At 43.7% G+C, this 288358-nt stretch overlaps 6 protein-coding genes and 1 pseudogene across 6 annotated transcripts; 5 read left to right on the top strand and 2 right to left on the bottom strand.

Annotated features, from left to right (window-relative positions):
* Positions 1-2352: 2352 nt before the first annotated feature.
* rnf182 (ring finger protein 182) lies at positions 2353-3228 on the bottom strand. Its single transcript, XM_069685545.1, has one exon. It carries the CDS (start codon positions 3226-3228, stop codon positions 2353-2355), a length of 876 nt encoding a protein of 291 aa, XP_069541646.1.
* A 3995-nt stretch (positions 3229-7223) lies between these two features.
* retreg1 (reticulophagy regulator 1) lies at positions 7224-40169 on the top strand. Its single transcript, XM_069685579.1, has 9 exons — positions 7224-7420; positions 9805-9911; positions 11769-11799; positions 31509-31626; positions 32006-32090; positions 32912-33034; positions 33391-33461; positions 34667-34790; positions 35674-40169. Exons 1-9 carry the CDS (start codon positions 7224-7226, stop codon positions 36180-36182), a joined length of 1365 nt encoding a protein of 454 aa, XP_069541680.1. The 3' UTR covers positions 36183-40169.
* Positions 40170-42122: 1953 nt separating this feature from the next.
* On the top strand, positions 42123-51841 carry LOC138611611 (GTPase IMAP family member 7-like; annotated as a pseudogene).
* Positions 51842-53209: 1368 nt separating this feature from the next.
* On the top strand, positions 53210-64001 carry znf622 (zinc finger protein 622). The gene is made up of 7 exons (XM_069684597.1): positions 53210-53293; positions 54171-54753; positions 58960-59256; positions 60672-60834; positions 60969-61084; positions 61325-61468; positions 63362-64001. The coding sequence occupies exons 2-7, from the start codon at positions 54177-54179 to the stop codon at positions 63493-63495; spliced, it is 1431 nt and encodes a 476-aa protein (XP_069540698.1). The 5' UTR covers positions 53210-53293; positions 54171-54176; the 3' UTR covers positions 63496-64001.
* Positions 64002-73508: 9507 nt separating this feature from the next.
* On the top strand, positions 73509-83176 carry marchf11 (membrane-associated ring finger (C3HC4) 11). Its single transcript, XM_069685493.1, has 4 exons — positions 73509-73868; positions 79153-79308; positions 80710-80902; positions 82854-83176. The coding sequence occupies exons 1-4, from the start codon at positions 73509-73511 to the stop codon at positions 83174-83176; spliced, it is 1032 nt and encodes a 343-aa protein (XP_069541594.1).
* Positions 83177-87897: 4721 nt separating this feature from the next.
* Positions 87898-210000, bottom strand: myo10 (myosin X). Its single transcript, XM_069684645.1, has 41 exons — positions 209576-210000; positions 173047-173145; positions 159410-159568; positions 139491-139678; positions 124201-124335; positions 123992-124116; positions 123315-123328; positions 122227-122311; positions 122003-122106; positions 121675-121804; positions 120997-121115; positions 120589-120735; positions 120168-120268; positions 119885-119951; positions 119493-119585; positions 118757-118825; positions 118538-118620; positions 118222-118330; positions 117263-117343; positions 105585-105709; positions 105225-105339; positions 100236-100342; positions 99918-100145; positions 98896-98935; positions 97519-98484; positions 97276-97396; positions 96886-97129; positions 96662-96757; positions 96438-96531; positions 95497-95552; positions 94755-94897; positions 94069-94260; positions 93715-93872; positions 92636-92759; positions 92093-92390; positions 91777-91984; positions 91467-91603; positions 91265-91385; positions 90654-91130; positions 90272-90463; positions 87898-89721 (listed from the first exon to the last, which is right to left on the bottom strand). Exons 1-41 carry the CDS (start codon positions 209594-209596, stop codon positions 89611-89613), a joined length of 6282 nt encoding a protein of 2093 aa, XP_069540746.1. The 5' UTR covers positions 209597-210000; the 3' UTR covers positions 87898-89610.
* A 10585-nt stretch (positions 210001-220585) lies between these two features.
* Positions 220586-278378, top strand: basp1 (brain abundant, membrane attached signal protein 1). The gene is made up of 2 exons (XM_069684655.1): positions 220586-220711; positions 274843-278378. Exon 2 carries the CDS (start codon positions 274859-274861, stop codon positions 275489-275491), a length of 633 nt encoding a protein of 210 aa, XP_069540756.1. The 5' UTR covers positions 220586-220711; positions 274843-274858; the 3' UTR covers positions 275492-278378.
* The last annotated feature ends 9980 nt before the right edge of the window (positions 278379-288358 follow it).

Below are 288358 nucleotides of genomic sequence, written 5' to 3' on the forward strand. Positions count from 1 at the left end.
ACTCTATATACTGTGTCTTTCATTAGTATCAGAGGCCCAGCTTTAAGCTATATCATAGTCAGAGTCAGTGTAATCTTATATTATATAATCATACCATACTCTGTTATCAGAGAACATCTCCTGATGTCTTTGTATTTATTTAGCTGAACTCACTGGTAATCGTGTTGTGTATTTTTAAACTTATGCTCCTAAATAAAAAAGTATGATTCATATAGAAAATATAAACGCGTCCTTGTAGAGAGAACTGACATCGTTACATTTTATTTGGACTTTAACTGTAAACTCACCAAAACAAAACAAATTGAATAACCTGGAAAATCTGAACCTGACTGATTGTCATGCAAATGTGTGTTATTTTCTATGACAGCACTTCTGGCTGCAAAGAGGTTGAAAGTGAAATTACCTGCATGACCTAAATGTCCACACACCTAAAGCAACAAACGTTAAGGAGGAGCTCTGCAGTTCAAAGAAGCACTTTAAACAGGCTTTAACTGGTGACCATTTTATATCAGGACCAAACTACTTTATATCCTATTTATATTCGTGGCTCCTCCCTGTGATGAGACAACTGACCTTCCTTTTTTAAGCATAGAAAGTCCAAAGTTGACCCCCTGCGATGTTCATGTTGACTTCAAGGACTCTGAAGACTTTGTGATATTTAAAGGGGAATTCTGGTATTTTAAAGCTAGGCTCTGTTTTTACGTATTTTAGATTCTAAATAACTGTTATGAGCAAAATTTTAAGAATTGCTCCTGCAGACTGTTTTCAACCGGCAGCGGTGACACAGGCTGTAATCCTTTGGGGCAAATGCACACAATCAAGTAAATCTTTTAAAAGTGCTTTAAAAGACAACATTACGGAAAGATCTCTACTAAGATGTTTTTGTTACAAAACAATGTTTTGTTAAAGCGCTAATCTCAAAGATCTCAGTTTCGTTCTCTTTGGCGGCACCTGTGGCGATAAACGGTAACTGCGGGAGCACACTTCCCAGATATCCGGACAGTGCTGCATGTGTGACGTCCACGGTTGGCTCCGGTTGTAACTCCTGATTTTCCTGGCTGACGGTCGCTTTCCTTTTCAGACTGTTTGCTTCATCTGAGCGTTGAGTTTGTTTCTTTTTCTTTGGATTTTCACTTCTTGTTGAAGTTGTATCTGTAGTCATCCATCTTTTCTTTGTTTGTACAGCCACAGTAGATTACTGTTTACTCGCAACACTTGCAGAGAGCGGAAAAGCAGCCGCTTAGCTCCGCCTACCCTCTCTGGCAGACCAACCACTGCTGGCTGATGGGAAACGCGTCACTAACTGGGCGCCGTTTTGGATTTATTCCACAAATGTCGCATCAGACACCCAGTCTGTAATAATATACTGCAAATGCAAAGGCTTCCTTCAGTGGGCCATCGGCTCAATCACCATTGTGTTACCTCATTCGGCGATACATAGAGACTTAACAGACATTTATTTACATGAAAATCTTTGAGATTATCACTTTAAACCCAGAAACAGCTGTTAGATTGCTCTCTTCAGATCCACCATAAAAACGTCATTTTAATCTCACCCCACCACTGCTTTGATTCTTTTTGTTTGTTCGTTTGTGTTATTGTTTGAATCTGGTGGTTAAAAGTTTTTGTCGAATACACAATAACACACACAATACAACTGATACGCAGTAAGTAGACAAGCAACTCATCCATTTGCAAGGCAAAATTACTGCTTTTGTCAATGGACTCTGGTGAGAGATGTAACAGCTGTCTCCCTCTTTAACAGAAAGGTCTTTGTAGGGATCCTTTCTGTAATGTTGTCAGACTCTTAGAATAACAGTCTGAGTCTGTTTGTGGCAAATACAAGAACTTTTAGTGGACGAGCTTTGATCAGGTGCATTTGCCCCCAAATGATTGATCCCAATAAAATAAAATAGGGCTCAGGTTTTAAATACAGAAATGCCCCTTAAAGTGAAGCATTTATGGCGGTGTTACAATCTGAACACATCAGATCATCAGGTTTCAGAGACTGTTATTATTTAATACCTTCAGGATTCTCACTAAAACAGTAACGTACTATTCATTATATTTTAGCAGATTCCATCAGAATTTGGATTTAAGTTTCAGCTAGGGTTTATTAGTTGACTACGAAGCTAAACAAAGCACAAAATGAACATGTATAATAAAGAAAAGCTCCAAACTGTGAGCTCCATTTGTTATGTACATTATGTTCTTTTCTTTGATAAAGAAAGGGAACATTTCTGTCTCCTGTTGAAGTGTTTACACGGTCAGTTACACAGTAACATCCCCATTAGTGAACTTGGAAGATCCATTGTCAGGCATGTTCAAAGCAAACCCATTCATCTGGTCCCATTACGGCGGCATGCAGTCCCACAACTCATGGCAGATACACTGGCAGAACCCGTAGACCATGATCATGACCAGGCTGGCAGGAACCAGGCTCACCAGCAGCACCCCGAGCGTCGTCCTCTGCATGATGAGCAGGTAGACCCCCATAGGCAGCGAGCTGAAGTACAGCAGCCCCAGCACCCACACCAGAGCCCGGGCTGAGGTCTGGCACAGGAGGGCCGCACAGTTCCACACCGTCCACCTCTGCGTGATGGACGCCATGGAGTCCAGACTGGATGAGCGGAAGCCCCGGTTTGATGTGTGCAATCCACGTGGCTGGCGGTGGAGGTGGAGCTCTTGGCTGGCTGCAGGCACCGGCGGAGGCTCCATGATGGTAATGACCACAAAGTTAGGGGAGCCCCGGATGGATGAGTAGGTGGTGGAGGTGGAAGCAGAGGAGGAGGAAGAGGAGGAGGAAGGGGATGTCACAGGTGTGTTGCTACCCATCAGCGAGCTCAGGCGCCTGGGGCTGAGGAGCAGCTCTGTCGTGTCCTGGTTGAACTGGATGTTCCTCTGGTTCCTGCTATGAAGGGTCAGCGCTGCCACCAGGTTGCAATCGTCTGGCAGGCTGCTCACCGCCTCACCTGGGAGTCGGGTGACATAGCGGCAGAACGGGCACACCACGGCGTTGGGAGGCGACTCACCCAGATCCAGGATCTTAGCGAGGCATTTAGCGCACAGACGGTGGCAACACTCGAGCACCTTTGGCCTGCGACCCCCCAGGTTGTAGGCACAGTAGCAGATCTTACACTCCAGCTCCTCAGTGCACAGTACCTCCACGTGGCCACCACCTCGTCCAACTCCACCGCTGCCATCTTCAGTGCTCTGCAGCTCGATCATCATCCTGCCCTGATTCCCTACCCTTCCTCACGATCAACAGAGAAATCCAACCACAAGCTCAGGTCCGGACGCAGCACCGAGGGACATGGCGAGTTTCCCATAGATAGAGGTGGTGACAACAGTCCACTCCAATGAAGGTCTGGGGTTCATTGTGGCCGTCCAACAGGCTCCTGCAATTTGTGTGTGAGTGTGTGTGTGTCAAAGAGAGAGAGAGATTTGGGAGTTGATGTGGGAAGTCCCTCGTGAGTTCTGGCCTCTGAGCAGTTGGGGTAACGGTGCTTCGTTTGGGGCAAAAAAAGCCTTTCATGGGCCGCATGAAAAAAGAGAGAGAAAGTGAGAGAGACTGAAAGAGAGAGGGAGAAAGAGAGGGAGAGGGAGAGAGGGAGAGAGAGAGGGAGAGATAACTGTTAACACAGCATTAGAAGAGAACAAACAAGAGGCGAAGGGACAACAAAGCAAAGCCTGTACAAACCCGAGCTGGAATTTTCGAGCCTGATCTTTTGTTGCTCAGTGAAATTCAGTCCAATTAGCGGCTTACACACACACACACACACACACACACACACACACACACACACATCGGCCATACACACACATAAACACACACACACACACACACATCGGCCATACACACACATAAACACACACATACATTTCTAACATCTTTAGTTCTCTGTTAATGATGTGTGGGTGTGCATGCACAACAAAACATGAATGAGTGTGTGTCTGCATGATCATGTTTGCAAACGTGTGTGTGCACGTCATTGCAATAAATTAGCGTGTAACTGTGTGTGTGTGTATGAGCTTGATTGTGTGTGAATGCATGCTTTTAAACATATGAATGGATTGTGAGACACTGTATGTGTGTGTGTGTGTGTGTGTGTGTGTGTGTTCTCTGTACAGTGTTTCATCTCTCTCATGAGGTTGAATATGGCACATCCTGTACAATTCATGTTTTCTTTAAAGCACAAACAAAAAATAACCGACAGATTTACACATAAATAAAAGTCTTTATTTATGCCTGTTAATAATATAATAAATTATCAATATTTAATTTAAAAAGAACAAGTACCTGGCCTGAACAATATATATATTAAACCTTTTGAAAACTCATATACCATGATATCCTCAGTCTTTTTTAGGAGCGCCCTCTTGTGGCCAATTGTATACAAACCAAACTGTACTCCCATGTCTGTCTCCCATGAATAGTGGGACCATATATTTTATTTTAAATGTATGATGTGAGCTGCACGATGGTGCAGTGGTTAGCGCTGTCCCCTCTCAGCTAGGAGGTTCCGGGTTTGATTCTTGGTTTGGACGTAGTGGGTCTTTCTGTGTGGAGTTTGCATGTTCTCCCCGTGCATGTGTGGGTTCCCTCCGGGTACCACAGTCCAAAGGCATGCTCGTGAGGTTCATTGATGACTCTATAAATGAGAGCCTGAAATGTTGTCTGTCCTGCAGGATGGGGCGGCACGGTGGTACAGTGGTTAGCACTGTTGCCTCACTATAAGGTTCCTGGATCGAATCTTCTGTCTGGTGAAGGTCTTTCTAGGTGGTGTTTGCGTGTTTCCTCGTGCATGTGTGGGATCTCTTCGGATTCTCCAAAGACATGCTCGTTAGGTTCACAGGTGTTAATGTGAGCTTTAAAGGTTGTCTGTCTCTGTGTGTCAGCCCTGGGTTAGTATGACAGCTGGGATAGGCTCCAGCGTTTTAAAGAAGTTACATCTTTCTTTCACTTGCTTCTAAAACAAATGAACACACATAAGCCAGAACAAGATCTTTGCAGCAAGAGGCGTATTGCTTTTGTCCACAGGGGCTGCAAGACCCAAAACCCAAAAACCCAAAAATGGTTCTTTTGTTTATCTCTTAAAGTTACATATCTGGGCTGTAGTGCACCGGAAAAAGGAGGTTGTACCTTTGAAAATAAAAGTTCATTCTTGGCCTTAGAAATAGAATAGTCTTATGACAATAAAATTCCAATGCAACCCCTTTTTACTCGTAGATTATAACCATACTACACTGTATTCAACAGGGGATGGATTTGTCATGGAGTTGGTAAGTTGGCCTTGAGTGGATCCGTCAAACCACAGGCTCCGATCAGGCTCCATATGTGTGGGGAAGCCCTCTGACGGGAGGAGCCGCGTGGACCTGTGTGCAGTGAAGGAGCGGCCCCGGCAGTGAAAGTGGAGCAGGTCACCGGTGGAGATCACGGCTCAGCTCTGAGCTCTGATCTTGATTCAGGTCCAGAGCAGGCAGCAGTGTAAAATGGGTCATTACCTCTTTGTTGTCCTTAGTTTGCCCTGTTACTCCCCAAGACAGGTTCACTCTGACTCTGTCATGTGTAGCAAGAAGCCCAGTGGTCTGTCTGTCTGTCATACAGTATCCTAGTTTACTGTTTTCATTTCCTGTTTTATTTTGTCATCACCCTTCCCTCTCCTCTACTTCCTGCCTTTGTCTGTGTGATTGTGTGCCCCGCCCTTATTGTTTCCACCTGTTCCTTGATTGCCTGACCTGTGCCTGATTACCTTCCCTCTGTATTTTGTCTTCCCTTGTTTCTGTGCCAGTTTGTTTTCATCAAACCCGCACACAGTTTCCAGTTTGGACTTCTTTCTCATTTTATTCCCAGTGTTCTTCAGAGTGTTTTTTTGTCTGTTTTGGACCTTGTCATGTTTCTTTGGATTTTTAATCGTGCCTTTCTCCCGTGGACTATTACCGTAAGCCTTCTTACTTCACATAAATACACACACACAAACACACAAACCTGACGTCAATGACCTAAACCACAACAACACAAGCAGCAGCTGAAGTCTCGAGCTGCTTCAAGTCAGAAAAAATGGGACAGGAGACCGGAAGTTTGACGATTTTCAGAATAAAATAGATCAAATAATTAAAAAAATGTCAGTTGTCACAAGTCAGCTGGACATTTTGTGGATTTGATTTAATTAAGTAAAACAAATACTTTACATATGCAGTATTAAAGTCACATTTAATGTCTTCAAATGTATATTATTTTTAGTTACTGAAAATAGGTATCAAATCAATAAGTATTTAAAAAGAAAATGTGATTATTGAAGAGAAATTTTGTGATGGCAAAATGTTTTCTTATTCTCTACCAACTCTGTACCCCACTTATTTAACTTGTGACCCCTTTCAGGAGTCCCTAGCTGTGTCCCAATCCAGGGGCTGCAGCCTTGGAAGGCCGTATTCAAAGGCCGATTGCGTCAAAGAAGCACATTAAAGGCTGTTCCAATTCGAAGGCTCCTTCAGATGCGGCTGACAAATGCATCCTCCATTTCCCGGGCCTTGAAGGATCCATCGGGTGCATCCTTTACGGCCCAACGTATCCCAAGATGCATTATGCACCAATTCAAACGGAATGGCGGACTGTTACTCGGCCGAGGAATACACTAAAATATAAACATTTTTGGTTTCAACTCAATAGAATAGCTGGAGATACAAATGTTTAAGAAAACGAAAGGGCCCTTGAGACAAATTATTTTTATAATTATAGGTTAACTTACTCGACATTAGTTATGCTAGCTAGTTAGCCTGCTAGCTACCTCTTGCTAGGTGACAAGAGCGGCATTTTGTGACGCAAGGGTAGACCAGACCGTCTCATTTCAGTTCGGTCTACGCAGGCTATGAATGGAGCATCCTCCATGGACCGCCTCCTTCGAAGGCTGCAGCCCCTGGATTGGAACACAGCTCCTACCACCAGATTGGGCACCACTGCTAAAGTGCTGTAGTCTACTGGCGTTTATTGTCACTTATATTTAGAGCTTAAACTCAAATAATGTTGACATTCTTATGAAGTTCCATTAGTTATATGTATGTGAACAAATAACAGTCGCTTATACTGGCAAAGAAAAATGCGGTGACTTTTATTTTGAAAAGCCAAACACCGGAAAAAGAATCGTAATCAGTCCCGTAAACTTGATGCGGATCTCTGCTGGAGGAGCGGAGCGGCAGAGTGCAGGGGCCCCAGTCGTTGTCCAATGCTGGGGAGCCGGGAAACAGAAACTGCGGGTGGCGGGGAGGAGGCTGCCGGGCCCCCGGGGCCTCTGAGCCGGGCCCACCAAGGGGAGGAGACGCCACCCGGCCGCGCAGGGTGTCGTCTCACCGGCCTGGTCAACTGGAGGCAGAGACCGTGCAGGACTTCAGCGCTGTTTGCTGCAGCCAACTCGGTGTTCTGGTAGGCACCATGACGCAGGGATATCTCACACTCCCATCATAATAACACTGAGCTCCTCTTTATTACAGGAAATTATTAGAACTTTAGATCGACCTTGAGCTTCAGTTAAACATCATAACGATTAAGTTTACTATTCTATGATCTTTGCAAATCTCTGATGATTTTTAAGGCCAAACAATCACTTTTTCTTTACAGTTACAAACATTTTGTATTAATATGTATATTCTATATTTATATTTTATATATTTCTTTGTATTATTCGTCAAATCAGAGGTTTGGAAGGAGTTTATCCTGTTAGTTTGAAATTATTCTCATTTGTTAAATAAGATATAAATTCATGATAATATCCAGATGTAGACTCAGACCACTCGCCAAGATTTCATCTGAACAAAGTCCCTTCAATGAACAAGAAAACACAAGGAAGGAGATTTTATTTGATGTTTGCTGGTCTAAAGGTATTCAAATAAAAAAATGTCCACTGTCTGTTGTGTTTTAAAACATAAAGTACTATAACTTTCCTTCAAGCCAGGTTGAAAAGGAGGATTTTTAAATAGTACAGAAGAGATGTTCTCAGTGGCGTCTGTGATGGTATATAATTACAATATTAGTTTCAGGGGCTACGTTATGCCTATTTATCCTTCACTAAACCAACTCGAGAACTGAATATCGGCAAAATACTAGTGTAATTAAAAAATAATGTTTATTTTCTGTGGTCTACTTGGTTATGGCCCTGGATCAGTGCATGTTGGGTAGTATCTTATGCTGTAACTGATAACAGAACAACTCTTGTTCCCACAGTATGCTACATGTCATGACACAATTTTAATTCTTAGTGATAAATGAATCCGTCTCTGATGTCTGTATAGGCTTCACTGTGTTTGTGTTGTTGGAGCCCTTTGACGATTTTTCATGCAAAAATCAGACAAATGATCTGTCTCTCTGTGCGCTTTATGAAACCATCTGTAGGTCAAAGACGTCTGTGCTCCGGCTTTTTCAGTGAGTTAAATTCTAGTATTGTTTTACTGATATATTTTTAGCAGTAAGTAGAAGGTATACTGTGCTGGCCATACCTGGCTTGTTAGCCTGTTCAGTGTTTATCATACATTTATTTATTCATGGGCTGGGTCATGGGAGTCAGCATTGTTGTTGTCTTTTACCCGGAGTAGACCGTAGTGATGAGAAGTTATTAGTACTTATAATAGATTAGATAAATAAACACTTGCAGTCAGTCACCACCACAAACAGAATCTCCTCTGTGGGAAACACGAAGTTAAACTTGCTCATTCAGCAGCTAACGGATCAGCCACAGTCTCTTTAGCTTTGATATCTTGCCGTTTACCAACCCCTCGCTCCTCTCCAGCGCCACCCTCTCATCCAAATACGGTCACTTCTGGCTCCAGAAAACCAAGATGGCGGCAGCCAGATCCCGAGCTTGAGGCTTCATTTACGCATACGTTTTCTTTGATATTTGTGTGTAAAGTGGAGTATATTAAAGGATCTTTTAGATAGCATTTGCACTCTCAGATGCCATTGGAACTATTTGTATTGTAAAACTGATCAACCTAAATACTTCAGACCTGTTTCATAGAGATAAACAGAAAGACATTTCAGTTTGAATCATGTTAATACCACTTATATACCTAAAAAACAGAGGGTCATTTTATTCAAACTGCTTGTGGACTCAACGTGACAGCATTTATACTTTTCAGCTAACTGATCTTAAAAGCTTTCAGAAAAGGAACAGCAGTAAGACAGCAGCAGGAACGGTTCGTTGTGACCTGAGTGAGCTGAGTGATTCATGACAGATTGACGTCATGTGTCACGATCATATCAGTTTCTATTGGTCCAAAGCTAACGTGGGTGGGAGTAATCGACACAATATGGTCTTTCATTGGCGCAAATGGTCCTCATGTGCAGACATGCAGTTTTTAATGATGCAACACAATTTTATAATTTATTATAATTATTTCGCGGACCACCAGGCTTTGGTTCGTAGACCCCCAGTGAGAAGCACTGTTTTATAGCACAAGCAAGGCCTCTGTTATCCTTCACCATTTCGATGCAGACAGTTAAGAAGACTAAATCATAATATAAGATATAGTAGAAATCATATTAAAGTGTACATTATATGGGTAGTAATATTTAAGTGTCTGTTAGTACAGCAGAGTTTAGCTCCTACTTTGCTACAAGCATCAAACTGCAACGATGTAAAGAACAAAAAATTAAACCTTTATATGTTAATAAAAAACAGAAAAGTAAATACTTAGTTCTTAAAGTCTGAGCATTTACAAAATAATTTACTAAATATTTTCTTCCCTCACCGGCTGGACTACGAACATGTTAGCAGTAGCCTTCTCAAAAGTAAATGTTTTGTTTCTCTTCAGGTTCGTGGCCTTCAGCCCTTTACGAACATACAGCCTCACGGCCGTCCTGCTGGCTCTGCTGGTCGTCACGGTGACCGCCAAAGACATCGCTCAGTCCAGATCCACAGGTAACATCTTGTATACCTTTTTAAAAAAGAGAAAATGCTAAATTTATTTCCACGTGTTAGGGCTCATTCCTGCAGGACTCTAAACTGAATTGCATAAGCGTAGGATTTAGACAATTTGTTGGACAAAACAAGCGTTTTTATGATGTGTTTTTTTTTTTGATTTTCTGGTGTTCCAAGAAACTGGTGGTCCAAAAGATGAATCATTCAATTGAGAAAGTATTTGTCAGATTAAAAGTTTATGAAATCACAAACTTAATGAATTGGCAGCAGTTTACCGAGCCGTCAGATGTGAGTCCATCACAGACTTTCAGATGATTTCAGCCTGATGGCGCCTCGTTAGCCTGATGAGTAAGGACGAGTCTGACATGAGGAAGAGTCACAGATGGTCCCTCGTCAGCCTGACCTCAGTTTACTCCTCCTGTTTACACACATGAGGAATACATTATGTCAGATGTTTTCACTGTAGTTTCCTATTATCCAGAGGAATGATAAAGGACTTCTATTTCCATGTCTTAGGGCCCGATCAGACAGAGCGCGTTTCGCAGGCACCGCAATGCCTTTTTTGTTGTTGCTAAAACGCATTCTGTCTGATCGGGCCCTGAGTCAGCACTTATCTTTAGAGAGTGACCATTCGCTTCTCAAGTTTCTAGTCGGACTGTAAACAATGCAGCGCACAGAAAAAGAAGCCGGAAGTGTTTTATCGCTAACCGTTCCAAACCGGTCCAAAGTTACCTGACCAGGCTATATTGTCGTTAGATGAAAGTTTATCTTTATTTACAGATTCTACATAAAAATGTAGAATCATTAGGCAGCCAGATTTTAGTACAAGAGGTGTTCTGGTTTCTGTTTGTAGTACAACTGTAGTCCGAGAAGCATCGACTAATCACGTATCAGCAGGCTTTGGTGATGTCCTGACTCCCATCTGCATCATCTGACAACAATTTAGCTTCTTATTAATCTCTATGAACAGACCTCTGCAGCAAGTTCAGCTAACAATCTGTTGTAGATCAAACATTCAATTTGAGACAAATTCCCCTGACGCTGTATCGCCAAGGCTGTTCAGCGTTTAGATCTCCCGACTTCCTTGAATGCATCATAAATGATGGCTCCGCCCTCCATTCAACAAACTTGTCATGCTAAAGTAGTTTTCTTCTCCTCTTGAGGACAGACCACTTTGGTCTGAACGCACGGTCGCTTCTCGAGCTGCTAACTGGACTGTAAACAATGAAGCGCACCGAGATGAAGTCCGGGCTGGAAGACGTTTATCACTAAACACTGGCTACACCGGAATGCCTGAAATGTTCGACGTTGCTTCCAGAGGATATATCGTGATGATGATGGTTTCTGAGATTGTTGTGTTAAAGCTACAGAGCGTGGTCGTATTCCACTTACAAACATATTCAGGAATGAAGGACAGTCTGTGATAGAAGAGGCACAGAGAGCAACACCGCTGCCACAGATTATATCTAAAGCATCTAAAGATGAGCAGCTTTTCTCTGCTGCGTTTCGTCCTTCAGGCGATTAAAATATTCCTGCACAACATATACTAAGTGTACTGTGAAAAACACAATGTCCTCCTGTCCACATACTTCTTGTGTGGGGCTGTTTTGAAATGATTTGGGCCTTTTGGTTCTGGTGAAGGGACATCTTCATGCTGCATCATACATGTATAAACAAGATTTATCAGTCAGCAGTTTGTGTTTGTCCCTTTCCCGTGAGCAGATATGAAGACATTTATGAATGTGTGGTTATTCATTATCTCTTTGCAGAGCAGCTGTATTTTAAAAGCTATTTCACTGTCATTATTATTGGACCTACTCGATGATGATAAATAATACATTTTTTTCTTTTCCGCAGGAGCTCATTTATGGCGCAGCATGACTGCAAGGTAGGAAACTGAAGTGCATTTAAAGTGCGTGTTTGTGTGTGTTTTTGTGTTTTAACTCTTGAAACATTTCTGAAAAGGCAGATCTACTCTGACGGCAGCAGTCATCTTATTGGTTGAGTTAAAAGGTTAGCTTACCAGCTAACCTAAATGGCACAGAAGCACCTTATATATAAGGGAAGGTAAAAGACCTCAAAAAGATGAATAAAAGAAGATTGCAGTTGCATTTTTTTAAAATTTGAAATCCTTTAATGTGAACATGCTAACTAACTAGCTTAGCTTCGTGCTGCAGGATGGTGTGGGAAATCTGAACTCTGTACCTGTAGTTTGACTGACTAGCTATATGGCTAAAGTGCTAATCTTGAAGATTTCAGTTTTGTACTCTTTGGCGGCACCTATGGTGATAAACAGTAATTGCGGGAGCACACTTCCCAGATATCCAGACAGTGTTGCATGTGTGACGTCCACGGTTGGCTCCGGTTCTAACTCACTTTTCAGACTGTTTGCTTCATCTGAGCGTCGAGTTTGTTTCTTCTTCTTTGGATTTTCACTTCTTGTTGAAGTTGTATCTGTAGTCATCCATCTTTTCTTTGTTTGTTCAGCCATAGTAGATTACTGTTTACTCGCAACACTTGCGGAGAGCGGAAAAGCAGCCGCTTAGCTCCGCCTACCCTCTCTGGCAGACCAACCACTGCTGGCTGATGGAAAACGCGTCACTAACTGGGCGCCGCTTGTGATTTTTTTCCATCAACAGTGGGCCATCGGCTCAATCACCATTGTGTTACCTCATTAGGTGATAGATAGTGACTTAACAGACATATGTTTACATGGAAATCTTTGAGATTGTTAGATTATATTGCTCTCTTCAGATCCACCAGAAAAACCGTCATCTTAATCTCACTCTGCCTTCCTGTCTGTCGCTCGACCTCAGCTGCTCTCTCTCTCTCTTTTGTTCGCAGCAGCTTTGTGTTGAAAATCTGACTGTAGATCTGTTGTTTCTAAAGCTTTGCTACCTTTCGGTGCTATCGAATGTAAAAATAACAGATCATATCATTTTAAAACACGTGGTGTCAAAGTATGGAAGTACTGAAAACTTTGACAACCCTATTTTACAGTTTTCTTGCATGGACTGGATGGATGCACAGGTTTGTCGTAAACCCAGAACAACATCCTTTCAGAGAGCACAGTCATCCTGAATGTTCACTGGACTGTTGAGTCGGCGCAGAGCTGATTGGTCACACATGACTGTCTAATCTGATCCTCCCTGAGACTGAACCATGTGACCGTCTCAGGACACAAATCACACAGTCACCTTGTGATAAACAAGTGTTTACATGAAGGATTAGTCGATTCACTACCGAGGAGTATTCGGGACACTGCGTGGGAAAATATTTCTTTCGATTTCAAGAATAAAGTTGTGATAGTTAATCTCTGAGGAAACAGGTGGAGCAGTCTGTCAGTGTGTGTGAGTGTGACGACCTGGAGTTGATTTTACCCACAAGCACCTTTACTCGGGTAAAAACTTGGACTGAGACAAGAGCACTGCACCGCAGGTTAACTTGGTTTGTTTCAAATACTTTTATAAAGTTGAATTGTTGCATAAAGAGAACAGCACAGATATATTTCTGTATAATGCCTCAAAAATATTATAAAATCTGATTTTTGAAAGCATTAACTTGGAAGCAAAATTTGCCTCCTTTCAGAGCTGATTTCTTGGTTTGTGGAATTAACATATAAGCTATGCTTAAATGCTCTCACTAAAAAATCTGTCATACATATTTTTGTCCATAATCTACTGGGCATCTGCAAACTAAATGATCGTAGATTTACACGCCATGAAAATGTCTCCTCCTGGATGTAAGAGATGAGTTTGTCATGCTTTAAAATCCTTACTTCTAAACTTTCACCACTTGGTGGAGCCTGAGCACACACAGTTTTTACAGGTGACATTATGAAAGTGTTTATATCTCCCACAGCACCTTTCTTCCAGGACAGAGAAAGTGCTGAAAATGACTAATACAATAAGAAAACGAGTCACATATTTTGGGTAAGGTTTCATTGCAGTCGTGCAAAACTTAATTTGGACCTTTACGTTTCTTCTCGACCTTTTTGAAGCCGCATCTTTCCGGAGCTTTAGACGATATCTTCAACAGGTTGTGTGGGAACCTGAATGCAGCACGCTGAAAGCAGGGACCATTGGTAGACTTTATTTTCAGCTTTGACAGGTAAAGGAGCAAACAGGCAAGAAATAGCACTTCAGGCTAGAGCTGTTAAAGTCCTTGGGTTGAGGGCTGGGGCTGGGTGAGCCGAACCGGGAGACAGGTCAGTGCAATAAGGTGATGGCACTCACTCAACAGTTTATAGGAGGGTAAAGGTACCGTGAAGAAGCAGGGAGGAGACGTTGTCCAGGATGCAGTAGGTCCAAGACCAGGCAGGCACCCAGTAGAAGCTAACAAGCAAGTAGGGAGCAGGAAGAAGGTAAGTCGAGGCCAGGCAGAGATTCAAGGGGCCAACAGGTAAGTGTTGCACACAGTGAGTGTGGCGACAAGGTGAGAGTCTCTGAGCCACAGGAAACCACAGGGAAGTGAAACGCCAGTAGAACAGCCGAGGGGAGAGGCAGACAGAAACCAGGAACGCTGAGGCAGAACTCGTGGTCGGGGACAGAAGGCTGCGTTGGTTCCTGGGAGGCAGGCAAGGTCGCCAATGGGAATCACTCCGAAGAAGAGTGCTGGAGAGTCTTGCATGAGAAGGCGAAAAACAATCTGGAGCGAGAGGGCAGGAGAAGCTTACGTACTGCTTTGACTGGAGATGGACAGGTGAACAGGGTTAGCTCATGAGGTGGGAGTGAGTTTGTGAGAGAGAGAGTTTTTCCCTCTGTTTCCAAAAACCATCCACACAAGCACGGTTAAAAAAAATCCCCATCAAAATGAAAACGCAAAAACACAACAGAAACGCTGTCATGAGAAGGCCACACCAGCACCGGTGATATAACCAGTCATGCAAAGAAGAAAAAGAAAATCGTGGCCAATCAAAAGTCTGAAAATATCTTTCCCCCTTCCTCGATGTCTGTGTGGACTGATAGCCAAGCGGAGTTATTCCTCTATATATGTGTAAACATCTAAAAAGTCCTGTTAGCGAGGTTAGCAGCATCACTGTTTTAGTCATTACCGTCATTTTGAAAAGAATGTAGCCTCCTTTGTGAGGCGCACAGCCTGACGTCACGAGCCAAAAACGCCATTTACCCTATCTACACGTCTCCGCGGAAACAGAGTTTTACAAAAGATCCGTTTTCATTTACCTAAAACGGCGTTTGTGTGGACTCAGTAATGATCCGATTAGAATTTGGTAATTAAAGGTCAAAGGTCAAGCTCACTGTGCACTGCCATAGCTCAAGAATGAATCCGCCAGACATGGAAGATTTTGAATGTGAGCGTGAAAGGTTGTCTGTCTCTATGTGTCAGCCCTGTGATTGACTGGCGACCAGTCCAGGGTGTACCCCGCCCTTCGCCCAATGGCAGCTGGGATAGGCTCCAGCCCTCCGCGACCCTGAACAGGATAAGGGTCAAAGTTTAAAGGTCAACTTCACTATGACATTATAGTTTCCTGGCACTTTGCTGGCCGTTACTCCCGTCCTGTTCATGTGAATATGATTTCTCAGCAACACCTGGAGACAAGGTCTTCACAAAAGCCGGCTCAGTCTTAAAAGCAGACACATGCAGTCCTGGCTGCTGACCCATTTAGTCGTCTGATTTGTGACCGAGTGGTGGACGTGGTGGGTCACCTGGTTACACTCCTGCCCTCATTTTGAAAGTGATTGTGCTTGTGTGTGTGTGTGTGTGTGTGTGTGTGTGTGTGTGTGTGTGTGTGTGTGTGTGTGTGTGTGTGTGTGTGTGTGTGTGTGTGGATTACTTGATGCAGCTGCCAGCCCTGGAGGCTCGGTGGGATTCAGCGGAAGGTGTCAGGGATTTGTGGGCGCCAGGCTGGATGCAACACATCTGAGTTATGTAACCGGTAGACTGATAGTCCAGGTCAGGGGCGACTCACAGGGTATAAAGACACAAAGCCTTGCACCTGGGTTTCCATCTCAGGAAAAATAAATAACCAGAGTTCCAAAGACTGAACGGATGGTGGGAAATTGAATGTCTTTGTTTGAGAAGACTTTATCAATACTGGCCACATTTTTAGTCCAAACACAGATGGGTCTTTCCTCCAGGTTTCATTCCGTTGGGTTTTAAGGGAAATATAATGAAGACAAAAAATCTAATTCAAGGCGCATTTATAAAACTTTCTTCCACGGTTTCCAACCAAGAGGCCAGAGATAAACGTGCTTTTAATTATGCGTTCGCATGTGCATGATGGCTCCTACGCGTTCCCTGCGTCTGGTTGGAGCGTCGGCTGTGCACGACCTCAAAAGAGATGCAGTCTGCACATGAACAGTAGGGGCAGTGTAGAGGCAGAGGGGACGTGACAGGGTCCACACAGCAGCAGGGACAACAATGGGTGTGTTCTGTCCACCGGTCATCAGTCGCCTGAGCTGGCTACGGACTTTTGTTAGTAACTTGGCCTCTGAGAATTTAGAATTAATAATATAAGCTGTATCCCAGTCCAGGGTCTGCAGCCTTCAAAGGCTGTATTTGAAGACCAGAAGCCCATCGAAGGCTGTCCCAGTTTGAAGGCTCCTTCAGATGTGGCCAACAAATGCATCCTTTGCAGCCCAACGTATCCCCAGATGCATTGTGCGGCAATTCAAACGAAACAGCGGACTTTTGAGCGGCTGAGGAATTAACAACTTTAAATGTTAACGTTTTTGGTTTCAGCTCAATCGAATAGCTGGCCTTACACAAGGGCCTTGAAACAATTTATCTTTAATAATAGGTTAACTTACTCGACGTTAGTTATGCTAACTAGTTAGCCCGCTAGCTACCTGTTGCTAGGCAAAAGGAGCGGCATTTGGTGACGCAAGGGTAAGGGCGGGAACAGCTGGTGACACAAACAGGAAATCCTCCGTAGACCGTCTCAGTTCAGTTCGGCCTTAACACCTACGCAGGCTATGAATGGAGCATGCTCCGTGGACCGCCTCCTTCGAAGGCTGCAGCCCCTGAATTGGCACACAACTTGAGTAACCTCCTCGAGTGATGCCATGTCTGTTGTTGACACCCCACACATACAGTAGTTGCATGCAGCCTGAGCTCTCTGGTGTGCCCTCTAGAGGTATTTTCGGGTCAACCTTTGTGCATCGATAAGTATGTGAAAAATTAAATTCATGAGGCAGCCGGTTGTGTACGCGCACGTAAGGTTAAAAAGCAAGTGTATCTCCGGCTGTAGTCTCTTTCTTCATTCATGGATGGATTTTTTTCAGCTGTCATGAAGATGGATCTGTTGAGTGAAGCTCTGTTTGTAGGCATTTTCTAGAAATGGGCAGATGATACCGAAGCTCTGAAGCTGGTTTCACTTGCATGAAGCACACCGTTACAATACAAGGTGTCGGAGCTTGTTCTGAAGGTAGATTGTCACGTGACTGATGGCGCCCCAAGCTTCAAACGTCACCGGTGCATCAGAAAGAACTTAATTCAGCTCCACAGTTTAGAAAGTTTTGCAACTAAACTGTGTGATTTGTGAGATAAGGAGAGAGCAGAATAACTAAGAAATACAACAATGTATGTTAGAAATAAAAATGATATCATCTCCACCCTATAATAAGAAATAACGTATTAAAGACGAATATATATAAAATAGCTTATTACTTTTATACCACCTCATTTAACATGACTTCAGTCATACACATCTACCTGAATGTAAGCTTTTCAGGCGATGCAGCTTTGATAGAAACAGTCCTAATCTGCATATCTACCTCAAAACATCTCTCCTTCCTCTCCCTCTGAGTCTCTGTGACATTTGGCCAGAAGGGTGGGACAGTGTCGTTGTCACCTGCTGTTGTCTGTCAGTGGTGTCTTGTGGGTAATTTGTACATCAAGGCTCAGAGCGAGTCTCGGGCAAAGGCTTGTGGGAGATTAGCTGCTGACCCACAATGCGAACTGACAGCTGGGTTATTTGAGCCAACAGAGGCTCTCCCTATTGTGTGTGTGTATGAGCGGTGGATGAAGCATTCAAAATATAAATATATGTCTGTGTACTGCCAGTTAAACATATACAGCAATCAAAGAGGAAAAAAAGGTTGCCGCATTATTGAGTAACTGTTCCCAGTAAAAAGCAGCAGGTCTTCTTTCAGACCGAAAAAACAGTGAGACAGATTCTTTTGTTTTCAAATAAAATGCTTACAAAATATTAGAACTGTCCCTCAAAAGTCAAAGATAAAAAAAAACCTCTGACTCTGTTTTTTAGCTGCGTCATTGTCTAAAGAGCAACAGCATGGCAGGCTGTACTTTACAAACTGGTTCCCATGATGACCCTTCAATGTTTGATAAAAACCTGTGAAACCCTGAACAGAGCAGTTTGAAAATGTTGTCCATCTGACGCTCTTTGACAGGGTTTCAGGTGCTGTTAGTGGAGCTGCTGCTAACTTTCTCTCTCTTGCTAATCTCTGTTTACTGATTCTACATGAAAATGTAAATCTGTAGGCGTTAGTTCAGCTAACAATCTGTTGTAGATCAAAAATTCAATTTGAGACAAATTCCCCTGACACTGTATCGCCAAGGCTGTTCAGCGTTTAGATCTCCCAACTTCCTTGAATGCATCATACGAGAGGCGTACGTTCTGTCTGATCGGGCTCTGAGTCAGCACTTATCTTTAAAGAGTGACCATTCGCTTCTCAAGTTTCTAGTCGGACTGTAAACAATGCAGCGCACAGAAAAAGAAGCCGGAAGTGTTTTATCGCTAACCATTCCAAACCGGTCCAAAGTTACCTGACCAGGCTATATCGTCGTTAGATGAAAGTTTATCTTTATTTACAGATTCTACATAAAAATGTAGAATCATAAGGCAGCCAGATTTTAGTACGAGAGGTGTTCTGGTTTCTGTTTGTAGTACAACTTTAGTCCGAGAAGCATCGACTAATCACGTATCAGCAGGCTTTGGTGATGTCCTGACTCCCATCAGCATCATCTGACAACAATTTAGCTTCTTATTAATCTCTATGAACAGACCTCTGCAGCAAGTTCAGCTAACAATCTGTTGTAGATCAAACATTCAATGTGAGACAAATTCCCCTGACGCTGTATCGCCAAGGCTGTTCAGCGTTTAGATCTCCCGACTTCCTTGAATGCATCATAAATGATGGCTCCGCCCTCCATTCAACAAACTTGTCAAGTTAAAGTAGTTTTCTTCTCCTCTTGAGGACAGACCACTTTGATCTGAACACACGGTCGCTTCTCGAGCTGCTAACTGGACTGTAAACAATGCAGCGCACCGAGAAGGAAGTGTTAGCTAGAAGACGTTTATCGCAAAATGCTGGCTACACCGGAATGCCTGAAATATTCGCCGTCGCTCCCAGAGGATGGATTATTGTCAGACTATAACTATACCATTAACTAACTACATTATTAACCACATTCATTTTTCATCTTTTCCATGTAGTTTTGGTTTAGTCCATAAATCTTCAGCCAGCTATTCTTTACTTTTCTTTAAGCTATCGATTAATTTGCATCTCTCGACGGAGAGCCCTTCATCTGTTTATCAGCTGCTCTTCCATATCAAGTGACCGCTCAGCTATATATAGTATGTATACAGTGTATGTATACTGACTGAAACTATTATAGATCAGCCAATGTAACCGTTCTGTTTTATATAGGTCAGCAAAGGGTCTGACTTTGACACAGAACCACACTGCTCTGTTCACTTCCTGTTTCCTGCAGACAGTCATTAATGAGTTCATGTCCAAACCTGGAGGTGGCTGAGTTTTCTTTCTTTGTGTCATAACACGACAAAGTCAACACGAACCACAGTTACAATAATGTATACATGATGTAAAGAGAGAAAAAAATTAAACAATTGAATAAATTAAAGGAAGGAAGGCAAAAGTATTTGATTATGTCAGTGACTGCATATAAAGAAGGATGACGGGTCTGCATCTACTCTCACTGTACTTCTTTGAAGTCATAATTCCCCCCGAGGCGGGCGCTGCCATCTTGCACTAGTGACATCATTTGGAGCCAGCATCAGCGCAGTTGTAACGATGTCCCGTCCCTTCCGCCAACCAAAACACAAATATAACTTACCGACAAACGGCAAAGATCCGGCACGTCGGCGTGTTTACCAGCAGAACAGCTTCTTGTGTCGGTCTGAAGCAGATATTCACGCTGATGGAAAGTTCAATGACTGTAGTGTTAGTGTTAGTTACGTCTCCTCTCACCGTTCCTCCTCTACTCTGCTACTCGGGAACAGAACGCTGCAGGAGCCCGATATGTCAACAGATCTGTCAATCATGAGGCCACACCCCCTTTTTTAGCATCAAATAACTAATTAAAAGTAAACTTGTCAGAAAAATGAACACTTGGATATAAATCATCATCATAAGAACTAACTATAATGACAGAAACCATGTTTGAGAAAAATGTATTTGACGTGTATTTTGATTTTATAGTTTGACTCATGTCCCATCTGTTAACATGGAGGAGGCGGGCTTTATGAGCTATACTGCAGCCAGTCAGCAGGGGGCGACAGAGAGGCTTCACTCTTGGGGAGCTGTCATGTCCTCCATCTTGTTTTTACAGTCTGTGGTTTATGTGTGTGCGCACATGTTTGGATGCTTGTGATCTGGACAGGTTTTTGTGAGGAGTAAAAATATCTAATGTGCGGAGGAGACTCGGGAGAGAGAAGGAAGAAAAAAGAAAAAGCAGAATAATAAAAACGTATAGTAGATACTGTTTATAGTTAAGCAATAAAATACACACAAACACATTCATACATGTACACAAACATTTTTTAAGGATGTGTTTTAGGAGGCACTGACAAACATCCTGCCAGTCACATCAGAAAATGCTCTTCTGTTTTGGATTTCTTCTTGTAAATAAATGAATTACCTGCTTCATTAATAACAAACATTGAGCAGCATGATCACCTGAATGTGAATATAAAAACAAACACCATTCTCACATGTGACGTGACATGGATTTTGTTTTTGTTGCTTTAAAGAGCGACTCGCTGTGCTGCTGTTTGTTCCCACAACAAACACAAAGTGTCTTAAGAGTTGTGAAACCTGAGCGCAGAGTGTGTGTGTGTGTGTGTGTGCGCGTGACTCAGCTGTTTCTCCTCTGACGGCACTGATTCAGAGGTGTGACATGAAGTAGTGCAGCCAATCAGATCACTTGACACAGAGGGGGTGTGCTTCGGAGCGAGCTCTCTGATTGGACGTTGGCAGAATGTTGGAAAACAAACCAGCCACGAGTGTTTGAGTGTTTCGTCACAGTCAAATTATTTGATCACGTCAAATAAAAATAAGAGAGTTGAAGTCTTTGAGTATTTAAATGTCTCTTTTTCATCTTAACCCTTTCAGCTCTGAAACACAAATGGTCCACCAGTGCCTACGCTGGTGTATCTGCTTGTTGTGTTGTCATGTCTTTGAGTATTTTAAAATGCCCCACACCCCTACAATCTGTAAACTCAACGATTATGTCACTCAATAATCCACTTTAAGTCAGGAAAGTGTTTAAATTGTGTCTTTAATATAAAAAACAAAAACACTTTTACGTCAGATCTTAAATAAACACACAAAACACAATGATCCAAAACATTTGTGAAGGTAGAAGGTAGTGGCTTTTATAGTTACTTCTGCAATAGCCATACAGGGACTACATCAGGATTTCTGCTAATAGTGCTGAATCGTTAAATGCGTCATATCCCTAAGTCATGTTCAAGCGACCAAGCTTTCATTTTGGAACAATGTAAAAACAGGATGATTTAAACGTCTCGTGGTCGCCCACTGGAGGTCCGTTTTTAAAGGTTCAGTCGTCTACAGACACAAGTGGCATGTTTTTGTGTTCGCCTGCGATGATTTTAGTCGATATGTTGATGAAGTGATTCAGAAAATAATTGTTTCAAAATCTACAAGCAATAGTACAACGTGTGATTATATGGTTTATCACATTACTGATACCGTTAAATCTACTTCACAAGTTTCAACAAAATGCATGAAAACATCTGATTTCTTCAATGTAGTTTTAATGTATGACCATTTTAAAGTTTAATGGTGAAAGTTTCAGTGGAGAGACTCCAATGAGTTTGGATTCTGATCAGTTTTAATAAATCAATAAATGCTGCCTTTTTCATTTGCCTCTAACGGCGTGATAAAGTGTTCCTCTGTCTGCATCTGAAACACTGCCGTGTCACACTTGATCTCTGCTGTCGTGTGTCTGTAACTTGATAACAACATTGAATATAAACATTCTGAAATATCTGCCAACTCTGAAACCCTTCTTTAATGTCCTGTGTACTGAACATTTTGTTTACCACACAACACACCGTGGACCATCTGTGCAGGACCTGAGAATTAGAATTTGCGTAACTTCCAAGAAGATAATGTGTAGTAACCACCACATGTCTTCTCCATGACGCAATCATGTGAAGATAGAAACGTGTTTTATTTATTATCTATTTTTAGATATTTTCTGAACTGTCTTTAGTATTTCAGGAAAACTTTAGAAGACGAATCAAAATGTTCCAAATACTGAAAAAACCTACCTACCAACTCAATGTATAATGGCAAGTTGTAGTGGTCTTTAGAGGGGCTGATGGGTGGATGTTGTTCTCTTTGGACAGAGCTGGGCTGGCTGTTTTCCCAAAGTCTCCAGTCTGAATGCTGAAAGTTAGTCAGCTGCTGGTAGTCCGTAGCCTCTTTTTTAGCACACAAATATGAGCTGTTCTTTTTAACCTGGTGCACAAATCTCATTTTCTGCTGTTTATAAACTGCCCTTGTTCCCCTCAAGTGCAGTTGGTGGCAGTAATGCACCTCCATGCGTCAATTATAACTAGCACAAGAAGAAGAAACCGTTAACGTCTATAGCATAGACAATGGGTGTGTCCGAAACCGAGTACTATCATAATAATCATACACACCGGGACGTAGAATTGAGTATGTCATGCGTTCCCATCTCATAGTATGCAATTTTGTGTATGCGAGAAATGCCCGGATGTATACTAGATCGGCCCGGATGTTTGAGTATGAGACGGGAGCTCACTGGTTGTACTCAACCGCCCCGCTCTGAGTATGATGCGAACGGCATACTAATAGTCAGGTTAGCAGGCAGTATGCAGTACATACTGTTTGAGTATGTAGTAGGCAGTACGTTAGTATGCGGTTTCGGCCTGTATAAAAAGATGGACGACATGACAGCTCCCTAAAAGTGAAGCCAAACCCTCTCTAGCGCCCCCTGCTGACTCGCTGCAGTATAGCTCATAAAGCCCGCCTCCTCCATGTTAACAGATGGGACATGAGTCAAACTATAAAATCAAAATACACGTCATTATAGTTAGTTCTTATCATGCTGATTTATGTCCAAGTGTTCATTTTTCTAACAGGTTTACTTTTAATTAGTCATTTGATGCTATAAAAAGGGGGTGTGGCCTCATGATTGACAGCTCTGTTGACAAATGGGGTTCTGTTCCCAAGTAGCAGAGTAGAGGAGGGACGGCGAGAGGAGACGTAACTAACACTACAGTCATTGAACTTTCCATAAATGTGAATATCTGCTTCAGACCGACACAAGAAGGCTTAGACGGGATCTTTACCGTGTTTTCAGTAAGTATGTATGTTTGTTTAGTGGAAGGGGCGGGACATTTTTACTGCCTCTCCACACACCGATCTCTATTCCACAGTCAGCGCCCGCCTCGGAGGTATTTTGGCTTCAATTAAGTACAAGTGAGAGTAGATGGAGACACGTCATCCATCTTTTTTACAGTCACTGGTCTGTAGTAAGAACCAGGTATTCACAGGATGGAGACGTGTTGGGGAAAAAAATAAAGCCAAACATGGGGTCACATTTTGTAATTTAGCTTGTAGGCTACACAATGTGACCTCCCTTAGCCCAATGTTGACCTCCGGCTTGAAAATGAAAGGGATCAGAGCCATTAAATTGACTCACTTATGAACTCCCATCAATAGACCTTTAAATAGACCAAACGCTGTCATCAACAAATAAACAACATTGTCTCGGTCACACATGTCCCCTCTCATCTGGCTGTCCATGTCACTGACACACGAGGAGGTGTGTAAGGGAGGTGGATGTGTTGGCGGGGTTGGTGGTGGTGGAGGGTGTTGCTGTTTAAGCCCCCCACCCACGACCCCATCCCTCTGTCCTCCTGATGGCTGCCAGTTGGAATGTAGTGTGACCGGGTTATTTTTAGACGAGGCTGCTTGAAATACTCCAACCGCGGCTTCATTGACGATAAACACAAGCTGCTCTCGCGCCGTGTGGCACGTAACACCTGAGTTGGGCTCAAACCTGAGTTTCTGCTGATTTTGTTTTTACTACAAAGACAAGTTCTAGCTGCCTCTTGTTTCCTTCTTTGCTAAAATATCATCTCAACTACCTGTGTGTGGCAACCTTTCCTCCTGACGTAAAACCCAAAGATCTGGAGATGTCTCCTGAAGATCGTGGGGCAGGACTGAGGTATGACTGGACGTGTGGGTGCATTGTGGTCTGTTTGATAATTTAAAGGGTTTGTTCAACTTAATCACAAAAAGAATCAATACATATTTCCTCACTTGCCTCGCCCCTCGTCATGCAGATTTGGTTTTATTTGTCTTGGTTTGGAGATAAATGCCTCAGAGATTTGTCTCTTCTATGGACATTTCGGGGCTTTAAGAATTGTGAAAAACCCGGCAGCAGCACATCTTTTCAGGAACAATTTTACTCTTACCCCAGGTTGCTTTTCAATGAAGATGCGAAAATGGAAAATGGAGCTGATGTTGCAACATTTTTGGGCACTGATGCTGATTTTAGAGTGGAACAGTTTGCAGGTACCGATACGGCGTCGAATGAAAACACTGCATGGTGCACCAATTTTGCACCGGTATGACAAATGTACTTAAGGGGTGCTTTCTTATCTTTAACATTATCATACCTTGTTAACCACCTGCTCTGTGATGCTCTGCTACATGTGCTACAGACAATGCTTAAAGTATTGTAAACTATGGAGTTAAAGCGCTACAATGGACAAACAATGTCATTAGCACCTTTCTAAATCGTCCCCACGCATTGTTCTGTTGGTTTTATGCTCCGATAGATGTTTTACAATTATTTTTACAAACATGTTTACCTGTCGTGTAACAGTGCAAAATGAGGTTTTTTTTGGAAGGGCGATTTGGTTGAATTGAACTTTACTAGAGGGATGAAAAGATGAATGGATGGACTTTTTTGATCCCAGACTGGGATATAAGTAAAATCATGTTGGGGACTGTTTTTGTCTGTGTCTGGATTATGCAATAAGTATTTGACGTAGCTTTAGCTCAACGCAGGCTCCTCATCTCATTTATTGGCACATTTAAATCTTGGTTACAGTCTAAAAAGATCAAAACAAACAACATGACATAGATCTACTTGGAAAGCTGTACACATCATTGCGTCATCGCTCCCCATCCGTCCATAACACCGGCGTCTTATGTTACTTCTGGCGTTTGGCTCAGTGTCTCAGGCAGACTCATGCAGTCGGGCTTCTTGCAAAGGCATTAACTTTCCCACTCCATTGATGTCAACTTACAGTATCTATGGGTCTGTTTGCAGAACATAATCAGCTATTAGTTGCATCGGAGTCAGAGTTTGTGTGGTGTATGCACACACAGACAGATGGGTAAACATATTTACAACCTCTTTCCCAATCACAAGTGAAGAGCTGGGATGTTTTTGCCACCATTCCTCGCATTGTTTGTCTGGCTCTATTTTTAAAGCATCATCACCGGGCTTGTTAGGGGCTCAGACATGCCGCTCCCTGTGTTGTTTCAGAGATTATTGGTTGGGTAAAGGGAAATCTGCCCGACAGCTGCTCATGTGGTGCCTCAGCCCTCCTCCCCTGCCTGCAGGCCTCTGACGCGGTTGTTGTCAGTTTCTCAGTTGAAAGTTAGACATTTTCCTTTTGGAGTGACGACTGTGGTGAAACTTTAAGACTGACTGATTGGCCCACCAGTGGAGGGTGGTGGTCTGTAAAGATCTGAAGAGATGAAAAATGATATATCAGCTTCTAAGTATCCTTAAGGTTCAGTGAGCTCAGACAGCATGTGACTGCCTAGAGGGCTGATTTGCAACCCACATCTATTACGATGACAGTTATTTTTGGCAAGATGTGCAAATGATTCTGGATTTAACTTGAAACCAAAATCTACCGAGTTGCGATTTACTTAAAAATCTCAGGCAGTCAGAGACGCAAATGCCAATTAAAATCCAGAGTGTGAAGTTCAGTCGTCTGCTACAGCACTGGTACTCGCCTCAGAGTTTGCCTTCAGGGCCTCCTGCTGTTGTTCCCGTCCAGGGTTAAAGTTGACTTATTGTTTTCTCTAAAACCATGATCATTATCTGAACTTAACAAAGTCGTGTTGATGCCTTAAACTGAACCAAACTGCAACCATTTTACAGCACTAACCATGCACTTTGATAGATTTAATTACCTTAGAGCTCCTGTGAGGAACATTCAGTGTTGTTTTTGGCGCCCCCTGTGGGCAAAGCCGTACCTCTTATCTCTTTGCTGATTTTGTCCTGTACATGCTTCAGTGGTGTTTTTAAGCAAAAAATCTCATCCTGCTTTCTTTAACAGTCACATGCATCACTCACTTTAAATGTTTGCCCTGGAAAATGTAAACAAAGGCAGCGTGCAGTTCATCACTTCGCCTGACACCTACCCCCCCGCCAGCAGTTTCAGGCATTAAAAAAAACTATATAGTAATAATCAGTCTTGTCGCTGATGGCCTGGTTTGCTTTTGTAGGTCATATAGAGTCAACAGAATGAATTTCAGCCTGTTTCATAACCATCAGAAAACTCTTCACAGGGGCTTTAAGTACTTGGTTGAGTTTAGAAATCCCTCCTGGTGAAAGTTCTTGTTGCTGACTCGTTGGGTTTCTGAGCCAATCATAGCATAGCAGATTGGGACAAGGCGGTACTTTATTGGGCAAAAAAACACAGACTCCAAACTACAACCCACTTTAGCATTCCCTCTAAATTCTCTGACTAATCTAACCAAAAAACACAACCAATCTGACTCCATAGCTTTGTGAACGAGCCGCCAAACGCACGTTCAGCAAGGGAAAGTGCACTGCAAATGAGTTAGCTAGTTAGCTTGTTTGCTGCTCAGCTTCAGACTTTAAAATTCCAATCAACAACTACCTTCATGTCATGAAAAGAAGAACCTTTTATTTAGAACCAGAGCTCAACTGAACTTATCTTATATGTTTTCCAATATGTGCTGAAATGAAAAGACATCAAGAAAGTATGCTTCTGAGTATCACGGTGCACGATCAATATAGAAAAGATCAAATTTTTCCCAGGGCAAATGCATTCCTATACCAGCCAAATAACCCGTTCTTATCAGCACAAGATCAAGCCAGTCAGCTGTTAAAACATTTAAAACTAGTCAGAAAATATTTAGCTTTGGATATCATACAGATTTGACACAAATCTTCAACACCTACACCAACCAGAAATTGTTTGCAGCTGCAAGTTTTTTTACATTGTCTCTACATCCGTTCATCCATACTGATTGCCCAAGGGTCTCTAGAGGATTTGAAACCAAATGGAAAATTTGACTGCCAAAAAAAAAGGTGGATGTCACTTTAAATCTTTTTTTTTCACAGCTGAACATGGCCTACTTAAACCCAATGAACCCTGGCACCTCCAAGATAAAGGGTTCATTTCCAAGTTGGCAGGAAAACAAACTGTAACAAACTTCCCTTTCCACACTCCAGGTGATCTGTGATGAGGTGAAACTCGACATCCACAAACACTGACATGTCTGTCCAGGAAAACGTCCCTCTTTCTTGGAACAGAGAAATGCTTATCTGTGCGTCCCTTACTGCTTTTATCGCTTCACAGTATCCCTGTCACATGTTCCGCCCATCATGTTTCCCTGGAAATCACCCTCCTAGTGGGGGCATGTGCCTGGAAGTCGAGAGGGGAGCAGTGGGTTGACCTTTCGTCATGAGGGTTATGTGAGACAAGGCTGGGTGTTTGGGTAAGGTGGGAGTATATGGAATACTTCTCGTGAACACTTGTGCTTGTTCCTTGTAGCCAAGCAGATACTTGAGAGAGGTCAACAGTATTATTCTGATATTTGTGGATATTTGTGGATTGACTCTGGAAGGCAGCATTTTGAGTCTAAGGCTGTGTCCAACCTTAGGTTTCTGATAACTTCTGCTGCGCTTACACCTAGCTTCCACACTTTTCTGCTGATGTAGAGCTCCTATAAAAGGAGACATGCTGCTGTCCCCATATTAGAAAACTCTGGGGTTGTCTTTCAGTGTGTTGAGGAACAAAACCGAGGCTCTGAAAATGCCACATTCTCTTCCTGTCCTATCAGCCCCCTCTCCTTCCCTGAATCTTTCACCTCCTATAACTCAACATAATGTGTTCATATTGCTGGTGCCCCTCTCTGAATTATTTTTTTCTCTATGTTTCTTAAAATACCTGTTCTTATAGACATTTTTAGATCGATGCCATCTCATTTGATTATTTGCATCTTCAACAGGCTAGAACCGTTAAAAAGGCCATCATTACACGATTTGCCAAAGAGCACAGGAACCTCACAGCTATGCCAACTGCCTAGTTGTTTTACTTCCCAAAACTCCATTGACACTGATTTGACACCGTTAGTTTCCAAAACAGCTGCCTTCACAGGACAAGAAGTTTCCATCCACTGTTCGATTTAGCACATTGTCATGTAATCTGATCAAGGCTGTGAAAAGCACATACAAACCCCCGAGTTAATCGCCATTTTGATTTATTTAGTATAAACCAAAGAAGAAATTTGATTTAGTCTGGTGTTTTTTGTTTTTATCAGCCATTGAAATGCTTTAAAAACACAAACTGATTTGATGTTATTAATTGTTAAAAAGTAACAGTATTTGTTTAATTTGTGTTATTGTCAAGATACATTTATCATGTATTATATGCAACATGGTTTGAGTTAGAAAAAAGACCTGGAGTTACAGGTAGATAAGCCATTGGAACAGCAGCTAGCTAATAGAGCAAGCAAGAGTTTTCCAAACACACATGACCTACAGATGTAGTTGTTTTTCATTGATCATTTTGTCTCCTCATCTGGCATGCGGTGTACCCCAGGGCTCTAAACTTGGTCCTTTTCGCTTCTCTGTATACATCTTCACCCATGCTTCCTTAATCAGTCAATTTAAGGTAATTTCTTATCACTGTTGTGTAGTTACAGGGCTTCACTTTGCTGAAACCTGAAGTCAAATCTGTTCTATCCTTCAACGTTTTAAAACCTGTCTTGATTATTTGTCACCGTTTAACTGTTTTTCAGTTCTCTTCAGTTTCTCAGACTTTTGACTAATGCACCATGTAACCTTATGTTAAAGAGGCATCGACCAATCTACTCTGGTTACCTATTGAATGCATTTGTCCTGTGTAGTTTATGGAAATGTTGTTTCTATATTGTCATTTCCTGTTTTCAACTGTATTTACTGTAAAGGGGCAGCTGTGGCCTAATGGTAGAGTCGGTCGTCTCTCAGTCTGGAGGTTGGGGGTTCTGTCTCTGACTGCCACAGTCACATGTCGAAGTGTTCTTCGATAAGACACTGAACCCCAAATTGCTGCCAAAGGCAAAACCTTCTGTGTATGAATGTCCATAGAATCTGATAGGAGATTGGCATTTACCTTTGCCATCAGTGTGTGAATGACTGTGTGAATGGGTGAATGTGACATGTAGTGTAAAAAGCACTTTGGAAGACTAGAAAAGCGCTATCTAAGTCCATTTACCACTTACTATTTAAAGCACCTTTTAACCTGTGTTTCGAAAGGCGCTTAATGAATAAAATGTTTACTTACTCAGATAGGTACATGAGCCACAAGTGTACCTTTTTTATAACCGTTTTTCTGTGAAGTGATCACAGTGGAAGAGTAGAGTGAAACACAATATAATTTATGGGAACCTACAAAGTGGAGGGGAAGTTTCGGATCTCACCAGGTGGCCCAGAATTCCCGGCAGTACTACAACATGGAAAGCTCTTTCACGCTCTATTCCCATCAGCCATCTGTCTGATTCGTCATCTTGCCAATTTTATGGTAGGCTTCTTATTTTAGACGATGACTCTTACATTGGATTCTTGGACTAAATTTCATCAGTGACCATCAACCAATATAATTCATTGCCTGAAAAGTAAACATCTCTAGTCAAGTCAAATGGTGATACTATTTTTAATACAAAGTCACTGCATATTGTGTCAGTAGTGACCATTTTTACATACCAGCAGGTCATGTCACAATATTTCAACAACACAAGTTGAAAAAAGCTCTTCCCTTGAAAATCTTTTTAAAAGGTGACAGAAACTCAGTATTTAAAGAACCATTGCTAGACATATGTGGTGTTTAAATGTCTACATAGACATTATAAATTAAATGCTGTAGCAGTGAGTAAAGGCACACTTACTCATCACCTATACTGGTGGCCTCTTCTGAAACTTAAGAGCTGTTTGGTGCTAGCTTAGCTTAGCAAGGTTTGATCAGATGGAGCAAAGGTGTCATGTCTTGTGTAGTTAAGTTCTCGTCAGTATCAGTTTTTGTGTTTCCTGTTTTATTTTGAAAGTCCCTTGTCCGTTCTGTTATGTCCTGTCAAGTTCCCTCTTCTGATTTCCTGCCCCTGCCTTTATGTGTTTCACCTGCGTCTTGTTAGCGTCTGTGTCCCTCCCTATTTAAACCCCTCGCGTCTGTTCCCCTGTGCCAGATTGTCGAGCTTTCTGGTGAGATTGTCCAGCAATCCTTCCTCGTGTTTCCAGTGTTTTGTGTATGACCTATTTTGCCTCTTTGACCAGCCTTTTGCCTGCCATTTTTGATCCAGTTGCCTGTTACTATTTTTGATTACCTGTGTTTTTGACCTCGGACTGAGTGCACCAGTTGCCTAAGCCTGACAAAAGGTGTAGATTGACAGAGTAGAGGATGTAACTGATGGATAGGGCAAAGCAGAGAACGTGGCGCGACAACTGATTATTATCTTTACTATTTAATTCATTCTTTGGCTGATGTAATGTCTTAAAGTGCTTTATTTGCCAGGCCAACAGTCAAAATTAAAAGAGAACTTATAACAATGATATGAAGCAGAGAAAAACAGCACATTTGACGAGCTAGATCCGGCAAATATTTGATAGTCCACCTACATGGTCATCCAGATTGCAGTTCATTGGGTAACCAATTGATTGACAATTGCTCGCTCACATGATACGTGGTTCCATATCTGCTGGATACATTAAAAGCATTTGTTCTACCTTATCAACTTACAATTTGTGTTGTGAGTACAGTTTGTTTCTGCTGCCTCGGGATGGCCCTAAAATCTGTTAAAGCAGGTATGAATGATGAGTCGATTTCCATGAGTGGTCTGGTTCCCTCAGCAGCAGAACATTCCAGTTTCATGTTTAGGTAACTAGAAGTTCTTGATAAGGGTTAAGAAAGACATTTATTTATCATTTAAAAAATATCCCTCTTGTATTTGACATCATGAATGCCTACTCCCAACTTGACCATCTCCCTGGGACTTTTAGTGGCATCATACATTGTAACTCCTTTTAAAGATGACTAACACGGCCTCTGTCTGTCTTTTCCTGCAGCTGGGAGATCATTGACTCAGGCCAGGATGGACGGTCTGGGACTGGACCTCAGCTCAGCGACTCCCTTAAACTTTTCCTCCAGGAAACATCGGCTTTCAAACAGCAGAACCCAGGCAAGGTGAGAAGGGACGAAAACTACCCAAGACTCATCTCAACTGCCCTCTTATTTACTGCAATTAATCCTATAGGCATGTGGTTGTTAGGCTCTTGCATACTGTAACTGTACATGGTAAAACAGGCACAAGACATTTTATATAAAATAAGTCCTTGTTTTCAAACTGGAAAAATGCTCTTACTGAATCTTGATTTAATTTAAAATTACAAGTTCAAAGGTTTACTCAGAACTTGAGCTCTTACTTAATTGTCTGTATTGTAAAACTGTTGTAAAAGTACATTTTTTGGCTCTCAGACAATCTGGTAATGGATTAGCTGTAGAGTAGAGTAACGGTAGATTTGTCTGCATCATTCTCTTTGTGTTTGCTTTCTGTCTCTTCCAGTTCTGTCTGCTGGTTTGCAGTTTGTGCACCTTCTTTGCCGTCTTAGGACGCTACATTCCAGGGATTGTTATCTCATATATTCTAGGTGAGTAAACTAAGGTTTTGCACATAAAGAGACAATGTCTGTCATGCTTAAGAGACTTGCAAATCACCTGGAGGGAAGCTGCAGGTTGATATTCCTGGTTCTCCTCTCTTGGATGCTAAGATATTCCTTTACTATCACTGATATTCAGACCATTTCTGTTCAGTAAACATCAGTGACCTTCGTAAGCGAGACACCACCAGTAAAGACCTATTTCCACTTTTACTTCCACAGACTGTATAAAAAGATGGCCGACATGACAGCTCCCTAAAAGTGAAGCCAAACCCTCTCTTTCGCCCCCTGCTGACTGCCTGCAGTATATGTCATAAGGCCCGCCTCCTCCATGTTAACAGATGGGACATGAGTCAAACTATAAAATCAAAATACACTTCAAATACATTTTTCTCAAACATGGTTTCTGTCATTATAGTTAGTTCTTATCGTGCTGATTTATGTCCAAGTGTTTATTTTACTGACAAGTTTGCTTTTAATTAGTTATTTGATGCTGTAAAAAGGGGGCGTGGCCTCATGATTGACAGCTCTGTTGACAAATGGGGCTCCTGCAGCGTTCTGTTCCCGAGTAGCAGAGTAGAGGAGGAACAGCGAGAGGAGACGTAACTAAAACAATCAGTAAGATACTGTGATCAATAGTGTCAAATATTGAACCCAATGGGGTGAGGGAACCGGTTTCTGCAAATGAAATAAAAAGACTCTTTAGTGAGTGTTTATGGCTGGCAGGTTAAATCCCTTTGTGGAAACAGATTATTTAACTTGTTTATAATTTCTTTAGCTTTATTTGTGTCTCTCCCGGCGTCTCTCTGCAGTGCTGGGTGTGTTCCTGTGGCCTCTGATTTCATCTCATGAGGTTGGTTTGTGGCTGGAGCCAGTTCTGCAGAAGCTGGACTTTGGCATCGGGGAGTTTCTTCAGAAAATTAAAGAGAATCATGGTAAATACGAAACACAGCAGCGTGTCATATGTTTTCATTTTGTCTGCGTTATAAGGGCTTGACTTTGTAGAGAGAGAGAATAAAAGCAACTGTGAGTAGCTTTTTTTTTGTGTGTGGATTTTAGCGCCCCCTGTGGACAAAGTATGTATGTGTATTTAGTCCCATTTAATATCTAGCTTTGGTAATCCTTAAAAGTCAGTATCTGGATGCGGTTGATCGTATCCAGTTTTCCTTTAAAAACTGAGATAAAAGTAAGCTGGAGTACCTTATCCTGGATAGGAAAAAAGTGGATTCTTCTTTTCCTGATTAAACCTTTTGAACAACCGGGCCCTGCATTTACATTTTCCTCCTTTCAGAGAGGAGAATCCTGCAGGCTCAGACTGACAAAGAGGGCATCGAGTCGGACCTCTCCTCCATGTTTCCCAAGGTTTGATGATCATCTCCTCATTTCAATCTAATTTTGCCCCTGCTGACTGAAGGAATTCAGGTGAAGCTAATTGACAATACAGTACACACATCCACATCAGAATCGAGACCTGTGCTGAAGTGGATTCTCCTGAAGCCGAACACTTGATTACAGATAACATTCACTGAGTGTGTTTTGTGAATTACCTGGATGTTATGGGGTGAGTTATTAGAACTGCAGGACTGTAGATTCAAACTGCAGATAAAAGTCACAAAAGTAGGGAATCAGTTGGGAGTTTTTAGCCACGTGTTACAGTCCTTATCATCTGATCGAGTCTGATCACACCTGAGAAAAGTTCTGCAAAGTTTCCAGTAAGCAGACCTTGTTCTATGAGCTCATTTATGTGTCAAACTTATATATGTAAGCTCAATAATTAACCTTCTTTGACACATTTTAAGTATTGATCAGAGAGGTTTGGTATGAAGCCAGATAGGTTGGTTAGCGAGGAATGTTGAGCCTAAAGCCAGAGGTTTCAGTGTCTGTTTTAACCTGGCTACATCACATAATAAGAGGTTATGTTCAGAGTTTCAGGCATCATTTCTTCTCCTTCTCCTGCCCTCCTGGAGTCTGTGAGCGATGTACATTCTCAGAAGGGGGATTATGTGAAACTGTAAGGCTACGTTAGCAATGCCACCAGACAAATCAGCAGCAGCTACTGACCGCTTTGGATTTAGATTTTATGCCTGGCTCCAAGTTAATTTTACACAGCTTCAGCAGGCTTTGGGAGCAGCTCAAACTGGTTGTGTCTGAGAGGACCATTATCAATTATAAAGCGGATAAAATTAGGTCTTTGAGGAGCGCTGGTTTAGCTCAGTTGGGAGAGCAGGTGCCTCATGTATAGAGCCAAAGTTCTCGTTGCATCTGCAGTGGGTTTGTCTCGACTCGCAGCCCTTAGGTGCACGTCCGCCCCACTCTCTCCTCCGCATATCTCCTGTCACTCTTCACTGTCCTATCTAATAAAGGCAAAAGGACAAAAACAACCTTCACTGAGAAGAAAATCAGGGCTTAAAAGAAGCAGCATGAACTCACCATTACTTGCACACCAGAAATGTATTTTTAATTTATCCCTCCATTCAATCAGGTAAACCAGTAACAAGTTAGATTATTTCTGTCTGGCTCCGTCTGCGCTCTGAAACCTGACGTCTCCTCATGTTTCTCCCCTGCAGCTGGACTCCACAGTGTGTAAGGAGATGTCTGTATCAGACACAGAGGTGTCTGATGTGACGTGGACAGACAACGGGACCTTCAACCTGTCAGAAGGACACACACCACAGACTGAGAACTCAGAGGGTACGTTCACCAGCTCCGCAACATCCTACAGATGGAGACAGAAGTGGTTACTCCTCTTACTGGTGGTCTGGGTTGCTTTTGTAGATGATACAGCGGCATCAGTTTAAAATTGAGCAAAAATAAACTGTATTGGTCAGAATATAAGACCGAATTTTCTCCTCGTCATACATCTGATAAAGTGGGATTGTCTTATATTCGGGGTGTTGACTTGTAAAGGCCAATATACGTTCACAACAGTAGATGAAGCAGCGAGTGAACCCCTCATGACTGAGGCCAGCAGTCACTCACAACTGCAGAGCCAGGAGGATGAGAGATGGGGAGGCACGGTGATCGTCCGGAACAGACAGCTCAAAAGTCGGTCAAGTTAACCAACAACTGAGGCGGAGTTATGATGCAGATTTTAGGATAAATGTTATCAGTGAAGCAGAGTCATTAACAACTGTCAAGAACCAAGAAATACAGTGTCACAGAGGGTAATGTCCGAAGACGGAGAACCCAAAAAGACAGTCTTAGCTAACTGATGCTAACAGAGAAAATTGTACCGTGGACCAAGCGGACTCTTCCAAGTGTGTGTGTTACTGAACAACAGAGCGAAGGTCTGCCCGTTACCAGAGCTGTCATCTAGCTGTTTCAGGACTGCTCTATAAATAGACCTCACTTAGAGGGTTAATGATTTATTGACATATTGAAAGGCATTTTAAAAAGGGGGGGGTCCTATCATCAGGGTCGTCTTATAATCGGACTAATACGGTACTTCATATCTTCTACGGGGACATTTTGTGTTTACTTCCTGTTAATGTCTTTGCCACTGCTCATTGAATACGTTGATGTTTACAGAACTAAAAGAGTTTATAGTGAATATATTTCTACCTCAAACTCACAGATCTCGACAGAGAAGAGGCTTTCACTGGTGGCCTTCCAGAATTCCCCTCACTTGACAACGGCGCAACGACCAATGGCGATGATGACGATGACCTCAGCCTCGGCCTTCCCTCGCCTCCACCTCCAATCAAATCCACACACACATCCCGTCCTCACAAAGACCAACCCGCCAACAAAGCCCTCGAGTTAGTCAACCAGATGGCAGGCGACGTCATCGCCGCTGCCGTCACAGCCGCCATCCAGGAGAGAATAGAAGCGGCGGTGGGCTTTACAGCGCTGAGCGACGCAGAGCGGTCAGGACTCCCAGAAACCACCAGGCTGCTGGAGCTGGCCGAGGAGTCGGACAGCGAGGTGGAGGACTTTGAGCTGCTTGACCAGTCGGAGCTGGAGCAACTGGAGGGGGAGCTAGGGCTGGGAGAGGAGAAGGCCCGGGCCAAAGAGGAGGCTCAGGACAAGAGCGACAAGCCGACATCTTCTGGATTCTTCTCCAAACTCCTGAGACGTCACTGATGAATCACACGTATGGTCAGCAGGGGAGGAGGACGGGTTACAGAGGACATGTGGAGGGGATATGGGGGAGTTCTGGTCACAGAGGACTGGCAGGGGTTGTGAGAAAACAATATTTCCATGGTTTTTTTTTTTCCTGTAGAGCTAACACCGACACTTCAAACTGATCAGATTGACTGACTTTAACCAGGATCACCATATCCGAATGCCGAGATCAGAACACACGATATCTGCCAGATAATAGCCTGACCCGACAGACGTGGGAAGAAACATGAGAATTTAGTGCCACTGACTGCTTGTTTTATCCTGTGTAGTGAGTTATAGTGAAAGCTGACTGATGTAGCTTCATGACATCCAGACTTAAAGATGACTCCATTATTCCTTCCAGTTTGGCAATACTGTGCCCTCATAAATGCCCCTGTCGTGAATAAAAGAGTCACAGAAAACATGGAGGCTATCTTTTCAAGAACGATAGGTAAGCTGACTGGTCAGGTGCAGAGTCTTAAGCCATTTTCACACATGCACTCCTGACAATTTCCAGAACATGTTAAGACAGTCTGCCCCTGGATTTTTCTAGAGTTGCCCTTTCACACATGTCCCTCACAGCAGGAGATTTTTAATTCAGACATCTTTGCTGTTGTCGTCTTTAAATGATCCTTCTTCATCAACCTCGGATGTTTTTAATCATCCTATTATGTGTCACTCTTCTGGTTTCGCAGTGGTCGTATGATATACACATCATCATCACCGCCCACTCGCTCACGGTGAATGCTCTTGACTGTTACCTGCTGTGTTCACACATCGGCTCACCCCGACTTCTTGCGGACATTTTATTCCAGTACACTAAAAGTTCTTGTTTTTCCACTGATCCGAGCAAACCCTTTAAAACAACAAAGTCACGCAATAAAATAAAAAACATCAGCATGTTCTGTGAGGAAGAATGATGTTCTAGTCAATGGAGTCTGGTGGCTTAAAAGAGAGATGTAACAGCTGCTACATGTTGAAATAAAGGATCTTACCCAAACATAAAGATCTACATCTGAAGGGATCATTTAAGTAATGTTTACAGACTCTTTTATTATTTACAACATGAGCTGGTCAGTGACAAAAATAAGAACTTTAGGAAAGATAATGTTGCAGCCATTACAGTCTCTCTCATGGCCGAGTAAAACACCGGAGCTTTTTGAAAACCTTTTAGTCATTTAGACCCCCTAAAATTATAAAAATTGGGCCCAGGTTTAAGATACCAGAATTCCCCTTTTAAAAACACTAAAGGGGAAGAATAATACATGTCTGTCATGGAGGTTGAGGAAGGCGGCAGGCTGTGATTGGTCAGAGTTTCAGCATTTAGTCTGAAACGTCGATTAAAGGTGTTGACGGTTTGGGGATTAAAGTCCTGCTATAGGTTCATCAATCGCTGTGGTTACGTTTATCTTTTCAGAGCAACTTTTATCAATACATTTCTCCTGAACCTCAAACTGGACCGGAAGCAAAGTAATCCAAACTATCTTCACATAAACTTCTGACTAAGACAAAAAGTGACTTAAAAGAAAAATTAAAGTCATAAAGTTTTTAAAAACATGTCTGAAAAAGATTTAAACATTAACAGCTTTTATTAGGTAGAGACAGTGCGTTGCTTTGTAAAGACAAGTGTAACTGCAGCGACTTAACATTGATGTGATTGATGTGACAAGTGAAAACACTTCCTGTCCTATATTATTTATTTAATGATACATTGTAGCCATAATGCTACAATGTAGACAGCTGCCAACACACCTCATACTAACATTGATTTTCGACGCTGCAACTACATAACCCAGAATCCCACAGACTTTAGACTGAATGGCAATCACAAGGCAATCATCTATACCACTGCTTGGATAGTTCACTATTTATCACTTTTTTATTTTTTAATTATGCCCTTTTTTAATTTTATATGTATTTTTTTTATGTTTTGACAACATGCCACAGGTCTCAAAATACTATGCATGGAAATCTCATTTTGAGACATTAAACTTTTAATCATTGAAACATTTTACTTTCATCACGTTCAGCTCATGGAGTGTAGAAGGGCAAGGAATAAGTGAGCCATCAGTCTGCTTTGGGAAAACTTCAGGCTTTGGAGCAATGACTGTATGTAAAGGTGGACGATGCGTCCATCGCTACTGGTGGGTGATGGTAATGGTGTCCCGCCTCTTTCGTTAACCAAAACACAAATTTAACTTACCAGGAAAAATGTCAAAGCTCCCGCGTATTGGCGTATTTAACAGCAGAACAGCTTCTTGTGTCGGTCTGAAGCAGATATTCCCGCTTCAAGTTCAATGACTGTAGTGTTAGTGTTAGTTACGTCTCCTCTCGCCGTTCCTCCTCTACTCTGCTACTCGGGAACAGAACTCTGCAGGAGTCGGATATGTCAACAGAGCTGTCAATCATGAGGCCACGCCCCCTTTTTATAGCATCAAATAACTAAATAAAACAAAACGTGTCAGAAAAATGAACACGTGGACATAAATCAGCATGATAAGAACTAACTATAACGACAGAAACCATGTTTGAGAAAAATGTATTTGACGTGTATTTTGATTTTACAGTTTGACTCATGTCCCATCTGTTAACATGGAGGAGGCGGGCTTTATGAGCTATACTGCAGCCAGTCAGCAGGGGGCGACAGAGAGGGTTTGGCTTCACTTTTAGGGAGCTGTCATGTCGGACATCTTTTTATATTTCAAATATTTTTTATTGAATTTTCACATATATAGAAATACAAAATACAAAACACATTAATAGTTGTAATAAAACATAGAAAATACCAGGGTTGGGCAGTAATATTCCTCATTGCCACAGATAATATAGTAATGTGTATAGTGAGTAAGACAAACAAGTCTCTGGTCTCCGCACCACACAGAGTCAGATTCTACTTTTTATGTCAAGGGCCAGATCAAAGCTCATCTCATGATTTAGTTACCAAAGTAGTTTAAAATAGGTTCCCTTGTCTCAAAAAATTTCCTCTTCGAGCTACTGATAGAGAAACGTAGCATCTTGAGTTTGAGACAGGACATTACATCCTGACGCCACTGGCCAAGCGTGGGCAGGGCAGCACCCTTCCATTTCAGCAGGATTGCACGTCTGGCCAAGAGCAAGGCGAAAGCAACCATGCGGTGTTCTGTAGAAGTCAGGTGGGGGTTATCTCCACCAGCAACACCAAACAGGGTGGGGCTAAGGCTTGACATCTTTTTATACAGTCTACGCCACATACCAATACGTACATACACCATGCCAGTATAAACATCTAGTAAATCTGGAGGAACTGGATTGACCTTAATCTTCTGAAAATATAACCAGTCAGTTTAGACTTGATAATGTAATGTAATAATTAAAGTCCCTAATCTGGTCTCGGCTGCTAGAATCAAGTGAACGCACTACAACCATTCGTCCTCTCATCGTGGGATGATCATAATTTGACCTAAAATAAATTTTGGTTTTAGTGCACTTAAAGTAAAATGTTATTGTTGGCATATGTCCATTTGCACCTTAAATATTATTTAACAATGCACCAGTGTAGGGCAGACTGCTGTGACAAGAAGAATAAGGAATAACTGGACGGGTTCTTCAACATGCCTTGTACACTTATAATCCTTTTTTATAATGAAGACACTGCAATGTAAAGTGTATCCTCTTGAATTAATCATGTAATGCCTTGTGTTAGCTTAACGCTTAAGATGATAATAGTAACATTTGTTCATCAGTGCCTCAGAGGACTTTGTAGTGACTGCAGTTCATTTCTAGCTCACCTGTTATATGTATATATATATACATATAACAGGTTCTGTCTTCACTGAATAAACATTTTTAAATATTTAATAAATTGTTTAAATTAATTCTTTTCATTGACCTTGTGGCTGTATCCACGACGTTGCCTACAAGTGAAAACCAAAATGCATAAACAAAATGTACTTTTATGTAATTAAACAAATGTCAATAAAATGTTGTAACACAGCTTGTAGCTTTGTTTATTTGAGCTTAGTGTTGTTTGTGAACGCAGCTTTTATGAACTTGCTCGCGTTGTGGGGACACAGTGATGTTGTTGGGACACAGTGACTTTGTGGGGACACAGTGATGTTGGGACACAGTGATGTTGTTGGGACACAGTGATGTTTTTGGGACACAGTGACGTTGTGGGACACAGTGACGTTGTGGGACACAGTGACGTTGTTGGGACACAGTGACGTTGTGGGACACAGTGACGTTGTTGGGACACAGTGACGTTGTGGGGACTTTTCTACATTTGGTTCTCACAGAATAAATAATAAAATTTTTCTTTTCTATTTTCTTGATTTGAGGCCAGGATTAAGGTAAAGCAGAGATAGAAATTAATTTGTTGGGAATAGATTTAATGCCCTTTTTATGATAGCAACATGTTTTTGGGTGTTTTATCTCTAACATGAACTCAATTTCACACTAAGAACTGGTTCAAAAATAACCCAACATGCCTGGGTCACTAATGAACAGAACACGCTGGGTTATGTTTTGTAACCCAGAATTCTGAGTTGTTCATATGACCCAACCAAGGGGTCTATGCTGGGTTGAATATAACCCATGTGCTGGGTTATTTTCCGTCTCATTGCCTAGTTCCTTTTATATTAATAATCATATACATGTATTATTACATGTCCTTCCCTCCTTGAAAATGGATCCCCTTTTTCCACTGTTAAAGGTTTTTTTCTGGAAGTTTTTGCTACTCTGAACTGAGAGATGCCTTTGTATGCTGTAAGTCCCTTCAGGCAAGTAAAGGGAACACTCAAAGTCATGGTGTCTTTAAGGATATGATAGGATATTAGACAAAAACTTCAGCTCATCTTGTTGTGTTTACTAAACTAAAATTCAATCAGTGCATACATTTTGCAGTGGCGGCCCTGAAACAGTGACAGGAGTCACGGCAACCAAATAAACAACAGCGGGACCAGTTTACTCCTCACAGTGTTCTAACGGTAAAAGAGGGTCCGACATCGGACGCTCTCTGTCCGCACACAGTCATATGCAGTTCTGTTACGCAATCTAATCTACACAATCATATTGTGTATCTCCGTACGTCCCTACTGCAATTGCATTGATTGTCGCTGTTTATAAAGCTTATAAAAAGGTGCAGATGTCATTTGGTAACAATCAATCGATCGTTTTGATCGCAACGCCTTAATAACGTCCCTCGTGCTCAAGTGCTATTTTGAATTGCGAGAGAAAATATTTAACTTTTGTAACTTAATAAAAAAGACTGCTGATGAATGTGAATGAATGGGCTTTTATTTTATAAGTGAGAAATGCTCTAAATACTTACAGTGGGCTGGAAACAAATTGCATGATTAAAATGTGCTTTCATGTAATTAACTCAATAATGTCAATAAAATGTTGGAATGCAGTTTTAGTTTTGTTTATTTAAGAACAAAGGGAGACGTGACTGGGGTCTATTTGATCAACGGATCTGAAAAAACATTTTCAAAGCAGCTGTATGGCCTCTCTGTACACTCCAAAAAATTAATCATGGGATATATTTATTATTAAGTGTTTGTATCTATCTGATTTTATTTAAATCATCATATTTTCAAATTGTATTTATACAAATTCGTTACAATCAGCGTAAATCTGTTAATTGTGAAAACAATTAAATGTAATCAGTTAAAACGTATGAACATGATTTAAATATATTTAGCTGTGAAACAAGCAAGATTCAATTAGTTAAAATGTATGAGAATGGTTTACATAATAATAATGACGCAGGAGTTCTCTCCACAATGAGTTACTACACCAGTGGGGGCAGCAACGCACCCAACTGTGCCTACTCTGCCGGAAAGCAGCAGAAGAAGAGTTCTCTTCGCCAGCGTTTGCATTTATTTGTGTGCGTCTGACTCACTGCTGGAAGGAGCAGGTGTGCTGCGGGCGGAGTAGACAGACGTGCACTCTGGCAGCGATAGGGACGTCATCATTTCCCATCATGCCCGCCGCCTAGTGCTGACAGAGTAGTATGTTGGGGAGGTGTGTTGGGGGAGTGAAGGAAAGCAAAGTGATCAGATTAAAGTAGATTGTGAATTCAAACTTAATACAGTGAAGAAAAGAGTACAATTAGAGTGTGGAAGTCTACATGTGATGTGCTTCTCACAGAAATCTTTGACATATGCGAGGGCAACGCGTTTGTGTACTCAGAGCTCAATGACACAAACTGCTCCCATAAAACAGCCTTCGAACTAAACACATAAACACACCTAGTCTTTGTCGTGTTTTGTGGGTGTGGTTTGTTGAAACGTTAATATAAAAGCGATGTTGCACACAGACTTTACTTTCGGTTTTAACTTCTCAGTTGCAGCTGATCTGATATCTACGCACTCTATCTACACAACATGGAAGGCCTGTCTGCTAAACCTGGTGAGTCAGTTTCTTATTGTATTTATGATAATCATCATCTATTGGTGACACAGGGTGGGGTTTTCATCAACGGTACTCATTACTGCTGTGATATGTAAAACAAGGCCTCGTATATAAACTTTTATGAAACTTCTTTACAACTGTGCTCAGGTTCACTTCCTTATTTTTAGTCTGTTTTCAGTGTTTTGCAATCGTCATCAATTTATTTCCCTGTAATTATATTCCTTCATTTTTATTGTGTGTGTGTTTCCATGAGTCCTTCATAAAAGATCTAAATAAACAGATACTCAATAAAGACTGCAGACAGTGATAAGAATAAGAGAGTAGTGGAGCATAAAAGAAACAAACATATATTTTAAACACAAAGTTTTACACCACACCTGTGTGGGAATGATGTCTCTCAGTTATGAATCAAGATAATCTTTAAAACATTTCTGTAAAACCAGTTTAACCAGTTTCAAAGTAGTTTGCATGCATGCTGTGCCAAAACTGAATTTGTTCCTCAGAAAATGTTTCTTATATCTCAGAATAATATTGTAACTGCAAATCTGCAAAATGATTTCCAAAGCGTGCCAACAAAGTTAAGTTCCTTTAAGAAAAAAGGTTTTGGACTTAACTGTTAAAAATTCTCTTTTGTCATCACTGATTGTGTCATTTTCATTATATTTGATTGACAACTAAATCAATGCATAAATAATAATATTCTTGCTATAAACCGAATGCATCCTCTTGAATCGCAATCAACCATACTCACTTGGAGGCCTAGCTGTTGGTAGCTAATGAGTTAGCAAATACTGTTTGTTGTCTCACCATCAAATATTTCCTGATTTTTAATATCCAATCAAGACGATGAGAAATAAACACAATTTGTCAAATTAACTTTGTTCACATCCTGAGCTTAGTGTCAATGGAAAATGGCCGCCGTGTAAAGAATATTTTTGAGGGTAGAACAAAAGACGCTGTATCATTTCTAGAATATTATTCATGGGTGTGCCATATTTCCTACGATTACAGGGCGGTGTGTGTGCTCATGAGTCTTCAGGAATTAATTGAGCCAGAAGCTTAAAACATGGGCTGCTTCCCAAGTCTCTTAAATTGCATCCATGTTCCCTTCACTTGCGTCGTTCACTTGCGTCTTAGTCCCTCCCACCAGAGATGCATGGAGAGACGCGAGGAAACCAAGAGAGGAGAGAGGAAACGAGGGAATGTTTTTTAAGAGACATGAGACGTCCTTTCCGATGAAGCGTCACGTGCTGCGACGTCCGTTTGTGATGATCGCTTCATCTGATCACCGATGGATCAGCTGTCAGTCTGCTTTAACAGCTGTTTGTGTCTGCACACATGTGCTCTGTATTCATTCTAATAAAACACACAGTAACAGTGTTTCCTCTCTGTAACCTGTTACGTGTGTAACAAACACCTGCACATGAAGAACAGGCTGCAGTCTGTGTTCCTGCTGCAGAGCCATACGGACATTTCTTACCAGCACTATGTCTTTATATTATTCATCCATTATTTACATTTTGGATCACTGATCATCTGATCTGAATTAATTATTTAATAAGCCCAAATACTGTCTGTTCATGAACTATGAACATTATTTATTAGGCTCAAAGTTTCAGGATAAATAGAAATCAGTTCATGCTGATCAAACCGACCTGATGATCACTCTCACACGTAGTGTTACCTGCTGACAGAGAGACTCTCCTGCTCCCTCTGAATTCATTCATTCATCCATAATAAAAGTTATCAGGGGAATAACTGATCATGACGAGAGGTTTTTTTTAAATTAAATTTAATAGAAATGAATCTATTTTTGCTGCTTTTGATTTTTAGATGATTTTTACTCAGATGTTGACTCAGAAAACAAATCAAATCTGCAGTTAGTCACTGCATTTTATATATTTTACGACAAGTTATGATCAATATTTCGTTCTAAACGATCTCAGCTTGTCAGATACCAACTCATTATACCGACGTTGTTTATAGTCGGTTTCAAGGCGCCCTGTAAAGTCTGTTTTAAGGTCCGCTTCTTCCTCTCTGCGATATGAAACTCCGGTGATGTTGTGATGTTTCACATAAGTCCGATCTGCTGCTGCGTCCAATCACTGACTGATCTGTAATAAGGGGGCGTGTCGGCCAGTAAAAGACTTCCGTGGAGGCTGCTCTCGTGTATCCTCGCTTATCGCTCCTAGGAACTCCCTCCTCTCTCCTCGCTCCTTGCTCCTCGGAGCAGCGATAAGAGCTTTGAGACGGTCCTCAATATGGCGGCTCCGGAACTACTTCCGGTTCGGGCGAGGAGCGAGGAGCGAGGAGCTATCAAATAAGAGACTTGGGAAGCAGCCATAGTTTCAGACTTCAGACAGTCCTGGTTGTACTTTAAGTGTGATGTAGGCATTTTATATTGAATTTGTAACCTGTAGCGCATATATTATTAAAAAGGTTTTATTCTTTCATTATTTTCTTGAAATGCATTGAAACATCATTTAGTAACATTTTAGGACCTTTAAACTTTTTTCGGCCACTATAGTGACCGAAGTTTTTGCTTAAAGTAAAGGGAACACTCGAAGTCATGGTGACTTTAAGGTTTCAGACTTCAGACAGTCCTGGTTGTACTTTAAGTGTGACGTGGGCATTTTATATTGAATTTGTAACCTGACAGGGATTTTATCCAAAGCTTACTGAGGCCCCAACCCATTTTTACAGTTTACATTTTATTGAGTTCATAGAGCTTGACTTGTTCAATCTTATCTTTCAGCCCTGCAGTTTGAAACTCCAACAATCTACCACAACAATGAGGAGATGAGGATTGTGTTGGTGGGGAAGACTGGAGCTGGGAAGAGCGCCACAGGGAACACCATTCTGGGAAAAGAACAATTCAAATCAAAGTTCTCCCCTAAATCTGTGACTGAGTGCTGCGCCAAGGCTGATGGTGAGTGGGATGGACAGAAGGTTTCTGTCATTGACACACCGGGTCTGTTTGACACCAAGATTGACGAAGGAAAAACCTTTGAAAGTATTGTCCAGTGCATTTCTTATGCTTCTCCTGGATGTCTTCCTGGTCATTGTCAAACTGGACAGATACACAGAGGAAGAAAAGCAGACGGTGCAGAAGATTCAGAAAATCTTTGGAGAGCAAGCAGACAAATACAGCATGGTTCTCTTCACCCATGGTGACCTGCTCAAAGGACAACCTATTGAGGAGTTCTTGAGGGACAGCGAGGAACTGCAGCAGCTTGTGGCCAAATGTAACGGCCAGTACCACGTCTTCAATAATGAGCTGAAAGATGAGCTGAGGGATCAGGTGAGAGAGCTGCTCGACAAGATCAGAAATATAACAGAGAAGAACGGTGGAAGCCATTACACCGCTGAAATGTTCCAGAAGGCAGAGAGGGCGATCGAAGAGGAGAAACAGCGAATCCTGAAAGAGAAAGAAGAGGAAATGCGGAAAGAGCAGGAGGAACTGAGGATAAAAATACAGAGAAAATATGAGAAACTAATAAAAGAAGCAAAGCAGAATATGAAGAGGGAGCAACTGCTAAGAGTAGAACTTGAAAAAGAAAAAGAGAGGGCGGTAAAAGCACTGATATTACTGCAGGGAGAGAGGGCAAGAGAGGAAGCAGAGAAGAGCTCTTCATTGCTCACAATTTTAATGACAGCCCTTGGGGGACTGGGGTTGGCTGCTGCTGCTGTCATAAAACTTTTAAGATAAGACAAAAATATGCCTCACTGTGACTGACCTGATTCTTCATGTTCATCATAACCGCAGTGTTTAAAACTAATCGGCTGTTCCCAAAATGACTCTTGCCTTGAGACACACTTTGCTGTCAGCACAACTTCATTGAAAAAATCATTGACGTCCTGTGATTGTTTCACATTAAGTCTTGAACTGACGCACAAGTTCCTAATGGATAAATAGATTTATTTGAATTGAATTTGAAGAGTCCCTCAGTGTTCCACCTGTTTGTTTCTGTTAATATGAAAGAGCAGCAGTAAAAAAAAACGTTCAGTTATACATGCTGCATCTTTTTAAATAAAAATAAATAAAGTGTGTGTGTGTGTGTGTGTGTGTGTGTGTGTGTGTGTGTGTGAAGATCTTTGTATAGAAAGTTGAATTAAGAGAGTGTTTATGATTTTAAAACAGGCTTTAATTCTATCATAATCATAAGTGTTATGGCTTTAAAGTCATTAAATATGTTAATAAAATCAAATGTACTTTTATGTAATCAAGAATGATAATGACATACTAACACAGCTTTGATTTTTGTTTTATAAGTGAGAAATCCTTTAAATACTTATAGTGGGCTGGAAACAAACTGCATGATTAAAATGTGCTTTCATGTAATTAACTCAATAATGTCAATAAAATGTTGGAACGCAGATTGTAGTTTTGTTTATTTAAGAACAAAGGGAGACGTGACTGGGGTCTATTTGATCAACAGATCTGAAAAAACATTTTCAAAGCAGCTGTATGGCCTCTCTGTATAAACTCCAAATGTAGCTTCCTTTGTGTCATTGAATATTTTATTCCCTTCATCCAAATCCTATAGTTTAGTGTACAAAAGTGTAAAGTGTGTGTAGCATATATGATGGAAAAAATGAAAAATGCTAAATATTCTAACTGTATAATTGGACTAGTTATCAGAAAATGTAAATTAACCTACAGCCACTCCGTTCCGACCGTGGCTCAGCAGCAGTGAGCCATTTCCTGCTTCCCCCCCATATATCGCATTGATTGGCGGCAAGCGATCACATGACGTGACGTAACGCGAGGTAAACATTAAGGCAACAGGCTGCATTTTGCATCTGGGTTACATGTGACACTATCTTCCTTCCTCATCTCGGTCACAACAATGCCCCCTCACACCTTATTTGTTTGACAACAAGTAAGAAGATTACATGCAGTGCCACAACTTTTTATGCTTACACTTCTGAAGGTTTGGCTACAGTGATACAATTTCATTGCAGACGCTTTTGTCCAAAGTGTACATCTGAGAGTTAATACAACAAAGCAACGATCAAAAAAAGGGGGAACAAAGTCAGTAAGTGCCAGAGATATGGATTTGGGACTTGATGACTTGGAGTCGAGTCGACTCGAGTCATTGTTTTGATGACTTGCAACTTCACTTGACAAAAAATAAATGGCTTGAGACTCGACTTGGACTTGCAAGTTAATGACTTGAGGCATGATGACTTGGATGGCTTGAGTGTGTTCATAAGTTTGAATGTAAGCTGTTAAATATAAAATGATAAAGTTCAGTGTTGTCCAGTTTCTGTCTAACTATCAAGTCTGTACGCAGCGCAAACTGGGAATCATGATTGGACGACTCAAAAAGCTTCCCGGTATGTGATCGTCATGATTGCATGAATGGCTGTCTGTCAAACTCCTCGCTATGGCAACACGCAACATCAAAGCCTCCGAAGAGAAGCCTCATCAGTCGTACTCGTTACTACTCAACACGCTCTCAGAGCAGACCGTCATCATGGCTGCGTCTGTGCCAAGATAACACAGATACAATTCACTGTCATACTTTTTGAACACATTATATAAATTGGCCAATAATATCATTATTAGACGGGTTGCTAACACCTTGTCTTTTCTCTTTATAAAGACCGGATACTACAGGAAAGAGTGCTGGATCTTGGGTGGAAAAAAGTGACTTGACTCTGGACTTGACTTGCCTTAACTAAGGACTCGACTTGACTTGACTTGACAACATGCAGTGCACAGATCATCCTCGCCATCAACATCATCAGTAGCATCATTATCATTAAGTGCAGAGGTGTTCATAAAGAGCTGGGTCTTCAGCTTCTTCTTAAAGGTGAAAGGGGCTCTGCAGACTGAACAGAGTTTGGTAACTCGTTCCACCACCGTTGGACCACAAAGGAGAAGAGTCTAGTTAGCGACTTAGGGCCCTGTTGTTATGGAGTACCAGGCGCCTTTTATTAGCAGAGCGTAATGGGTGGGAGGGAGTGTAGACCTGGATGAGGCAGTCAGGTAGGCAGGAGCCATTTGTGTTGCTGTTTTGTAAGCAAGCAACAGGGTTTTGAATTTGATGCGAGCAGCAGCTGGGAGCCAGTGGAGGGATATGAACAGCTGAGTGAATGTCGTGTGCTGTTTTGGGTTGATTGAAGACTAGTCGCGCTGCTGCGTTCTGGATCATCTGCAGAGGTTTGAATGTGCATGCAGGGCAGCCTGCCAGTGAATTGCAGTGGTTAGAGTTACTATACTAAGATGTCGGTAAAAGACTCCCTCCAGTGGAAATTAATGTGAAAACAAATTTTCATATCCGTTCATCTTTGTAGAGACTTTTTCCTGTCAACTCCAGAGTATGAAGTCTGTGTGAAGTCGGCGTCGCCTCAGTTACCTGTCTTATGTTTTTATTGTGTTCAGTGTTGTGACAGCCAGCCGACACTGTGTGGGATGTGTGTGAAAGGCAATTCTGGAAAACTTCAGGGCCTGGATGTCCCAAAATTGTTTAGAAAATTTCAGGAGTTCATGTGTTACAGTGGCTATGAGATCTTATATCATATATCAAATGAACCAGTCCCATTAACTTCCAGGACAGTGCTACAGCAAAATGAGGGGTGTGATAGATGAAGCCAGGTAAAGCTGTTTATTTCCAAGTTTAGTTTCACTTTCACTTCCACCATTTCCTGGAAATCTCAACATTTCTTGTTAATGCAGATGGGATGGGCGAACAGGGTTTGCTGCTGCATTCATCCTCTGCGAGGAGGGAGGTGTGGCTGCAGACAGACGTTACTTCTTCAGCTCAGCACAAGACCAGCTCTTCTCTCCATAACCTAAGGATGGCCAGCAAAAATGGTGGGTCAATAAATCTTATTTATGTGTGTTTGCAGCTTATATCTTGTATCTACGTATACATTTATAGAGGGACAACAGAGCATTATTCAAAGTAATGCCCCAATCTTAACAGTTCGAAAGGTTAAAGTGCTTAAATAGATAATAGTATATAATAATAATAGTAATGATAGTATTTCTCAAATCCCCAGCATTTCCAGGAGCTTTGGAGATCAAACTCACTCCGTCTGCATCTTTTGAGAGCTTAGCCTTGTTAATATCGTATCTTATTGTATTGTATTGTATCGTATTGTATCTTATTGTATTGTATTGTATCGTATTGTATCTTATTGTATTGTATTGTATCGTATTGTATCTTACTGTATTGCATTGTATAGCATCATATCGTATCGTATTGTTTGTCTCGAATAGCATCGTTTCGTACCATATTGTGTTGTATTGTATCTTATGTTATTGTTATGTATTGTATCGTATTGTATGGTATTGTATTGTATCTTATTGGATCATATCGTATAGCATCGTATTGTACCATATTGTATCGCTTGTCTCGTATAGCATCGTATCGTATAGCATCTTATCGTACCATACTGTATTGTACCATATTGTATTGTATTGTATCGTATCACATTGTATCGTATCTTATTGTTTTGTATCTTATCATATCGTATCATATTGTATTTTATCTTATTGTGTTGTATCGTATCGTATTGTATCGTATCATATCGCATCGTATAGTATCTTATCGCACCATATTGTATTGTATTGTATGATATCGTATCTTACTGAATCGTATAACAGCGTATTGTATCGTATCTTATTGTTTTGCATCGTATCGTATCTTATTGTATTGTATCGTATCTAATCGCGTTGTATTGTATCGCATCGTATCCTATAGCATCATATCCTATAGCATCGTATCGTACCATATTGTTTTGTATCTTATTGTATTGTATCATATAGTATCGTATCGTATTTTATACTACTATCTAATGTATTGTATCATACCACATCATATCATACTGTATCATATAAAAATCATTAAGACAGTTTTACATTTTGAAGATTGAACAAGGCATTAATCTATATTTAGGTCACTTTCATGAGGCTTTTTGTTCTTCATTTATTCAGTAAGAATGGTAAATGGTAAATGGACTGTACTTAAATAGCGCTTTTCTAGTCTTTGCGACCACTTAAAGCTGCTTTTACACCACATGTCACATTCACCCATTCCGGCCACATTCATACACTGACGACAGAGGCTGCTACCTAAAGTGCCCAACTGTCAATCAGTTATCACATTCATACCTGCTAGCTGTGCCACCGGGAGCAATATGGGGTTCAGTGTCTTGCCCAAGGACACTGCGACATGTAGACTGAGGGAGCTGGGGATCTAACCTCTGACCTTCCGATTGAAAGATGTATGATTTTATGAATTCCTAGAGTGCTAAACATTTGTTTTTTTTCTGCCATCTCATCAGAACCGGTCAGATACAACAATGAGGAGATCAGGATTGTGTTGGTGGGGAAGACCGGAGCTGGGAAGAGCGCCACAGCAAACACCATTCTGGGAAAAGAAGAATTTAAATCAAAGTTCTCCCCTAAATCTGTGACTGAGTGCTGCGCCAAGGCTGATGGTGAGGTGGATGGACAGAAGGTTTCTGTCATCGACACACCGGGTCTGTTTGACACCAAGATTGACGAAGAGAAAAACTTTGAAAATATTGTCAAGTGCATTTATTATGCTTCTCCTGGACCTCATGTCTTCCTGGTCATTGTCAAACTGGACAGATACACAGAGGAAGAAAAGCAGACGGTGCAGAAGATTCAGAAAATCTTTGGAGAGCAAGCAGACAAATACAGCATGGTTCTCTTCACCCATGGTGACCTGCTCAAAGGAGAACCTATGGAGGAGTTCTTGAGGGACAGCGAGGAACTGCAGCAGCTTGTGGCCAAATGTAACGGCCAGTACCACGTCTTCAATAATGAGCTGAAAGATGAGCTGAGGGATCAGGTGAGAGAGCTGCTCGACAAGATCAGAAATATAACAGAGAAGAACGGTGGAAGCCATTACACCGCTGAAATGTTCCAGAAGGCAGAGAGGGCGATCGAAGAGGAGAAACAGCGAATCCTGAAAGAAAGAGACGAGGAAACCCTCAAAGAGAAGGAGAAAATGAGGAAGGAGGAAGAGGAAAAGTTTAAGCAACAAATTAGGGACGTGAAGGCTGATGTGGAGAGGGAGCAACAGCTCAGGGAAACTCATGAAAGAATATTGGAAGAGAAAATGAAAGAAATTCAGGAAATGAAGGAAAATCAGGCTAGACAGGAAGCTGAGAACAGTAAGTCAGGATTCAGAAAGTTTTGGGAGTCGCTTGAGACCCTGGAATGTTTCAGTGAATCTTGGGGGTTTTATCCTTTGTTTGATTGAGACTAACATCTCTACAATATAATATAGATGATATAAAAAATCTTCTACCAACCACCATCCAACTGTTCACCCTGATCTACAATAAATTATGTGAATGGCTTCCTGGATCCTGCGCTTACTTGTGCACCACATCAGATGTTCTATAAACTATTTTGTATAGGACTGCACTTTATTCTTTTCGTTGTCTGCTAATATGCTGATTGTTTTCTCCTTTGATTTAGCTTTTGGTTTGTAAAAAATCTGAAAATCATTAGAAGTGGTGTCATAATTTACCAGATAGCATATAAGTAAAAATATGGCAACTACAACAGATGGCTGATCTTATAAATAACTAGAACGCTAAATATTTGTAACTTTTTTCCCTACCATCCCATTAGAGCTGATCTAAAACTGTACTGATGAGCTAAAGATTATGGCTTTAGGCAAGACCAGAAACATATTACTCAGTGTATCATGGCATCCAGCAGAATCTCTGAGTTGAGGTTTGAGGTCATTTATCAACTGTAAGTAACACAGGGTTGCGTCGTGGGTCCCTTTTATTTTTCCTTTTATATGACTTTGACTAGCTTGTTTTGAATTTTTTTTTTTTACATATAATTATGAATTTACCATTGTGGCTTTGTATGTGGAGTGTTGGTTTTGTTGTGTATGTTGCCAGTAAGTCACTTGGGCACCACCTGTCTTTACATCCAGCATCACCATTGATTTGTTTTGATTTTGTGGACATTTTTTGGGGGGGGTTTGTTTTGTTTTTTTACATTTAAAGCATGTTCATTAATATTAAAAAATATATTTTTTTTAGCATTGTTCCATAGATGCTATGAAGCTGTAAAGGCTTGTATGGGCACAGACATTATACAACAGCCCTCTCTGCTGGCCAGTATGAAACAACTGAAGAGAAATATATATATATATATACATATATATATATAAACATTTAATAAAGCCTGGAGACATTTCATATAACACAACTGTTTTTTCGTTAAAATATTTGTTTTTAATCTAAAGTTTATATTTGATTTTACCAAAGTGGGTTGGGTTGGGTAATATAATAATTCCCAGAGAATTGCATCTTGAATGTAAAGAATAGGTTTTACATTTTTCAAGTTTACCTAGTAACAGTCTCCAATGCCCATTTATAGCATTAACATTTTAAGTGTTATTGTTTGTTGTAATGCTGTAATGATGCCATCTTGACTTAACAGGTAGGTGACAAAATAAAAAGAAAGAAAACCTGTCCTTTACATAAGAAAGTGTACATTTTCTGGTAAACATACTCCAAAGCAGAAGGTGGCGACACTGCGGTTAAACGCTGGTTGCCTACCGCCAAAAGTCAACACGAAGAAGAAACCAGGAAGTTAACCTCGTGTGGTCAGGTGGTTTCTCACAGCACTATACCTCAAATAAGAGATCGCAAAAACACATTCTTGGAGAAGACAGCTCACTGAATAAGTAAGTAAACTGTAGTTAATAAATTGGATTTGTGTCGTCTGTTATTATCTCTGTCTGACTACTATAAGTGTCAGCTATGTTTAGATGTTTATGCCGAAATGTGTGTTATTTTGATAGCTGGTTGTTAGCATAGTTTGTCTCGGACTGGCGCAGCGCCACAGTTTAGGAGCTCAGTGTTAACTCAATTGTACTTTTATTATATCACTGTCTGTAACGTTAACCTTCTTCATTTGTATCACTTAATTTATAATCCCCACAGCTAAGTTATGTAATGTGTGGCTGTTTAGGCGAGGCTCACAAACTAACCAGACTGGGTCTTACACAAGTTAAATGTTAACTTCCATTAAATGAATGTTACGTAACTCACAATGAGTTAATTTAGAACCTATTCTGCCTCTTATAAATCAGTCAAATATAGCAATATTTTGACATTTAACACATTTAATATGATAATTATCATCCTTTTTATTCCCAGAATGCAATAGTTTCATATAAGGATTTGTATAAATAAAACTTAAAAGTATCAGATACTATTATATATGTATTGATGAATGCTTTCTTATTTGGTGCAAGAAATGAGAGTGCAAAAATCTTCATCTGTAATATATTTAAATATCAGGTCATGTTGAAAATTATCAAGTGGAATATGTATACTGCATTGAGACCTTGCTAGATCGCATATAACAAATACTGTAACCCTTTTATTATTCTTTCTTTTAAGAATGGCATATATTTTTTGGGTGAGATCCGAATGGGTTCCTTTTCTGAATTAAGCATCTTATTAGAGTTGGTGTCGATGTCAGATTGGCCTGTGACACAAATCTCTGATCCTGAGCTGTATAATAATGTTAATATGACTTTCTCCTCTTCTCTTCAGGGTGCAATGGCCTCTTACACCTGCATTAGCTGCCGAGTGGCTTTTGCAGATGGCGACGTGCAGCGAGCTCACTACAAAACTGACTGGCATCGCTACAACCTGAAGCGTAAAGTCGCTGACATGCCGCCAGTCACTGCTGAAAACTTTCAGGAGCGTGTCTTGGCACAGAGGACGGCCGCAGACCAGCAGCTGAGCGACGCTGCCGCCACTGAGGGCTGCGCCGTCTGCAACAAGAAGTTTTCCAGCACCAACGCTTACCAGAACCACCTGCAGTCCCACAAACACCAGCAGGCCGAGAAGCAGGCCCTGCTCGCCGCCCAGAGGAAAGTGGAGAAGTTGAACGAGAAGAACCTGGAGAAAGGACTCGGCGACGACAAGGTGGACCATGATGCCAGGAACGAGGCCCTGCAGCAGGCCCTGAAAGAGCAACAGAGGGCGAGTCCGGCCAAGCAAGGGAAGGTGCAAATATCACAAGGAGTGACGAGGCCGAGGACGGAGATGCAGGAGAAACCTCCAAGATTGATGTGGCTGGAGGAGCAAGCGAAGAGGAGAGAGAAAGAGGAGGGAGCCACAGCTGGGGAAGGTAAGGAGGACAAACAAAACAATCATCGACATCACTGAATACACTTTTTGTTATAGTGACCTTTTTATATTTACAAATGTCCCAAATCTACGCCATTAACACAATACATACTCGTAGACACCATCTGGTATATTTCTCTTACAATTAAAACACAGTCTGCCTGTTTCTTTTAACACTATTTTACTTACAGTTTCTCTCATTATTTAGAGATTTCTTGACATGTAAGAGATCTCAATGTCTCCGCTCATCTCTCAGCACTTAAACTCAAGCCCATTTGTTCCGATGGAAGTCTTAAATCTATGATGTAAGAATATTTTCAACTAGGGCTCCGTGAGTTCTTGAAACAGCGGCTCACTGTGGCTTTTATGAAACATCCTTCAAACAGGTAGAAAAAGTGCATTTGTTTGTGACTATTTTTAGAAGCGGATTTATCTGCGTCAGGTGCTCCAGTGAGCGTGTGTGTGTGTGTGTGTGTGTGTGTGTGTGTGTGTGTGTGTGTGTGTGTGTGTGTGTGTGTGTGTGTGTGTGTGTGTGTGTGTGTGTGTGTGTGTGTGTGTGTGAGAAAATAAACCACACCCAGTGCAACAGTGCCTAATTTGTGTGTTTTGGATCATTTTTGGACCATTTTTGGACAACAGTGGAGATTTATGGCTCAGAGGAAGAACATCTGTGATGTCAGATTTTCAGTCCAACAAAATTTTACGGTTCAGTTTAAAGGTTCAACTAGTCGGTATTGAGTAACGGTACTTAATTGGTACAAATTCCTGATTGGTTAGTACAAAATTATTGAAAACAGCTGTACAGGTACAGGGCACCTCACCCTGGCTCTGCCTTCCCCGTCTTCTTTCTAACACACCTTTACAAACTCTTCTCTCCATCCTTCTCTCTATATTTTTCTCTTTTGTGTTTAATTCAAAAACATTATTGTGGTATCGGCTTTGTCAGTACCTGGAGCTCGCTGGATAGAGCCTGGGTTCGTTGAAGTTGGCAATGCTGCTTGGGTTGAGGTGACCCCCTACCACGTGACTAAGGGTCATTAATAAGTATTGAGATGAGGGCACAAGGGGAGGGGTTTCTTCACTGAGGGCTTATCCTTATCATAGGGGAACAAGTATCTTGTGTTTACTTCAAAATTAAGATTCTGGAAACACTGTTGTTGGTGTTTTTGTTACATGAACTATTTAAAAACAACCAAATGAAGCATGAAGGTATATTCCTGTCTGTCCCCAAATGAGAGTTAAGCTGCCAGCATAGGGAGGTTTGCAGTTGTGTAAGTGCATGTTTAAACTCTGTACGTTTTTATAGGTGAACGGGCAAAACATAATAAATGTGGGCATGTGACAGCGCTGTCAGTAAAAAGAGTCAATCACAGCGGAGAGCAGTAGAGGAGGTTTTACCACTTTATGGGTAAAAAGTGGTTTAATTGATTGATTGATTGATTCTTTAATGACCACACAGCCAGGCTGGTGGAATTTGTTTCCAGTACAGCTTGGTACAGGTTCCAACATTAAACATATAACATAGATATACATACACATTTCATGCATAAGGGCCATGCTTTATCCTCAGCGTTCAGAGTTTAGAATGTTTATTGCAATGGGAATTAAACTGTTTTTGAAGCGGGTTGTTTTGGAGGCAATTGTCCTGTAGCGCCTCCCAGAGGGCAGTAACTGGAAGACATAGTGTGCAGGGTGAGTGGGCTCAGAGATGATTTTGCGGCCTCTGCGCAGTGTCCGTTTGCGGTGGAGTGTTTCAAGGGATGGTAGGGGTGAGCCAGTAATTTTGGATGCTCTGTTAATAAGCCAAATTAACCCAATTAATTAACCCAATTCACTGACAGTCGTCACCCGTCACACACAAGAGTCCAGCTGCTCTCCATGTCTGTCTGCTTCCATGATCCATCTCAGTTAATTTTGTGGTTTGTGGTCGTTTTGGGACACAGTTTGTGAAGTTTATAACCGGACAACCTGCACACAGAGCAGTGCAGGGACCACAGTGACACAGCTAATCATCAACTCAAATCATCAACTTTTAGGGCAGTGGTTCTCATTAGTGCTGTCAAAATTGGCCAAAAATGACGTTCGATTATTCCTTCAAAAAAAACCCCACAAATGTTCGAACTATTCGAATATCTATTTTTGCACAATATGTCCACAAGAGGACATACCAACACAACGGGAGACAAACTTACTTGCAAAGATATATTGATTTAAACAGACACGTGCCTTTTTAAAAGATCCTACTCCTTATAAACAGATTAAGTAATTAGGTTACGGTAAAACGGACATTCAGCGTTCCACGCGAGCTGTGCTGTGACAGGTATATTTATTCAAACATAGCTTTTAAAAAAAAAATCAACATAATTACACCTGTCTGTTATGCTGGGGGTGAGAATCTCTCTGTCTGGCCGGGCCGGGATTTAAATTCTACAACATCATTACCGCACGCCGCACGGTTGTTGTTTTAGCTCGTTTCAGCGAGACTAAAGTTAATTATTAATGTATCATAGTGACGTTGTGATGCATTCAAGGATGCTCCGTAACCAAGAGTGCGCGTGAGGACTTGCGAGGTGGCAAACAGCCGCGGTAGTGCAGATTTTTTTGTCACAACGAATATTAATTTTAATATCCGAATATCCGTTTTTTATTACAATTCGATTATTTATTCGAATTTAGAATATTCGTGGACAGCCCTAGTTCTCAAGTGGTCCAACCCCAAGGACCCACCACCACCTCCTTAATGACTACTGACCCAAATTTCTTAAATGAAAAATGGTGCAGTTAAATACAGTAGTGTAAACAGTCAAGCCAAATGACCAGCAGTGCAGAAGAGGAAAATATTGTCTCTACAAATCATTGAATTAGCAGAATTAACAACAGAATAAACTCAGAGTGCAACATAAATGCAACTACTGCAGACCTCATCATGTTTCAAGAATGTAACTGTAGCTGTGATTACCCAATCAGTGGTGGATCAGTGTGAATAACTACACTACCACTGCACGCATGTCAAAGGAAACCCACGTCCTTCAAAATAAAATACTTTTTGCCACAGCCGCGACCCACTGAAAAGAATCTCTGCGACCCACTATTGGGTCCCAACCCACCAGTTGAGAACCACATTTCTATTTGATATACACACACAATATTTGTTTTTAGGATGAATTCATGGTCTGTTTTGGTCTTTTTATGGGATTTGTTGCAAAGAAAATTAACTCTCATTTAAAGATTCAAACTTCAGAAAGTTATATTTTTCTTTTTAAAATGACGGTTTGGAATCATTAATTTCTATAACTTTCTCATTTTCTAGCAGCCCTATTTGACATCCAAACGACACTTGATCGTGGAATAAATTCGTGGTCGGTTTTGGTCTTTTTATAGAATTTGTTGTCCAGAGAAATCCTATAAAATATATGAAAAAGATTCATCTGACAAAACTGTTCACGTTTATACAATCTCAAACCTTTTCATTTAAATAAATGTCTATTAAGTCACCATCTATCACTCACACGTTTTCCATCAGCCAGCAGTGCAAAGAGAGGGTAGGCGGAGCTAAGCGGCTGCTTTTCCGCTCTCTGCAAGTGTTGCGAGTAAACAGTAATCTACTATGGCTGAACAAACAAAGAACAGATGGATGACTACAGATACAACTTCAACAAGAAGTGAAAATCCAAAGAAGAAGAAACAAACTCGACGCTCAGATGAAGCAAACAGTCTGAAAAGGAAAGCGACCGTCAGCCAGGAAAATCAAGAGTTACAACCGGAGCCAACCGTGGACGTTTGGTTAAATTGGGAAGTGCGCTCCTGTAATTCTGGTTATCGCCAGTGAGTGGCGCTCAAGAGCACACAAACATCAAACAACAGCATATGAAATATTTGAGACTGCAACTTTAAAGACACAAACTTCAAAAAGGCTAATTTTGTTTCTTTTTAAAATCATTACTTTTTATAACTTCATAATTTTGTGACTCAGGGCAGATACCAGCGAAAGACGATATCTGACAGCATGAAATGAATCTGAATTCTGTAAGTCTTGTTCTGTAGCGTGTAACATATCGTTTTGCAGAGTGAAACCAGCTTGTCTTTTCTCTGTCCTGAGCTTTGCCTCTTTAAAAGCTCCCATTGTCCTTAAGATAAAAACACAAGACTGGAGGAAGTTTAATATGAGTTTAAGACGTGACACCATGTTTTTATAAAAATCTTCCAGAGGGTTGGGAGGACGTTGACGAGGAGGAGGAGGAGGAGGAGGATGTTGATGATGACGACATGGAGGAGGATGACGAAGAAGAGGAGACGATGGACCAAGAGGAGGGAGACTCTGCGGCTTCTTCTGACCTCCACCCCGCTGCTCTGCCGGGCTCCATCCCCGTCACCGACTGCCTGTTCTGCTCCCATCACTCCAAGTCTCTCATGAAGAATGTCGCACACATGACCAAAGCCCACGGCTTCTTCATCCCCGATGTGGAGTTCCTCGTCGACCTCAAGGGCCTCATCCGCTACCTCGGTGAGTTGACGGTGTTGATGTGAGGAAAGCTGAAGGGTCATGACTTTAATCTGTTGTTGCTCAATCCTTTGAATTGTCACATATGTGGACGAATGCTGAATATCAAACATGAGAAAGGTTAAGCAGTAGTGAAGTAATAAGAAACACTCTCCTGTCAGTCTCTTGGAAGCAGCCGCTTTGAGATCCATGCTTAGATTTTCTCTGACTGTTTTTTGTAACACGGCCTTTTTTGGCTCACTGTCTTTGGACATCACCCTCTGTGACGCATATTTCTTGGCAGCTTGACAGTTGTAATGACTCGGCTAAATTGATAACCATTATCTTAAATCAGCATCATAACTCCGCCTCAGTTGTTGGTTAACTTCGCCGACTTTTAAGCCGCTTTGTTCCGGACGATCACCGTGTCTCTCCATCTTTCATCCTCCTGGCTCTGTAGCTGTGAGTGACGGCTGGCCTCGGCCATGAGGGGGACACTCGCTTTACAGATAACAGCCTCGTCTGCTGTTGTGAACGTATATCGCCCTTTAAAAGTCTACACCCCGAATATAAGACGACCACACTGTTTCAAGGAAGTCTTATATTCAGACCAATACAGTAATGCAGAAACAAGTGAGCGGAAGATGTACTCCTTTATTCATTCCAATGCAGATGGTTTTAAAGTTTGTGTTCTTATGCAGCTTTAAAAAAAGCCACTTAATTTTATTAAAACTAGGGATGCACCGATACCGATTCCAGTATCGGCTATCAGGCGGTATCTGAGCTTAAGTACTCGTACTTGTACTCGTACAACTATGACGAGTACCGCACCCGAATACCACTTTACGGCCTGAGGTTAGCCTCCCGTTAGTTAAGCAGGCAGGCAGAGAAGCAAAGTTGAGTGTTACAATGTCAGCAACAGTTGCATTTGCATCATTATGTCCATTTACTTTGTTCCAGTCAGAAAGAGAGGAGCATCTGATGGAAATGAAACTGTTTTTAGTCATTATGAGAACTGTAATGATATTATTAAGTACTCACATCAGTACTCGGTATCAGCAAGTACCCCAGTACCTGGTCTGAAAAAAAGTGGTATCGGTGCATCTCTACTTAAAACATTTAAAACATCAATGTTACCGTCAATGATCAGGATTATTGTTCGACTAATTGTGCGGCCGTTGAACCGAGCACTCCCTCGTTTTTAGTTCAGCTGTCAAACAGGCGTTTTTACTCACAAAGCTTTTATGCCCACAGCATCAGAACGAGTGTGAACTTGAAGCCTGAACTTTGCAGCTTCATTCACCAGAGAATAGAAGTATCGACTCGGTATCAGGAGACACTTAAAATGAAATGTCACTGATCGTGAGTGGCGTAAAGGAATTGATCTGAATATCCCCACCATCAAAGATGTCTTACATGATTCTTGTGTTGTGTCCCAGGAGAGAAAGTCGGAGCTGGGAACGTGTGTTTATGGTGTAACGAGAAGGGGCGTTCGTTCTACTCAGCAGAAGCAGTGCAGAGTCACATGACCGACAAAAGCCACTGTAAACTGTTCACAGAGGGCGACGCTGCCCTGGAGTTTGCAGACTTCTACGACTTCAGGTTTGTTTCAGTAATCTCTGATGTGTTTAGAGACCTGTTTAAATGGACGAAAATAATTCTTTCTGAAGGTTTAACAGTATCTTTATGAAATGATACAACACCTCATTTATTTATTTATTTATTTTTTGCAACAGGAGCAGTTACCCGGACAGGAAGGAGGGAGAGGACGCAGAAACAGGCGAGGAAGAGCTGCCTGACGACAAGACTTTGGAGTACGATGACGAAACACTGGAGCTGACTCTCCCTTCAGGTGACTTTAAATACGTTTTATAATCAGCAAAGGTCGGTAGTGGATCATAATTAAGTACAGAATGTATAAGGCTACTGTGTCCTTTTAAGGCTACTTGTGTTTGGGCTATAAAATTACTCAGCTTACAGGATGAAGACATTGTCAATCACAGGGAAGATTTCTGATCACATTCGCTTTATGAATATAGCGACTTTATAAATGCTTAATGTGTTCATATTGTAACTTGCTGTGTGTCTGCAGGCGCTAAGATCGGCCATCGCTCCCTCATGAGGTACTACAAACAGCGCTTCGGGGCTCAGAGAGCCGTCGTACTGAGCCACAATAAGAACGCTGTTGGCCGAGTCCTCCGGCACTACAAAGCTCTGGGCTGGGGCGGAGACGGAGGTAAGATTCACCCAGGAACACAAAACATTATTAACGCCCTTGTGGGCTCATTTAACCAAATGTAAGTGTTTTTATTTCCTTTTATTTTTATTGTATTTATGTTAGTTTTTTTTTTACAGTTTACAGAACCCTACATGCATTTTGTATCACCAGCAAGAGCAAAAATTAAATTACCAAGCCAAGACAGTACTTTCAAATCAAATAGCTTATTGGAATGCACGATATCTACTGTGCCTGATATTAGCTCAAGATTTTCCTGGGAAATGGCCGATGAAACGGGTCCTGTTAAGGAGTTCAGCCTTGTCCTGAGCTACTGAGCTGGCTAACCCAGGAGTGACCTGGCTGACGTGCTTCGCCGTAGTTTGTATTTAAAAGTTTAATGATGATCAGCAGCCAGACTGAAATGCTGTTAAAACAGTTCTTTTACTGCGCTCTCCATAAGTCGAGGTTTAAATAGTCAATTTCCAATCTACAGCAACAAAACACACATTTGCACAATAACCTTCGGGCTGCAGCGGTCAAAAAACTTAGACAGTCAACTTCCTACCCTTAATACCCAAGATGCAGTAGCACAGCGACACCTACAGAAGATACAGGAGACTACACTCAACTGGTCACAGAGAAACCCTTAATTCTCCTCTTACAGGTACAATTAAAAGGTTAATCTTATAAAAATGTGATTAACATCTGGGATATTTGTTGTCGGTGTTTAAAGCGTTTAGTCGGATGGCAGGAGGATTGATGAGACCTAACTCACGTGTTTTGGAGGCGAAAGAAGAAAAACACTGAAAAATATGTTGCGCGTGCAAACTCCACACTGTGACACTCTGAACTCCAAGCCTTGTTGCTGTGAGGTGACGCTTTAAACAAAGTTTCACACACTTTTGAAAAATATACTTACTTATAGGGCTGCACAATTAATCTAATATTAATCCCGATTATAATTTTGTCTTCCCACGATTAAATAAACATCCCTGACGGTGTTGTTGACGTTTAAAACTCTCCGCCCGTAAAAAAACCCAGCTGTATATCAAATCAAGCGCTCCCTAAACCTACAGCCCCTCCTCCAGGGGGCGATGGAGAGGCTTGGGCTTCACTTTCGGGGGAGCTGGCATGTCATGTGATGAGCGCCTACCTCTCAGCGGCAGTTTAGAGAGGAAGAGTAAACAACAGTTTTGGTCTGACTAGTGACCACGTTGACAGGCATCTTTACGCTGAATGTGTCGGTGGTTGTCGTAGTTGTAGCAGCTGTTGAAAACGTGACGAGAAAACAGCTGTGTTTTCTTCTCAGAATTCTGACTTTTAATTCAGAAGTATGGTGCAGCCCGTCGGGCTGTCCCTAACCCTGCTTCAACTGCTTTCATTTCATTTGGCAAACAGTAAAGTTCATCTATATATCTATCTATGTATCAATCTATCGATCTACAACTCTTGCAAGAAAGATAAACTATAAACATCTGAATATTCATTCTCCTTTTTTTAAGCAAATAAACCCGGTTAAGAGTCACAATATAGAGTTCAAAGTCTGACGTTAAAGTCAGTCTGACTTTATTTTATGAAGAAGGAAATTAAAAATACTGAGTTAACAAATAAAGTCTTTAATCTTCAAATTCAGACTTTGTTCTCACAATAAGAGTTTAATCTCAGATTAATTCTACAATTCTTCTTTAAGCTCAAACACATTTTCCACATGTGGCCCTAATCCTAAACTGCACTGTTCCTATATTGTTAATATAAAGATGTATTTTCCATCCTGTATGTAGTGAGTAGTCTACAAAGTGCTCCTCCTTGTGTTCATTATTCATTCTTCCCATAAAACTGCTCCTAAATCAAATTATAACGCACTGTATGCACACGCATGTTGCCCCTCCCTCCTCTCTGCCCCTCTCTCAGGCCTCGGCTCCTTCCATCAGAAACAGAGAGACATGCAGTACGTACAGATGATGAAGTCCAAGTGGATGCTGAAGATGGGCATGAGCCACAACGCCACCAAGCAGAAGCACTTCAGAGCCCAAGTCATGTTCTAAACTCGGACTGGAGGATTGTGAAACGTCAGATCTGTGCTCACATCAAACACAGCTGCAGCTGCTTCCTTGTGCAGTGGTAGGAAAATATAAAACCCTGCAGCCATGACGATTTGAGGTTTGATTACTGCAGCAGAAAAACGTCACGTGGAGTCATTTTTACAGACTCTTTTTGAAGTCAAATATGAAGAGGTGTTGCATTACATTTTGTCCAAGTAGGAAACCAAACTTTTTGACATATTTGTAATGCTGCATCCCTGCAGGTCCACTGTAAGTCAGCTTGTCATTTACTTTTGGGATGACTCCAGGTGAAGCCTCCATGGTCGCTGCAAAAAACAACCACCGAGTGTGAATAAAGAGAATGAATCACATCTATAAAATGAAGTGAAAGCTACAGAAGATCAATATAAAGGTTTTTACAATCTTACATCAGTTTCACACACAGGATTACACCTTCATGATTTCATGTTCTCGTAACGCATCCAACCAATAAATGTGTTTTTAATTTATTGGATATGTGGCAGTCTTTATGTGCGTTAACAACTGTTACTCTATTGAGCTCTTTGTTGAGTTTCTTCCACTTACTAAAAACAAAGAGTCGGTGTAGACCTGCTCTTTTGTAAAGTGTCTCGAGATAACTCTGGTTATGATTTGGTGCTATACAAATACAGTTTGATTGATTAAAAAATTGCAGGATTCAATTTAGACCGGTTCCGAATTAATAACTAAAAGATTAGCGCTACTCAAGCTGTCCTGCTAGCCTGTAAGGAAATAACACAGCCCTCTCACTCAACTGAACGGGGCCGAAAACACTGCAGGGGCTCCAATTCAAAGAGCTCCAGCTAAAAGTTGCCCCTTTGCTGCAAAGCAACACAATGTCATCCAAGAACGTACAGCGTTGACCAATCAAATACCTGCAAGAACACTGTCTGAGTGTGACATAAAATCCTGCAGTATTTTGTCGTATCTTATAGGCTTTAAAGTGCATTAATTTGTTAGTCCAAATGGACTTCCTGGGTCGTGTTTCATCGCTTCTTACCTTTTAAATAAAAAGCAGCCACCAGTGAGAGCTGATTTCAGGCTGAATCCCTGTTGCTGCTCTTTACACACATGAAACCAGCATGTTGGTTTCACAAGTGCTTACAGGGTTTCAGGTCTTCATCTAGGTTATATTATATATTATATTATACTGCTTTCCAGACTGACATATAAAAGACGCTGAAAGATGATGGCAATAAGCTCTTGTAGTAGTAAAAACAACAGTAATATGGTTTCGCCTCACCTTGACACCAAAAGACAGCCCATGTTGATATACACTGGCTGTACTTTTTCAGCCCAAAGTAGATCCAAAGTGGAAGAACCTTAATCCTCCAGTAGTTTGCATTTTCTTCAATAGAGCATGATGTTCATTGAGTAAATTATGCTCTGTTTAGAGTAAGAATGACGATAAAGCAGAGTATGCTTTAAGCGTGATTGACAAGTTGCTACCACAGCGACCTGCCAACCAGGAAAGAGCGTATCAATGCGTGTCTTTGTGCAAATCTCGTCACCTCTGGCTCCAAGTTATCCAAGTTAAACTTGTCGCACAAATCAGTTATCTGTATAAGCTGTATGTTGGTTAATAAGTTACAAATATTACAGTTAAAAATAGAGATATATGTGAGCTCATTAAACAGATGTGTCTTATTCACATGATGTTCTGTGAACGTTATTTTTGACTGTAAAATCTCGATTAAGACACTCAAGATAACAAGTTAACCAAAACGCATCAGGTTTTTGTTGAGCTAGCATTAGCATCAACATTTGTGCTTATAGGCTGCATGTTTAGCATGCTGCTGTAATGTAGCAATAGCTGCATATAAAGATGGACGACGTGTTTCTATCTACTCTTGTTGTACGTTGTTATAAGCGAAGCCTAAACCCCCCGGAGCGGGCGTGTGTTTTTCAGCAGAGATCGGCTGGTGGAGCCGCAGTATTAACGTCCCGCCCCTTCCTCTCCCCGACACACACCACACCTTTACCTTGTGTCCTTGGCGTGTTGGAGCCCTCAGGTGTCCTTGGCGTGTTGGAGCCCTCAGGTGTCCTTGCCGTGTTGGAGCCCTCAGGTGTCCTTGGCGTGTTGGAGCCCTCAGGTGTCCTTGCCGTGTTGGAGCCCTCAGGTGTCCTTGGCGTGTTGGAGCCCTCAGGTGGGCTCAGTCTGCAGCAGAACAGCTTCTTGTGTCGGTCTGAAGCAGATATTCATGCTGATGGAAAGTTCAATGACTGTAGTGTTCGTGTTAGTTACGTCTCCTCTCGCCGTTTCTCCTCTACTCTGCTACTCGGGAACAGAACGCTGCAGGAGCCCCATTTGTCAACAGAGCTGTCAATCATGAGGTCACGCCCCCTTTTTATAGCATCAAATAACTAATTAAAAGAGATATAGAGGCTTTTGTATTTGTTTTATGTTGTGATTTTTCTCTTTAGCTCATCTCTCCGACCATTTTCTTTCTATAATTCTACTTTTTTCCAAACTCACCTGATGTAAAAGCACAAGAAATTCCCGGATATTGCTCACCGGCATAAGTCAACTCTTCTCCCCTTCACACTGAGTACTCCACCTTTACCTCAGACCTTTGTAAACAGCATTTATACACTGTGGTTTTGCTTAAGAGGGGATTTGAGTTCCTCTTCTCTGTAGTTCTTTTCCAGGTACGTCAGATTTATCAATGACTCAGAGCTTTGTGCAGATGATGTCATCGAAAGCTGATCGGGCCTGAGCAGGATGCTGACCCACCACACCGCCCCTTTAATGAGCTCAGTTACTCCATTTGTTTGTGGTCCTCCACTTTATCTTTGGCAGGCTCTCCACTTCCTTTTGCAGGCTGGGAGAGTGTTTGCGGCGCGATGGTTTCAGGGTTTAGGGCACTCTGCCCGTCCAGCACGCCACTGTTTGACAGAGTCGACAGGAAAAACAGAGAGGGGGAGGGGCCGTTCAGACAGGCCGACGGCGAGAAGGAGGCTAATTGATCAGGACGGCTTGGGGAGAGATACAGGGCGGATGGCTGAGAGGCATTAGCACTGTGGAAGTCGTGGGAGGAGGTGATTCTTTTAACTAGAATGATGGTTTGACCAGTGGGTGTTTCTGAAGGCTGCTTACGATCACTCACGTTTTGTTCTTACATTGTTGCCTTCACGTCACATTGTCGTGTTCTTACTGACATTTAGCAAATATGTTAACATGAAAGTCAAATGAGATTAACTGAACTAATGTCAAGTGTGTTTTTTAAGCTTATGGAAACATTCCTGATTGGACCGATTTGAGTAATTTGATTACAGCTGGACTCGGTCCTGATTGGCTCTCCTCAAAGCCCACATGATAAAAATACTTTAGCCATGCTAGCAGCAGTTCTGGTTTTATGACCAAATTACTAACCCACAATGTTCCATACCTCTCTTCATACAGTGGTCTATTTCAGTCAATCAATTTCAACCCTAACCCTTTATTTATATAGTGCCGAATCATAACCCAAGTTATCTCAAGACACTTGAGCCATGAACAGGCAGAAACCTCGAGCAGAACCAGGCTCATGCTGAACAGACATCTGCATCTGGGGAAGACTGATAATAATACTCGTAGCAATTGGAGTTGAGCAGCTGTAAGATTAAAGTGATAACAACTGCCAGGTCTACACAGATTATGACGTCGTCATGCCGTCGTCATGCCGAATTTGCAGCTGAATTTGAGAATCCGAGATTACGGCAGTTTACGTGTTGTACGGTTCAGAACAAATGGTAATAAAAATAGAAAAAATAAAACATTTCTTTTTTTTTTTTCTTATCTTCCCTCCAATTTTCTGAGGCCCCCCTAGTGCCCCCTGGCGGCCCCCCAGGGGGCAGCGGCCCCCACTTTGAAAACCACTGCTCTAATAGACCCTATAGTTATCATAACCAAAGCTTACAAAGCCACGTAATGGATTAAGGGATGTCTGGGCTAACTTGCTGACTAGTGACATCATCAGTGACATCATAGAACGTTGCCTAGGAGTTTATAAATAGGACCCATTTTGTCTATGATGTCACTTACTGACAATGCCTCGCAGAAGCAGACAGACCCCTCGCCCCGCTCGCAGACGCAGGAGGGCTCGCAGGTCCCCCATCGTCCGCAGACGTAGGAGAGTTGTCCGACGCAGACGCTAGACAGTCGCAATAAACATGTAGCACAAGCATCAAAATGACGCAATCAGTCTGGTTCATTTACATAACATTTCATAACATTTACATAACGGTTAGTTACATTTTCCTAAGTCACAGTTCAAGTTAAAGATTCAATCTTGAAGATTTCAGTTTCGTTCTCTTTGGCGCCTCTCATGGCGACAAACAGTAATTTTCGGAGGACACTTCCCAACCTAATCAAACGTCCACGGTCGGCTCCGGTTGCAACTCCTGATTTTCCTGGCTGACGGTCGCCTTCCTCTTCAGACTGTTTCTGTTTCTGTGGATTTTCACTTGAAGTTGTATCTGTAGTCATCCATCTTTTCTTTGTTTGTTCAGCCATAGTAGATTACTGTTTACTCGCAACACTTGCAGAGAGCGGAAAAGCAGCCGCCTAGCTCCGCCTACCCTCCCTGGCAGACCAACCACCGCTGGCCGATGGAAAACGCATCACTAACTGAGCGCGTGAAAGTCGCCACAGACACCCAGTCTGTAATAATACTATATACTCAGGGTTCAATCTCCATTGTGTTACCTCATTCTGCGATGGATAGAGATTCATCAGACATTTATTTACATGAAAATCTTTGATTATCTAATACTTGATAATAATTTATTTGTGGAGGCCCGCGCACAGGAGTCAGCTCTATACGGCCTGTGCTGCAGACCTGTGCTACAGACCTGTGAGCTAAAGTGTCCCTTTATGAATAACTTGAACATTTCCAGCAGAAGAAACAACAAGCAGCATTAATGGCTAATAAAATATATGTACAAATAAATGATTAATTAACCATTAATTAGGCTTATAGTTACAAGCTGATGAATTTGATTTGCTGAACTTACTCTCAGACAAATTTGTTTTCACTGACCATAGTTGATGTATCAGGAGTAAAACCTGCGTTCCCACATTAGAGCTCTTATAAGATCGAGGGGCGCCGCACCATCAGGCAGAAGGCAAAACCCAAAAGTAAATTCAGAGACAGTCCATCTCAGTCCTCCACCCCTCCAGAACAAAGACCAGTTTAGCAGCAGCTCAGCCGGCCCTCCCTGCTCTCAGCACGATCCCGGTCTCTCTCGGAGCCCTGGGGACCTGGTATTGATCGGTGCCTCGTAGGTAGTGATTGGACATGAGTGGATAATTTCCTTTGCTGCATTAGAGTCCATTACTGGCCCGCTCCCCGGAAAGCGATAGACATCCTCAACAAAAAAAAAGCAAAACACAAAAAGGGGAGGAAGATTCTTCTTGGAAAAGCAGTCGAGTGACTCGCCGGCCGAGGCAGCTCGCACTTTATTATCATCACGTCCATGTGGAGGAAGAAGCAGAAGATACCGGACAACAGCACAGAACGTCAGGGCAAAATGTGGACGTTATTTGTCCTTTACTAAAGCCTAGTGCAGCTCTGAGTCCCCATGATGTAACATTTACAACCATTATCATTTAATAAGTGGTTTTTACCAATCTATAATGTAGTTGTAAGGAGACAGTTAACTTGGGTTTCCGTTTTCACCGTGAGAAGTCGAGGAGAGATATTCTTTCGCCATGCATGCACAGTCCGGATCATTACAGAGATAAACAGAAGAGAGTTGACTGGAAATATGAACGGTGATGAAGTCCACCTTGGTTGGAAACTGAATTATCCCCCGTCCTCTCAGACAGCTCTGTAATGTGTCCGTTTAATTTATGAAATACCTTGTGAGACCTGTCAGTGAACATTACGGTAATACAGCCTGAACATTCATTCTGGCCTTCCTGCTGAGCTGTATGCTGCTGCTGGAGATCATTCTAAAGACAAAACATTACTAGGGGCGGCTGTGGCTCAGTCAGTCGTCTCTCAATCGGAAGGTTGGGGGTTCGATCCCTGACTGCTGCAGTCACATGTCGAAGTGTCCTTGGGCAAGACACTGGCATAGCTATCTGGTATGAAAGGGCATGGATCTGATATCTGATTGGAGGCCGTGGCATCAGCGTGTGAATGAGTGAATGTGACATGTAGTGTAAAAGCAGCTTTGAGTGGTCGGAAGACTAGAAAAGCGCTATATAAGTACAGTCCACTTACCATTTACTAGGTAATGATAATACACGATAACCATTACTGAGCAACCTGATCTGTTAGCTGTCATATTACAGTTATTGATTCTGAAGAAGACGAAGAAGAAGACTTCCTTCTTCCGCTTGACCATGAGAACAACGACAGGCAGCAGTGGCGAGACGGTGAAATGGGGAGATGCCTCCATCCAATCAAACTAGAAGGTTCATAACGCAACCGAAGTGTATTTCTAGAGAAATTTGCACATCCTGTACGCAGCTATGTTAAAAAAACAAAGCAGGTATCAAAAGGGTCAAAGCAGTATTAAGAATTTACCTGCTGTCTAATAAGAACCAGATGGAGATCTTAGCGACACGAGGTATATCGCTGTCGTCCACAGGGGGCGCCGAATCTATTTCTCAAGTATAGCCCCTCCTGTGGCACCTTTCAGTGGAGGCTGCTGCACAAGCAGATAATAAATAACAATTGATATAAAACATTGATGATCACATAGCATACATTATCAAACACAAATGTCTAGATAGCTGCTAAATTCCGTTATGTTATGGTCTGCAAAGATTACAGAGAAAAACTGAGCTCTCAAACATAATACAACAGTGATGACACACACAGGTCATAACATTATGACCACCTGCCTAATATTGTGTAGCTCCCCTTTGCCGCAGAAACAGCCCTGACCCGTCGAGGCATGGACTCCACCAGACCCCTGAAGGTGTGCTGAGGTATCTGCACCAAGACGTGAGCAGCAGATCCTGTAAGTCCTGTAAGTTGACTTGTTTGTCCAGCACATCCCACAAACGCACAATTGGATCAAGATCTGGGGAATCTGGAAGCAAAGTCAACATGTCTTTGAGGTGTTCTTCAAACCATTTTTTTTTGCAGTGTTGCAGGGCGCATTATCCTGCTGGAAGAGGCCACTATTATTAGGGAATACGGTTTCCATGAAGGGAAAGAGCTGCAGGTTTGGAGATGCCCTGACCCAGTTGTCTCGCCATCACGATTTGACCCTTGTCAAAGTCGCCCACATCCTTATGTGTGCCTGTTTTACCTGTTTGACCTGTTTTTAACACGTCAACTTCATGGCCGAACTTGCTGCCTAATACATCCCACCCACTGACGGGCCAATTGTAATGAGATAATCAATGTTATTCACTTCACCTGTCAGCGGTCATAACGTTATGACTGATCGGGTAAACGAAGTCTGTTATCTGATATCTCTTCAGAAATTTAATCTGGAATAAAAGTATGTTTTTACCTTACATTTTTTAATCGTTTGTATTGTTATAATTATACTTATTTGCAGCCCCGTCGTCCTTCATTTGCATCTTTTAACAAATCCCCAGCTGAGATTTACATTCAGTCAGACTCCTCTCCTCTAGGACGGAGATCTGGACTATTTGAGGGCTGAATGTCCTTCTCGGGGAGCCTCGGGAGGCTGCGTTGTGCCTGGCAAATCATTACTCATTCACACAGTGCAGGGATTTAAACTGGCTGCCTTCCCATCTTAAGATCCCCTCTCTTGAATTCTCCTGATGCCTCTTACTCACTGGTATACTTTGGGATGTCATAAAGTAGGAAGGCTCATTTTTTCATGACATTCTAGATATTTGGAACATACAAAAAAAAAAGAGAAAATGTTTATTTTCTAAACAAATACAGGCACTCAGGGGTGTGAAAGCCAGACAGAAAAGGCCTGGATCAGCTGCTTCTCGGGATTGTAATTAAACAATTGTGAGTTAGTATTATTTGTGTTATCACGTGTGGGTGCAGTTTGAGTTAAACTGCTAAAGTTATAAAGGCTTGTATAAACCTGGTTTCCTGTATGTGAAACATTCTGCGACATCTACGGGTCACAAATACAACTTATATTTCATTTAGGTATAACAGACAATTGTAAGCCTATTGTCAGATTGTAGTGCGAGTTGTACCTAAAGGGTAATACCGTCAATTTTAAACCTTGGCTGTATTTTTTAGACACTTTTGGACCTGACTAGCACAGTTACACTTTTTGTAATCGCTCGAGCCAGGAGCCGACTGAAGGCAGCAGAAGACCACCTTTAACGTACTGTGAGGAGTTTTTAACTGATCATAGAATAGACTAAAACTGATGCCTCTCTTTGTCCTAAAAATAACTGATTATATAATTATATTTTAAACCGGTCATTGCTTCCACTGGGGCTGTGCAGACGACGCGACTTACAACAAGCAGACCGGAAGTGTCTTTGTTTACATTTTCCCCAGAAAAGTTTCACAGTGACCGATTCATTTGACTTTCGTTTTGTTTCGGTTTCTCAGCAGGAAACACCGCGCATGTACAGGAAGAGATCATGTCGAGATATGAGAGAGAGATATGACGCACGGCTTTGCCCACAGGGGGCGCCAAATCGACACAAAGTTCCTAACAGCTCTAACGAAAGCCCTTTTTACACTGCAGTTCCACCGGCGGCGTAACGAAGCTCCGCCGTCATGCTGCCATGACGTGTGCGAGGTGTAAACAAACAGCATGTGCTTCACATACAAACACACGACGCTCTTTGACCTCTGTTACTAGTTCCGATGCCGGCTCAGAACACAAACACAGCCAAGAGGTTCAGTTCAGTGACTGAATTAGCGACTACACTCTCACTTTAACTGTTTATTGTACCAAGCTGTAAACGTGTTATTTCTGCTGAGAAGTGAACATGGGGCTCGGCGGGGGACTGACTCACTTTTGGAGCCAGCTTCCAGTGGCCACTCGAGGAACTGCAGTTTTGGGCACTTCCTCTTCCTAAATTATATATTTCATAAATAACATTAAAGGAATAATTGTCGAACCATGCTGTATTTTAGAGTCACAGAACCCCCTTAGTGGCTCTTTAATTCTCCATGATCCTCCTTTGGAGAAGCAGACTGTGAGCTCCATCACTTACATGCTGAGGAGCCTCTTTAGATTCAGCCACCACCCTTGATAATGACGGCATTTGTTACCCAGCAGGTGACCCTTTATCACAGACAGGGTGCTGCGGGTCGCCACATCTCACCACATACAGTATTGTCAGTGTCAGGCGGACTGCTGCTGTGAGTATGATGCAGCTCTTCTCTTCCTTACTGCCGGCTGTGCTGGAGTAGTGCGTGCATGGCTCTGGAAAGTTATCTCCTCTATCATATTAATGGGATAATAATGTGATTGATTGGTCATCTCCCCGGGGAAATGGTCTTTTCTGCTTCCTGAGAGTGCAGGACTCATCACAGAGAGTCGAAGAGAGTTATTGCTCAAGAGCCCCTCAGCAGGGTGAATGCTCGTCCACATCCAGAGGGTTTCAACCCGGGTTGTCCCGTGTTGAGGAAGGTCTTCCTTGTCTCAGTGTTGCTGTGTAGCTGTCAGCTTCCTCGGTGGGGACTAAGGAGGAGGAGGAGGAGGAGGAGGAGGAGGGAGGGAAGAGGAAGAGGGGGAATCCGGCGCTTCAGGACGGCTGATTCCCGTTGCGATGCATGGAGGCTGCTTGGAAATGCTCCCCGGGTCTCCGGAGCGCATGAGGCGGTTCCAGCCGACCGACGGGCCGCAGCACCGGGAGGATCCGGCTGCTGATCCACAGCTCTGCCGAGCAGCCGCACCATAGGTTCGGCCACCGGCGCACGGCTCGGTTCGGTGTCTACGGACTGGAGGCATATCCTCCGACAAAGCCGTGATCTGGGAGCCTAAAGGCTGCATCACATCCCTGCGTCGCAGTGGTGGTGGATACTGTGTAATCTGTCGGGTGGCATCTATGCAATTAAATTTCGTCTTTTCATTTTATTATGAGCACAGAGGAGGGAGAGGCGGGGGCAGCCGGCGGGGAGGCAGGGGAAGGTACTGCCATCACCCACCGCCACACCTGGGATGAAGGCGAACCGGACGGATCCCAAGGACGTCCGCACCCCGACGATGAGGAGCCGGCAGAGCAGAGAGAGGAGGAAGAGGAGGAGGAAGGAGAGGGCTACCAGGAGGGCCGGAGCTGCAGGGATGCATGTGGGGAGAACAACGGGGGGAATATTTCCAGTGAGGACGGGGCTGTTGGAGGCAGATCGCGTAAGACGCAGGCGATGCATTCAAACTGCAGCAGCGAGACCTGCATCCCCACTCCCAGCTGTCGGATCTGCTTCCAGGGCGCAGAGCAGGTAAATGCAGGTGAAACGTTTACAGGATTGATATGAGTCAGATTAAAGCCCCGGTTTGCGAATGCTGAGCTTTACATTAAATGAAGGTGAGGACACAGTTCTGTCAGTGTTGGCACCTGATTGGCTGACAGCAGCAGCTCGTCTGATTAAAACGAGGTACACTTGCTGAGTGGACGCTTTCACAACAGTTCACAAGCTGTAGACCTGCCTGATTGGACGGATTGCAGTAGTAGAGACACAGACTAAAACAAAATTCAAAACTTAACATCTACAGTACAAAAAAAAAAAGTATATTGATCCGCTGCAGTGACTTCAGCACCATGGACAGCGCATACATTACCACTTCCACAAGTTCGGGGGGCCTTCAGGGGTCTTTGAGGGACGTTCAGAGGGACAGCTGAGCTACTAATGATGAAAGTACCTAAATACATTTACTCCAGTGTGTTACATTTCAGAGTTCTAAAATATAGAACATTGATTTAAAGTGCTTACAGAGCAGTTAGAATAACTTCTCAATAACATGCTTCACCATTAAATTGGCACGATTGCCAACCAATATAATATGTGCAATGTCAAACTCTGAGTTGGCCCATAATAAATTATATCGTACTGTATATCTTTCTTATAACACCTTTGTATTTGTACTAAAGTTATATTGACTTTGAATGGAACATTTTGTACTTTTTGTGTCGTTATCCTCCAAAATAAGTGATTCCTAAACCAGGAGATCAATGACGCAGCATTCAATGCCTTGGCATCTGGTTCAGTCAACAAGAACTTCAGAAAAGGCAGAGCCCAACTCATCAAAGGCTACGAGCTTTCTAAACAAAATGCAGAATCAAGGTTGTAAAAGTGGAAACCAAACTGCATTTAATATTTTTGTTATGTTATATTATGAGGTCAGGAGCTCCTAATATCTTACCATTAACTTTCTGTAAACACACTAAAGTAATCCTCAGTGATGAACACTTGGATCCTGTTGAAGACCTCTCGAGGTCCCCGAACCTGGAAACATAAAAAACATGTCTCTCACATTCGTAGTGTCACCACAACAGTAAATTGTTTAAGCAGTAGTTTACAGAGTTCACTTTATCCTTACAATCAACCTTCAAATACAAAATGTCATGAGATACTTTTATTTCTTTTTAATAATTGCAATTCTTAATTTATTTTTTTTAAACTGATCTTATTAGTGATCTGGTGAAATATAGTGCTCATTTGTTACAGTCTTCAAAATCACTGAGGGCTAATTTTTAATGACTGTTTTGTCTTAGTGTTAACCCTTTGCAGTAACCTAACTGCAAAACTACGACTCAGGGAAACTCTTCAGGCTGTCCAACAGATCCATCGTTCTACAGCAAGAGCCAAACAAGCTTACACAAATGCGTAGTAAGGAGGGCCGGGGTCAGAGGTCAAAAATGTAATCAAAACAACTTAACTTGCAGAAAAGCTGCTACTGTGCTCTGTGAGGGCTGATCAGTGATGTGAGAGCAGGTGTTGGTCCAAGCCTGACACCACTAAAGAGGAAGCAACAAATGGGGAGAAGAAGCACGCCGCTGTTTCCTTTAGAGGGCGTTTTCTTTTCAGAAACTGTTTTTGTAACTGACACCCAGCACAGGAAATTAAATTCTTTTTTTAATGTATCTACTCAATTTAAAAAAATAGCAAGGCAGGTTTATTTTCAGAGAACAATTTAATAACAAAGGCCATTCAGAGAGCTTTACACACGGGGAGGAAATGTATATAAACACAATGACCAGGAAATTGAGATGTAATATCTACAAGTCTCGCTATCATATCACAGGTAGGTGGCAATGACAGAATCATAATCGCTGCATAATTAATATAAAGCATCAGTCTCACTGTCTGCACGTCTTCCCAGAGGTAGTGAGACAGATGTGAACCTGCAGGGACAAATGTACCCTGAAATCTGTCAGCAGGCCTGTGTGGACAGTGACAGCGAGCCTCGATGAGGGACCATTCATCTCACCAGAGCTTAGAGGAAAGAGAGGAGTCAGGGCAGTTCATGTCTAAGTGAATATCCTGTCTTCTAAACGTGGGCTTTAGCCTATTAGCAGAGCTAATCTAATAGCTCTGCCTCCGGGCCCAGACTGATATTTGATTTTAATACAAGGCCAGTGGCTGGGCAAGCTCAGCAGTTATCAGGAAGATCCCGAAACAGAAATTTGACACTTAAAATATTAATTTCTGAGTAGATAGAGTGAGAATGAGATATTCTTTAATACCAGGAAGGCCTGCTTCCTTTTAGAAACCACTCTTTGATTCACAGAAACAGAGCAAGCTAATTGTTGTGGTTGTACAGTTTACAGTTCATTCTTATCTCAGGAAACAGCAGAAGTCAAATAAATCTCTACTCAAGGTCCGCTTACACACTTCAAACAGCTAAATGTCCAATTACAGTATATTGTCTACATTTTAGTCAAAACTGTGCTCAGTATGTCATTAAAACAGCAGCTGACAACTTCTGCCGGCATGGAGGGATTCAACATAAACTTAACGTTCACGTTCATCTTTTTATGTTCAAGCTTTTAACAGCATCTCATGCGACAGCACTATTTAGAGTTTGCAGTGCTGGTAAGCGGGTCTGATTTAAGATCATTTGGTCAGTTATTAATCGTTCTTGACAAAAAAAAAAAATGAACTCAAAGTGTTTTTCCAGCTTGTTTGGGAGCTTTCACGCTGCATGACATACTCTGCTTATAAAGTCCATGTGATATAGGCTAAAGTGGCCCTTGAGTTCAGCCTGTATTGTTGTTGCCTGACGATTCGTGGGCCTGAGTCAACGGTCCACTTATTATATTTTTTGGTGGCTAATTGACAAAAACAATCTCATTTTAAGGTCATACTAAGCTAAATCCAAAAGGCAACTGGACTTGGTTGACGTTCTTGAAGACGTCTGACCTCTCATCTGAAAGGCTTCTTCAGTTTAAACTCACTGGTGGACAGAGCTAGAAATAAAAGCCTGTGTAGGTCATTAGTATGCTAATAGAGTCATTAACCTGGGCTGTTGACCTAGTATCACTGAGAGTCGTTAGTACTCTCTGGTGTTGATGGGTCGTTAGGCTCACAGGATCCTGAGTGTGAGTGTGAGCATCTTTTCACATGAGAGGTGAAACGTCTTCAACCAAGTCCAGCTGCCTTCTGGATTAAACTTCGAATGGCCGTGACGTGGATGACTGAGAACCTTCACAGACATCTTAAGGTCCACCTACTCCATCTGATGAAGACCATGCCATGTGGTGGAATGCTCCAGAACAAACCGCTGAAGGTGTTGAGTTGAGATTTTTTGTGAATAATCTCAACTCAAGGAGCTTTCAATTACATGCAAACTTCATTGATGAAAGAAGACCTGGATATGATGTTGAAAGCCCAGGTAACGCTTGTAAGTGGACCTTGTGTTCAAGTTGAATTTCTGTATTTGTTAAACGTGGGTCCTGTTTTTACAAATGCTTACAAAAAGGTGCAAAAAGTTTTAGCATTGCTCCAGAAGATTGCGTCAGCCTGCAGCCACGAAACAGGCTGTAACATAATGATGGATCAAAGGTTGTCCACTAAAAGTTCTTGTTGTTTCCACTGACAGGCTCAGATTGTTCTTCTAAGTGTGTGACAACATTACAGAAAGGATCCCCAACAGCTGCCCACCGCTGTCTTAAAAGCAACATGTAATTTAACCTTGCAGAACACGGAAGTTGCTGGTTTACTGCTGCGTCCGTGATTCACTTTGTGTTATTGTGTGACTGTTGGTGTTTTAAATGGTTGGTTCAAAGTGAACACAACATTTGTGTAACACAGATAAACAAACTAATCAGTGGAGGCAGGGGAAGATGAGCAATTCCCATGTCCTGCAAGATAAAATGATTGTTTCAATCTTAGGCGTCCGGTGGCTTTGAGGAGAGCCATGTAACGCCTGTTTCTGGTTTATAAATAATGTATTCTTTAAGAAAAGGGTCGTTCTTCTTACTGTAATGTTGTTGGATGCTCAGAATAACAATCTGAACTGGCCCGTTTAGCGGACGTGTTTTGGGGCCATTTGGACGACGTTGCTTAGGCCCAAAAATACGTCAAATTAGGGCCCAGGTCTAAAATGACCTGGATTACCTTTTAAGATAATTCTGATAAAAACTGCTATTAGCAACGTTAAACATCAATATTCACGTGTAGCTATATTGTGTGTTTCCTGCTCTCTACACTGTGGTGAAGCACTACATGGAAATGTTATCGCTCTATTACCAGCCTTCTGTTGAGGCCTTGTTAACCTTCTTGTAGACTCCAGGATCCATTGGTCTCTATAATCGTAACATAAGTGGAATGCTTCCATCAAATGTCCCTTAGAGAGTTCAGTCACATATTAAAATTGACCTTGATGTTGGTTTTATCAATCTTGGCTTCAGCTGATAGCAGACCCGCTTCAGTTCACTCTAGCAGAAGCCTCCGAGGTCCTTTTAAACCCACAAGGTTAATCTGACATGATGAAAAACGAGCTCCCAGACCACCGACCTTAATATACTATTAATATGCCACTCACAGCCCAGCCGGCAGGTCAAAGCAACACTAATGGCTGCTCGAGAAAAGCCTCGAAGAAGGAAAACATCAGAACAAACAGATACGACTGAAATGATTAATGTCAGGTTGCATGCTGCCGTTAATATCCGCGAGTGTTGTAGCTTCGAGAAATGATCATTGATCAGAGCCCTCTGGTGAACAAGCCGTGTATTTTCTTTGATGTACGAGCCGCTGTGAGAAAAGGCCAAACAGAGGCGAGAAACAAGTATTGCTAGATAATGGGAAAGTTGACACGGTGACCTTGGAAATGGATGTTAGATTTATATTGAGAAGTCTGTTCTGATATCGACCAAGAAGCAGGCGGTTTCTCTTTATTTTTAAACCTCTAACTGGTACAAGGACATGCCGAAAAATAGAAACCAGACATATAAAAATATTTAGTAGCTTGTAAACCTAGATTTAAAAATGCCACTGTTCGGGCAAAGCATGCAGTAGTGTGAATATCTGTCACTTTGTCAAGAAAAAGTTCAGTGCTCAAGAAAATCCATGACTAGCCCCTGATTATGGGAAACACTACAGTGTGCTTTGGGCTGGCAGATAATGTAAAGTGTCTGTCGGAAATGGAAAATGCATGAAGCTCATATAACAACAGGAGAAACATCCGTTCTTACTGCCTTTTATAGTATCGATTTGTCTCCTCCAGTGTATTCTGCCACCTGTTTAATCTCGTACTTGACCTTTGCCCTGTCTCTGTCTTCAGGGTGACCTGTTGAACCCGTGTCGGTGTGACGGCTCGGTGCGTTACACCCACCAGCACTGCCTGCTGAAGTGGATCAGCGAGCGAGGTTGCTGGACCTGCGAGCTCTGCTGCTACCGCTTTCACGTCATCGCCATAAACATGAAGAGACCGTGGCAGGTAGAGCTCTGCAGCAGGGCTGCTTTTTACACCGCTGCTTTAATGTCAAACTGCATGGGTCACTTCCTGCTTCTGTTTAAGACTGTCTCAGTATACAGAATCAACACACTGATGACGATCTTCCAGACGTTGTCACCTTTAAACACAACTCTATTTGTTATCTGTAAAATATTTACAGATAACAAATATTGTTTCCAACGATATCTATATCATTGATGTGCTACCTGAACTGCTGCCTCTGTGATGAAGGCTAAGTTTGGCTGAGTCAGCTAAACTGACTTGGTTCAGGAAAGATGGTGACCGCTGGCTGTTGGTAGGAAACTCTCTGATGAGGTCGCTCTGAAGTTGCACCGAGGTCATCTATGTCTAAATTGAATGTGGCCAGTTTACGTTCTAATCCTATCACTCCAAGAGTTGAGTTTTAACGCTGATGATATGGTGCTACCTTAACAACTCTTCTCAGCAATGTTCTCCATAAGCTCTAGAAACAACCCGTCTCATCCTGGGTATTCAAATACAGGCGCTCTGTCTCTGACCTTTTACTAACTGACACACATGCGCACTATAACGCCTGTAGCCGGCGCTGTCGCCCCTTCCCGTGTCCCCCCCAGGTCTCGCTGTCACTTTGGGGCTTCGGCTTCCTTAAATCCTCTTTTTCCTCCAAAGCTGAACAGACCGAGACTTCCGAGGCTTAAAATATCTGCATTCTGGATCGTTTTTTCCACTGAAGAACATTCAGGCCTTTTCAGATCTGTTCACTCCAGATGGGCCTTGAGTCACTGGCAGACTGAACAAACACAGCTGAGGCTCAGCAGAACTCTGCTTTCTGTCCACTCAGTCTGCCGAAAGTCTTTCCTTCTGAAACAAGCACTGTGCAGCTCCACAATCATCCGCTCAGCATCAACAATTCTCTGTTTTCATTCTGTTTTCTCCTCCTCCACTCTACCACTGCCTATTTTCTCCTGTTACTAATTTGACTCAGATAAACACACAGGTGCCTCCAACACCTTTTGGGTGCTCTTACATTCTTCATGTTTTTTTTTACTCACTTCCTTTTGGCCTCCTTATGAAGAGGTTTTGTTGCCCTTGTATGTTTTATATGTTTGTATCTTCCCTTTAGCATCCTGCAGTTTTCTCAGTTAAAGGGACGTGTGCCACATCACAAACAGACATAAAGAAATCTAATTTAAATTTAAGCACCATATTTACCAGCATGTAATCTCAATTAATTACTTATCAAAAAAATAATTAGGCACAAAGCACATAAATATACAGTACTTACACATCCTTTAGACAGGTGGTAAACGTTTAGAAATGATGTGAGCTGCTTAAGGCACTGACTAACGGCCTTTATGTTGCCTTAAATCCACGTCATGTACGTCCTCTCTTCACTGTGTGCAGTGGCAGTCCATCACCATCACTCTGGTGGAGAAGGTGCAGATCATCGCGGTGTTCCTGGGCTCTCTCTTCCTGGTGGCCAGCATCTCCTGGCTGCTGTGGTCAGCTCTCAGCCCGCATGCCGTCTGGCAGCGCCGCGACGTCCTCTTCCAGATCTGCTACGGCATGTACGGCTTCATGGACCTGGTCTGCGTAGGTGAGCCTGGGAATGTAAAAGGTTAAACACACGTAAAAATAGTCAGCCGTCAGGAAGGCTGATGATGGCTTCTTAGCTTTAGTGACTGATTTTAAAGCTAATAGTTAAAACCTTCGGAAGTAATAGAGAAATGGAACCAAATATAATACACATCATTTCAAACACTGTGAAAAAGGGAGAATTCATCACAGTTTCAGTCCTCTTTTTGAAACCTTTATTTTATCTGTGAAATAGATTTTGCATTCGTTCTCTGTCGAGGTTACATAAGCCACAATCTACAGCACAGATGGAGCGTAGCTTTGGTTCAGGCAGAGCACTGAACTCGCAGCTTAACTGCTCCGCGAATGCTTCACTGACATTCACAGGCTACTTGTCTACAGTTGACTATGAACATCCACTCGTGTTTACACAGTTGGACACAACACCCGTTACAGCCTGAGCGTATATTTGTCTCAGATTTATGGAGAGGAAATCTAAGTCACACTGAATCTAAAAATATTCACGTCTGTGTTCTGTTAGTCCGTGTGTTCAGATTTATAGTCCTAAGAAAAAGGAGAGCAGTTTTTGGTGCATGTTGTTTTCGTCAGGTACAACTTAATTGCCTCCATGGGTTGTTGTCTGTATCTGTATAACCATTTCTTCATGTATTCATTCACAGATTTGTACATACACATATTCATCAGAGGTGGGTTTTTAGGCTCTTAATGTGATGTTTGGTACGAGGAAAAAGCCCAGCAAATACTTTCCCCTCAGGATTTCCCTTCACCTGAAAGGCAGGTTAAAGTTTAAAGAGAGGGTATTATGCTGTTTCACATTTTAAGACATGTAATGTTACAATGTTGGATGTTCATACGAAATGTGAGTGAAGTTTCAAATCTTTAGGTAAAAAAAGTCTGCAGGCTGCTGCGTGCTTTCAGACAGACTTCTCCAGACACTGCACTTTGTGATGTCAGAAAGTGGAGGAAGTCTATATTTGGGCATCTGCCAGAGACACAGCAGAACTGCACTTTGTGATGTCAGAAAGTGGAGGAAGTCTATATTTGGGCATCTGCCAGAGACACAGCAGAACTACCTGTCCCTGGCACAGTTCAAGGACACGCCCACCCAGCAGCTCAGTCTGCTCAACGGCTCTGCTCGTCGAGTTGGTTCAGAAGTGTTTCTTTGTCTGTGAAGGGAAGACATCTGTGTTTACTTTTCCAAAGGACGAGAGCTCCAGACATTCATTTCAAATCGAACAAGTGAAGTTTACTCTTTGCCGGCAACTCTGTAACATGGCCGCAGGGTAGGAGGCGTGCCTGTTGGAAAGCCAGTTGACTGAGGTCTAAGCGACCCCTTGTGGTGCTATTGCGCAACTACACTTAAGGCACATGGTGCCGTATTGTCAATGAGAGAGCGAGGGCAGAGAGTGAGTGGTATCAGCACAACACGGTACCGCGGACTATACTGTCCTGGGTGTTCTTACTAACACCCAAGGCAAGCTAAGTTCTGCCCCTCGGCAGGCTTTGGAGAGCTGGCCAATCAGAAGAAAGCGGGCTTGTAGGGGCGGGGTTTCTTAAAGGGACAGAGCTGACTGAGTCGTTTCAGGCAGAGGCTGTATGAGGGCCTGCACAGAGCACCAGTGTGGGAAAAAAGAGTTTTTTTAAACTATGAATTATGCTAAGCTACTCCACAGGTATCACAGAGTGAAATATGTAGCTTTAAATTAGCATCATACCCCACCTTTAAGCACAGGCATTTTGTAATATCTCACAGTAGTCGACTCATAAAACCTGTCTTGTTTAAAAGTGTTCTTTGAGATGGAAGAAACAATAAACTGAGATACGAGGAAATGAGACATGTTGAAGAGAAACAAAGAATAAGAACTCCAATTGCCATTTGATGAAAGTTTAAAAAGTGGTTATACCAGGGGCTCAACATGTCCCTTACTGTTTAATTTTTGTCCTTGCAACAGGCCTGATTGTCCACGAGGGGGCAGCAGTGTACAACGTCTTCATGCGCTGGCGGGCTGTCAACCTCCACTGGGACGTTCAGAGCTATGATAAGGCAAAGGACATGGAGGAGACGAGTACCGGTAATTCCTCGTTGGCCCCCAGGACGCTTTGGTTACCTCTGGCCACCTTTGGGCCCAGTGGCCCCTTAAACCCCACCCAGCTGGGGCCACAGACATGGACCTGCCTCTGTTTGGCCCCCTTCTGCCCTGGCCTGGTGCGCCGAAACAACCTCAGCCAGGACAGTGACTCAGGAGAGGTCGTCATCCGTGTGACATCGGTGTAACACCAGGCAGTATTTATACAGGAACAAAGCATCTGATGGTTTGAGCTTGGTGCCAGGCACCCACAGGATTTCCTGTTACAAAATGTTTTTCTTATTAGTTAACATTTTGTGTCTGCTCTGGGGCCGGTCCTCAAAGATCTCAACAATTAAGTTAAGTCACATGCGGTGTTGTTGCCTTTATGTTGCCTTTTTGCTGCATAGACAGACATGAAAAATACTCACCTGCTGTTTCATTCATTCTCAGCATTCAGCATTCAGCAGAAGGTAAAGATGATCAGATTCACACAACTGAACATCTCATGATGGATCAGGATTGTCGAGTTGGCATCCTGGTCATTTCTTACTTTTAATTCGGCTTTAATTGCCTTGAACGATGGACGGGCTGATTTCAGACAACGCTTGTTTGCTTTTTCAGGCCCCTTCAGGAAACATGTGAGTTTCACGAGTTTCGTGAGAAAGAATTGTGTTTTAGGAAAATGGGGAACCATCTCATTAATTTGTGCACCTTAAATTTACAACAATAAGTAATGAAAGATCATTCTGGCTTTACTTGGGTTAAAGTTAAAGCCACGATGATGTCAACCATTGGTTCTGAATCACAGGTTCAGCATTTATGCCGTCGCCATTTTCTTTCAGAAGCAGAAGTGACCGTGTTTGGATGACAGGGAAGATGCGCATTGTTATGCCTCTATCCTGGTTCACAGGCTGCTGTAGTAGCGACTAGACAACGGGGACTTTAAGCAGCGACGGTTGAATGGATGGCGATGGCGTTTGGGAAAAAAAAGTCCCACTTTGCACACTAGCTGTCGTTGTAGCCCAGCTGTGTACTACGACAGAAAGACTGGTTTGCCAGTCCGAACAACGTCAGAATGTAAGCAGGTAATTCTACCTTTAGTAGTTGTATGAATTTTTGGTACATTTGTTGAAGATACCTGCTAATTTGACTGTTTTTCCTGGTATATTTATTTTTCTCACCTGAAATTCTGCGTGACACTCATCGTCCTCCTTGTCTTCCAGATTAAAAGGTCTATAACGTCTCTATGGTAAATCTACATTTCTGGACCTGTACATGGCATAAATCGTTGCTTAGTGACATTAGATTTCTATCACTACGGCAACCCGTTGGAATGTTTCATGGGTGCTGTAGCCGTCCCTCAGCCGTCGCCGTCTCTTAAAGTCCCTAATCATATGTAGCATGTCCTAAAGCATCTCCTGCTTCATCATCTATTTGACTCTAAATGGGACCATCATTTTGAAAATGATCATGCTGTACTGAAAAAGACTTGAAACTGTTGATTGAGACCATACACTCATTAGAAATGTATTTTTTTTTATCAACCTCACCTTGACTTTGTCAGAATATGTTCAGACACTCTTCCTTGTGCATTGTGTAACACTATCAAACAGCGACGTTAGACAGGAAGTGGTTGAGTGTGAGCGTTTCCTGTTTACTTACAACAGCTTATGGGTTAGCAAATATGCTGTTCCACATCGATCAGCTTCATCGCATCAGACTGAGCTGTTCCTCAGCTTTGCTTTGTCCGCTTCAGTTTATGCTGAGCCATGCGTGGAGCTTAACATGCTAACACTTTGAGAGGGCAGATATCTACATCTCCTTTGCAATCAGATTCTACCTTCAGTATTATCAATACCAAAATAGGGATCAGTTAACGATGTCCAGAGCCGTACTGAAAAAGTGTGTATAGCTTTAGTTTTAAACAGCTGAACTATGTAAACATCTTCTCTTCATCACTGTGTTTCACTGGAATAAACCTGCCTCATGTTTTCTTTTACATATAAACCGTACCTTTAACAGAGCTAGACTTTTCCCAGCGAGCATTAAACAGATGTGGATACAAGATTCAGATGAGCACAAAAAAAAAGTAAGACGCTGATGTCAGAAAGATTTTGAGGTTTTTGTTTCACACAGCGATGCAGCGAGAAAGTATCCTCAGATGATTTGTGTCGGTATAAGTACAGCTGTTAAAATAGTGTTTTTGATCCGTGTGTAACCCATCTTTTTGAGCTTCCAGGAGCCCTGTGGTGTTTGGGTTGTGGGGTTTTGGGTGGGAATGGGTTTGGGTCTCTGTTCCTGACCCAGAGCATTTGGGCTGTTTAGTTGTTTTTTTTTGGTGCCTTAGGAGGCTGGGCTACAACGCCCCCATGAGCAGCACAGAAATGACTTTGAATGTGACTTTTGCTGTTGGCTGTATTTCTATTTCTTTAAAATGTACCATGGATGTAATGTATAAAGAATATTTATATAAACAGAGAGCAGTGTGGGTTATTTGCCTGATGTCAAACTGAATTTAAATGCATTTGGTTTTTTTGGGCTGTGCTGCCAGGCACCCACGTGATGGCAGCTCAGGTGAGTGGTGCTTTTCTGGGAGCTGGACCTGGGCTTCCCACAGGGTGGCAGGACCAGCAGCATCAGACTCCAGGGATGCAGGTTGGTGAGTCCAGCTTTGTACAGTTTGCACAGGTTTAGGATACCTGTGCAAACTGTGCGGGTCGGGTCATTTAAAGATTAAAGCTTAAGGACTGTATTTCCTTTGTATTAATACTATACAGGAAAAGAGTAAAATGAACAGAGATGTTATAATGTGTTGCATTAAAACTGGCCTGGTTCAGTTCAGGTTTTTTTTGTGCAATTTGATGTTGGTATTAATCTAAAAATCCTTCAGAATGCAGAAGAAATAACTGTTCTATAACGAAAGAGCATTGAGTCATTTTGATGCATCTGAAAAATGGAATCTTTAACTTGAACTGTGACTTAAGAAAATGTAACTAACTGTTATGTAAATGTTATGAAATGTTATGTAAATGAACCAGACTGATTACGTCATTTTGATGCTTGTGCTACATGTTTATTGCGGCTGTCTAGCGTCTGCGTCGGACAACTCTCCTACGTCTGCGGACGATGGAGGACCTGCGAGCCCTCCTGCGTCTGCGAGCAGGGCGAGGGGTCTGTCTGCTTCTGCGGGGCATTGTCAGTAAGTGGCATCATAGACCAAATGGGTCCTATTTATAAACTCCTAGGCAACGTTCTATGATGTCACTGATGATGTCACTATTCAGTGGGTTGGCCCAGACACCCCCCTCTCCAGCAATGTTTTCCAGCTCCTCCTGGAGCTAGATGGGGCATTTCCAGACCAGGTGGCTCATTTGATCCTTCTGACCAGCTGTTTCTACAGCGGGTTGAAGGCTGTGGATGGCCAGCGCATTCAGGTGATAATCTCGAGGATTTTCCATCCATCCATCCATTGTCTTCCGCTTATCCGGGGCCGGGTTATGCAGCGACCGGATGGCTCGTATCGATACCCCGATGATTGTGGCGCACCCTCCGGTCCCCCTTTCTGGGGGGGTCTCCCGGTGGAGCGGGGACCTTCCAGGGCCCCACCCAGTGGCTCCAGGAGGGCCGCACACTCTGAGCTGCTGTTTGGTGCATAAGCACAAACCATAGTCAGAGCTTTTTTTTAGGTAACATAATTTTAAGAATAAAATAATACATATATGCAGTACTAACTTTATGTTTACAACATAAACACATTGATTGAGTCATTTTGATGCTTGTGCTACATGTTTATTGTGGCTGTCTAGCGTCTGCGTCGGACAACTCTCCTGCGTCTGCGTGCAGCAGGAGACCTGCGAGTTCTCCTGCGCCTGCGAACGGGGCGAGAGGTCTGTCTGCGTCTGCGAGGCATTGTTAATAAGTGAGATCATAGATGTAATGGGTCCTATTTATAAACTCCTATGCAACGTTCTATGATGTCACTGATGATGTCACTGTTCAGCAAGTTAGCCCAGACATCCCCCTCTCCAGCAATATTATCCGGCTCCTCCTGGAGCTAGATGTGAAGATCCCCCGTTTCCCAATGATTCGTTCCAGTGGATGGATGGAACTGTGACCTATGAACAGGTGACTTTACCCAGTAAAATTAAAATGTTAAGACTGTAGAAAGTACTCAAAATATAAAACTACTACTGTTGATTCAGTCTGTTAAATGGTGTAGAAAAAAGAACGTTGTAGTGCACTTTCAGACCAAATATGTAACCATTTATTGTTAGAATCATCCTTTCAATACATAACACAGCCAATACAGATTAAAAAAACTAAATACCAGTATTATGTCAAAGGTCCACAGTCAGAGAAAAATACAGCAAGAGTTTTATCTTGAGAAAATCGCGGTGGGGTCATCATTTAGGTGAGAAAAAATAGAAGGCAAAGACTTACAGTATAAAATGTACAGCCACGTGATTATATAATATATAACATTGCACATTATACCAAAAAAAGGAGCCACACATGGAAAAGAAAAGTGTACACAATATACAACAAGGCACTATGGAAGAAACCTGCACACGCGTCTTTGGATGGATCTGCCGCCCGCGGAGCTCCAGCGAAATATTGTAGGAATGTTACACTGCGAAGAGTCCAACTGAGCAAGTCATTGACACTACAATCTGATCGGCCCACCACTCACTTCCTATAAGGTTGCAATCAATGCAGTCTGAGCTACCTAAAGGGGCATTGCCTTATGCTTACGTGGCACACAGTAACCGCTGCAGTACATCGTGAGAACTTTTAGCTTTGGTCTTATCGTGTGGCTTTTGTAAGTGCTTTGCAGGAGTGGGAAAGCATGATGTTCACTGGAAATGAGGTCATTTTAAACTTGCAGATATATTTTACGGTCCAGATGAAAACAAGGTTCGACTTTCTGCAGTACATTGCTTCAGCCAGCAGCAGCGTAAGGCTCTAATGGCTGCAAGTTAATCAAGGTATGTTTACTAAAAGTGCTTTTTTTTTGCCACTGAGAGCCTGAGATTGCTGTTTACATTATAGAACAAGAGGACACAGAAAACTTCCCTTTTTGATAAGGTAAGACGGTTTTTGCACCAGACAATGCTGCAGAGCCACCATTAGTAATTTGACCTCGCAGAACGGCAGAGTTGGTCAACCGCTGCCTCAACAGGCATTTTTAAAAATGAACAAATCTTGAAAAACTGAATTTTAACACTGTAGTTGAGCGTGAATGACTTGCTTGGCTGGACTGATCGTGCAGTGTAAAAGTACATTGGTATTTAAAGGGACCATGGGAGCACCTTTCAGGTTGTGGTTACACAGGAACAAGAGTGGCATCGATGAAACAAGTGTGACTTACTTGAGTTTGTCCTGCTTTAGTTCAAACAGGCACTTGTGTGACCTTCGTATCATCAGCAAATCAGTCAAAACTATCGATCACAAACTTGAAATGCAGTTGCATATTATTTACAGAGAGCACATCATCGTGGAGAAGGTTTGTATAGAAGTCAAGTCCCAGAGTTTTATCAAAGCAGAGGAAAAGGCTTGTAAGCTTTAACTACTTTCTTTTCACGGTATCCTGCTTTTTTTATACATTCGACAAGCCTGTAGGCACACCTCTCTTAAAACTCACACACACACGCACACACACACACACACACAGCCACATGACGAAACACCTCAGTAACAAATAGCCCCATCCTGCAACAACAGTCCTTGTAGTGCCACAGCATTTAAGCATCAGGAAGAAACGAACTCTTAATTCCAAAACAAAACACATCCACATGTTCACTGAAAAAACCCGAGGCTGCGTTACAGATTCAGCTGGACTTCTTTGGTCTGACAAACAGTAAAAAAGTTGGATAAGCTGCATTTTTGTATTCTGCTACTTCAGGAGGCCGAAGATGTGAGGAGGAAACTTTTTATCAACTAACCACTTGTGTCCTTCAACGCCTAAATTAATATAATTTATTTATATGTTCTCATAAAAGTTTAGGGTCATCTGAATTAAATATAGGTTTGATATTGGACTGAGATACTTGGATACAATTCATCTAACAGAAGGTCTTCACAGGTCCAAAGAGCCCTCGGTTTTATGAACCCAAAAAAGTTCAGGTCTGACAGCAGAGGGACCTGAGACCAAATCAGGTTATTAAAATGCAACTATAAAAATGTCTTTATCCTGCTAAAACACATGTCATGTCATAATATAACTAACTGTCCTTACCCTTTGTACTGTTAAAGAAGATTAAAGATCGTATCCCATCCTAACCATTACATTCTGCCACATGTAGTTATGTAACAGCGCCTTCATTCTTGCCCACAAACGAAGCTGATCCTTGTTGATTGCAAAGTGCCAACCAAAAGTTCCAGCTTGAAATGATTGTTCTCTACATCTTTGTTTTAAGTTCTGATCCATGTGGTGTGGATGATGATGTTTTGGAATGACACCAGTCCAAAGTCAAATCGTTGGAGCCTGTTAAGAGCATTGCGGTTTGTCGCCAGCATTCAGTCTGAAATGTCAAAAGTTCAAGCTGCATCTGATCTCCAAAGTGCGAGGACGGGCGAACATGCTCGACCCTCTGCGGCACTCCTTTAAGTGTCCATAAAGTCAAAGGTTAAAGGGTAGAGTTCACCAGGCGCTAGTCTGGCTGCCGTGGCTGCTGACGGACTGACAGTTGCTGTAGCGCTTCTTGACGATCATGCTGATGTAGGCCTTCATCAGCTTGGCGATGTCCATGACCTGCAGAGGAGAGGAAGAGGAGTGTTAACACAGCTCATGATGTTCATGAGGTTGATGTTTTTGTTTTGAATACCTGCAGGCTTTTCCAGGTGTGTGAGGATTTTTAATTTAAGGCTAAGTCAGACCAGCATTGTTGGTTATTCACACCGATCTGTATTAACTTAAATGTTGGAATTGAATTGTTGCTATCAGTGAACTAACCCTAACCCTAACCCTAACCCTAACCCTAACCCAACAGCCTAATTGGTTTGCATCAAGTAGTCTCATAACTTTTCGGAAAAGCTGATAAAATGTAACCGATAAAGTTGTTGGATAAAGCCACATGGCTAACCACTGGTTTCATAAGAGACACAGCTGTCTTCTGGGTGAACTGTGCCACCAAGCTCATCCAAGAGTTCACTGCTACATCCAGCAAACCAGTAAATACTATGTTTATACGACGTTCCATTAGCTTATTGTAAAACATTTTGACAGGGGTGATGTTACCTATAAACACAATGAAACCAACAGTTGTAAAGGAGTAGCGTATTTGTTGTTGTTATGTACAAACCATTTGCGTTTCAAAGACCAGCTCTCGGCCCTCCACGGCGATCTTGTAGGAGTTGGGCAGCGGGGCACCGAAGGAGAGAATCTGTTCGTAAGGGAAAACCTCCAGAGGCCACGGCTCCCCTCGTTTGTACACTGATATGGCCTCGCGGCTGATGCCCAGCCACAGCTCAGAGGGGAACGCTCCGTCCCGACACTAAACGACAAGTGGAGACAACAAGCATGAGAGTTCTGACAATCTCACGATCCATTTAACCCTCACTGTGAACAAGACCCTGAGATACTTGAACTCCTTTGCTTGAGGCAAACAGTGTACCAAATATTCAAACAAGTGATCCGACAGACACTCATTAAACAAATTATCTTTCACATTATCTTCTCCTCACCTCAACGTTGAACAGCGTGGACCCGTATCCCTTCCACTCCTTCACCAGAGTCATGTATTTGACCATGGCTTGTTCCTGGTTCATCCCCTGTAGTTTCTTCCACTTGTCCATCAAGCTTGTCCTCACAGCTGTCGCCTCCTCCCTCATCCACGCCTCCAGGCTGTTCTCCTCCTCTAGCTTCTGTCGACTCAGCGAGCCGCTCCTAAAGCTCCTCCTCAGCGTTCCCTCCAGGAAGCTCGAGCGTTTCCTCTCAGATGTGCCCGAGCGTTCGGCCACCGAGCCGGTGCCCGGAGCAAACGTCTTGGCTGAGTTCTGCACCCGGGCCCGCAACCGCGCCATGGGGAACACCAGGGACATTTCAGGGATGTTGGCCTGGGAGCTGTGATCACCCAGGAGGTACTGAAGTCTCAAGGCGGCCAGGAACTGAAGAGTCTCCTCAGGGGCAGGATACTGACCTCTAATGACGGCTTCATGTGCCTGCAGACAGCAGACGAAAACAAAATGTAAGATTTTCTGACATTTTGAAGATTAAATAATTACAAAAATAATCAACAGAATTATCAAAAATTGCACAGAAACTAAATGATCGATTGGATTGAATTCTGTCTTACCTGCTCGAACATGAAGGCAAACTCCACGCTGTCTTTGGGAACATTGTCCGTGTCCAAGAAGCAGTAGAGCTTGAAGTAAAACTTCCAGCCGGTGTTGTGTTCATCTGGGCTAGCTGAGAGCCTGGAGACCAGAGAGTGAGTTAATGAAGACCAGAAGAACTAAACATACAACAAACGCACACATTTACACTGTGACGCTTACTTTTCGAACTTGGCGAGCACGTCAGCCACGACTGTGCGGCTCTCGATGGCTTTCTCCGTGGTGTCGTTGTGTTCAAACAGAGCAAACATGTTCCTGCTGTCCTCCATGGCCAGGCCGCGAATCAGCTTCTCCACCACCTGACACACACACAGAAGGGATTTTAGAGACACTGCCTGATATCAGATTGGATATTTTTGCTTTGCTTTCAGGGAATTCTGGTGTTTTTAAATGGCCTTTGCACCCAGGGATAAAGTTGTAGCCATTACAGTCTTGTGGTTGCAGGCTACCGAAACCCCCGGCTGTCACCCACCTCTCCAGCTGTTGTGTGAGAGTTGATGGTGATCTTGCAGGATCCTCCTCCATGGCAGTGAACGGTGGTGCTCATGTCCTGCCGGGCCACAATGGAACGGATCTCCTCCTGTGAAGGGACGTTCTCCCTTGCTCGAGTCTTCCTCAGGGAGTCGAGGGAGAAGGCAGCATAGCGATCCATCTCTGAGCCAGGGAAGAGTTCCCGAGTCCTGCGGAGAGAGGCGATCATGAAAGAGATTACACCAATAATAAGACAAAGAGTAACTTAAGATGAAGAGATCCAAACTGTCTTAATTAATGTTTAAGCATGCAAATACCTCTTCAGGTGGAACTTGAGGTATCGGAGAATGCTCCTAGTGGGCACGAAGGTGCAGGACATGCATGCAAGGATCTTCCAGCTGCAGAGGTTTCCTGGTCCGCCAGGCTGCGGCGGTCGTGTCGTCTGCTTGACCAGCTGGCAGAAGAGCTCGTCCCGCAGGGGTTTGAGCTCCTGGCCGGTCTGCAGGATGCCCTGGATGATTGGCACTGGGTCGGCCACGCCCTCCAGGTGCTGCAGAGAGCCGAACACTTTGAGGGCTTCGTGCTGCAGGGTCGTGTAGCTTCTGTTCCTTGGAGCTGAGCAGGGCGGAGGGGAAGATGTTGATCATGTTGCTCTTTACAGTGTACCTTTAAAAGCTCACTCTTTATCTTATTAATTCTGCTTTAAAAATGTGAAATGCATTCAAATTTTCCGGTGATGGCCATGAGTCAATTATTTTATTGTATTGTCACGACAATTTTATTGAGGGCCAACTCACCTGGAATTTATAAGTACATTTATCCAAGACCTGTCCTGACTGTCTTATAACTGTGCGACTCACCGGTGAGGTGGATGTCTCCGTAGGGCAGGGGCAGCAGTGGAGTGTGCAGCGGATGGTGGCTGTAGCGCAGTATGGGGTTCCTCTTGTAGATCTGCTCCACCACCTCTGAGTTCAGACAGTTCTCCTGCAGAGAGCAGAGCTGACTTTAGTACGACGCTCCGCTGGTGATCTGAGAGTTTACTGGGGGGGAGGTGGTTTTGAAAAGGGGGCTGAAGTCTTTGCATCTGACTTTAAACTCTACCTGGAGCGTACAGCAGGTGTCTTTGCTATCCTAGTTATTAAAGATTCAATAAGACATGACATTTATAATTATGATAGTTAAAGTCACAATCTCGTCCTCTTTCGATGAAGTTTTCTTACAGTCCAAACACTCCCAGAGACTCCCATTTACTGTTAAGGCCTACGCCTAATGTTTGCATATTTTAGTGTCTAAATCTCTTTCTTCTAAGCCACCAGACTCCTGTGATGAAAACAGTAATTTTACTTCACAGAAGACGCCGGTCTCTCACTGCGCAATCGGTTAGTTTGTTTTGGTCATTGCATGTTACACAAATATTGTCACATATTTGCAATGTAAGTCAGAAAATAAGACAAACAAGTGAAGCAGTTAAGACAGCTGTAAATCAACGTTTCTCTGTGTTCCATGAGGTAAAATGTTTTTGTGAGTCTGGTGTGTGCAGAGAGCGATGTAACGTCTGTCTGTGGTTAAAACAATCATCTTCCTCTTTAACAAAAAGGTCTATCTCTGTAAGGATCCTTTCTGTAATGTTTTTAGACACTTAGAATAACAACCTGAGCCTGTCAGTGGAAAAACTTCAGTGGACAAACTTTGATCTGCCCCTTTGCCCCAAAGGATTGTGTTACAGCCATTACAGCCTGTTTCACAGCTGCTTGCTGAAGCAGTCTACTGGAGCTGTTCCATAGCTTATTGTGCCTTTTAGTCTGAAGACCCCAAAATAGGTAAAGGCTCTTAAAAACACCGGAACGATCCTGTTAATGTGTACATGAGAGTGACTGTATCTTGTTTTTGTATTTGTGTTCCATCAGATGCATGCTGGGATACACTCGCAATTTCCTACCTTGATGTCCTGGATGAGCTGCTGGGTCGGCGTGTCGATGGGAGCTTTGGTGTCGATGACGTTCTGGATGGAGTTGGCCCAACGTGTGGCCTCATTCAGCAGCTTACAGTAGAGACGGTAGGAGTGTTTACGGCCGTACACGATCACGTTCCAGTAGCCTGTCAGGAGGGCGGCATGATGAAGAGGCGAAAGAGACGAGGCATGTTTCACAAGGTGACAAAGATACAGTTTGTCTTTGAAATGGTTGAATTAAGGTTGTATGAAAGCATTTTGTCTCTCAGCTTCCTCCCCAGTCTCACACTACACATGCAAACACCACAATCATACTGAAGTGCATGAAGTCCTTCTTCCTACCGGTCTCTTTGAAGACCTTTTCGTCCGGCAGAACCACCGAGCAGAGGCTGTTCAGCACCAGCGTTCCCAGCTTGAGGGCGCTACGCTCTGAGCTCTTGTAGTAGTCAAGGGAATTGTGGGTAAGCAGAAACCAGCGCTTCTTCAGCTTCAGCGACAACTTGGTGCTGTTCTTCATCTCTTTGTGCAACCAGCCTGATGGGGAAAAAAAGGGAATCAGATATTTTGGTTGCTAAAATTTCCAAGGCCATGTCATTACAAAAGGTGCACAGCCAGCCTGTCACAGCAGCAGCGATCCACACACATAGTGTGAAAGTGTAGACTCAAATGACTAGTGCAGATTGAACTTATTTTATATTACTTATTTACAATCTGTTTTGGATATTCTGAGGTTTTAAATGTCTTTTCAATTTAGGAAAAATGCTGAAAACGTTGATGGACTTTGGTGTAAGCTGCTACTAATGTAAACCTGCACATTTACAAATGAACTTATCTTCTGTTGTTCCATATTCGAGGAATAAAAACGTACTGTTTATTTACAGTCAGCAGCTTCCACAGCAATCTTACAGATGTTCTTCTAATATTGTTCATATCTGTGTTGTTTCTGCCTCAATGCATTCTGGGAAAGACTCCAGGTTTTAAGAAGGCATGAAAAATATAGCTGGGACGATAAGTGATTGAGTTGTCACCTCGGATGATGAACTCCTGTCCATCGACGCGGGTGTCTCCTTTGGAGCGCTGCAGCAGAGTGATCCAGTGGTGCATCTCCTCGGGCGTGTCGGCGTTGCAGTGCAGCACGCGGTTTGCCGTGATTATGACGAAGGAGTTGGGCCTGGAACAACGGAAAAATACAGGACATGTAGATAGTAAGAAGAGAGAAGGCTCAAACAAACATGATATAACAGAGGACCAATCACAAACTGTAAAATCTGTTTGTTGTCAGTTTGATAGAACTCAAGAAACAAAAACAAAAATTAAATCCTGAGAGATTTCAACTTTTAGCGAAGCTACAAGCTGATGAAACAAGGCAGGAACTACCTTTGTGTTAGAGCCAACATATTAAAGAGCAGCACCCCCTAGTGGCTCAATGTTAAACTGAAATTAACATGTTGAGGAGTTATAAATGATTTCATTTTGCACTTTCCCACCATTGTTGCAAAACCTTTATGGAAGTTTAAAATGAGAATAAAGTAATTGAATCAGGAATCAGTGACAGGGAGCCACAGAAGAAAAGAAACAAGCACCAGAGCGCATTAATCTCACATCCTACAAAAAGCAGCCGAGGTTCTGAAAGAAAACAGGCTTTTGGTTTTTATCTAATTTACACTTCTGGGTTGTTTCACTTTGCTGTAGTGTGTGTGTGTGTGTGTGTGGGACAGAGTGTGTGAAACAGTGCAGAGACATGCTGTTGTGTTTGATAAAGGTCCTCACCTCTCTGGATTATCTGATGCACAAACCGAATCGATCATCCCAACGTCCAATGTTCCCTGAAGCGAGAGGGAGAGAGAGGGAGAGAGAGAGAGAGAGAGAGAGAGAGGAAGGTTCAGTAACAGTGGTGTGGGTTTGGAAAATGAGTTTGACCTTCCTCCGCCCTGAGGAAACCAATTACCTCCCTCTCTCTCTGACACACACAGATAAAGCAACACCGCACTCACAGGTGCAACTCTGGGGGAAAAAAAGCATCTCCTCCTTCATACACACACTTATAACAGATGTGTGTCCTGCCAGTTCAATACAAAGATACACAACAAGGCAGAAAAGGAAAGAACAAAACAATCGTGCAGATAAAACAAAGTATCAAAGTGTGCTCGGACTGAATCTGAAGTGGATTTTAAAGATCGAATGAAAGAAAAGAGACTAAAAGAGAGATCTAAAAAAGACACAGCTACATGAGAGTTGAGATGTATGAAATCCTGTAGTTCCTGAAGATTCATCTTCACTTAACGCAGAAACAGACACCAACGAAGAAGAAGCTTAGGGCTGCTTTAATCTCAGAGTAATTTCAGAATTCACAATACACAATAAGATTTCTGATTTAACTCTCACAAGAAAAACAATCAAAATGAAGAGCGCAAAAACAAAAACTCCTTCATCTATGAAAGTTTTCTTCCACATTCTCGCCCCTCAGGACATTTTCAGGATGCTAGATCTTAAAATAATAGTATCAACCATGTTCTTAAAAGATAAAACAACGTATATCAGTAACAATATGTGGGAAGGGTTTGAGATCAAACTGAGGGAACTTGAAAAGTGCAACTTAAAATAGTTTTTTTTTTTGCAATAATATTAAATGAATGTTAAATGATACAGCATTACAAGTCTTACTACAACTCCATTTCCCACAGTGCTTTGCTTCTCCCAGCGGTACTCACCACAGCGTTCTGCGGGTTGGCCTGCTCGTCGTGCATCTCCCTGATCTCCTGTTCTGTAGAGCCGTGGACCTGACTCAGCACGCTGAACCACTGGCTGTAAAACATGGACGACATCATCATCATCATCATCATCATCATCATCATCATCATCAGGACTTTTTTTTGCTTCGCTCAGAACACAAGTCCAAACGTTGTTTCCCCGCAGAGTTTGGCACACATCTCACCTGGCATCCTCAGCCGACTCTGCGATCAGATGGTAGGTCCTCTCTGGCATCACGATGTCAATCCCATTCTCCTTACCGGTGTTGTCAATGATTTCTCTGCAGACCACAGAAACAAAAGTAGGTCAATGCCCCCGTGAGAGTCTCAAAATTAGAAATTGAAAGTGCGTCTTCACGGCTGACTGTTCGATGACTGAGATTTCGATGTCGCCCTGATGAGTCCTTACTTGGCATTATGCATGTCCAGAACCCCCTTAATCTTGTCCTCGCCGTCGTTCTCAAAATACGTGAGCTTGCTCTGCCGCAGCACAAACCAGCGGCGCTTCCAGTTGCGGCGGGACAGCGTAGACGAGCCCCCTCCCTTCTTGTGCAGCCAGCCCTGCTTCAGAGCCTCCTGCTTGGCCCGAAACCACAGGAAGGTCTCGTCCTTCAGAACGCACCAGCGACGCTTCCACGTGTTCATCAGACCGCCTGGGGAGGAAAATATCAGATAGAAGATATTATTTATTCGTGTTCTACAATGAAGTCCCACAGCTTTCTCCTACAGAAGTCAGAGGTCATTTTAGTTCTTGCTCGTTTCTGATGTACTTGTGTGAGCACTGTAATGAAGGAGATACCTTTGATGTAGAGGAAGCTGTGGAAGTATGGGAGCGTGACGCAGCTGTAGACGGAGTCCCGCCGGTACGACAGCTCGTCATCTGTGTCGAATCTGTCGAAGTCGTCCTCGCTGTCCTCAAACTGGAATAACAACAGAAATGAGACACTCATGATCTGCAAGGTAAACATGACTGAATGTGCATGGAGGACCAACGGACCATGGTTTGTACAATGGTTTGTGGCATTACTTAGTCCAAACTCACCGATGACTGAGCCCCCTCCGAGCTGAAGCGGTAAGCCCCCGAGCTGTTGTAGGTGCCCACTGAGGCTCGGTAGTCAGGAGACCACTGGCCGCTGCGAGGGTTGGAGAACGCCACGCTGCCACTGGACAGGATGGCGCCCTCATCGTAGTCATCCTGGTCGTAGTCTGAATCCTCATCAGGCGGTATGAGCTCCACCAGGTCATCGGACTGAGCCTCGGATGAAGCCTGGGGGTGGCAGTAGGCTGAGTCCCCGCTGGATGAGGCACTGTGGCAGGCGGGGGGCACTGGGGGTAAAGGCAGCGGTTGGTGAAGCAGGGCTGTCGGCGGCAGCGGTGGGATCACACCATCATTGGCGTATGGGTCTTCTTCAGACGAGTCATCACTCGTTCGGATCCCGCTCGTCCGCTGCCCGTCTGAGTGGCCGTGCTCACTCGGGTTCGGTGAGTCCTTGAAGGCCTCATCATCAGCCCCAAACCCTTCATCCACCTCTTCCTCTTCGTTACCTCTCCTCCGTCCACCCTCTTTCTCCTTCTCTTCTTCTTCGCCGACTCCCAACGAGCTCTCAATGTTCCTCACGCACTCGTCGATCTCGTCAAAGTTCAGCGAGTCCAGGAACTGCTGCGCTGCCTTGCAGGCTTCGTCCTCCAGACGCCTCAGCTCCTGGTCCCGGAGGAGCTGCAGGCGGTTGAGGGAGGCTTCAGTCAGAGAGAGCTCCTGACGCTCCTTCTGCCTCTGCAGCACCTGGATCTCCCGCTCCAGTCGCAGGATCTCCTCCACCTGAGACGCCTCCTGAGGACGGACGGCCTCCTCTTGTTCGGATGCCTCCATGAGGGGCTCGGCTGACACCACCTCCTCCAGCGTGTCTGGGGATGTTTCAGCTTCTGCTGCAGGTGGAGGCGGAGGTAGAGCCAGAGAAGCTACCTCCTCAGAGTGATGAAGATCTTCTAGTCTTCTGGCCTCCTCCGCCTGAGGATGGGAGAGAGATATTTTAATGATGTCTGATGGAAACGGATTTTGGACTTCTCATCTGTTAGGATGCTACCGCAGGTCCTTTTTAATACAATCAGCTTTTAGGTGGAATTACACGTCTGTAATCTCCAATGAAGAGATGGTGTCTTGAGTACTAAAAGTCTGTCACTGCTCCCGGGACAAAAGACTTATAGAGCCAAATTATGGACACAATTATGGGCAAAAATCATGACCTGTGTATGTTTATTTTCAGTATATAAGGATAGAGCAGTTAATTCGCCTGTGCTGCCTGTCGTCTGGAATTTAAAAATTAAATTAAATATAAAAAAACTATTCCCACAGATCTCTGCAAAAACTCATGAATGACATTTTTACACAAAAGAATCTGAGCGATGAGTGTCATCGTACCTCTCGGGCGAGCCTCTCAGCCTCCAGCCTCTGTCTCTCCCTGCACGGACACACAAATAAAGAACAGACAGACATCAGCTGACTGGAACAGACGGTCAGAGATACGATTTACCAAAACAGTCCTGTAATTACATTTCCCGTCTTATAGTGGCGATACATTCCCATAAAATCCATCGAGCGGACAGCCAACAACAAATACATGCTGCAGTGTTTTTACACTACAACCAGACAGCCACAGAGTGTACAGAGGTCAGAGAGGCGGGTTTACACCTGCACAGGTCACCTGTCAATCACAGGGCTGACACATAAGCCCCTTTTAGTTCAAGATGGGATTATTACGCCTCTGTTACGTTCTGTCTTCTATGTGGTAGAATGGTGGGGCGAAGTCGCTCCGCTTCTGAGCCGACATCAGAGCTAGTAACAGAGAGCAGAGCTGACAGGGCGGAGCAGCGCCGTGTGTGTGTATTTGAAGCACGCACTCTTTGTTTACACCTCGCACACGTTTAAAAACACACCCTGGGGCGGCTTTACGCCGGCGTTGCTTGATCCAATGTAAAATGAACAAGTCTGCATGAGGACGGAGCTTCGTTACAGCGCTGAGGCAGAACTGCAGTGTAAATAGGGCTATCGAGACAGACAACCTTTCACACTTACACTCACACCTACGGGCAATTTAGAGTCACCAATGAACCTAAGGAGCACGGGGAGAAGATGCAGACATGGATTCGAACCAGCTAACAGTGCTAACCACTGCACCACTTGAGTCACATGGACTTTAATCTCAGGGTTCAGGACTAATCTTAAACTTCTGACTTTATTCTCAGAAGAAAAACAATTTTAAGTAAAAACATAAACTGAGTTTAAAGTCAGAGCACAGATAAAGTTTTTCAAGATGTTGCTCTGATCCTCACCGCACCAGACTGTGAGTATTTAAAACAGAAAAAACTGGAAAGAAATGTAAGAAAGTATGTAAAGTATGTAAGAAGATTCCACTAAAGAATTCTTTAAGATGACAACCCCACCTCTCCATCTCCTCCTCCATCCTCCTGCGACACCGCTCCTCCTCCTCCCTCCTCCTCCTCCTCTCCTCCAGCAGCTGGCTGAAGGCCCGGCGGGCCAGCTGGCCTCGCACACGTTTCTGGAAGGTGAGCGCTGCCCAGCGGAGGAGCAGGAACTTCCTCCTCCAGTAGAAAGCCCGGTAGTTCTTTTGAATGACCACAATGCACTGCAGCAGCTTCCTGTACTGCTTCCTGCGTATAGAAAAACATCAAAACACTCAGTTGACAACGAGAACTTCTTAGAAGGTTTATGATACCGATGTGCTGAGGTTTGAGTCGCACCTGGCCATGTAGCCCATGACGTGCGCCTGGATGACCATGGCGGCTTTCAGCACCTCCATCTCCCTCTGCTTCTCCAGGCGATTCTCCAGAGACTCACGAAGAAAGACCTGAGAGATGACGGGAGGAGAGGAGGACACAGGGAGAGAGACAGGAGAAGGGTTATTATATGTAGACTTTTCTCTGATGAAGCAGCGTTTAAATAAAGGTTTGCACATACAACAGGCCAAAACAAGACTTTCACATATTACAGCAAGAACTTTTACATGTCCATAATCCTCTCCCACATTAAAGAGGAAAGAGTGGGAGATTAACATGTTCTCCTCTTATGGCACGATGCAAAGTATGTTCGACTCCAAGCCACTGCTTAACTCAGTACATCCATTTTAGGCGCTGTATTACACGCGCATTATGAATTTACAAGTGAACAGAGTTAAAAAGAGGCAGTCCCCATTAAACAGACATTTCCATCGGGAGGAACAAAACCTGAACAAAGCAGCCGACACAAATCAAATCCAGACCCTCCTCTCCTTTTGTTCACGCCGCTAAAGAGTGCAGATTACTGCTGCCAGCGATTTCGGCTACATCTCCCTGTGAAAGGACGGATCTTACAGGCTCTTAGTGCAGCTGCCTGCTATAGGAGCCAAGCTGTCGTCCATTGATAGAGAAACTGGGCGCGCTGAGGGACGCCGGGGGTTAATCCGATTAGGGAGGAGGAAAATGAGATATGGGACGTGGTCTCGGGACGGAGACGGCGGGGAAATGTCACGGTGCTACAGGGGTACAGGAGTACAGATTGGCTCTCTCCTGTTGAATGATGTAGCCCGTGTCTGTGCGTGTGTGTGTGTGTGTGTGTGTGTGTGTGTGTGTGTGTGTTGTTGGCAGATTGACAAACAGTTGAATCCTTGGCGGTGAAGCACTAATGAGATTTTCAGGAGGAAATGTAAACTCGTTGGGGCAATTTGGACGTCACTCACAAGCAGGTTAATTAACAAGGAAACATGCAGTACATGCCCCAGCACGTGCACTCACACACACACACACACACACACACACACACACACACACAAAACCATCAGTGTGTCTCACCCTGATTTCAGATGTTGACTTTGCAACAACGCTTAACGCATCAGAACAGATTAAACATGTGTATCCAGCTGCATAAATCCCCTTAAAGAGGAACGTTGTGGACCAGTGGATGTTTACATGTTTTTTTGTGCTTAAAGCGACGGTACAGATTTTCAAAGTGGGGTTTTATGATGTACTTATAATTGGTGAGTGTATCACCTACAGTAGGTGGCAGTCAGCGCCGCCCCTATTTAGAGAACTTGCAGGAGTACAAACACGGAGTCTTTCCCACCAAAATTAGCGCATTGACGCAGGTTTTTCAGACCCGGTAAGACCTGCTTATATGCCGATTGTCTCTTTTCCCATTGCCAGTGAAGTATCCTGCTTTCAGTTTCTTTTCTGCTGCGTCACCGTCTGACGTCACAAACGCACCGGAGACAGGGTTAGTAACCAGAGAAGATGTTACGGTCGTTCGGTCTTTATGTTATCTTTTACTCATTCAGTCTGTGTATCAAACTCGGCGCCGACGAATTTGTAACAATGTTAGAGCGCTGCTCGGACGGAGACGGGCGGAATTTGTAGCTTAGTTTCCGACGGAGCATAGCATCGCGCCGGAAAGGGGGCGGAGATTAGCGTGTCGACACAAGTTTTCCCATCAATGCCGATCGGAGCTGAGGCGATAATTGAATGCCAATTGTGACCTAATACCTAATTCCCAATAAGCAAAAAAGCCGGGGAAAAGGGCTCAAGTTATTTAACGCTGCTGACACGGTTCAGAGGAAATCGTACCTCAGCCTCCCAAAAAGGCCCTCCTAAAAAAATCTGGATCCATCTTTAGCAATGTGTTGTCTTTATATTTAGCACACATTAGCCACAGATGTCTACAGTGCACAGCATCCTTACACTGAAGTTCTACCTTTGAATCAGTGTGCATCTACGAAAACAATCACTAATTCAACGGTACTAATAAATCCACACACACAAAATGAAAGGCTAGCCTTGTGTGGACCAGGTCTTTGTGAGTCCCTTTAATGTGTGGCCAGATTTATGTCCCCACAACATAAACAGACACTAGCTAACTCTATAAGAAATAACACATAACACACATAAAGTAAGAGTAAAGTCTTGAGGAGACTCACAAAGACATGTTCCCCTCAGTGTGATCAGATTTACGCCCTCTCTCAAAAGTGAGACACACAAAGCACACAGCCTCACTTTATCAAACAACTTCCAACATGAATCACACATGTTGAAAACTGTGGCCTCATGTATGAGCACACACATTTGCATCCCAATGACTTCAACATCTAATCCTTTTTAATCATTACTATGCTAATTAGCGCAACAAAAGCCGCGCTAAGCCTCGGCGCACTTTTGATTCTTGCTGTCGGGGCCTTTGGGGAGCGCCGCTCGCCCTGACAGGTCAGGCCCGTGGAGAGAACAGAACTCTGGGAGACGCAGGCAGAGCCTCATCGTTTCCAGGAAATTAAGTTTGAGGCTGTAAAAAGAAAACAAAAAAACAACTCCCAGACAAAAGGCAGGACATGTGCCGACTGAAAGGAGCTGGAGGCCCGCTCGATGTAAATCTCAGAGCGAGCGGCAGCGGGACAAAGTGGACGAATCCCTCTGAGGGAGATAGAATTGATTTAACGGTTTACAGCCGGTCGCAGCAGCAGGAGCTTGGTGTTGTTACCACCAGGGAAAGATGCTCTACAGGGGGCTTTCAGGTAGTGGGACACGCACCGTGGCAGCCATGGTGGATGTTCTGAAGCAAATGTTAGAGAAGGCTGCAAATATAAATGCAAATAAAGAAGGTCAAGAGTTCTTCTTAAAAAGGGCCGACAAGTCTTCAATAATCAAACCAGGTCCCTCCTCTTCTGGGGATCGTGGGCTTGTGGTCATGTAGCCCTCTGAAAGGGAGTCTTTTCAGATTCAGACTCCAAACAGGAAGAAGAAAAATTCTCTGAAGACTGAGACTGAAAAGATTCGACTGGGCCAAAAACTAGTCAATGATAAAATTGATCTCATACTGGATGATACTTCTGTTCCACCTGAGTGATGTGGTCCTGTCTCTTAATTCAGTCTTTGTGCTATCTTTGGCACACACACACACACACACACACACACACACTATAATTCATCCGTCCACCCACAGATACATGCATCCTCCACGGCTGTCACCTCTTGCAACATCACACGGTCATGCTGTGATTACGGATCTGTGTCCCCCATCTGTCATTTCCCCACAGCAATCACACACACACACACACACACACACACACACACACACACACACACACACACACACACACACACACACACACACACACACACACACACACACACACACACACTGGCAGCAGGTATATTCCTCCTGATCTGGAGGCAGAGAGCAACAGACCGAGGGGATGAAGACCGGATCCAATAACTGTTGGATTCCACGCTTCAGGTGCTCTGGACTTCAATTATACATGATCACACACACACATACACACACACACAGAAACACACAACCACAGGAAACACACACTCAGAGCCTGCGGTAACACAGGTACCTGAGCTCTGCAATGGTTTCATCAGGCAGCATTTGTAAGATGCATGAAGCCAAATTAAGCCTTTGGGGGGAGCAGCGGGAAGTTTAAAGAGGACTGGCGTCCCTCTGCGGCAACGTGAGTCTGCATCCAATCAGATTCAAAATGTAAAGTTCTTTTGCTGGACAACAACAGGACCACACCCAAACCCACAGACTGAATATAACTGCCTTCCTGAGGCACATACAGTCTGAGTAACCAGAGACCAAGAGGACCCTGAAGACCAGCTGGGCAGAGACCCTAACTGTACTTTGTTTCCCGTGCATACGACCTACACGTGTCTGCTATATACAGATTTCCACTATAGGGATTAATGAGGGATTAAACCATGTTAGTCTGAAAGTGTTCATACGTTGGCCACTTTTGTTTCTACAGCTTGGAGGAAACGTAAGGATGGTTTATTTCTTCAACATGATTTCTGTTATTAATGTGTCTACTTGGTTTTTGGGCTGGGCATGTTGTTTATGCCACACAGTTATCAGTCCATCCGTCCATTGTCTACACCGCTTATCCCGTTCAGGGTCGCGGAGGGCTGGAGCCTATCCCAGCTGTCATTGGGCGAGAGGCGGGGTTACACCTGGACTGGTCGCCAGTCAATCACAGGCCTGACACAGAAACCCCTTTCCCACTTTCATTTAGCATGTTGACGCAGGTTTTTTCAGACCCGGGAAGACCCGCTTATAAATGCAGATTGTCTCTGTTCCTGTTGCCAGTGGAGTTCACTGCTGTCGGTCTCTTTTCTGCTGCGTCACGTAAACATTGAAGATGTTACAGTGGTTAGGTCTTTATTGTATGTTTTACTCATTCAGTCTGTTTATCAAACTCGGCGCTGCCAAATTTGGAACGATGGGGGGTATTTGTAGCTGAGATGAGTCGAAGAAGTTACTGACGGAGCATAGCATTGCGCCGGAAAGGGGGCGGAGATTAGCTTGTCAACACAGGTTCTGTGTTCCCATCAATGTCGATCGGAGCTGAGGCGATAATTACCTGGTTCTACTGCAGAGTCATTTGACCCGGGTCTGAATGCCAATTGTAGCCTTTCCCACTTGCAAACAAGCCAGGTGTTAGCGGGTTTTTTTTTCTTCCTCACAATTTAGAGTCACCAATGAACCTAACGAGCATGTCTTTGGACCGTGGGAGGAAGCCGGAGAACCCGGAGGGAACACACGCATGCACAGGGAGAACATGCAGACTCCACACAGGAGAGAAAAATTGCATGTCAGAACTGTAACCGTTACACTTAAGAAGACTCTCCCTCAAGCTTTAAGAACAGGGCGCAGAGATGTTAAAACAACTTCCTGTGCGTGAGGGATTAAAAGCGTGTGTCTCTCACCTTGGTCTTGCCCAGCTGCCACTCTGCACTGCTGCTGTCGTACAGGTGCAGCAGCTGGATGCAGCTCCCCCTGGGGTCATCAGGCATCATCCCCCCTCGCATCAGCACCTTGTACCTGAAGAAGAGGTGAAGTGAAACACAGGGTTTGAATTCAGCGCTGCAGTTCAGTATTTTCAGAGAATATTTCATGTTAACAAAAATCTGCAGGTTATTGTAGAGTTTCTACGGAAGCCCTAAGCGGACATGCATCCTTACATTAGAGCCGCGCGGACACAGCTAATTATATCAGTGCTATAAAAATAGAAGATGATATGAGTTTCTGTCAGAGTGATGTATGACTGAGGTGATGCAGAGACACACCTGGTGCAGAAGTCTTGGAAAGGCCTGCGGATGGGGAAGCCAGTTTGTCGTATCTTCACCGTCTCCAACATGCCGGAATATCTGAGCTGGTTCAGAACCAACGTCTGGTCGAACTGATCAGGCATCTAAAGGCAAACAGGGAAGAGACGCAAGGATTAAAATATGAAGCAGAGGGGTGGGGATGACATGTTAATGAGGCGCTGCCCTGATTGGCTGCCTGATCGCAGATGCAGAAATCCATTAAACAAACATGGCAGCCACTCATGGAGAGCCACTCGCAGGATCAAAAGCAGACCGCACATGTTTGATCCCGACTCTGACCCCCGCTGCTGTTGAAGTGTTGCAGCAACGGTTACAGCAGGATGTCAATGAGCAGTAGGTTGAAATTCCAACGTGTTTGTGATATCTCGCCTTGTGTGTGTATGTGGTTGCCTCGGCTATATTAGCGGCTAGCGAATCGGACAAACCTTCGACATCTCCGAGTCTGCAGTAGCGAAGTACAACAATGGCGGCTGTCGCGCACTGACAGCAGAGGGGAGGGGAGTTGTTATCCAGCGTGGAGGCGGGCATTATGCAAACGACTCCTGTTATTACGTCACAGCAGGAGCAAAATCCAGACGGCTTGTTGGAGCACGTGCTTTCCCACTCGGCTATGGAAACAACCCAGAGGCTTTCGCTTTCCACAGTCTCAGGATCACTAAAGTATATGTATGGGCAAGGAAAAACAAGTTTTCCACAATAGGGGAGCTTTAATGTCAGAGTTGTAACTTCACACGTGGCCTGAATATGTATATTTCCAACATCTTTAAATGACAATATGCAGCATTTGTTGCTTTAATCAAACATCTTATTTAATATGTTGTAGCGTCCTGCAGCCGATCCACAGGACTCTGATTTATGTTCCTCTGCAGTTGAGTCCAGTCAATGCCGCCAGCTGCTCTTATAACACTATTGACAATCGAGGAGGCCAAACACAATGTGAAGGCTATTATCCACCACAGTGTGTGACGTAGGTGTAATTCTGTTATTACATGTGGTACTTCTCTGTGATGACGGGGTCAATGTAAGCTGTTTGCATCCTGCATAGAAGCGGGAATAAACAAACGCCAACATGGTTTTGTTTGGCGAGTTGGGTTGTCGGTTGTTTGATGAAAACAGTGAGATGGAACCAGACAGCTGACGTGTTTCAAACCCAAAACGATGAGACACCAGAGGCTAAAAAGCTGCCTCACAATCTTCAACAAATGAGACACTTTTTGCAGCTCTTTAAATTCCCTTTACGCGCGGACACCGTCAAACCACACGCCACTCCCACCCCTTCAGACATTCACACACATCACCGCTGCATACCGCTCGTTCACAACTTTGAACCCAGAGAGAGAAGTGCGTACGACAGCAGCAGCCAGCGACAAATCAGAACCCTCCAAAACACACACTGGGCATGGAGATACCATTATCACATACAGAAGTACTTTCAGTGAAGGCCATTTTCCCGGGGACCCCTGTCACCCTGTAACCTCAGTGGGCGTACGGGGGCTCGGAATAAGAGGGTGCTTTCATACACGCTCGTAATGCCCCCTTTATTCAGCGCCCATCTCCCCTGATAGCCCGTTGATGGCCCATTTGAGCTGCTGAGATGAAGGCAGGCCAATTCACCACCAGATCTTCGCTGGGTGATTGAATGGCGCCCTTTAAGAGCCACCGGCCGCAGAGGGGACATCATTTGCATAACTACCATTTGCATACGTCCCGGCCGCAGCGTACAAAGCCGAGCGCTGTCAGGAAGCTGCCCTCTGCCTCCTGCCTTTCTTTGCTCCTTGTTTTCTATCTCTATCGTTTCCTCTCTTTGCCCGCATTCTGGCTGTCAACAACCTCTTTTTTGGGGGCTTTAACATCATCCTGATCAACATGTTCAGTTGAACTGCTGCTTTCTTTCTCCTTTTCTATCACTTTTTTCCCGAAACAGAATTTGAAACGTTTCACGCTGCGTCAAAGCAAAACAGAAAAGCTTTGGGTGTCAGAAAGGTCCATTCCATCCTTTCTATTCAGTGATGCCTCATAATGACTGACCTAGAGCTGGCTGAAGTGAGAATGGACCGCTAAAACTGGGACCACCATGTATCCTTTCTGAAAAACTCCTTATGGGTCCTTCAAAGAACGATGCTCTTTGACTTTATAAAGTATCACGTGTGAAGAGGATGTCTTTCTGTCTTTGAGAGTACGGCTACGTCCCTCTAGTCCCTTTTCTTTTTGAAACATTTTCTACATTAACGTCAGCGTCCGGCATCAAAGAGCCCCCTGCTGACCACATTTAGTCTGAAAACTCGGCGGGTTATTTTAGCGTGTACAGGTTGAATCAGAGAATGATGCAGATGATGCTGCAGACTCCCTCTTTGCTTGCTGATTCAAAAAGCCGATTTAAAGTCGTAGTGGTTTGGATGTTCTTCCTGCTTTGAGACAGCTAGTTTTAATGAATGGAAATGTCCATGTTGCAAGATAGGATGACATTTTAGACAACAGATATCCAACTTCTAACCAACAGTTTTGATTCATCTCAACATAACGATGGAGCCATCCACAAGAGCAGCTCCATAAACAGTTTTCCAGCTTGGTGTGGAACAACCTGACTTTTCTGGCCCTGATCTTGGCTGCTTCCAACACCTTATGGTGAACTGACACCCAACTATGAGAATCACAATTACTTTATTTATCCCCGGGGGGAAAGTCGAGCCCGACCTTATCACCCATCAGTGATGTGTGTCGTGTTAAAGCTCTTGTTGGTGCAAATCTCTACAAGCAGGTTCCACACTTGGTGTCAGTCTCAAACCAGTAGGAACCGTTTGGAACGTGTGCTTTGTTCTTTGGTTTAAAAGTTATTTGGGCCTCCGTTAAGAGGTGGAAGAACATCCTTAATTTAGGAGTTGTGTTAAATTACAGTTTTGTATATAAGTAGTCAGAATAACTTGGATCTGGAACTACTCAGATAGAGTCCAGAATCCATCAGCTGAGAACAACTGTGATGTAAATCGGCATCCAGAGGCGGACAAACCATCTCAGGCCTCTTCAGGGCCGTGACAACAATAGCCCGAGGAGTAAAATCTGTGTCTTTCTCAGCCAAACTTCCCCGCTTAAAGACTCAGGGCTCGGGGCATTGAAAAGGACAATAGGGGGGCGTGGTGATCGGCTCCCAAGGGGGCTGGGAACTGACGGGGGGAGACACGGAGGACAAACGAACTCTGGATGAGACGTCAATCTTTCACCGCCAGCAAGAAGATACAGAGAGCTGCATTTTCCTGAACCTGAATCTTCTTCCTTTAAACACTTTTCAGACCGCCATCTAATACTCCCATATTAAATATATTTACCATCAAGTCATTGACAGGTGTTTAGGAAGTGCACCTATGAATGCAAGGAAGGTGCTGGAGATGCAAATAAAGTCAAGAAAGCAGTGAGGCCACCGGTATGCATCTGTGCGTCTGTCCTCTGGGACTTCTATCCAAAGGTTCTGAAACACTGCGGTCCAAAGACGTTAATCTGGATGCTGTTTGGGCTGCTTTGCAGTAACTGTCGTATAAACATGCAGTCCACAGAGGCAGCAGGAAAAGATCAAAAGATCACATGAGATTTTACCGTCTCTTCAGACGGCCTGTGGTGCAGTCCTCTCAGACCTTTTATTTTTAATGACTATTGATGAATCTGCACCTCGGTACATACTATACACTGTTTCCAAAAACCCATTATGACGCTGTCTATCTGCTTTTTTGGTCCAAACAACTGTCTGAAGCCAGAGGTTTTCCAATCACACGAGAACAGCAGTCACACTTCTTAACCTGGAACCAGAAACTGTTTGGCGTCTTTAACGTGAGAAGCTTTGGAAGGATCAACATTCTTGCTTTAAACGGGACTAAGAACATCTAAGAACATCCAGAACCCAAAGAGTGTTTCTTTGTCGGCTGTCCTGTTTGCTTCTGGGCGTCCAGGTCTGAATGTGTGTGTGTGTGTGTGTGTGTGTGTGTGGGGGGGGGGGTTATCAGGGATTATCACTCACTGCTCAGTGGGGCTCCTTCCCTGAGTTTTTGGGGAATCCCTGGAACAATGTTTGTCACCCATAGACGGACAGAAATCCAACCTTAATCCCCGACCTGGATTTAATCCTGACCCAGTGTGCAGAACAGTTCTTAAGGGTTTGACAACACAAAGGAAACCTTAAGAGGCAGTGCCACTGAGATTAAACCAATAAAAAAAGAACGGAGTTTGGTAGCTCGTTCCACCACCGGGGGACGACGAGGAGAAGAGTCTAGTTAGAGACTTAGGGCCCTGTTGGGATGGGAGTACCAGGCGCCTTTCATTGGCGGAGCGTAGTGGGCGGGACGGAGGGTAGACCTGGATGAGGGCGTTCAGGTAGGCATCTCCTGACAGGTGATTACTGTCTCACTGTACAAACACTCTTTGAGATCAACACTGAGTCACATCTGCAACAGAGCCTCTGATTGGTGGAAAGTAAAAGACACCAGGAAGTGGCTAATTGAACAGTTTTCAACATGGATAAACATTCACTGGAAGACATCGAGTGTTGGATTTGTTATCATGGATTCAGTCATTAAAGACTCTGTAGTTTGAGGATCATGAAAGAGAGACGATCACACCGGAGCCTTAGAACGGATCAGCGTTCTGTCGGAGCATGTGGTGTTCCAAACATATTAAAGGCACAGTAAACGACACTCTCAGATGTTGATACAACATTACAGACCTATGAAGATCAATTTTTGGTGATGATGTACATGTTGACGCTCGTGGGGGGAAAGCTTGAATTTGCTCAATAGCAGCTTTCTAGAGGGACTGATTATTAGAGTCAGTAGCCTTTATAACAATACTACAAGCAATTTACTGCATGTTGTTCCCTACTGAACAAAACTTCTTGAATCAGCATCAGTCTGAAATATAGAGATATATTGCACTGACTGGAACACGAAGAAGGTCAGAAAAAGTAAAAGGCTGGTCTGCCTTTTAAAAAGAGAAACTGTGAAGGTCTCAGTGAGGCGGACGAGGAGCAGCCATAGTCTGGGGATGACGCATCAAGTGATTTCAATTAAGCAATTCGGTTTTTCTGTAAAATGTCTTTCAGACGCGAAGAGAGAGAGAGCGTGAGAGGCCGAGGTGACATCTTCAGGTTGCATCTTTTTGTCGGACCAAAAAGTCACAAACGCAAATGTACGTCATTTACTCAGATCAAAAAATGACACATTTCTCACTTTGGCGACGCTGGAAACAAGCTGATTTGCACAAGTTGTCTTTAAAGCATCTGAAGGGATTTAAAATGACCTGGCATGACTCCACCCTCACCAGCAGTGATATCCTGTAGCCCTCTAACAGAAGTGAAATCCTCTTAGGAGTGGAGCTTTGCTTACACAACAAACAACTTTCCCCTAATTATCAGGCCATTAACTAAACAGTCCACCGCAATCCTACTCTACCTTCTGACACTCACAGGGAGTGAAAAATCAGCCACTTGCAGGCTTTCCTTCAAGTCAAACGTTTTCTAGAAATTCAGTGCTCATCGTTTCCTGACAGAGAGCCTTCAAGTCAGATTAAAGAGACGACGACCAGGAAACATCAGAGGGACTGTCTGTTCGTCCTGTGCATGGCAGGCATTATATCATTACAGCAATAACGTTATTTATGGGCCACATTAAGAATGACTATAAATAACTAAGAAACAAGCTTTATCATCTTTTATGGTCTCTTTGTTTTTGTTTTTTAAAAAGAAAAAAGATCAAACAGCTCTCACACCTTTAAAGCATTTCTAAGCCCCTTGCAGTTTGAAAAGCAGCCCATATATTGATTGTATTGCTCTCAGTTACTGCTGCAGCAATGTTTTATTTCTGATGAGCAAAATGCAAAAACCACTGAAGTCACTGAAAACCCCCTTTGGCCAACACTGTTGTCCTTCATTTAAAGAGCCGGAGCGTCCTCTAACAGTGAGAAAGAATCAGACATCTGAAAGCAAAAGCCTGAAAATCAAACTGCCTGAAAGTCTCTTTGTGCATCTGTCATGTCGCTGAGACCGAACCGCTGCATCGCAGCTCATTCCACGGCACTAAAACCCTCCTGTGGACACTCAAACCCTCGTGCAACAAGCGTGCACTTGAATGCACCGCGTCCCATTTAAAGCATGCATCAGGTCTCACCGTGCATCGTAGCTCCGCGCCTCGCGTCCTTCAGGGTTTTTTTAAAAATCAGATCCGAGACAGAAATGACAGAAAACTTCCCAAAGCTGCCGTCTATCTCTCGGTGTGTGTGTGTGTGTGTGTGTCGCCCCTCAGCACACTGACCGGCTCAGACACACACACACACATTCTGCCTCCACTGAGTCAAACAAAGGCTTTCAAACTCCACTCCCCTTTTTGTGTGGAGAGAGGGAGGGCTGTGGTTGCCATGGCTATGCGTCTCCTGCTGAGGCTAATTTGTGCACTTGTAGGGCCTTACAGAGAGAGGGAGAGAGAGTGTGTGTGTGTGTGTGTGTGTGAGAGAGACAGAGAGAGAGAGAGAGAGAGAGAGAGAGAGAGCAGGCTGTTTACATTCAAACGTGGTGGTGACTTTTGTGTCCTCTCACTGCAGCTGACTGGTCCGATGAACTGGTGCGACGCTGCCTCAGACAGCCTGTTGGTTTGTGTTGGCACCATAACAAGTGGACATTGCTTACATTTGTGTGCTACCATTTTAAAGTTTGGCAATTTTAAATTGTGGCTGTTGCTCTTTAGCTTTGTGGAGCCGGAGGTGACCATACTGGATTAGAGGATGGACAGTCATTGCTTTATGTCTGTACCCTTGATGACTTGGTTGTTCCTCTCACGTGGCCACGCCCTAAAGCACTCTGCTCTTTGGTTTATTTAACTCTCAATGGGAGCATCAGTGACTACATGAACATCGTGCTGTGTTGAAGAAGACTTGAAACTAGAGATCGAGACCAAAACTCATGAGGAAAGTGTGTTACATTCACTAAGAAATAGGGTTGTGTTCTCATAGACTTCTATGCAATCAGACTTCTTTTTGCAGCAAGTAGAGTCGCCTCCTGTTGGCCATTACAAAGACTGCAGCTTCAAGGCACATCAGCATCAGCATCATATTGGAAACCAGAGCTGATAATTCACTGTATTCAAAGATGCGTGCTCATGGGACTGTAAGGTATGCAGTCTGTTCCACAGACACAAACACACGCGCAATGTGCTGTCGACACACGTCCAGTCCTGCTGACAACAACAACAAAAATCAATAGTCCCTGATCAGGGTCTATGGCTGCTGTTATAACTGTCAAAACACACACACACACACACACACACCGTAATGCCTGCAGAAGAGAGGAGACGACAGCTTTTTATGAACGTGTGTGTGTGAGAGCATGAAAAGGTGGAGTTGCCTTACAGACACAAAGAAACAGAAAACGTCTGTAGAGCTGAAATCTGCTCATCATCCTTTAATCCAATCTGACTCCTTCACTTCTGAAACCTCAACATAAAACATTAGAAGTTTTTTTTAATGAGGAAAAGATTCTTAAGCTTTTACTAACAGGCTAATTTCTGTGCTAGAATGTTTAAAAGGTTAGTTGGACAGCTTTAGGATAGCACGGGTGAGATCCTGAATGCAAAGCTAAGATTACCTGTGGAGAAAAATACCGTTGGACACGAGTCTCCTACGAGGTCTTCTTTAGTACAATAAGAAGTGAATATCTGACGTTTAGGTGTGTGGCGTGTGCAGGTAGACTAAAAACTATGTTATGTTGCTGAATGCAGGCTACCACTCAAAAAAAGCACCTTTCTTTGCATGTAACTCACATAAACTTAAACCAGGATGCACCTGGCTTACAAATAACTCCACTGAAACCCATCTGCAGCAGTCTTAAAAGGGCAACTGCTCCTGTCTTCATCATGTAGGATGTCAGCTGACATACAGCAGTAGAAAGACCACCAAAGTTTGGGCTTGCAGGACCTTAACCCAGGAGACAGCGGTTCAAATCCTATGTTGAACAATAGTCAATGTTGAGTTGTTATTTTTCCCAAAATGTGTTTTCTTAACTTTAGCTCCTGAAGCTAAAGGAACAGACCCTTTAACAGACAAACAGAAGCTAAAGTGTACCGTAATCCAAACACTAAAGGCTAACTTCAAACAGACCTAGCAATGTGTTTGAAAGGAAGAAACATTCAGGGGACAGAAGCTCAGCAAAGCTACCTTGAGCGTCTTTATGAGACACCGCAGGACGGCTGTGGAAAAGTGTCGGTATTTGCAAAAGGGGATGTTCAAGGCAATCGTAGGACTACACACAGAACACTGTGCATAACATTGCGCAGGACACTCTCCAGACTGTTGAGTGAGGACACGCTGCAGAGTGACTGCGAGTGCAATCACTGATGTAACTTTCTGGTGGGACTCTTTTGCCCTGAGACTATTTAAAAGTGTACAGTGCATGCTCAAATGTGAGCGTGTGTCCGAATCGTATTAGCAGCCAACAGTCTGTCCACACTATTATGCATTCAGTCAATATATTGATATTTCCACTCACCATCTGCAGGAGTCCCTGCAGGCTTTATAACACACCGTTACATCACTGCACTCAAAATAGGCTGTTAGGCAGTCAGTGAACCTCTCCTCACTGGCCAACATGTTCAGTCAAAGTGTTGACTTTGCTGTTACATTGAAGGGTTGATCCTTAGCGGTGTAATTGTTCTATACTTCACACACTCGTCCTTTTTTCTCCCTCCATCTCAGTGCCCTCCTGCCCCTCTGACACCTGCTCAGAGTCACACAGGCAGATGACAGGGACGCCTCTCGGGGGCTTTTAGGGGCCGCGTGCCGTGTCGGACTGACCCTTGTTTCCCCTGGGGCGGCCCTAACCCCCCCTCCCTCCTCCATCCTCCTTCACTCACTACATTAAGCCCCATTCAAAAGTCATCATCCAGCCTTGTTTAACACTGGATCAGAAGGGGAGTCCAGACGGTCCAGTTTCGCCTCATAAAAACACGCCGGCTGTCCAGCTGGTCTCCCAGAGGACCCACAGTGTGCATCTTATCTTTACATGTATCTTTTTATCCATGAGAACATTAAAGGGGATTTAGTTTGAATATTTCTCCACTAAAGGTTCTTGTTTTTGTCATTGATTTTGTTTGTATCGGACAACATTACAGGAAGGATTCTTGCAGTGATAGACCTTTTTTTGCTAAAGTAAGATGCTTTTCTTTGAATCAGAAACAGCCTGACATCGTTCGCTTCCAAGCCACCAGACTACATTGACAAAAACTGTTAAAATGGTTATTTCAGATCAAACACATTTTTTTTTTAACTTTCAGGCCTTTATTTAGAGAGAGAGGACTGTGGACAGCATTGGAAACAGGGGAAGAGAGAGAGTGACACGCGGTAAGGGGCCGAGGGGAGGTGCCGCCGCATCGAAGATTATTGCCTTCGCATATGGTCGCCTATCTAACCTATCTAATCTTTTAACACACAATAACACAAACTAACCTGATCGTGGAAGCAGAGCAACTCCCGCATTCTGCAACAGTAAAATCAGTGTTTTTGTCAATGGAGTCTGGTGTCTTTGAGAGAGTGATGTAACAGTTGTTTCTGGTTAATAAAAATCATCTTCCTCTGTAACAAGAAGGTCTCTCTCTGCAGGGATCCTTTCTGTAATGTTGTCAGACACAATCTGAGCCAGTCAGCTGAAAAAATAAGCCTTACTTTGATTACTTTGCAGCCATTACAGCCTGTTTCACAGCTGCTGGCTGAACGGATCTACTGGAACAATTCCAAAACTTTTTGAACATATTTACACTCTATAATATAAAAATTACCAACAGGTTACCATAATGCACTTGCAGCTTGCATCTGTACATTGTCTATCACAGTGATGGCTGTCACTGGAATGAGACCAGAGACCTTGTGGTAACAGAAAACATCAAACATCTGTAAAACAGATTCATTTGTTTCCAACCAACAAACAATTACCCAGGACAAATCCTCTGCTCACAAACACCATGCATCAAGCTTTCATCAATAACTACCAACAACAGCGATCAGCAGAACTGACAGTAATTCAACTTTAATTACACTTGATGCTGATGTTGCTAATGAGTCGACCGAGCGTTCAGACGGACGTCGATAAGACACTGATCTAAGAATAGTCCTGCCAATGAGTTAGTCAATACTCCAGCCGCCTGGGGAGTTCGGTCAATTCAAACCACAGACTGCAGAGGGGATGTTTTCACACTGCCTTTAAATGCCAGAATATTAAATACAGAACAAACAGAGTTGGTGTTGGGGCGCTACGAGGAGACAACAACCACCGCAAGGTAGCATGACGGCCTGACAAACAGCTGTCAATCAAACAGACAAAACCAACAATCAATGTCACGCTCCATTTCTCTCTTGCTTGTCCTGATTTTCGCCTTTTTTTGCACAAAGAAGACCAACGTTTGACACTATGAGGAGAACTCCACAAGAATGGATTGCAGCTGCTAACAGCCCCAGAATGATTGATCTCACGATTAGCATATTGAGGTGGAATTCTTGTCATGATCAGTGGAAACTCTTTGCGTGATAGACCTTATAACACTGCGCTGCAGTTACCTTCAGCTCTCTGCAGGTGGTAATATTTTCACTCTAACTGCTCGGTGCTGTTAGCGCTCACGTTTGTGATTTAGGTGCTTTTTGCCACGAGGCTCTTTGGATAGAAAGGGGCCAAATTTGCCCCGAATGTTTCATAACGACTCATTTAAATAGACGCAAACGGCACCAGAGCACAGAGACGCTGTTTGCTCTGCAGCGCACTTTGGGGTGCATGCACGAATGTTGCTACTCATGGTGGATTCATGCTGGCTCTCTCTCTAAATAACATGACAAAGAGTACTGCCTAGACCTAACTTTGGTTATGATTTGGTGCTATACAAATAAAATTTGATTTGATTGATTGATTAACCCTGAAGCGTGGGCTTCAAGAATTAGACGTCTTTTTGTGTATTTGCACAGGTTTAGCGGGCGCAAAAGCCATGCAGTCATTTCGTGAAGGAGGCCATAGGAGTACTAATAATTGTTTTTTGTAGTTAGCATCTGGTGGCCTTTAGAGGAGCTGCGCCTAAACTCAGCTATGCACTGATTTCAAAATAAAGCCGTGATAGAACTTCAAACACAACGTTGTATTTCATGCTTTCATTTGACCATCAATGCTTTCCAGTCAGACAGTGTTTGTGTACCTGTTGCATATTTTATTTTCATTTATGTTGCTCTCTATTTATCAACTTTGCAGCCACGTAGGCAGGGACCCTTGAAAAGAGAGTATCCTAAACAATGTGTTATATTTACATCCACAAAATATTGCCTCCAGTCACAGTGCAGTCGGTGAATCCCACCACTCTATCCTGTATATCATTTGTGTACATTACCCCCACATTCTCCTCTACTACGGCCTGTTGCTAAGCAACCTGGGGTCAAAGGGCAACGAAAGGGCTAGACACTTCTCATTCCTGTCTGCTGCTGGTGGGTGGGGGAGGACTGACTATTAAATGACAGACGATTCACACACACTCTCTGTGACACTTCACCGCTCCGACATCCTGCCCCGCTTAATGTTTGCTCAGGGCAAAAATGATGTGTGCATCCGAGTGTGTGTGATCATGAATAACAGCACTCACCTTGTGGGTATTTGGTTTGATGCATCGAATGAAAAAGGGGTTAGAAGTGCTGAGTGTGGCCATCAGGGAGTGCAAAGAGTCCTGCAACAAAACAAACACATTTTTAGTACGACCGTTTTAACCTCCATCGCTTCTACTACTGCTGCATCTCCTACAACAACTGGCACAACTATTTACACAAGTTAGCGTTAGTTAGCTGCAGAGCACGTGAGAGGAGCAGAGCATGAGCGAGCAGGGAGAGGGAGCTCAAGTTGTACTATCCAGTATCGCTCAGGTACAAATGAGCATGAGTTTATGCCCGACACAGAATTAAAACATCCTGGGGTGAAACGGGAGAGTGAATTATTCTGGCTTGTGCTCAACCTACAATCAAAATACAGTTCAGTCTTTTCCTGCAGTGGAGCCAGTAATGAGCGCTCAGGTGAGTTCTGAGTCGAGTGATAACAATTTTGAGCAGCGCGGCCTGAATCAGCCTTTATGTTTTCTGCCGTCTACATGTGAACAATTTTGTGTAAACTAACATGCCTCGTCAATCCTACCACTTCCTGCTGTTTTATGTATGAAACAGTAGAAACTCTTTGTCCGTCCGGTGGATAATTATGACATAAATTAATCAAGAACAAGTGTTAAATAGTGAGTGGTGTTGAAGAATTCGATTGGAGATACAACGCGGTTCCTCTTTTAGCACACTAAGTGATAAAAGAAAAAAAAGCATTTGCAGAAAGTCAGCAGTGCTGCAGCGTGATTGGCTGATTGATGTGAGCAACATTTGAATTTTTTTTTTCTTGTTGCTCTGCCAGCTTTGTCTGCAGCTGCCATGTGTCCCAGCATGCTTTGTGCATAGACAATGGCATAGGGCCTGCACTGTAAGCGTCGTGTTTGTAGCCATCAGACGCTTCAGATATTTAGCACAGCTGGAGTTAGACGCCTCTGCAGCAAACATGTTGTCTGTAACTTACCTTAAACTGGGAGCTGACTGTGGGCCGCCTGTGCTTGGAGGTGCTCCTCAGAGTGTCCTGTTTGTTTCGGCTCAATACGTGCTCAAACAGATCGTAGACAAAGTCCAACCTGATGAAACAAAGAGAGGTAGTTAGGGAACACGTGACGGGAAATGTGCAGAGTAGTAGAAAACAAACATTCTGTAGGGCACAGCACAAAGTTTCAGGGTTTAATAGTAAAAGTAGGAAATAGTTATAATAGCTTTAATGCACCAAACTTAATAAACTGACTTTTTAAACATACAAATACTTTATGGTATCTATACGAAAGCCCTACCTGCTCTCTCTCAGCAGGTTGAGGATGTCGTCTCTGAAAGTGTCTCTGTTCTTCTCCAACATCCCCCTCACATCGTACACCACCTGCAACCAGCCACAAGGGGGCGTCAGAGAGTTAAAAAGGAACCTAAAGGTGTTTTCCTTTGTTGATATCTAGTTTAAGTTGATCACTTTAAAGGATCAGTTGGTGGTTTACAAACAGCAGACGTTGGGATCTCACCTCTCCTGCATAGTGCTTGACTCCAAAGTAGTGCACAGCCACTCGTGGTTTCACATAGAAAGGGTTTTTCTGCAGCAGGAGAAAGGAAAGCTTAATCACAAACCCTGCTGCTCTGTAATGTCACACACAAAGTCACAAAGGAAAAATAATTACACGTCCTGTCTGTAATTCTTTCTACGGCTGCTTCCTGACGGCCGAGCTCATCAACTGTCGACAGAAATCATGCGTAATAATGACCGGCTCCCATAGCTGGCTTTTAACAGTCTTCCTGTGTCTGGGTTTGATATATCAGAGTGTTTTATCCATCATGTCGCTGTTTAACAAGGCTGCAAAACTTCAGCCAAGAAAATACTTAATGAAATGTATATGAGTGCTTCTACCTCTTCACTACATGCACTCACATCAGTGTTTAAATCAAGCCAGGCTGTTTGCTCCAGTTTTAATGCAGGGATCTTTAAGCAACACCTGCTAACAATATTAACAATGACTTCATATATTCAAGACTTTATGAGTTAGAAAGCCATATAAAATAAACCCGCCCAGATTTTTGGTTGAATTTGTAAAAAAAATCCCAGGCTTGAACACGAGAGAGTAAATGAGATGTGACTCTGAAAACTGAGGCCAAAGTTCAGACAGTTTGTGACATCACGTCCAGGGAAAGTGAAGATAAAGGAGAGCGACTCATCGAATGTGAAGCCAAGTCATGTTTTTAAACCGGTGTTACAAAAGGTCGTACTGAGTGCTGGCTGTGGAGTTTCTCCAGTAAGGTGTCGTCGGTGGCTTTGGGGAAGTGACTCTCCTCGTTCATCAGAGCCAGGAGACCCAGTTTCTATGGCAACACACAAAGAGATTGTCATTATCATGATCAGGTTAGTTGTTCTTATCATCACACCTGCTTGTATTTTATTGTTGACTTGTCTGTTGTGATCTTTCTCTATGTTTGTCATACAAGTAATGTTTCTAATGTTTATCCTTCATAAATGTCCCCTCCTTTTGTAAGACACCTTCAGAAACCTAACTCTGGGTAAATATTACAAGTTATATCATCCTCAACAAAGCATCTCACCAGTCTCAACAAGACTCTGTAATATATTTGTTTTAAAAGGTATCACAGAAACATCATCGTACCTTCTCGATCAGATCCAGACACTCTCCGTTGTCCATCCAGTTGATGTCGACCCAAACCAGGCCTTCCCTGCAGGAAGCAGCCAGAAACAAAATGATTGACTTCTTGACATTTGTTGTACAAATCCATTTAAATACAAATGTGTGTTGTTTAAAGCCTGCAGGCAAGATAAGCGTACGAACCACACGCATTTACTTTGGAGAAGCAGAGAAACATCACATGACAGAGTTTGAAAATGAAAAACAAAAGCGTCCTTCGTCACGAGCTCAAACAGCCTCCACCTACTTGTTGTATTCAAGTTGCTCCAGGGAGAAAATGTGCTTGTTAAAATATTCCTGAAGCTTCTCATTTGCATAGTTGATGTTGAACTGCTCAAAGCGGTTGACCTGTGGGGAAGCAAATTAGGCAGATATTAGACACAAACAGATTTAATGGACTGAAAAACAAGGAGCCCCTGAGGTCTGTTTACTGACTCCTTGATTAAAGATTGAAATCAGATTAAAAAAAGAGGGAAAAGGTAAACAAAAGGTCGCATTACTGGGTTTAATCGAGCATGCTTTGGTGAGGAATTGGAATTGAATTAATCCCTGACAGAATATGCAGTCTTATTTCCTCCTTAGATATATGATCTTCTGGTCTGAGTGAATATATTGTTTTGTGTGTCTCACAGCGCGATGAGCAAATCTTTCTTCCAGCTCAAACACACCTCAAAGTTCTCAAATCCAAAGATGTCCAGGATGCTGATGGATTTGAAGTCGTCTCTGCCCCTGATGCGGTTGTTGAGCTTGCGGATGATCCAGTTGAAACACTGAGAATAAAGTGCCATGGCCATGGAGTCTCTGGAGTCGACCGCCTGCAGAGGAACAGAAACAACACACACTTCAGTCACCAGGCAGAATAAACGTGAATAAAGTTATACTGGAATTCAAAGTCCAGCTGCAGAAGCTATGCAGAGAATGAATAAAAAACATGGGTATATAGTGCATGAAAACATGCACTAATTTTGCATGAATTCAAGAGGTATTTGAACGCCCAAAAACAATGATGGCAGATTTGACCTTTGACCTTTGATGGAGTCTATACACACATTAGGGGATGACTGAAGTTCACTGACCTGCTCCACTGTGAGCGGTGTGCAGATCTCCTCGCCCCTGAGGATCATGGATCGATGTGTCAGGACTTCGGCCAGCTGATCCGAGTTCAGCCCCAGGAGGTCTGACGTCCGGCTGAGAGCTGCTGATGTATCCGACACACAAACATCATCAGCAGACGCTTCAGAACTCGAATCACTTCTCACTTTCATTTTGGTACAAAAAGTAGATTGTTTCAAACCGGCAGCCGTGAAACGGGCTGTATAGTCACAACAACATCCCTGTTGGCAAATGAACGTCCACTGGCACAGGCTCAGATTATTATAAGTGTCTGACAACGTTACAGAAAGGATTCCTACAGAGTTAGACCTTTTTGTTACAGAGGAAGACCCTTTATTGAAACAGGAAAAGCTGTTACATCTCCCTCTACTAAAGCCACCAGACTCCATTGACAAAAACAGGGATTTAAACTTGCAGAACACAGAAGCTGCTTTTCTACCGCTGCATCGATCTGTTAGTTTTCTTAACGTTATAGTATGTTACACAAATACAGCTTTTGGGATCTGAACTAACCATATAAAAACAATATTTTACACAATCGTTGGAAGTTGGAAAATAGTGACAGCGACAGAGAAAATGATTGATTTTTAAAAAAGGTAAAGGTAGAGGAAGGTTTTGAATGTGAGGAGAAACTCTCTAACCTGATTTGGAGGAGACTTGCGCTCCTCCGGCCGTCATGAACTCGATGTTCCCCGCGTGGAGGATCCCCGCCAGGAGGCGCAGGATCTCCCCGATGTTCTCCTCTGTGAACTGCATCGTTCGCATTGCATTCTGGGAAACACAAACACACGGAGAAGAAGCTGATCAAAAGTTCAAGTAGCTACACGTTCTACAGGTGCATATTTAATTTACATTTTTTTTATTAAATCATCACAAAGTAATCTGTGGCAACTTAAGTGTATTTATGCAGTGTATGTGTGCATTAACAGGTGGATGTTTTAGTGATCACATCTATTGTTTCCTGCGTACCAGAACATCGAGAAATGTGCCGTTGTCGTTGATTGTCTTGTCGGCGAGGCAGCTGGACTGTCTCAGGTAATGGTAGCTGTCAGGCTGAGTCAACCCGAACGCCTCTGAAAGAACACAAACAAGCACAAATACAAATGCAAACAGTGATAACGTAACCACACAATTTTATTACATAATAATCTGTTTTGATATTATAATTCTCTGTTCAGTGTGAAGTGACTAACCTCTCTGCTGCGTGTTGGTTCCTGCTAACAGGGCGTAGAAAATGTGGTAGTTTCTCTCTCCTGGGTTCTGCCGGACCACTCGGTTCTGTAGAGAAAGGGAGGAACAGCGATTAAGCAATCAAATATTAATATCAAAGCAAACATGAACACGTATTAAAGGTGAGCTCAAAACAGAATGTATAATTTCAGCGTCAAACCAGCGCCTGCGGCAGTTTAAATTATTCGCAGTTTCATCCTTCACAGAGAGCAGGCGGCGTGCTCAGAATAAGCCAGTTTTCCTTGCGTGCTTTTGTTTTCCACTCTTATGTTCCTTTAACCCTCAGACGCTCTGATTTTAGTTTAACTTTGGCAAAGTGATGGAGCGCATGAATAGACACATGATACAACTACTGTTCTGCAGATGTTTGTTGATACGTTTCTGAAGAGGTCTTAGCTCTAAAGCCTCTTTTACACAGCCTGTTAAAGGTTGAAATGTTGTGGCCTTGTTCTGCATAGGCTTTTTAATAAAAACAGAATGGGAGGGGGGATTTTTGTTCTCACTTTAACAGAGTCACTACTGTATAAATGGGTGAACCAGCTTTATATGAGTGACCCACCAGCGATTATCATCCAATCTAAAGAAGAAGAAGTAGTTAGCAGCTATGCTCTAAGGGTTTGTGAATCGCTGAGCCAGTAAGGTTCAGGAGCCCCTTACCATCCGAGCAGAGGACGAGATCAACAGGTATTAAATAGAAATGGTAAATAACCATTACTGTTCTTTAGAAAGCATCAACACTACCTGATATGTAAGTTAGACCTCACACTAGACGCCTGAACGACGGCGTGCTTTGTAAAATCACAGACGGGAGCAATATGCTCGTGTTGTTTGGTTCAGTGTAAAGGAGCATGGAGTGATGTCCTTCTTAACAGCATCACTGCAGAATCTTGGTTTAAAAATGGATACCATGTAACCCCTGTGAGCTGCTCTTGGTGAAGGATGAAGCTTTTCACACCAACAGGTGACGCCTACAGGAATTCTGATTTTAATGCAGTGTCACTTAAAAGGCACTCAAACATAACGACAGATTATCAGGAGGACGGGCTCTCACCTTTTCTAAGAGGTCTGTGGTCAGAAAAACGTCAGTCAAGGCACATAACAGACTTTAAATGGCTTCAGCTTATGTTCTACAAACAAACAGAACAATTCAAGCAAAGCAGCAGACGTGACTTTCCAAGTTTGTACGAATCATATTAGCAAGCTACTAGCTAAACAAGCTAGTTAGCTTTCCCGCTGACCTTTCAAGAAGAACACTAAAGTTATGTATGATTAAAAATAAGCCATGATTTCCTCTTACAAATATTTCAACAAGATATTTTTATGTATTTTGGCTTTAGAAGACAAAAAGGAAACATGTATTAAAGTGGAAATGAATGGACCTATTAGCTAGCTAGTAGCTTGTCAAGCTAGTAGCTTCTGTAATCATAATAATTGTGCTTTTTAATGCAGTTTTTTAAAATTCTCTCACCTCTGTTCCAGTTTGTTTGCTAATTATTATAAAAAGCAGCTAAATAAAAAGTTAATTGTAAGATTTTAGTATCAAGACAATTTGTCCTCAAGGGTTTTCTTAATAAATTAATGGGAGGCATCGGCTCCTCCTCCATCTCTACTCTTAAAGCAGCTTTGCCGTGTTTAAGTGAGTCCTTCCTGTATATTTAACCTGGGTAGGAGATGTGCAGTGGAAAGGAAGTGTCTGACACGAAGCACCGAGTGTGTTTTAAAGGATACAGTCGACGATCCTGCCTCCCTGGATGTTTCCCTTCTGGCTGAAATGCAGCTGGACGAACTTCCCGAAGCGGCTGGAGTTGTTGTTGTAGACGGTCTTGGCGTTTCCAAAGGCCTCCATGATGGGACTGTGGAGTGATGGAGGATCAGGATTGTCAACATACATGGTTTGTCATAAATACATCTTAAATCATAAGAAGAAGAGTAATGACCTGCTCTCCAGCAGCGCCTCCTCCACGTGTGACGTCCTGTCTCTGGACGACACCTCCAGGGAGTGCTGGCTCATGGCCGACAGGAACTTCAGGATCAGCTTGGTGCTTTCTGTTTTCCCAGCGCCGCTCTCTCCACTAAAGGGGGGATAAAACACACAAACGATAAGACAGTTTCCCCACAGGTGTAATGGAGAATGTGAATACAATTATTCCCATTTCATGCAATGTTTTAGGATGCAACTCGCTGCAATAAATGAAGGCTAATATAGAGGCTAAAAATGCTTCCATAAAGGGAATTCCAAAAGTTTCGGAGCTGCTGCGTAGATTGCTTCAACCTGCAGCAATGAAACCGGCTGTAATGGCGACAATGTAATCCTCACATGCAAAAGCACCTGATAAAAGTACGTCTATTAAAAGTGCCTCCGACAACATGATGGAAACGATTGATCTTATTTGATGTTTTTCTCTCCTTTGCTCTCCTCAAAGCCACCAGACTCCACTGACAAAAACAGTAATTTTACCTCACAGAACACAGCAGTTGCAGGTCTACCGCTGCCTCAATCAGTTAGATGTTTGGGGTTTGAAATGGTTTGATGGGATCTACTTTTTGTTAAACATAGTAACACAGAAAAGCAGCTGGTCAAAGCAGCAGCAAGTCAGCAAGTCAGGTGTCTGAAGATCGCGCGTTGCATTGACTGTCTCTGGTTTAAAAAGCATCTCCCTATTGATCTTTGTAGGAATCCTTTCTGTAATGTTGTTACTCATTTCACAGTCAACACCTTATAATTGCATGTTACTGAAATACTTCCAAGTTTGAGCTCGCTCTCTTTCGTTCGTGTGGTTTTCAGTCTTTTGATTGGAGCAGAGAAAATGTGACACGAGTCTGTGACATGAGAAAGCTGTGTGTGGGTGGAGTGTGTCTCCAGTTAAGGTGAGCGAGTGTGTCAGAGCCCGCAGGTTGTTTGTGTTGAATAAACTCCTTGTGAAGGTTTAAAGTCATGTTTGCACACAAATCAGGTCAGAAGTGGATTAGGTGTTGAGGACTGACTCATGACTAAACCACAAGGATGACATTTTTACACATGCATGGGAAAAATTCAGAGTGCTTGTTCCAAAGACAACCACTAGATGGGGCACTAGACACTGTTTATAAGCTGGCCTGTCATCTAGTCCTATAGATGAAATCCAGCATGTAACAGCAAACCAGCAGACCTTCAAGTAACACCTGAGGATAAACATGATGGGAACTGAACGTAAGGCTCGCAGAGAAGAAAACATGCGAGGTGGAACTGAAGTGGAATCTGATTAATGTGGGAACAAGAATGCTATCAAAAGGCAAACAAGATTTACTCAGACAGCAAAACAACATGTAAGGTACAAGATGGACAGATTTAAGACAGACAACAAACAATGAAAAAAGACCATCGAGAAAATATCACCGCTAATATACAGATAAACTGTCGATACATCAATCAATCTATCAATCAAATTTCATTTATATAGCACATAACACAGCAAAACGTATCTCGGAGCACTTTACAAATAGAGCAGGTCTCTTTGTTGTATCATGTAGAGGGACACAACATCCATTCACCAATCAGCAAGCACTTTAAAACGTATAAACTTCCTTTAACAGGAATAATGAACCTCGTAGCTTTATGTCTCTGATCTCTGAAACTTTAAATCAACATTTTAAAATCAATAATGCTTCAAATGATTTGTTAATATTGTGTTAGGGCCTGTGTCCACTAACTGTGGTGCAGGCAGCGCTTATACAAAATCAGCACAGTTCAGCGTCCTCAGAGTAAAACTGTGCCCTCAGATGAAAATAGTTCAACTCTCCGAACACAGCTGCACTCGTCAATGTCACTTCTCCCTCACTGACCAATCATAATCAAGAAGGGGCGGGACTTCTGATATCAACTTTGTCAACGACAATGGCGGAGGAGAAGCGAATCCTTTCCTTTTTTCAAGGGTACAATTTCCAGGTGTAGAGATGCTGCTAACGCCAAGACGCTATTCCTATCCACTATATGTTTTATTTGTTAAATGTCCTTGAATAAAAGCAAATATTAAGCATACAGAGCACTGCCAAGGCAAGAGGAAGTGCTGCCAGACGACTGTCGTAACCTAGCAACAGTAAGCACTGCCGAGAAGCGCTCTGAAATTGAGGTTGTGGCCGCTTCCAGCGCAAAAAAACACTGTTAGTGGACACTTATTGTTTTATATGATTGACTTGCGATCAATCCAGGTGTAACCCCGCCTCTCGCCAATGACAGCTGGGATAGGCTCCAGCCCCGCTGCGACCCAGAGCAGGAAGGATGAATGTTGAATGTGAAAAGTGTTGTTTGCAGCACTGCAAAGATATTGTTTACATCTTACCTCCTTTAGCTCACTGTTTTAGTTTTAGGGACAGAGCTTTATTTAACATGCTCACAACCTGCTCACAACCTGCTCAGCACCGCACAGCAGACAGACGCAGTTACACTGAGCTTCGTGGAGGATTTAGCAGCATAAGAGACAGGTAATTTTTTCAGGAGTTGGTAGAAACCAAAATGTTCATGATTAAAACTACTCCAGAGTGTGTGCTGAATACCTCATGGCCCCACATAGAGTTTAATACATGTTTACTGCAGCTTTAATTCTGTTTTCTTTCACGAGCTAACAACAGAATGAATTCCAACATGCTCTCACTATCAACACATCGAATACTGCAGCTTGGCCTGCAACCCTACGCTTCGAAATATGACTCTGTGGGCAGGAAACACCACGAAGCCTGAGGAACCACCTCACGCATCTCTGGTGACATTAGACACGAACCTGGCAACCCACAGCCGCACAGCGTGAGCTTCAGGCTGCACTCGTTAATTATTAACCTGTGAACTCATTACACTGACACAGAGAGCAACTCCAGAGCATTAGGCAGGTCCACAACAGACGCATCAATCAGCACGAGCAGGCAGCTTCACAGCACAGGTGTCCGTCACAGTGATAGAAACACACAGAGACCTTTAGAAGATGTTCTGGTGGTCGTAAACATTAACAACAGCTACAAGAACAACAAAAGCTTTAGTCAACAGGTTCTCGCTCCCAACTCGTTAAATACAGGAGCTTGGTGAGAGGCCTGCTAGCTTCAGGTTCAAAGTAAGGACTTCTAAGAAGGTTTGAGGTTTAAATAAGTAGTAATGTTAGTAAGTTAGTAACACAGCTTAACTTAATAACGCCCCGTAGCTTCATATTTTGAAGTGTGGCCACTGAACAAGCTGCTGTGTCAGACGGTTTGGGAGCGGTTTTGTTTTAGTTTGTCATGTGATGTTAAGTTTGAGCAGCAGGTCGTTTTAAATCCTCTTTGTGGCATCTTAATGTTGGCTTCTTGATTTTCACGTCTGTAAACGTTTCATGACTGTAAGCATGATTCATTTTAGGAACACAACTCTTCATTTGGATAATGGCTGGCTGGCTGGCTCCAGCTGAAGTGAGAAGCCTGAAGAATATCCAGGCTGTTCCCTCTCTCTCTTCCTGTAGGCGTCCACCTGAAGCTCAGACTGTTTGAGTAACGGTGAGGAAGTGCTTTGTCTTTCGCACCGAGAAACTATTGCAATAGTGTCCAGTTGGACACAAAGAAAGAGATAGCACCACAGCCCTCCATCGACATCTCCACAGCACAGATTACTGACACCAAACAGGACCTTGTTTTATACATCGATGTGCAGGTAACACATCTGACAGCAGGCTGAGGGAACTCTCCTGAATGAGAAGCATATGGATGGACTATAATACAACAGACATACATTTCCTCCTCCCTGGGCGTTCAGAAGCCTGAGGTACACACCATCTATTCACAGCACTGTGAGAAACATCTCCTGTCTCTCACCACTGAAAACTCATCTAATGACATAGAAAGGTGCTTAGTGTCCAGTTTAGTGGTTAAGTTATTTCTAAACCAAACCTCCTTCATAAAAGTATCATTTCTGACAGGGAGCAGGTGGAATCTAACAAACTGTTGAGCAAGTGTTTGGAAATAAAGCAAAAATCCATCCTGTTCAGGGTCGCGGGGGGCTGATGGCTTTCCCAGCTGTCATCGGGTGGAAGGCGGGGTTACACCTGGACTGGTCACCTGTCAATCACAGGGCGGACACACAGAGACAGACAACCTTTCACGCTTACATTCACACCTACGGGTAATTTTAGAGTCACCGATGAAGCTAACGAGCATGTCTTTGGACTGTGGGAGGCAGCCAGAGTAACCGGAGGGAACCCACGTTTGTCTTTGGGACAGAACACGTGTTTCAGCGACATGTTTCCTAAGTAAAGTTGAACTTTGTATGTCATGCATCAGGGTCATACACGTGGGGTCAGAGGCACATTCCTCATGGACAGAAAACAGGACTGGAGGGAATGTAAACTCTCAGCGTGTCTGGCTTCAGCCGGAGACGTGACCGCTGCACATGTGGACAGATGTTGGGACAGGACGAGCTGCGGTTCAGACGCTCCGTACAGGACGACTGAGCATTTATAGCATCTTCAAACATTTAACTGTCATTTTAATTATGACACCTTGGAATGATTATCATAAACAACCAGCAACGTACAGGAAATCATTGGTGGCTGTTATCTTAATCCGGTGGAACAGTTTGTGCTTTTGTTTCTCCAAACTGAAGCCACATTTCTGTTGCTTTCTCTCCTCAAAGAACCAGATCAATATCCTGGCAGTGGTTTTTTCCACCTGCTTTCAATCTTCACTCTCTGCCTTCAACAGCAGATCCAAAAGCTTAAGCTCAGTTCGTCCTGAAAGTACTGCGCTCCGTTTGTATCTATGATGGTCAATAGTGTTTTTTACATTGGTCTGCTCTGCACGTCTACTTCCTGTCTGACCACCCGGGGAAAGGGATCCTTCCTCTGTTGCTCTGTCTGAAGCTTCTTCCATGTTTTCCAGGTGTTTTGTTTTCCTCATCCAAATTAAAGGGTGTCGCTCGGATCATAAATCCAAATGAAGCAATTTGCGATATTTGGCCTCATGAAATGAATAGGCTTGAAGTTTCTGCCCCTTGGTGGTTGAATCTTAAATGTTGCAACTTTGCATGTTGGAGTGTAATACGTCATCTTAACTTTTGTAAGGGAAAGAAAATGTTTATAGTTTTACTCAGATTTTTTGCCCTTATCTATTTTCTTCCTCTCTAACACCAACAACCAGAGTCCGACTCTCACAGCAGGAAATCTCACTAAATCCCTGTCGCTCAAAGGAGACTTCAGAGTAAACAAACATGGCGGGCGACGGGCAGGAAGAACTGGTGATGATAGTTTTTGTACTTTTTACTGAAAATTCAGGAAGAAAAAAGAGCAAACTGTGGATGAAGTGGTGGAGAAGGCGTGAACGCGGGCCGTACATGCTACAGCGCGATCTGTTGTGCTTCCTCCTTGAGTCAGTTTAAATATCCGATCGTAAATATTCGACATGTTTAAAATTTGAAATCTATGTGGCCACGACGTTCTTCGGAGCAGATCGGGGAAAGTAAAATCAGAGATCGTCTTTAGAACCATCAGAACATCAGGACCTTGATTATCAGACCCAAAATCGGCTTGATTATCTTGTAGTGTGCACCCTCACGAGAACGTCAGTCGTACACCAATTTTAGTGGATTTCTGTACAGAATAACTGACTTAAAGCTAAGACTCAATCAGGTATCACAATGTCTTTGTACCTGGGAGCTGGTCGGGTTAAGTCCTGTCTGACTGATTTAGACATTAGCATTCTCACACACGGTTCCTCTCAGACATGTCGGGATGAGTTCAGGGTGGCAGTTTCTCTGTGAGGGACTTTAGGCTCCAGTTTCGGGGGGACTTCATCCCATCTGAAGAGAAACAGTAGCACAGATCTGGCCAGTGGCTCTCTCCAAGAATGGGTCTAACTTTCTTAAAGGGGTAGGATCTTTCTTTAAAGGGCTTGGTGTGTGTAACTCATTTAAATAGCTTGGACAACAGTGACGGCCGAATCTGAAAGGGCTGCTCAGTGTAACTCATTTAAAAGACCTCTGGCTGCATGCCAACTTACCCAAACTAGGACACACACACATACAACTCCACTGCACCCTGCCTTTGTACTAATCTCTGGCTCTCCACATGCTGTTGCCACCCAAGGTATAACCCCCCCCACAGGCAGGAAAGGAGGGAGGCTGCAGGATAAACTGCCCCCACAGTTCGGGCCTTTTGTACGGAGGAGCAGAGCGGCAGAGAGTGAGAGAGATTCAGAGCAGGAAGGAGAAACTGAGACGAGAAGTGAAAGGAGAAAAAACTCCATCAAAGCACGGCACTTCAGCTGGCATCGGGTCCTCTAAGGACCTGAGGAAAAGGATCTCAAAGTTCCTCACTGCCTAAGGAAAATAAAGAAAAGATGATACAAGTCGTTAAGATGGAACTTGTCAGCCTCACAAGCAGACAGACTCTAGACATTCTGGTCTGTTGCTGTTACAACTTTGTCTAGATTGAAATATCAAAATAAAGCTACGAGTCTACGAGACGAAAACCCTTAATGCTGCTGTCACACCTGAAGTCTGTTTGTTTGATCCGAATCAAAGACCACACGGTTACAAAGCTGCATTTTGCCTCCAGTTTGGTTTGTGTTCACACGGCAGCTTTAACCAGCGGACCAAAAGTGTTGATGCGTGAGGGAACTGCTCTCTGATTGGTCAGAATTTCCACGTGGGAAAACTTGCCTCGTCGCTCCCTCACGTCTCTCCTCTACTCATCCTGCTGCCTGGCTCTGCAAGCGTCAACATCCGATAACAACCCACAATGCACTTTGTTATTGTTTGCTTCCTATATCAGGGTTTACTTTCTGATTCGGTTCTCTCCTGACTCGAAGCGGACTTTTCAGGTGGACCATGGTCCGGTGGTTTGGTCCGCACCAGAGTTCGGATGCATGTTCTCACCTATAACGACGGACTTACTCAGAAAGTCCAAACCAGAGCTGTCAGGTCTGAATGAACTCTAAATACACTGACCACATTTATGTCAATGAAGATGATCAGACGGATTTTTCAACTCATTCAGACTAACATACATTAAGAAATTAATTTATCATGAAATCAAAGTCTAAGTTTGACTCGGGCTCATAAAGTCCAGCTTAAACTAATGTCAATGCACATCTGAGCTCAAAAGTCAACTCTAAAGTGTCCTAAAAAGGCCACCGTAGCCCTACAGCCCAGCCTCAGAAGGCATCTTAGGACACGTCCAACTCTCCTCGTTATCGGTCTCCACCGCCACACTCCTACTGCAGCCTCCGTCTATGCTACGCTAACCTCCTCGCGCTATGTTCAAAAAGTTACTTTAAACAAAAGAAAATCTAAAACAGATCAGCTCTAAAAACAAACAAACAGAAAGAGTAAACAAAGTTCAGTTCCCATGTTTCACGTAAACAACAACATGAATATCTGTGTTTCCTTCCCATCATGCTCTCTTCCTTTCCTGTGATGCATTCCCTCCTTTGGTCACACTTCAGTCAAATTATTAATCTGACTCCCGGTGCAGACGACCAGGAGACAACCTCGCAGGTATGTTTTTACAGGGCTTTGCTGCAGGGCTTTTGTGACCCCAGATGCCTGAGTGATTAACTAGGCTGCAGAGGCTTGAGTTTGACCTCCCGCCCACCTCAGGGGTCAGGAGGTCAGGGGCAAACTGCTGGGTCGGGGGGGCTGCAGGATAACAACTTAAATTCCATCAAATCTGGGCTGTTTTGGACACAATTGTTTTTGTTGATTGTTATTTTTTCGTGACAAAGAATGAAACTCGATATTGTTCTTCTGTTATTATCTCCGGAAAGACAACAGTGGAAAATCAGAGAGGGATTAGATGAAGGAAGCTTTAAAGCATGCGTCATAAACAAACTAAAATAAATGTCGTGGATATGACAAAAAGTATGTGCCCAGATGCTTTACTGTATTTAACACCTCATTATGAAGCCTTGGGCGTGCTGCTCTGACAGCCTCCAGCTCTCTGCTTTCAGTCTCTACACCAGATGTTTGAACCTGGTCGCAGGGATTCGCTTCCATTCAAACATTAATAGTGAGGTCCACACTGGGCTGTGAGGTCCGGCTCTTATCCCAGCTCCAACTGAAAGGTGGGATGGGGTTGAGGTCATCGCTCTGTACAGGCCAGACAAGTTGTTCCACAACAAACTAGTACTTCTTTATGGATCTGGCCTTGTGCACGAGGGCATCATCACAGACCTGCCAACACTCCCGATTTGGGTGGGAGTCCCCTTCATTTTAACCCCTTCTCCCGCTTTACTCCTGATTTGTAATTTCTCCCTCTTTCACATTGATACCAATCAAGCAGGTGTTCCTCAACCTCTATGTGGGATATGTGTCATAAGACCTGGCAACCCAACTGGAGGCAGCGGCAAGCATGCGCAAACCACTCTACCTGCCGTGCGTATGCGTCACTCCTTGCTGCGGCGGCTCGCTACCTCTGTACCGCTTAGCTTGCTGAAACAGAAGAAAAAATGCGCCTCCAAATGTAACCCCACTTGGTGTGAGAAATTCCCCTTTATTGCCGCTAGCCGCACTGATACATACCATGCTTTTTGTAAGGTGTGGAACTGACTTAGCAAGCATGCTAACTGTGCCAAACACAAGCCAAACGTTGAGGCACAGAGGGGATCCTGCAGCATTGGCACGTTTCTTGTGCGCGGCCTGTCTGAGGCTGACCAGATCACTATACCCCAGAAAACCTCCCTCTTTTTCACATCCTAATGTTGGCAGGTATGTCATCATGTGGAAACTGTGAAAACAAACAATTGCCACAAACACTATTGTCCAAAATCTTGCTGCATGATACAGAGCTAAGACTTCCCGTCAATGAAACCAATGCCAGCCTTAAACCAACAACTTTGTGGTCACAAGGTCGCAGACAAGTTTCCAATGTCAGCGTGAAATCAGGGGATGTTTGAGTTGATTTTCTCCTGTCATCTGAATTGTTTGGTGTAAGGTGGTCATAAAACTCTTCTGGTAAATAGTCACCAGGAGCATGATGGGAGATTATCTCTCGATTACCGTATTTTTCTCTAACCTGCAAAATGCAGTCTTTGTCCAATGTCTCCAGGTGTTTGGTGTTCATAAAAAGCCCAAACCAGTCCAACAGATCCAGACCAGTGCAGGTTACTGGGTCATAAAACATGTGAATTAGAATCTGAGTCTCCTGTTTATTATCCAGAAGAAAAGCAGCCATGGTGGCATTAGCTATGAGCTACAAAGGTTTGGAGGTTTTCCAGGAGTTTCTTCGTTGGTGGTTCAGAACGAGTTCTTGCAGCTAAAAACCCAACAGGAGGGTTTCCATTAAAATCATGAGGCTGGACGCAGGCAGGTATCTGCATCAGTGAAAACGCAGAGTGGCATTCATGAACATTAATGAACGTTAATGAGCAGACGCCTTCCTCCTCCTCCTCCTCTTCTTTTACTGCAGCTCCTGTTTCATTCGCCTCCCTCTGCCTGGATCTGATTACCCACAATCCCTAAATCTGACGAGAAAGCTTCCTGCCTCGCCTTAAAGTGCCAGCTCGCGATTTATAGCCCTTCTTCCTCACACACACACACACACACTTACACACTCTGTAAGAAGTGATCCTCTCTCTGTGTGGGTGGGGGTTCTTCCATGTTGCATGTTTTACGAGGGTCCGCTCTGAGATGGCTTTGGTGTTATCGGGGGACCGGCAGGGGGAGAGTCTGTGTGTCAGAGATCATTGAGAAGCAGACCACGTACTGTGGCAGCTGGGCAGCACTTTGACTCAGTGTTAAAGTGATCCTGCACGCAAAGTCTAGCTTCAGGTGTCAAACTCACAAACATTTACAAGATTGAAACCCTGCTGTGAAACGTTTCGGTCAAGTTTCACTGGACTGCATCTTCAGGTGCAGCTGGAGTTTAGTGCCTTGCTCGAGGGCAACAATTAAGAGCAGACTAACAACGCGTAGGTGGTGAAACACTAACAAGAAGTCAAAGAGAGGGGAAAAAGTGACTCTCGCTAATTTGGGGTCAAAAGAAGTGAAAGAAGAGCAGTCGTGTCTCACATCCGGCATACATTGATCAGTGAAGGTCTGATGACCTGCTGCTGACATGTGCTGCTGGTGGGGTCTTACACTTGTTAATCTTCATGACGGGCATGATGAAACACACGGTATAAGGCTGCTTTCACACCTGACACCTTTGGTTTGGGTTTTCAGACTTTTTGGACAGGTGAGAACACGCATTCAAACTCTGGTGCGGACCAAACATCTGGACCGTGGTCGGCCTGAAAAGTTGTTTCCAAACGAACCATGGTCCGGTTCGATTCAGGGGAGAACATAATCGACTTAAAGTAGGACCTAAAACAGGAAGAAAACCACAGAGCTGTGCATTGTGGGTTGTAAACGGGTGTTGACACTTGCAGAGACAGACACGCAGCCAGGCAGTGTGCTCTCTCTCTCTCTCTGTTTGCTTCAGGGAGTTTTCCCACGTGGAAATTCTGACCAATCAGAGAGCAGTTTCCTCGAGCATCATAACTTTTGGTCTGCTGGTTAAAGCTGCCGTGTGAACACAAACCAAACTGGAGGCACAATGCAACTTTGTAACCGTGTGGTCTTTGATTCGGATCAAACAAACAGACTTTAGTTGTGACAGCAGCCTTAGAAAACATGTTTCAGGCCTGTCGCTGGCACTTCTGTTTGACTGTCAGCTGGCAGATGAGACAACCTGTTTTTCTCGACAAAGATAAAATCAGTTTTTGATCCAATTATTTTTTCTAAGAAGCCACCTGCTGCCCTTCTTTATCACTATAAAACAATCATCTTCAAAAATACAACTTTATTTTGTGCACTAAGTTGCATGTTCAAACATGCAAACAAAGTTTCTAACTGACCTCATAGTTTACGTGCTGCGAACGTTTTACAGGTGCTGCTGAAATGCCTCCAAATTAAGCAGAAGTTACAACTTAAACCTTTCCCTTAGTAGTCTTTGTTAAAGACGCTTTGACGTAACTCAAAGTCTGAAAAGATGGATGGATGGATCACGTTACATGTTTATTATCATATTTATCACACAAACTAGCATAAACATAACATTAACACATAGTAACAGACTCAGCAAAGCCGGTTAAACCTGACCTTAGACGCTTATATTACAATGGTATTAATAAATATATACTGTACTTTATTGTTTATGTTTGAGGATTAACGTTAGCTATGTTCATGTTAGCCTGTTAGCTTATCAACCTGTTTAAAACAACTGGACACAAGAGACAACAAGGTACACAGAAAGTTGTTTTCTTGGAGAATATTTCTGGTAACTTTACACAAGAGAAACTTAACTTCAAGTCTCTGAGCTGCAACCAGAAACCTTTGCAGCTTCAGTATCAAACTAGCAAGTTTGAACATCTTTGCATCTAAGAGAGAACTTGCTGGTACAACAGGCTAACAGTCAGATGAAGACCCACAGCCTACAATATTCTCTTAGAGTTCAACAATACAGTCAAAAGCAGACATTTTCAACCTCGACATTTTCTCAAAGACACACATGACGAGATTCAGAAGAGGATAATGAACCCTTGCAGTGTGTTAGAATAGACTCAATGACACACTGAGGGTTCCAAGACACAGACAGTAAAGCATCAGGTTGAGTTTGAGCTGAGGCCACAGTTAAAGGTCACGCCTGCGGTCTGTGGTTTGTCCTCTCTGGCCTGCGTGGATTCATGTGATGCAGCTGCTGCTCTCATGGAAAAAACTACAAGTCCAAATTTGTGTTTTCTTGTTCTCGAAGTTACAGATTCTGCGGTGAATTAAGAGTTTTCATAAACTCCAGGTCTGTGGCAAAGTTAGAAAAACACAAGAGTTCAGGAGGGAAACTGCAGAATAATAAAGAGATGAGGCTGCAGAGCCCTCGGGGGAAATCTGCCTGCTGCAGCAGGAAAAGTTGGAGGAGTCAGTGGGATGAGGACAAACACAAAGCAGATCTATAGCTGTGATACGTCTCTGCAAACAGAATGGCAGCATTGTGAGGTTCGGAGCCTCCATCCACCACAATATGACATGTTTGTGTTTACGCCTCGCTGTGTGCGCGCCATGCTGCACATTCTTCCCACAGACCAGCATCCTGCAGGACAAAAGGGTTTCTGTGCTGAACAGGAGGAAGCCCGAGGAAACATGTGAGGTGAGACTGCACACACAGCTGCTGCTGCTTTTAGTCATCCCGACCTTGCATGGAATATTCTATAACAAGTATTCAGGTCAAAACACAGTCACCAAATGTTCCTTTAAAGTGACTCAGCATGAATGAACATCAGACACCCGGTTCATGGACAGCCCGCTCTCGCTCCTGACTCGTCAAATGCTGCAGCTTGGTCTGCGGCCTTTTGCAACATCCCTGCTCTCCCTCTCTCTGTCCTTCCTGTCTGGTGATCAGCTGACTATGGGCGTCCACTATTTTAAGTGCTAAACCAACCAGATTCAGCCTCAACTTCTGTCGACCAATCATCCTGCTGCTGTCAAATCTAAAGCTGTCCTCCTCTCCGCTGTCAGTTTGTCGTTTCAGTTCGATCATTGCGACCCTCCTCCATCCAAGCTGCCTCCAATCCATCTCATCAGTGTCCAAGTCCAGCTCCTCAGCTCATCCTGCATCCTTTCTTCACCACCACCAGTGTCCAGTCTCCATCGCGGGTATCCTATCCTGCACTCGGCCTCACTGCACCTTCGAGAACATGAAGAGTCTAATCTCCAAACACTGCACATTTCTCATCTTTCCAAACTTGTGAATAAATAGTTGTTCACACAAAATGAAGTCTCTCCTGATGGAAATACCTTAAGTTACCTTAGTAAATAACTACCGATTCAAACTCAAACCATTATTATTTTTAGGAAAAATAACCCCGTAGCTTTCAGGCGTAACCTGACCAGACCTCCTGTTAAATATTGTCACACATCCAAAACTTCTTACATGTAAAATGCCTCTCAGCGAGTTTTATTATGAAAGTCTAACTTGATGTATTGTTGTTAGCTTGTCCGCTGCACATGAAAGTCTGAAGCTAGAGAGGTTTATAGCCGCTGATTAAGCTGCTGAGTGGAGAAGTGACACAGCAGATCTCAAATCATTTGCTTACACATACGGCAGTAAAATGGTTTCTGTTGCACCTGCATTTTTCCATCCTCTCATTAAGGCCTCCATTGTGTCTTTAAAGCAGTTAAGATACTTTAAGTGTCTTGCGGCGTCTGGCACTAAGTGTTCTCCTTATTCATTAACAGTAAAAGCAAAGCCGCTGCTCACTTTCTGCTTTCTTCACAAACTCAAACCAGCTGACCTTAAAAAGGGGAAATGTGTGTCTCATTACCCACAATGCCAATGAAAGCGGGCCACACAGGGCTGTAAAATGATGCCAGCTAATTGTCAGAAAAGTGCAACACTAGTGCCTGAAGCTACGAGCCGCGACTCGCAAGCTACCCCTACACCTCTCGAGCTGGGTGGTTCTATCTCATTCTGCTTCAGTTGTAGTTTTACGAGTGGCTTAAATGTTCGCTGAAATTATTTGATCCTTGAAAGTCGGTAAATTTGAGTTGCTGAACATCCTGACTGATGTGTGATCCTGTAAACTGTCGAAGGAAGAGTTATGAGTAGGTCTCAAAATTGTGCAGTGCATCCCGTATTGGACACTATGGAGGACGCTGTGCTGCTAGTTTGTAGCTAGCTTCTACAATCTGTTGGTTTCCACATGAGGCTAAAACTCAAATCATAGGAACCCTGACCCCCTGCAGAGTTTTAGTAACTCATTTGCACAGACACACCAGGAAGCAGAGTTAGCTCCTTGTACAAGTTAGATTTAAAGCACCTTCTATCTCTACATTCACTGTGTTTTTGCATGATTCCCTGTGAGCGACCCCGTGTCCCCACAGCGATGAATAAAGTCCTATGGCCACGTATTCAGGATACTTCGACGACCACAAACACAAGTGCTCCCACAGAGTCACTGTGATGTCCTCTGCATCCGCTCCTATAATCTGGGCACAAATATTATCATTTCTTAAGTGTAAAAATAACTTTTGCAGCCCGAGGGGGGAAAAAAAACATCTCCGTCTGTCTGTTAAAACAATAGAGCGACTGAGAAAGTTGTCCTGCTTGAATCGCAGAGGAAGGATGTGAGGAAGGAACAGAGGATGGAGATAGTAGCAGAGTGTGTGCGATGTGGCATGTTGCGCTCTGATCCTTAGAGCTGCAGCCAAACTGCCCAGGGGACCTGAAACCTGATCAAAGTGTTTGGCACGCAGAGGGGAGAGGTTAAACGGCTAAAGACAACAACAGTTTGTAGAAACAGCCAATTAGATGGCTTGATATAACCCCTGGTAAGAAAGATCCGGATATTCTTACCGGGCAGTGACACCATCAAGTCAGCAAAAGTTGATGTAGGGATGGAGAAAGTATTAAAATGGCACAAGTTTTCATCTATGAAGACTTCTGTCTGTCATCTTGTTTTACAGGTTTCTGCTGCCCCAAGGAGACGGATATCTTTTGCTGCAGCTTTAAGCAGGAGAAATTCTTGCTTTTAACTACGCGTTTGCGTGCGCATGATGGCTGCCACACATTCCCTGCATCTGTTTGGAGCGTCAGCTGTGCACGTCCTCAAAAATTAACACTGCACGTGCACGAGATGCAGTCTGCACAGGAACAGTAGAGGCAGTGCAGAGGCAGAGGGGATGTGACAGGGTCAACACAGCCGCAGGGACAACGATGGCTGAAAGTTCTGAAGACGAGCTGATAGACCGAGTCCACAATGATCCACATCTGTACGATGTGTCGTTGCCTCTGCACAGAGACAAACATGCCTGTCAAACAGCTGCAGACAGATAAGTTCTGTTTTAGAAGTCGACGTGGAAACCTGCAAAACTAAATGGGAACAAGTCCGGGACCGTTACGTCCGTGCACGGGGGAACATGTAGGAGAGACGGAGCGGGGACGGAGCAGACGGTGTGTTCTGTCCGCCAAACACACAGAAGCTGTTTCTGCTGTGATCTCAGAATGAACATCACAGTAACTTTCTCCATGTCTGTTGTTTACATCCCGAAAAAAAGGTAGTTGCATACAGCCTGCGCTCTCTGGTGCGCCCACTAGAGGTATCCTCCAGTAACACGCGTAGTGCAGAGACAAGTATGTGAACAATCGTGTACGCGAACACAAGGTTAAAAAGCAGGTATATCTCCGGCCTTAAAGTCTGCGTGAGTTGGATTAAACTTCATCCTGGCTTCTGTTAAATCAACAACACAGGCTGATCCGTCACCTACCTGATGAGCACACACTGGTTCTGCAGCCTCTTCCACAGAGAGCGGTAGCACTCGTTGGCGATGGCGAAAATGTGCGGGGAGATTTCACCGAGGTGGTGTCGGCTGTACCGCTCCACAGCCGGCCGCTCGTACAGGCCCGGGAGCAGCTGGTAAGGGTTCACCGCTGCCAGGATGGAGCCGATGTACGTCTGTTAAGAAGAGAGGATGACGTTTACAAACACAAACATGAAGAAAACATATAAAGTATTCTTCACTTATGACAGCAGATGGAAGGCTAATGATGTTAAACACTCAGGTGACACATAATCCAATTGGTGTCGGTCATAAAACCTCCATGAAGCTCCGGTGAAGGTGAACAAGCTTCTGAACAAATCACCTCAGAAACTCATGTTTAAGAACATTTTATGCTTTATGTTTAAGACTCACATTTATCAAAGCCTCATTAAAACTCTTTAAAGCTTACTAATGTTTCTTTCTTTATGTTTCAAGACACATTAGCGCGTTTTAGCTTAGCTTGAGTTAAGGTTTGCGACAGCTCGGCTTGCAGCCCCCAAAGCCCCATTTAAGAGCATCACAGAAAACTTTAATGTCAAACTGCTTTTTTTGTGTGTTTTACTGGAATTATTAACAAGGTCTGTTTGATTTTGACAGGGGGAGGCTCCTGGTATAAACTTCTGAGACATATTCTTAAAAACGGTCTTAGCGGCTGGAAACAAGCTGCAGCTCAGCCTGCAGCCTCTGCAGACGTCCTGTGCCCGCTGAAAAGCAGAAATATTGATGTTTTATGTTTGTTGTTGTTTTGCAGAGGACCCAAAAAAACCCTTCTGAGTGATGAACACTGAAGGTCATTTTGAGACTGTTAGTTTGCAGCCTGACACGCTGCTGCTCCTGCACCGCTCTGTGTACAACGACGCAGCCAGAAAACAAAGCGCTGTCCACTCTGTGACTTTGGATTCTCAACTGATGATTTGAAAAGGACTTACAAACTCTCCTTCCCCAGTTGAGTCACAAAAGCTCAGCAACGCAGCACTCAAGCAATTTGACCTTTTGCTTCTCTTTCACCGTCCTCCTCCAAACCAAACTTTTTCCAAACCAGCTTCATATTTCAGAGTTCAAAGCTAAACAAACCAAAGTGCTGAAATAGAAGCTTGTGAAGCCAGAATAAGTCTTGGCAGCAGCTTCGGTGCTGCGGTGGTGACTAATGGATAAATAGTCCGGCCCGGAAAAAAGGCAACAAATCAGTAGCAAACAACGAGGGCTTTCTACCTCTGCTGGCCGACGCTTTGAGAAGACTTAAAGGTTACAGCATGTTATGTTACGGCACCAGAACTACTCGGTTAGATCTACAAAAAGGGTGGTTTCAGTTTGAAAACTGAATCAAGGAAACTAAAAGAAAATACAGCTTTCATTTCTGGTCTCGAATGGAGCTTGAATTAAATTCTCTCTGGGTGAAAGTCTTACGCTCGCGACCAACAACAAAGCGAGCTTTCTGGCTCTATACTTCTTCACCTGCCTTTCTAAAGGCTTTAGTGTTATAGGCAGGAAACATAGACTTCCATTTGAAACGCAGTAGTTTGAAATGTGTGCTAACTGACAAAAATACACGGAAGTGTCCATGTTTATCATTCTTTGTATGATAATTTTGTGACTGCTAACAACCTGCTACAGGACCAGGTTGACCACACGCAGCCTAATGACGTCCCAGATGAGGTAACAAACATCGGTAGCTCAATGCATTGGCTCATTTAAAGCAAGAGCAGGAGTTGCAGAGCCATGGCAGACGTCCACAATGTTGCTGTGACTTCACATAACCCATTCTCTCCTCAGAGCCCACTGGCTGTCGTCTTCATCATGATTTAGACACAGGGTGCCGAAGCAAATAATCCTGGGCTTTAGCTGGCAGATATCGGGATAATTCAAACACATATCCAGGTGGACACTTCCTCTTTTGTGTGCTGGTCGTTGTTTACATTATGACTAGTAGCTTGAGAAGCAAAAATAAGCAATTTTCACACATGCACTCCTGAGATTTTCCCTGTCTGTCTAGAGGGAGACAAGTACAGTGCGGTCCCCACACCTGCCCAGACGCTCCTGCATCTCTTCATCTCTGCAGTCTGCAGACATCTTTGCTGTCGTCTCGTAAACGATCCTTCTTCTTCAACCTCGGGTGTTTTTAATCATCCTGTGTCGCTCTTCTGGTTTCACACCGGTCACATTATATTAACGTCATCGCCCCGCCCACTCGCTCGCGGTGAATGTTCCTGACTATTACCTGCTGCGTGCACACATCGGCTCACCAGTACTACGAGGAGGCTGGCAGGGAAAAGTCTGCATAAAGTTGGAGGTGAGCTGTTTGCATTCACATATGCAGCCCATCTGGACAATGTTGGGACATTTTCAGGGCTACCAACAGAAAACCAGAACACTTCCATGACCAAAATCTTGTCCCATTGATCACAGATATTTGTTGCACAGAGATTACGTGTAATTGACGGACAACACTGTAGAGAAACGAGCACAGTTTGCAGCTCCTGTGGCTTCATGTGTCTTTCTAGCAAAGAAACTTTAAATGCCGGCTGACGTGACTTTTTTGGCTCCGTTTTCCAGAGATGGGAACAGTTTTGTCTCCACTGCTTGGACTGAATGTGAAAATCTCATTACAGGAGCGCTCAGTGTTCCCATAACCACACATTACGGTGGTGAGTGGCTTCTGCCTGCAGGACATGCAATGCATTAAGAAGGAGGCAGACAGAGCAGACTCCACGCTCTTATCCTGTTCATCTGCAGTGGGCCTCGCTGTGTCCATAAAAACACAAGACGCCGTCTGAAAGCAAACAGTGCTGTCAGTCTTCTGTCAGTCTCAGTATAATCGGGATGTAAGCGTCTTTAAAAGGTGTATTTGACCCTTTTCTGACATTTTCCTGATCACGTTACACGTTTAAATGAAGCCAGATATTTTCTTTACGTCTCTGCCTGTTTATTATTGTTTGATTTACCTTCAGAACAGGTAGTGCAAGTTTGTTATATTTAAGAGGAGTTTCCAAATGTAAGCCCTCTTACTAAAACAAGCAGGTAAATTACAAACACAAACAGTTTCCAAACACTGTTTAGTTTGGATGAATGGAAAGAGCTCTGCCAAGCCTGAGGTGAAACCATGTCCAGCGCTCTGAAGGAGAACTCAAATTACAGCCACAATAAGGATAATGTGGTTAATGGCCATGCCAGTGTATATAAGCTGAATGTGTATGAGAACCTAAGCGGAGTGGAAATACGTATAGGAAGTGAGAGGAGATTTTCCAGAGTCCTTCTGTGTTTTTAAACCTTAAGACATATAAAATGTTCTGCTTGAAATAATAAGTTGTGTCTGATGTGTTTAATGACCTTGTGAAAATCCTCCCGAGGCATCTCCTCCTTCTCCCTTATTAATATCCCTCATCTGCATAGGCCCCGCCCACTATGCTTATTTCCAACTGTCCCCTCTGTTGCGCAAACAAATCACGTCTCTGACGGATTAGTGACAACTTGGTGAAACTAAGCTAGCTTGAAATGTAGTCATTAGTAGCAGTCACGTTAACGTTAGTAGTCAGTCGTGAGTTTGCAAAAATGTTAATGACGGTTACAGCTGGCTCGCGCATCGCTGAAGTGGTTGCCATAGGTTACACATAATGATATGCATAGTGTCACCCCGTCCATAACGGGAAGACACAATAATACCAAAGCTAAGCGACTGAGTCAGCCGTAGGCAGCCGTTTTCTGTGAGGTAAAAATACTGATTTTGTCAATTGAGTCTGGTGGCTTTGAAGAGCGATTTAAATTTAATTTTATTCAAATAAATGTCTGTTAAGTCACTATCTATTACTAAATGAGCTAACTCAATGTTGATTGAGCCCACTGATGAAAGCCTTTGCATTTGCAGTTTATAGTATTATTACAGACTGGGTGTCTGTGGCGACATTCGTGGAATAAATCCCAAGCGGTGCCCAGTTAGTGACACGTTCTCCATCAGCCAGCAGTGGTTGGTCTGCCAGAGAGGGTAGGCGGAGCTAAGCGGCTGCTTTTCCGCTCTCTGCAAGTTGCGAGTAAACAGTAATCTACTATGGCTGAACAAACAAAGAAAAGATGGATGACTACAGATACAACTTCAACAAGAAGTGAAAATCCAAAGAAGAAGAAACAAACTCGACGCTCAGATGAAGCAAACAGTCTGAAAAGGAAAGCGACCGTCAGCCAGGAAAATCAAGAGTTACAACCGGAGCCGACCGTGGACGTCTGCACCCGCAATTCCTTTTTATTGCCGAAGGGGCTGCCAAACACAACGAAACTAAGAACTTCGAGATCATATCTTTAACCACCGTCTTTACTCTTTGCTCTTTAAAAAGGAGGTCTATCTCTGCAGGGATCCTTTCTGTGATGTTGTCAGACTCGAGGAGAAAGTTCAAGCTGTTTTTGCGGTTTTAACTTAAACAATCTGTTGGACTGTTTGTAACCATGAGTCAATATATGCAAGAACAGGGCCCAGGTCTTAAAAGAGCAGAGCGAGCCTTTAGGGTGAGGTGAAAGTAGGACACCTGACCTCCCGCCCTGCACAAACACACGCACTGTGTTGCTCACTACAGCTCTCACAATGATCTCACCTCCCATTTAAATGGCCTACTGACTGTCTGACCTACATTCAGCCAGGATGCAAATACATTTGAATGGCAGTTGAGGTGACACTATTTACATGACAAATACAGGCTGCAGTCTACCCTCCCTTGGCAAATGAGCCTGCACCACACCAGAGAGAGGAGGAGGAAGAGGAAGAGGAGGAGGAGGAGGAGGAGGAGGAGGAGGGGGGCTGTCATAGTAATGTATCACCATGTGTGTTATCTCTCAGACAGAGCGCAGTGTAAACACAGCGCTGCAGGTGAACCAGTTAGAAACGTCTTCCGCCTGCAGTGTAGACAGTCGGACTGGTCTCTGGCTCTCACGTGCATCACTCAGCTCAGTGTTCATGTCTCACAGATGCTTGTGTAGTGCCGTGTTACGTTTGGGATTTTTACCTCAGCCCTTGTTTATAGTATCCAGGGAGAGTCTAGTGAGACGCACACTGCCACTGGAACTATTACGCCCTCTGTGACAGCTGTACGTGCTTTAATGCACTCTCAATTGTTGTCCAACTTTCTAAAGGTCGCATATTGTATCAGGTGAGATTTCCACATCTTTTTTTTATTACCAAGCAGCTCTAAGTGCTCTAAAAATACCTCCAGACTATTAAAATGCTCAAGTCGTTGAGAGATGCACACAGCAAGAATTAGGAAACGGTGCCTTTAATCTTTAAAACTGCAACAAAAATGGTCACACAGTAGATTGTTGTTGCATACACTGATGCACACCTGAACATTTTTCCCAACACAAACATCCTCACATCTGCCTCAGCAGCGGTCTGGAGGCTGAACGCCGCTAAGACAAACATAAAGAAGTGCTTTGGGTAAAGTCATGCCTCCCCTTAACTCCATGAATTACAACCATTTGGACTCAATTAGATCCCCCTGTTTCTCCGTCCCGGTAACAGTTTCCATAGCAGCACCCTGGCTGAGAGCTAATTGGCTGTGACTCTCATCAGAAGCTCCCCCTCATTGGCTGATGAGATTCACCGCGGCCCCCCGTCCTCTCGTCCTGCACGTGTGATGTCAAATACTCCGAGTCGTACCACAGAGGTGACGCAAGAAACGTGATACCCACGCTGACACTGTTTGTCTGAGGTTCTTCAGCTGCGGTGTTCATGACACAGTTTGACACGATTACAACAGCGAGACGGCTGCTACTGATGTTTGGCCTTTAAGCACAATTAGCAAACAACTTTTTAAACATGACTGATTACACAATTACAACGATTCATCCAAAAGTAGAGATGGATAGCATCTATTAAGCATCTGTGTCGAAGCACCCTTCAGGCTATTGTTCAAACACTTGGTGAGGACTGTTTTAAGGGTTTGTTTAAAGGTACCCTTGATACCCCTTTCCTACCAAAATTAGCGTGCTGACGCAGGTTTTTCAAACCCGCTTATAGATGCCGATTGTCTGTTTTCCCATTGCCAGTGAAGTATCCTCCTGTTGGTCTCTTTTCTGCTGCGTCACCGCCTGATGTCACAAACGCGCCGGAGACAGGGTTAGTAACCAGTGAAGATGTTACGGTGGTTAGGTCTTTATTGTATCTATTACTCATTCAGTCTGTTTATCAAACTCAGCGGTGACAAATTTGGAACGATGTTCGAGCGCTGCTCGGACGGAGACGGGCAGAATTTGTAGCTGAGATGACGAGGAGTCGCAGAAGTTGCCGACGGAGCATATCATCGCGCCGGAAAGGGGGCGGAGATTAGCGAGTCAACGCGGGTTTTGTGTTCCCATCAATGCCGATCGGAGACGAGGCGATAATTACCTGGGTCTACTGAAGAGTCATTTGACCCGGGTCTGAATGCCGATTGTAACCTTTCCATTAAGCGTAAAAGCCGGGTGTTAGTGGGTGTTTTGACCAGCGGGAAAGCAGCTATAGTGTCTGTTTCAAGATACCGTTTAGCATCTTTTTAAGGGCCTGTTTTCTTCCCCTCTAACACATATTTAGGTGAACTTCAAGGTACCATTAAGCAGCTGTTTCTAGGTACCATTTAGTCTCTCTTTTAAGGTCTCTTTTCTTTCTTTCCAATTATGGTTAGGTCTGTTTCAACGGTACCCTTTTGCGTCTATTTCAAGCTATCCTTTAGTGTCCAATGTAAGGTCTGTTTTCCTTCTTTCCAACATCTGTTAAGGTCAGCTTCAAGGTAGCCTTTAGTGGCTGTTTCAAGGTACCCTTCTGACTCTGCCAGTTCAAGGCGGGGTTATTAAGCCTATTTTACATCTCGTCTTTAACATTAAAGAAGCGCGCGGTGGTGGAATGGTGGGGCGAAGTCGTTTCTCCCCTGAGCCGGCATCGGAGGTAGTAACAGAAGCGTAATCAGGGTGGAACAGCGCCGTGTGTGTTTGTGAAGCACGCGCTGTTTGTTCACACGCCCCATGCTTTTTGCTTCCAACACCAAACGCTATGTAAAAACACACTCTGAGCCACCTCAAGCTCTCTTCATCTTTTTACTGTTACTTCCCTCCTCCTCAGGTGACACCTCCAAATTGGCTCGAAATTATGTAGTTAATACCAATTATAGTGATTTACTTTCTTAGCTATAACCACTTACAGTTAATGAGTCCACAGGGAGATACATATTATGATTACAGTATCATTTCATAGTCAACAGAGAGATGTGTGATGTCTGACACCGCTCTCTGTGACCTCAAGTGAATCCTCGCTCGATGACAGAGAGCAGAAAGTGAAGCTACAGTGACTTCATGTTTACAGAGAGGCGTCAGCCACTGCTGACTTTGTAACTGTAGAAAAGAGGGAGGCAGGCAGGCAGTCGGACACGTCCAAAAAGTAAGATCTGTCTGAGACCGAGCCAGATAAATGCACCGAGAGGGAAATGAAGACCAGATGTAGAGAAAAAATTGGAGGATCAGAAGCGAAGCGCCCGCCAACCTGCCTGACTGACAGCAGGAAATGTAAGGGAGCGCAGCGAGGGGAAACATGCAGCAGCCACCAAGTTACTGTTGCACCAAGTCAAATTCCTGCACATTTGTTATACTTGGCGATTAAAGTGTCCCTGATCCACCGATCATGTTTAATACGGCTGCTGATGGATGGAAGAGCCACATCTGCAAAAGTCAGGAGAGGTTGTTCAGGAGAGCAGAATGCTTTGAGGTTTCCTGCAGACATGAAACCTTCTCAGCACAGAATAAACAACACAAAGTTTGATTCCAGAAGAGAAAACAGATGAATAATAAAGTTATGTTTGTGCTTATATTTTGAACTTGCTCGGAAATCGCTGCTTAGTCACACATCCCGGAGTTATGGAGCAACATGAGCATTTATGTGGAGACGTCTAAGTGTTAGTGTTCACTCCCCTGTCGCTTTGTTTTTTGTATTTCTATGTTCCTGTAAAGCCCTGTGAGTCCTCTTTAGCTGCTAAACGGATGCTAGCTGTTTTTTTAGCCAACAAACAGCCAGAAGACTATGACTGCACGGACAAGGCACCAGTGATGCAGCGGTGAGTGCTGTCACCTCACCGCTAGAAGGTCCCCAGTTTGAATCCTGGTTTGGACGTAGTGTGGAGTCTGCATGTTCTCCCCGTGGATGCGTGGGTTCCCTCCGGGTTCTCCGGCTTCCTCCCACAGTCCGAAGACATGCTCGTTAGGTTCATCGGTGACTCTAAATTGCCCGTAGGTGTGAGTGTGAGTGTGACAGGTTGTCTGCCTCTATGTGTCAGCTCTGTGATTGACCTACTTCTCGACCAATGACAGCTGGGATAGGCTCCAGCCCCCTGCCACCCTGAACAGGATAAGTGGTATAGATAATGGATGGATGGACACTGCACCTGTATGGTTTACTGCCACAATATAATACATACAATGACTTTTTGAAGCGTATCCAGTCCTTTAAAGTGCTACAGGCAGAGGTGAGAGTTTGGTTCACATTTTCACTAACTTGTCTACCACCTTGGCAACCTCAGACGCTGTAAGGGTTTATCTTTGTTTCATAATTACTCTCAGGGCTCATAAAGCGGCATGCAAATACGATACACAGCCTGATGATCACAGCTATAAAAATAACACATAGCGCAACCAAAACGTAAACATCTGAGCCAAAGCGATGTGTCCACTAGATTCCAGACTAATCTGTTTGTCTGTTAGGAAGAAGATTTAACAAAAAACAGACGGGTGAAGAACTTCTGCCAAAACCAACCATAATTAGCAAACTCCAAAATGTTAGAAATGTTCTGCACAAAACCACACATGCACTGATTTCTTGGTCTCAGTCCACTAATGCAGGAACTTCTGCTTGTTTTTTAGCGTAATTAAAAACAAAAATAGATGTTATGTTAACCAACAGGACTGTATCCACCTGCAGTCAGAGTATGTCTATACATTAGGCTTAAGAAAAGTTTTAGAGGGAGGACTTCTGGCGACGCTGGACGTCTGTTCCTCCACATCTGACAGTAATCAGACTCCGAGCTGGTCGACAGCTTCGGCTAAATCCTATGAAATGTAAATACACCTTCTACACATGCACACGCTCTGCTTCTAATAAAGTGAGCTAGTGTTTCAGTGTCTCTATTGTGTGTGTGTGTGGTCTGAAAGTGCTGTTGTTTATGTATGAGGAGACACATTGGGAGTTTAAAGCCAAAAACAGATCATCGACTGTGGAAAAGAACCTGATCGACATTTTGACAACAGCAAAGGTTTAAATTAGGAGATTAGCCGGCTACAGGCAGACGTTTCACCAATAAAGGGTCCAAAACGGTCGACTTGGTGGTCAGTGAGCGACTCTACATATCAGAGCTCTGCTGCAGCTGCCTGCTTCGGTCTGTCAGCAGCTCGGCAGCAGACTCTGTTTAAAAAAAGCAGAGTGAGTCACGAGACTGATTCTGCTCTGTGCTCAGACTGACCGAGTTGGCAAAGTCTCCCATCAGAGCTGGAAAGAGGAAACGCTTTGATTCTTGTGAGAGTGGTGGAGAAGTTTCTGTCGTGGAAGCAGGAAGCAGCAACGTCCTCCAACAACCCCTGCTGGTCTGACCTCTGACTTCTTTATCGCACCCACTTCGGACCATCATTTATCTGTTGTTATATTTACTACTGTACCCCTTTCCCACTGAAATGAGCACGTTGATGCAGGTTTTTCAGACCCGGAAAAACCTGCTTATAGATGTCGATTGTCTGTTTTCCCATTGCCAGTGAAGTATCCTCCTGTCGGTCTCTTTTCTGCTGCGTCACCGTCTGATGTCACAAACGTGCCGGAGACAGGGTTAGTGAAGAGTGAAGATGTTACGGTGGTTAGGTCTTTATTGTATCTATTACTCATTCCGTCTATTCATCAAACTCGACCGACAAATCTGTAACGATGTTCGAGCGCTGCTCGGACGGAGACGGGCAGAATTTGTAGCTGAGATGACGAGGAGTCACTCGATATATTGCTGTATCGATATTTTGTCCCACCCCTAATTAGAGTGCTTCAGCCAGGGCAGACTGCAAAGATAGGAAGCTGCACATACTTCTATTATAGCCAACACTTCTTTAGCAACATTACATCATGCAGAACATTACAGACCCTTTGGTCATCATGTGTAAAAGCCCCAGTCAGCTGTCTACTCTCAGAGAAGTTGGTGTAAATAAGGAGGCAACAGTGAGATCTGAAAGCAGGATGGCTGAAGAAGAAGAGATCACGGTACTTGAAAATACAGAAGTATAAAAAATAGGGAAGTAAAGTCACATGACACATTATGCAACCTACATCGTCTAAAATAACTTCATTAATTATCACTGAAATAACTTTGACTTTTGGCCCAGTACAGGCACCAAACCAGAGCTCATGTTTTAAACTTTGACCCGACCGTCTGCCCCAACCACCTCCTGCATGATGTGGACTCTTTCACTCTTCATACAACATCAGCTGACTTTCTCATGCAGCCTTGGCGCTGCGGATGTACCGTAAATATGGGCCACTCCACCTTAAGTAAGACATCCACTGTAACTGAGCTGCAAATGTTTTTAGTACGCCTGGATTTTTGAGGTCTGCAGGAAAAGTTTAGCATGAACTTTCCAGCCGGTAAAGAAACCTTCATCTTTCTGAACGGAGGCTCTCCCTCAATATCGAAGTGTTCTAGCAGATTCACCCTCACCTCACAGCCATGCATCAGTCCAAACACTGAAACGGCCTCACAAAGGGTCAAAGTGAAAAACACAGGGATCACATATGTTTGCTGGCCGCTGGCTCTCACGTGCTCTGATGGATTCTGCACGGTCATGCCAGATCAGCCACATCAACATGTCCCACAGAGTCGTGCTGCACAGGAGTGCACAGTGTTTGGCTTGTAGCTGTTTGTTCTGTGTAAACTGTGAGTTATGTGTGTGTTTATCATGTGTCATAATTTAGGTCACAAAAACACCTGAGAGAAAACATCAGCACTAGGTCAGGCTTTCAATGAGCGGCCATTTTTGGTTCTTTTGTGGTGGCTTTGAGCATCCTTTACTGGCCTTACATTAAAGCACATTTCATGGAGTGCACTGTCACTGAATATTCATGAGTTTATCAGCTGACTTTAAGTCTAGAAAGGCCCTACATACGTTCAGCCCAGTTACCACTCACAATAAAAACATTTGAGTTCATGATTCATGAGTTTGAACGCGTCCTCAGACACCAAAAATAATCTAATGTGGAGCCAGTGTTTGACCCGGCATTCGTGCGTGCATAAGTTACTTTATTAGTAACTCAGGGCTGACGTGGGCCTGAGCTCTGTAAGATGACACCGCTGATCCAGTGAAGGCATTTCCTGCCATTAAGTGACCTCATACAATATAAACACAGTGTACGAGACCGAAGAAGGTTCTGGTAGGAATGAAAAGTTCTTGATTTGTCAGACCCCCTGCTGGGATGAGAGAGGAACAGAGGTGTTAACACTTGGATTCCCAGACAGAGACTGTGTGTGTGTGTGTGTGTGTGTGTGTGTGTGTGTGTGTGTGTGTGTGTGTGTGTGTGTGCGCGTGTGCGTGTGTGTGCGTGTGTGTAGAGAGAGATGAGGGGGAGTTGAGCAAAAAAATAGCGACGGAGGCAAGCGAACATGAAGTGTGATAGAAAAATGAGAGTGTGCGTGTCAGTGTGTTCGTATGAAAGATGGACAGTATGGCAATAGAGAATCAGTGTGTGCGCATGCGTGTGTGTGTGCGTCTTTAGCCGTTTGTGCTTCCACTGGAATCTGCAGAGGAGACGAGTGAGGCCACCAGTCGACAGCACAGCTGGTTACAATCACAGCAGCTAAAGATTCTACACACACACACACACACACACACACACACACACACACACACACACACAGACACACAACACACACACACACACACACACACACACTAGTCTGGTAGCCTCCGGGCTAAAATTCCCAATCCACGTACGTAATGCTAAGACTGAAGAGAAGTAGCGCTAAGGCTAGCTAGCTAGTTCAGCCTAACCAAGAGAAATGTTTTCAGCAGAAAGCCTCCAAATAAACTCTCAAAGTTCTTAGTTTGTATCCTCATGAATGTTTTTGTTAGAACACAGAAACATTATTTTATTTTGTTAAAGAGTTTGTGTGTTTTAATTGACATAAGAATCCTGTTTGTTGGAGCTGGTAATGCACACAATATTCTTTAGAGCTAGTCCTGAGTCCTGATATCTGATGTCTGATATCTCATCTCCTTTATCTGCTGCACTGTATCCAACATGTAGGAGTTCTCAGTTCTCAGTTTTGTTCTCTTTGGTGGCACCTATGGCGAGAGCACACTCAGATATATCTTTTTCTTTGTATTTTCACTTCTTGTTGAAGTTGTATCTGTAGTCATCCATCTTTTCTTTGTTTGTTCAGCCATAGTAGATTACTGTTTACTCGCAACACTTGCAGAGAGCGGAAAAGCAGCCGCTTAGCTCCGCCTACCCTCTCTGGCAGACCAACCACTGCTGGCTGATGGAAAACGCGTCACTAATTGGGCACTGGTGGACATTATGGGGAAAGCCTGGTGTTATTAGAAGAGACGGCATACGTCCCACTTTGGATGGAGCAGTAGTCAGAGAAGACACGTTAACACTTATAAAGAGACAGATGAGTTTGATGTCATCCTGTACAAATGCACTTTAAATAGTGAAATACATTTTGGTGAATCTTAATTAAGTCTTTGCAAATGAAGACAGAATTGGCTCTTCCCCTCATCTCTAAATACGAGTCAGCTAACAGCCTTAAATATTATAGCAATATTAATGATAATGTAAGTAATGTAAGTTCTCAAACCAGACTTTACCTTGTAAACTGTTTCAATACCACAGCTGTGATGCTCGACGTTTTTATCCAGAACCATTAAAGTACGTTTTATTTTGAAAAGATGCTGCACTTCCTTTGATCACAAACATTTTGAGCTGCTTCAGTAAAAAGGTCAAGATGTTGCGCAGGTACACGGTGCTCGTCATGTTCTGAGAACAAATCTTTTTAAGACACTAAAATAAAACGTAAGAAGGAGAGGATTTGTTTGATGGATGTTGGTTAAATTCATTAATTCTTCTTTGTTAATTCTCTCAGAAGTCGGCAGGGGTGCTTTCAGGAATTTCAGGGCCCCTGACCGGTTATGACACGGGGCCCCTCACGCTGATGCATTTGCACGTCATCTCACCTTTCTCTGCCCCTTTCTCACCACAGGGACTTTTCCTAGAAGACAAGAACCTTTAGGAAGTCAGGAACTTCACCTGTGATTACTCCCGCGGTGTTCCTGTGACTGTCCAAAAGACCCACCTCACTCTAACCTCTTTCTCACACACATTCTGATAACAAGCAGGACATACACGCACTGCAGACAGCTCTCACGGGATCCTTTATCATCTACAGCCGACCTGACCTGAAAAACCTAACTGTCACTTTGATATGATTTGAATATATCGAGGGCACTGACTTTATAAAAAGAGGAATTTAAGGGGCATGACAGGGTAGTTGTGGTTTTCTGGAAGGTCTCAGCAGTCGACACTCGTGTCCAGATGTCAGGACAAACGTGTGTCAGGAATGTGGAGGCCAAACTGTTCATCAGCGACCATTTTTCACTCCGGACAGAGAAGAGACAGCAGCTAAGAGACGAAATCCAGACACTGAAGCATCCGACGGTCCGTGAGCAGTTATTAATCTACAAGCTGTCTATGGATAGATGACATACAGTAGATTACATGTTTTTTCATGGTGTATCGTACTATATATATGATCGTCATATATCGGTATATATACCATCCATACTATATACATATATAAGGGATGGGTCATGATTTTTTAATTTTCCTAGGAGTTCATGTGACTCTTAACTCATCTGAAAAATGTATTTCTTTTTTATTTAGTTATCGTTTTGAAAACAAGTGTCTGACAGTGACAGTGACATGCTCACAATGTTAGCTGTAACACTGATTAAAAAACGTCGAAGACAGAGAGTTTGGAGAGAGAGGATCTGGAGCCGTCTTTGGCTACTGCAGAACCAGAGGCAGGGTGCCTACCCCAAGTTATGCTGTTTCCTGATTGGCTGAAGTGAAATAGTGACATCATTCAGTTCTAAAACTGCATTTGGAGATTTGATAAGTCAAAAAAAACTGCAACTCCAGGCAATGGCTTCAGACGTTTTGCAACTAACCGGTTCACACCGCTGCAGTTTTCTCTGCAACACTCTAAAACTGTTTTGTTGCGTTGCGAATCATTGATCTGAACTGGGCTTTAGTCAATTCTCAGGATTATCTTTGTGAGACACCAGAACAGCTCAGTTTCTCCTCTTTGAGAAGACTAAAATCATATTTAAATGTCAATTTATTTCTACATATTATGAGCAGTCCATAAAGGGAAGGGAAGCTGAATGGAGCAAAGCAGATCAGAGTCCTGAGAAGCTGAAACAAGTGAAAAATTGGTTGGTTTTCTTTAATATGTGTTAAATGTATTTATGTTTAAACCCACCTGGGGCCGTGCGAGTCACCATTTCAAATATAAACATGATGTTTGTGTGCTCGTAGCCCCCTCCCTTCGGTTTACCGCGGCCCACTTCACCAAAACCTCTCCTCTAATTTTCCCTCTTTGCTTCTTCTGGCCCGAGAAGAGAAAAAAAAAGCTCCGTCAGAATGCGGCTGTGATGAATTGATTGGTTAATTTCGACCATACGGGAGCATTCAGATGTGATTAAAGTAACGAGATGGCATTTGTCAAAGGTTACTGCGGCTGATGCGTGCAGAGAGCACAAGGACGCCTTTGTCGCCGGCTTGTTTTGCTGCAGAAAGTGCTGGGTCAGGTTTGTTCATTAGCCCAGAAAGAGACATTAGAGCTATTTGTCCTACATAGTTCTTTGTTTTCTACATACATACATTCATTCATACATACAGTGGAGTTTCACAGGTTCCTTTACTGTGACTGGGTCAGCAGGAACAGAGCTGCTTTGTTTGCTAATTAACTCACTGTAAATCAGGACAGTGTGGAGTAAGCACAGACTCTATTACAACTATTACCACCAGCTCTGACTCTCAGGGTCAGAGGTCACAGCTACAATGAAGGAACAAATATAACTGATCGTATATCAAGAAGACAAACAGCCACACACTTATTTTCAGATTCACTGTGGTTTTGCTCCAAAGCAAACATGCACTTAGCCGTTCTGTCTCACAGCTTGGACGACACGGCGGCTATCAGAGCCGAGCCAGCAGCCGTTACCTCCCTGTGAGGACGCCGCTGCAACGCCAGCCAAACAAACCCAAACTCTAATCATCCTCCCTCTCACTCAGAGAACCTGTGTCTCTTGGCTGCATGACGAGGAGCTCCGTTCATCAACGTCGAGTTTAAAGAGGCTGAAAATCTCTCTCCTTCTTTGTGTTTCACCACCTGTGCTTTTCATCGCCTGGTCGTCCCTGTAGTCTAGGAAACATCCGAAACAAGCTGCACTCCAACTGCACTTTAAACCTCCCAAAACACGGTGAAACTTTGTGCAAATTAGCCTTTGTTTTATTTCAGTTCTCAGACCGAAATAGACTCACTTTGCAAAAACAGAAGTGCTGTTACAGACGTACAATAATGTGCAACGTTTAACTTTTCTGTCTGTGCAACTTCACACACCTGGAAACACTTCAGAATCCAGCAGCTGCATAAACACTCTGTTCAGTTGGTGTAATTAAAGGTAATTCTTGTTGGAAAAAGGTGACAGCTGCAAGAAAAGATCCGATGAAGAAAGTTACATGTTACATTAATGCTGCATATTGAACACGAGGACGTAAAGCCCCCTAAACTGTACAGATTTGTTCCTGAATGCTCCTTCAGCTCAGGCTGAGAGAAATGTTTCACTCCATGTGGCAAAGAATAGCAGCGACTGAAATGACTGTTGGCATACATCATGTCTTCACCACAGGAGCTCAGAATAGAGATCTGTTGCAACAGAATGAAACTGACTTTATTTTTGTGTGTCGTGGGATGAGAAACAATCGGTTGCTTGAGTAAGGGAAACAGAGCAGGTCCGAAAGCTTAAACGTGATAGAAACCTCAATCTTAATCAAAACATCGTGAAAGGGTTCGAGTGGACCAGACAAGAGCTCAGACTCTAATGACTCATGTACACCAGCTCGTGTCACACACTGTGTCCAACAGGTTCTCACTCCCATCTTGTCACATACGGCAGCTTGGAGCCCCTCTGACTTCAGTTTGTAGAGCTCAATGGAACAGATCCATTCACCAACAACCAGAGTCCGACTCTCACAGCTGGAAATCTCACTAAATCTCTGGCGCTCAAGCGAGACTTCAGAGTAAACAAACATGGCGGACGACGGGCAGGAAGAACTGGCGATGATAGTTTTTGGACTTTTTACTAAAAATTCAGGAAGACAAAAGAACAAACTGTGGATGAAGTGGTGGAGACAGCGTGAACACGGGCTGGACATGTTACTTTATGCTGCACGTTTGCTTTTGTCGCCATGGCTGCGGTTGTTGTGCTTTCTTCTTCAGTCAGCTCGCTTCCTGATTGGCTATCGTTTGGTTCCACATGATGATCCACACACAGAGAGCGTGCTCGGCTGTCCTCGGGGTTCCCCCCACACAACAGGATATCAGACCGTAAATATTAAACATGTTTAACATTCACGACGACGTTCTTTCGAGCAGATCGGGGGAAGTAAAATCCCTCTTAACATCCTTCACAGCGCAGGAACATCTGGACAGATCATCTTTAGAACCATCGACACATCAGGACTTTGATACTTTTGTCTGAAGGGGGGAATCAGGCCTAAAATCAGCTTGATTGTCTTGTAGTGTGTTTACCCTGCCCTAGGAATACTAAACCATCCAGCCCCGGCTTTGAAAATAAAGGTTGCAGACATCTCACACTGTATGACTTCTGGATGAGCAATAAGGACGTGGTTATGATTAATGTTTGTTTTTGTCTTTCTGTTGTTTTCTCTCTTCTTTCTTTCTTTGTTTAGTTTCTGGAGTTATTTATTCATGGTGTTTTTGATTGCATGATGTAAACTCACTGATGAGTTACTGAATGCTCTGATGAAGCTTCAAAGTGATGTTTGAGCACATTTGCACAAGAAAATAGGAGCAGATTCAAATCTCCAGAAACCTCTCCTGACTAGGGGAGTCACAAATTAAGATACTTGGATACTTTTCGATACCACGTGTTCAAAAACGACACTATTTCTGTTATTGTTACCAAAAGGTACTGAAGCTTTGAAAACACAACAGATGTACAGTCAGATTTTCAACCCAAAGCTGCCGCAAGTAAAAGAGAGAGAGCAGTGCAATCGAGAAACATAGACAGGAAGTGAAGAGAGCGAGCGCCGTTAATGTAAACAACGCAGTTAAACAAAGATATAAGACGTTATGTTTCTGATTGTTTCACAGCGGTTTATCAACAAGCTAACACGCCTACACCTCCGTACGTCCCGCAGGAAGGGACAGGGTTTAGTTTTTATTGGCCGAAGTCGTCTGTGTGTCTGTCTGCTCCGCCCTCCGTCACACCTGTAGCTCTGATACAGCAACGACACAGCGGACTGTTCTCACTCACAGAACGACACATGATGTCTCATAAAGATGCACAAGTTACAGACAGAGAGCAGAGAGACAGACAGAGAGAGAGCAGAGAGACAGACAGACAGAGAGCAGACAGACAGACGGACAGAGAGAAGAGAGACAGCCATGTTTTCATGTAGTCCCGACCTGCGGACTGTCGGCTGAGCTCCAGACCCCTGCCCAGCGATGGACGACCATAAATGTCCCAAACACACCAGCTCACCTCATGTCTTGTTCCTAGGCCTTATAACTTTGTTGCCGTGGTAACAAAACAAGTATCGAGTATTTTTTACTAGAAGTTTGAACTAGAATCGAAGTTTGAAATTCTGACAACCCTACACCTGAAGAGAACGAAGAGGTACTAAAAAAGATGTTCTTTATCACCAAATTACAAAACAACAAAGTGTCTCAGGTTGATCTTTGTCTCTGAAACTGAAAAACAGCCGTCACGTGAGTTTGTATTTTGTAAAACCACACGTGAATAACCTGCTGTGTCTCAACACGTGTTTCCAGTATGTTGTGTATTACACTGATCACAGTTAAACATACCTTTCAATCAAGTTCACTTTTTTCACACCAGTGAACCTCGAGCTCAACTTTCACTGTCTGCTGCTTTTAATAACTCAGAGACAGAAAGCCAAACTGTCTCTGACAGGACGCCCACAGGGGACATCGCTGCACACTGTAAAGACTCGGGTTATCTAGTGTTGAACACAGGAGGCAGTTTGACTTAATGGGTAATTCAGCAGGTCTTCAACCAGGCTTAATTCTTTTACATAATTCAGACAGGTACAGAAGGTTTTTGGATTGCACCAGTTTGCTTCAGGTTGCAGCCATGAAACAGCCTGTAGTGGCTGCAACGTAATCCTCGGTTAAACTTCTCTAAAAGTTCTTGTTTCCACTGACAGGCTCAGATTGTTATTCCAAGTGTGTGACAACATTAAAGGATTCCTACTGAGATAGACCTTTTTGTTACAGACGAAGATGATTTTTCAGACTCCACTGACAAAGACGGTAATTTCACCTCTCAGAACACGAGAGTTGCTGTTCTGCCGATTTGTTTGTTTGTGTGACTTTGGTGTTTAAAATGTTTGTTTGGGTCCAACATAAAATGTGTGTAACACACAATAAAACAAACAAACTAAGCGATCTAGGCAGCGTAAGACCAGAAACCAGCTTAAGGTACCTATTAGTCATTTACACCTCAAATGTATTAAAAAAGAAATAAACCCCCCGGTTTCAAAATACCAGAATTCCCCTTTAACTCGAGTAAATATGACTCGCCTCGTCTTAATTATGTAGAAATGAGAACATCAGTTTTCTTATTTAAGTAACTTGATCTTGTTTTGAGACTAACTTTAAGAAATCTCGTCATACCGCACTGGTGTGTGTCTATAATGTTTACACTATTATTTGCTAAGGTATATTTGCAGTGTAATAACAGCGTGTGCCACACGTCTCTGACAGAAGGTGTTATATTCATGTTAAGCAGCTCCGACTGTTTAGCCTTCGGGATCATTCCAGAAGGATATTAACCTCCTTCGCATCCTTGTTGTTTGGCTCAGAGCCGAGGCGAGTTCTCTGACCGAGACATCACCTTCTCTTATCTTTGTGTGTCTAGATGACTATCTCTGCTCTTACGTAATGATTGAGCAACCTTCATGGGAGACTCCTGGGTAGAGCTTTTCGGAGAAGGCAGTGTTCCCTGACAGACCAAGCTGACAGCATAAACACTGATGCTGCAGATGGAAGAAGCGAGTCGGGTAACGATAAAGATCTGACAGTTTCTCTTCAGGACGAACAGAAACTACATTTGTCAGAGGGCATTTTGATGGTGGAGGATTTATGATGCAACATCAGATCAAGATGAAACAAAACAACATATGTTTGAAGATCTGCATGAACATTAAGTTAAGATTATGTCAACCCCTGAAACACAGAAGCCAGTTGAGTGAGATCAGCTGATATCAGAGCCGTACGTTATTTATTTTGTGTTGTCTAACCCTTATTTTTTCTGTATTTCTTGTTAAAATATCTCACGTGTAGAAGTTAATCTCATTTTCATTGTGGACTGTGTTAAAGTCGGGGATGCCACTTTGTCAAAACAAGCAGGAACAAGCTGGAGAAGCTGCTGGAGGTCCAAGAGAGAGTGTTTGCGAGAGGAGGGCACAGCAGTTTCAGTGTTTGTGTCTTAACCTCATCATTCCAGATGCTTTAAGTCAGTTTCAAAGTCACCACCTCATGTAGCATAGCTTGTGGAAGACTTACATAGATGTGTCTCTGCTGGTAGCGCAGGAAGAGGTTGTGCATGATGGCGCCGTCATGAAGGTCCTCTAAGGTGGCCATGTCCTCCACCCCTCTGATGCTGCTGTGGTGCATGGGCTGCACCTTCTGTCGGGTGAGGGCGTTCTGCTTGTAGGTGTACACCTGGATGAGAAAATGGAAAGACATGGAGATGTTAAACATGTAAACACAACTACTCAAGAGTCCAAACGGAAATCTGAAGAGGAAAAACGTCACTGTATCCAGACAGCAAACATCTCCAGTGCTGTTGTAATGTTGTACCGCTGTGTCCAGGTGGGAGTCGTATAAAAGCAGAGACGCTGAGAAACTGTAATTATTTCACTGTCACCTAAAAATAACATTTTTTACCTGCTGTTATAAATGCTGCTGTTATCATTCAAGCCATTCTTAGCTTATATAACCGTTAGCTAGAAAGTTTTCTGTTGCATTGTGAACTCCTTAAAGGGACAGCTCGCTGATTTTCAACCTCAGTCCGATCATGCTATCATGGGGAGCTAACGCAATTATGGTAGAAAAAAATACTATTTGGCTCTGTGCCTTTGGAGGGCGCTATCTGCCTCTCCACTGGGCCCTGGAAAAACCTCCACCAGACTACGTAAAATGCGTCATCTGGAGGCCAGGGAGCTCGCTATACACTTCCTCAATCGAGCACGCCCGCCTCCGATGTCATGTCTCGTTCAAAATCGTCAGGTTTGAAATGCAGACTGCAGACCTGAAGAGTTTTTAGACAATCCACTGGTATATGCTCGTCGTGTTTCAGATTCTGTCCCGCTCTGAGCCGTTGCCTGCAGAGAAACGGGAGTATTTCACTCCAGCGTCTCTCCCTGGGCCGTTCCTTTCAGAGGGAGGGGCGCAATGCATGCTGGGTGTTGTAGGAATGTAGAAACCACGAGCTGTTTGTACAACTTTCTCCACAGCTTTGTCTTCAGTTTCAAATATCATTGCTTCTATCGATTACAGAGAACACCAGCTTTGACTGACAGCGGCTTTTTCCAGGGGCGGACTGCTCCTTTAAGGTTAGCTAAGGTTAGCTGGTTGAATGCTAAAATGAGCTGCTTTCAGATGCTTGCTGATATCCAATATGTTGTTTTCCTTAACATATGACAGATTTTTATCGTTCATTGTCCTCTCAGATGAATGGGAAAGAAGTGAAATGATAACAATTGGTCAGATTTCCTTCATTTATATTACTTCCAACCTGCAGCCAGCAGGACATTATAACAGCATTTGAAACATCCCAGCCTGAGAGTGAAGTACGAGGAAAATGGCCGCTGTGTGAATGTGGTTAATGGCTTGGTATGACTGGTCTTGTGTTTTTCCACAACCTTAATCAATCTTAACTTTCTAGTACATTTTGTTGAGTAAAGTTTCCCAACGTTTCGGGGTGATTTATTTCCCAAACAACTTTTAAAACCACAGGAAAACTTTCAACCAGCAGAGCAGTTTCCTGCAGAGTTGTTTACGCTGCAGTTGGTGCGTGTCCACTTCCTCTTGGAGTCTGGTCCGGCTGTGGCTCATTTGTTCACCGGTTGGAGGCCAGAGTCGGACTTCAGACCACAAGCTTTACATCCTCATGTTTAGATTGAGCTCTTCCTCTGCATGAGTAAACACAACTAGCAGCTCTTCATGGATGTAAAGAACTTAACTTCACTGACACTCTCATCCTGGATGAGCAGAAGACCTGACTTCCCAGATGACAGCAAACAAAACAACTTTAAGTAAAACATCGCAGTGTATATGTATGATAGAAAACAGCTCAGGGAGGAAACTGCACCGAGCGGTCTCACAGATATACTTGATACTTCTGAACACTGTGCTACATGATAGCAGCATGCTATGTGTTAAAATAACATGTTGGCACCATTAATGTACTTACTTTATGCACAGTAAGTAACGTATCATCGATGTACGTACCAAACATTTAGTACATACACAACTTAACTTACACAAGTATTTATTTGAACCCAAGCCCTGACATCTTTTGTCCTCTTGCTTTACCTGCATACTGACTATGATTTTGTATTGTCTTGCTGTGTCGGCCATGTTGTTCAGGTTCTTCTGTTACCTACTGTGTTGGTGACTGCTTGTTTGTTAAAACACCTTGTAAACTCTAGTAAAAATAAAGTTATTGTTATAATGCTCTAACTCCTTTGCAAGCGCGTGCATGTGGTGTGTTTTCTAACAGTAGGAGTTGTGATCCACTCACACATCTTTGGTCTTTAATGCTACCCACTTGAGCTTTCACATTTTCTCGTGCGTCCATTAAATTAAATTTTCAACCATCCAGGGTAACACTTTTGGTTGATCTAATTCTACAGGTTACCTTTGGCTTATCTTCAAGACTACAGCCATATTGACTTGTTCATTGCGTCCCATTAAGACACATTATACATGATGTGAAAAAATAATCTGAACAGTTTCAGTTTCAGGTCAAGTCAGATAAAACTGTCAAAATGCCCTGACTAACTGCTGGAATAAAACTTGTAGCTTCAAGAGTCGGCAGTTATTTTACCACGGTATGTGCCACCGTCAACTAATGTGGTGTTCAAAGGCTGTGGCCCTGATCAAGTCTTGAAAAGCCGATAAATCATGAGACTGAGAGGACGCTCAGGTGTCAGCCTCTTCAGAGGAGGACGATGTGATATACAGCCGGGCGTTTAAACTTTGACAGCAGTGATAAAGTCAGGTACTGGATCTCTTGGTGCTAACAGCCTCGCTCTGATTGGTCAAACAGTTTAACTGTATGATTTACAGCAGGGAGCATCCTGACTGACAGGTCAGATCTCACGTTACAGGAGGAGAGTGAAGTGAGAAGGAAGACTGGAGCAGTGCTGTGGCTGACACAGCAAACAGCAAGTTGTGATATTAAGAGTGAACATTAAAAAAGCTCAAACTTCTCTGAAACAGTGAATCAATGGTTGGAAATAAGGCTCAACTTTCACAGTTGATGTCTCAAAGGTAGACAGTTCTTGGTTTGATTCCCGGTTCAGACATAGTGGACCTTTCTGTGTGGAGTGTGCATGTTCTCCCCGTGCACGCGTGGGTTCTCTTCGGGTACTCCGGCTTCCTCCCACAGTCCAAAGACATGCTCGTTAGGTTCACTGGTGACTCGTGAATTGCCCGTAGGTGTGAATGTGAGCGTGAAAGGTTGTCTGTGTCTATGTGTCAGCCCTGTGATTGACAGGCGATCAGCCCAGGTGTAACCCCGCCTCTCGCCCACTGACAGCTGGGATAGGCTCCAGCCATCCCACGACCCCGAACAGGAGAAGCGGTGTAGATGATGGATGGATGCTTTTAGATCATTCAAAAAGAGAAATGAAGAAAAGGACAAAAGGCCGAAAGAAAAGGAGGAAGAAATAAGAAAAAGACAGACGTTAGAAAAGAAAGAAAGCAGAAAGGTGACAAAAAAACAGAAGAGATGGAGGAAGACTCTGAGAAGGGAAGAAGTAAAGACTAAAGTCTGTAAAAATGGGGGCAGAACCTCTGTACACAGGTACGTACTTGCCTCCTCTGGCTGATCGTATGTTTATGTAACATTAATTGTATCCTGTGGGCAGAACATTAACCTTCAGCTCGTATTACACGTCTCCTTCCACACAGGTGACATATGGCAGACAGCTGAAGGAAAACACGACCCTGGGCTGGTAAGACGAAACACGTCAGGGGCAGACGGCTGCTTATCCTCTGCGTCTGAGGACAAGGCTGAATAACTCTCTGTGAAGTCGACGAGTCAAAACCAGAGATAACTGATGAAAAGACCTTGTCTCCTTTCAGCCTGATACAGCAGAGAGCATCAGTCTGTGCTACTGTGTCCTGACGTGGCTGAACTTATCACTGACTGCGCAGACGAGACCCAAACGTAATCAATCTACTTTATTAAGGACGAAATGGTTTAGACTTGCTGAAGTGTTTGATGCTTGAGTTTCCTTCAGGCCTCTAAAGGCTGATGTCACGTCACAGAGGAGTTCAAACTGGAGTCAAAACAATTTACAACAAGTCTCAACATTAACACCAGCATCACAGAAAGTACAGTCTATCTTATGTAACGGTAACGGTAAGATATTAAACGTCCTGAATCAGCTTTAGACACTCAGAGAGTTAAGGTGGAAAAATCACGCTGTTCTCATTCACGGCCAAAAAGTAGTGCACAATGATCCGTGTAAAATCCATATAATCGTGAGACGTCTTTTTGAGGCGATGGCATGAGACGCACCAGGCTTTCAACTAACTTCAATGTAAACCAAACCGTACGAGCTTACTTGAAGGCTGAATGGCGTGGGCTATCGGTCAGGCCAGTGACTGTAAATAAAGATGGACGACACGTCTCCACCTCCTCTCATTGTACAAAAATAAAGCCAAAATACCCCCCGGAGCGTGTCGGAGCCCTCAGGTGTCCTTGGCGTGTTGGAGCCCTCAGGTGGGCTCAGTCTGCAGCAGAACAGCTTCTTGTGTCGGTCTGAAGCAGATATTCACGCTGATGGAAAGTTCACTGACTGTAGTGTTAGTGTTAGTTACGTCTTCTCTCGCCGTTCCTCCTCTACTCTGCTACTCGGGAACAGAACGCTGCAGGAGCCCCATTTGTCAACAGAGCTGTCAATCATGAGGCCACACCCCCTTTTTATAGCATCAAATAACTAATTAAAAGTAAACTTGTGAGAAAAATGAACACTTGGACATAAATCAGCATGATAAGAAATAACTATAATGACAGAAACCATGTTTGAGAAAAATGTGTTTGACGTGTATTTTGATTTTACAGTTTGACTCATGTCCCATCTGTTAACATGGAGGAGGCGGGCTTTATGAGCTATACTGCAGCCAGTCAGGAGGGGGCGACAGAGAGGGTTTGGCTTCACTTTAGGGTGCTGTCATGTCGGCCATCTTTTTATCCAGTCTATAGCTCAGGCAATCAGAAAGACAGTTTAATCACTAGAATTACCAAAATATCATCCAATTTTATGGCAAAGAAGCACTTAACTTCGCTACATCACAAAGATACACGAGAATAAGGATATATTTGTCCATGCAGACATACAAAAAGGTCTTTGTAAGCACAGGATAGTCCAGTCATGCAAAGGAAGAGTCGGTGAGGTTAATTAAGAGAAGACCCCAAATTATCACCACTCTGCAGGAGGTCTGCAGCCTGCAGGAGGAGATCACCGAGGGGAGGGTCCTTTATAATGATCCGTCCCTGCAGCATCACAGAGGTTCAACAGAAGAAGATCAAATGTCTCAGCAGACAGCAGTTTTTACACCGTCATACTTTAACCGAGCTGGCTTCTGGGTGGAAGCAGGAGAGCAGCCAAAGCCGGTGCTGTCTCAGCCTTTTTCCACAAACAGAAACACCACAAAGAATAATCAGTCACACACACAGCGGCACTGGTCTGACTTCTATTTCAGCTCCATGATTCAGTTGTTTCAAACCTTTTTACGCCTGTGACCGTTCAAAGTAAAAACATGTCTGCTTACTCGTCTTCGTCCCAGGTGTATTTACACTTCAGGTTCTCATGCCTAACTAAATGGGGATTTTCCCTTTTTATTCAAACAGTTTCAGTCTCCAGGATTACAGAATAAAACCAGAAAATGGAGAGACAAGTTTGGAGGAATAAAAAAAAGTTTGTTGGAAACCTGAAGAGGCCGTTCTGAGGCGATGGGAGGCGCTGGATGGGTCAAACAAGGCAGGAGTTTCACGGAGGAAACCCGGCTACATTGTCCGCAACAAAGCGTCTATATTTGACGAATGTGTTGGACAATTATAGGATTACACGCAAAACCTTTATATGAGGAGACACTGATTTGATTGTCCAACAAAAACACTCTCACTGTTCAGGTTTTCTGGCCCTACGTCTGGCGCCTTTTTCTTCCTCTGTGGGTTTAAAATAGTCTGGTTCCAAGCATGAACTATGCTACATAAAGAGGTTTAACTACAAGGAAGAACACCAACAAGAACAAGCTAAAAATCTGGTTTGTACAAACACACACACACACACACACACACACACACACACACACACACACACACACACAAGCAGAAAGAGACAGAACTCTGGAGTTGTCTGTAGCTGGTTGTTGACCCGCTGTCCCCGAGCAGCTCAGTGCGACTTTTCCAAGAGAAAGCCAGCCTCTGTCTGAGGAGTCAATCGCATCTGACCCTCGGCACAACAACCCCCCTACCACACGCACACACACACACACACACACACACACACACACACACTAAGACCAAAATCTCCCCTCAGCACCCTGCCAAGCTTCATTTTTTACATTCCAGCTACAGTGACGCTTCAGGGGAGACTGAGCGTCACAGAAACGTCTTTCAGGCGGATGAAATGTCATCGAGTCTTTTCAGCAGGCATCATAAAGGCTGCGTTCACAACCTGCGCATTCTGATGGGTTTATAACTAAAGCAATTATAAAGACGCCTGAGAATAAAACTGAGCTAGAGTTTGATAAATATGTCCATCATTTCAAATCGGTTCCTTTCTGAACTCTGTTGCAGCAACCCAAACTGGCCCTCAAGAAATGAGCTGTTTAAAGAGCAAACTCTTTAACCTCGCTGAGACGTTGACAGTTACAGGAAGATAACTGACTTGTTAGACTAGTCCAATATAAACACTGTTTACACTCAACAGTCGACATGTGCAGAGGGCCCAGGAGTCCTAAGAGGACAGTTAGCTACTGTAAACACAGACAAGAGTTTCTGCACCATTTCAGGACTAATCTCTCCACACACCGCGTATCACATGACCACTCAGGTACACGTAGCTGCTGCAAGTCGAGGCTGGTAGTGTTGGCTTTCTTCTGCAAAAAGGTCACGTAATAGGAACAAGTCAGGGAAGGACACACCACAACTGATGCAATCGGCAAGTGAGTGTGGCATCGTTCACAAAAGTCTCCTCTTGCTCACTAAGGTGAAACCCAAACTCTCAGTTTAACGGGCTGCAAAATGGCGGTGTGGTGGATGCTAGGCATTAGCGTAGCAAAAGTTATTTGTCGTGAGGACTCAGTAGAGTCTGTGGACAAGGCTTTGTGCAGATTTATGGACCTGAGGAACTTTCGTTGGATACAATCTGTCTCCCTCTCTCTGTTTGTCATGGACAGCTCTCGCAGCATTACAGGGTCCGTCCCAGCAGGCCTCTATAGAGGACAGGTCTGTCCTCTGGCTTTGGCCTAATTAGGTTTCTAACCGGTCCAGTTGTCTGCGTGAAGATAAAGCCGTGGGGCCCGGGGGCGCTAAGCCTAGCGACAGATGCTAACTGGAGTAAATCTCTATGAAACAAAGCCATTAGACAGCATCACTGCAGAGGAGGAGGAGGAGGAGGAGGAGGCGGGGTCACGGCTGTACCCTCGGATCAACAGGCTCTGTTCCTGGATCAGTCAGGATGGAGTTTGTTGTTCTTACTTACGTGGATCAGGAAGATGAATGCACATAAACGTTCAGCCAATTAGACTCTTAACAAGAAATGTTACACAAAGTAGATTCATCCAGTCTGGATTCTTGACGGCTGATATCAGTACTTTAGCACTGTACTCGTCTGTCAGTTGAGTTTGAATATTTTCATAAAGAAATACCGTTAAATGTTAATTATCAGGGAATATCCAGCAGTTAATTATTGATGCTTATAATTATCTTCGACCCGTTCACCAGTCCCTCCAGGAAGCTGCGATCACGATAATTCACGCACATTCCCCCAATTTCCCCGCACGCGTGAAGTCATTTATGCCCCCGAACTCACTTCTTTGATATTCAAAATATATTTCAATGTCGTATAAACATGAGCGGACATCTTTCACAGTTTCTTTAATATCTCTGGAACGCTGCATGATGGAGACGAACGTGTTGCTGATCCGTTCTAACGAGGCTCCGATGTGAGCTTCCTCATCCCGCCTCCATGTTTTCGTGCTGAAAACTGTTGCTGTACTGCTGATTCAACCGAGACAGTTTCACCTGCATTTGCTCAGGATCATGTGGTTTATAAAGCCTACGAGGTATAGCACCTTATACCTCTTTCCAAGCAAAGTGAGTGCGCTGACGCAGGTTTTTCAGACCCGGGAAGACCTGCTTATAGATGCCGATTGTCTCTTTTCCCATTGCCAGTGAAGTATCCTCCTGTCGGTCTCGTTTCTGCTGCGTCACCGTCTGACGTCACAAACGCTCCGGAGACTGGGTTAGTAACCAGTGAAGATGTTACGGTGGTTAGGTCTTTGTTATCTATTACTCATTCAGTCTGTTTATCAAACTCCGCTCCGACAAAATTGGATCGATGTTCGACCGCTGCTCGGAATTGCATCCTTGTACTTGAACAGCCAGCAAACCTTGAACTCACAGTGTGGCAGAGATCCCCTCAGGTGTGTCAGCAGCTCATACCAAGAGAGCAAAAGTCTGCAGCGTCTAATCGCTTCAGTAACATTTAATAACCACTCTGACTTTCATTCCAGCACCAGTTTGTCTAAGCAGCAGAGCTGAAACGTTTCATTTTGTGTCATTAGGAGGGAAAGCTGAGCCCTCGCACCCCCTCGCTGCCCCTCACTCTGTCTGTCACAGAGCTGAACAGGTAACCCTCGGCCCGCCTCAAGCCTCACATATCATCATCATCAAAAGCAGCAGCTGCTCTTTGAATCACCATTCATCTCCCGCTGCATTGTCCTGCAGTCAGCGCAGGAGGAGGAGACTGTCTGCACCGTCGAAAACACTGAAACCCGAGCAAGACGAGAGGAACCCTGCGACCTGCGACGACACGCAGACTCACACTTATTCTACAAATTCAAGTTCCTTTAAAACTGCGACGACAAAAGAGCTAAACACACAATATTCAAGTGTTTCACAGGGATACAAAGTTTGTCCTGAGTCGCAGCAAAATCATCCTCACAGGATCAAGAATATCCTTTTAATCCGTTTAATTCCAGTTAATTTAATTTCTGATAAATCTATTTTATTCCCACAATATAATGATGCTGTTAGGAACACTTCCTGCAGTGAAGTTTCACATTAAAAGCCCCCCAGGAAAGAAATGGAACTTGGCCCTTTGAGCTGCTTCATAGGGCTGAGTGTTGTTTAAGAAGTGATGACACCAGTATCAGTACGACTGTCCTGATCACACACACACACACACACACACACACACACACACACGCACACGCACACAGAGAAGTGGGTGTGGTTTATATTTGTGTTCTTCTCTGATTGGTCAGTCCTGACTTTCCTCACACAGAGCAACATCTGCTCCAAACTGAACAGGTGACATTCATCTCCAGTTACACACAACAGACGGCTGGCACACTCACACACACATACACACACACACACACACACATGCATGCCCACACAAATCAATAAGAACAGACTTTTTGTATTCTGCGGTCAGGATTAAACAAAGTGAGCAGCTTCACTTGCTTTGCTCAGGGGCGCACACACACACACTTCTCGTCTGTTCCGGGGATCGAACCTGTGACTTTTCTGTTACAGGATGGTCCTTCCACTTGACACTTGTCTCTTTGCTGCTCTGAGTAAAAATGATTTTGAGCTGCTAATGCTTTAAGCTCTTAAACAGATTGACGCTCTTCTGCTGCCTGTATTTCCAAACTCTGAGCTCAGCAAATAAAAAGCGTCCGCTCCATCTGGACCAGCATCAACCTGCCATTTGTAAACACTGAACACGTGATCGTCCGGGCTGTTTAACTGCGAATGAAGAACAGGAAATACAAGATAGAAAGTACAGGAGAATTTAAATTGAGGAGAGGAGATGAGACAATGAAATATAAACTTAAAGAAGAAAACGTCTTCTATGTAAAACACACGGAGGTGTAACGGTGGGCTGAAGTCGCTCCGCCTCTGAGCCGGCACTGAGGGTTATAGAGGCAAAACAGAGGTGAACGTGCTTCAGTGTAAACAGCGGAGGCGGCAGGGCGGAACAGCGCCGTGTGTGTGTGTATGTGAAGCACGCGCTGTTTGTTTACACGTCGCCACGTTCAGCTTCCACAGAAACGTAACGTAAAAACTGTTACGCCTCTGTTACTACCCCCGATGTCGGCTCAGAGGCGGAACGACTTCACCCCACTATACCGCCTCGTGTTTTACACAAAAGACAGAAGGTGACAGAGGCGTAATAATCCCGCCTTGAACTGACAGTGTGAAAGGGGCCAGAGCCTTAACAGAGGAGAAACGGTGGGGCGCTCCTCGACGCACTGATCGCAGGTTCGACTCCTGGCCTGCCGATCTGTTTGGTGCATGTCAACTCCCGCTCTGTACTCCCCACATTTCCTGTCTCACTTCATCTGTCCTATCTAATAAAGGCAAAAGCCAAAAAAAATAACCTTAAAAAAAAAAAAGCCACAGGCAAAACAGCATCTGCGTAAGTTTTGCTTCTACAATGCTAGAACGCTGTAAATTCACACACTGGGGCGGCTTCACGCCGGCGTTGCTTGGTCCAATTTAAACTATCAAAGGCTGCATGACGGAGGAGCTTCGTTACAAAAGAAGGGCGTGAGACACGAGAGAAAATACAGATCAGGGACATGGAGATATTCAATAGATCTAATAAACAAAACGAGAAGATAAGAGACACAAACATAGAGACAGAAGGAACAGGAAGAGACTTCAGAAAACTAAACTAGTAGTAAAAAGCAGTAAAGTCAAAGCAGAAGAAAATCAATAAAAGAAGAGACAAAAAAGGGACGAACAAACAAAAAGAGCCAAAACAGAGATGAGGGGATTTTTGAGAAGAAACAAGAAGTGATTAAAAAAGAAAGGGGGAGGAGAAAATGTTCTGGTAATACGTAATGTCATTTACAAAACACGACCTTCTTCCTCCTTTTATTACAATATTTATGAACCTTATTTTAGCGAAAACCACAATCTAGTTCCTCAATCGAACCAAGTAGTTCTGTCGCTTAAATAAAACTGTAATGTGACGGATTTTATGTTGGATTTAAGCATCAAAACTACGACTACAAGAGTCATTTGTACCACCTTTACATAATGTGGTCGTGCTGACTGATTTGTTTCCATGCACATGATTATAAACATCATATTTCCGTGACTGTTCGGCCTACAAACCTCCGATGGGAGGCTCATTAGCTTCAGTGAGCAGCAGGTGGAACAGAGTCTCTGAGTTAGTTGAAACCAGGAGATAAGAATGCCTTAATCTGCCAGTAAATCTGAAGGACAATACGCCGGCTCAACATGACCCTAAATCCCTCAGCGCTCACATTTACAGGCCGTCTTCTGGTAGTGACCCTCCGCTGCTCACCGTCTACACAGGAAGTCTTTGTGAGAGCTGTCAGCGCAGGACGGGAGCGGAGAGTAAATCCACCCACACAGTTCATGCAGGTTGTTGTTTGGTGGCTTTTTAAGGCTCCGGTCAAACTGGACAAACTGTGGTAGTTACTATTTAAACTCAGTTCAGCTCGGGCAAAAAGTAGGAAAGTGTTGGCTCATATTTTTATACATTAGAGAGCACTGACATCAAACTTCAAGACAGGAAAGATACAAACATATTCAGTGCTATTTAGAGAGAGGGAAAAGATACGAGAACAAACAGCATCAATGAGCTGCTAAATAAAGAGCTGCTTACTGTGGTTTGTGAGAACATGCAAACCAAACACGTCAACAAAGCCTTTTTTCATGCCCTCCTGTTCAGGAGAAAACCATTTGCATCGTGCCAGGAGAACACTCTACAGTAACGCTGGTTCTCATGGCTGAGCTGAGGATAAGTATCCTCACCCTTAGTGCTAAAATAGTTTAAGGGAGGCAGTTTAAGACGGTCAGAGCTAGGTCGGCCGGCAAGGGCAACGGCCCAAAGAGTTGCCATTAGAAGAAACTAGGGCTGTCACTTTCCCAAAAATCAAGTTTGAACTAATTCAACGTGATAATGAATTTGTTTGAATTAAATCAAACATTAAGCAGCAGAGCAGAGAAAAAACTGATCAGTTTAGGTACGCTGCTGGCGTATTAAAGTGACAGGAGATAGCCCCGAAGCTAGCTACAGCTTCGGCCCTGGAGCAGAACAACAAGGCCGCGTATTATTAACATCTGTTGGAACACAAGGCACACTACTTTAAATGTGACAGCATTCTGGGACTCTGGACAGCACATTACTTATTTGTTCTTGGGCAAGCGTTTTCTGCTGCGCTTCAATTTTGAATTCGATCACATCATTACAGTTTGAACTCTTAATATTTCACCAGGTTCGAAGTGAAGGCCCTAGAAGAAACAGGCTGCGAATTTGGACACAATGCAAATTAAAACACACATGCAACGATGAAAACGCGCTGCAAATGATGCTGCAGAAGGCCAGAAGAAATGCATTATCTTCAAACGCGCTGCAAATACAGAAAGGATGCAAAGTCAAAAACACACACACCCAGAAAACACATGCAAAAGAAAAACGCTGCAAATCCAGTCAACACAACAGAAGTGCTCCAGGCCTGTAGGGGGCGCTCTGTGTTTAGCCATTTAGTTTGACTCAAGTCAACATTATTGATCGTCACAGCAATCAAGTTCAAGTTTACAAATCAGAGCAATGATCCAGCACTCTTTAGGTTTTTATTCTACTTCTTTCTTCACATTCTCTCTGCAGAGACTCTGCCTCACAGAGTTTAATTAACTGATGGTTTATTATTAATCTTGATCTGTACACCCAGGACACATGTTAATACCAGTGTACGCCGGCCTTACATGAAAGAAAACTAATTAAACTCTTTGTCAAACTTCTAAAAGCTGCTTCTGAAATAACCGAGGTGTTTGAAAGTGCTGCGATGCTCAACAGAAAGGGTCCTCTCAGCGTGTTTAAGGGGTCGTAAAGCTGCTGATAGCAGAGCTGTGCCGCTCTCCTACAGAGCACAGAGATCATAGAAACTCTGAGGTGTGTTGACACGACGTGCTGGTCGCTCCGTCTGTCTTCCACGTGATCTCTTTAATGTTTGGAGTCAAAGCAAAGCTTCAGAAGCTAAAGATCCCCTCCGTGTGAGGACATACACTTCTAAGTGGCCTCCTGACTCTGTACAGTCAGTTCACATGTGTGGAGTTTAACACCTTCCAGAGGAGAAATCTCTGATAACTACGACCAAATGTCTTGTGTCAAATCCAGCCTCTGAAGCAGCTTGAAAGGACTCGTGTTAATTCTTATAATCAACCCAAAACATACATTTATAAAACCCACTGTGACCCCTGTTCCACATGTCCTTCACCTCGCCTATATCCTGTGTTTTCACAACACGCGGATGAAAGAGGTAATGCAGAACCATATGGGGTTCAGGGGATTTACTACATCTTGAGAGAGTCTCTTTCTGCTCCCTCGGAGGTTTAGGGAAAAAAATCTGTCAGCATCACAGGAGATGTGGGAAACATGGACTTAATTTCATGTCAGGAGAAGTTAACCTGGGGGATTTGTTTATGTGGGGCGGTTCGGTCGGACATCACATGCTTTGCAGCAGACTAAAACAACCAAATCAGTGTGTTGTTCTTTGCAATTGATGGTTTTGCTCGAGTTCAAAATGCAGGAAAAGTTTATATAAAAATGATTTGACAGGAATTTAAATCAGATCAGATTCAACCTTTAATTTTTAAAGATGTATGAGGATGTCGTGGGCGTGGTTCTTACCTGGCCATAGTCTGTGGCAAAGACAACAACACCTCCAGAGCAGGAGGACACGGTGCTGGGGAGGTACTGCTCATCCTCCCGTAACCACACCCGGTCACCCTGCAGGAAGAGAGACATGATTAGTTTTACTTGTCAGGAGTTGATTATCACTGGAGGTAACTTGTACTTAAAGAATGCAGATCCAAACACACACACACAAAATCAATTAAATGCTTCAAAAACAGGGTTCATTTGAAGATCATCCATATTAAAGAGGTTTCAATATTACACATTTGAATATTGGAAATGTCTGACAGCGTTACAGAGAGGATATGTACTGAGAAAGAGCTTTGGCAAAAGAGTGAGATCCTTTTTATTCACAGGAACAGCCTTTAAACTGCCTCATCTTCAAATCCACCAGACTCCATTGAGAAAAACAGCGATTTAACCTTGCAGAATGCAGGAGCTGCTGGTCTACTGCTGCCTCATGCTGAGTTTATTTTTGTTATTGTGCAACTGTGGTGTCTGAAATTGTTCGTGTGGATCAAACACGATATCTTTGTAACACAAAATAATACCAAAAATAATGACTGACTAAGAGAGGTATCTGTAGACTAGCAACAAAAATAGTCTGTTTTTGTCAGTGGAGTCTGGTGGCTTTGAAGATGGTGATGTAATCGGTTACTCTTATCGGGTACATTTGCTCCTAAACATAACGTTTGGAAGCATCTAATGGAGCAACCCAAAAAGATTTTGTCCCCATTCGTCCTTAAGTACGGAAGCCCCAAGCGGACGTGCATCCATACATTATATTTTCTCCGTTTTCCGGTTGTTGTCTGAAGACTTATTTATCTCATTATCTCAAGATAACAAAGCTGGTTTTCTCGTGATAATTTTCTGTCAATCTAGCAAATAAAACAACAGACTGGTCACTGTGACATTACAGACCACGCGCCATGTAGGTGAGTGGAGACTGTTTCTATGTTTGCTTTGTGCTTTTGCAGCTCTGGGGACACGAGTTATGATCATCTGGTGGTGCAGATTTATTATCTCGAGATGACGAGATAAATAAGTGGAGATCTCGAGAAAACAACTGGAAATAACTTCACAGGAATCACAGGAAAACTGTATGGATGCATGTCCGCTCAGGGCTTCTGTAGTTTAGGCTCCAAAATAGGGCCAAGGTTTAAACATACTGGAATGACCCTTTAAGAACTGAATGTGATGATTCAGAGTCAAAGACATTTGGATGTTAAAACCGGTCCTAATTTTCAAACACACAGATGAATGCTCGGACAGAGTTTAAAACATCAGACAGTTTAAACAACCAACCAAAAGCCACAGTACAAGCATCACATGACGACGCCCATCTAACTAAACACACCCCGAAGACTTCCAAGAGCCAAGCAGGGATGTATCAATACATGAGTGAGGCTTCAACAGTGAATCTTACATGTGCAACAAGGAAAAACAAAGGAAGCTACATCATCCCAATCTGCTGTTACCATGGCGTCACCATGGCATCAGCCTCCTTCTAACCAATAGGAGGCTCTCAGCTGCAGAGGAGGCATGGAAAACTCTGCAGTGTTGGGTTTCAGAACTCCGTACCTGCTGCAGTCTCACAGGAGGCCAGTAAACCTGCATGTTTATTGATGCTTTAGTGACCGACAGAGTCACAGAGCCAGAAAACACGTCTCTACCTGCTGACCTGTCCACTTTACTGCTCCTGGTTGCTACACCGTTTCCCCCCAGCTGACACCTGGATTTTTCATCACCAGAGTTTCCCCGCTCCGCTGAGTTTGTGGAGAATAAGCGGAGAATGTGAGGAATTTAGGGAGAAAGTCGGAGTCTTAACTTGTTTGGAGGTTTGTCTTTGATATTTGTTGGCTTTGGATGGGACTGCAGCACAAAGAAATCTTCTTTCTGACAGCGTAGATTTTGATAGAGAGCATGACATATTCCTGTTTTTGTCTTATTAATATTAAAATCACATTAGCTCTCTGCTAATAAGAGAAACAACCAAGTAAATATATGAAGCTTGGACAGTAGCTCTGCAAAGAAATATGACTAAGCTGAAGAGCAGAGGGGCCCTCGGAGTGGATCCCCTCTTAATCGCATAGCCACATGTGCCGCCGTTCATTAGCGTGACACGCTAATGCTAATGGGAAAAACAAACGCTGCACTTTTGTGAGATGCTCCGCCTCTTTCTGAACCGGCCATATGAACGACCTCTGACCCTCATTCTGTGGCGGAGAGGGGCACCTGGCTGGGAAAAAGTTTGCGGATGAATGGATGGCGAGTAAAACACACACACACACACACACACACACACACACACACACACAGAGATAGAGGGTAAAGCTCAGGTCTGCAGTGTCAGCAGAGGATCAGAGGGGAGCTGCGTGTTGTTCTAAACCCCCGTCTCTCCGCTCTGAAGAGGGAAACCACATGATTCAAAAGGTCGGGGGATCTCCTGGGGAGAGATAAATCTGACGCTCAGAGGAAACTCATAAAGAGACTCAACTTTTCATCACACAAAGTCTGAAAGAGTCGCGTCTCTCTTTACATCGATGATGTGTCTTAAGGAAAATGTAATCATGCAGAGGAACAAAAAAGATCTGTGTTCAACTGTGAGGTTCTTTTTGTTTGTCTGTGCACAGAGATGGTGCGCACAGAGGAAACATGGAAACAGAACTTAATGAAATGCAGCTCAGGTGTCTTGGTGATATCAAACCAGGGATGATGCAATCATGCAGTGCATGAAGCGGAACAACTGCGCAATCAGGATGCCTCAGATAACCTGTCAATCATAACGTGAGGACGGTCTCATGATGTCTTCTTAAAATGTTATCTAGATTCTGCGAAGCATTTTGAAGGTTCTCTTTGTCAGTTCAGCTACGAGTTTCTACCACTTCTGTTTAGGTTGTAAAGAAGTGCGTGGGATTCATCACGGTCTTAGACTTGAGTCTTACATCTCTTCTCATATTTAAAGCTACTGTCCCCCCGTCTAAATATCAAAGTGCATTAAAGTTTGAACGTTTCATCTGATTGTGAGATTGTTAACATTTAACTTGGACATTTTTGGAGACATGACAGCTGGGATAGGCCTCCAAAACAGTCTTAAACAGTCTGGTGGTACAATCATTTATTAGCCCTGAAACAAATCAGCTAGTTTTACCGGTGATCAATTCTTCTTCTGGGCTCCAGAAGCGTAGCTCGCTGCACTGCGCTGCCACCATGGAGGTATTATGTCTGCCACTGCCCTTTTCTTGTTTTAGAGCAGCAAAGAAGAACTGATGTCCTGGTTGAATGTTTTATCATGTGACCTTAGCGAACAACAACAGTGCTAGCAGAGAGTGTAGTGCCAGTCAGAGCTAACACTACACTGGAAGATCCCAACACCAGAACAGAGACATGCACAGAATGTTTTAGGCTTTAGTTTCAAGGGCAGGCAGTTAGAACGAAGGCTGTCCACGAAGGACACATCAGAGAGACATGCAGGGATCATCTCCCCAGCAAGTGTTATTTTATTCCTCAATTTGTTTGTTCTTTTTTAGTCATGACTGAGCATCAAACACATTTATTCTCTGTATGTATGTTTTAAGAGGGGTTTAACCTGAGCAGGGCCATACAACAATGATTAGAGCCCCAAATGTGGATTAATCCACCACTGAAAATAGTCCCCAACAACGCTTTAAGTTTCTGAGCCTGTTTTAAAGATTGAGGTATGGAAACAGAGCAGGTAAGGCAGAAAACTCTGAGAGATGGGCTTTCAACATTGTTGGTTTAACTTCTGTCAATATATATCATGAACATCCTCGAGTAAAATTCAAACTAAGGATATACATACAATCATTAATAGGTAAAAAAACAGACACACTGAACACCCTTCATTATGATGTTGACCACGGCCGATGTCTGGCTCTTTGAAGCTACAGAAAGGATCCAAACAAAGGAAGATGTTCCATTGTAACGTAAACAAAGAGGAGGCGTGTGCTGTTTACCAGCCGAGGCCATATGGACATTCCTGATGTGCAGCACCAGAGGAATCTGACGCTCCCATCAAGTTTGGGTGGAGAAAGAAAGAAAGAGAGGGGTCTCCCTCCTCCCACCAGCACACTTTTCAAGGATCTTTAACCACCGAAGACCCCCAACACACACACATACACACACACACACACACAGATCCATGTTCTTTGTGTGCAGCGTGTGCCGCCCGCCCTCTCTCCGCTGAGGGGAGAGAAAGACGCATCTGACAGTGGCACACTATCTTATTGTCCACTCCCTCCCTCCTCCCTTAATCCACCTCTTCACCCCTCCCCTCCCTCTCGTCTTCACACACACACACACACACACACACACGCTCACACACACACACACACACACACACACACACACACACACACTCAAAAACACTGACCTACAGAGCTACTAGCCCATTTCTAAACTGGGGCTCTGTGCCAGAGGCCTCTGCTTCACCTCCTCTCCCTCATTCATCACCGCTGATTGCTTGAAATTTGAACATCAAAGATTGAATTTTTGCCTTTAGGTGGGCCAATGACTGAGGACGCAAGGTGCATATATCTGGTTACACTTAAAAAAAATAAAGAGAGGACAGGAAAGCGAAGAAAACTAAAAAGAACCCCAAAGAAATGAACTTAAAGTTGTTTTTATTGGATTTTCTATCTTTAAAGGTACGAAAACGAGCGCCGCAGTCCTGGACTTTTCCCCCAGATAATGAACTCTTTCTCACTCCTAACTTTAATACACTTTAATCCCGCCAACTGCCCATTTCATCACCCCGGGTTGCCAGATATGAAACAAATTGGCGTGCAGGACTTGTTGCTTGTCATTGTCATAGCGCACGTCTTGCGCTCGAGTAGGTTCAGTGTCCTCAACCTGGCAACCCGCGTGAGCTTCGTGTTGTACTACAAGTGTAGCTCTGTTTGGGAATAGCTGAGTGCGTGAGTGTGGGTGGTCGAGCAAGTTAGCGAGAGAGACAGGAAGTGATTGTGCGCATGAGTTACAAGAGCGGATCAGCAGAGAGTGTTATCGGTAACTGAAACTAACAGAACAACTGAGGCTGTGTGTAATAAAGCCACGTACTCCTCGAGACTGAAGCCACGCTCCCGTGCCTTGCTTCCTGCTCGCTGCTGTGTGTGTAAAGTGACGCGGGTTAGCCCCGAAGCTAGCGGTAGCTTTGGAGCTGGAGCAGACCGATAAGTCTCCCCTGTACTTTCTGCTTTATTTATGTTCTCCACTCCAATATCCCCTCCAGTCGGGCTTCCAACCACCTGATGTCATGAATGTTTGAGATTCCCCGATCTTCCTTGGCTTTGACTGTGCCAAGACGGCTCTACAAACAAATACCGTGATCTTCGAGGAACTTCACAGGACTCACACATAACAGCTTTTGTGGACCAAAGACATCCTGAAAAAACCCCCTCAGAACAAAAGCAACAACTTTTGTAAATAACGTAGGATGTGGATTTTCTACCAAAGCAGAGACATGAAAGGAAAGCTGGACCTCGGCCGAGCTAATGTCAACACATGAGCGGGGAGACGCTAAAGAGACGGGACTGGGAGCTGCGGATCAGGGTCCAGCTGTTGCACCAGTGAGACCTCCGAGCTTCTCATTCCAGTTAAACCCGAATAAACTCTCTCACGGGCATCACAGGCTGACTTACATCAACAGGTCGGATTATTAAAGGGGAAGTCTGGGATTTTCTCAACCTGGGCCCTTTTGTTTTTCAATATTTTTGGGTCACGTTATCCTCGAAATCAGACTTCATCCACCTGCTTCCCTCAACCAAAACAGAAAATCGTATCATGATAAATGTTTGTATTTATTGAGGAAACATCTCGGCTTCATAATGACCTCCTGGTTTATGGCAGCAACCATTTTCTGTGTGTAGACGTCGCGTTCAAGGAAACATTGTGACAAGAATCAGAGCTCGATAGGACAGCATGCACCAAGACTGGAGCATAAATAATGAAAGTTCAGAAGGTCTCCAGAGCTGCTCCCTGCATCATTTCAGCCTAAGATGTCATCACTGTTCAGCTTCTTTAGGTTGATTTTAAACCTGCAACCTCATACAGTTTCCTTCTGTAAAAGGTCTTGGTCATCAAGTCGACCACATGTGTCAAACGTCCAGAGAGACACAAGTTCCTGGCCTTTATCTCGATCCTGACACGTCCTCCCAGCCAGAACCAAAACACCAACACAAACCTCCTGCCCCGAACGCTCTGGGAGTAAAACCCAGGCAGTGACCCTTCCCCTGCCCGTGTTTTCCTTCCGTAACCTCGACATGTGTGGCTAATGCTCTCTCTCTGTGGGACGCGGGCGGAGGGTGGGGGGCGGGTAAGACGAGGATCTGTGGTGCTTGGAGCGCTCGTACGCCGGCGGGGTCGGGAATGAGCAGCTGTCTTGTTTGAGAGATTCCACTTCCTCCCTGGTAACAAACACGGTCCTGTGTTCGACCACAGCCAGCCTCTCTGTCACAGCCTTCATTAGGACAGCCTGCAGGGCCAACACTAAAACTGTGACTCGACACAACTCTGAGGATGTTCTCTGAGAATGTCTGCTGCTCCTGCAAACAGCTGGCCCTGTTAGCTGCAGGCTGTATTTATTCTCCTGATGTTAAACCTCAGCAGAGAGAAACTCACAGATAAAATATAGGCAGCATTAATCCAGTTGTTTTCTGCTGAGTGTGTGAACACCGTGTAGCCAACGCTGACCTTTGACCTTGTCTACAGCAGTTGTGCAGCCAAAGCAACACATCAGCAACAGCTGCAGCCCTCCTTCAGTGTCTGCGCGGGGTTTAAAAGAAATCAGACCCTTTAAAACTGACGCTAAGCAGACACTAAGTCAGTGTGTGTGTGTTTGTGTGTGTGTGTGTGTGTGTGTGCATTCTATGATTGCTTGTTTGCATAGGTTTACACATGGCTTTGTGAGTATATTGTGTGGTAATACATTTGAATGCTATCTAAATGGACGCGAGTGTGTGTGTGTGTGCATTGTGTTTACAGTGTGTGTTTCCGTCAGTGTGTTACTGTTTGTGTACGTGACTTTAACCACTTACAAGTGTGTGTGTTTTCGTGTGTGTGTGAGGCTTTCCCACACCTTCCAAAAGTCAATACAGCGACCTAATCAGTTCCCACAATCCCCTGCTCTCACTCTGTGTGTCCAGTCAGTCAAATCTGAATGACCTCAGCCACTGAACTCGTGCTGATTGGTTCCAAACAAAGCTTTACGAGTTGATTGGTCCGTGCTGCGTGCAGGCAAAGGTTCAAGGTCAATCTGCACTCGCTGACTTCCTCCTGGCTGCGTTTCCCACCAAACACTGGTGTGTGCATTGTTTCTATTGTGCTGTCACTCACTGTCACCACAGCGACGCACACTGAAGTCTCGCACTTTGTTTCTTTGCCCCTTAAACAGAAATTCTTCTGCCTGTTGTGCAGAAGCTTTTCAACGATTCAGTGTCAGATCAGAAAAAGAACCTCTGCAGGGTTTAAAAATAGACACTCTCCGTCTGCCTCAGTCGTGTCAAGGAGGAAAACATGCAGACAAATAACCAGTCTGACAAAAAGGAGCTTTTCAAACCTTAAAATAAAGGTTTGAAAACGATCATTTCCCAGACAAACAGCACTTTCAGGTTTCTTTCCTCTGCAGAGCTTCAATTTGAAATCTGTCTCAGTCTTCTTGCTCTCCATTGGCTGGATGAGAGCCAGACGAATTCAAACACAGTAAACATAAAGTGAGACGGTTACTCACTTTAACCTCGGTCATAAAAGCAGCTCCCTCTTAAAGTTAATAGTTAATCTGTCCAATCAGCCGCCCTGTGCTTATCTCCTAAAGCAAAGCACAACACAAGGCCTGATACGGCCGTCTGCGACTCACAGCTGTCACAATGCGACTCCGACAATAGAAACGCATCAGTACCTGCAGGACTGAGGACGTCTCACACAGAGAAGACGTGATAAACGTGTCTGTGTTTGCTCTCCATCTGCTGCGAACGCAGGTCAGCCTGGTCAAAGTGTGGGCCGAGTGAGCTGAGTATCAGGGTCCATAGATGCACAATCAAAGCCTCTCAGACACTTAAAAGCAGAATGGTTCCTCTTTGAATGTTTCTGAAGTCACATGACGTCTTGTTGAAAAGGATTCAATGACTCTCACACCTGCAGTCGGACATCAGATAAACGGTGTGTGACCGTTTGATCCATTGTTCACCTTTAAAACTGGTCATTTTTTAAAGTTCTGCGTGGCGCTCTCAGGTGTTTGAGGGAGACGGTGTGAGGAGCATGTGGGGCTTGTCCAAACAAGAAGCAGAGAGAGAGTCAGTTCCACTCAACTGACAGGAGGGAGACGTGCTGCTCTGCAGGTGGGGGGGCGTGAAAGGTGGAGACACATTTGATGGTATACGTGGGTACAGCACAGTGAAAGCTAAAGCTGCTTTCAATATCAAATTTCTGTATTAAAATAAAGCTCTTCTGTATGTTAAACAGGAACTTTGTATAATTAAAACCTACAATAACTAAAAACTAAAATTGGAACCAGCTGATCAGAGAAGAGTCGGACCATGCCTATAATTTTAAGACAACTTGATCGCAGTACTCGTAAATATGACTGGTTCAATTAAAGATGTGTGCCCTTGCTGATAGACAATATATGCAGGTAGATTAGGTCCGAATGTATAAATCAATCTAAATTCTGAGATTAAATTCAGACTTGGGTGGAAGTCCTGCAATCCATCGCCCCTGACCACAAACCCAAGAGGACTTTTTCGTACGCCTCCTGACTTTCCAGATGTTGGACAGCCTGAACGGTTGCTCACAGTGTCTCATATTGCTGCAGATGGATCCAGCTTGGCTCCCCATATCTCGGGTTATAAACAAATTGTAGTGCGTTACACATTTCATAAAGGTCCCACAACTTTTTATCTCTGAAAACACAGCCAGCTAAATGTTTGGCTGTATACTACAAAATGATACACTCCTGCTTCACTATGAGCCCAACGACTTCCTGTTTCTACTGCTGAATGTGACCAAATTAAAGCTCCTGTGAGGACAAAGCGGTGCCGATTATCTCTTTTCTTGTCCTGTTCACGTGTAAGTTGTGTTTTCTGCTTTCGTTAATCATTTAAACACATCAGTCATTGAGTGAAAAATGTAAACAAAGGCTGTTTCACCCACATGCTCCTCGTCTGACGCCCCACGGCAGCAGCATTAAAAATATGTGAAATACAGCACACAGTGCAGTATTAAACTAGGGATCAAAAGGTCATTAGAATCCTGCTGTGGAGATCATGAATGACTTTTTTTTTGTGCCTAAATATCTCACGTTAGATTCCACGTTTAAATACTGCAGTCTGTTTGCATCATGATGGTGGACATAAGTAACCTTTGACCTCCTTTGAAGCCGAGCTTGCTTTCACGTTCTTTCATTATTGTCTCTAAAAACAGCTCTTTTCTGCTCTTATCTGCAGTCATCTGTTAGAACTGAATTCTTCTTTAATCCACTTAGTCTGCTTTCTCAAACCGAGTTAGGAAACAATTTCTGAGCCTGACATTCATTTGGAGAAAAGTTTCACATAGTTGTAGGGTGGAGCACATCTCTGGGGTAAAATATTCAAATGCAATCACATCCGTATCTTTTTAGAAGCCCAGACATGAAGAAACTTTGGAGCTCCTTCAGTGAATTATGTCCCTGACGGTAGCTGCATCTCTACAGTGCATACACATTATCCGTCATAATAACTGCTGCCGTCACTTCAGCTCCCCTTATTGAATTTCCAGACCTTAAAACCCCTTAATTAGACGTTACATAGCGCGTAAGCACCCAGCTCAGGGAGCAGTGCCACATATTATTCTGCCTTAAAGAGAGAGAGCGTCTGCTGGAACCTGGAATTCATGATGCATGAGGTGTAATTTCGTCATGAAGGTTTTTCCAGACCGAGCAGAGACTGCTGCGTGATCGAGCCTGAGCGTGCAATCAGTTTCTATCATATAGCAGAGGGGATGTGCATTAAGTCAAAATGCACTAACAATACTAACGGCCTGGTGGTATGCTAAGTTTTTTAACACTTTTTACATTTGTGAAATCTGTTGAAAAAAAAACGTTTTAGCCGGTAAAAAAACAGTTAGAAAATGTATTTTTCTGACCATGCAAAACATCTTGATTAAAGACAGGACAAAATGCGATGTATGAAGAGCTGCACAGTGGTGCAGAGGTTAGCGCCTCACAGAAGGTTCCTGGTTAGAAACCCTAATCAGGCCTTTCTGTGTGGAGTCTGCATGTTCTCCCTGTGCATGCATGGGTTCCCTCCGGGTACTCTGGCTTCCTCCCACAGTCCAAAGACATGCTCGTTAGGTTCACTGGTGACTCTAAAATTGCCCGAATGTGTGAATGTGAACGGTTGTCTGTCTCTATGTGTCAGCCCTGTGATTGACTGGTGACCTGTCCAGATGTAACCCCGCCTCTTGCTAAATGACAACTGGGATAGGCTCCAGCCTCTCGCGACTCTAAACAGTATTAGTGGTACAGATAATGGATGGATGGAATTTGCATGAGATACGTTTGTGCAACATGCTTTTGGTTCCTATAAGAAAGGTTTGAAACTCGTCTGCAGAAATCAAAACATAACAAACAAACATATTAAGCAGAAACATGCAAAGCTACGCGTGATGGCCTTTAGCGATGATCAATACCCTCAATCTGAGTTCTCGCAAGACATAAGCAAACGATCTCTGACCTCCAAATGAATACAGTATGTGAGCTTGAAGAAAATATATCACAACATGAGAATGAAAATCACAAAGGAGGCAAATTTTTCCCCTAAAAAAGACTCATAAAAGAAATATTTAACACCCCAGAAGCCATCATCAATCCTGTTTGTGGCTCCTTGTTGTGGCAGCAGCACAACAGAACCCATCACAGCCTCATCACACCCACTCGGCTTGTAAGCGAGGAACAGAAAAGCCAAATTCCTGCTTTTTGATGGTGAAATGATGTGAAACACGGCTGTTAGCTTGTACAGGGTTAAATGAAACCATGTGTGAGGCAGGAATTCTGCAGCCACATCCGGCCAATACAAGACTCCCTCTGAATATTCAGACATTTTTCTATAATCCAGAGAGAGGTTACTCTTTATTAAAAAGTGCTGTAGGTCCATCATAGATGGTTTCTGGTGCTGAAACTTTAAAATGAACCACGAAAGCCTTTAGCAGCAGGCTTTGTATTGTTTATTAGGATGAACAAGTCACTCGTTGCATTGTGGGAGAAATGAACTCAGCTCAGAGACCTCGAGAGATCTTTAACCAGTTACACTAGAGGGTCTGTCCATTGACTTAAAGTATGGCTAATCTGCTATTCCTGACTGGACTAGATTGGTGGACCATATTCGAGTCTGGTTGTCTGTTAACACCGACTGCACAAAGACGACATACATCCGGAGGACTTCAGAGAGCAGAACCAAAGAGCGACTGCTGAATTTGTTTGGTCTACATTTACTCAGCTGCAAGAAAGCTGACCCACTACAGCAGGAAATTAAAATACACTATGAAACGGAATGTCTCTTTCAAAACACTTCAAATATTTAGGTAATAGCTTCAGTTCCTGCAGTTAACACTCGTTTCCTGTGAACAGCTTTAGTGCTAATGGTCACACTGGAAATAAGGGACAGATGATAGAGCAGTAAAGAAATTATCTGCCATATGAAGTCCATGTATTATATTTCCAACATGCTGTTTTTTTTAACAAACTGACTGGCAATGAGGTATTTTCCTTTTTACAGTCTAGTTTCCCGCATTACCATCTGCTACATCCCCAAAGTGTATCTCGAGCCTGAAACACCTAAAAAAGGTAAGTGGGCTCCAAATCTGGAAGCTGAATCTGTTTGTGAAGTTCGACCAGAACCTGCAGGCCTCACACCAACCACAGGATCAACCTTTAACAAGCGTCCCTCTGCCTACTTCTTGCTCCTGCTCTTTATTTTACTGAAGATGACTTCAACATTTGCTCAGAGGCTCTGTGGTTGGAATATATTCAGAGCCCAGAATCAGCTTGGAGACGGTCAACATTTCGAAAGCGAGTGTGGGTTTTACTTCTTATGTTTGTGAGCAGTGTGTAAACTGGAGTTCAGGCAGGGACAGTTTCCTCACAGCATCTCCTCTCTGCCAGGACCAAACTACTTTCAACACTTGCAGTGAGAAACACCCTGTCGCAGGGATGATTCAAATCTGCCGCTTTTCTCACTTCGTGTTTTGAGAGTATTTTTCACTCAATTTTAAGCATGCAAGTTTTCTCTAAAGCAACCAAAGCGAGAAATGATCCACATCTTACATTTTTACTGTTGAGGAATGACAGTTATGAACAAAGCTAAGCGTCTACATTCATGCTAGCAGCTCTCTCATGAGCCAATAATACAATTACTGCATTTTGCTAAAATTAAAATGTAATGAACGGGTGTAATGGATGCCGAAATACCTACATCATGATGCCAGGGGCGGATCCAGCCTTTTTAGACTGGGGTGGCCCAACTGGGGCACTGCCTTATGCAGGGGTGGCATGAAGTATGTGCCCTCACACACTCACTCAAATAAATAGTATTTATTTACCCTTTCTATCGCCACTAATCAGATCTACTTTGACTGCTAACATTAACATGTAAAAAAGACGTTATATTCCTGTGTATATTTTTTAACTTTAAAAAGTAACACAACAGAGTGCCAACATATAAATCTTTACGGCCTCAAACAGAAGAGCCCAAATAGTTGATTTTAAAATAAGCCCCGCCTCTGACGAGGCAGATAGCCAACCATAGTTTAGGATTTTGGTTGTGGCCAATCAGATTTCAAGGGGGGCCCGGGCAACCCCTCCGGATCCGCCCCTGCATGGTGCAGATTTGTGAAAAGACGGTCCATGCACAAACATTTAAAATACTTTGGTTGGAGTGTTTCTGATGCAACGCCAGGAACTCAGAAGAATGTTGAGACATCACTAAAATTTCTTGCTTGGTGTTGAAAATCTCAGTTTCACAATAACTTTTGCAAATCATGCTGCACAAAAATGTGTTTTGCTTCAGGTTGGAACACACAGTAAGACTTTTCCCAACTATAAACTGTAAACTATGTCTATGGCAATAACTAAAACCTTTTATTTGTTCCTGAAATACTGTATTTTTAGCCTTTTTGTTGGATTGCTTTTGTACCCAAACTTTGTTGCCTGAACTGTTTCATGGACTACAGGCACCTCTCTGCTCTCCTTCTCTCAGCTGTCCTTACAAACTGTTTAATTTGTATTAAAGGACACATAATGTACACAGTCAGCACTTTGCAGCAAGGGAAATGGAAAAGAAAAAAAACATGCTATGCAAAGTTAAGCTAACACAAATGGAAACTCAAACAACCACAGCTTGAACTAAATCATTAAAGAAGGGTCAATGTGCACGTATAATGAATATAAAACAAGCTCACACCCTGTCGACACTGCACAACACCTGGTGGGTTTGAATTATTAACAAAACAATTGTCAGGAGGGGTCAAAGGTCACGTCACTCTGCACATCGTGGGCGGGAGCAGAGGTGTTGACTGGAGGCTCCACAGGAAGCAGCTGCTCATCGGCTGATCGTCCTCAGGTTGTCAGAGATCAGGTTATCAGGACACATCCAGCACAAAGAGAGCTGATGGAGAGCTGTCCACCAGGTGATAGAACTGATACTGACTCAGAAGGACGGCGAGTCAATTAAAGAGACGGTCAAACTGAATTTTCTGACCTCTTAAGCGTCAACCAAATGCTTTCCCACGCTACATTCTCCGAACTTCAGACACATCACGTTTTAGTGGAGATGAAGCTCTCAGGATCCTCCTCAGCTGCTTTGTGGATAATTAAAAGGCATGTCGCTGTGGATCTGGAGAGCAGCTGTAGGGTGGATCCATGTGAGTTTGCAGCTGACTCGGGAGAGACTTGGAAACCTTTTTTCGGTCGGACCACAATCAAACCACCAGAGGGAAAACACAAGCAGGCGGCTCCATGAAAACGTAAGAGAACAAGAAAAGGCACCGAGAGTTTTCACTGTGTTTAGAAGAAATGCTGCACCTCAACACAAACACAGCTCATGGGCGTGATGCTGAGATGTTTACAAGAACTACACGCTACACACGGGCCACGACAACACCGGCTCCCTTTAAATTAAATATCCACATCAGCCCAAAATGAACATTTCAGCCAGTATGACTCTGTCTGTCTGTCTGCCATCTATCCATATGTACCACCTGCCTATCCATCCATCCCTTCTCTGTCTCTGCTGCTCATGTCTCTCTGCTCACTCATAGTTTTGAGCTAATGCTAGCTAACTTACTTGCTAATGTTTAGCGCTACAGATGTTTGTCATGTTCTTTCTTTCTCACATCTCAAGAAACGTGTTTAATTGAAACATTTTTATCACACCACAGACAGGTGGTTGAAACAAGAAGTGTGACTTCACTGTAATTGTGGCACTAAGGCAAAGAGTGACGGCTTTTTGCCACTTCCTGAACACAGATTTCAGGTCTAACGTGAGTAAAAATATAATTTCACCACCTGTTGATTCCTGAAACATTCCTCCAGTTAACTTTAAACTCATCTAGTAAAGTTATTTTTATATAGTTATCAATAATGATGGAGCAATTACATTATACAGTACAGGTTGTTTGTTTGTTCAAAAGTGACAGCCAAGTAACACCAGCGTCAGGATCACCAAAGTCAACACCAAAACTCAGCTGACCTAATTTATGAGGTGATTGCATCATTAATACACTTCTGAATACATTTTTATCATTATTAATATTATTAAATGATTTACCTAATCTTTCTTTTACTCTATTTCTTTGTAACTCAAGCCTGACACAACACTTCAGGGTTTCCCTCAGTATTTAAGAGTGAAGGCAGCCCTCCTCACCTAGAGCAAATTGCACCTTCATTAAAGTCAGGAGAATTTTTTTCCATCAAATATACAATGTGAGTTAGAAAAAGAGGGATACTAGGTGCTCACGGTAGCAGGTTGTTAAACTCCAGGTGAATGCCAGGTGCTCTTAAAGTTAACACGCTTGCACTGAGACAAGGATTTAGTTTAAAATGCCTTTCTCAAATCAGGACATCTCTTGTAAAAAACATCATACAATGACAGATGTTAATTTTCAATTAAAGCAATCAGAGCTGCAACCTCACGCCGCACGGACACGTGTTTACTGACAGGCCGATGTGGAGAAGCATCGTGATCAGCTGGATTCAGCTCAGATGGTGATTCAATTTTTAATCAGAGCCGCATGTAGCAGTGAAAAGAAGAGCATCTTTACAAGTTAGAAAACGTTGAGACAAAAAGCCCCATCAGGCAATCAGCTGATGTGGGGGAACAAAAGGCGCAGCTGTTTGGCTGATAATCATCAGCTGGACACATTAAGTGTTTAACTGTTACACAATGACAGCTGTTGAATGAAGTGTAAACCTGCAACTGAAAATATTTATTGCAAGTAGAAAAAACTAAAAACACTGATTTGATTTCTTTTAAAGGTCTTTGTACTTCCCCTGGCCGATCAGAGATGAGGCTGAGCAGAAGCACGTGGGACCACACGGGAAAGTCACAGCTGATCCCTGCGGTGTGAAGCCGCTCTAATGACAGTTTTCCCTGAGCCCACAGCTGTAATTATCACACTGCAGCAACGTTTACTTTCTCATCTCACTCCTGCAGGCACACGCTGTCCAACAGGTAGTTTTCTACCACTGACACAAGTTTGACAGACACACAACATGTCAACACACAAAGCCACCGTGAAGGAAGCACTTAGAGAGACTGAACATGTGGTCTGTTTTCTTTATCTATCTTTTCTCCTATAATTCTAATCGCTCAATCGTCATTAAACTCGCCCCTGGCCTGGTGTGTGTCTGAACATGCCTGACTGAAGCCTTTCATGATGAATCTGTAGGATTTGGTTGTGAAACCTGGCTGACTCAACAGGGCGTGTGAGGCACCGTCCTGCAGCCGCTGCAGAGGACTGACGGTGATGTGACCAAAACCAGGGAATCCCCGAGGACTCTTCTAAACAAGGAGGACGTGTTGTTGTCTAAAGCTCCATGTGACTCTGTAAAATCTGTACTTCAAAGGCAAGTTGTTACGGTTTTGTGTTACTCGCCCCAAAGAACATATCTGGATAAAAGTTAAAACATTAAACGAACAACGACGAGTCGATAAAGCCTGAGGATGTAGTTTATACTTTATGGAAACTGTGCGCAAAAATACGGGACAGATGGCGACTGCTATTAAGCCAGGAGCAGCGCATGAAACACACACAGACAGTCTCCTCTTCACTGCGCTGCACGATTAAAAACTCTGATTAACTTCATGTGGATCACTTGACTTTTGAACTGTGATTAGCTGCTCCTGGATCATCTCTCCGACCTGCGCCGTCTCTCTCCCTCGTCAGTTCGGGATCGTCCCGTATTAAAAATCCTCTCTCTCAGTGTATAAACACAGACACGATCTGTTTCCGTGCACACTCCGCTCTCATGCATAAACTACGTTTACACAGCTGGAGTGACATGAGACAAATAAATAAAAATACGATTTTTAAGAGGCAGAGCGGAGAAATGTTAAATCAGACCTGAACGAAAGGAGAGGTGGTGGAGTGGGCGGTGCTTAATGTGGCTCAGGACACATGTGCGTTCACACTACCAGACGCATGTAGATAAATGCGTCCCAGAGCACCTCCGTATGTGGCCTGTGTGATCGGACCACACAACTACCAACACTACAAAACAAAGAGAAATTCCTTGAACAAATATAAACCAATAAAATATAAAAAAGCAATTAAAAACTCCGGCCTCCGTGTTATAAAGGCTTTATTTTTAATTTAAAGCCTCCATGTATCCTGCTGTCATCCATATTGTGTGCACGACGACCGGTGAGCAAACATTCATCCTCCTTTATCTCTCCGTCAACAAACAAACCTTGAAATATGTATTCATCAGAGCTATGAGCTCCTGATGACAGCCTGCAGTGATGTTGCGTCACCTGCTGAGTGCTGAAGGCGAGGCTGTGATGGTTTTCAGTGCGAGTCTTTGGTCCCCAATTAAATGTGGGTTTTATGATATTTGTAAAATGTGTCTGGATACCATGGATCCATCAGCGTGGTATTAAGCGATATAGACGAACACACACGAGTATTTTATTCATAACTATTTCGTTTGCTCACCTTTCCCTCAGTGTGAGGACAAGCAGCGCATGCAGAGGATGCTCTGGTGTCTTTTTTCACGGCATGCCTCGATGGGGAGTTTACAGCATCCTCTCAGAGATGCAGGATGCCTCTCTATCAACATCACTAATGAGTCCATCTGAGTCACTGAGCCTCATTAAACATTCAACAGCTCTCATTATGTTGTTCTAATACCTGGCACAGATAACTGATGCTTGATTCAAGCCGTACGCCGATGACTCAGTGGTTTAATAATGAGGTACTGTTTATGACTCAGACACGTATTGTCTCCTCAGTGTTGTAAAGAAACTCCAGAACAAAGACCGAGTCGAGTTTATAGACAGGTCAATTCCTAAAGTAATGTTTGGAATGACATTGCTTCATTGTCTGTTTTGCTAGGCTGTCAGATAAACAGGAAATCTTTACGTTAGAATAGACCTGAACATGTGTCAGTGGTATCATGATGCCACCATGCTTGTCCTTGATGTTCTGCACACTGAGTTATACTTAGTTTGTGGATAAATATCTGAATATGGAGCAGCCCAGTGCTGGAAGAGGCCTGCATGTTCAGCTAACCACCCAGTGTAATTACAAGCTGGGAACTATCAAACAATGTGGAACAAATCAGTTTCTAAACTTTAAAATGTCACATCTGTCTTTAAGATCAGAAATGAAGAAGTAGGAATGTAACGTCTCCCCCTCAACACTCGATAGAGCGAGTGGGTTTTGTTATGAGCAGAGGCTGCTGGAGAAAACAGGTGTTTGTGTTTATAGCTTGGACCTGGCTGTTTCTTGTTAACATGCACTACTTAGTGTCCACCTACGTGTACCTACGTGCTGCAAAACAGAACAGTGATGTGCGTCTGAGAGGGGAAAACAAGGCACGAACGGTATTTACTGTTGGAGTCACAAACACGCTCCTGAGCCACTTGCACCTTCTTTTCAAGGCCAGTTAGACGCTGAAGCTGTTTACCAGCTCAGGCGCTTCTTTTAGGGACACACTGCAAGAACACATCACTAAAGACGTCTGGATACAAATGTTTTTAGTACAGTATGTTTAGCATGAGGATGCGGGTCTCATTAGAGGGAGTGATCCAAGTGATCCATCCATTTTCTTCCTCTTATCTGGGGTCGGGTCACGGTGGCAGCAGGCTGAGCATGTTAGCCCAGATGTCCCTCTCCCTAGCTCTGTTTTCCAGCTCCTCCTGGGGGATCCTGAGGCGTTCCCAGGCCAGGTGGGATATTTAATCCCTCCAGGTGGGCTCTGGGTCTGCCTTGGGCTCTCCTCCCAGTTGGATGTGCCCGGAAAACTTCCAAAGGCGCACAGGAGGCACCCGCCTCAACTGGCTCCTTTCAATGCGAAGGAGGAGCGGCTCTACTCCGAACTCCCTCCGGATGTCAGAGCTCCTTACTCTATCTCTAAGGCTGAGCAGAGACCCCCTGCAGAGGACAAGTGAATCAACTGTTTAGAATAAACTCTGCATACTAATAACGACATGGAACCTCGAAATTTCCTTGGATGGCCTCGTGTCAGCAAATGTCTTTCACTCCAGGTCACTAAACTGAAACCGAATGGATTAAGTGTTATATTTTCAAATCTGCTGATCTGCTGACCCAACAGTCAGTGCCGTGCAGCCACCTGCACACTGTGACCTTATGCCGGTTCACTTTTGCTTAAGCTTCATCTTCTTTGATCTGGCTCGTTACTTGGACCCCGGTGCCGGCTCCTGGTGGCTGGCCCGGCTACAGACGAATGGGAAGATGCTTTGGGCTTCCCATTTCAGGAAAGCCACGTGAAACAACAAAGGGGTAAAAAATAGACACCAATAACCCCCCAACTGGAACATAAACACACTTATCCTGCATGAAAGGAAGACGAACACGTTCAAAAGAGATTTGAAGAAGCCTTTTGAACAACGAACAGCTTTGAAGTGAAGAATTTTAAACTTGCGTTTCCTGCCTGGGCTCATGTCTTTGTCGACTGTCTTCCTGCTTTAAAGGTGGTGCATTTGTATCTAGACAGCGGCCATTTGGAATCATTCAAAGGGCGTGAATGTGTTGTGGTTACAGAAGGCCATAAGGTTGTCAGTGTGGGAGGATCCAATTAGAGAAAAGGACAAATAAAACAAACTTTTCCTACGCAAACCAACTTCCAGCCAGCAGCAGGTTTGTCAGAGCAGCTTTCAGGTGAGAAAGTAGCCGCAGAGTGGAGCCGCACAGAGCATAAATGCCGTCTGCTAACCCTGCATGACTAAAAGTAGAAATAAAACCCCTTTTTCATTTGTTTTTAGAATGAGGAGGCACTTTTTAAGCTGTTTTTGGCTCACAGAACAAAGCGACTGTGAATCCCACAAGCCCAGGCTGTAATCTCAGTTATGCTTGCTGGGCAGCTTCCTTGTTTTCTCCTCACCGAGGCAAACATGCAGCATCCACAGAAAAAGCCAATGGGGTTTTTGTCTGCTATTTTTGGTCAGGCATTTTTAGGGGCCTCAGCGGCCATGAAAAAGAACCGTGACTGGGACTGGTCAGTTTTTGTTTTAACGTGGTGTCTCCTACTGTCAACAACGACATGGTTAACAAAGGAAAGTGGCGATTTAGGGTCTTCTCGACCGATGGACTGATTAAGTGACTGTTCATTAACTTCTGGTGTGCATGAGAATCTGCCCTCAGCACTTGAAAACACACCAACTGTTTATCCCATCACAAACTCTACATCACGAGCATTTGTGGATTGTCTACTTCTGCTTGCAGCCACAGAGATTATACTTTCCAGATTTCCTGAAGGCAGACCACAGGAAACCCTGCTCTCTGAGAGCCGCGAGTCAAAGGAAGATCCACGCTGGCCTGTCTGCACGATGTACTGCACAGTCCTTATTTAAAATATCTCAAAGACACAGGGATTACATATGTAAAAACCAAGGTCCAAACTTCCACACTTAAGTGCATGCAGTAAAAGCAGGATTTAATATCCTGTCTGTGACTCATTAGACTCCACAATCATGCGTGCAGAGCTCGCTCTCTGCCGCCGTCTGACGCAAACAAATCAAACTCACATGAAGAGAAGAAATCTGAACCCAGAGGAAGAACCTGAAGCTCGGGATCAATGATGAACCGACGCTGAGCTGACTGGGCTCAGACACCACTAGAGACCACTTAGGCCCCGGGGAAATGACCCAACTCCCCTCACCAAAGCCCACCTGACCTACTTTCTTCTCCTGCGTGTGTGAGTGTGTGAGTGTGTGCGTGCGTGCGTGCGTGTGTACAAGTGAGTGTGAAAGTAAGAGTGGTAGAAATGTGTGTGCACATACAGCTACATGCATTAAGCTTTGGGGAGGCACACTAGGAGAAAGAAGTCTGTACCATTGTGTGTGTGTGTGTGTGTGTGTGTGTGTGTGTGTGTGTGTGTGTGTGTGTGTGTCAGGGCCTGGCAGCTGAGCCCAGAGCTGCCATGTGTTGCCCAGCTGTGGTCGCCTGGCGTTGGGTTTGCAGACTTGTACTTGAGGGAGCGGGCAGAATATAAATACAGTCTTCCCCTTTCTGCCTTTCTCCTGAGACTCACAACAGACGCCTTGTTGTGCAGAGAAGGGTCCGTCTGACTGAGAAACACACTGTGTGGCTGCATAAATTAAAGCATGCGTTCACCATGACCTGAAATATTGCAGCCATTTTAAAGTGGTGGTGAAACACGTTGGCAGAGTTGGGTTTTCTTTCAACAGTTACATCCTGAAGCTGTAATCAGACCAACATAAGGCCGCAGCTGACGGCACTCTGATCGACTAGTCATCAGTTCCTACTGAATGTCTCTTATTTAGCTCTCAGCTTTAAATGTAGCTGGAGGATCTTTTCAGCATGTGCTCACTAACAATAAAGACAATAAATATTCTTCATTTAAAAATGTCTTAAATAAACTTTGTTGCTGATTCGGCTCCTGCTGATACAAAAGAGAAATAACTAATCAATATCAAGTTTTGCTCCGTTTAAAACCAACGACAGACAAAGAGATGATCTGAAGAACACATCAGATCGACTTCATCGTGCCTTCTCTTTGAATGCTCGCACATTCCCGATGTGCTCCTGTGATAAGCAAGGCCCGCTTCACAGATCCTGCAGGCGAAGTTTTAGGGCGCGATGGTACTGCATCGGCCGCTTTTTGCCATCTTTTGTCACTTCCCGCTTGCTGTTTTGCGGTGCAACTCTCAGCAGAGATAGTAACGCTTCGATCCCACAGGATCCGTGTCCGGCGTGCTCCGTCTGCGCTGCAGTTATGGTCCGTCAGACGGTGCAAGCCCACAGGAAGCGTGTCTGATCCGCAGCGCAGTGGAGCACTGGCCCAAACAGCTGGATACGCAAGATCACAAGATCGCGCGAGAATTACGAAGTCACGCGATAACATCAACGTTAAACAGAGCAACACACAAACAACAGTTCAGTTTGACCTCTGAGGTTGATTATCTGCTCATCTGGAGATCATTCTGTGATTTTTGAGCTTCTACCATGGCTGAGGACACTACTTAATTAAAAGTGTTCTTTTTCAAGATTTCAGTGTGTTGTTGTACCGCCTGTACCGGTCTGTATGTGGTGTTTTATTTTGAAATGACCGGATGCTGTATGCTGTTTTCGTGTGTGACTTCCTGTTTGGAACGATCTGCTCTGTTCAGCTTGACGCGTGCTTGAAGCGGCCTCCATAAATGAATAGACCCGGCGCGTATCTTTAGCGTAGCAGAGCGGTGAGACGCTTCTGGGACGCGCCGCAGACGCACCACGGCGCATGCTGTGGAATCACGAGCATTCCAGTAACCAATGGGGGACAGCAAGATAGCTGGTCCCCCTCTTTTCAGTCTATGGTTTTAAACACTCAACATATGGCTAAAGATGAGGCCTTGTGCATGGCTGAATCAAGGTCCTACAAAAAGGTTTAAATGTAGTTGGAACGCTCTTCAGGTAAATGATGTAACTCGTTTCCTTTAGCTTTTTTGTGAAAGTGTTCAAAGGTCAGTCCACTTTGACCTACATCTTCACGTTCTGCCCTTGATGTTTGCACGACCACAATCTGGGGCAGATCTGAGTGTAGGAAACAGGCCTTGATCTTCAGGTCCAAAGGCTCTTTGAAGCAGCCTGACCCACTGAGCAGCAGAGATAACCTTGTTTATTCTGTCTCGGTCTGCCCGCTCGGTTCAGTGTGAGAAAGACCCGATCGTGGGATACACTTCAACCCTCAGAGCGTTTAACTTCCTCTAATGACTTTATGGCTTTTTTGGAAAAGTGTCAAGTCACTGAGTGCACTCTCCAAGACAATCTAATGATGCTGGTGGCTTGGCCGGGGAAAGAGTGGGTTAAGTGGCGAGGCGAGGGTGGAATTAGAGAAGAATTACTCTATAGTGCACGTGTAAACAAACACAGAGGGTCTATTTAATCACACGAGAGCCCAAAGTGCTTTTAAAGCACAATATTTCACACAGTTAAATGAGGGTTTGTCTTCAGGGACGCAAATAATGTTTCAAAGGAGAGGTCAGAGGTGAAATCTGCTGCTACCAAAACAGTCCTTGAGTCTTCCTGTAGGAAATCTTCAACAGAGGACACATCAAGTAACTGTCAAGTAACTTGTAATGAAACAGTAAAGCCAGCTGTGTTTCAAGCTTCAGCAAAGCAGCATAGTTATTTGATTAAACCTACTTATTGTTAATGAAACATGTAGAGGAAAGAGAAGCTGAGTGAACAAGTGAAAGACTGAGTCCCAATATTACGACGCTGTTGAATGCCTGACAGGGAGAGTAAACTTCTGGCAGAGGGGTCGTTTGAGACGGAGGAACGCTGAAGGCATCCAGAGTTTAAACCCAACAAAAACAACTGTTTATTCTTCCATCAAAATTCCCCCGAACCCAAACTGGACGACAGCGGGCCAGCGATGACAAAATGAGGACTTAAAAAGAAGCTTCCTTAAGACTAAATTGATCACAGTCTGTCTTCGCACTGAGCTTGGATCAAGAAATGACACTGAGACGTCCTTCAGTGATTTGAGGACCTCTGCGAGGGCTCCATTTAGCTGGGACTTCATCTTAGATTTGACAGCACGCTGACAGATAACAATCAAGGTCTGTTTCGGGTTCTGCAGCCTCACAGGTTCCTCGTGAACAGAGCTCAAACGCTCTTGGGTCAGAAGCTCTTCTGGGACTTCTAGAGGTTTAAAACTCATTCTCAACCTTGGGAACAGCAGTATGTGGAACAGTAACTTCCCTCATGAGTATAAACACAGTCGTGGTGCTCCACCTCGCTCTCTTGAAGATGATCGAGAGCGAGGGATGACATGCAGCAAAGGGCCGAGGGCGGGAGTCCTACCTGCGGCCGCTGCGTAGAGGACTTTAGCCTTTGAATAGGGGGCACCTGCTCTACCCACTGAGCTAAACCAAGCAGCAACCTCCTGTGTTGCAAATGAAGCCAATGTGGAAGTGCAACAAACTGCAGTTCCTCGAGTGGCCGCTTTATTTAATCTGCGGACAGTAAACAGGAGTCAGGAGTTGTTGGCTTTTCCCCGGAGAGATTACAGCGGGCCGCAGTGATCGTTCACCCGCCGCTGTCTCACCGGCCGAGCGAGCGGCGAGTTCGCTACTCCTTCAGTCGGATAAATAAACTCCTGCAGCCGGTCACCATCAGTGAAACTAGCTCACAGACACAGACTGCTTAGCTTGGATAACTTTTCAACCTCGCTTTTCTGCAGCTCCACCCTCTCATCCGAATGTGGTCACTTCAGGCTGCAGTTTCATATTACGGCTTCATTTTTGCAGACGTCACGGTGGCTTCGTCCATTATTTATACAGTCTGTGAGCTAAACCAGCGTCCCCACCTCGCTCTCTTAAACTCTCCAACTACATCTTTTGCTTCAAACGTGTCAGCAGAGGCCGCACAAATCAGGAAACGGCTCGTGGCTACTCTCTCTGGTAGACCAACCAGGCGATGGACGCTTCTCGACTACAGTCATTTTGTAATTTGGACAGACTCTGCAAATGTAAGGGCTTTCATCTGTAAGCCATGAGCTCAATCACCATTGTGTTAACACACTTGGTAAAAGGTAGAGACTGAGGAGACAATTCTTCATCTGCAGGATGTCGACAGATTTGCCTCCGTCCCCTTCGGCCGAACGAACAACAGAACATAAAAATGTGACTCTAAAAGTCTTCATCGTACAACCTGCAAAAAAACTCCTACTGGACTTCGAGAAGAAATGGTCTTATTGCACTTTGGCTCCACGCTGCATATAAAAATCAATCAGCTCATTAAACCAGACGAAGCTCAGACTCTCCTACAGCAGAGTAAAGATAGTCTGAAGTACCACTGAGGAGAAGACCTGCACTCTCACAGGGAACAGGATGGCATGAGAAGGAGCTAATTACTGGAAATGGATGTTTGGTTTTTCGGGTTGTGCCCAGCCTGCACTTGTGTTGTGTTATGTGTGTGTGTGTGTGTGTGTGCGTGTGTGGATGGGGATTTCCAGGAAGCTGCTGTCAACACAGAGTCTCAGATCAGATAACCTCCTCCTCGCTCTCTCCCAGATCTGATCAGAAACAGAACGGACGTCCTTTTAAAGTTGTGCTGACAGCAGTTCTCCCTCCACGGGTCAGTTCGGAGGTAGTTGGCTTTCTTCAGCAGGGTGCAGCTCAATAAACCAATGATGTGGTCACAGAGTGGCTCATGGGTAGCTGAGGGTTGAAGGCTTTGCAGAAAGTTCTGCAGGAGTGCTACTTAGTGGAGAGAGGTACCTGATTATGTTACTGCTAACTCAAGGTGCAGACTACAGACCTTTTTCCACTCTCCACGGCTCAAGTGATGTCACCGTAGCTCACAAACAAGATGCCCTTGCAGCACCCTCATGCACAGTCGTGGATGAGTGAGAGGATGAGACGATAACATTACAGGGAAGGCAAAGCTCCGGTCGGGGAATTCTGTAACTTGGGTTCAGAGACCACGAGACCACCCCGAGACCACACCGGAGTCACACAGCAGGCTGACACGTAAGACCAAACAGCTGCCTTCAGACACACGTTTGCCCTTACAGGTGTTCTGCTCTGCACCTTTAGGGAAAAAGGATTTTAACTTCCTTCCTGCAGGTGTTTCCAGTAAAATATGGCCGTGTTTTGTAGGCCAGGTGTGTATGATGCTCTGTGTATGACTGCCTTCATGTGCAGAAGAAGACTGTGGAGCCCAACGTGTGCAGGTGAGACCACACACATGCACCTGCCCTCTGTACTGACTGAACCTGCAGGTATTATTTTATGTTTCTGACACCTCGAGAGGCGGGGTTACACCTGAACAGGTCACCAGTCAATCACAGATTGAGATGACGAGGAGTCGCAGAAGTTACAGACGGAGCATAGCATCGTGTCGGGAAGGGGGCGGAGATTAGCGTGTTGTCACAGGTTTTTCTGTTCCCATCAATGCCGATCGGAGCCGAGGAGATAATTGCCCGGGTCTACTGCAGAGTCATTTGACCCGGTTCTGAATGCTGATTGTAACCTTTCCTACTAAGCAAACAAGCGGGGTGTTAGTGGGTTTTATGACCAGTGGGAAAGCAGCTATAGAGACAGACAAACTTTCACACTCACAGTCACACCTACGGGCAATTTAGAGTCACCAGTGAACCTAACGAGCATGTCTTTGGACTGTGGGAGGAAGCCGGAGTACCCGGAGGGAACCCACGCATGCACGTGGAGAACATGCACACAGAAAGGCCCACTACATCTGAACCGGGATTCAAACCAGGAACCTTCTAGCTGAGAGGTGACAGCGCGAACCACTGCACCAGCGTGCAGCTCATTAGTCCATCCATACCTTTGTCGTTTCTTTTTAACCTCTGAAATCTGAATAACGTTTGTGTTTAAGAACAGTCAGTCTGACGAGAGAGGAAGACACCTTTTTGTCTGACAAATAGAAATAACTTTAATGTATTTTTTTTAAAGGTTAAAAATGAAACAATCAGATGTTAAAAGTTTTATTACAGAACTAATTTAAAGATAAAAGAGGGACACGTCCCTTCTTTGGACTTTTTCTTGTTTTATAAAAGTCGTGGATGTTTTAAATTGATGCTTATTTTGAGTCAGAACTCTGTGGCCCGGCTTTGCACTAAAACCTGTTAAAAACTGGCCAGAATCTTTTCCTTTTCATGAATTATTCGTGCCCTAAGAACAAACAAACACTCAGAGGCAGCAGCAGTACTTGATACAGCCGCTCTGATGCATCCAGATAGAAACACTCGTCTCTCTTGCGCCGTCTCCTGCAGCAGAGTGACACCTTTCAGTGGAGGTAAATCCACCGTGTTGGATCCAGAAACCTCATTCCTGCTTTTAATTGAGCATTCGAGCGGCGGGGAACCACCGCCCAGCAGGGCGCTGAGGGATTAGTGTCAGGAGAGCATTTCAGACTTAAAGCCAAGAAACGAGCCCTCATGCAGCGGTGTGAAGGTTCCCGTGTTACTGCAGAGCCGTACTGTAAGGATGTGGTCAGGTCCATGTCACATACAGGAGTGACAGCTTTTAACATTACATTAATGGACTTTCTGCTTTAGTTGACAGTGACATGGGAGGTCATACAGAGGTCAGGGGACAGGTCACGAGCTGCATCAGAACCTGGACATAAAATCATCTCGTCTCAGCGTCCCCTCACCTGCTTCTCCCACCCTGTTTAACCTCATTCCACAGTCTTCTTCTGCAAACTGGGACAGACTGAACCCTGTGACCGGAGTCTTTGGGTCAAGCGATGACGACAGAACCGACCCTGCAGCAACTAAACAAATTAGAAGTGTTCACTCTCGGTTTGTGCAAACAGTGAAATTCAACGACATGAAGCGCGCTCTCCGACACCAAACAGGAAGCAGCAAACCGGGCAGAGAGTAAACACGGAGGGGCTGGATGCGAGGCCAAAGTTATGAAGTGAACGTCTGCAGCAGCTTCGGCCAAAAGCTGCTTCCGTGTTTTATTTTCCTCTAGTTAATTCTCACCAGGTGCATGATGGGAAATAATCACAAGGGGGTTGTAGTTGTCGACTTGTAAATAGTGACTCTGCTATTCACCCAGTCTTTGTAAAATCTTTATGTCTTTGGATGCAAGACGATTGAAGTCACTCAAACGTGTTAAGGTAGGCATTAAGAAACACTCTGACCTTTCACTGTGAGGTTTGAGTCATCCCCTCCAGTCATTATTTAAACCCCCAAATTTAACCATCATCAGCACCGTGTGGATAAAATGTGAGAAGAAAGATTGACTGTAACATCTGCTTGACGCAGGTACGGCCCGTGTGAGTTGGATGTACAGGATGGACCACCAGAAGGCTAACTAAAGAGAACGTCCCACCACCCCTCCAAGAGGATCTGTCCATGAAATGTCAGAGGTCAAGTGGAAAGTAGCCAAAGGAAGGCAGACAGAAAGAGTGGAGTTCAATCAAAATCAAATCTATACTGAAAGACAGAAAAACAAATTGTAGGTGTAAAAGCAGAAATTTGTTCTGCAGCCTCTGAGTGCAGCCGCCGCTCTCACTCTCAGCTGCAGCAGGTTATTCATGTCGAATACACTTTTATCTCACTAGTCTTGCATGCAGTAACACAATGTGAAAGGATATATACAAATCACAGAGCCTTCTGCAGACCAGGTTCTGTATGAACACACGTGTGGAGGGAGTTGGAGCGAGCTGGAGGACAGGAAGTGTCCGGATCCAGAGGAATGTTTAGAGCTCATCCGGCAGGAAGCGTAGACTTTAGAGGAGAACGCCAGAGGAGGAGAGGAAGGAGATGATACAGGTAGGGAGATTCACAGAGTTGTGGATGGAGGGAGAGAAGGACAAGGAAGTAAAAGAGGGGTCCATTTTTAAAGATATCATGTTCCAGAAGTCAGATGCGTTTCTTTTTTCTATCCTTTTTTTATGAAAGAGAAGGAGCCGGATTTTTACTTTTTGTGACATTTGGACTCAATCGGATTCAGCCTAGCTGTATGCAACAAGACTGATCTTATTCTGCTGATGTTTTCAACCTTACAGTCAAATGTTATTGCCACAGTTTTGGGTCGAGGTGTGACGAGGATCTTTTGTTAACAGTTGGTTGAAGTTTGGGGAGAAAAAAAAACTGTTGTCAATGGAAGAGATTACAGTTTGCACAATCCTGTTAAATGTGACGATAAATTAAGTCGTATCCGGAGAATTGGAATGTTTCACATTAGCCGCCATTGTCATATTTATCTCAAATAAAAACCAGTAATGCAAGAGTACAACTCGCATTACTCACATAACCTTTAGAATAAACAGACTTTAGGGTCAGACTCAGCTGGAGATTCTCCAGGAAGTACAACAAACAAAAACAGAAGTAGGACCTGTATTTCTACTGCAGATGAAATTATTCAAATGTTTCTGCACTCTGCTCATAAAAGAGCACGACTCAAAATGTGCACAATATAAGGAGAAAGAATTCCTCCATGTTTCTACATTCAGAATTCTTTTGGACTCATCATCTATCATCTGTTGTCTGTAAACTTAGGGTGTACAGATTCTGATGGTATGAAGAACTATATACACATCATAATAAGCTAAAGCACCAATGAAAGCACCGAAGAACCAGTTTTGTTGCAGCCATTATCTTTGGTGCTAATGTCTCTGTTTAAAGTGAGGTAACAAGATGGCTCATGTTGGATGCAAACATCAGTATTTCAGCGATTTTGTTTGTGTTCACAGTGATTCTCGATACGTTAAGAAGATTGAACATTTTATCAAATTAAATCAAAAACAAATCAAGAAAATGTGAACACTAATCCTGCAGCTCCTAATCCTCATCCTGATGTGTCTGCTGTCAAACATATGTGTGAGATCAGCCGTCGCCTCACCAATGCACTGACCTCGTGGACCACAGCGGCCTCCCTGTGACAATAACACAGACCTACATACACAGGGCTGCTATTGTGGCATCCAAATCATGGATTAACCCACAAACTGAGACAAGAAGCAGACGTGAGGGGACCTGGAGGACGCTGTGACGGAGCACTTTACTCAAAAATGTCTTCTCTCTATGTCAGAAGAAGGAACCTCTCTGCATGTGGAGGACAGTGAGCTGGTCGCAGAGGAATCTAAGCTTTTTAAGGACACTGCTGTGCTGCCTACTAAAAATACCACATTTAAAACTTTGCTGTGCGTTCACGGCTGCAGCCAAAGCAGGAAATCAAAATAAACAGGCTTCCTGTCTGGGCCTGGATCTGCAGCTCCAGACCTGAGGCTTTGTTTGATTTCCCACAGTCACAGTTGCCCCTCTGCCCTGCACGCCGTCTGTGAGAGTGAAACCAGTTGAAGATGGAGTGCAGGCGGAGCTGGCTCACGTCCAGAGTGTCTGCCTCCTTTAGAAGGTGTTATTTCTGCAGCAGCAGCCAGGCCTGGCCGGCTCGCTGTCTTCCTTGTTTTTTCACTGAACATGAAATGACGTGAGGAATAAGAGCTCCCTGTATGTGACATTTAAAAACTATATTTTATAACAACTTTATATTTTAAGGTCTCATTACAAACTCTAAATGTAGCATATTCTGCTTTGCACGGATAAGACCCGTTTGTTCCAACAAAGACTTCATACGAGAGCATGCAACGATATTTATGCAATATCCAGACCTGCCAACGCTCGATGATTGATACCAATCAAACGGCCGCTCCTCAACCTCTGTGGGATATAAGACCTGGCGACCCAACTGGAGGCAGCAGCAAGCATGCGCAAACCACTCTACCTGGCGTGTGTCTGCACTCCTCAAACTTTAACCCCACTTGGTGTGAGAATTTCCCCTTTATTGCCGCTAGCCGCATTGATACCATCATACCATGCATTTTGTAAGGTGTGCAGAACGGACTTAAGCGTAGAACACGGTGGGAAATATGATGTTAGCAAGCATGCTAACTGTGCCAAGCACAAGCCAAACATTGAGGCACAGAGGGGACCCTGCAGCATTGGCACGTTTATCGTGTGCGGCCTCTTTTGTTCCTTTTTTTATGTTTTCATTGATTGGGGAAAATCTCCCTCTTTTTCACATCCTAATGTTGGCAGGTATGGCATGTATCACAGACAGCCTGCATCCCCCAAGTCTCCAAAAAACCCACATTTTGTCAAACAGCTAAGCATCTCAGACAGAGGCAACAAGCTACCCTTTAGCTCCGTTTAAACGGCTCAAATGTAAACCCTGTGCCCGCAGTGTTGGACACTCAGGGCAGACGATCAGACCGTCCAGCATGTGAGAAGTCAGGAGACGTAGAGGAAAGGCCGAACAAAATCAGAAAGGGGGGCTGACGGGGACGATGGATGGTTCGAGTCTCGTGTGAAACAAAAAGTCACATTTTACATGTTGTATCAGCTATTTGCCTCTCATATTCCTCTGACTCTGGTCACTTGTCGAGGTGACCTGAGGAAGCTTGGGAGCACACAGAAGCAGCAGACAGAGCAAGAAATCAGTCCAACATACAACACAGCAGAACAACAAGAAGGAGGGGGTCTGCAGAGCACAAAACGACAAATCTGCACGCTGTTTAAATTCCTCTCAGTTCCGTCTGGCTGCTCCACAGGTGTCAGGTTTCAGCTTTAAACAAGCCGGGATACACAGAGGGAGGGAGGAGAAACGCTCTGACACAGTGGTGCGACTGGTACAGTGGAAATCATCGTTAAAATACAGCTATATAAAATTGGCAGGGCCTTTGTTTGTTGTGGGGAGCCTATTAACATCTATGATTGGGCTGTTAATTTTTATGGCTTAATGAGAAATGCAGACGGCTGAGGCGCGCAGGAGGAGAGGGAACAGAAAAGTCTGAGAGAACAAGAAGCTTCAGAAGTCTCACGACTGGTTTGCAATCTAGGACACCAGGTTAACGGGTGCAGCAGTCATTCCTACAAGCATGCTTTGGAAGTATATCTGTCCATGTGATTTTATTACAACCATGAAGTCGAAGCTCTCAGCGGAGTTCAAACCTCTGAAAGGCTCGTCGCCAGCCCTGAGCTCAGACTGCCAAAGCTGCAGCCGCCGTAACGCTTCATGTTTGCTGATCATTTGTCTTCTTTTTCCAACAACATAGCACTTGAATGCAACACAGCTCTGCCAACTAGGACATCTTTATACTACGATATCCTCAACAGCATACAAACAGAGGAAGTTCTGACCTATAGAGGCAATGCACAGGGTTTATTTGACAGAATTTAACATCAGCCTTGTACAGATGAAGCTTGATCACCGCCGTAAAGGGGAATCAGGTACTTTTGAACCTGGGCAAATGTGCCCAAACAAAGTGCGTCCTCTAAAAGTTCTTGTTTCTGTCTGACAACATTTCAGAAAGGATCCTTTCAGAGACAGACCTTTTTGTTAAAGAGGAAGAGGCTTTTATAAACCAGAAACAGACGTTACATCGCTCTCTTCAAGGTCACCAGACTCCATTAACAAAAACGGTAATTTTACCTCACAGGCCACACGAGTCGCTGGTCTCTCACTGCATCAATTTATTAGTTTTGTTTGTGTTTTTATGTGTTAAACAAACTTTGTGTTGGATCTGAACTAAGCATTTAAAACAAACAAAGTCACACAATCAAACAATCATAGGAACTGATCGAAGCAGCAGTACAGCAGCAACTCTCTCTCGTTAAATTACTGATTTTGTTAATGGAGTTTGGTGGCTTTGAGGAAGGAGGTGTAACAGCTGTTTCTGGTTGATTTTAGGGTAATTTTCTCTTTCCAACACCGATGAAGGCTGGAGAAAAGATAGCTTAAAAGCTTTTAGAGCTTAAAAGCCAAAAAGGTCGGAGACTAGAGCCTTTAAAGGTCAAATAAATAAATGTTTTCTAGTTGCTAGCAGCTAGCTTAGCAGCCAGGTACACTCACCTATGGTCTGCTACTCTTCATTTAAATGTCTGTCAGTTTTAGAAGTTAAATGCATTAAGCTGAAACAGCTGTCAACATGGACTTGTGCAAGTCTTTCTTAGTCGATTCATTAATTATCTGCAAGCCCACACCTGAGGCAAAGCTGCTCTCTGATTGGTGCACAGGTGAGTCCTCGCTGGCATCAGCCCAACAGTTCAAATAAAAACAAACCCAGTAACCGTCCGACAGGCTCAACTGACTGCCTGTGTCAACAACACACACACTCCCCCTTTAAACACACTGCAGGTCCAGCTGCCTCAGACAAGCTGATCTTCTGCTGCCTCGTCATTGGATGAAGTAAAACTGGATATTGGCCAATCAGTGATGCCGACCATCCCTGATTATTCTCATGTGCAGCCTGGAGGGTGTCAGTCAATTAAACCTGAGTGAAACCTGCCTCATCCTGCCTGCAACAGCTGCTGCTCCTGTTTTTAGTGGAGAATTTTAGTGTTTCAAAAACCTTTTCAGGAGTTTTTCCTCTGCAGAAACAAAATCTTTATTTTTGTGGGGATTATTTACACAGAAATATGGTAACATATAAAAATCCTGTACATTTTTTTATTTAGGGTGCTCAACTATCAGCAGCCTAAATCCTAACACTTTAAAACAGCCCGTTTTGTGCAGCTAGTTTGGCAGCTCATATCTGCATCAGTCTTCAGCACACACAGGACATAACGTGCTTCTGATTATTGGACAGGAAAAAAAACTATTCATGTTTTATAAAGCTACGTAGTCTTTCAGTGCGGCTCTGGTTGGCTCTGGTTAGCACGTTTAAAGTAGGGAGGATGGGCCGGCTAACACAAGCAGTTGGACAAACAAGGACAACTTCAGCGGAGAAAATGGGTTTGCTTCTGATCTACAGTTTGTTTTTCTTTGCACCAGGAGCATGATGGGAAATAATCTTATCAGGAAGTTAGTTGTGGTCTTGTAAACAGTGACTCTGCAAGATATCTTAAATGTCTTCCCTCAGGCATAAGAGATGAAAATGTGCAGTCTCACTGTGGTCACTTTATTTTTATAGTCCGTGCACTGAGTGTGGACCAGACTGTTTTGGCTGCAGCTCAGTAATTAGCTGCTGCTAAAGGACGTGTCCCTGTCAACACCATGTCTCTTGGGATAATGGGCTCTGCTGCAACATTCAGTTCAAACAAGGTAACTGGAGAAAACCCTTCCAGGTGTAAAATACTTCAGAGGTGTTGCATGTTTATATTGCATTATATTATATTAAACAGTTGTCTTAAGTGATTGGATATAAAGAACAAGGGCAGCCACAGTCAGAACGTCTACAAACAGCTCGGGTAAAGAAGTATCACATGCTTCAGACAGCTGTACGAAGCCCTGACTGTGTTTACAGAGGTTGTTCTACAAGTCAGTTTAACTGTTTCCAAGAACCTCAGGCGACTCGAAGTCTCCTTCTGTCCACAGAAAACCTGCTGCGCTCTGAACACTATTTGGAGAGTCAAATGATCGAATTTGGGATTAAACACAAACAATTAAAAAACTACTTTAAATTGAAAGACCAGGCTTAAACCTAAAAATGTCTGATGAAGCACAAATATAAAGGCTTGACTTCACTCAAGACAATTTATCATAACTCAAAAATTATCTGAAATTTTGAGATTTAATTTTCAGTAACACAGGCCCTAAAATTCAGGATTCAAACTCAAGGGGGGAAATGCCAAACAAGAGCTCCGTATCAGCAGAGTGCCTTTGTGCAGCCTCGCTGTGGGACCCTCATCTAAACTGTCTTCAGCATAAATATGAAACACTCCAGTTTCCCCGTTCACATTCCTCTGCTCAAGCGGTTGGTCTCCGTCCGCTGCGGCTGGAAGCTGCTTTACTTCCTTGTCAAATGCCCTTTTCCTTAAAGACTGGGCTCTTTGTTTCAGCCGCGATTAGCTGGCAGATATAAAGGCAGGCAGGCCGATATTTGAGACTATTGTGCACGCCTGCCTGCTTCTGGCATTCAGAAATATTCCCCCTCTCTCCCTCTAAGACTTCCAGAGAGCAGCCAGATGTAGCGCACACTCGTCATGAGACCGGCAGGAAAGGAAGAAAAAGCCTCAGAGTGTTTGTTTTACTCAGGCTGAACGTTCTCACCAGCACCTATGAGCTCTGCGAGTCTGGTGACCTTTGGCCTTTCATACCACTGAAAACCTCCCCGGGTTTTGAAAACAGCACGAGAACCAATGAGAGAGCAGGAAATCATTCAACTAGGAGGGATTCTTTTCTAACCCATGAGCAGTCTAACCGTTACACCACTACCTGCAGACAAACCGGTTTTAAATCGCTCACAGTGCTGTGTTTTTTTTACCCAATGAGCCGACCTGTCAGCGAGATGACAAACACTTCTCCTAAAGAGTCCTGAAAGGAAAACCTGGAGGAATGACTCAGGTGTTGCTGCTGTTACCTGGCCGACGTCACTGCGAAGAGGTGTGGATACTGATGTCGTAAATCGACCGCAATGATGAGTCACAACTCGTGGAAGATTTACACTATCGAGATGAACCACCCGACAGGCTGTACAGAGGTTAATCATCATGTTGTTGTGGAGGATCAAACCCACCTTAAACAAAGGTACCCACCCACCTGTTGGTTTACTGCAGGGCTCACACACCTGTCGGACAAACTGAGATGTGTAGGGTTGTTCCCGGCTCAAACATACATCAGTCCAATCCTGTTCGGCTGTTCAATACAAAGAGTCAACTATTCTTTGTTTTAAGTTAAGCACCAAACCAAACTCTCAGCCCAGTTTCCCACCGACAGCTGAACATTAAAACATGTCGAGGCAACTGGGGGGGGGCGGTTAAATCACGCATCCTATATACAGAGGCAACAGTCCTCGATGCGGCCGCGCCGGGCTCGGCTCCCACCCTCGGCCCTTTGCCGCCTCATCGCCACTCTCTCTTCCGCTGTCTCTGACAGTATCCTCTGTCCTGTCTCTCTCAGTAAAGCTAAAAGGACAAAAAATAAATTACAAAAAACTAAAACATTTCCAGGCGACTAATAAATTTAGCTACACTTAGCGGCCGCTTGGCTCGCAGCCTCCTAAGCTACAGAAGAGTGACGGAGAAACACCGATTTTTAACATGCAACTGCTTTATTCAGTGTTTTACTACGACCGTTATAATTCAGCATCTGATAAAAACCTTTAGAATGATCAAAACTGTTTGGCCCAAAGTATTGAGCTAGCTGCCGCTCAGCTCGCAGCCCCTCCGCACGTCACGTCAGCTCAAAAGTGTGAAGACACATTTCTAACTAGTTTTTTCATCATGTTTGTTTGTTTTCAAGATGAAGAAACCTCTGCGGATAATCCGGAGAGTCATTTGCCATCTTGGCATCACGAGAAACAGATCGTCTTTTTCACCAGAAAACTGAAACTTTCCGATCATCAGAGGAGAGCTGATGCCAACGAATGTCTTTTTAAGTTTTACACAAACGGTCTAAACCTGAGTCTTAAAGTATGAATAACTCATGTTCAGTTTACAAAGAGAAATAGATGAGAAAGATTGTTTTTGCTTTCTAATGATCCAAAAGCAGAAGATGAGTGTGAAATACTTTAGATTTAGAGAAAGCTGCTTGAATAACACATTTTTAAGAGCTAAGCTGCAAAGTTGACCTCTGCTTCACCGTAACAAGACTTTATAATCAAAATCAAATGATCGCTGGCACTAAGAGGAGCCAAGGTTTGGATTATCACCAAATAACAGCCGCAGCGGAATCAGCTGAAACTGCTGCACCTTACATTAAACAGTTCTTTAGAGAGGATCGCTGAACTGTTCCTTTATCACACAACCAGTCAACACACGTCTCTGTGCTGTGTGCTCCCGGTGGGACGCAGGTTCAGACTTCTATTAATAGCTTTACAGGACTTTTCTTCTCGGAGGAAACGAGACAAGAGGTGCGGAAATACCACAGACCCACTGGGACCCCGTCCAAACCCCCCTCCCGTCTGACCGGCACAGTTTCTGTGATAAACCTGTGATATTCAAGTTTCAATGTATGCGTGTCATTATGCGTGTGTAATGAGCTCAGAGCTCAGTTTAAGGACTTTATGACACCCTCTCTACTATAAAACACATCGGATATTTCAACAGGAAGTCATAGTGAGTTTACGCTGACCTCATTGTGCTTAACTGTGTTTAATCGCATTTCATTACCATATTGTGTGTCTAACAGTAACCGTATGGCACTCAGAGGTGCGTTCATGCTCACTTTATTGCACTTCTAAGCCTGTAACTCAACACTAGTCTTCCTATAAGGACTTCTGCTACAGAAGTGGTAACTAAACAGAATGATACATGTTTAAAAGTTTTTCCCACTCAACAATTGAAGTCAGAAGACGAGTGTCACTGATGCAGCAAAGAGTCCAACATGTTGCATGCGTGAAGCTTAACAAGACCTGAGCTGTGCTTCCTTACCTCCGTGAAGAAGTTATCCATCGCCCTCGTTATTTTAATCCCACAGGATTTACTGTATGGAAACCGCGCGTGCGGCCAGTCCAACTCATGTGTTGTTAGTGAGATTCCAAACAGAAGAAAAGGAAGCAGGTCCGAGAGGTTCAGTCCATGATCTTCCTCCTGAGCGCGTGCAGGATGGAGCAGTCAGTCCCTCGGTCAGTGTGCAGCTACAGTAGTAAATTTACTCTTTGTCTCGTGGGTTTCTCCTCCAGCAGAGACACCAGGAGTCCTTTCAAAACTTTCCTGTCCTCTCCTCCCGGAGCACAGTCTCCTCTGTGCGCTCCTCTGTGCGCCTCCGCCGCGTCGCTCCTGTCCTCGGGTCAGTGTGGATCACAGAGTTTGTTGTTTAGGTCAGCAAACAGGCGCAGCAGAAGCGAATACACGAGAAGCCGGTCAAACTTTAGAGGCGCTCAGTCAGTCAGTCAGTCAGTCACTCAGACCGGTGCACAATAATCCTGAAGCTCCACCTCCCCACCCAGCACCCTCCTCCCGCTCCTCCTGCAGCCCCGCTGTCTCTCTAACTCCTCCTGCTGTCAACATGTGGAGCCCGGAGCAGAACGACTGAAAGGCTGGAGGTGATGTCCGCAGGTAAAAGCACAACAGCTCCATGGAAGCTCAGAGAAACAGAGTTTTTGAATCCTGACTTTCATCTCAGGAGTCCGACTTTATTTACTCAGAAAAAAAAACAGAACTTCAGAAGAATTCAGATTTTTTTTCCTCAGGATTTCATTGTTTTTGTTTTCTCTGCAGAATTCTGAGAATAAAGTCAAAATAAAGTTGTCTTAAGAATATTATCTAACATGTAAAAAGTCAGAAGTCAGACTGATATTATTCTCTGACTTCTTTCTAACATAATTTACTCCTTATTAATCCTAAAAAATCATTGCTTTCTCAGAGGTTTTTTTCTACATCAACTACAGAATGTTTTACTCTTATTTAACATATTAAACATGTAATGTTTGGACACTTTATGAGAGTTACAACAACTTCCTCTCTGATGGCGAAACATTAAAATGCACTGTGCTTCTGAAGTTTGTTAAAGTAATTTACTTTGAGGGGAATACATTACGCTAACATGTCAAAATAAATTCAGCTGTTTCAAATGGCTGACGTCCTGAGGAAGGAGTTTTATTTGTGTATGCGACCGTACAGTTTATCCGCCCACCACATTTTGTACATTCTGCAGGGGGCGCTATGGAGACATATTGTCACAATCAGGCAAGAAAAAAACCCTAAAATACGAACGTTTCTAAACTTTTTGAAAACTTTAAATGGGCTGGCAGCATCATACTGAGATGTTGCACCAACATGCTCCAATCAGAGGTCAGCACGGCAGACGCTCCTGGAGGCTCCAAGATCCAGACTCAAACCCAGAGGGGACAGCGGGGGCTGCTCCGAACCTTTGAACATATCAGAGCTGTTCAGACCCCTGAACGTTTTCAATCACAGCTGAAGAAACACCTCTTTGTGTGGCCTTTTAATTCCAGCTGAGTTTGACATCCTGACTTTTCATGATGCAACTATATTGTATTCTTATTTATTGTGTTCTTATTGTTCATTTTACTCATTTTTCTCTCATCAGTCGGTTCTCGGGCCCTGATCTAATTACAAGGAAAAACAAAGAAACACATTTAATGGATTAAATGAAACAGAAAACTGACAGATGTGATTTAATGAGTTACACGTTAAATGCAATAAAGACTTTGTAAGATCGAGGAAACTGTGAGATATCCATAAACGTGACTACAGGTTCATTTACAACAACATAAACAACTGACTGAGTGCTTTCATTACAGCTGTGAGAAACGCTCTCAGCTGAAGATTTCCCATGAATTTGATCTGTTTACATAAATACATAAAAAGTTTTGTTGTCCTTCCAAGTGTTTAACGCGGATCATGTGCTGCTCAATTAAATATTTACATCTCTCCAAAAACATTCAGATTGAACAATAATTATCCAGCGGTGTCTGGATTATTGACTTCACTGGAAGCCGAAAAGATACTGAGGGAGGTTTTTATCGAAGAGAAGTATTTACACAACAGTGATGATGAATACACAGAGGATGAGTCACTCTTTATTTCCAGCCCTTAAACTCACTCTTCCACATATTTCTGCTGCAGAGGAGTCGCTCTGTTCTTTGGTTCTAAGGTTTGAAATGAGACTCCTGTCTTTTTATAAAACGCCCCACTCTTCAGTTTTATGTTGAAGCTCTGATGACAAACATTTCATTTGACACAAAGCCGGAGAAGCACTGTTATCAGATAATGAGCTATATGGTTAAGCATCAACATTCCAGCTGTAAGCAAACAACAGGGAGCCTTCATGTCTAATCCAAACATACGAGAGTGTGTGTGTGCCTGTTTTTACCCTTGACTTACTCAGCACACAGAATGACCCCTGACCCCTGCTGGTCTCAGCCCCGGGGGCCATGCCAGACATCCACCCTGTCATTTGGGATACACTTCCCCCTGCTGCTGACTGGCAGGAGAGCAGCAAACCAGAGAGTTTCCCACACAGACTGTTTATAAGTAGAATAAAGAAATGAAGAGCACAAGCTCGCACATTCCCGACGTGCTCCCGTGATAAGCACGCTCCGCTTCACAGATCCTGCAGGCGATCCTTTTCTTCACAGCGCTGAGGCTGAAATTCTCCCAGAGTTTGAGGACCCGATGGTGTTGCATCGGCCTCCGCCATTTTGCTACTTTTTGTTTACCTGTCGCAGTCGCTGTTTTGCATGCGTAACTCTCAGCAGAGACAGTAAGGATGTTATGTCAGCGCACAGCATGAAGAACACGCGTGAAGACGTAAACGACATTTGTGTTTGGCGGAGTTGGTAATGGAGTCTTTTCCCATCTTTGCATTGACTTCGTGTGAAATCAAGCGATCAAAAGATTTGACATGAAGCTGAAAACAGCATTCTTTCTAATGGCCAGCAGGGGGCGACTCCACTGGTTGCAAAAAGAAGTACTAAATTCTTCTCACCTCCTCCTCTCCTGATTTATTCCCTCAGTAAACATGTTCCGAATGAGTTTATGGTCTCAATCTCTTGTTTCAAGTCTTCTTCAGCACAGCATGATGTTCATTTAGTCACTGATGCACCCATTTAGAGTCACAGAGACGATACAGGAGGGGATGCTTTAGGCCGTGGCTACCTGTCATTGGTAAGTTGCTAACAAGGGCCTGAAAGAGCCATGTGCAGCTTTAGGTTGTACTAAAAGACGATCGAGGAAGTCAAATTTATAGTGAGTTCATTTTGTCTACAGCCTTGTTTTGCTAGCCAACATTAGCATCCCAATTTCAGCCCAAGTAAGTGCTAGCGTTAGCTGGTTAGCACTGGTTAACTCCTCTTCTCCAGCTCCATCCTCTCATCCAAATTCTGTCACGTCTGGCTCAATAACATAAAAATATGGCGACAGCTAAAAAGACAAAACTGGAGGCTTGAAAACAGTGACCACAAAGTGATAGGTGACAGGTTCACTTCTTATATACAGCCTGTGACTTACCTCTGACCCTGGTCATCATTAACAACAACCATGAATACAATCAGAGCACCCAGTGCAGATTTTCATTTCCAGTTCCGTTGTATTTACAATCTCACAAGGTACAGGAGCCTTCTGAAATGCTCCAGATGACACTCATAGTTTAATCTGTGTTCAGATGCTGTAGGTTTGCTTGTTCTTTTGCAACTCCTAACCACAATGTTGCTCGTGGTTCTGCAGCCCTCGTGACTATCAGCAGCTCGTGAAAGAGCGGGAACACAACGTGAGCCAGCCACAGAAATAAAAAATGTCGGGGTTAGACGGAGGAGATGGATGTTTGACTCCTCACCTCCACAACTCAGGTCTGCAGTGACGCTCACATGCAGCTTTTGCTACTTGCCTTCTGGCCAATCCATCGAGGCAGCTAAACTGTTGGACCAGTTGGTGTTCAGGCATCAGAGCCTCGATGTAGGAGGTTCAGAGGGCAATGACGGGAGTTATGGTACATCCATACTGAACAACACTGTCCTTAACACGTGACCCTCTGAAATATTGTTGTAAAAATTATACTGAAGACAAGTTTTCAACCAATAAATCCTGAGGTGGACCTTCATGTTTCTGCATGCTTTGACTTGAAAATCATAAAATCACTGTTTAATGGGAAATTAAACAGATACAAAAATTGCAAAGCCGGCAATTCAAGACGGGTTAAGACCAAAGAAAACCAAAAAAAAAAAAAGGTGAGCTGTCAATCGGAAATGTGGCCGCTGCTTTAGTGAATGTTCTCTAAAATACGGTGATGCCTGCAGTGTTACGGGCTGGGTGCTTTTTTCCTCACCTCTTGTAAATGCATCTTCACAGCAGCCCTCTCAGAGGTGTTTTCTACTCGTTGCCACTTTCCACAGGTCACCTGTCTGGACAACGTCACCTAGGTGACCCTTAACCTCTAATAGCTGACTGCTGACAGAGGTTAAGTAACACTCATTCCCTGTAGCGGTGGTTTTTAAGCCCCTGAGGATTCCTCAGTCAGGGTCAAACTGGATTTAGAAAGAGGAATGAGCTCAGCCCATCTTTGCAAACACACAGTAACATGAACACAGCTCTACCTCTGCCCTCCACCTTTTCTGTCAAGGATTTTTAGGAGCCGACGTGTAGGTGTTGAGTTTGAGTGAAAGACTCTCATGAGTGACGAGGAGCTGCTAAACCACTTAGCTGTTCAGTAACCTCTGCATGTTTCAGCCCGTCTACAACAAATCACATATGCTTTACGTAACATGATGCCCACTTTAAGAAGTTCAAATGTATTTGTATTTTTTCTTCGTTCACAGACATCAATTGAAATTTTCATTACCAACGATACTGCAACACTGACACAAAATGCATATTCACTGAGACGACTACTGCACAACTGAGGAAGGTATCAAACATTTTTAATCAAACCCAAATCACAAATTCATGAGAGCCAATTTCTGCACATAAAAACCCTCCAAATATCCCGAGCCGATTTACCTGCATTTAAAGAAGCTACATTTATTTAATGTATCCATGATTTGCTGATTTGTTTCTCAAAAGTCAAGTTTAATATAGTAAAGTTTAATTTAGTAAAGTTTAATTTAGTAAATTTTGATTTAGTAAAGTTTAATTGAGTAAAGTTTGATTTAGTAAAGTTTAATTTTGTCAAGGTTAGTTTAGTTAAGTTTAGTAAAGTTTTATTTAGTTAAGTTTAGTTTAGAAAAGGTTAGTTTAGTAAAGTTTTATTTAGTAAAGTTTAGTTTAGAAAAGGTTAGTTTAGTAAAGTTTTATTTAGTAAAGTTTAGTTTAGTAAAGTTTAATTTAGTAAAGATTAGTTTAGTAAAGTTTTATTTAGTAAAGTTTAGTTTAGTAAAGGTTAGTTTAGCAAAGTTTAATTTAGTAAAGGTTAGTTTAGTTTAGTGAAGTTTAGTAAAGGTTAGTTTAGGAAAGTTAGGTTAAATTAGTTATGTTTTACCTCAGATTAAGTTTAGTTCAGTGTGACAAAGTGGGTGAGTCCTCTTTCCTTTCTCGCCACTTGTCCCTTATGTTCATTTATATTTATCACATCTCTGAATACATTTATGCATCTTGCTATAACTTACCTTTGCGTTTGTACCTCTGCAGCACTCACCATCCCAGGTTTGTTTGTGTTAGCATTATGTTACAGGTCACATCAAAGCACTTAAGTTGAAGCAAACACACAGTCATGAGTTAGTCTCAGCCACTTTTATTAAGTCACAGGTTTACACGTTTGTTTCTTTGTCCACACTTACCTTTGTTTGTACCTTTGTTTTTTCCTTTGTTCAGGTCACCTTGCGGTACTGCTGCTAGAAAGCGGGTCGGCCCAGCATTTCCTGGTCTTCATAGTGTTGGTGATGTCATCAGTGACATCACTGGGCCGAGCCAAGTGTAGGGTTTTTCTTCTCTGAAACATGTTTTCTTTGTGTTGAATCGATGCATTTTGAGTCATGGCAAAGACGTTACTTACCTGATTAAATGACATGAGTTGAGTAAACGTGCTAAGGTTAAATTCAGGAGGAGGTTTGATTTCTAGGTGTGAGGGTTTAATCTAATAGAACCCCATAATAGGGTTTGGTGCAGGCTGATTCAAGTCAGGGTCTCAATTGAACTCCCTATAAAGGCAGTCAGGATCGTACTGCAGGGGAGAGAGGTGACGCTGTGCAGTCACAGACACAGACACAGACACAGACACAGACACAGACACAGACACAGACACAGACACAGACACAGACACAGACATTGTTTGAGTTCACTGAAGTTTTTCTTTGCGTCTCTTTGTTTTTGCTGAGTTATGCATGTCATTGACTGATGCCGTTTAGTTTGGTCTAACGCGGTGACGTTGGTTTAGTTATATTTAGAAGTTAGAAGTTAAGGAAAGTTGAATTTAGGATAAGTCAGTTATCTTAGGTCAGATTAGGGATGTTTTAGTTGAGTCATTGTTCACCTATCTATTTTTAACCCTTCTAACTCATCACTGAGACGTACCAGAGGATTAAAGGAGCCAGTCGTCTTGTTTGATTCTCTGCCAGCATCTCCAAACATCCCAAAACAGGAAGAGGAAGACAAACATTTCCTGTGGCTGTTTCGGACTTCTACCAAAGATGAGAGATAGCAGGTCCCTGTTGGCGTGTCAGACAGAGCCAGAGAGAGCGGAGGACTGACAGTGACACACAACAGACAGAAAGCCCCTGGAGGACAGGACAGGATGGAGAACAAGGTACATTTTATTGGTTGTGTCTCTGAAAATTCAAATTAGCCGGGATGCTGGAAGTCTCCTGAAAGAGTGAGGAGGGAGGGAGAAATAGAGGTTGACAATTACTTGCAGTGGAGCCTGTCCTGAGCTCCCTGTGATTACCGAAGGCCAGATGTTAATCTGAACCATTTACGGGCAAATGATGACACAGCAAACTCTTCAATGTGGGCGGGGCAAAGCGAGCCCAGGTTCAACTTTTAACCCCTTGTTACAAATCAGAGTGAAAACACTAGAATGTAGGAGTCTTCTGTATTGTATTGTTTTAGGCCTGCGTTTAGAAGCATTCAATAATGACGGCTCTTTTCAGCACCTTTGTAGAATACAAAGGTACAAAATCCCCTCCAAGCAGGTGCTGCCATCTTGCTCATTTGTATCCAGAGTGTGTGCAGTAGAGATCGGCCCCTTCCTCTCCCCAAAACACACCTTTACCTTGTGGCCGTGACGTGTTGGAGCCCTCAGGTGGGCTCAGTCTGAAGCAGATATTCACAGTTGATTTTGCGCATCCTGCGTCCCTCACTAGCATTGTTTCCTCGCGTCTTAGCACCTCCCGGTGAGGAATGAAATGAGAGATGCGAGGAAGAGACGCGACGACAGGAGCCTCCTCTCTCCTCGTCTCCTTCAGGTGCATTTAAGAAATTGGAAGGTCCTGCATTAATAGCTGAGGGGGAAGGATTTCCTGGTCAGCAGAGGAGAGAGGACGTGAGGATGCGGATGAATGAGAAGCACCCTTAGTGTAAGTTACGTCTCCTCTCGCCGTTCCTCCTCTGCTCTGCTATTCGGGAACAGAACGCTGAAGGAGTTGGATATGTCAACAGAGCTGTCAATCATGAGGTCACGCCCCCTTTTTACAGCATTAAATAGGTCATTTAAAGGAAAAATTGTAAATGCTGTCAAGTCATGCTCAAAGTGTTTCCATTTCCAAATATTTACAGAGCTGTGAAACATGTATCATAAAGTAAGAAGTCACAATCAGACCTGAGTGATCGCATCTCAAAGCATCTTGAGTGAGTTCACACCTGAACTTAAGGCTGTCCGCTTGTGATTGGATCAACCGAGACGCATGTTAATACCATGTGTAAACGGGGCCCCTGTATCCGGTGAGTGGCAGCTATGAGTCACTGTCATACGACAGCAGTATGAACCCAAAACAAACATTTTGCTGTGATTTTCTGTGTGTGTATAATACTGCTTAAATATTAATATGATGACGTACAGGTGAACAAAGCCAGAAGAACTTATTTGTCAGGTCTGTCCACAAAATGAGACAGTTTTAACTTCCTGTTATTCGTCACGTGAGCTACACAAGCTGCGCGGCTGGCTCCCCCCAGTGACGTTTTCACTGCGCATGCCGTGCATCATAACAAAGACCTAATCGATGATGAAATTCGTTGCCAACTGTTTTAATCATCGATTTTAATCGATTTAATCGATTGGTTGTTGCAGCCCTACAAACTACTTTAAAAATGCTTTTTTTTTTTTTTATGGGGTTCAGTTTGAACATTTGTGATGTGAACTCGGGACATCGGGAGAATCTCGAGAAGTTCAAACTCAATTCTGTTTATGCCTTAAATTGAAAACATGCTTCACTTTTTGTCTGAACACAGCTTCATAAATTCTGGAGGATGTTTCAAGCCTAAACAAAGATGACCCTGATGACATCATCTTTATCATTGGAGACTGACAAAACACAAGACCTTCAATACAAACTATATTAATCCCCTCCTTTGTCCTAACTTTCTTTAGTAATAGTTGTTTTCTTGAGTTTGTGTGAACTTACCCTTTAAGATAAACACATTGGCTCAGCCTTGTTGGTGGTGTGTGCTTATCGCTGTCAGGTTTAGCCGTGTTTGTTAGGAAACAGAGAGGGCTGGAGGAGCTGAAGGGTCGGTTATAGTTCATAAGCACTTCTCTGCTTATGGGATCGTCTCTGAGCGAGCAGGATTTATCAGCAGCTCCGAGCAGAGGTCAGGTACGGCCAGGTCACTCAGGTCACAGCGTCTCCCAGAACAAACTGACCTCTATATAATCCCCCCTCCGTACTTCCTGCTGCTGGGAGGGGAGGGGGCTGCAGTTAGCTGGTCTTTACTGTGGGAATCCCTCCAGAGCTGCTGAGATGTTGATAACAAACTGCCGAGTCTCACTCTGACCTAACAAAGGAGGAAGACGTAAGTTAATGTCGTGTAACAACATGGAAAACCATGAAAAGTCCCAGATTTAAAATAGTACCTAATCAAAATAACATGAGCAACAGTTCCTAAAGGCTCGCCTCCTGCACGACCTTGTAAGATTTTATGTAACAAAGTATGAAAGGACAGTATTTGTCCCTGACAGGTTCCTTTAGGAGACTTTCCAACTTCATTACATGAGTCCTTAAACGTGCATGAAGTGCAGAACTGAGGAGATTCAACAAAATCTTGAGGTATACAGGAGGAGGGTTCATCGCTTTCCCACAAATTCACTGCAGGTAAGTCAACTTTTTGTGAATCATGCAGTAAAGTCACTTGGGGACAAAATGAGATGTCCAAATTATTTGCAAACACTGCCCTCTAGTGTCTGAATATCAGAACTACAAACAAATGAAACGAGAGGAAAGCCCAAACATTGCACATTTTATTTTCATGAAAGGGAACTTCTACTGTGTTTTATGTGGATGTCCAATCAGTGTTGATGTTAAATGTAGTCCATTACCACCACTTAAAACTACAGAATTCCTCAGTGTGTGCTGTACTAACCGTGAAAGCTCAGGAACAGAGCTGTGCAGATATTGCCCTCCTGTACCAGGATGCATATCGTGCATGCAGCCACAGCCTCGGCCTTGTCCTGCTGCTTTTCTTTGGGGTTTAAAAGTTTACAATTTAAGCTTCACATGAGCAAAAACAGGATGTGTCCACGAACGTCATAACCTCAATTCAAAAACACTCACTGTAGTGGCAGCAGTATCATTTCATAGACATTTCTGATGCTGGTCTGATTTTGACACGAGATATCAAGAGAGGGCTGCATGGTGGCGCAGTGGTTAGCACAGTCGCTTTACTTTAAGAAGGTTCTTGGTTCGAATCCCTGGTTCGGACGTAGTGGGCCTTTCTGTATGGAGTGTGCATGTTCTCCCTGTGCATGCGTGGGTTCCCTCCGGGTACTCGGGCCTCCTCCCACAGTCCAAAGACATTCTCGTTAGGTTCATTGGTGACTCTAAATTGCCCGTAGTCTTGAATGTCCTGTGATTGACTGGCGATCAGTCCAGGTGTAACCTCTCGCCCAATGACAGCTGGGATAGGCCGCAGCCCCCCTGCTACCCTGAACAGGATATGTGATAGTAGATGGACGGATGTTAAGGAAGCCAACGTCTGTTTAATATTATTAATACTAAAACAATCAGACAAATTATGGATCTATTATTAGACATGAAGATTACAGTCATCTCATGATTATTTGTAATTTATAAAGACAGTATGTCCACAATACTCTGGTTCACACTCCACAGCGTTTTATATCAAAACCTTTATGATTAATATTTGGAATTATCCATGAATGGAGTCAACATTTTTTTTAATCAAACAAATGATCAGATGTCTAAGTTGAGTCTCCTTCTCCCACCTGTTGGGTGTCAGGTGCATTAATGCGCATCAACAAGTGCATCCATAAATCCTCAGACGACAGAAGTAGCTGAAGTAAGTGACAGGGGGCGCACAGAGACAGCGAAAACTGACTGGCGCGCGATGGAGAAGTATTACCTCTAAGAGAAGCGCAGAGAAATTTACCTTCCATCGACTGCGCAATAAAAATCTGACGATTATTTCCTAATAAGAGAAATTCACTGTAAAGACCTCACAGATAGAAAAATACACATAAAGTAAACTGAATATCTGCAGCGAGCGAGCTCCTCTTTGGAAACAGAGAAAGTGTTATAAATGTAAGAGGAATTATTAATGAAATGTTGCAGAAACATTACATTTACAGCGTGGCCATTAAATGAGGCACTATTGTATATCATGTAAGAACAAAAGGATCTTATCATCCACACAAACTGTGATTGAGAAACATGACGCTTTATTGGAAATTATCCTAAAACTCAAGACAGTAAAAGACATTTTTCTTAAGAAGGGAATCTGGATTGTGCATCTGATCCGTGTGCTTGCTATGTGCATGCACAATCCACGCGCGTGCACGTACGTAGGGATGCGTGTGCGCGCAGGCGGAGGATCGCCGAGCCGAGCCGTACCGTGCAGCAGGCACAAGCCGCCGGGCGCGCAGGAGAAGCCGCAAAAAAATCCAGCAGCCGCTACTTGAAACTGCGAGGAGAGCAGAGGGAGCGTCGAACTTCAGTGTGCACGGTAAGAGCCGCCACGGCGCTTTACTCTCATCTTTTTCTGCCCTAAAAGAGAGCTTTGGAGGCTTTTAGTTGTTTTATTTTAATTTTTTTTCATCCTTTTGTCTTTTTCCGTCTCTCCATTTGGGGAGCCGGGGCGCACGCTGCTCGGGTTGATGGAGTGTAGGAAAGGAGACAAAAGATCTGGTAGATTTGACGGGAACAAAGAAGCAAATGAAACACAAACTGAGCTGATAGTTACATTTTAAAATCCCAGGAATTAATTCTTCCTCTGTGCTCCCTTTTCCAGGCGACAAAATGTGCACGAGCTTAAAAAAGGGGTGTGTACAGTCTGGAGGAACACGCGCTTCACCCTCAGACACACATTCTCGTTTTTTTTACACTTTTATTGAAGAAAAAATGCGCGCAGGAGCGTCTCCTCGCGCTCCACGCACTCTTTATTATTTATTGATCGCCCTGGAATTGTTTATGATTATATAATTTCCGCAGGCTGCTAGGCAACGCGGAGGGGAGCGTTTTTTTCTCCCCTCATATTTTACATCCAGTAAACAGTTCAACATGCAAAAATAAGCAGAGCTCTCTCCTGCTCGCCCCACCTCTTTGTCTGTGTGGAGGTGTGACACGGTTTGGCTGTATGCAACTGGAACACACACGCATACATGCACACACTGTCACACACATTCGGCTTCTCTGACCAGATTATGTCATGATTCGGATGAATTATTGATCTCATATTTCCGTTTTATTGCACTGAGAAGAGGGAGGATGGAGGAGGAGGAGGGGGAGGAGGGGATTTGGGGAGCGTGTATGTCGGATGATGGAGATTGGGGGGTGTACGTAAATCCTCCCTACACCTCCTCCGCGTGCACTCACATTAAGTTCATCCTTTCACTCCGCTTGTGCTGCTGCTGCTTCGACGTTTGATGCTTTTTCCCGCACCGAGTCAAACTTTATTAGCCATCCTCCGTCGGTTAATTGCCTGGTCCTTTGTTTGCCGCGGCACGCATGCGCAGTGGGAGTAGGGTGTGGATGGGAGAGATGCCACCTTGCCTATCAATAGGATGGAGAGGAAGAGGAGGAGGAGGAGGAGGATGGTTGCGTTTTAAATCCTGCTTTATTTCATCATGAGGGAAAAACGATCGTAGAAATAGATTTTATTATTTGTGTTGGTGGGATCGTGTGTGTGTGCGCGCGTGCGCGTGCGTGTGTCTGATGTGAGACGGCGGTTTGTGTGTGAATGGCGCCACAGTGACAGTGATCCTGAATCCGAATAAGAAAGATCACTGTAATGTGATTCAGTATAATACTGATGCTAATCTCTCTATTGGCCCATCATTCAATGGAAACAAAAATGATCAGCTGTAATATTATTAATCAACTGATCGTTAAAGTCATTGTCAAGCAGACGGTGTGGCCACCAGCTTCATTAACGTGAGGATTCGCTGCTTTATTTCAGCGAATATTTGAATATTTATATGGAGAATTTTCAATTTCTGTCCTTTAATGGACAAAACCATCGATTATTGAGCTTATGATAATAAAAACTTCCATCCAGCCATAAATAGCTGAATATAAAGAATTCCTATGGGAGCCTAAAGTGACCTGGATGGATGTCTGGTGCTGAGCTGAACGCTCTGATGTCGCTGTAATAGTCACACAGGGACACACAGTGAATCGGCCTCTGTCTTTAAATGTCATCTGTGTTTTATCGTCCATTTCGCCGCCATGATATCCATGTTATATTTACGTAACACTCCTTTAGGGACATCAATTATTTCTGTGGTTCTCCACTGTGAGTTTATACATGTGTGATCGTCTGCTGTGATGGAAAGTATCTCCACAATTTACATAAGCTGTTCACCTGACTATTTCCATAATGTTATATTTATAGAGCACAGTATTCTGGGAAATGTACGGAAGCCCAGAGCGGACATGCATCCATTTTATTGACTCAGTAATTTTAGTTGTTTTCTCGAGATCTTGACTAATTTTTCTCGTTATCTCGAGATAACCACGCTGGTTTTCTCGTGATGACGGGATCATTTTCTATGTTTGATGTTTGCTTTTGCAACTCTGGGGAGACGAGTCATGATCATCTGACGTCTTGTTATCTCGAGATAAACATATGGATATGACTCGTTATAAAAGGAAAACAGAGTAAATAAAATGTAAGGATGTTTTCTTCGCTGTGTAAGAGTTTAAAAGTGTAACTCAACACTCTGCACGTCGGGCACACTGAATGTGGCTGCAAAGTAATTGAATTCAGACACAAACTTGTTCTTGCAGGTGTGGACCTGCGCACTGTGTTTTAGATCCTGAAAGAATCGACAATGCAATATGTATCACGATACACAATATATGGCAATATATTGCTGTGCTTTAATAAAGGTGAGATTTTTAAAACTGTAAATTGAAACCTCTGCGTGTAAACCGTTAATAATCAACAGTGTGAGAGGACACAGGATCACAAAACATAACACCACGGTGCTCAAGTGTACTGATACGTTCTAGCACCCCTACTGTCCTTCACTGGAGCCCTTTATGTGTACTCAAATCCCTCCGTATGATGAACGGTGGTGTTGAAGGAGCTCAGTCCAACACTGAGGTGGTTGATTCAGGAGTGACCTGGCTGATGCGCTTCACCAGCGTTAGCGGTAATAGATGCTGCGTTTGTGTGACTGTCCAAACGTTCTAACTTAGTCACTTGTGTAGGAAGGTCTTGACGCGTGTCCAATAACAGCTGTCCACAATGAAAACATCTCTGGGTGACGTTCCCGCTTATTGTAAAGTGTTGAAACAAAAAAAGACAATATTATTCCAGATTCAGACAGTACGAAGCGTTCCCTCCACCTGTTCACCTGTGACCTTTAAACATCTGACTTTGTCGTGTGACCAATTATACCAACACAGTTCACACCCTTGTGGTGAAAGTGAATCAGTATTTATACACCACTATTAACAACATATGACAACAATAACACGTTGGCTCCTACAGTTGGGGTTTTACAGACACACAGACAGTCAGACAGTTCATTTATTTAATCTCTTAGTGCATCAAAGTCCATCGCAAAGAAAATCAAACGCACTCCAAAGTGACTTTGCAGTAGAGTGTAAAAACCATATGGACAGTGGTCTTCCTCTCATTTACACCACGGCTGCAGCAGCACAGCGACACCCACAGTTTGTACAAAATATTACAATGAAATGATGCAAATTAGGCTCTTACAGGTGTGTTTCAATGTATTGTCTTTTACTACAACATGCTTGTAATACTGCAGCTTTTCTGCCCTCACATGGTAAAGTTTGTTCCTATAATTAATCGTATGTGCAGATACATAAGCGGTCAGGGTTTGTGTTTTAAAAAGATCTTTAAACAAAAGAAATGCATTTATAATGTGGCTGCATGGTGCACTCTGATTGGCTCATGTACTGCCATGTGGCTGTGACGTTCGATTCTGCCTGGGGACACTTGTCATGCGTCTTTGCCTTCTGTTCGATACGTCTCCCATCACAAAACATAAACTATAGAGTCCCTGTAAAGCTGCGTTGGTACTTGTTGAATCGGTGTGCTTGCAGCGACGCTCTCCCTCTGACTCGTGTTATAACATCACCATTGTAAAGGGGGAGACATAGTGATGCGTTCCTGTCAGGCCGGCTGCTGATTGGCTGTCATAAATCCAGCCCTGAGTCTGCTCATTCATCCTGCTGGACAGAGAGACAAACAGCAACCTGATGAGAAGTTATGACAGTGACTCATCCATTACCGCCGCCGCTGTCGGCTGCTCGCTCGAGGTGTGTGTGTGAGTGTGTGTGTGTGGAGAGCGGAGACATATTAATGATACCTCTCCTTCTCTGCGTCATTGTCTATCACACACTGTTTGACTCTGTTCTGTCTGATACACACATATACACAATATGGCCAAAAGTATGTGGACGCAATATCATAAGAAAGCCAAGAGACATGTCCACATACTTTTGTCACAGAGAGGTAGACGGTGTGGATGCACTCTTTGTCCAGGCTCCAGCGAGTCATGTGATCAACGGGATCACTTTAATACAAAGTCTTAATTATCGGCCTGCGTGTGACGCAGACAGAAGCTCGTTAGCGTACAGCGCAGGAGATGAAGCAGGACAATGGGAGGCTGCAGCTGCTGCACATGCAACCCAGTGTGTGTCTCTCTCTGTGTGTGTGTGTGTGTGTGTGTGTGTGTGTGTGTGTGTGTGTGGGAAGGTAAGGAATGGGTGCAGCTGCAGGTTGAGTCACCATTTTTGCTGCTCACTGCAGCTGAAAAAAGATTTAGATTCAAAGCCACTGCACACCCAAATCTACAATGGCCTTCTAACTATGTAAATCAGGGTGTTTAGTGCGCAACAGTTACAAATGAATCTAAACACTAAATATTGTCATTTCAGTTTCTGTAAACGCTCCTGATACAGGCTTTGAATTTGGCTCGGAAAATTATTCTGAAAAATTCTGCAATTTATTCTGCCAACCCGTCATAACACATCAGAATGTTTTTAATGTAGGGATGCACGATATTATCGGCACGTTATCGGTATCGGCTGATATTGGCTTAAAAATGACGCCGATATCCGCCGATATAATTAACCGATAAAATAATGGGCTGCTGCATACTTGATTAAATGCCCGAGCTCGGCGCAATGTCCCCGGCACAAAGAAGACCTGCGTGGCACAGCATGATGACGTCACATGTGTCCACCTGCAGCATGAGAGAGTTAGAAGCCAAATTGTCCGTGGTGTGGAAGTTTTTCAAATTGTCCGAAATAGATGGCAAAACTGTTCTTTGCAATGACTGCTCAGCTTCAGTGATGCGAGGAGGAGCCAAGGCAAAGTCTTTCAACACTACAAACTTGATTAACCATCTCAAGACCCGTCACCCCGACCGTTGTAACAAATGTGATAAGAGTATCACCATTATACTGTACGCTAATTCCAATACAGAAGAGAGTTGATGATCTCTGCAATTAGGTGTCGGTAATCGGCTAAATAAGTTGTAAAATATCGGCATATCGCATATCGGCAAAAAATCCAATATCGCGCATCCCTAATTTAATGTCATCGTTAAAACCACACAATGAAATTGTGAGTGAAAAGTGCTCACACACTCACTCACGCATTCACTCAGTAATTAATAAATAATGAATAAAAGATTCAATATAAAGATATTGCACATTACCACATAAAGAACATTCATTTTGAACAGTGAAGTATCCGACTACTTACACCTAGCATTAGCGTTGTCGGCTAATAATTATCAGCAGTCACGGTTTTTGTCTCCACCACAGTCTGTCTACTTTTGGCTGCAGGAGTTTACTGCAGGCTGTTTATGATCTATTTCCAGCAGCAGGTGTTGAGCGAAGCTGGAGCGAGTTTGGCTCCGTTGTAACGTAGCAATAGCTAATGCTACAAGGCTATCATTTAGCATTGCATTTATAGCTTTGGGAACAAATGCAGCTTACATGCTCACATGTGCCGTTTAGATGCATATAAGCCAGGCAGATGCCAAGCAAAGGTTTTAAGCCTTATTCAGAAATAAAATGCATTCACGATGACGGTGGCTTTTTAGGTTCTTTGTGTTTTTCAAAGTAAATATCCGACGCACTGCAGGCCAATTCAATGCCAACATAACGTTCAGAGAAACGTAAATGATCTAATTTCTAACACTCAACTTTGTGTTTCCAGAGGCTTTGATACTGTTACAGTTGTCACACGGCTGCAGGATACAGCTTCTGTGTTTTACGAGTTGAGGGGTGAAATGGGGAAGTGAATTTCTTGGGAAGTAGCCACTGTTAGCAGCCAGTTGTTTTATGTAGTTTGACAGAGCGGCTCACAGCCGTGTGAAGGTTTCAGTGTTAAATGTAGGCTGTTTATTCTCTCTAAAGAGTTCACGAGCTGCAGGGAGCCAGAATAAGCTGCTGTTTCACACTTGTAGCTTGTAAGACTCTGCATGCTCTGAGACTGCCTCTGCTTGATAAGCGATCAGTGTCCGTCCCTGCAGCTCGCCGGCCTGACAGGAATGAGGAAGTTTGATGTTGCGATTTCATGTCATTAGGAAGTGTGACGCTGCGTATTAAATGACTGGAGACTTCTCAAAAGTGTGTTTTGGTGCTGTTTATGTTGAAGCGGCGTCACGGCGCAGAGAGAAGATAAAGTCTGTGTGACAAACTTAAGTAAATCTTCAATTCCCGACAACATGGTCTTCAGCCGCGTCACAGTTTATATCTGATTTCTTTTTATAGCTGTTGTTAAGAGCAGCACAGAGTCAGAGTGTGTCTGAGGACACTTGAGGTCACGTCCTCTCTCCGTTTCCTCGGGGAAGTTGGTGGTTTTAGCGAGCTGGAGGATGTGATTGGAGTTAAAAATGACACTGTAGACATTTTTTTAAAGGATCATTCTTGTGTTTTCTGATACAAGATCTTTGAAAATCACAACTTTTTCAACAGTTTTCTGCATTTGGTATTTAATAGAGATTCGGATTTTGCCGTAGAATTTTCTTTCCTTGTTTTCCAAGCCTCCATGAGTTTCAGACTTTACCTGTAAGGCACACGTATCAGCTTTTCTATTTATGCTGGACATTAAAGCATGTCCAGTGAATTCTTTCTTATTATTTAAAGTCACATTACCATTGTATGTAACTACTAATCATTGAAACAGCTTGGCTCCCAGTCTCTGCGGCACCACCGAAGACGATTGGAGAGATCCTGGCCCCTTTTACACTGCCAGTTCAAGGCGGGATTATAAGGCCTTATCGTCAGTGTAAATCGCACCGAGGCGTAATGGTGGGGCGAAGCCGTTCTGCCTCTGAGCCGGCATCGGAGGTGGTAACAGAGGTGAAACGGCGGAGCAGGCAGGGCAGAACAGCGGTGTGTTTGTGAATCACGCGCTGTCTGTTTACATCTTGTGAATGTTTTCTTTTGCAACGACGCAGCGCTATGTAAGACTCACACAGGGGCTGTTTTACGTCTGCATTCTGTGGTTCAATGTAAAATGGCAAAGGTGGAATAAAGGCAGAGCTTAGTTACGGCTGTTATGTCGAATTGCAATGTAAAAAGGGCTGCTGGTTTACACGTGAGTCGGCTTCAGACATTGTTTTTATCGGTTTCTTTTTCAGGAGAGACCTCTGCATGTAATTCAGGTATTAGTTAAGTGTTCTTATAGTGTGAACTAAAACACTGCAGACAACCAGTGTTCATTTTGTTAATGAAAATGATGAATAATATTCGTCAACGATCTTTTTTCCATGACGGAGATGAGACATTGCTGAACTAAAAAATAGATCGTTGACGAGACGTATGTTTCGTTTTCGTTAACGAGACGAGACTAAAACGTGAGTGGTGGGCTGTCGGACATTCAGAATGCACGATCTTTCCTCCCACTGTGCGCCTAATCCGTCTGTCAAAATACGAGCAATGCATTCTGTAACCCGGCTTTTTACTTAAATCAGCTTTTTCAACTGAAGACTAAATCTAAAATAGCTGCCAAAATTAACACATTGCACACAACGTTTGTTCCATGCTGTTGCTCCTGCACTGCTCTGTGTACAATTAAATTAATCTGTTTAAAAAAAAAAATGGGGCTGAAATTTCGCTGACAATATGTTGTGCAAATAACACAAACTAACTAACCGATCAAGTCCGTGGTAGAGCAAGTTAAAATGTTTTTGTCAATGGAATTTGGCGGCTTTGAAAAGAGCGATGTCACAAGTGTACCTGGTTTACAACAGGTCTATCTCTGTAGGGATCCTTTCTGCAATGTTGTTTAAGTTGAGACTTAAAGTCAAGCTGAAACGGCATTTCGAGAGTATCTAGCTTCCGTATCGTGACGTATTTCCGAGTGAAACAGGACGTGCAGGCGGGACATATCATTAGAGGGATTTGATTTGATCGTTGAGAAGTGGGCGTAGACAGACGTTCTCCACAGCATAGTAGCTAGCTAACTGACCGAGCGTTCTTGGTGCTCTGCGGCTAAATGTTGCAGATTGATTGGTTGAAATTGTTTGGTGCTAACTTACGTAAGCACGCGTGAAATTTAGTTTTATCGGAAGAAAAAATTATCGGATTTTGATATAAGAATACGAAGAAATTGATTTTTTTTTTTTGCCTATATTGTCAAATAGATGCACAATATTACCGGGGATGTGATCTAAAAGGATTAAAATGACATTTTTCTTTTCACCTTGACTTTAAAAACGCCAATCTGAGCCTGTTATTGGCAAAACAAGAACTTGAAGTGGACGTGCTTCCATCCGTTGCATTAGGCTTGTATAAAATAGGTAAGGCCCAGGTATAAGATACAATAATAAACTCACACTCACATCCTTAAATATCCTCACAGTTTGTGTTTTCAGGCATCAGAAGAAGATTTTGGATTTGGAGCGATGCCACAAAATCTTAGAGTTCACTTTTTATTTAAGTAAGAAGCTAAAACAGACATTTTATTGGTGAAATATCTGCAGAGCAGGAGCTGAAGTCAGCTCAACATAAACACTAACATGATTTTACAAATGCTAATGCTAATTGGTGTGTTTGACCCGGGGTTTGTTGTGGCTTACAGTCAGTGTTTCTGCAGTGAAAGTGCAGGAAAGTGGAAGTGAAAGTGGCGGCTGGCCCCTCCTTCAGTCCCTGCCTGCTCCAGTCCCGCCGGAGGTTTTGACGGCAGTGCAACATGTCCTCGTCCGCGGCAGCTCTTTCACCATGAGCGCCATCTGTCACATCGCGCCTCGTCTTCCAGGAAATTACAGCTCAAACCCAAAGCGACAACGTTATCTGATATGTACCCCGGCGGGCCGAGGATGAACTCAGCAATCTCAGCTCCCTCTCTGCTGAAGCCCAAAATCCACTCAGTCACTCACTCACTCAGTCGTCCTTGTGGATTTCAAATCCATTTGGTGAGGGCAGATAAAGGGACGACCCGTCTGTATTTCTTCCACCCACCTGTCCTCCTATCTGTGGAGGAGGAAGATGTCATCCTAAAAGCAGGGTAGACGGTGATAACATTTCGATAGTTATGAGATTTTGATAGCAGAACTTATTCAGACTTGGATAGAGAGCTGGTGCCTGTTACTGCAAAGTAATTGCTATGAAGGAGGCAGATAATGAAGCTGGTGAGGTTTTTCAGCTCTATCAACACCTGACCTTGGAAACAGGAACACCTTTACAGAGATATCTCTCGAGGTTTTGTTAAATAATAACTTTGAATGAAAGTATTTTTCTCGCTCGCCTTCAGGCTTCTTTCCCCTCTGAATGCAGACAGCAGACAGAGAACTCTGAGGAAGCTAATAAACGGCGGCATTCCTCTCCTGATCTCACAGGCCTTTCCTTCAGTGGAGGCATTTCTGCTTTTGTTTGCGAGAGTTAATTATCAACTGCTGGAATTTCTTGATCCAAATATGCAATGTGAATTATAGATAAGTGTGACCTGTGATAAGAGTTCACATTCTTATCTGCAGCCGGTGGAGCATATTTTGTGCTCAGTGAGGCAGCGGCCATCTTGTTTTAGCCCACCAGTGCGACAGAGCACAAGCCTGCAGTAGCAGAAAATCTGGTGCTTATTATCTGCAGGTGGTTTTACAAATTAAAAGTTGACACCTACCCGACATTTGTAGCTAATGCCAGCCTTAAAGGGATAGTTTGGGGCCTTTGAAGGCCGTTGTGCAGAGTGAGACATAGTCCCGAGGGAAAGGGATTTCTGACGCCAAGATGAAGCGGTGACAAAAACTCAAATCCAGCGTCGATTAAACTGAAGGTTTGTTTATATGTAGGACTCTTTGAAGTGGCTAAATTACGTGGTACTCCTGACCCCGTCTGCAGCGGTGCTTAGCTTCAGTGTAGGAACTCGGGCTTCTCCACGATGACAGTTATCTACTGAACGAAGAACCTCATACAACAGCACTTCAAAAAAATCCAAGACATCCCTTTAAACTGAAAGCCAACAATTTTCCAATGTATAATAATCTCATTAGTTTAATGTCGAAGTTGCAGCGCGCTCCAGCATCCTGCTTGTTTGGTGTAAGGTCATCAAACTCAGTCTGAGCTGTCTTAAGTCATTTTTTTCCTCTTCCTACATTCCGATAAAATCCAACATATAATTATTAAAGTGTTTTTAGTCTTGGCGCACGTTAATAGTAGGGCTGTCGATCGATTAAAATATTTAATAGCGATTAATCGCATGGTTGTCCATATTGAACTCACGATTAATCGCAAATGAATGGCACATTTTTCACCTGTTGTAAATGTACCTTAAAGAGATATTTGATAGTGCTTAATCCTCTTATCAACATGGGAATGGACAAATATGCTTCCTTTATGCAAATATATGTTTATTATTATTGCAACATTCCAAAACATGACAAAGACTGTCCAGAACATACTACAGAATAACCTCACAGGTGCTGCATGCTCCGAATCATGCTGGAAGCAGAACAAGGCAAACTGAAGCCCAACGAGCAGCAACAGACGGCACGTCGACCTGAGAGTAACATTCAGTCATCAGTCACTGAGTCTGCAGCAGGAGGATGCGTTGAGTGTTAGCATGGCCGTGGTTAGCCCCAGTAAAGGTTTGAAGTGATAGGGAGGAAGGAGATGCCTCGTTAGCGGCCTGCTAACTAGTTTTGCTAACGATAACAGCAGGCTCAGTCAGAACAGCATGTGTTTCTGTTTCTGCTCCATTGTTTGGTTTTCTTCTTCAACAGGGATCTTAGTTAGCTGGTAGCCGTCAGGAACCCGGGGGTCGAGACTCAGGGTGGGGGCACGTCTTGATGCGCTTCTGGCTCAGCATCCCACAGTGGTTCCTGTGTTGAGAGAGGAGAGAGGAGAGGGATGGGGTATGGAGGGGGGAGGGTTATGAGAAGTGAGATAAACAGGAGAGCAGGCTTGTATACGTGCACACAGGTAATTGCATTAGGGAGACACAGGTGACTGAATTAGTGAGGGAGGCGTGGTCCTGTTCCTGAGCCTACTTTATAATAACTTCATGTAGTGTGACGTAATGACATCATCAACAAACACACACGTTATGACCCAACAAAGACGAGTGCAGCAGAGACATTACCATGTCTGTCCTCTAAAGAACCAACCTTTGCTTAGCAGCAGCTCCTTTAACGGTTAGAATATAAAGAATCCATCCTCCTCTCTGTCTTCGTGTTTCCCTTTGAGACTGCCTTAAAAACTGCTGAGTGATGAAATGTTTCCGGTGTTGCTCTTAACGTTGATCTCAAACCATCCAAATAAAGAGACGGTAGAACAGAGTTGAGACTCGTAGGAGCTCGGCCTGCTCGCGTTTGTGTCGCAGTCCCAGTTCTGTCGGCTCCCATCAACCAGAGACGAACTGACGACGGGAAGAAAACCACAGGAAGATCTCTCGCCAAGTTTTTTTTTTCCTAAAGTGCGAGTGCTTGTCAGGGCTCGTCTTTTAACACTAACCAATTCGTGTGTGCGTGTGTGCCAGTGTGTGTGTGTGTTTGACATTAGACTGTGAGGAAGTAGAGGTTTGTTTTTATATTGTTTTATTATTTAATATTTTACCAGCTCTAAGACCAAAAAAATAAGTGACAGAACATATTCTTCTTAGAATTATGTTACAGTGGTTATGACTTGTTTTAAGGACGGCCAGCTGAAGAAATCCATGAAAATGAAGTCAGTTACGCCCGAATGATGTAAATATCGGTTAACAAATATGACAATTACTCCGTTAAAAAAAGAATGTATTTATTATTTTAATATTTTTTTTATTTGAAGTTAATGCATTTATTCAGTATTTGAATTAAAATAAAAAAATATAAATATTTTATTTTTGTATTTATTTTTATCTTAAATTGATAATAATTTTGAAATGATTAAAAATAATGTTAAAATGTTTTAATGAATTGTTTTAATTGATGATTTTAATTATTCATATTTATTTTAAGAGTTAAATCATAAATGATTTTATATAAAATATTACAAATTCTAATTTGTATAAAATGTAAATTTTTTATTTTGTATTGAATAAATTTTACAGAATTAATCAAAAATGTCTTATTTTTTTTTAATAAAATAAAGAGCACTATATATTATTATTTGCACTTATTTATCTTGGAAAAATCTTTGTAAAATAAATTAACATTTTTTATTGAATATATCTTATTTTAATAAATTTATTCAATCACAGAAAAATATAACAAAAGCTATTTCGTGCTGTAACTTTAAAAATATGTCGTCTGAATTTCTCATAATTCTCGATCAACATCCCGAGTTCTTGTTTAAACGTTTTACATTTCGACCTCGGTGCTGCTGAAATGTCTGATTGTCAGTTGGCTTCATGCTCAGCTGTAACACAGTTGATACCAGAAAGACCAATTAGAGGCTGTCTAGACTGTGTGCCCTCAGTGAATGCAGCCCGCCCGCCTGCGTGCTGCTGGATGATGTACGTCTCGGCTCTCACCCCCCCCCCGGCTCTTTTCGGGGTTAGCTGGAGTTTAGAGTCGAGTTCGTCCCGTCTCCTCCTCTGTCCTGCTGAATGCAGGGCTGCCCTCTCTCTCACTGTCTCACTGTTGTGGCTGGGGACAGCGGACGGCCGCCACCTCCTATTTCGCTCCAGCGGCGTCTGGCCCGCGAGCTGCCAACGCGCTGGTGACACGGGTCATTGAGATGGACGCCGAGAGGGCCAGTTAAGCCGAGCCAGCCAGTCAGACGGGCAAATGGAGAAAAACAACGCTGGGCTGGACGTCTGAGTCTGCTGCTGATGTGTTTGTAGAAACAGATGCACTTTGTGTTGTTAGAGCTCCGCCTGAAGCCACTTTTTACTGCTGTGTGTCTGGACGTGTGCCGAGTCCTGTGTCTGGTGCCACTTTCAGGTCACAAACACTGCTTCCTGTCTTCAGATTGAGCAGGAGATGGTAAATAAAAGTCACATGACTCACACGCAGCTCATTTATTAGACACCTCTTGTGTCCTGTCGTCCCTCCTGGAGAGACATTTGGGCGGCAGAGGAATCGAGAATGTTAGAAAGAAAAGACGTGATAGTCTGGATGCTCCTTTTGTTGTCAAATATTTAGCAACAACTAAAAGGCCAAAAAATATTAAAGACATTTTTTTCAAGCAGGAGCAAAGCGATGTATTCAAGGATGCTTGTGTATGTCAGCTGTTGTACGCAGGTTTAAAAATGTGGACTTGAAAGAAGTGAGAGAACAAAATACCAAGAAAAAAAACACTGTTGAGTAAAGTCACATTTCCCTTCGTTGGAAACAAGAGACACAATCCAGATTTAAAGTATGTGAACATGGCCGACATGACGGCACCCTAAAAGTGAAGCCAAACCCTCTCCGTCGCCCCCTGCTGACTGGCTGCAGTATAGCTCATACAGCCCGCCTCCTCCATGTTAACAGATGGGACATGAGTCAAACTATAAAATCAAAATACACGTCAAACATGTTTTCTGTCATTATAGTTGCTGATTTATGTCCAAGTGTTCTGATGAGTTTACTTTTAATTAGTTATTTGATGCTATAAAAAGGGGGTGTGACCTCATGATTGACAGCTCTTTCGACAAATGGGGCTCCTGCAGCGTTCTGTTCCCGAGTAGCAGAGTAGAGGAGGAACAGCGAGAGGAGACGTAACTAACACTACAGTCATTGAACTTTCCAGAAGCGTGAATATGTGCTTCAGACCGACACAAGAAGCTGTTCAAACACGTCGACGTGCCGGATCTTTGTTTGTCGGTAAGTGAAATGTGTGTTTTGGTTAGCAGAAGTAGCGGGACATTATTACTGCGGCTCCACCAGACGATCTACTGCGCAGACTCCAAAAAATGTCAGCAGCACAAGATGGCAGCGCCCGCTTCGGGGGGAATTTTGGCTTAAGATAAGTACAATGAGAGGAGATGGAGACCTGTTGTCCATCTTTTTATTGAATCTATAGATCACAGCTTTGACAGTTTTAGACATACTGTAAGTAGGAAGCGAGGGGCCGACATTCTGAAAAGGGAAGTGCAACAGAGAGTGTAACATGTTTGGTCTGCGTGGGCAGCAGCAGCAGACACAGTAAGCTGTTTTTTTAAACAATAATCTTTTGCCTGTGAACTCGATGCTTCCTTTAAACGTCTGAGGGAATCTCTCTCCCCCTTCATGAGTCAGATTTATGGACAGATATTAAAGACGATTCCAGTGAAGGCGCTTTATGTTTTCCTGTACACTCGGATCAAGCTGGTAAAGCGGATCGTAAACATCACAGAAGAGTCCCCAGGAAGCAGTCAGGAGTTATTTCCTCTGTCTCTGAGCTCAGAGGAAGGAGAGGCACAGACGTGTCTTCACTTCTGATTGACTGAGTCCGTTTTTAGTCTGTAAATGAGACTTTCAGCACCAAAGACAAAAACAGGGCAGGTCGTCTGATTATTGAATATAAGAGAAATGCAAAAAGAGGAACAACCGTCCCCGGCACAGAGACATAATGATGTTGTTCTCTGTGTTAGGTGATCAATATCAGGCTGGTTTTAAGTCTCTGTTACATGAATTTAATTCAGTTGTGGAATTATGAGGAAAACAAATGCTGCCTGAAAGAAGAGAGAGCTGTAAAAAAGTGTGCACAGTAAACAGTTAATGATGCAAAACATGCAAACAACGGCTAGCCCTTTAAAACCCATTTCCCATCAGACTCGCTCGCTCCGTTCCCAGAACCTTCTCAGAAATGTCACTTGGCTCTGATCCGTTCTGAGAAACCCGCTCTGCCCACCAGTGCTGCCCTGCAGAGATATTGATTGATGTCAGACCATGTCTGGCTCCGGGTGTAGGCCGGGGGCCTCAGGGACCCGTGCAGACAGATGGAAAGGAGGATGGTGTGGGACATTGGGATGGCAGGGCTGCTAGTGGTGGGCTTAAAGCTGCAGTGCTATTGATTGACACAAGAGATAGAGCGCTTCGAAGAAGAAAGAAATATTCCAGCCTGAAACTATCCCCGGGTGGTTTTGGTAGCCGAATGGAGCCTCAGTACTTATGTGATATGTGTAGATTATATCTATCTCAGTGGAGTTGGACAAGGCTTCAAGGAAACAGCAGATATCAGTAATTAGACACATCCCGACTCCCCTATCTCATCCCATCACAGAAAATAATCTACCTCTCTGTCTGGCTCCCAATTTTCACAGTTCTTATAATTCCTTTCAAGGTTACAGAGAGGTTGGTGCCTTACTCCTCACTGCTGCTTGTGCACCGTTAGTAAATCTTACTTTTATAAACAAAACCAAAACAGTTCAGTGTTTCCGGTGCTCAGCGTCCTCGGCTCGTAAAGCGTTTTTTTTTCAGGTGAAAATAGTTCAACTTTTAGAACTCCGCTGCTCTCGTTCATGTCACTTCTTTCTCACTGACCAATCGCAAGAAGGGGCGGGACTTCCAATAACAACTTTAACGAGAAGTGGCTGAGGAGAAACTAACCCGGAGCTGCTGCTAACGCTGGGACACGATTCCTTTCATCGTTTTTATGTCTTCTTTGTGAGATTTCCATGAATAAAAGCACAATTTAATCATGCAGAGCGATTTAAAACAGACTTAACGGTCACTACCGAGGGAAGCGGCTGTACCGCCAGATTACTTTTGTAACCTAGCAACAGTAAGCGCCAGTTAGAAGCGCTCTGAAATGGAGGTCGTGGACGCTGCCAGTTAGTGGACACAGGCCCTAAAGTTTGTACATCTCACTTGGATCTAATCCTGTTCGAATCTGCTCAGCACAGTTGTTTCTGCTTTGTAGGAAAATGTCCCAGAGTTTGTAATGACTGACAGAAAGCTCACCTGGGCTTTGTCATCGCAGTAGACATGGGATATGTGGCTCACGCTGTGGTTCCTCTGAAAGGTGTCGTGTAGCAAAACCTCCTGGCAACATGCAGACAACAAACATGAAATCAAAAGAATGCAGAAGTTCTAAACAGGGAAGGAAATGTTACACTGTTGGATCGCTATGAGCTGTTCTGTGTAAGTGTCAGGTGGAAGATGGAAACGTGATTACCTCTTATGGGCATACAGCCGGACATCAAACACATCTCAAGCCAATCAGGAGCTGTTGTCCATCATCTCAGAGCCCAGAGCTCTGCAGGTTGATGCATCTCGACCATGCAGGTGGTGCAAGCAGACACACATCTTTATTTAGCTGTAATAAAGCCTCATGCATGTTAAATTATGAGACAAATCATGTGCGTGTTGATAAAGGGATTATTTCATCGTGTTTGCTCTTTAGCTTGACCTCTCTGTCTGTAGCTCTAAAAGCCGCTCTACCACAGTTCCACGTCTCTTTACTTACACTGAGCACCTGTTCAGGATTCTCAGGTATTGCTTTGTTCTCCATGTGTGCTTAAACAGGACAGCTGTGTTTGCATCTTCTCAGTAATACACTGCTTTATTTGTTCCTTCCATTATTTCAATACCTCTCGTTTTTTACGAACACGCCACGTCCTTAATCCTCTCCATGAGTCCACAGCATCAAACAAAGCAGACGGTGGTCACGATGGAGCACATCGTGTTCACGAGCTTATTTAGATCGGCTCTGAATTAGTCTGTGTGAGAACCTGCGTAACACGTGGTTTAGAAAACTCAAACAGATCAAAGCTACATGATACCAGATATTTATGGAGTTGCTCCATTATCGGTACTGGAAATGCTTAACTGACAGCCTTAAAGGTGGGATCAGGTATCGCTTTGTACTGTCTCATGAACTTACTTATTCACTGCTCTGAAACACTGGCCTGCACTGTGCTGCAGGTGTTGTGGCTGGTTCTGGTCCTGGTTTCAGAGCAGCAAAGAAGAATGACGACACCAAACAACTGCAGTTTTAGTGGAGGATGTTACATTAACAACGCTTGGTGATGACAGCACACCTGGAGGAGCTATGAACCTAGCTTTAGCCGATGTTAGCTCAGCTTATTTGCAGAGGTGGAAGTAACGAATTACAAGATCTCACGATGCTATTCCGTGTACTTTTTTGAGTAAGGTAAGGTTCGTTAGGTTGAGGCGAGGTCTGAGTGAAAAGAGTGATCTCACACCTGTTTCTGGTTAAACAGAGGATCTTGCTCTGTCGTCATTTTGACACCAAGACATGTAAACATAGGGCCCAGGTTTTATTTCATTTGCACAGGATGCATGTGTACGGTAACCATGGCAAAATATGTTTATTATAAAAATCAGCGGGGTCGGAAAGAAACTGAGTAACTTTTAGTACTTTTTACTTACGTCATTTTTTACACAAGCACTTTGACTTTTACTAAGTACAATTTCAGTCAGGCAACAGCTCTTTACATCTCTGCGTGTTTGTAGGTAAAGATACCTTTATGAAATCCGAGGTCCCCAGAACAGCCGATGAGGTCCCTCCCCTCTGATTCACACCAGTAAAAACACTGAAAAAAGCAGGTACACGCTCAGAATACATTACGTCGTCTCCACAGGTAGAAGATGAGTAATCCCCACTATGTACCTGGTGATTCATTTTCTTCCCCAGTCCTGAGTCAAAGCTCACCCCGCTTGCAGGCGGTCGGGCCTTCTCATTTAGATTCAGCAGCGCCTGCCAGGAAAGATGCAGAGACTAGATCACTATTCCTTTGAAAGTGTGCAAACGGAGTGCTTGACAGCACTTGAAGTCTGCTGTCTTAACAGCATGTATCTGAGGCTGGGTGGCGGCAGCACTGTGTGTTGGGGGTGGTGTGGTGTGGGGGGGGGGATTATTGGCAGGAGCCTGTGATGGAGTGGAAGATAGAGCCGGCTGTCACAACAGTTTGAGAAGAGTCGCTTTGAAATGACAGGGAGGACTAATACATCCACCCTGCATCGTCTCCGACTCCGCTCAGGGTCCATTTTGATTTGTGGTTTATGATGTGCACTTTATTGCGGCTTATCTTACATGTACGGTGTGCACTCCTGCTCAAAATGGCTGCCGTGCGGACCGATCAGAAAGGATGGCAGACTGCTGAAAGGCGACATGCAACAGCTTTCCAGATGGAAGAAACTCAGATACTCAGATTGCTCATTTACATGTATCCTCCACCTCCGCTGAGAGCGAAAAACAAACTTTAGATTCAAATGAACAGTCGTTGATATTCCACGAGGCATCCTGAAGTCTGACTGGATGATTAGAAAGCACAAACTGAGGAGACTTATACTGAATGTTTCACGGAGATGAAGGAGTTTACTCTTAGATATTCAGACGACACGCTGCAGACGGTCATTCGCACCCTCATGCCCTTGTAGCTCTGCGATCACACGGTGACACAAGACCAAAACACTGCAGTTCACACTTTATTTATAACAGCCTGAGTGCAGGCGACCGGATAAACCTCCTGGCTGTCATTGAATCAGACTGTGCCACCAAATCAAACTGGATAAATAATTCGATTAATTATGTGACGATTACAAACCAAAGCAGTGGCCGCAGAGTTCAGAGTTCAGTTTAAGTTTATGGCCACTGTGTTGCCATATTTGACGGGTTGAGAATGACAATGACATCCCCTCTTTTGAGAACTGTGCATCCACACAATCAGCCTTTCTTATTCCCTATTACTGCAGATTAAAGACCTACAACATGTCTGCCACAGGATGCATTATGTCAGCTGAAAGCACTTAAACATTTGACATTAACAAAGACACTACAGAACAGCTGATCCATGACACACACTGTGTTCCTGTAAAGAGGAAACAGTACGGGTCATTGTGTGCAGCAGAGACTGACAGTGCAGACAGCGAGCTCTGATAGGAAGTGAGAATGGTTTGTGCTGCGAGTATGACTAAGACTTTTGAAACAATGCCTTCATATAAAAACTGACTGCTCAGGAACACAGACATAGTCGTGGACGTAGCCAACGTGACGTCACCCATTCCTTTATCGTCTGCATGAATGAAGCCTCCAGTTCGGGATTTGACCAACGCCATGTTGGAGCCAGAAGTGACCATATATGGATGAGTGGATGGAGCTGGAGAGGAGCGAGGGGTTAGCAAACGCCACGTTATCAAAGCTCTATCAAAGAGTCAGTGGCTGATCCATTAGCTCGTGAATGAGCTTCTTTAACTTGTGTGTTTATTTATCAGACTTTAGAAGTAGCGGTGATACAGCGGCGGGTGAACGACACGTGTCGTGAAACTTAAAATAACGGGTTTTCTCTGCCCTGCAGCCCGCTGTAATCTCTCCAGGTAAAAGCCAACGACTACTGACGCCGATGCACGGGCTGACAAATAAATACATGTATGAAAAACACGGAATGAGTTAAAAAGCCAGGTATGGCGAGCACAGTACCCCTGCTACTTGAATTGAACTCACTGAAATGGAGCACATATTTCTTGCACAGCCAGATCGTCAGATTATTAAAACAGATTATTTTTGTATCTAAAAACCCCCAAAAGGCTCCAACAACACAAACACAGCGAAGTGAAGTTCAGTGACTGTGTGTCTGTGCTGACGTCTAGCAGACAGCCAGCAGTGAGCCCTCACCAACACGCGAGTTCTATCAAATATTCCCCCTCGCACAGTTCTTAGCCACAGAGAAATCAGCTATTTGTAACACAACTGTTGTTTGTACCAGGCTGTAAACATGTTTATGGCTGCTGTAAAAATGGGCATTTTCCCATCTGCCACAATGTTATTTTGTTTTGTTTCTGGAGCCTCGAGTGGACACTCGAGGAACTGCAGTATTTTTACACTTCCACATTGGCTTAATTTTACAAAACTTCATAGCTTCATTTTTACTAATAACAGTGTTAAGAAACACCTAAAGGTACCTGAAACACATAACCCTCAAATTCCACAGGATCCGTCTCCGGCACGTTCCGTTTGCGGCGCGACCTCCGGAGTCGATCGCGCCCGTTGAAGTCAATGCTTGTGATTCCACAGCACGCGCCGCGCCAAGTCTATTTTTGGCGGAGGGCGCTTCAAGCACGCGTCAAGCTCAACAGAGCAGGTCGTTCATAACAGGAAGTCACACACGAAACCATCATACAGCATCCGGTCTTTTCAAAATAAAACACCATGTACAGACCGGTACAGACTCCCGTTTTTTTTCGTTTTCATGACAACAACACACTGAGATCTTGTAAAAGAACACTTTTAATTAAGTAGTGTACTCAGCTAGAAGTACAAAAATCACTGAATGAGCTCCAGATGAGCCGATAATCAACCTCGGAGGTCAAACTGAACAGCTGTTTGTGTGTTGCTCTGTTTAACGTTGATGTTATCGTTGATCTTGTGATCTCGCGAATCCAGCTGCTTGGGCCAGCGCTCCGCTGCGCTGCGGATCAGACACACTTCCTGTGGACGAGGGCTCGCGCCATCTGACGGACCAGAACCGCGGCACAGAAGGAAACGCGCCGGACACGGATCCTGTGGGATCGTGGCGTAAAACGTACTATTCCAACACGTAATGCATCCGAGTATCTTAGCTTATTGTTTCGGGGTTTCCTTTATCCATTATAAACCACACAAACTAAACTTGAGGAAACTGTTCAGAAATGTTTTGTCAGACTTAAACCAAAATAAAGATGTAAAACTTTCACAAAGTTCATAAGAGGCTTTCTCACAACAACTTCTCTCCTAAAATAAAAGAATATTCGCTTTTCTGTTGACATAATTAAAATACGATGAATAATCAACGTCATAAAATTTCACTATTATGGTTAAAAAGATTAAATTATGACTTGTCAAAAGGATTGTACTCTAAGTGGTTTAAATCATCAGTGACAATAGAAAAACCTCAATTATCATATAAATACAGTAATTATTAACACCCAACAACACTGTGTCCAACTTGTCTGTGTCTAATTCTATAGGAGCACACATTTACATATTTGTTGGTCCACAATGAGATGCATTTTCACTGCTTTTTTAAGTGTAGTCCTTCAGCCGGCTGAAAGGACCGTCTCAATGAATATTTTATGAAAAACAACACAGTCATTGATATGCTGCAGTCACACTACGCACTGATTTGCATCCTCTTGTGCAGACGGCTATTCATTATTCTTTGGCATTTTATATTTTCATACTCGACCCATAGATAGAGAGGATTGTTTTTGTGTTCCTATTAGTAAAAAAAAGCCAAATAGCTCAATTTATTGCATAAATTTGTGGCAATTAAGTCTCACGCTGCCCATCTCCAGTACGTGCCACACAGAGTGGATGTTCCAGCTCAAAATAATGACATCTATTTCTTTAAAACTGATGCATAATATTTGTAGCAGCATAAGGTAATAGCTTGGGGTGTTAGCGATCCAGCTCGTGTTTGGTTCCTCTTTGAAACCAAGAGACAATATTAATAAAACGGTATTATAAATAAATTGCTCTGGCAGATTCGCTGGTATGAAAACACCGGGGTGTTTTGGCTACACTTTGCAGCTCTCCTAATTGAGAGGATTCAGAGCGCTTTTGACAGATTGAGTGGACTGCAGTGCATTGCATGATTTAGTAGACGGAGGGGCAAGTTGCCAGAGTGAAAACATTTCAGAGGGTTGGCAGCACCGAGAGCTGCACTCAAAGGAGAAGGCAGCGGGCATGCTCAGTGCTTCAATTTTTAGCTGTCTACACATTTGGTTCACTAGACTCTGACACGCAGTGGAGTTTCTGTGTGGGTGTTAAACTGCTGGATTCTAAGGGCTGAAATGGTTCACATTGAGGTCAGTTGGGAGTTGTACATTGTTAGTGATTTCTGACACTTTACATTAAGAACAGGTCTGAACTACCTGAGGCAGATAACTCGGGTAGAACCAGACCTTTAGGTAGAGAGCCGTCTGCCATGACCAGCTTGGTCTAGTAATCTATATGTGTAACAAGAGGGGTTGTTGTGACAGGCCTACAGAGAATCATACGTTTAACCAAAACAACAAGGTGAAGTGAAAAATGTCACTTTAATCCTTTTAGATCACATCCCCGGTAATATTGTGCATCTATTTGACGATATAGGGAAAAAAAATACAGAAAATCAATTTCTTCGTTTTCTTGTATTAAAATCCGATCATTTTTTTCTTCCGGTAAAACAAAAATTCACGCGTGCTTACGTAAGTTAGCACCAAACAATTTCAACCAATCAATCTGCAACATTTAGCCGCAGAGCACCAAGAACGCTCGGTCAGTTAGCTAGCTACTGCGCTGTGGAGAACATCTGTCTACGCCCACTTCTCAACGATCAATTCAAATCCCTCTTATGATATGTCCCGCCTGCACGTCCTGTTTCACTCGGAAATACGTCACGATACGGAAGCTAGATACTCTCGAAATGCTGTTTCAGCTCGAATTTAAAAGTATTCTCACTGAATGGCTCGCAAGATATCTTACAGTTATGTTACAGTCACAGTTATCATCCAGTTATGAAAACATTTTCATGTTTAGTCCTGCAAATGTTCAATTCTTTCTCATCCGTGGTTGTCAAGTAGAGAATATAGAAGTTTTTTTACGGTCCCCCTCTTTTATATCATGTGGATGCACAAGGTACCATCTGCTTTGCCTCTGTTTCAAGGTACCTTTCAGAGTCTGTGTCAGTGTAACCTTCTAGCTTCTGTTTCAGACCGATCTGATCCATCGGGTGCATCCTTCTTGGTCCAACGTATAGTGAGATTCATTGCGCGTCAGTTCAAACAGACATGGCGGACTGTTAAATGGCCGAGGAATACATTTTAAATGTAAATGTTTTTGGTTTCAACTCAATCACATAGCTGCGATACAAATGTTAAAAAACGAAAGGGGCCTTGAAATAAATGATTTTTAAAATAATAGGTTAAGTTACGTGACATTAGTTATGTTAGCAAGTTAGCCAGCTAGCTACCTGTTGCTAGGCGACAGGAGTGGCGTTTGGTGATGCAAGGGTAAGGGTAGGAACAGCTGGTGACGCAAATAGGAACAGGCCTTAACGTCTACACAGGCTGCCAATGACTCATCCTTTGTACAGCGCGTCCTTCGAAGGACGCAGCCCCTGAATTGAGACGCAGCCTCGATCTGTCTTTCTACGAGGTCACCTGACTCCCCACCTGCTGGACGGTGTGAGCAGTTGGTGGAGACCAAACCAGAACTAAAAGGAGAGTGATCATTGGGCAAACAATCATCTGGTGGGACAAACATCAATGCTAATGGATGTTAGTGCTACATGGTGGCTGGATTAAATCACCTTCTTTGTGTGTTATTAATCTGCTGTTTAATTTTTCTATATGTACATCTAGTTTGCTCATAAATGCGAGTCACGGTGTGAATATATGAAGCTGTCGTCGGCACATGAAAGCAGCTCCTCTCCCGACGATTCACCTCCAGACGCAGTGAAACTGAAGCATCTCATCAGACTCTTTGTCACTCTTACAGGCCGAGCAACCAACCAGAACAAATGTCGTGTCTGTGAGGCTGTCTGTGCTCAGCCGAAGGTGTCACATCTATTCGTCTGCTCGGTCTGTGTGTGTGTGTGTGTGTGTGTGAAAGACTCTGGGCAGTGTCAAAGCCCCCAACTAAAGGCTGTTTTCAGCTTTCTCTCCCTCTGGTCGTCTCTGACTCTGTTGAACACAGTTTTGCTGGGTGCTGTTAGCATGGTGGCAATTATCCCCACTGACGGTGACACGCTTTGGCACAGTAATTTAATAGCCGACATTAAAACCAATCTGACAGACATTCTGTGATTATTTATTCATACATCATGCCACTTGAAATTTGGCTTTTACACTTTCGACTAGAAGCGTATAGGTCAATAGGTACGATAACCCACATTAATGCAAACATTTTGGCAGTGACCTCTAGTGGCCAAAGTGCTTATTAGAAGAGAAAAGGCAGAAATCAAAGGATAAAGAGCGCTGACATTTGTTTTAGCGGCTGTCGATGGATGGATCAAAGAAACACAGGACGTTCACCCAGGAGAGCAGATTTCCAATCCTGTGCGAGTCAACACTGACTACTTCATAACCCATGTGCATATTTTATCTAAATAACCAAACCATTCTTACGTGCAACTCGTCTGAGGGTAAAAACCTTTATAGCTATAGACCTTAAAGCTTTATGGTGCCAGTTTCCAAACACAGTTGATACAGATAATCCATTATGTTACACAGCTGAGGACTTCTGCTTTGCACGGTTGTTACTCCAAACACAATCAGATATTAAATATTGTTACCACACAAGCACCTGTACAAGAAGTTAACCTTCACATGTCCTGTACCTTCATCTTAAAGCTTTACACCTGAGCTGTCAGTGTTATTATCAATATGAGGAATTATCTGGGCGAAAAACGAGTCAACAAAAGACAAATCTGACCACAGCTGAGGCCTCTGTGACAGATTCTTTTTGACTCACTAAAGTCTCTGTTAAAGTTTAATTCCCTGGCCATCGTGTGACTCAAAAATGCAATTATTTTAAAGAAAAGAAATGAGAGAATATGCTGTATTTGTTGTGGTAAAAAAAGGGGGAACTTAATCAGCAGAGAGCGGCACAAACATCCTCTGCTTTGTCAAATCAGGAAGTGTTGACTTGTGTAAACTTTTGACCTTATGCCACGATATGAGCAGCCACGGCTCGAAGCTCTGCACACACTTGAATTTAAAACCCATAACCTTTACTGTGATACTGAAGCATCAGACATGGATGGTGCACTACAGTACTCACTGCAGGGATGAATGTTCCTTTAGTTGGACGTCTTTCTTCATGACTATCAGGGCTGCAGTGGAGGGAACAATACGAATGCAAACAGTCTGCAAAGCGTAACAAAGAATCTGAGGTATCCACGTGTTCTTTGGTAAGAACACCTCATACAGAGCGAACCGGAGTTTACCAGTGTTTGTGGCTGACAGAGTCCACACAGGGATCATTTTCTATTCTTCATCTTTGTGTGTTTAATGGAACAGTTGATAAGAAATATTACGTATAAAGTCTGTGTGGGTGCTCAACTCTTTTTATTCTGAGCTCATTATAAGAAGGTTTATCACCTGTGCATGCTTCTTACTCCGTCACCCCTCACTGCTGGCGACTTCCTGTTTCACTACGTCAGACAAACATTCAGATTTAGTTTAGATTTTAGTTTCTAATTAATAATCATTTAGTGGGGACATTTTCATACGGTGAGGACACATCTGACGGTTCCTCTCAGGTCCTGTGACTGTGAGAAACACCGTATCGGCTCCACAGAGTGACCCAGTACTGATACAACAACGTACTGTTCTTCAGTTTGTTCTTATTCAGAATTGTGCAGTGTCCGTGTAGAGAACAAAAGGGGTGGAATGCAATCCACCGTAATGCAATCCTGGATCCCGACGGCGGTCAGCTGATGACGATTTGGCTAGAATTAATCTCCATACACAATCCGTTCTTAGACGTCATCTCTCAACTCCAGCTTCATTCTCGCTCCTCAAGTTGCTCGTTGGACTGTAAACAATGCAGCGCACAGAAAGGGACGTTCTTATCGCTAAATGCTGGCTACACTGTAAGCCCAAAGAGTTAGCCGTCACTCCCAGAGCTGATGGGTTCATAGACTGCTTTTCCCGTTATGACACAAAAACAGGACTTAAATTTAATGCAAAAAAGGACGAAGACATTTTCTTTGAAGATTATTTCTCGATCAATACGCCTTCATTGACAGAACAGCTGAAGATGGTGGGTGATGACATTCAGCGAAAGGACGAGGGAGGGAGTCGAACCCGCGGCTGTTGCGTCGAGGGCTGCAGCCTCTGTGTAAGAGCCAGCTGCTCTACCCACTGAGCTAAACCAGCGGCCCATGGCAAAGACGTTTTCAAGACAAGATTTTAGGAAATTTAAATACATTTGGTTCAGTCACTTAAACCAGAAGCGATAAGTCTGACCTGGTCAGTGCTTTACCTGCCCAACCATCATTTTAAACTCTGCGTCCGTCCATCGTGTTTGGGGAAAACAACAATAGGCTACACCTTTAGAGGAAAGACTTCTGTCAGAACATTGACTCCTCCTGAATGTGTTTGTGTCCACCACAACTTATTTGCCTCGCACTTGCTAAGCTGTGTGTCAGGAGGTTGCTATAGTGTAACTTCTGCATTGCTGGATGGTTTCTCAGGTTATCTCGGCTGTTTTATTTTGCTGATGCAAAGTAAGGTATAGTAACAAGTAGTTAAAAACTATGGAAGCCCTAAGCGGACATGCATCCATAGGAGTCATTTCCGGTTGTTTTCTCAAGATCTCGACTTATTTATCTCATTATCTGGAGATAACAACGCTGCACCACTGTAACAGATGATCAGAACTCGTATCCCCCGAGCTGCAAAAGCACAACACAGACATAGAAACAGGCTGAACTCACCTCATCAGTGTGGGCGATGGCAGCATGGCATGTCCTGGAGTGGGTTGCACCAACTGGTCTTTACTAAGCCTGGTCCTAACTGCTAAGTCTGTCTTTGTTAAGAGCAGTCTCTAGAATGGACTTTACATCAATTGCACGGACCACGGCCTGGTCTTTACTACGCGCGGTCTTAGCGATACGCGTTCATGTGAATGCCCACGTCAGCGTCCGTTGCTACGATACACTGTTAGCTCTGTTTACGCTGTTTTGCTCATTTGTTGGTAACCGTTCATCGTTTTCTGCAACAGAGGATCAGAGAAGGACATTTTTCTGATACAGATACAGGCGCCACAAAAATGTATTGACTGCCAATCAAGAAGAAAGTAGATCCAGGCCATCGTGCCACCAAATTAAAGGGAAGGCGGCGACTCAGTGCCAGAGACACCCTGCGTATGGCCCGACAGGCTGTGGATGCTTGTATCTCCAACTGTGTTTTGACCCGCACCGTTTGCATAAAAGCGACGTGCTATCAGCAGCTGCAATGAGGGTGACAACGCTGCGTTGTGGTCTGACACAAACTGCGTCAGACCACCGAAACTGCAAGTCCGGTGACAGCTCTTCAACAAGTTCGAGTAGATCTCTCCGACAGAATCGAAACCTCTCAATCAGCTCCTCGTTGTTGGATATGTCCAATGGATTGCTTCTGTCCCCGTCTAAAAGCCCACTCGTTGTAAAGTCTATAACTAAGACGTGCCATTGTGCTAAAAGCTGTAGTTACTTTAAGTCGTTACTATAGAAACAACCTAGATTTTGACTTTACACCTGCTGTTGACTGTGCGTAAGATCAGCGAGAAGAGAGCTTAAGCCTATATGGTGCAACCGCCTCAACTATTAGGTCGGACTTAGAACAGCAGGTCACGATGGACTGAGCTTAAGACCAGGCGTAAGCCCTGTGGGTGCGACCGGCCCCTGCTCTGTAAGATCACCGTGACCTGCCCGTTGTTGTGTTTTCTAAATCGCTAGAAAATGATCACGAGAAAACGCTTTCTTATCTCGAGATAATGAGATGAATAAGTCGAGATCTGGAGAAAACAACAGAAATTATTTCATGTTATGGATGGGAATGCACGTATTATTCAAAGATAACTAATAATCCTCTTCTCTTTACTTCCTTCACAATATGAATTATTTACGGTTCATAAAGCATGAAAGTGCTGGAACAAAAGAGATCTATACGGCTGCACAGGGATTTGTTTTTATGTAACGTTGGTGTTTTCAGGAGGAAATGTTCTGTTTGATGTGGCCATGCTCCACTTTGGATTCCCAAAGACACGTGATTTCCCAGAGGACGCGAGTCCTCCGAGGACTCTGCTGCTATTTTGGGAGAAACCATTTGGGAACGTACTCATAAGTTTAATTTTCATAAAGAGGTAAATAAATGCTTAAGTGCATTTTTATGAGCTGCTCTTCTGCTTTAGAGGCATGTAGCGTATCGATCTCTCCTCCTGCTTTTACGCATCAGATAAAACATACTGTAACTTTTATTAGAGGGTCAGGAGTTTATGTTAACCATTGCCCATTAGAGATGTTTCAGCTTCATATTCTTTCTGCTTTACAAAGCTGTCATATCAAGGGTCATCGAGTTCATGATAACCCGGACAGGAAGAAATACAAGAGTTATGGAAATCCTCGGGCTCGAATCCAAAGTAAACTGTGGAAACCACATAAACCAAACAAAGAGGCAAGAAAGCAAACTGAGTCGACTGCTTATTTTTCTGAAAGTTAAACTTGATTTGTTTAAAGCTTCAAGTTTGTTTGTGAGGAGGAAATTAGTCAACCTCCACAAACACAATGGATGGTTCCCGTTTATCTTCATTATGTCCAGTTTGATTTGACATTAACAGCAGATGGTCTGAACCTTTCCTCTGCTGCTCATAAAGCATTTGATATATCAGTACAGCTCTCAGTCAGGCTGAAGCTTCTGGGTTAAACTGGCACACTTCTGCTGCTGTTTGCAAAGAGGAAATGTTTTTTACTCCCAGCAGGAGTTTTACAGAGCGGCTTCCTGTGTGAATACATTGAAGCAGGATGGAGAATGCAAAGCGCAGAAAGCTCAGAGTCTCTTCTGTCGAGGGACCGTTAACAACCTGGAGCCGAGTGCACCAGCTGGGCCTAAAAAAAATACGTCTCTTACGTCCGACTTCTTGATTACAATTTACACCGAGTACACCAAGCCAACTGACAGCGGTCGTAGCTGCGCCCAATGATGCGCGTCCACGTGAACGCTCGTAAAGCGGGGACTGTTGCCAAGCAACACACATCTCCACTCTCTTACCTCTCCCATCAAATTCTCTACAGACGACGAGGATAACACAAAGCAAGAGATGAAATTATTTTAGCGATAGCGAAATAAGAAAACTAGAGCTGAACATAAAAATGTTCTTACTGCAAAACTGAACAGAACACAAACAAACAAACAAACAAAGGAAATCAACTTGCGGCGTGCTGTAGTCAGATGATCAATTACCATGTCTCCCACAGTGTTTTGAAAGGCACCGCTGGGCATGTAATCTGAGCTTAATCAGCACCTGCAGGGCGTGGACAGCGCTGCGTGTCTGTCCGACACATGACGAGTCTTAATGTCCTCTCATTATAAATCCTGCAAACAAGACGCGCTGCCGTCGTGTTTTTCTTTCACGTTTTGTGACCGTTACTTTTACCGTTTGTTTCACCTTTTAGTCTGACTTTCTAAACGTACGCCGGCTCCAGCCGAGGCGTAAAAAGATGCACCCGGGTGCGACACAAACAGGGCTGGAGTCTAACAGGTGCAGAGGGCGCAAGTTAAAGTCTGTCGTAACGTTCAGCTCTAGGTCTGACGTAACGTTACACCCAGGAGTTTGAAGATCACATGTTCAGTACATGTGTGTAGGTAGCTTGGTGCTTCTCTCTGTCACATCATCATAGCCCTGCTGTCCTTTAAGTCTCCTATGAAAGGACCTTAAACTGAAATGTTTAGTCTTAAATTTGCCTTTGAGTCACACAGAGGAGAAATACATTAATGAGATTAATATACCTGTCCTCACTGTGTCTCTATTTCTACATATGAATTCACTTCCTGCGTGTTCTTGCAGTCCATTGAAGCAATATCACACTTACCTTGAGACGAAGTTTAAACCCTGCTGGATTCAGCGCTACATCAAAAGGTCTTATATAGATTTCCCTGCAGTTCAGTGTGTTTTATCTTTCGGAAAACTCCTGATGAGAATTTAAATTGAACTTCTGTCGGTGTGAGCAAGGCTCGGCTGCTGAAAGTGCCTTTGTAATGATGGAAATGATGTGTGGGAAAGAAAATGCAAGAGGAAAGTAAGATCACCAACAAAGCCTTTCATATGAAAGGGAAGAACTTTTGCTTCTTGTGAAGAGAAAAACTTTTCCACCGTTTCTCCCCGGCGTCTTTTATTCCCCCAAGGTCTTTTTTTTCTGTCACATCAAGTACACAAGAGCGTTTTATTACCACTCTGACCTTTACCAATGGTTTCTGTAATGCTTCTGATAGACAAAACTACCCTCTTTCTGCTGCTGGATTTGGAAGGGCATCATCTAAAAGCCTTAAATGTAGAAGGTGATGCAGATTTGTCGAGGCCACGGCGTGACATTTACCAGGTACCAGCAGGATCTGCTGATGGGTTGGCCGCTTAAAACCACTTCAGAGACAAAGAGACGATGGGAAGAATAGATAAGGAGATAACACAGAGACTCTGTGATCCACAGAATAATGAAGAACAAAATCTGTGTTATCAGACTGAAGAGATTTGTAAGGCGACAGTACATCAGAAGTGTGACTAAGGCGTGGTCCGGCCCGTCTGTGGCTGGTTCTTACTGTAGAGGTAACTCGTAAATAGACCTCGCTAATAAACCGATCCATCAAGTTATGTTGCAGAATCTGGAGGATACAGGATGGATTCATTTCACCCAATAACACACAGGTTTAGGTTTTATCTTTGTGCCTAAACCACAACAGCCAGCAAGCCAGTCTCACTATAGTTCATGAAATGGTATATTTCATGCTCTTCACCAAGGAAGTTAAGTCACATTACCTCACTGAGGACTCAAACTCTGGTCTCCTGTCTTTGTTTGATGGATCCATCAGCACCACATAATGTCACCTTACTTCTGAAAGCTTGTTGCAGGCAGCATGACATTTCCTCACAGATGAAAGACATTAGTTAACACTGAAACAGCTGTAAGACCTCAGTGTATTCTCACTGCTGACTGAGTCTCTTTAGTTCAAACAACCTTTCAATGATGATAGCTTTCATACACCTGCAGCAGCCGCGTATAATTACATCTGAAAGTACAGATTTATTAACATGAAAAGCTCGTGCACCTCCGTGACATCCTGTCCCAGCTGTGCGGAGAGGCTGACACCTGACCTCTGCATGCGCTCATGGGATACATAAGAACTTGTAAAACTGTCCGTTACACAGGATGTCTGTGCTGGACTTGCTTAAAGGAGATCTGAGGACATTATTATCACCTGAGTCTTCTCTTCTTTTAAACTGCAGCTGTATGATTTGTTGTTCCCGCTCAGGTGAAAGGTGATGGGTTTTCGTCCGTGAGAGCAGCCGAAGTTTGACAGGAAATGATCTGACAGGCAACTTGGTGACCTTGTTTCACGGATCTTACCTGACTAACCGTCTGAACTGCAGTGATGTAGTAAACACCACCCATCTGGTACCTCAGGCAGATAAAATAAACTCCAAATATGGTGTGACCCTGTGCTGATGAGGGAGAGAGGTGAGGCAGTCTCTGGCAGGAAGAGTCCTTGACTTATGTCCATGTGCTGGATCGTCTCAGCTCCAGTCCACAGCTTAGGATCCCTTGTGTGTAAGAGTGTATTCACCAGATTCAAACGTGGCCACAGGTTATCTGCTCCTCCATCAGTAGCACCATAAAGACAGGAATGAAGCTCTGCAGCTCATCCAGGCTCATTCATGCGTCCAGCGAGGACTCCCACCCGGCGGCGACTAATAGAGCATATTCTACATCGCATGTCTTCTCGTAAACAAGTGCTGACTCATGGAGCCGCCTGAAGCTGTGGGTTGTCAGCAGACTCAGCATCGGGACCTAAATCCTGCACAGTTAGAAGCCGGTGAATCACATCAGGCTGCATTTACTCAGGCTCAATTTATATTGAAGATAACACTTCATAAAATGTACAGAGGACCACGGTCTTGTCACCAGATGTGATGCATCGATTTCACAAGTTTCAACATAAACATTTCAGATCAAGTCAGGTGAAGTCACTTCATTTTATATAACAGCAGGTGTCGCCCCAAAGTGCCTTACAGTAGAAGCATTGGGGTTCACCCCAATACGTGCTTACACGATTAAATGAGCATTAACAGCCAAACTAACCCACTGAAGCCGACACAGGATAAAATACAGTGAGAGCACGTCTGCACGGGTGTTTTTCAAAACGTAGCTTTTTCTCTGCGTTTTGTCCTTTCGTCGTTTTAGGTCACTGAAAACGGATCTTTGGTAAAACTCCGGTCGGGGTGAAGACTTTTAGAAACTCCGTTTCCACGGAGACATGCAGACGGGGTAAACAACGCTTTTGGCTCGTGACGTCAGGCTGTGCGCCGTTATCTCCTTTGTGAGGCGGCATTCCTTGCAAAATGGACTTTTAACATGTTTACACATATATGTGCAGTTACTCGTCCACTATATTGATATATCGCCCCCCTTCCTCGATGCACCACCGGGTCTTCCAGCAATAGAATTTTTTTGCCGCGATTTTCTTTTTCTTCTTTGCATGACCGGGTTATATCGCCACCTGCTGGTGTGGCGTGTTCATGACAGAGTTTCTGTTGTGTTTTTGCGTTTTCGTTTAGACGAGGATTTTTTTTTACAACTGTGAGGTTTTTTTTAAACGAAGGAGGGAAAAACTCTGTTCTGAAAAATACCAGCGTTCGTGTAGACATGGCCTAAGAGGACACAAAGATAAGCTCTGTATTTTCCTCGTAAGTAAGCCAGGGCAGGAGTGATGTGTTGCTGCTCCTTTTTGCACTGTTCAGAGTCATGAAACAGTTGAATGGGTCGTCTTTATTAACTCAGTGAAGAAAGTCTGACCTGGACTCAGGCCTGTTCCCGTCTCTGCAGACAGTTTTAGCGCTGCTGTCTCTTTAACTGTGAATGTTTGGTTGAGTTTACATTTTGTGCTGCAGGGCCCCTTCTTGTTTTCTTTATGGCAACCTTGAGGCTGACGGATGGCTGTGTGTGTGTGTGTGTGTGTGTGTGTGTGTGTGTGTGTGTGTGTGTGTGAGTGTGTGTGTGTGTGTGTGTGTGTGTGTGTGTGTGTGTGTAAGTGTGTGTGTCAGAGAGCGGGGCTGGTCAGAGGTCGCATATTTCTCAGACACACTGTCCGCATTGCTCATTAATAAACATTGTGTGTGTTTATCTGCACAACTATGGAGCCACGGTAGTTGTGCTTTTCTATGAACGAACATGTGTGTGCGTGTGTGTGTGAGTGTGTGTGTGTGTGTGTGTGTGTGTGTGTGTGTAAGCACATGCGTCAGCATTGCTTTTTTAGCCTTCTGCAGAATCACACACTGTCACACTGAGGACTGGAAACAGCTTACACTGTTTAGTTTTAATCACTCCCTTCCCTCAGTAACATGCACACACACATACTTGTACTTTTATGCAAGTGAGGACCAAAGACAGTACTAAGAACAGGACCAGGCCTCCAGGTCTAAAGTGTGAAGCCAAAGCTGAAGTGCTTTAAATCAACATTATTACTAATGTCCAGCAGGGGGCGGCTTCTCTGGCTGCAGAAAGGAGTCAGCTTGTTTAGAAGTCTGTGTGAAAGCGAGGAGATTATTCCCTCAGTCAACATTTTCCTGACGAGTTTATGGTCTCAGTCTCTCGTTTCAAGTCTTCTTGAATTCAGTGTGATGTTCATTCAGTAAATCATGCTCCCATTTAGAGTTAAATGGTGCTAACCAAGCAGGGGCTAGCATTAGCAGATAGCATTCGCTAACCCTTTAGTCCTCTCTAGCTTCAACATCTCGACCAAATTTGATCACATGGTGACGGCCAAAATGCCAAACTGGAGGCTTCAAACGAACCAAACCACAAACTATTGGATAAAGACAGGTGGCGACGTCCACGATTGGTCGCACAATGATTATGGGACAAGAAAGAAAAGTTTTCTTTTTCTTGAACGGTTCCCAACAGTTGAATATTTCAGTTGCACATGAGCTCAATCAAACGCCTTCTTTTCTCTCTCTGACCAGCAAAAAGGTCCAAATTAGAGACTCTTTTTACTTCTTATATTCTGAAACAAACTTTTTCAAGTCACAAAACCTTCAACAAGCGCTGACGTCTAATGTCAACATTAGGGCTGAATGCTCTCGCAAAAAAGGTCAGAAAACCGCTGCCCTAAACCCGACTTTATTAAATCATGCCTCGTTCTTAACTTCACACCTAAACGCCTGTGTCCCAAACAGCCCTTTGAGGAAGCAAGGACCAGACAAAGGGACCTTAATTGTTCAGGAATGAGCAAAAGCATCTCCTGTTGGCAAAATGACAATACGTCAGTATTTCCCGGGAGAACTTTTGCCTTTCTTTGTTAGGAAACATTAGAGAGTTGAAGGGAGAGGAGCGTGCATGACACACAACAAAGGTTCTGGGCTTGAGTTAAAGCAGGGACGTTGCTGTCGCGTGGTCTGCATCTAGGTCAGCCAAACAGACACTTTTACTAACAACATATAAATTCAGAAGGACATGGCTTATTTGTGATTCATGCTGCCTTTGTTCACTGAGTGCATCGATCAGACAGTCTGTCAGCACGATGGAAAATCCTTCCCTCAGCATCTGTAAACTCACTGTTGAAATATTAAGGAAGGTGAGGTCACCGTTTTCCCCTCTTGTTTCTTCGATGACTGCTGGGTCTCTCACCCACAGTCGTCCTCGCCTCCACACACTGCCGCTTTCTTCCAACCTGACAGTTCTCGTTCTTTAAAGATGTAGTCAGCCTTTTTTTAGCTCACTGTTTTAGGTTAGGCTCAACAAGTCACTGTTTTAAGCAAATACGTTCTGTAAATAAAACTCACTGTGCCCTACTTTTCCAGCACAAAAGTATGCAAGACCAAAGTTGAGGTGACTCCAGTGGGATGACCAAGATGACTAAGAGTCTCTGTTACTATGTGACGCACAAGTTTGTTATGTTTAGGGATACACGATATTATCGCCACGTTGTCGGTATCTGCAGATTATGGCTTGAAAATGACACATCGGCAGATGTGTCATTTTTCTGCTGATGTTTTCCGACGATAAAGAATTTAATTCTGCCTAAATGCTCGATAATTCCCTAAAACAGCTTGACGTAATGCTACAACATTAACTCTGTGTGAGTGCGCACAAAGTTATCAACAATATACAAATAAAGACTAAACAGTCACAGAAACTCGAGCCGATGAACAGAAGTTAAACAACTCTCACAACTCTTAGCTAGCTAACAGTTAGCTCACATTCTCGTCATTTTACCGACTTAACATAAAAACAGCCAACGAGAGTGTAACATAAACATCAGTGCAAAACTAACTCACATATTCATGAACACACACACGATAAAAAGAGTCCGTCAACGATCACTGATGTCTCTGTAGTAGCTGCACTAAACAAGTCTCCCTCACTGCCGTGTTTCGGGGGGGATGCTGCATTCAGGTACGCTCAGAAACGTGAGCGATCAGACCTTTTGTACAAGGGTTCGAGATGTCTGCGGTATGGCAGTTTTCGGCCACTAGAATAAGAGTGCCTACTATATCGGTATCAAAACCAGCAATCAGAGAAAAGGGTTGGAAAATATAATCAGATTTCAGCAAATAATCCAATATCGGGCATTCCTACGTTCCCCGAGGATCGTTAGGGGATCAGGGGAATGACAATAAATTAGAACCCAGGAAAATTAAGGGAGGAACAAACTATAAGCAAATCTAAAAGGAATTTATTAACAACTAAAGCAAAATGTGAACAAAAAGGGAACTTCTAACAAAAACAAAGAGGAAGCTGATCTAAGAGTCTAAACACTGTTACACAAAAGTACAACAACAAAGAAACACCCTCCTCCCACTGAAGGAGTGAGCACGATGACGCCTGACACACACACACACACAGCCAAATGGCCCGCTGGCACTGGCTGCCTCCTTTCTCCTGCCCTTTATACTGTCGCCGTGATTGCTGAAGTTGAAACAGGTGAGCGTAATCACCTGCTGCAGTGAAGGGAGAGCAGCACCTGAGGAGCACACAGGACAAAGAGAAACACAAGAAAACACACACACACACACGCTGCGGCACGTAGCAAGTTTGATTGAGCCTCACACAAATGTTTCAGTGATCAGGCCACAGTATCCTCTGATTAAACCAATCATTTTCATAACCACCGTTGACAGTTAGCAGAAGTGAGATCAGACACTGAGACCACTGAGAGCGGGACTTTTTACATCCAGCAGGAACAGCAGAAGAACCGCAGCCAGCCAGCTTGACTGAGAAGTGTTCTGCTGTGCTGATGACTTCTCTCATGATCACATTTTGATTCACAGAATAAACGCCAATACCACTTCAGGATTAGCTTAAAAATACATTTAAAAAATGCACCCAGCCAGCAAACCCATGTGGGGCCAACGATCTCGTCCTCAGATTCCATGGAGGCCTCACGTGTGTTAGCCAAGAGAGGACGATGAAGGGCCCTTGAAGGCTTCCACACAGGGCCCATATGGGCGGGATGTAGCCCATGTAACCTGGGAACCATCAGTCCATGATCACTGTAGAATTGGTATGGACATTGTTAGCACATTGCATTATTCTCGTGTGCAAACGTTGGCCCAAACACCAACCCACTTAAAAGCCCACTCTGACTGTATGCCCAGCTGAATCCCACTTACCCCAGGTAAGGCCCATGTAGACCCCACTTGGACCTGCTGGCTGCTGCAGGTGCTTCAGCCTTTAATCCTTTAATCCTGTAGAAACTGTATTTATTATGTTTATGGTTCTGGCCAGTTGACAAACAGCTTTTCTATCGGACCCAGGATGCCAGCCAAAAGGCAGCCTATTGTTGCATTAAATTAAGTCAGGCTGTAACGTTGTACACGTCAACCGTCGTCTTGGGAGCACTGCGCCGCAGACATTTTAGCTGAACTGAACACAAAACCACAAATCACAGCGCTCAGCTGGCACGGACTTTCAAGCACAACAATTAGTTTTGCAACTCAACAGAAGAAACTTCTGACTGTGTCTTAATGTTAAACGACAGTTGAGGGTTTAAACTGTGGTGTTGTCCAATCGTTGAGTTCGTACTGAGTTGCATTAATAATAGAAAACCTGGGAATGCTCACATCCTATATATTTATGTTGTTAAAAGGCGTGTTCATCCCACTTCTTCCCACTCCTGAGAATGTGCACGGAGGAACATGTTGGAGAGACGGAGCGGGGACGGAGCAGACGGCGTGTTCTGTCCACCGGTCATCAGTCGCCTGAGCTGGCTACAGAATGTAATCAGTCACTGAGGATTCAAATTAAAACAAAAGTAACCTCCTTGAGTGTCGCCACGTCTGCACATACAGCCTGCACATCCAGTAGTTGCATACGGCCTGAGCTCTCTGGTGCGCCCTCTAGAGGTATCCTCCACTAACACACGCAGTGCAGTGTGAACAGATATGTTCCTTATGCAGACAGTTGTGTAAGCGAATGCAACGTTAAAAAGCGAGTATATCTCCGGCCTTAGCCCTCTGTTATTTTGACCTCCATCATCCCATCGCCACCCGAGTTGACTTTGTCTCCCCTGAGGGGTACCTGAAGCGGGCTACAGACCGTGTTGTGTAAAGAGTGATGTATGAATATGCTCGTCTCTGTGTTTGACTTCCATAAAGAGGAAGCTGTTTTAACTCCGACCTGTTTGCGCTCAAGGACTGAACTTCCTCTCAGTATGGATAAGTTACATATTTACCTCTGAAGTTCATGTTTGTTCAAGGAGTTCACCTGTGCCTCATCTTATCTTTTCATTATTCTATATGAGTCATACAGGTGTCGGTCAGCACTGCTCACGTGATGCTGTTTGCCTTTAGTGTTAGAAAGACACAGACCTGCACTTGTCATGTAGACTGCTTGACTGATGTGCAACGTTAGAGTCAAAATGCACATCGATCATTGAGGCATTATTCCACGCTTTGCGCTGGAGGCTGCATTTCTTTTCAGTCCACAGTGTCTGCATCAGGTGCTGGAACAAAAACACCTGAACTCTTGACGTGAATTCATAAAAGCCTCAGAGACCAAAAGTTGAAGCAGCCTCAGAGCTGCAGCCGCCGCCTCGCTGCCACATCCATTAAGAATGTGCTGGAAGTTCAGTGGCGGGTCGATTTGTGGTTTTCATGCAATTCACAAAGAGCTAAGAAGTCGATATGTCACCCTGCATATTTGTGAAGGCATATCGAAGACGCCTGTCACCTCTGAAGGCCCTCACAGCTCCCTGTGCTGCTAAATCGTTAAAGTCTCATTTGATGTTTGGAGAAGCAGAAGTGTTGTGCAGGAAGTTAAATCAATGCACGTTACGAAACAATAGTTCTCCCAAACATGTTTTCGTGGTTGATTTGTGAAGTATAATCTGGATGTTCGGGACACTTTGAAGCAGAGACGAGTAAACTCTAATGTCGTTTTTATTTGACATTTATGATCGCTCACTTTATTGGTGATTCGTCCGCCGTGTTTCCTGCTACAGAGTTCACTCCAGCTCGTCTCTAGCTCCATTAGATCCGACTCCAACAACAGGTTGCGACAGCTATTAGACTTCATTAAATTTCAGCACCCCCCAGAGAAGCTGTAGGGGCGAGTCTGAACATGCCCCTCCTCAGAGCTTCTCGCTGGGATGCAGACTGAGGATGAGTCCCCGTGGATGCTGGAGCTCCCAGTTCAGCCATTATGAGGATGATCCACCTTGAGGCTCTTTAGCAGGTGATGAGTCTCCTGGTCCGCTCGTGTTGGCATTCATCCTTTATTGTGTGTAAGAATGAATTTCATTCTCTTACAGATATACACGAGTTTTCTAGCCTGGTTTGTCAGACATGACTGCGGGTCCAAGGCTGCTGTTCTCAGCTGAGGTGGCAGGTTTGGGACCATGTTGATACTAAAAGGCCTTGGGTGGTGATGGTGAGGCGCTGCCTTCATCCCTGGCCTCCCTGAGTCTCTTATCCGTCTGACAAAACAGAGCCGAGGCAGTGGATGAATCTGACATGTCTAATCGGTCACATTAACCACAGCGTTGGATCTGCTGTCTTTACAAGGAAGCACCACGGAAGGGTTCGGCATTACATTCGTTTTATAATGGAACTTTACTTTTGAACTCACCTTACCGTTTCTTAGAAGAGATCTGAATGTTATTCATTTATGATCATCTTTTATTTATCCAACACTGAAACTCAACTCGGGGATGAACCATTCATAGATGTGTCTCATAACTAATAATAACTAATATGTGATCCATAACATTTCTCTACGTTGTATGCGTGAGACGAGTCTGACAACAAAACACATCCTTTCACTGGACGATGCTCCGCTTTCAAAATAAAAGAGAAAGCGTCCCACACTTCAACCCACACGGCAATGTTACAAGAACAGTAATGTGTCGTGTCTTTTTAATTCATATGAGGAAAAGTCTCCGCGGCTCGGTCAGTCCTCCCGACCACCGGGAGCACTGCACACCGCAAACACAGCGTCCGTCTCCGGCAGGGAAAGCCGGGCAGGTCCTGCTGTTCAGTGACGGTCATTACGTTGAGAGCAAAAAACGTAAACTCACATCTTCGTCGCTTTCCATTATGCACGGTGGTTATAAAATAACACTGACTTTTTCCACATCTGACTTGTACCGTACTCTGGTCTCCTGGAATAAAGCCCAGTGTGGGTTCAGCCATCGACCACGCCGCCAGTAGACTCACGATCACATGGGTTTACGTTTACGTGCATCACTTATTGTTGGTATAGAAACTGAAGATGCATTAGGACAGCCTGACCAATAACTGAATATGTACATGGCTCGATAGCTTGATACATTTGGTATCTTGTTTCAGTCAGGCTGTATAAACTGAAGCTGATACATGAAAAATTATCCCGCTTGAAATGTTTGAATCCTGGATTAACCGTCACAGGACACCAAACCTTCCCTCTGACAATCTTTACAATACAAGAGAATAATACTTCCTATACTCACAGTTAAAAACTGTCTATTCAAGGTGAAAAACTTCCCACAGACGACAAACTGACACGACCCAGTTACATCAGCCGCTGGTGACAGGCAAATGCCTCTAACGCAGTGAATTGTGGGTACTTGGCTGAAGCTTTGATAGCACCTGTTTCTTCACTTAACAGATCCTGAAAGTTTGACCTGGATGTGTCAGGCTGTAAAAAAAATCATTTTAGCAGAGAAACAAGGCCAGAGGCTTCGCTCCGTTTCACAATACATCATGACGGAGAGACAAAGTGGTGAGCAGAGAGAAGAAGTGTCAGAACATCAGAGACACAAAACTAACACTGTTCATTAATCAGACAAGTCTTATTATTATCAGTGATGGCTCTTATGAATCTTTATACTTTTTAAACACATTTCAAACTCCGCGGCACGTCTTCGGTCACGGCTGGAAGTTGAACAATTGAGTCATTTCTGCGTTTCCATAATATTACCGTACCGTGTGCTTCGTGCGTAGGTATACAGGGCCGGTGTGGGGAGTAAGAACAGAAAGGGCTGTCTGACGGCAAGGTGAAGCGCTGCTAAAACACTGACATCATCGCACACCTAAACGGATATGTTTGTTTATATTTCGGACTCTTTAAAGTACGTGGTACTCCTGACCCCGTCTGGTTAGCTTTCGTGTAGGAACTCCGGCCGGCGTCTCCCACCAGGGCCGTGCTGACTGTTACCTACTGTACGTAGTACACTTACTACTAAGTACCTCATACAACCTCACCTCAAAAACCCGAGCTATCCCTTTAATGTCAGTGCCCTTTCAGGGAGATGTAAAACCGCATGATTGCTGTTAGATAAGTTCACGGATGGAAAGAGAACTAACGAGATTCCTCAAAAAATTCCAAAACTACCCATCGTTAATGTACGTCAGAATTTGAGGTGAAAGATAAACCGGAGATTAATACTAATATTAATTTTAAGGGGTGGAAATCGCAGGGTAACTCACGGTACGATACGCGATATGCTGCCCATGATACCGATAATATCACGATACAGCGATTCTGCGATAACTGATATTGATATCTGATTAAGGCCGATTAATTTCCGTTCACGTTCCCCTCATTCATGTCAGCAGCGAGGAGTCATGAACAAGTGATGTGTTGAGTCAAAATCGCAGGGAAATCTGTTTAGAGCGACAAATATTTGTAAATTCAATCATCAAGATTTGGCGCCAGCCTATCGATAACTGTACTGCACAAGTCAGGACGACAATATATCGCTGTATCTATATTTTGTCCCACCCTATACAGCATCCTGCTATCGTTACAGAAAATACTGTCTCTTACATGTAACCTAGTTCAAATGTAATTTCTAAGTTTAAGTTCATGAAACATTTTAAGGATTGCACCAGCTGAAATTGTTTTGACGTGTTGGATGTGTGCACCACTTAAATCACACACCTGCTCCTGAGAAGTCTTCAGTTAAACAGCAGTTGGTGTGACACGTTGTTTTAAAGGTGGGACAACTTAAGAAGAGGACATTATACTGGATTAAACTGGTATATGTAGAAGAAACAAGCTGGTATCAGAACAGCACAATGCGATGCTGCTAGCAGACCTGGTGACTTGACTGAACTTGACCATATCGATCAATCACTATGTAACACAAAGTGCTTTACATAAACAGAAGATCAATAAAACAATATGATCACCCCCGCCTCACAATGCATACAATATATATTTATATAATAAAGGCCTCAATAAAACAGGAACTGACAAACTGAGGAAGCACAGGAAGCAGGATAAAAATGCTAAAATTCAAAATAAGACAAAAATGAAATGGAAGAAATAAATAAGATAATTAAACACAAAAAGATAATCCAGAAAAATAGAATAGAATGAGACAATATGAAATCAATAAAACAGATTAAAATGTAAAATAAATAAATAAATAAAAAAATCCAGACCAAAAAAAAACTAAACGTTAGTGTCAGTCAGCAAATAAATAGGACTGGATAATAAAGCATAATTCTGTTTACAGATTTATAGGATATTCAGTCAAAGTGTTCTTTTATTCTGAAAGAATATTTGAAAACGTATTCGGACAAAAACAATCACGAGTTCCCGAGGTCATTAAGGCTCAGGTACGGTTGGTACAGACATCTACAGACGCCTGTGGTGAACCTCTTTCCATCCAGACAAACTTCTGCCGGCTCTGCAGACACGGAGGTCACGTGAGCGTCTGAGGAGGACAGTGAAATGTCACCGCAGCCACCGAGAGGGACGTAATCCCTTTCACTTCTCTGTTTTGTTTTGTCTGCAGTTGCTTTCGGAGCGATTTTGTATTCACTCGTAAACGTTTCAGTGAAAAGCGTCTCAAAGCGCCTCGCTGGCTTTCATCTCTGCTGAGTGCGTCCTCTGACTCATAAGCAGCAGCTGAACACACAGCGGCTCTCTGTGGTCGCTGATCAATAACCATTTCAAGCCCCCGAGTTTTCTCAAGCTCTGTCGATTTCAGGATTGATCCTCTAAACACCAATGAGTGTGTGTGTGTGTATTTATTTATGACTGTGTACGTGTGTTCAGCATTTGTTTGAATGCTCATGGTTGTGTGTGTGTGTGTAAGTGTGTGTGTGTGTAAGTGTGTGTGTGTGTGTGTGTGTTCAGCCCGAGGCCAGAATAAGCAGTGGGCAGTCTGTGTGTACTCTGCGTAATTAGACCGCTCGCAAGAACAAAGTGATGACTTTGTTTAGATCACTTCCTGCTTCACTCTGAAATACAAAACGCGCTGTTCAAGGATAAAATGATAAAGTTATGTTTGAGAAAAATAAATAAAAACTTTTTGATACAACACTTTAATGTGCTACTAAAATATTCTCCTTCTTTAAGGCATTAGTTGAGTAGTCGCTGCACGTTTATGGTTCAGTTCATGTACATATATTTCAGAGCATGCGTTGGTTCCAGGTCCGGTCACATTGTTCTAACTGTGTGACATTACAGATGAATACAGAGCTGCAATATTGAGCTTGGTAACCTAAACGTTAACTAAATCTATTTTGAAAACCTGTAGTCTCTTTATGCTAAATCAGTTAGCTTTAGCATAGCTTGTAGCTGCTAACATGAGCTTCACTGTGCCTGCTGTACTTCCTTGTACCTTTTGTCATACACACTAGGGCTGGGTTTAAAAAAAGCGATTTTTCTGATTCGAATCGATTCTCATTTGAATGACTCAGTATCGATTCATAAATCCTGATCGAAAATCAATCAAAAAAATTTGAAAAAACGTGTCTGATCACTCACGTTTCTGAATGCTCCTGAACGCAGCACGACTCAGCGCATCCCCCCGAAACTTGGCAGTGAGGGAGACATGCCCGGACTTGTTTACTGCAGCTACTACGGAGACATCAGTGATCGCTGACGGACTCTTTTTATTGTGTGTGCGTCCATGAATATGTGAGTTAGTTTTACACTGATGTTTATGTTTCTCTCTGTTTGTGTCGGCTTTGGCCACGAGTGTATTTTTGGCATGTTGTTACACAATATGCCTTTCCCTTTAACTCTCGTCTGGCTTTGTTCTTCACGCTGTGAGATCTCGTGGCCAAATCTTGCGCAAGTTGATGCCCAGTTCGTTTAATCAAAACCATGAGCCAGATGTTCAGAAAAAAAGTTCATAAGCTGTCTAATTCATAAAATTGTTAATACTGTGTTGACTGCTGGTCATGTTAAATAAAAAGTGCATGATGTAACTTTAGGGTCAAATCTTATTGTAAACATTTTGATAATGCACCAGGTAAGAGGTGCACTGAGGTTTTGAACTGAAAAACCCCTAACACAAATCGATATCGAGTCGAATCGGAAATAGAATCGAATCTTGACCCTGTGAATCGGAATCAAATTGAGAAATCCAATAACGATACCCAGCCCTAATACACACACAGCAGTACGGTGGCTGACAAGGGCAAATGTGCTGCAACGGCCCAAACCGTTTCCATTTGAAGAAACAGACGAATTCAGAGACGATGCAAATTCAAAAACACATGCAATGACGGAAACGCACTGCAAAAGGCTAAAACAAATCTGCACGATGCAACGTGAAAACCACACAAACCCAGAAAACACATGCAAAAGAAAAAACGCTGCAAATCCAGTCCACACAACGGAAGTGCCCCAGGCCTGTAGGGGGCGCTGCAGATTTTTTCATTTGCAGCACGTTGCATGTGTTTTGAATTTTCCTAAGTATTTTCGGCCACCGCACAAGAGAGACTCACTTCCCATAACAAACTACATTATGTGCACGTTACCCACAATGCTGTTCTCAATAAAGGGGAAGGCTCAGCTGGGAACACTTGAGTCAGGTGAGGTTAGTCTGGGACTAACCGATGAAGCTTCGTTGTTCAAAGACGAGAACATCAAAGCTGTTTCGTAGGACATCTATCAGGCTCTGTAACTTTGTACCATTTGTGCCAGAATCTGTTTTTGCTTTGCCGAAAAATCCTGCAGGTGAAACGACCTCCTGTCGTCTTTCGGTCTTAAAAACCGACAAAGTGGTAAGGTAGGCCGCACTCTTTCCAACAAAGAGTTGCAATGTTTTATGGGAAACATAATCCTACATTTGAGACACATATTTCTAGATGTAGCAGCTTTATTTACACAGTATTTCTCGTGTTAATCCTGAATACACAGAGATAAAATTAGCTTCACGCAGCTGGAAGCCAGTGTAGACTCTGAGTGTTTACTGTTGGACAGAAATAGCTGTAGCCGACGGTCCTGCTGCTAGCTTTGACTCAGGGGACCGCTGCCGACTCCCACTGACGGTACACTTTGTGCCTGCTACTGTATCCTGAAATTCAGGAGCAGCTCAAGGTTTTCAAGCTGGAATAAAAGTGTTGAATGTGGTGAAAGAAGACGCTTTTGCATCATCTTTGGCTCTGATGTCGTAAGGCTCGCCAAGTTTGGGAGCGCTGCGTTTTTAAAATAGCACACTGCTGAGGGAGAATCATCCCAGCGCAGAGTTAGAATCTCGCCTCCTAAAACCTTCGTCGCAGACTCCAATCTGTCATTTCAGCTACTTGAATATCTCAAATCGGCCTCTGCTGACTGTGAGCTCCAACTCCCAGCATGCTCTGCTCCCTCCTGCTTCTTTAGTGCAGTTGAGCCGGTGTAGAGTTTTTTTTTTTATTTGTGTGCCTGTGTGTGTGATTGGGCCAAATTTTCTGCTCCAGTTTTCCAGCCTGTCCGCTCGGCTCCCTGCACTCGCCCGCTGCAGTTTGGAGAAACAGACTCGACTTAAATCAGCCAGCTGGATGGCAGCAGGAGGAAGTGTTCAGGCCTGTGTGATGAATTATAGCATGACATTCATGTTGGGAGCACGCAGGGCAGATACTTCACACAACTGCTTCACTGTATTCCTTCACATGTCAGTGCACACACGATCTTTAATAGGGTTAATGTGTTTAAAACTAGAACATGTATTTATGTAGCAAAAGGAGTTTTGTGACAGGAGTACTTCTGAGACAGCAGCTCAAGTTTTGGCTCCACTGTGATTAAACCTCGCTGCCAGGTGAGGTCTGTTTTCATAGGGTTCAAATAAAACAATAAAGGAATGGGTTAAACTTCTGTAGTTTATGCTAAGCTAGGCTAAAACATGTTTCATCAAGCTCAATACAATAGTTGGTACAGAGAAATTAATTGTGCAGCCGTAATATGTATCCATCTAATCGAATATTTATCCTGATCACAATTTGTCTTCCCACGATTAAATCAACACGACTGACGGTGATGTTGACGTTTAAAGCGCTCCCTAAACTAACAGCCGCTCCTCCAGGGGGCGATGGAGAGGTTTGGGCTTCACTTTTGGAGGAGCTGGCATGTCATGTGATGAGCGCCTACCTCTTAGCAGCAGTTTAGAGAGGAAGAGTAAACAACAGAGACGGGCGGAGAAACTAAAGTCAAACGTCTGGAACAGAAGACGAAGAGCTGGTCCCCTGAAAAGGCTCGTCAGCGCTTGTTTGGAGGTGTTTCAGGTTTAAGTGATGTGAAGAAGAAACAATGATCCGCAGAGAGGTCATGAAACCTGCGTCTGCGCCGCAAAGCAACACGACTAACTTGTTGAAGCAGCTGAAGAAGCAGCACAAAGTGCAGCATGATGAGTGTGTGAAGGCCGAGAGGAAGAACGAGCTGCTCCCCGTCCTCCAGCGTCACGTCAGACATCCAGAACAGAGACGCTGCATAGAGACACCCTGTCCACCACAGACACACTGACATTATCAAAGGTGCTTTTTTAAGGCAAGATGAAACCATCAAACAGCTCTTTTCCAGTAAAGCTGATTCTGACGTTTTCAGAAGTGATTAAAATTTAAAAATGCACCTCACTGCCCTGATCAGACTGCAGACCCAAAACGATAAGAGTCGTGTCACCTGATGTTGAAACATAACACGGTAATCTGAGGGCGTCGGGGAGAGAGAAGGAACATTATGGGCACCATTAGGACTAATAAGGTCTAAAGTAGTTTCGGTGCGACACAGACGCACAGAGTGATAACATGGGCTGTAGAGCAGATAAGACAAGGTGATGATGGGTCGTTCACAGGGTCACAGGTTTCAGGGATGTGTGATTAGGAAACAGATCAAACCCCTGATCCTGTCTGTTTACAGCTGCTCTAATTATTATTAACATTATTTTTCCCAGGTCTAATATTGATCAGAGAAACGCCTGTAAACGAATATTAAAGTGACAGGACACACTCATCATATGGGCGTCTTCAAGTGAAGCTCTTTGGTTGTGATGCTGATGTGACAGCTGCTGGGTCACTGAGGTCAGCGTGGCACTCGGGCTGAAGCAGAGAGCGGCAGTGGCTGAAGCAGCTCTCTGTGTTCGGCTGTGGATCGTTTCAGAAACGCTCCGATACGCAGAACTGTTTGAAAATGGAGGTCAGTGTGACACATGGGAGGAAACTGTTGTTTTTAGCTGCAGGCTGGATTCAAAATGGGCTCTGACGGCGTCTCGTGAAGGCCGTGTTTCTCCAAAATGTCAACTTCCAGGAACAGTGGGACAGCACGTCATCTCTACAGGGCTGTAACAGCAACAGTTACAGAACGAACATTTTCAAACAGAGTGTGTTTACTCTGAATCGGGGGGTGAGGCGGTACCCACACTTGTTTTTAACCAAGGTCTGTTTTCACACAGTAAAAGATAAGCTGATGTTTACTCAACTTTTTCCTGATATTTACCTTTGAAAACAGACCAGAGTCGTCACGACAGACAGTAGAGCTTTGTGTAACAAGCAGTACTTATTCATAAGTACCGGGTAGTCATAGGTCATCTCCTTGTATCCCCATTCAGCAGGGTCACTCCTCCAGACGAGGACTCTCAAAAACAAGGCCAAGTGTGACGTCGGATTGGGCCTTCTAATGTGTTGCATGGATGTTTAGCATCTTAGCTCTGACCTCGTCCCTTTTTGTTTATTCTCCTCTGGCCTTTTCTGCGTGCAGTGTTGATGGTATCGGTACAAAAGAGTACTCAGGATACTTTTTTGGTTGTAACGAGTAACGTAACGCGTTAGTTCTGCAGCTCAAGTAATCTGTTATTTAGTTACTTTTTCATAAAAATTCAAATAAATCTCCGTATTTCTCAAAAACAGAAACTCCCTGAAGCTCTGTTTCTGTTTCTCTCCTCCTTCTTGGCAGGTAGCTGCGCACCAGCAGGAGGTAAACACAGCTGTGTCAGTGCGCATGTGTAGCTAGCTAACTCAGCTAGTGAGCTGTCAGAGAGGACAGCGTTTTCTTTGTGGAAATATTCACATTATTCTGAATGTTTGGGTGAAAGGGACGAGAACAACATGACGGTGAAATGTAAGCTGTGTCTGGAGGAGAAGTGCTCGTCAGCTGTGAAGAGCTCGACTTCAAACGTGAAGAAGCATCTGCAGCTAAACACAGCTCCACAACACTGGTGGGACTAAGAGCCTGTGTTGTGTTGTTGTCATGGAAACAGCTGTATGCCTCTGCCCAGTTCACTGTCAGACTGTTAGCATCATAAAGAGCTGTAAAGGTTATAGTGCGTCTGTCAGTCCTGTTATCAGGCTGCAGAGTTACAGATTATGGGCCGTAAACGAGGCGATGCAGAGACGGTAGAGTCCACACATTCAAAGGTAGATGTACAGCAGGCTACACGCCGCCCTGATGATATAACACACGTGGAGTTGCAAAAACGGTTTAATTTTTGGGAACGCAAAAAAAACGTGTTACGTTTCTCAATAGGTAACACAGTAACATAAAGAGTTACGTTACCCAACACTGTCCTGGGGTTACAGTCGCTTTCATCTTGCTCACATGGTTATCACCTGTAGCTTGTCATCCATCATTTTTGCACCCTTCAAGATGAGTGCTAAAGATATTCCTACCAACAGCAGAAAGCTTCTCAGTGGTCCTGCAGACGTCAGTAAACAAGTCTCCAAGCTGACCAGAAACTGTGAACTGGAACAATCCAACTCTGGATAAGACTCCAACCAGCAATAACGATGTAATAACTTCATGAAGTAGTCACGTATTAAAGAGTAACACAGGACATGCAAACACAGTGTGTTGCTGACAGTGAAGCTGTTGAATGTAAAACACCAGGTGATGTAAAAGATCTGTTCTTTTACTGCAAGTCTCAGAGGAGAGCTGAGAGCTCCTCGCTGAGTGTTTCACATCATTTCATGCAAATGTGGAAGAAATAGCTTTTCATGACATGATCCAAAAAAAAGCGTCTTCATCCGGTTCCTCTGCCGTTCCCACTCCTGCAGCTCCTCCTGTTTCTGCTGTCAGCTCCGTGATCCAACAGTCACGGAAGCGGAGTGAGTGTGTCCGAGCATGACGGGGAGCCGGGCGGTGACAGCTTTAACCTTTAACGTGTCGTCTTGGATTGGAGAAGCACAGAACCTGCCAGGCCGGGCAGACCGCTGCTCCGAGGCCGGGGGATTTACTGAGACCCCAGGACCTCCTGGAGACCTCCATCTGCCTGAGCAGAGGGACAGGAGAAAGCAGCAGAGAGGGATTATAATCTGACCGGAAAAAAATGGGCCCAGAGAAAGCTGGGATCATAAATTGACAAAGAGGGACACAGTATCTGAACACTATTTGTACAGATATCTAAAATCTTGGTGACATAAATGAGAGTGAAATAAAGACAAGAGAGACTGGTGAAGACACGCAGAGGAGGGCAGGCTGGAGCGGTGATGGAGGGACAATTGCAGTTCAGAGAGAAGAGGCGAGTAGTGTAGACGAGGAAAAGAGAGCAGAGCGGAGCAGCAGCGTCGGTGTGCGGGCGTGACAGATCACACGCCAGAGAGAGAGCGAGAGTTTGAGGAGAATTTAACCATCTGCTCCTTCAGGGACTCTTGCTCATCTTAAACCTCTTTGCCACCTCCCGACTCGCCAGACACCAATTTGATCCTCGATTAATAAAGTCGTAGAAATCCTTCTTCGCTGAGCAGCAGTATGGAGTGATCAATCACGTTTTGTTAATTCAGCAGCTCGTGTGGTTGAGGGACTGAGGAGGGAGTGGGGCGGGTAAAGGAGGTAACTGCTGAAGACGGAGGAAAAAAGAGTAGGTGGTGTTAATCTTGTGTTTGTGCACTCAGGAAACTAAATGGACCTTAGAAAGATGCTCTGAGGTCTGTAAAGATTGCATCTTAAACAGGAGGAGGGCAGATTGTTAAAGAAGAAGAAAGCAGTTTGTTTGTTGATGCCTTCAAAACAAATCACATCCATGTTTTCTTTGCCGCCTGTATTGTCAAAGGAGACTTCAAGTATTTTAAAACCTGTTATTCTAAGTGTCAGACGACATCACAGAAAGGATCCCTGCAGAGACGGACCTTTTTGTTCAAGAGGAAACAGACGTTACAATGCTCTTTTCAGAGCCACCAAACTCCATTGACAAAAACAGTAATTTTACTTTGCAGAACACAGGACTTGCTGGTCTAACTCTGCCTTAACCGGTTAGTTTGTTGGGTTATTGTGTAACTCTCAAATTCCACAGGATCTGTCTCCGGCGCGTTCTGTTCCAAAGTCCGTTCCACAGCACGCGCCCAGAAGCGTCTCTCTGCTCTGCTCCGTTAAAGATATGCACTGTCTATTTTTGACGGAGGCGCGTCAAGCTGAACAGAGCAGATCGTTCCAAACAGGAAGTCACACACGAAAGCAGCATACAGCATCCGGTCATTTCAAAATAAAACACCACGTACAGACCGGTAGACTCCCGAACACACTGAAATCTTGAAAAAAGAACACTTTTAATTAAGTAGTGTACTCAGGCATGGTAGAAGCACAAACATCACGTAATGATCTCCAAATGAGCAGATAATCAACCTCGAACGGTTCTTTGTGTGTTTCTCTGTTTAACTTTGATGTTATCGCGTGATTTTGCAATTCTCGTGTGATCTTGTGATCTCACGAATCCAGCTGCTTGGGCCAGCGCTCCTCTGCGCTGCAGATCAGACACGCTTCCTGTGGGATCGAGGCGTTATGTCTCTTTAAATCTGTATACCAGACTCTGAAACAGAAAAACAAGCCGATTGAGGCAGCAGCAGATCAGCAACTCCTGTGTTCTGAGAGGTTAAATTACTGTTTTTGTTTATGGAGTCTGGTGGTTTTGAAGAGGCCGATTTAATGGCTGTTTCCAATTTAAAAAAAACACAACCTACCTACCTACCTAGAATAACAATGTGAGCCTGTCAGTATTCTCCAAATACCATTACAGCTCTTTTAGTCACTTAAATACCAAAACATTACAATATAGTACCCATGTTGAAAAACACTGGAACTCCTCTTTAGGACACAAGTCGGAGTGTCAGCCTAATGCTTACTTAAAGTGTGTTTTTCCTCCACACTGATAACGTCGTCCATATAAAGTGATGCTGGAAGTTACAGCTGGCAGATCAGACTCCCTTTGTGCTTCCCTGACTGCAGTTCGCAGGTTACATTAAGTCCTTTGTGTGACACAGAGCATTTTCTCCAGGTTGTCTGGGCCCTGCCCCAGCTCTTCAAACACTACGACCACACGCCCAGCAGCGAGGAAGCGTGCCTTTGGTTGAAAAGCAGCCATTGTCTGCCCAGATGATTGTGAGTCATTGTGCTGGCAGCACAAGCCTGGAGTCAAATGATGTGATGTAGCAGAGAGAGACCTCCATTGTGGCCCGTATAAAGCAGCGGCAGGAACGGCCGCCCTGGCAGATACCCACTGTTGGACGTTCAGGGGAGTTTTGCATGCATAGTGGAGTAATTCAGTCAGCGGCGACGAGGTGATTAGCATTTTGAGAGGATTCACCGCCGGCTCGGTCCCATTCACAGGGCCAATCTGTGAGTAGCCAGCACAAGCTCGGGGGTCGGGTTTGTTTGGGAGGAAAAGGTCACGTCTGCTTTCAGACGTTTTCACATTTACACATGGCTGAGCACACAGATGATGTTAACGTGTCACCGGCATTAATGAAGGCGAATGTCAAGCTGCTGTCGATTCAAAACATGACTCCGTTGATTCTATATCTTTAACTTAATTTGGTTTTCTTTCAGGACTGGGGAGCAGATTTAGTTTTTTATTAATTACCCACAAATATGTGTGAAAAAGTGAAGAAGTAGGACCTGCAGAGAAAGACAACACAATGAAAGGGAAGGGAACATTGTTTAATCGAAACTGAGAAGCCATGGAGGGTGTGTTTTGTTTGGCTTTTTATGCCTTTATTTCAGAGAGAGGACAGTGGATAGTGGCGGTGACGAGAATGGGGGAGGAGAGAGTGGGAACAACACGCGGCAAAGGGCCGAGGGCGGGAGTTGAACCCGGGGCCGCCGCATCGAGGACTATAGCCTCTGTGTACGGTCACAGATTTAACCGCTGAACCAAACCTGTTGTTCTTTTAATGAACAGATATTATTGAAAGTACAAGCACACTTCAGCTGAAACTGCAGCCGGCAGTCCACAAATGTAACTGCACGTTAAAGGAAAATAGTCTGTGTGGTAAAGTTAAGGAAACACAGCATGGTGTAGTTTTATTAAAAAAATCAATCACTCAAATATTGACATTTAGTTTGTGTTGTTTGACCCATCCACCTCCTCAAGCAGACTTCATCTATCTTTCAACTTCATCCTCTGACTTTTCACCGACTGGGCAGCCCAAGCAGTTCGTCTAATGTTCCCACCGATGGGTTCATATAACAGGAAGTGGAAGCTCGGTGCGTCTGAGGAAGAAGTTTAAGGGCTCCTTGTGCTTCTGTATGAGAAACAAAGAGAATGTAGGAGATATATGCGTGACCAATGACAAGATGGACGACGCGTCTCCTTCTACTCTCATTGTACAAAATTGAAGCCAAAATAGCCCCCGTGACGGGCGTCGCCATCTTGCGCTGGTGAAGATCCGGCACGTCGACGTGTTTAACAGCAGAACAGCTTCTTGTGTCGGTCTGAAGCAGATATTCACGCTGATGGAAAGTTCACTGACTGTAGTGTTAGTGTTAGTTACGTCTCCTCTCGCTGTTCCTCCTCTACTCTGCTACTCGGGAACAGAACGCTGCAGGAGCCCCATTTGTCCACAGAGCTGTCAATCATGAGGCCACACCCCCTTTTTATAGCATCAAATAACTAATTAAAAATAAACTTGTGAGATAAATGAACACTTGGACATAAATCAGCAGGATAAGAACTAACTATAATGACAGAAACCATGTTTGAGAAAAATGTATTTGACGTGAATTTTGATTTTATAGTTTGACTCATGTCCCATCTGTTAACATGGAGGAGGCGGGCTTTATGAGCTATACTGCAGCCAGCCAGCAGGGGGCGACAGAGAGGGTTTGGCTTCACTTTAGGGGAGCTGTCATGTCGGCCATCTTTGTTTGGGACATGTATCCTTTGCCTGACTGTCACTAAGAGTTTCAGCTTTGAATCCAATGGATTTATGATTTTTTAGTAAAAAAAAATGGAGGATCACGTTTTGTCGTGGGTGTGTAATCTCTGGGTGCTTTCTAATCATAGAGCTGTGATTGTTGCTTTGTTAGGGGGCTGTAAGGAAAGGGTTAAAGTGTTTCCTTGGAAAGACACTGTGGTTGTTAGGAAACAGGAGTTTATTCTCTCTTCAGCAGGAGCAGCAGTGTGGATATTCAGGATTTAAAACACACAGCACATTTCTCTCTGGACTTCCCTAATGAGCAGGATGCTCTGCCAAGTTGTTTTTGGCACTTTTAAGCGTCAACATAGAGACTTCGTATTTTCAAACAACAAATTGTTCCGTTCCTGAGTCTTTGCTCCTAATAAGCCTGATTTGTTGTGGGATTGAAGTCCTCTCCCCCATCGAGCTGACAGATGGTGATGCCCGTGAAAAAAAAACGCTTCAGCTAAAGGGAGCGAGCCAGGAAGCTGCAGGTGTGTGTGTGTGTGTGTGTGTGTGAGAGAGTGTTGCCTACACACAGCGACTTTTTACCTTCATCTCCTGATCACATGACACACAATCTCAGTACGTGCGTGCTCGAGTGTGTGTCTACATTTGAACATTGATAGAGATTGCCGCTTTCATAAAAGTAACGGATCAATTTGAAAAGTTAATTGAGAATCTCGCTCGTTGTTTTTCCCGGATACACCTCCGTCTCTGATCTCGTCACCTGTCGAGGCAGTGGAAGAGTCCAAGTAGATTCTTGGAGGGGTGGCAGAGGGCTGAACCAAGTGTGGTAGGGGAAGATGGCAGGGGGGGTGGGACTCTTAAAGATCATTATTTGTGTCTCTGCATGACTAACACGCTGCATGTCTCCTGATGCATTTACTGTATGTTTTTTTTACATTTCGTAGAGATATGACATCGTCAGGGTTTCTAATCCCGTGCTGCCCTAATGAGTAGCGTGTAAATAATATTCAAATGTATTACTACCCTCTCTGTTAGGTGTGAATTCAATTAGCGTCAGCAGCCCTCTGAGAATCTTAAAAAGCTTTTTAATGGGAGTTGTCTGAGTAACACATATTTTAATTTCCTCTTGCTGTCGGCGTCTGAGCTGCTGAAGCACTTTTCCTGCATTCTTAATGAGGAGATGTTGATCTGAGAGGTGAGACACGAGAGCCTCTGTGGTCCTCTGATGGAATATACAGCTGTTCTGGTTGCTGCTGTTGCAGTGTTTTTTCTCCATTTAAAGTCAATGATATCGAATTCACTGTTTCGTCTCCTCATGTTTTAATAAGCGTTGCATGTTCTGAAAGGAGCACACACCCTGCAGGGAGGCTCTCTGAAGAGAGACATCCAAAATGCAACATGAGGGATGTTTTTACATGAAGTCGGGGTTACTGCAGAACTTCTCTGTGAATTTGTCTCAGCTTGTTCTTGTTCTTCTTCGTCTTCAAGCTCATGCAGACATGTCATTCTGCACTCCCTGGCTCATATTCACAAAGAGCTTTACACTGAGAGGGTTCATTCAGTCAATTCATTATGCAACCAAAGAGAGAGAGAGAGGCTGCTCCTCTTCAAAAATCATCTTCTGAAGAAAACAGTGTTTGAAACATCACTCAGTCATTTGTGTGATATCTTATTCATCACCTCAGAAGCTTCCAGTGTACTTGGTGTTTGTGGTTCTCCTTCACATTTGGTCCGTTGTCTTGTATTTGTAGAATGTGCTTGCCTTTTTATTCTGATATAAATATAAAATTCTTTTATCTTTCTCGTCTTTTTCAGAGGCCAGAGATCCAAAATGGGAGGCAAGCTCAGCAAAAAGAAGAAGGGATACAATGTAAATGATGAAAAGGCCAAAGACAAGGATGCCAAAGCAGAGGGGGCCTCTGCTGAGGAGAGCGAAGCTCCGAAAGACAACAAAGACGAGGCTCCGGCTGCAGACGGGAAGGAGGTAGCTAACGACACGGCGGCCAAGGAGGCGCCCGCAGCAGACGCTGCCGCGCCCAAAGACGAGGAAAAGAACGCTGCAAAGGAGCCCGAGAAACCTGCCGCCAACGCTGAGCCGAAAACAGAGGCGCCGAAGAGCGCAGAGCCCGCCAAGGCTGAGGAGAAACCAGCTGCCCCCGCCCCGGCTAAAGAATCGGCCCCTGCAGCCAAGGAGCCCGAGGCCAAGGCTGCGGCGCCCGCCCCCGCGGCTGAGAGTAAAGGTGAGGCCGACGCCAAAAAGACTGAGGCCCCCGCGGCACCAGCAGCCAAAGCCGAGGCGGCCCCCGCTGCCTCCCCTGACCCCAAGCCCTCAGAGGCGGCTCCGGCACCGGCTAAGGAGGCCGCAGCAGCCGCTAGTTCAACACCAGCCGCGGAGCCTCCCGCCAAGGAGGCCAACGCCACAGAGGCACCAAGCAAGGATCAAACCGTAGCAGTTCAAGATTAATGGACAGCTTCTTTTCGGAAATGAAAAAATAAAAGTACCTAACTCCACGACGATGAAGATAAAAAATAAATTAACTAGCCCACCCATATTATGATAATAACAATAATAATAATAATTGTGATGATTTGTTGAATGAGGACTGGAGCAACAACCTGGAGAAGTTTCCCACTGCTGCAGATGATTATTGCTATTATTATTGTTATGTTTGATTTTATTTTTTCTGCTGTAGTATTTGAACTTTGATACGAGTCTGTGTCGGCCATACGCCTCGCCATCACACATCCCATCATCCCTCTCTCTCATACAGTTTAACCTGACTCCCATCTCAGCCCGCAGAAGGCCTGCCGTCATACATTCAGCTGCACCCTCTGCTCTGTGGATGTCACTATCTGAACCTGGGGGAGTGGGACTGAGGGAAGGAGGGGGGGGTTAAAGAAATCACTTCACCAGCTGGACCTCCATTGAGTCCATCCACTGTCAGCTCTCCCCCTTCCACTCATCCCTCCTCAGAGTATCGTGTTCTCTGCTTTGGCCTGGTTTTAGTATTGTTGGATTGTGTTGCTACCTGTCTCCTCTTGACGTTAAGCGCCACTGAAGAGGAATCTCAAAAGGACCTTTAAATTTAAATTTGTGAGGACTGAGCATGATCAGGCTTTCTGAGACATTTGGGAGGTTTAAGGAGGCTGGCTTTGCAGAACAAAACACATTCTTAGACGCATTAAACAGTCGTAGGACTTTTTCAGATAAGCTCTAGATTTTGTACTGAAACCCTTAGCTATATTGTAAGTCAACTAAGTGGTTTTTTAACATTTGTAATATGCCTTTAAAACCTGCAAACCTACGCTGAAAGAAATCTCTGCAGTGATCTTAGAAAGGCTGTTGGAAATCTCTGATCCTCAAGCAAATCTGATGACAAACAGGCGATGCTTTAGTAGCTGACCTGGGAGAAACTTACAATCCCATCCTGCAGAGAGTTGCTGTTGCTTACAATACCAAACATCTGATGTTAACCGCTTCATCCGGAGAGAAAATGGACAAAACTGACTTTTTTCTGTGATTGGATTCAGCATCTAGATTTTGTCCCTGGAATAAGAACTCATTAAGTTAGTAAAACAGACGAAACCACAAAGCAGGCTACTTCAGTAAACTTTAAGTAAAGTCCTGCAGTCTTAGGTTAAGGATGAGCTGCAGAATATGCTCAAGAAGCAAAGATGTTGATTTAGACTACCCTCTCTGGCAGACCAACCACTGCTGGCTGATGGTAAACGCGTCACTAACCGGGCGCCGCTTGTGTTTTTTTCCACGAATGTCGCCACAGACACCCAGTCCATAATAATACTATATACTGCAAATGCAAAGGCTTTCTTCAGTGGACCACAGGCTCAGTCACCATTGTGTGACCTCATTCGGCGATAGAGACTTAACAGACATTTATTAACACTTTAAACTCTGACTTTAACTTAAGTTAGTGGTTTTGTTTTACATGTGGCCCTCATCGTCTTCCATAGTTTTCACAAAATCTGTCTGGCTGAGTATTAATTTACCGACAAAGCCAAGAAAATGAAGGAAGGTGCTGCATGTGACTACATTACGCACTCCTCTTCCAGCAGGACATCCATTTAAAACTGGCGTATGAAATGAAACTATGATATGAGATTACAGCAGGGATGAAGCGCTCTGTCCTGTGAAGCAAACATCAGCAGTTTGGTGTGTAAGCAGCCCAGACCGGATCACCAGCAGGTCTGCGCTCCTACACTCAGCATCTGCGTAGGTCCTTCATTACGAGTCTGATCCATCGAGGGCAGGAGGGGGGGGGTTTCAGCGAACTATGAGAGCCATCAGCAGCCTACTCGATCTACACAGTGGTCCATGTTACTATCATTACCAGACGGGAACGCCTTGCAAATGAAAAGGGAGCTTCTGATTTAGTCATTTTCACCCCTCATACATTTCCTTTTCCTTTCACAAATATACACCTGTTTATATGTGCATATATGCAGCGGTGGAAGAAAAACTACTAACTTATTATAGTTTTTTACTCAAGTAAAATTGTCCGAGGGAGGGCGGAGAGAAAGAAAGAAAGAAGTCGTTAGAAGAGCTTCAGCATCCAGAGTTTCAGCACGAGCAAAGGAGAAAGTTTGTATCTTCAGTTTTGGGGATATTCATGCTCTCATATGAGAGGAAGGAAGAAAAGAAGTGGTTATTGAAGGAAAGAACGAGATGTACAAACAAGGAAGGTGGGAATGAAGAAAGACGTAAAAGGAAAGGAGTCAGGAAAGATTGAAGGACAAGATGTTTCGGGGTCTCATCATTAATACAAAATCAGATTTGCTTAATAAACTGTTGGATAAATAAATTGAGTAACATCCATTGGACATTAACCACTAAACAGAAGCTGGCACCAGCCCCTCAAAGTTACCTGCAGTAGTAGTGTTCTTCTGTAGTCTCCATCTTTGCATATATGCAGGTGTACACGTATATATTTCCTCATCTCAGCCATCCATTTGCCAACTCTTCAGTTGCATACAAGTGCCACACAACGTTTTCCTCCCAGCACTCGTCAAACCGTAGCAGAAACAAACTCTGGCCGAGCGTTGTGTGTCACTTGGTTCCTTTTTTTCTTCCTCTCTTGACTCAGTAAATTGCATGTCCGTGGTTGGGTGAACCTGTAGTCCTGTCTTTTTGGTCAAGTGGAAAAAATACTTATTTCTCAGTCTGCATTCATGGCAACTACAGTTGATATTTTCATTCCATGTCTCACCTCTGCTACTTCCACACCACACATTGAAAAACAAACAAAAAGATGATATGGAAATTGATGCATTCAAAATTATATGTACTTGTATAAATGGTGCAACAGTAATAAAATGTAAGAAATTGACTGAAACTTGACGTTTTTGTGCAGGTTTACCTTCTTCCTCTCCGTGAACGCACAAATTAGAGAGTTTGAGTTTGATCAAGAGGATTCGATGTCCGTTTGTTCTTCAACAAATCCAATGAAGAAAAGGAACATTTATAGTCCATAGCTGATGTGTCCCAGTTCAGGGGCTGCATCCTTTAGAGGATGTATTTGAAAGATGATTGCGTGTCGAAGGCTCCTTCAGATGCGTCCTCCTTTTCCCGGGCCGTGAAGGATCCATCAGGTGCATCCTTCGCGGCCCAGCATGTCCTGAGATTCATTACTCGTCTCTTAAACAGCCGATGAATACACTCTTACACGTTTTTGGGTTCAGCTCAATCGAATAGCTGCAAAACAAATGTTAAAAAATGAAACAAATTATCTTTAAAATAACAGCTTAGTTATGTTAAATAATTAGCCAGCTAGCTACCTGTTGCTGGGCAACAGGAACGCCGTTTGGTAGATACATCGACAGATCGATAGACTCTGTCAACCCAACAAACCGAAGGGAATAGTGCATTTGAAGTGGACTATTTTCAGAGGCGGATGAATCCACAGTTGGTGCTACGGAATGTTTCTCCTCGTCACGTTCCACTGCTAGCATGCTGCAGACAAACGCCTACTAGTTTCTCTGTGTAAAGAAAAAAAAAACACAACAAGGAAGGATTGTGAAAACTGTGGCATCATGAGACCAGACAAACTGTGGAGGCTGAAGCGAAGCTAAGCAAGGCCTGGCTGTGATCTTACCTGCTGATTCCTCCACATCAGAGTATTTACAAGGTAACAACAAGGTAAGGAGAATGAGCAAAGAGAAAGTCTGATTTTTTTCCTCTTTTGGAGACGTAGGATGCTGAAAAAATCTCTTGCTTTTAGCTAGCTGCAGCATTTAGCTGCATAAGGGCCTGTGTCCACTGACGCTGTTTGTCAGAATCAGAATCAGAATCAGAGTCGGGTTTTTTGCCGAGTAGGTCTGCACATTGTTTTGGTGCTTTTGGTGCAGAACAATTAACACAGCTAGAATAAAATTAAGAAAAAGAATAAGATAAAGAAAAGACGGCAATAAAAATAAATATATAAAAAGCAATACGTTTAATACAACATATGTACAACAGGTGTGATTAAAAACTGTACAGATGTGCAGAATATTAGTGAGTGCAAAAGCTTACAGTATCAAATTAAAAATAGTGCAGTGTACAGACAATATAAAGTCCAGTGTGCGTTAATGTAACGCATAGTCCGGATTACAGACTAAACACTCGTTGAGTGTTGAGTGACTGAGGGGCTGGATGAGAGTCCATGTCACGTGGGGGGGTGGGGTTGGGTCGGGGCCTTGTTGACGAGGCTGGCAGCAGAGAGGAAGAAGCTGTTCCTGTGTCGGGAGGTTTTGGTCCTGATGGAGCCTCTTGCCAGAGGGGAGGGTCTCAAAGAGACTGTGTCCGGGGTGAGAGGGGTCGATCTTACCTGCACGCCTCAGGGTCCTGGAGGTGTACAGGTCCTCGAGCGATGGCAGATTGCAGCCAATCACCCTCTCTGCAGAGCGGATGATTCGCTGCAGCCTGCCCTTGTCCCTGGCAGTGGCAGCCGCGTACCAGACGGTGATGGAGCAGGTGAGGATGGATGATGGCGATGTAGAAGTGCACCATCATTGTCTCTGGCAGGTTGAACTTCTTCAGTTTCCGCAGGAAGTACGTCCTCTGCTGTCCCTTTCTGATGAGGGAGCCGATGTTCAGCTCCCACTGGAGGTCCTGGCTGATGATGGTCCCCAGGAAGCTCTCTAGCTCACAACTTCACTGTTGTTGTTCAGTTTCTGCTTTAACAACGACCGTCTGCACACTACATGCTCAGAACCAAAAGCACAAGAACAGTTAGAGGAGCATTTAGGAGCTAAAGAGCCAGATACTCTCCCTTGGGGCTGATGGAGACCAAAAACAGAGCTAAAAGAAAGTGAATGTTTGCAGATTCAGAGCAGCACGACAGTCCTGTTTTAGTATTTAAAGTTTAGGTTTGATAATCTCCCAAAGATGAGGTGAGCTTCAGTTAGCTTAGCACAGAAACAGCCGGTAGAAACAGAGGGACACTTACTTTATGCTGTGAGGACATGTCACAGCCGAGACTTCACACTTGTGTACCTCTGTTTGTGTGTCACATTACAATATGACACATAAAATATAAATGTCTTTGTTTCCTCTCCGTAGCCTCGTACTCATGATGTTTACAGGAGCATTTGACAAATGATATGTGATACTTAACCCCCCCCCTTTATATACTGTATTTGTCCGAGAGTCACAGTGTTGTTTGAGTTGACTGGGCTCGTACAGATAACACACAGAGCACCCAAAGGCCCTCTAAAAGCCACGTTTGAGGTTTGCGGCTCCAACTGAGCAATTACATCACACCTCCTTATCACATGGAGAAGAAAAATATTGACGGCGACACCAGAAACATGACAAATATAAAGGACCGAAGCCAAGAGGTGGCGATTGATGTCTTTCTCTGTTCCTCTTTCTCGCCGCCCTCCCTCTCTCACAGGGAGGGAGGGGGCAGTAAATCAGGGGCCTAATCTCACTGCTGTGATTTACACCTGTTTCCACGCCGTTTCTCTCCTACCTTCCCCGTGCTTTTACACAGGCCACAACAGGAAGTCAGAAGAAAGACTGAGGCCAGGCCAAACATGTATGTCAGCAGCATTTACAGCACTTCTCACATATGGAAGATCTATAGACCCTGGATTCAAGGAATAGTTAGGATGTTTTTAACCACAGACTGTAAAAAAACATGGCTGACGTGACAGCTCCCTACAAGTGAAGCCAAACCCTCTCTGTCGCCCCCTGCTGACTGGCTGCAGTATAGGTCATAAAGCCCGCCTCCTCCATGTTAACAGATGGGTCAAACTATATAACAGAGACACGCCGCTCAATAAAGTCCTAGTCAGCATAATCAATATAATCAACATCATTAAGGTCAGAGGTCATAAAGAGCTGGGTCTGTAGCTTCTTCTTAAAGGTGAAGGGACTCTGCGGACCGAACGGAGTTTGGTAGCTCGTTCTACCACCGGGGGACGACAGAGGAGACAAGTCTAGTTAGAGACTTAGGGCCCTGTTGTGATGGGAGTACCAGGCGCCTTTCATTGGCAGAGCGTAGTTGGCGGGACGGAGTGTACACCTGGATGAGGGCGTTCGAATGAGGGGTTTGAATTTGATGCGAGCGGCGACTGGGAGCCAGTGGAGGGATATGAGCAGCGGAGTGACATGTGCCGTTTTGGGTTGATTGAAGACCAATCGCTTTGCTGCGTTCTGGATCATCTGCAGAGGTTTGAATGTGCATGCAGGAAGGCCTGCCAGTAGGGAGCTGCAGTAATCAGTGCGTGATATCACGAGAGCCTGAACCAGCAGGTGTGTTGCATGCTCTGACAGGTAGGGTCTGATCTTCCTGATGTTGTACAGGGCAAATTGACATGACCGAGCAATCGAGGCCAAGTGAACCTTAAAGGTTAGCTGGTCGTCAGATGTGACGCCCAGGTTCCGGGCAGACTTGGTGGGTATGAGTTCAGTCTGTTCAGTTTCTTCTAATGGAAACCATTTGGGCCGTTGCAGTGCGATTGCCCTTGTCGGCCACCGTACTGTTTGAACTCCAACCAGCTTCTCCAAACAAAAAATCCAAACTATCCCTTTAATTTCCATCTCTGTATGTTAGTGGAGATCCAGCAGCGAGACAGAGGACACAGGTAGTGTGCTAGAAGCCTAGAAAACAACCACACACACACTTCCTCCCTGTTGTTGCTGTATTTATGTTTGCAGTTTGCTGCACAAACGATGCTTTCTGACATTTCTATTTTTGGTTTCTATTTGAAAAAAAAACATGCAAGTCTCTGTCTGTCTGTCACAAATATTAGAATGCTCAGAAGCAGAAGCTCTGACCTTTAGTACGTGGAGCGAATCAGAACACACACACACACACACACACACACATACACACACATACACGCACACCCTCCCTCTAATGGTAACTACAGCCTGTCGAGCGGCACATCTGCAGGCTTCATGCAGAGGCAGAGAGTGTCTGAGGACAGAGTGAACAATGAAGGGAATCAAACTTTTGTCTCAGCTGCTATTTTCTCTCCCATCCCGCCCATCACTCCACCAGAGATAAGGACGGAGATAAAAGAGTCAGACATGCAGTAATTACAGACGTACAATGCTGTCAGATTGAGGCCTTATCATGCTCCGTCAGGATGAATGAATGTAAAGTGTGAGAGTTACAGTGGTGAGATGAATACAGCACGTGTGCACGTCGAAGAAGGATAAACACAGGAGGTGGCACCTTTTAAAAATGAAGCAGGACGAGGGCGACGGGAGGCATATCGAGTTTAAATTCTGGCTTCACTCTCAGAACTCTCAGGTTCATTCCCGCGCTGGTTCGATCCCAACCTCCCCGTGCATGCGTGGGTTCCCTCCGGGTGCTCCGGCTTCCTCCCACAGTCCAAAGACATGCGCGTTAGGGTCATAGGTGACTCTAAATTGCCCGTAGGTGAGAGTGTGAGCGTGAAAGGTTGTCTGTCTCTATGTGTCAGGCCTGTGATTGACAGGTGACCTGTCCAGGTGTAACCCCGCCTCTCACCCAATGACAGCGGGGATAGGTTCCAGCCCCCCTCGACCCTGAACAGGGGAAGTGATGTGAGAATGGATGGATCCCAATTCTGAGCTTAAATGATGAGAACAGGGCGCCGGTTTGGCTCAGCGGTTAAATCGGTGACCATACACAGAGGCTTAGTCCCTGACGCGGCGGCCCCGGATTCAACTCCCGCCCTCGGCCCTTTGTCGCGTGTCATTCCTGCTTTCTCTTCCCCCATTCCCGCCGCTGTCCTCTCTCTGAAATAAAGGCATAAAAAGCCAAAAATGACGAGAATAAAGAATAAAGTGAGAATAAAGTCTTAACTCTGAGTCAGAATTCTGATTAAAGTCAGAATTGTGGGAAGAAAATCCGAATTAAGTTTAAATTCTGGGGATAAAGTCAGAATTAGAGTGTAAATCTGATAATACATTTGTACATAAAGTCATAATTCAAATTTAATGTCACAATTTTGGCTTTAATCTTCAAAAGAAATCCTCTTCTGTACGTTTAACTTCACAAAGAAAAGTGCAACAGCTGAAGGAGACATACTTAAGATGAGTAATGTATTTGTATTAGTAAGTTTTAATCTATTATATTTTGCCTTAAAAATTTTCTTCTTAATTTACCATAAATTAAACCGACCAATCAGACGCTTTGCAGCACTTACTGTGTGATTGGTTTTTAGTGTTTCCTGTTTTATTTTGTAGTTCTTCCCCATGTAAGTCGTGTTGTCTTTTACTTCCTGTTTTTCTTTGTTTCCCTCCAGTGTCTGTGTAAGCCTTTAAGTTAAATATCTCCTGTTTCTGCGCCTGCCTGTCTGGTCACTGCTTCAGCCTTTGGGTCCAGTTCCCCTCGTGTCCTGTAACTCATGACAGATTTACTAAGTGGAAGAGAGATCTGCTGCACGCTCTTACAGCAGAAAAAGACACAACTGAGCTTATTCTAGAGCGGGAGATCTTATTCTTATTCATCACATGAACTAACTCATTGATACAGAGAAGGTGGAAGAGCACGTGTAACATGTGAACCACTGTCATTCCTGTACGTCTGAACGAGGCCTGAAAGAGTTTGCTCTGATGGGAGAGTGGGACAGACGTTGGATGGATTTTAAGTTTGATGTAAGTCCAGAGAAATCTTTGTTTTTAACCACTTGTGTTGGTCTGGACATGACAACATGAAGCCGGAGTATGTGGACAAGCTCTTCATTCGTCCCTTTCTGTCGCTCACTCGGCTCCTGCTTTTCTCTCCCTGCGATGTGACTGTCCTTTGAAGCCTGAGTGAGGAACTGTGCGAGAACCAGTTTCAAAGCATCCGTGTCATTTAGCTTGCTGACTGCGAGCAGATCCTTACCCAGCCTCCATCTCTCTCCGTTTTCAAAGCCAGGCGTTGTGGGGGAGGATCAGAGAGAGAGAGAGACAGAGAGAGAGGGAGGGAGAGAGAGAGAGAGAGAGAGAGAGAGAGGGAGAGAGAGAGAGAGAGGGAGGGAGGGAGCTTTGTGGAAGATCAGTCAGATCCTCCTGATGCATGGATACTCTCGATCGGGGGCCTTCGGGCCAAATGTGCACAATCTGCCAGCATCTCTGCTCGGCTGCTGTCAGAGAGGATCTGTCAGCATGTTTGTCACCAGACGTTGGTGTGATGGTAATCAGACATGTTTCAGGCTCAGGGGACGCAGAAGACGATCCAATGTAACACTTTACAAATGAGAATTTGATATGTTTTATTGGTGTTGCTTTGAGGATCAACACAGAGGGCTCTGGTGTATTAAAGGTCCTGAGGTCCACAGTGTAATACGACAAAACCTGAGCTTCAGTAAAGATCTCCAACAGCTTCTGATGTTCCTTACAATGTAAAGATATGTTTATTTCCCAACTAACATCAGTCAGTTAGTCATTAAAGAGTTATTCAGTCCTTGCAGGAAGTTGCGATGTTGCGTTCCAACGAATTCACGCAAATTCAACCAATTGCTGCAACTTTCCTGCAAATTTGATCAGTCATCCTGTTTCCTTCGCAAGTCATTTAAGTCACCAGACTCACCTCTTTGATATTCAGAATATCTGAGGAGATATTTCACTGTTTCTTTAATGTCTCTGGAACGCTGCATGCTCGAAATGTACTTTTTGTTGCTATGAAGCAGACAGCGGATCTGTTCTAACGAGGCTAACAAGGCTAACGAGGCTAAGGAGGTTTGATCTTCTCACTTTTATGAGCTTCCTGATCCGGCCTCAGACTACAGAGTCTTTAAGCAGACTCTATACAGTCAATCCATGAGACTCAATCCAACACTCGATGTATTCTTGTGATTATTTATCCATGTTCATTTGCAGAAAACTGTTAGATGTAGATTTTCCTTGGTGCATATTGATAGCATTGAATGTGCAAAGTGAAGTGAGCATTTCATGGCTGCTGACTTTAATGTTATTCAGTTTTTGCACATTTTGTTTTTTAGCGTCTTGACATGGAAATCGACCTGAAGTGATGTCAGAAGACAAACAGCTCTCTCAGCCAATAGGTGGCTTTATTGGAGCGGTTGTCCCAGTCGCTCACAGAGGATGTGTGAGGCCTCAAAACATCACGACTTTCATGGCAGCTTTTTTGGCTGCAACAATCAGAAAAAGCTGCGAAATCCTGGAGGGACTGTTAATTTAAATGTGTTTTTGGCCCAAATGCAGCGAGCTGGTAATTTTCAAGGATTTAGCACCTCAAGATGTTCTTATTATACGTGCACATATTAACATTAGATGATCCTTTACTGATCCCCAGAGCAGCAGCCAAAAGACAAATCAACAAGTAAGTAAATAAATACAGAATAAAAGTAATAATAGATTAAATAAATTGAATTAAATAAGAGATTTATACAACTGGTACAAGTAGAAGTAAGTGACGAGTTAAAGTGACCGTTATGAGATACAGAGACATGGTATGGGTAACAGCAGTATTAGTCGGCCGGTGTCTGTATGAAAGAGGAAACGACAGGATGTTTTAGTCATCTCTGTTTTAAAGCCTCTGAATGATTACCTGAAGGAGACGTCCTGACGTGAACGCTTTTATTTCATAAAGTGCCATTAAGCGGTAATGAAAGAGAGAGCATTAATGTGAGAGAGATGAAGAGCTGCAGAACAAAACAAGATGGCCACCGTCACAGAAAGTGACAACAACTTATTGAATGAATGTACTTCAGAGCTGGAGGTTCGTGGTTTGTAAAATAAGAGCATCGTACATGCTGAAGCTCTCTTTCAACCTCAGTCCTCTCACACCATTATGTGGAGCTAATGACATTATGGTAGGAAAAAAAGGCAATTTCTCTCCGTGCCTTTTGGAGGACGCTTTCCGCTTCTCCAACGGGCCCTGGAAAACCTTCGCCAGACTACGAGGGAGCTCGCTAAACTACACTTCCTCAATCTAGGACGCCCGCCTCTGACGTCATGTCTCATTCAAAATCGTCAGGTTTGAAATGTCGACTGCAGACCTGAAGATCTTTTAGACGATCCACCGGTATGTTATTGTCGTATTTTGGATTCTGTACCGCTCTGAGCTGTTGCCTGCAGCTTGTACAACTTTCTTCACAGCTATGGCGCCAATTTCATATATTATTGCTTCTATCGAGTACAGAGAACACCAGCTTTGACTGACAGCGGCTTTTTCCATCCCGTCTGGCCTGGGAACGCCTCGAAATCCCCCAGGAGGAACTGGAAAATGTTGCTGGGGAGAGGGACGCCTGGGTCACCTTACTGAGTAGGCTGCCACCATGACCGGAAGATAATGGATGGATGGATGGATGGATGGATGGATGGGAAGATGATTTTTTTAACCAGAAACAGCTGTTGCATCACTCTCTTTAATGGCACCAGACTCCATTGACAAAATCAGTGATTTTATCTTGCAGAACACAGCAGTTGCTGCCTTTATTCGCAAGTCTGTTTGACTTTGTTTATAATGAATTTGGAGTTTCATATTGTTAGTTTGGATCCAACAAAATATTTCACAAATACATACACAGAAAAAACCTCACCAACCAAGGCACAATAACACAAGCAACCCGCTTTTACATAGTGGTAAAATTGCCGTTTTTGTCAATGGAGTCTGGTGGCGTTGAAGGGAGCGATGTAAAAGTCGTTTCTGGTTCCAACAAAAGCATGTCCTTAAAAAAAGGTCTCTCTCTGAAAAACAGAAACCATTTTATGAGCCAAATATCAGCGATGTCCTGTTACACATGCACAACACTTTACATTAATATCTACATACGGTAATTCTGCCTGCAAGCCCTACCCCAAAAAAGCTCAAGTGACGATAGTGTTGAGGAAATGTGCTTTTGCAATAATTTGGAGGCACTTCTTGGAGCAAGTGAAGCGAGCGGGCATTCTTAAAATATTCAGTGCTTCCCATGATCTCCCTCATGTTTCCCCGCTCTCCCTCGTTCTTGCGTAATCTTACATAATGTGTTGAATATTTAAAGCGGGTTTAGCTCGAGTGCTTGTTGCCCGCTGAAGGAACGAGGACGGTGGTTGGATCCACTCGAGAGGAAACAAACAGAGGTGGAAAGAGGAGAGATGGCTGTTGGAAATAAGTCAAGGATGTGTACTCCCGTCTCTGAGGATGCACGCACACCAACACAAACACTCACGTAACCTGCCCGCTGATGAAATGTGATTGAAATGTTGACTCCCCCAAACTAAACCCTTTGGGCAGCTGTGAAATGTTCACTTAGAGGAGGCTCCACTGGGAGACCGTTTCTCATGTAGACCGGACAATTTATTCCAGCAGTTATTCTGCAGTTAAGTATTACTTAAATAATAAAAATAACAGGAGGTAATAGTTGTATGTCTTTTCACAGTACTGCTTAGGCGGGGTCCACGCTACAAGATAATCAGCATGATTTTGGGCCTGATTCCCCTTTCAGACAAAGGTACTAAAGTCCTGATGTTCTGATGGTTCTAAAGGTGATCTCTCCAGATTTTCCTGTGCTGTGAGCGATGTTAAGAGTGATCTTACTTCCCCGATCTCCTCGTAAAGCCGTCGTGGCCGCACTGATTTCAAATATTAACAGCCAAGCACGCTCTCTGTGGTTCGTCACGTGGAACCAAACGATAGCCAATCAGGAAGCAAGCTGACTGAAGCAGGAAGCACAACAATCGCAGCCATGGTGACAAAAGCAAACATGCAGCATAAAGTAACATGTCCAGCCCGTGTTCACGCCGTCTCCACCACTTCATCCACAGTTTGTTCTTTTTTCTTCCTGAATTTTCAGTAAAAAGTCCAAAAACTATCATCACCAGTTCTTCCTGCCCGTCGTCCGCCATGTTTGTTTACTCTTAAGTCTCGTTTGACCGCCAGAGATTTAGTGAGATTTCCCGCTG

Source organism: Semicossyphus pulcher, unplaced genomic scaffold (assembly GCF_022749685.1).
Source record: "Semicossyphus pulcher isolate SPU_LCO1_2020_fin unplaced genomic scaffold, fSemPul1.0.p SCAF_7, whole genome shotgun sequence".
Taxonomy (NCBI): Eukaryota; Metazoa; Chordata; class Actinopteri; order Labriformes; family Labridae; genus Semicossyphus; species Semicossyphus pulcher.

Bases quoted from the DNA above. Each gene is read 5' to 3' on its own strand.
- myo10 (XM_069684645.1), bottom strand. From the start codon at position 209,596: ATGGATAACTTCTTCACGGAG. The intron at 124,336-139,490 runs GTAGGTGACGGA...TCCCCCCTTTAG, and splicing joins AACCAGTGTGTGCTCATCAG to TGGAGAGAGCGGCGCTGGGA. The intron at 118,621-118,756 runs GTGAGATCCCAA...GGCTGGTTGCAG, and splicing joins TCAAGCACTATGCAGGAGAG to GTGGTGTACGATGTGAGGGG.
- rnf182 (XM_069685545.1), bottom strand. From the start codon at position 3,228: ATGATCGAGCTGCAGAGCACTGAAGATGGCAGCGGTGGAGTTGGACGA.
- basp1 (XM_069684655.1), top strand. From the start codon at position 274,859: ATGGGAGGCAAGCTCAGCAAAAAGAAGAAGGGATACAATGTAAATGAT.
- retreg1 (XM_069685579.1), top strand. From the start codon at position 7,224: ATGCTGGGGAGCCGGGAAACAGAAACTGCGGGTGGCGGGGAGGAGGCT. The intron at 32,091-32,911 runs GTGAGTAAACTA...GTCTCTCTGCAG, and splicing joins TGTTATCTCATATATTCTAG to TGCTGGGTGTGTTCCTGTGG. The intron at 34,791-35,673 runs GTACGTTCACCA...TCAAACTCACAG, and splicing joins ACAGACTGAGAACTCAGAGG to ATCTCGACAGAGAAGAGGCT.
- marchf11 (XM_069685493.1), top strand. From the start codon at position 73,509: ATGAGCACAGAGGAGGGAGAGGCGGGGGCAGCCGGCGGGGAGGCAGGG. The intron at 73,869-79,152 runs GTAAATGCAGGT...CTCTGTCTTCAG, and splicing joins GCTTCCAGGGCGCAGAGCAG to GGTGACCTGTTGAACCCGTG. The intron at 80,903-82,853 runs GTGAGCCTGGGA...TCCTTGCAACAG, and splicing joins CATGGACCTGGTCTGCGTAG to GCCTGATTGTCCACGAGGGG.
- znf622 (XM_069684597.1), top strand. From the start codon at position 54,177: ATGGCCTCTTACACCTGCATTAGCTGCCGAGTGGCTTTTGCAGATGGC. The intron at 59,257-60,671 runs GTGAGTTGACGG...GTTGTGTCCCAG, and splicing joins GGGCCTCATCCGCTACCTCG to GAGAGAAAGTCGGAGCTGGG. The intron at 61,469-63,361 runs GTAAGATTCACC...CCCCTCTCTCAG, and splicing joins GGGCTGGGGCGGAGACGGAG to GCCTCGGCTCCTTCCATCAG.